The sequence below is a fragment of the Myotis myotis genome, unplaced genomic scaffold (assembly GCF_014108235.1).
Source record: "Myotis myotis isolate mMyoMyo1 unplaced genomic scaffold, mMyoMyo1.p scaffold_m19_p_6, whole genome shotgun sequence".
Classification (NCBI taxonomy): domain Eukaryota; kingdom Metazoa; phylum Chordata; class Mammalia; order Chiroptera; family Vespertilionidae; genus Myotis; species Myotis myotis.
The window spans coordinates 81,440,441-81,671,885 of record NW_023416368.1 but is presented as its reverse complement, the minus strand read 5'-3'; the positions used below and the strand labels follow the sequence as shown (position 1 = coordinate 81,671,885).

Below are 231,445 nucleotides of genomic sequence, written 5' to 3'. Positions count from 1 at the left end.
CCTTCCTGCTGCTCCCCTGCAGGTCACAGACCATCCTCTGTCTGGGCCTCCCCCCAAAGCCAACAGCATGCGGAAAACACGCCCACGGCCCACGCACAGCCTGACTCCAAATTCCTGGGCATTGGAGCAGAGAGCCCCAGATGGCCTGCCCCAGAGCCTTGTCCCCATCTGACAGGTGGGTGACAGGCCACTGAGAGCCTGCAGGGCAGGGGCCCCTGGCAGCAACAAGAGGAGACTTGAGAGCCTCACCGGCCGCCACCTGTCAGGCACAGTGATTTAGGCAGCCCCACAACACTGGCCGCCTCGGCCCCCAGACTTTGCAGAACTGGCTCGGTGCTTCCTGGCAGCTGGAGAGGAAGGCCTGGCTTGCTCCAGCACGCTGAGATGGGTCATAAATTAGGGCCTTCCAGTCCCCCCTGGCAGGGTTGTGCCCTGGCGGGGTCTGGGCTCTGCAAGTTGCCTTGGGGGCAGCAGGAGCAGGCCAGGCTGGTTGCAGCCCTCATGCACCCTCCTCACTGGGGCCCTCCCTATATCCCTCCTTTCTCTCACGTCCACCCCCCGGGCCTAGACATGGTTGAAAGCCAAACTTGGAGCCTTGCTTTCCTCTTCTGTCCAGCCCAGGTAATAACTCAGCCGGGTGTTGATCGGCTAAAATTAAACCTCTGCAGAGCACAGTGCGGGCACTGCTGCTGTCAGCCACTGGCCTGTCACTGCTCATTTTTTATTGCCCCAGTATAGCCACTCCAGGTCTCTTCTGGCCCTGCCCCCTCAGCCTCCCCACCCCCCATGATGAGGGACCCCTGCCAGGAACGCCCTCCCTGGAGTGGGCACCAGCATCCTGAGCCTGGGCTTGGGTTCCCTGAGAAGTGGAGACACCCCACCCCACCCATGGGCTAAGAGGGGTGGGGCCCAGATGCCTGGTTGAGCCCTGAAGGTGCTGGGCTTCCAGACCTGCCTTCTAGTTCCAACACTTGGTTCTTTCCTGGCTCCACCCTCAGTTTTCCCATCTGGCAAGTGAGGTGTAACCGGGGCCCTCAAGATATTCAGTGAGAAGGGAAATGACTGTACCCCGGGGGTAAGCTCCCTTCCCACACTCTCTGGGGGAGAGGCCCCTCTGCTCCTGCACCAGCCCGGTCTGTTCCTTCAGTGGCCGGCAGGGGGCAGAGCTCACCATGCGCAGCTGGATGGCTGGCCACTCCAAAGTCTCTGGCCCTGTGGTGTCCACATTCTGTCCCTGCCTCCCTGTCCACTTCCTCTTCCCATTCATCCTGCCCAAGTAAGCAGGGGTGACAAAGTCTAAGAATAGGTACCACAGACCCAGACCCGTTGCATGGAGGACCCTGAGGGCTGGAGCAGGGAGATGCCTATTCAAGGACCTGTACCACATCCGCCTGCACCTCCCTCCTGCACACCCTTCCTCAGCCTCCCCCACTACTTCTCTGTGAAGCCCAAACCCCATGCCTGTTCACAGCCTTGGTTTCCCCTCTAGACATCTCAGGCCAGGGACTGTGCTCACCACCCACCCAGCCCTCTGGTGGGCCGGCCGCCAGTGTTGAAGCAGACCTGCCAGGCCCCCCAGAATAGGCCAGGAGGGAGCAGCTGCTTGCTGGCTCCAGGGAGCCCCCAAACCCAGGCCCCCTTGCTCATAAACATTTACTAGGCTGTGAGGGGTTGACATCATCCCCGCCCCACACACAAGCCTCAGGCCCCCCACCCCTCTGCCTGGAACCCCACCTCCTGCCTTAGCAGCCCCTGCCTGGGGCAGTGGAGGGCCTTTTCTAGAGCTCCCCCACCCCCAGGTGAGGGCGAAGAGGTCTTTCCAGATGTGCATGAGGGGAAGGGCACGGGGCAGAGGGCATGGCAAGACCCTGGGGGAGAGCACAGCAGGGAGCCATAGGGCCTTCCCTACCCTCCCCGCAGGCAGTCCCTGAGGGCCATGGCCCTGACACACTTCCCAGTGGGCCAAGCCTACAAGGACTGCTCAGCCAGGGACCTCTGAGCCCTCAACCCAAGAAAACGTGTGCGATCCAAGTAAGACTAAAAGAGAAACCCTGGAGCCTTTCCCACCTGCCAGCTATTCATATTAGTCCTGCTTTACAGACAGGAAACGGAGGCCCAGAGGTGACAGAGGGCTGAGCTCACAGCGGCACACGGAGTTGTTCTGTTATTATTAGCTACTGTTGGGACAACACATAAAATGTCTCTTGTCTCACAAAGACCTTCCAAGTGGGAGTGGTCATCGTGACTGGAACAAAAGCAGCCCAATGGGACCAGGGGATCTCAAAGGCAAAAGTATGCCCCACAAATATCTTTACAAAGTTCTGTTGGATGTAGGCTGGGGTACCTGTTGGTCCAGTGGGGACACACAAGGCTATCAAGATGGCCCCTTGGGGCTGGGGTTTGCCCTGCTTCCCTGGGCCCAGGCCCCACCATCACTCACCTGCCCCCAGGCCTGGCTCCAGCCCTTACCCCTCCAAGCCCCCCAGTCCATTCTCCCCTCAGCAGTCACCAGAGAGAGTGCCTGTGAGCACCCCAGTCAGGTCCCGCCCCTCCTCTGCCCACAGCCCTCCAGGCTCTCACCTTCCTGGGGTACAAGCCTAAGTTCTCCTCACAGCCCACAAGGCCCTGCACAACCTGCCCCTGTCCCTTTCCTGCCCTCACCTCCCTCTCTCCCCCCTCACTCACTGCTCCAGCCACGCAGGCCTCACTGTTCCTCCAACACCCCAGACACAGTTCTGCCCCAGGACCTTTGCATTTGCCATGCCCTCTGTCTGGACTGCTATCCCCCCAGAAGTCCCCACAGCTCTTCCCCTCACCTCCTTCAGTTCTCAGCTTGAATGTCACCCCATTGAGGCCTTCCTGACACCCCATCACATGCCCTCCCACCTGGCCAGCAGTGCACCACATCCCCTGTGCCCTCTTCCACTTTTGCCCATAGACTTACCAGCTTCTAAATCCCATGTCACCATCACGGGTATTGTTTAGTGGGAGGTGGGTCTCCTTGAGGTCTGGGACATATCCTGGCTGCCACCCATAGTCAGCAGCCAGCCAAGAAACACAACAGGCTCCATAAACGTGGCCCAGCCCTGTTTCCTGGGTGCCAGCTCTGGGCATGGTTCCCCTCACTCCATCCCATTAGATGATGGCTGCATGGAGGGGGCAGAGAGAAACCATCCATACTTGAGACTCCAAAACAAGAGTTGGAATTCACCTCCACGTGCTTACTGAGCACCTATCTGTGCCAGGCATTGTCTCAAGCCTGGGGTCGGATCAGCCAACAAGGTCCCTGCCTTCCCACCTTCCCAGAGCTCAAAGTCTAGTCTGGAGGGAGAAATAGTAAAACAGGCAGTAAAAAAAAAAAGCAAACATGGAAATGGGCATGAACTGTGCTCGAGAGAGAGAAAACCAAGGCAGCATGAAAGGCACAGGTGAGCCCTGGCGTGGCTCGGTGGTTAAGAGCGTTGTCCCAAAACACCAAGGTTGCAGGTTCGATCCCCTGCCAGTCAGGGCACATGTACGAATCAACCAATGAATGTATAAGTGGAATAACACGTTGATGTTTCTCTCTCTCTCTGAAATCAATCAAATATATATAAAGACACAAGTGAGGAGGTGAGGTTGTTCTTAGCTGGGGCGGGGTGGCCAGGGAGGGACCAGAAGAAGCCAGTCTCAGGTTACTTTGGAGGAAGGGTGTTCCAGGCAGCGGGAACAGAGTGCAAAGGCCTTGGGGCTGGAACAGTGGGCTAAACACTGCCCCCAGCCCCCCCCCCCAGCCCCCACAGCTAGGAGGCCATGCGGTGGTGGGTGGCGGGTGGGGTGGACCGTAGGTGAGAGGACAGGCTGTCAGGCCTCTTGCCCAGGTGGACACAGCAAGTCAGAGCAGGATTTACTGCCTTGGGGAATGCTGACCGCCAGATACCACAAAATCCATCCTTTTGTTGTAGTGGACCCTTCTGGGCAAAAACATTTCCCTTGTCCTGGCAAAGACGCCCGGGAGCAGCGCCAAGAGGGCTGCTGGCGGAGGGGCCAGAGCTGAATGCCTCGGGGGCACCATCCCCCTAGGATGCAGGGTCCCCATCCTGGAGGGGAGGGCGGAGGTTTAGGTCTCCTGGCTGGATCTGGTGGAGGGTCCAGCCCACCCTCCCACTTGACGCCCAGAGCCAAAGCCGGGTTTGTCATCACTTCAGGGTCCGGAAGTGGGGCAGAGCTTGGCCAATCCCTACCCAGTCTGGACTGACATCCAGGGCTCAGAACCCAGTGGAGCCCCCAGTTCCCTAGATGCAGATCATGTCGGGCATCCCCTGCCAGAGAAGACTTTGCCTGTGGGGAAACTGAGGCACGAAGTAGTTTCTCCCTCCCCCCACCCCTCCAGTCAACCTCCCTCCCTTCCTCAGGTCCTCCTTGGATTTGGGCGGCAAGCAAAGCCTGGCTCAGCCCCCAGCCCCATATTGGTGCTTACAGTTTCCTCCTCAGAGCCAGCCAAGCCTCCCACTGGCTTCCTGGAACGCTGGGTGGTCGGCCTGGCCTTCAGGGGCTCCCTCAGGCCTGGCCCCAGCGCAGCCCATGTCTCACCTCCCAGGCCCTGCTGGGCTCTGAGCATTGGATGAACCAGAGGAAGAAAGGTGTGAGCCAGGCGAGGACAGGGCTCAGGGCCCATGGGAGGGCTTTCGGCCCAAACGGAGGGGCTGCCGGCAGACCCACGGCCTGGCCCGAAATCCCCTCCTTTCACACCATCCAGATGCTTTAATTTTCCCCACTGTTGTGTTCACAGTCGTCTTTCTAAAATACACGGTACAGTTGATTTTCCAATAAAACAGACCGGGCCACGGAACTTAAAATATACCAAACTATTCAGAAAAAAATCTCTGCCACCCTCCCTCCCCCGCCTCCTCCCCACCTGTGCCTCTCCCCAGAGGCCGTGGCCAGGTTTCTGATTTTCCCTCCAGCCATGTTCCATGCGAAACAAACATGTCTGTGTATTTTCTTTCCTCTGCAGAAACACATCACAGTCCCCGCCGGTTCGCAGATCTTAGTCCACTTCCCTCATAACAAACATCTCAGACCCCTTCCTGTGAAGAACTTTCTCTTGCTTCTTAACGGCTGCCTAATACTCCATCCTGCAGCTGGACTGTTGACCCATTAAAGCACGTTCCTTATTCCCAGGGTTTTGCTACTATAAATAGTGCAGCCAGTGTCATTTTGTATATGGGTGAATATACTCACAACCTTTCTGAAAGAAATTATAATTAATAAACTATTTTAGAGCCGTTTTAGATTTATAAAAAATTGAGCAGAATGTATAGAGTTCCCATATATGACCTTGCCCCCCAAAGGCACACACACACACACAGTTTCCCCTATTGCCCCAATGAGATCTTGCATTTGTGGCTACGTTTGTTGTAATTGACAAGCAAACACTGACCCAGCAAACACACCATCACCCAGAGTCCATAGCTGACATCAGGGCTCACTCTTGGTGGTGTACACTCTGTGGGTTTGGACAAGTGTATAGTGATGTGACCACCATGACAGTGTCACACAGAGTTTTTCTGCCCTAAAATTCCTCTGTGCTCTGCCTATGCACCCGCCCTTCCTCTGGCAAGCACTGATCCCTTTGCTGTCTCCATAGCTTCACCTTTTCCAGAATGTCGTAGAGTTGGAATCACGTAATTTGTAGCTTTTCCATACTGGCTGCCTCACTCAGCTACATGCATCTAAGTTTCCTGCATGTCTTTTGGCGGCTCTCGGCTCATGTCTTTGTGGCACCGAGTCACATCCCTTTGTCTGAAGGTCCCACCGTCTGCTCGTCCACCACCTACCGAAGGACACGGGGTTGCTTCCACGCTTGACAATTGCGAGTAGAGCTGCCGTGAATATTTATGTGCAGGTTTTTCTTTGGACATAAGTTTACAACTCCTTTGGGTGAATACTAAGGAGCATGGTTGCGGGATCACATGGAAAGGGTGTGTTTAGGTTTGGGGGTTGTTATTTTTTTTTATGTTTCTATTGATTTTAGAGAAAAAGGAAGGGAGAGGCAAAGGGATAGAAACATCAATAATGAGACAGAATCATTGACCAGCTGCCTCCTGTACACCCCCAACCGGTGATCAAGCCCACAACCCAGACATGTGCCCTGACCAGGATTGGAACCGGGGACCTCCTGGTGCATGGGTCGACACTCAACCACTGAGCCACACCAGCTGGGTGAGTGTGTTTAGTTTTGTAAGAAATCATCAAACTGTCTTCCAGAAAAGCTCCTATGCATGCTTCATGCAGTCCCTGCTGCCTGTGTTCCTGCCGCTGCACCATTTGCATTCCCACCAGCCATGAGTGAGAGTTCCTGTTGCGCCACATCCTCACCAGCATTTGGTGTTCTCACTTCGGGTTTTGGTCATTCCACTGGGTGTAAAATGATAGCTCATTGTAGTTTTAATTTGCCTAAGTATTTAAATATTTGTTGAGATTTAAATATATGTTGAGCAACCCTCCCCCAACAAAGCATGGTTTCAACAAAGTATAGTTACTACATGACTTCTTTGCAACTCAGGATACGGAGGAGGTGTTAGTACCCCATTTTACAGATGGGGAAACAAAGGCTCAGAGAGGGATACTTACTTGCACACAGCAAATGGGGGTAGAACCAGGGCCCTGTGGCTGACTCCAGTGTCCTTTGTTTGTTTTTGTTTTTTAATTTATCTTTATTGTTGAAAGTATCACAGATGCCCCATTTGTTTTTTCCCCCCATTGATCCCCTCCACCCACACCTGCCCTCCCAGGCCTTCACCATGGGCTGTGCATATATGCATATAAGTTTCCCAGTTATACTCCCTCCGCCCAGTGCACTTTGGTCTGCAGTGTCACAGGCCCATACTGGGTGCTGGGGACACAGTGGTGATCAAGACAGACCCACCCACCATCCCAAGACTCTCAGCCCAGCGGAGGAGATAGACACATGACCAGGCAGTTACCACTCTGACTGACCAGGGCTGCAGTGGGGTTGCACGAGCAGAGAGGGACAGAGGAGGCAGAATGGGAGTTCAGGGAGGTTTCCTGGAGAAGGGGGTACTGAAGCATGCATAGGAGCTTTCCAGGAGAAGGGGAAAGAGCAACCCAGGCTGGAGGAACAGCAGAAATGATGGCTCAGAGGTAAGAGAGAAAGGGGCGAGGCCGAGTCCCCGCTCTGCCACTGGTGGCCAGTCAGCCCCTTCTCAGGGCCTCAGTTTCTACTCAGCCTCTCTGGGGTTTCCATAAGCTCCTGCAGTAACAGGCTCCGGTGGAGGCTGGCATCTGCAAAGCCAGGGGGAGGGGGGGACCCAAGAGGGGTGGAGGCCCTGACCCCTGCGTCTGGGGCTCTGGGGTTGAGGAGGACCCAGCACAGGTGGCCAGTGGGGACAGTGAAGGCAGCCAGAGATGCAGTCCCTGCTGCCTGTGTTCCTGCTGCTGCCCCAAATTGGACACTTCCTGCCCTGGTGGGCTGGGACCTCCCTCCCCACCCCCACTCACTGCCTCACCCCCATTAGTGAGGCCGCCTGCTGCGGGAGCTTCAGTCCCAGGTGTTCCTGCCCACACTCTGGCCCAGTAACCACCATTAAAAATGAATAATGAGCAAGAGCAGGCAAGGCTGGGGGGATTGGCGGGGCAGAGAGAGGCCCGAGGCCCCTCCCCATCCTGCTTCCCGCCCCGCACTCCACTCCAGCCCCTGGGAAGATCATCACAAGTCACCTTGCTGGCAGGCCTGCTCCCTCCTCCCCTCCCCCAGCTAAGATTGTTTGGACAAGGCAGCTAAGGTTGTCAGAATAAGCAAATAAAAATACAGACGGCCAGTTATGTTTGAACTTCAGGCATAAAATGAACCACTTTTTAGTCTATGTCCCATCCAATACGTGGGACATAAACAATGGCGTGATTCACTGTTTATCTGAATTCAGATTCAGCGGGATTCTCTCTGGCGCCCTTTTCTAATCCCGCCCGGAGGGACAGTGGGCCTCCTGCTCTCCCTGTGTTATGGATGAAAGCCCGGATGTGATTGATATTAGCCCATCGGAGGGACCCTGTCCCCACGGCACGCTGGGGCCCCCCTGCCAGCTGTGCCTGGCGGGTGCTGGACCTTGGAGCTCCTGGGGAGCCCAGGAAGGCGCCCTGGGGAGGTTGAGGCCAAATCTGCCAACATGTTTGGGTTTTGTCTTTGGTTGTTTATTTTCTTTAGAAAACATCTAATAACTTTAACCGGACCCCTGCTCTGCCAGGCACTCATTCCCCCACATACACATACAGTGAACGAGATGGGCGATACCTGTGCTGTGGACATACTTGAATTTGGTGCTGGAGTCGAGACTCCAGAGGTCCCTGGGGGAGAGGAAAGGAGGGGTCACGTGCCCGCCTCACCTCCCTCAAGTACCCGCTGGGTAGGGTCTGTCATCTCTGGCCTTCAGCAAGGCCCCAATGGCAAGGGCACAGTCCTTGAGTCCCGAATTCGAATTACGCCCCTCGTATTGTATTACTAAGTGCTTTCTCTCTGCCTCTCAGCAGGCTGCCTCCCTATTGGGAATGCTACTACTACTACTACTAGTACCTGACTGTCGGGGTCACTGAGAGAATTAAATGCATTAATACATTCAAGGAGCTTGGCCTGGCACAGAGTTAGTGCACACTTAAGTGATGGCTGGTCCATCCCACCTCCCTTCTGGCTCTGGAGGGAGGGGTTGAGCGGGAATCTGAGGCTAATTTTAGCCCTGATGACACCCCCTGGCTGCCTGCCTTGTCCAAACATCCTCAGCCAAGCATGAGGTTCAAAGCGTCCCCTGGCCCCCAGACTCTGACATCCAAGGAGCCTGTTTATTCATTCCTGTGTCGGAGCATTCCTCATCCGCCTGCGCCTGCCATCCGGCTCCAGCCCAGCCCCTTGCTCACCCTAGTGGCCCAGGTTCAGGACCACCTCACCTGTAGGCCCCTCAGAGACAGCCCCTGACCAGGCGGTCAAGGTGGGGGGCAAGGAATAGGGTGGGCAAAGGTGCCTGCTGCCCCCAAGTCTGGAGTCTCCGGGGCCCTTGTTTCTAATTCTCTGAGTGAGATCCTGAGCTTCTCTCTGTGGCAACTCATTCCTTCAGCACCTGCTTACAGAATACCTGTTGGGTGCCAGGTCCTACAGGGGACCCAGACCCTGCCCCATGGGGCTCTGTCTTGGGGAAAAGTAATGATAAGCTAGGAAACAGAATTTCCCAGCATGCTCGGTATGGTTCATTTCCTTGTTCGCTCATTTACTCATTTATTTATTCATTCAGGGTGTGTTTCTTGAGCCCCTACTCAGCCAGGCACTGTTCAAGGTGGTCGGAGCTCAGCAGGGAACAAAGCAGACCAAGATCCTCCATGGGGACAAAGGCAAGAGACAATAAATGATGCAAAGAAATATAGTTAAGTGGCAGTACTTGCTATGAAGAAAAATAAAGCAAGAGCAGGGATGGGCAGTGCTGGTGGGAGGGGGGTAATTTGAAAAAAGTGATTCAAGAGGGAGATATTTGAGGGAGCCATGTGGATAACAGGAGGATAGAGTTCTAGGCAGAGGGAACAGCCATGCAAAGGTCCTGGGGTATGAATGGTGCGGAGGCCTACGGGGGATGCAGCAGGATCTGTGGGCTTTGCCTCTGAGATTGATGAAGGCCCTGGGAGGGTCTTGAGCAGAGATTGGTGAGCTGAAATTCTCCCACCTGACTCTCCCCTTGCTCCAAGGTCAGTCCCCGGAACTGGTGCTCTTCAGGTGGAGGCCGGCCGGGGCCAGGGTGGCTGCAGGTGGATTTAACTATAAGTGAGGACTCCCGAGATACTCAGAGAGCCTACCAATGGAGAAGGTGGGGGACAAAATCTGGGCACGTCTTCCACACGTGGCATCTCCATATGCTCCGGCAGGGCCGGGCTGGTGCCCAGCTGGCCTGCATTCCTGGTTCAGGTTTTGCCAGTGGAGGGACAGGTATCAGAAAACTGGAAAGCATCCTCCAAAAACAGAACAACAAAACCTCTGCTTTTCTACCTCCATGTCCCAACAGATCTTCTGCGAACGCTTTTCCTTTCTTATAAAATACCTTCACGGGCTCTTCTGATTCCAAAGCCACCACACACGCGCTCTACAAAGCCTCTCCAGAGACAGAGAAAGGGCCCTTTGTTCCCAGCCCCTGAGTTCCCTGGAATTTTCTCTCCCAGCGGCAGCAACGCACCTAGATGCTGTTGTTTTTTCACACACGGTTTTGCAATGGGCTTTTTTTCCACTTGACAATAGATGGCCCCACAGCTTTTATTTCCAGAAATTGGAAAATGAAGCGTGTCGGCCCCCGCCTCCTCACCCACCGCAGGCTGAAATTTAAGCCACGTGAACCCGGTCGGGCCTGGGTGCCAGGGGTGGGCAGACCCCAACGTGCCAGGGGCCCAGGATGAAGGAAGGTGGGGGGCTGGCTGCAAGCCAGGGGTCTTGGGAGTTAGGCAGAGGGCGGGCAACACAGGGTGCCAGGTTTCTGTCACCTCGAGTTTCCCCCACTTCCTCTCCACGCGATAGCCCCCAGCACCATCTCTTGGGCAGAGATGCTGTCTTCTTTAAAATACAATAGGACGCCCTGGCTGGTGTGGCTAAGTGGATAGAGCGTCAGCCTGCGGACTGAAGGGTCACAGGTTCAATTCCAGTCAAGGGCACATGCTTGGGGTTGCAGGCTCCATCCCCAGTATGGGGCGTGCAGGAGGCAGCCGATTCATGATTCTCTCTCATCACTGATGTTTCAATCTCTCTCTCCCTCTCCCATCCTCTCTGAAATCAATAAAAATATATTTAAAAATAAATAAGCAAATAAATAAAATAAAATACAATAGGAGGGGAAACTGAGGCCCCGAAAGGGTCAGGAGCCCAGGCCTGTGGGTTTCCAGCCTCTGCCCACAGTCATGCCCTGCCAAGAGGGTGTGCAGGGACCCCAGAGGGTTCCATGAGGGTCAGCTGCGTTGGCTCCATTTTGCAGACAAGGTGACTGAAGCTCAGAGAAGTGGCGTAACTCACCCAAGGTCACACAGCTGCCAGAGGTCGAAGTCTGTTCTCTGAAGCTTTTGCAATCAAGAACTCTGAAGCCAGACAGGCAGGCCCAGGTTCCAGCCCAGCGCCACCACTTAGGGGCTGCAGGTGGATTCTGCTGTTAAATGAGGATTTCCTGAACATTCCAGAACAGTCTGGGATTGGGGGAAATTGCTACTCTCTGGAGAATGCCAAGAAAGACTAAGTTGGGGGTGGGTGTGAATTCCAGGCACTCTCTGAGCCTCAGTTTCCCTGTCTGCAGAGTGGACACTGAGGATCCCTGTGATGCCTTTGATTGGGGCTGGGACCAAGGATGGAGGGGCACCACTGGGTGAGGATGTGGGGGGCCTGGAGGGCCTCTGCCAAGCCCGCCTGTGACCCCAGGCCTGAGCCAGCCTCACTGGGCCCATCACTCACTTGCCACCCACACCACACACCTGGGGCCCCTCTCCCCACCGGCTGGCTGCAAGCCAGGGGTCTTGGGAGTCAGGCAGGAGTCCTCGGGAGGCCTGACCAGGACTTCTTTGCAGGCTGGGGCGGGCTGTCCAGGGAGTGGGGGCGGGCACAGGGTGGAGCCTGGAGTCCCTTTGTCCCTGTAGTCACCGCCTCCAACTGAACTGATGTCTGCAACTGAACCTCTTACCCTTTCTCCCTCTCTTTATCTCCCTCTTTCTGGAAGTTTCTGAGACTGGGGGGAAAAAGGGGTCAGGCAGGGGATAGGGGGAATGGGAATCCTTCTTGAACCTCAGGCACCTGGTTAACATGGGGAGATGCCAGGGTGCCCCCCATCCATACCCAGGCACCATTTTCATACTCCCATTGCCTTCCCACATGCCCCATTTTGCACGTGAGGATAATTTCTCACCCATCCAGCTGGGAGGCCCCCTGCCCTGCTCCTGAGCTGCCCTCCTCCTTGGCTGGCAGCCCTGAGGCCCCAGGGGAAATGTAGTTTCCAGCAGGCTGGCTGCTCCGTCACCCACCCAGCCCAGGCCCAAGGCTCTGGGGGTTGGATGTAGGTAGAGACCCTGGTCTCAGCCTCCGCAGCATGAGGGAGGGTGTCCCCAGGGTCTCACACTCTGGGCTCTGGGATCAGCCCTTTCCAGGGAGTTGCTAGCCTCCGAGAGTCAGAGCTCTCAGGTCACAAAGCAAATTCAGGCTGAGCACTGGCTCCCTCTGGCTTTGGGCAGGAGGGTCTTCTGACCCCCAAAGGCTGGACCCCCCCCCCCCAAAGGCTGGACCCCAGAGGCTGGTGGTTAGTCCCCCTGAACATCCTGATGCCAGGAGGCCATGGTTCACATCCCAAACCCCCAACCCCTCCTGCTTCCCACTTCCCAGCTGTGTGACCAGACAATAAAAATGTCAAATGGTCAAATGAAATTGTAGGTGGTTTAAGGCCATAAAACTAAATAGTTGGAGAGACAGTGGCAGGAGGCCTCCTAAGAAGGTGGCACTCAGAAGGAAGAGGTTAGGGCAGGATGGGATGTCCTGGGGGGAGGGAATGAAGTGCCAGGTTCAAGGAGCTGGGGAGGGGGTCAGGGTGCAGGCTGGGGCCTAGAGGCTGCCAGGTGTGGGATTGGCCAGTGCAGGGGGTCACTTGGCCACAGGGCTAGTAGGGGTGGTTTGGGTAGGGACCTGGCTTCCCTAATCCCTGTGACATGCATGGTTTTATTTCCAGTCACTGTGGAGTAGGGGTGGGGGACATCCAGCCCTCGAAATTATTTGGTCTGGCCTGCCAAGGCATTAGGGGTGAGTTAATTAAATGCTTGACCGAATATAGCAGGCTGATTTTTAAGTTGATAATTTTGTCTGGCCTGTGAATGATGTTCTAAGTATCCAAATGGCCCTTGGCACAGAAAAGGTTCCCCACCCCTGCTGTGGCGGGACAGGGCTTGCTAGGGGTCTGGGTGGGTAGAATTACGGTGATCACAGCCCCAAAGGCCTCCCAGGGACTCCCCCTTCTCGACAGTGGGCCCTCCGCCCAGGATCAGAGCTCAGCTGGGGTTGGGGCTCAGCCAGGGTTGGGGGCTCACTTGGGGTTGGGGCTCTCAGCCTGGCTGTACTTCCTGGCCCTGGGAACACTGTCCCTGAAGCCCCTGGGTCATCCGGCCCCTGGTGCCTTGAGTTCAGGCCCACGCAGGCCAGTGGGAGGCCCACGCAGGCAGGGTTAGGGGCTGGTATATGGAAAATCCCCACTAGTGCCCCCTGTCTGGCTGCTTCTGCCCCAACCCACACGCTTCCCATGACCTGGTGACAGATGGCTAGAGCTCCCGGGACCACAGAGGCCTCGGGGTCCTGAGGTGCAGTTGTATGTGGGGACCCCCGTGGATAGCATCCTTCTCTGGCCATATGATGAAAAGCAGACCTGAACCAGAGGCCCAGAAGCAGGTGGGGAGGGGCAGCGATGGCTGCAGTCCTGGCCCATCAGAAGCTGTCAGGAGGAGGCCTCCTGGAGCCTTTCTGACTCAGCCCCAGGGCAGTAAAGCCCCTCCTGGCTCCTCTGGGGATCTCAAATGGTGTTGAGCAGCAACTCCTTCCAGAGCAGAGCCATCCTGCTTGAATCCTTCCCTTGACAGGGAGCTCATTCCCTCTGAAGACAGTACCAGTGAGCACTCCCGGTGGCTCTAGCACAAGCCAGTGTAGAGGGGAGAGACTGAGGCTCTGAGAAGGGCAGTCCCAGCCTCAATCCCTCAGTAAAAGGCAGGACAAGTCTCCCAACCCAACATGTTGCAGACATAGCAGCCAGATTTTGATCACAGACCCGGACTAGGCAAAGCCCTACAGCCCTCCACAGAGACCTCACTGGGGGTTTGAAATCCTCTCTTCCAAGCGCTCTTGCTCTTCCAGCTTTTCTGTCCTCAAAGGGCCGCCAGCCCCGCAGGGGGTGTGACAGTGTGGGCAAAGCTATGATGGGGGACACCAAGCAGCTGTGGGAGCCCCTGGAGCGATCTGATCTGCCTGGGAGGGGCGGGGAGGCATTGGGGGAGGAGTCTGTACTGAACCTGAAAGATGACCGGAAATTAACAAGGGGCAGGGAGCAGAGTGTTGCTGGCAGAGCAGCTTGTGTTGCTGGAGACCCCTTAGTGCAGCGGTTCTCAACCTGTGGGTCGCAACCCCTTTGGCGGTCGAACGACCCTTTCACAGGGGTCGCCTAAGACCATCCTGCAGATCAGATATTTACGATTCATAACAGTAGCAACATGACAGTTATGAAGTAACAACGAAAATAATTTTATGGTTGGGTCACAACATGAGGAACTGTATTTAAAGGGCCAGAAGGTTGAGAACCACTGCCTTAGTGCATTCAAGACGCCGAGAAACTCCGAGAGACTTGTGGCAAAGACCTCTTCTCTGGACCTCGGTTTCCATGTCAGCAGGGTGGCTGGGGGAGGAAGGTTCTAGTCTTGGCCATAGGCCCAGGACACAGTGACATGAAGACCGACAGCATCATGAGTTATACTTTAATAAGTTACCAGATATTTCCACCTGCCAAGGAGTGAGCCATGAGGAGATTTGGGTCAGCCTCTTCTGTGACTAGGCCTGGGACTAGCTCGTGGGACTCCAGGCAGCGTGACCATCCTCACAGAAGTGATTTCTTGTCTGGGAACAGGGAAGGGGATACCTGGGAGCTGGGCCGTGGGCCTGCAGCAGCCTCCTTCTCTCTGGCCTCCCTGCCTCTGCTCTGCTCCTAACAAACTGCTCCTTTTGAAACCTCGCATGGCTCCCTGTCGCCCTAGTGCTAAATATTCCAGATGTGGCTCGATGTCGCCTGCCTCAGCACCAGTCCCGACCTCATCTCCTGCACATGAACACCCAGCCTTGCAGAATTTCCTCCAGTTTCTCCATTCCTTGCTGCCTCAGGGCCTTTGCATGGGTTGTTCCCTCTGCCTAGAATGCTCCTCCCTCCTTCTGTTTACTTTGAGAACTGTTTGGGGCTTTAGCTCACAGATCACATATCCAGGAAGTCCAGACCAGGTCACACTCTCCTCACTGTGCACATTATAATTGTATTAGGGGCCCAGCGCACAAATTCACGCACCTTGAAAGGAGCTGTGGGCCACGAAGCCGCGGTGGGCACAGGGACGGGTCTTGACCCATCCTCTGCGGCCCCTGGTCCCCTGTCTGCTGGCAGCCCCGCTCCCGCTGCCACCGCTCCCACACGCTGATGGCACCAGCCCTGCTTGCACCCACTGACAATGCCGAATGATAGGGACCAGCGCTGGCTGCAGGTGCGAGCCATGGCCAATGCCCACCATTTTCCACGCTCTGCTGCCTGCTGCCAATGCCTGCCATGTCCCACATGTGCCTCCTGGTGGTCAGTGCACATCATAGTGACCAGTGTTTGGTTGTTCGGTTGTTCTGCCGTTTGGTCTATTTGCATATTAGCCTTTTATTATATAGGATGTTCACTTACAAGCTTCCATATGTATCATCTATCTCACCCACTTGCTCCTTGCAGTATACCTGGGGCCTGATACATAGCATAGACTGAAGGAATGTGTATTAACTCAGGGACTGAATGAGGGGTGGCATCTGGCAGAAGTGAAGGTGAGAAAGCTTGAAATTCAGCTCACCTGCCCCTCCACACCGCCAAAGAACCCCTGGTGCCTCCCCTTGCCACAGAACCCACTTTGAGAACCAGTAGCCTAGGTCAGCCTTTTCACTGTATGGAAGAGTCAATGGTATGCCCAAAGCTACACAAGCTAAAGGCTGCAGGGGAGGCCAGGTTGGTAACTCTAGTCCCCAACTTCCTGCAACACCCCATCGGATCTTGCAGCGGCCATTAGGGGAGTCCCACAGTTTGCTTTCAGATGATGGTCTGGCTCCTGGGACCAGACACCCTGGGTCACCTGATGGCAGGTGTGAGGGCTGCACTGAGTTGTGCCACAGCTAGAGGTATATTCCCTTCTCCTCCCTGGTGTCATCTTATCCACACCTTGAGAGACCAGCTGTGCTCCACCCTAAACCTGCCGGTCAGCTGCTTGCTGCACCAGCACGCTGCCCCCAGGTAAGGCTCTTGGGGCAAATGCATCAGATGCCCCTGGGAAAGGCCTGCTGACTGCAGTTCCAGGGGCCTTTCTGGGAACCGGGTGGAGCTTCCTGGACCCCAAAGCACCCTAGAGTCCTCATCCTTCCCAGGTTTGGATTTCTCCAGCCCTGTCTGGTGGGAAAAGAGGACTTGGGATGCAGTGGGGTTTGGTTTGGTTTGGGTTGGTTTATTATCCTGATCTTTGTGGTGTCCCATCACCGTGGCATTCTTCAGACCTTTTCTACATATTTTGGGTTCAACTTGGGTGGGATCTCAGTGCTGGTCTCCCAGTGCCCCCAGCCCCGCCAAGGACCTCTCTGTCTCCTAGGAGGGGCTGCCATAAACCCAAAGCCCAACCTGGAAAAGAGAAACTGTTTTCATTGTAATTACATTTCTATGTATTAACCTTCTGTGCCCAGCCCCAACCCTCCCGCACAAAGTAGGGGATGGTCCGAGTCCAGCCTTCTTTCCCCGCCTGCCTCGGGAAGTCTCCCTAAAGGCCTGTCTTTTCCATCTCTTTCTAGAAATGTTGGTGTGAACTTGTAATTCCACATTCTTCTCCCTTATTTATTTTTTTAATATACATTTTTATTGATTTCAGAGAGGAAGGGGGAGGGAGAGAGAGAGAGAAACATCAATGATGAAAGAGAATCATTGATTGGCTGCCTCCTGCACACCCCACACTGGGGATCAAGCCCACAACCCGGGCATGTGCTTTGACTTGGAATCGAACTGTGTTGGCTCATAGGTCAACACTCACCCACTGAGCCACACCCACCAGGCCATTCTGCTCCCTCTTAATCACAAAAGGCCTCCTGCGAGGTCCTCAATTGGAGGTCCACACGGCTCTGCCCCACAGAAAGAGCCTGCCAGCCTCCATTGTCAGGATTTAAAACAACTTTATTGGGGTGTAATTTACATCCCATACAGTTCATCCATTTAAAGCATATAATCCAATGATTTTTTTGCCATGTTACATTATTTTTTAAATTGTGGCCAAATATATATATGATATAAAATTTGCCATTTTGATCATTTTTTTTAAATATATTTTATTGATTTTTTACAGAGAGGAAGGGAGAGAGATAGAGAGTTAGAATCATCGATGAGAGAGAAACATCCATCAGCTGCCTTCTGCACATCTCCTACTGGGGATGTGCCCGCAACCGAGGAACATGCCCTTGACCGGAATCGAATCTGGGACCCTTCAGTCTGCAGGCCGACACTCTATCCACTGAGCCAAACCGGTTTCGACCATTTTGGTCATTTTTAAGTGTGCAGTTCAGTGACATTAAGTACAGTCACACAGTTGTGCAAACATTGCCGCCATTTTCAAAACGTTTTTATCACCCCAAACAGAAGCTCTGCACTCAGTAAGCAAAAACTCCCCTTTCAACCCTCCCAGCCCCTGGCAACCTCTAACCTACTTCCTATCTCCATGAATTTACACATTCTCGTTTCGTAGAAGTGGAATCATACATATCTGCACTTCTCTGTCTTGCTAATTTCATTGAGCATAATGTCCTCGGGCTTCGTGTCAGAATTTCCTTCCTTGGGAAGGCTGAATAACATTCCATTCTATGGATGGACCACACTGTATTTGTCCATCATCTGTTGATGGACAGCTGGGGTGTTTGCAACTTCTAGCTGTTGTAATGATGCTGCTGTGAACATGGGGGTGTGGACATCTGTTCAGGTCCCTGCTCTCCATTCCTTTGTGTAGGTGCCTAGGAGTGAAATCGCTGGGTGATATGGTAACCCTCTGTTTAGCTTTTTGAGGACCCCCAAACTTTTTTCTGCCACATACTATGTAATTTTTATATATATATATATATTTTTTTTTATTGATTTTTTTACAGAGAGGAAGGGAGAGAGATAGAGAGTTAGAAACATCGATGAGAGAGAAACATTGATCAGCTGCCTCCTGCACATCTCCTACTGGGGATGTGCCTGCAACCAAGGTACATGCCCTCGACCGGAATCGAACCTGGGACCTTTCAGTCCGCAGGCCGACACTCTATCCACTGAGCCAAACTGGTTTCGGCACTATGTAATTTTTTATTTTCTAGCAGCCACATTAAAAAGAATAGGAAGATACTAGTAAAATTAATGTTAATGATATATTTTATTTTACCCAGTACATCCAGAGCATTATCTCAGTATATTAATTAATATAGAAAATTATTGATATATATATTTTTCAATCCTCACCTGAGGATATGTTTTTATTGATTTTTTTGAGAGTGAGGAAGGGAGAGAGAGAGAAACATGATATGTGAGAGAAACATCAATCAGTTGCCCCCACACATACCATATGAGCTTCTCCCTCTCTCTGCTTCCACCCCTCCCTTCCAGTCTCTCTAAAAATCAATGGAAAAACATCCTCTGGTGAGGATTAACAACAACAACAACAAAAATGTCCATATTGCCCTGGCTGGTGTGACTCAGTCGGTTGGGTGTTGTCCCATGCACCAAAAGGTTGCCAGTTTGATACCTGGTCAGGATACATGCCTGGGTTGTGGGCTCAGTCCCAGGTGGGGGGCATTTGGGAAGCAGCCAATCAATGTTTCACTCTCACATTGATGTTTCTTCCTCCCTCTCCATTCCTCTCTCTCTCTCTCTCAAAAAAAAAAATCAATAAAAATATTATTTTAAAATCAGACATATAGATCAATGGAGCAGAATAGAGAGACTATAAATAAACCCATGCCTTTATAGTCAATTAATATTTGACGAGAAACTAAGATGGCGGCATAGGGAAACACCGAAATTGCTGCCTCCTACAACAACTTCAAAACGCAATAAAAAGACAAAACGGACAGCACCCAGAACTTACAGGAAGGCTGGCGGAGTGTAAATTCTACAACTAGAAGGAAAGAGAAAAGCACATTGAGGGTCAGGAGCTGCGGAAGTAAAGTGCAAAGGTACGGAGGCTCGAGAGTGCGCGGAAAGGGGCTGGTACCTGAGGACGCGGCTGTCTCTTTGAATCAGGAGGGAGTCACAAGCTCCCGACTGCTCTGAACTCTGGTTCCGGGAAGTCTCTGGGGACCCAGGACTCATACGGGGAGAAACTGGACTGTCTGGCAGCAGGCAGAACTTGGAACTCAAGGGCAGCTCTCCCTCAGAGGTGCTTGCAGCAATTAAATTATCAGGACACTGAGACGCGGGCCCCTTAGAGCAGGGCTGAGAATCTGCCATAGTTCCTTGCTCCGCCCTTTGATTCCCTGAGACCCCGCCCCACCCAGGCTGCAGCAGAGGCTTTTGCATATGAATGCCCTGGCCCTTTGCAACCTGAAAATTACCTAACAAACTGCAGCTGGACCACAGACTCAGAACTTCCAAGAGAAGGCCCAAGGCCCCACAGCAGCTTGCATTGCTTCACAGCTGTGCCTCATCAGGGCACCTCCAAACTCCAAAAAAGGAAGGGGAATCTGCAGTTCTCTTCATAGCTCCTGCTGGGTAACCACCAAGAGCCAGTGTACCCAGTGGTCAGAGGGGGACCATCCGGATTACAACTCCTCAGATCCATAAGGGACACACCCGGGGGCAGACTCAGTGAGCACCAAAGCCCCACTGAAGCAAGTCTTGCCCCAGAAGGGTCTCTTCAGCACAGAAGTTCTCCCACTGCAGACACAGCCAATTCTCACTGCCAATTGGCCTGGAGGTCAATTCCTCCCAGTGATCCTACAACAATCAAGGCATAAAACTACAACAAGACTGTGCACAAAGCCCACAAGGGGGTGCACCAAGAGTGTCCACCTCAGGTAACGGGGGAGGCTGAGCCACTGGGCCCTACAGGACACCTAGCACACAAAACCACTCTACCAACACAGGGAAGCATAAAAAATGCGGAGACAAAGAAACAGGTCACAAATGACAGAAATGGAGGAAAGCAAACGACTGGATATAGAGTTCAAAACCACGTTTATAAGGTTTTTCAAGAATTTTATGGAAACCACCGATAAATTTAGTGAGACCCTCAAGAAATCTAGTGAGACCCTCGAGGATATGAAAAAGGACCAACTAGAAATTAAGCATACACTGACTGAAATAAAGAATAATATACAGAGATCCAACAGCAGACAAGAGAATCCCAAGAATCAAGTCAAAGATTTGAAATACAAGGAAACAAAAAATACCCAACCGAAAAAGAAAAAAGAAAAAAGATTCCAAAAATACAAAGATAGTGTAAGGAGCCTCTGGGACAACTTTAAGCGTACCAACATCAGAATTATAGGGGTACCAGAAGAAGAGAGAGGGCAAGATATTGAAAACCTATTTGAAGAAATAATGACAGAAAACTTCCCCTACCTGGTGAAAGAAATAGACTTACAAGTCCAGGAAGCGCAGAGAACCCCAAACAAAAGGAACCCAAAGAGGACCACACCAAGACACATCATAATTAAAATGCCAAGAGCAAAAGACAAAGAGAGAATCTTAAAAGCAGCAAGAGAAAGAAACTCAGTTACCTACAAGGGAGTACCCATACGACTGTCAGCTGATTTCTCAACAGAAACCATGCAGGCCAGAAGAGAGTGGCAAGAAATATTCAAAGTGATGAATAGCAAGAACCTACAACCAAGATTACTTTATCCAGCAAAGCTATCATTCAGAATTGAAGGTCAGATAAAGAGCTTCACAGATAAGAAAAAGCTAAAGGAGTTAGTTCATTACCACCAAACCAGCATTATATGAAATGCTGAAAGGTATTCTTTAAGAAGAGGAAGAAGAAAAAGGAACTTTTACCATTTGCCACAGCAGGGATGGAACTGGAGAGCGGATAAATACCACGTGATCTCACTCATTTGTGGAATATAATGAACAACATAAACTGATGAACAAGGACTGATCCAGAGACGGAGAGGCATTGATTGGACTGTTGGGCCTTGGAGGGAAGGTAGGGGAGGGTGGGGGTAAGGGGGAAAGATCAACCAAAGGACTTATATGCAAGCATATAGGCCTAATCAATGGACATGGACAACGGGGGGGTGGGGGGGAGGGCATGAGCGGGGGTGGGGGGTAGGGGGTAACGTGGGGATAAGGACACACATGTAATATCTTAATCAATAAAAAATATTAAAAAAATATTTGACAAAGGAGGCAAAAATATACAATGGGTTAAAGATAGTCTATTCAATAAATGGCGTTGGGAAAAATTAGATAGATATATGCAAAAAAAATGAAACTAGACCACATTTTCATTTTTTAATCCTGACCCGAGGATATTTTTCCATTGATTTCTAGAGAGAGAGGAAGTGGGGAGGAGGAGGAGAGAGAAAGATCAATTGGTTGCCTCCTGCATGCACCCCAATCAGGGCTGGGGAACCTACAACCAAGGTACGTGCCCTTAACTGGGAATTGAACCCGAGAACCTTTGGTCCAGGGCTGACACTCTAACCACTGAGCAAACCAGCCAGGGCTAGGTCACCTTCTTACACCACACACAAGAATAAACTCAAAATGTATAAAAGAAAAAGAATGTGTTAAAGACTTGAATGTTAAACTTGAAGCCATAAAAGTCCTAGAAGAAAACACGGGCAGTAAAATCTCGGGCATTTCTTGTAGCGGTATTTTTTTCTGATATATCTTCTTGGGCAAAGGAAACAAAAGAAAAAATGAAGGACTTCCAGGCAGATGGTGGTGTAGGTAAACACAGTGCTCGCCTTCTCCCACAACCACATCACAATTACAACTGAACTACAGAACAGCCGTCATTCAGAACCACCTGAAACTGGGCTAAGTGGAAGTCCTGCCACTGTGAAGTTAAAGAAGAAGCCACATCAAGACCGGTAGGAGGGGTGGAGACACGGGAAGGCTGGTCCCACACCCAAGTTTGGCAGAGAAATATCAAGAGAGATATTGGGCTGTGGAGGTTTCCCTCCGAAGTGAGGGGTCCAAGCTCCACACTAGGCCCCCAGCCCAGTGCCAAGAAGAGAATTCCCCATATTCTGGCTGTGAAAACCAGCAGGGATTGTGGCTGAGTGGGATGGAGGCTGCTGGAGTCCCGGGCATCAAAGGTTTCGGTCTCTTCCCAGGTGGGGTGGGGCGGGGGGTGTGATCAATGTTATGCTCTCACACCAATGTTTCTCTCTCTACCTCTTCTTTTCTTTCTGAAAATCAATACAAACATTTTTAAATGTTTATTTAAAAAATGGGCTAAGGACCTGAATAGACACTTCTTCAAAGAGGACATACAGATGGCCAATAGACATATGAAAATATGCTCAACATGACAGATCATCAGAGAAATGCAAATTAAAACCACAATGAGATATCACCTTACACCTGCCAGAATGGCTCTCATCAATAAACCAACAAACAATGTTGGCAAGGATGTGGAAAAAGGGGAACCCTTGTGCACTGTTGGTGGGAATGTAGATTGGTGCAGCCACTGTGGGAAGCCACATGGAGACACCTCAAAAATTTAAAAATGGCCCTAGCCAATTTGGCTCAGTGGATAGAGCATGGGTCCAGGGACTGAAGGGTTGTGGGTTCAATTCCGGTCAAGGGCACGTGCCTGGGTTGCAGGCTCTATCCTTGTCCCCTGTCAGGGCAAGTGCAGGAGGCAACCAATAGATGTGTCTCTCTCACATAGATGTTTCTCTCTGTCTCTCCCCATCCCTTCCACTCTCTCTAAAAATCAATAGAAAAATATCCTTAGGTGAGGATTTAAAAAATTTTTTAAATTGAACTGCCTTATGACCCAGCAATTCCATCAAGTGTCCATCAATAGGTGAGTGGATAAAATAGCTATGGTTCATTTACACAATGGGATACTACTCAAGTCATTAAAAAAAAAAAAAAAGGAGAAAATTAGAAAATGTTATCCTTTATGACAGCATGGATGGACCTGGAGAACATTATACTAAGTGAAATTAGCCAGTCAGAGAAAAAGTGCTATGATTTCACTCATATGATTTCACTCACATGTGGAATCTAATGAACAAACTGAACTAACAAGCAAGATAAAAACAGATTCATAGATGGAGAATAGGCTGACAGCTCTGGAGGAGGGGGCCTGAGAGGGTTGGAGGGATTGAGCAAAAAAGAAAGAGCAAGAACTCAGGGACACAGACAACAGTGTGGTGGTTGCGGAGGGGAGCGGTGTGGGTGGAGGTGGAGGAGAATAGAGTGGGGATAATTGGTGATGGGAAAAATATATGTCTTTAAAAATAAAGTGAAAAAAATACTGTCAGATCAGTTTTAAATAAATTATGATTCATATAAATAATTTATTTCTTAAAAATTCTAGAGCGCCTGACCAGCGTAGCTCAGTGATTGTTGACTTATGAACCAGGAGGTCTCGGTCTGATTGCCGGTCATGGGGCGTGCAGGAGACAGCCAATCGATGATTCTCTCTCATCACTGATGTTTCCATCTGTCTCTTCCTCTCCCTTCCTCTCTGAAATCAATAAAAATATATTTCTAAAAAATTCTAGAGCCATGAACACCGTCCAATAGAGGTACAGTGCAAGCTACACGTATAGTTAATATTTTTCTAGTAGCTACATTTTCATATGAAGTTTTGGCAATCTGGAGTATATTTTATGAAATTAATTTAATAATATACTTTCTTTAACCCAATAGATCTAAACTAGTATTATTTTGATGTGTGATCAATATAAAAATTATTGAGATATTTTTATACTCTTTTTCATCCTAAGTCTTGGAAATCCGATGTGTATTTTATGGCAGCTCACCTAATGCTGACACCCACTGTTCATTTTAGATACTTGATCTGTACTTAGACTCCATAAAACATACGGTGGAAAAGCAGATTTTTACATCCCGGGTGTTCCAAATGTTCTTACATCTTTTCCAATCATTGAATTGGGAACCAGACATTATTTCTGGTTTGTTTTTACTTTTTTTTTTTTTTTAACACCAAGCAACTTACAGGGCTACTGCTTTTTACTTTTTATTTGAAGTTGTTCTCAATTTACAGAAGAGAATATATGTCTTTAAATGTAAATGAGCATTAACTCCATTCCTGGGACACCACAGCCACATTTCAAGGGCTCAGTAGCCATACTGGGCTAGTGGCCAGTGAATGGGATGGTGCGAGGTAGAACAATTCCCTGATCACAGAAAGTTCTATCAGACAGTGCCAGGCTGTAGATTTGAGCTCCACTTACTAAGTGGGAGAGAAGTTTAGGGTTACATTCAGAGGGGAGAGTTGAGGTTCTTGATCATAATGGCTCTAGCTGTGTGTACTCAGGCAATAGACAGCTGTCTCTCTGGGCCTCAGTTTTCTCACCTGTGAAATGGGCAGCTCCAGGGCTGCAGACCCAAGGTCGTAGATTTCCTCTCTAGTGGTTGTGGTCCTGGGAAGACTTCATGACCACTCCTGGGGACAGGAAGGACTGGGATTGGAGGGCAATTAGCCAGGACAGGCCCAGAGGAGCTATTTTTGAGCACTCAGTGACTGTGAAACACCAAGTGAATATAAAATCAAGTTCACACTGGCATCTCTAAGCACCGTCTTTGCTCTCCCTGCAGACAGGCCAGGCTCTCTTTCACCTCCAGGCCTTTGCATTGGTTGTTCCTTCTGCTAGGAACACTCTTCCCCTGACTCCTACTCTACCTGGTGAGTTCTTACTTAACCTTCAAACCCAATCCCACTGTGTCGCTCTCCGACAGAGCCTCAGATTTAAGCCTCTTGTAACCAACTCTGTCTTCTCCAGACCAGAGAAGAGTCTGGGAAAGTCGAGAAAGGGCAGGGTCAACGTGGGACCTGAGAGCTTTGGGACCTCTCCCACCTTCCCTGGGGACCCTCCCCGGGTAGAGAAACCGTCATGTTGCCTAAGTGCCAGGAGAAAGCGGACTCGGGTCAGACGGTCTTCCTTGGAATTCCAGCTCCGCCACTTCGTAACTCTGCATCATTGTCCTCCGTTTTCTCATCTGTAAAACAGGAGTCATACCAGTGCCTACCTCAGGACTCGGGGATATTAACCTTGGTGGCCCACGTGTGCCCCCTCGGCATGGGTTATTTTTATCAGTGATACTGTCTCCACTCTCCCTCCTCCCAGCTGCTCTGACCCATGGACACGATGTCCCTGGCACCATTAGCTCCCTGGGGGGCTGTTACAGCTGCTTTTGGCCTTGTGCTTCTTCTCCTACCTGTGTGTGTCCCCCGAGCCCATGTGGTCCTCTGAGTCGACAATGGCCTCTCTCACCACAGCTCCTAATGGGTGGGCAGGGCCAGTATCCTCTGGGGGGAGCGGGGATCCAGCCAGGCCACCTTGGGGGGGCCTCCCACCCACCCACTCCTGCTTCTCCTGCTGTGGACATGGACATTCAGAACCCCGCTGCTCAGAGCTGTGGCCTGGCATAGCTGACTGCCACTCGGCCACCAACCACAGCATGTACCCTCAGGTGGGCGCGGCCCTCGTGCATCCTAGAAGCTAGCTGCTGACCGCAGGCCCAGCTTCCTCCTTCCCTGAGGCCGACCAGCCAGTGCTGTGTCTGGTTTAACATGAAACTGCCTTGGCTACTGCCCACAACTGAGGGCCCTGAATGGGTACTTCAATCTCCCACGTCCTACTCACAGACTCGGACATCTTCGGGCGGTATGGCTGGCTGGAGCCATGGCCTGGCCAGCCGGTCAACGCACCGGTCAGCCTCTCAGCTAAGACCGAGCTGGTGGCCTGGGTAGTGTCCGACTGGAGGAAGGATTCAACCAGATGCTTTAAATTCATCTCAAAGTGGACGTGGATGGGCGCTCCCACAAGCTTCTGCCACAGGCATTCACGACCTAGTGCCTGTCTCAGTACAAGTGTGACCTGGCTTTGCAGAACTTGCACCCCAACTACATCACAGAGAAGCTGGGGAAGCATGCCCTGCCGGCCTGGACCATGCCCATGGCGTTTTGCCCCAGCAGGAGGAACAGCGAACAATTCCTGCCACCCAACACCTTCGTCCACATGGACAACTTCCAGAGCCCCAAGGAGCTGGTCCAGGATCTGCTGGCCCTGGACAAAGACCACGTCGGCTCCCTGAGCTACTTCCACTGGCGGGAGATGCTGCAGCCTTGATCCTTCAGCTGGGCCCTGATGCTGTGCAAGGCCTGCTGGCGGCTGTAGCAGGAGCCCACCTACCAGACAGTGACCAGCATAGCTTCTTGGTTCACATGGGCCGACCAGCCTGGGGCCTCACGTGCCAGCACTTCTGCTTTAAGGAACCTCACCTGACAGGGGCCTCACCCACTGGGGATGCGGAGAGGGAGTATCACGTGCTGGGGCCCTCACCTCCCAGGAATCTCACCTCCTGGAGACCTTGGTTGTTGATCTCACTTACCTGGGACTTCACCTACTGGGCACCTCTGCTGCCAAGAATCTGGGCTCCGGGGCCTTAACCTGCCAGGGGCCTCCGGGGTGGGTGTCTCAGCTGCTGGAAATGTTGGCTTCTGCGGACTTCACCTACCAAGGCGCTCACTGCCGTGGCCCTGCTGGGTCTGCTTGGAGCTGGGTAACTGCCTGTGGGGCAGGCAGGCAGGCAGGTAGGCGGGCAATATTGGCACCATTTTCCAGATGGGAACGTTCTGATAAAAACTGATGTGTCCTCCCCTATTCTAGAACAGCGGTTCTCACCCCAGGGCGACTCTGCCCCCCACCCCACCCCACCACCACCACCACCACACTCGGCAACGTCTGGAGACATTTGTAGTTGTCAAGACTTGGGGTGGGCTGATAGCATCGAGTGGGTAGGAGTCAGGAATGCTGCTCAGCAGCCTGCATGGCTCCCAGACCCAGAATGGTCGGCTACAAATGTCAAGAGGTGTAAATCCCATTGAGAGCAAGCTCTTCAGGCAGAGTGGGGAGAGTAAGGCCCAGAGGGACTGGAAAGCGGGGGCCAGGCTGTCTTGGGGTTAGTGTGGGCAGGGCTGGCACAAGGGCAGGGCCCACCCCTCAACGGAGAGCGGGGAGAAGAGTGTGAAGCTGTGTGTGACACGTGAGCACGCAGCATGGCTGTGTGTGGCTGGAGTGTGACAGAATGTGTGATCCTGGGTCTCTTTCTGTTGTTGTTGTTAATCCTCACCGGAGGATATTTTTCCATTGATGTTTTTCAGAAAGAGTGGAAGGGAGAGGGAGAGACTGAAACATTGATGTGAGAGAGACATCAATTGGTTGCCTCCTGCACGCACCCCGACCAGGGCAGGGGAACCTGCAACTAAGGTACATGCCCTTGACCACAATCGAACCCAGGACCCTTTAGTCTGACACTCTATCCACTGAGCCAAACTGGCTAGGGCTTGTGTCCTTTTATTTTCGAATGAGTGGTGACTTTGAGGGTGCCCCTCTCTGAGTGTGCAGTTCTGAGTGTGAATGACAACTGAGTGTGTAAGCATGTGGGCTGTGGGTCTACGTGTGATCCTGTCTGCTAAGCCCCATGTGGGTGGCAATCTCTGCGCAGTGTGTGTGTGTGTGTGTGTGTGTGTGACATGAGTTGAGAACCCCTGCCCAGAGGTCTGGGGGGGCAGCTCTGTTTACATTTCAATTATTTGGCGGGCTAAGCCAGAGCTCTGTGGTTGGGATGCTGGATCTGGGTGGGAGACGGGAGGCTGAGGTCCCTGGAGGCTGGGAAAGTGTGTGTGTGTGTATATATATATATATGGGCGTATACACACACACCCTGAGGTAGCCACAACCCAGACTCCAAAGCCTGCTGTATGTCCTGAGCGCAGCAACGTCCCTCTTTTGAAGCTCAGAGCCAGCTACAATGGGGAAACTGAGGCTCAGCTTCTGCAGTGTCTGGGAACCCCAGCCTCTGCCACACTGGGCTGAGTCAGCCCAAACAGTGGAGAAATACGCCACCCCAAACCTCAGAGTCAGAGTACTGCGGGGGCAGGCAAGGGCCCCAGTCAGCCTCCATCCTGAAATTGCCTTCTAAACAGACCACCCACTGGCTGGGTGGGGCCTGGCTGCCAGCCATGCTTTTGGAGCTCCGTGTAAGTCCTTCCTGTTAGCTGCCTCAAGTTTCTCTAGTTGCAACCAGAGCCCTGGGGAGGTGCCTGCCTGACTAGGTGATCCTTCTTGGGGCAGTTTTTGACTCGAGCCTTCCAGCTTCTGGACATGGATTGGGTCTGGGATGGATGTGGTGGTTAGAGGGTGGTCCTGAACTCGGATGTGCAGGAGGGAAGGGAGGGGGCCCGTCTAGGGAAACAGCAAAGGGGGGGAAGGGGATGTTCCCTTGGGAGCCCCCAGCCTGAGGGGCTGGAGGGGAAGAGTCCACACCCTCCGGTCTTTTGGGCGCCAGCCCTCTTCTTGCAGCACCTACCCCCTCACCCGTCCCTCTTCAGACCTTGGGACCCACGGATCCCTCCCCCAGCTCTGGGAATTCAAAACCCTGTGCCCTTCCTCGGCCTGCCAAACGTCAAGGTGACACTGCAGGCAAATCTAAACACCGCCCAGTGCTTTTTCCATCCTCCACGGGGGCTCCTCATAAATCCCCCCTGGAACTCGGGCCAGGGTTTTTATGGGCCAGGACCTCGATCCCTCGGGACCAGCTCTGCCCCAACAGGCGCCAGCTTGGGGTTGGATGGGGCTGGCGCCCTCCCCAGACCCATCCCCGCAGGGAGATGGGCAGCGCGTGTGTATTTTTAGCTGGTAAATGGAGATAGTGGCTTCAGTTCACTCGTGGGGGCTGACGCAGCTTGAGGATGCCCGTCTGGTGAGGGAGGCCCGGTCCACCTGGACCTCAGCCTCCCCTCTGCACAGTGACTCCGCCCTCCTCCACCGACTTCACTGCTCCTGGTCCCTCCCCAGAAGCGCATGGTGTGGAGGTGGGAATGGGGACACGTTGGGATCACTGGGTCCGGCTGACCTGTCTCCTCTTCTACGTGGTGATCCTTCTTCCTCCCCAGAAGCACATCATGCTGGGGAGGAGCCCGGGGACCTGCAGGGAGGTGGAAGGGCAGTCCCCGCCGACATTGCCCCCATCAACCCCATTTCCCCACTTGTACTCCGGAAACAGGACCCTCTTTGAATCTTTCCTTTCTCCCCACCATGCAGGTGACACCCGCGCCCATCCCCCTTTTCCCCGGGGAGCGGGGGCCACTTCCTCACACGTCCTCCTGCCCCTCCCGGAGGCGGACACCCTCGGGGCGCGCAATCAAGACCCGCATCGACTTTCCACACTTTATCTCTGTACAGTTATCGCGAGAGTCCCGAAACCTCGACGGCATCTTCTGCGCATGGGCAGTCTGTCGCGGGGTTTGACAGCTGGAACGGTGGGTGCTGTCCGGCCGGGGCCGGTGAGGTAGGGTCACACGCAGGCGCACTCGCGCGCCGACAGCTCGTGCACCGTGTGGTAGCGGCTGTTCGTGTCCAGAAAAGACACTTCGTCCTCGTAGGCCGTCGGGCGGCAGCAGGGCTGCGCGCGAATCCTCTCCCGCCGCACGCGCCGCCGCTGGCGCAGGCGCCGCAGGCCCAGGTCGTAGACGCGCGTGGCCGCCTCGCACGCGCCTGCGCAGTAGCGGAACAGCACCGTCTCTTCGGACGTGTAGCCCAGGCCCAACTCGCTCACGCGCACCTCGAGCTCGCGCAGCCCGCATGGTCGCGTCCCCGACCGCGCACGCGCGCGCCGCCGCCGGGGCCCAGTCCGACGGCGCACACTTGGGGACCGCCCTGCCCAGGGCGTCAGCTCGCGCAGTTCCACGGCGTCCGGGGCGCCCTGCAGCAGTGCACGGTCTGCGAGGGGAGGGAGAGAAGGGATGGGAATCAGTGGGTGGGAGGGAGTCCTCTACCCTCGCTCTTCCCCTGCAAAAATGACCCTTGTGGGGGCGCTGCGGCGCTAGCGCATTTCCCAATTCCTGTCCCCGCGCCCTCTCTGGAAGGTGTTGGAGGGGTGCATATGCAGACCCCACGCTGGGCCCCCAAGGTTACCAGCATCTCTCTTTGGACCCTGCCCTATGTTGAGCTGCTCAGAGCCTGGCTAACCTTTCTGCGTTCCCTGGACCACTTTCCAGCCTGCCCCACTGAGCTGAGCTCATCTGAGTGTCTCAGCCCCGCCCCCAACACTGTGGATCCCATCCCCCACACCCCCACCCTTTAGCTGAGCTGTATGGGTCTCTCCCTCACTCTCTGGGGTCCTACTCAAAGCCCCAACATCTTCTGGGAGCCCTTGGGCTGCTCACAACCCCCCACCCCGTACCTGCTGCTCTACTGTGCAGTGGGACTCAGTTTCTCTATACAGAAACCCAAATCGGGTGTTTGGGCTTCTCAGAACACACAGAGGAGTAGCAGGCACTGAGGCCTGTGTGGGGACCCCACCCCATGGGGAGGCAGCAGCTATTGTCAGGGCCACTCCCATGTTATAGGTAAGGAAACTGGGTACCCAAAATAGCAGAGACTGGGCCAAGGCCACCCACTAGCAGGTGGCAGTGAGAGAGGAACCTGGACAGCATTTTTCCTGCCTCCATCGAGTACCCAAGTTTGGCCCAAGTTCAGCCCTCTCCTCCCACAGCTGCCCTCGGGAGGTGCCCAGAGTCACAGAATTCCAGGATCCCGTAGCCTCAATTTATTTCCCAAGAGGCCGGCCCTGCTCCAGGACAGTAAGTCCTTACTTAACATCACCGGTAGGTTCTTGGAACTCGGGCGAAATGACAAGGAATGAAACCCATTTTACCAAAGGCTAATTAATATAAACATTCTTACGGCATCTCATCATTGGAACAAAACTAGGTTCAAGGAAATGACTTTATTCGAGGATCTGTTGTGCTCCGCAGCCCCAGGAAAGAAGTGCAGACTTTGGAATGGCTGGCAGGAGGCTCCCAGCCTGACAGGTTGCAGTCACAGGTTGGGAGGGGAAATCCTGAGTTTAGCCGGGACCTGCCCCCAAGGCTGGCACACCTGGCTGTCAAAAGAAGTATCTTACTGGGAAGCCTGAGGGGGAGGGACTGTCTGCTGCCCTGCGAGTGTGTGTTTCCACAGCCGGCCTCGGAGAGCAGGCAAGCCCAGGCCCTGAGCCTAGCTCTGCCACTCTCCTTGTTCAACTTCAGGCAGGCGACGGCCCTCCTCTGCCAGCATCCCCGTCTGTTCAGGGTGGCTCGCAGAGCCCTCACTGTGGTTGTGGCTGGGAGGGTGGAAAGTGGGGGATGAAGGAGCAGCCTTTTCCGAGTTCTCGCAGCCCAGGGCCAGTCTGGGATAGCCAGCACTGTCTGCTCTGGGGTTCGATTTGAGCCCGACTCACTTCTGGTGCCTAAAACTCCTCCACTTAGCGTGCACGCCTCAAGGTGTGCTTCTAGAGAGTTGTTTGGGGGGTTGCCAGATGAAATACAGATGCCCAGTTAAATGTGAATTTCAAATAAACAATGAATAATCTTTTAGTATATCTGTCCCTGCATCCCTCCAGCAGGCCAGGCCACGTGCACAGGGTCTGGAACACAAAGAGATGAGATCTGCTCCTCATTCCTCCAGCCTGAAATTCCACCATCAGCACATTAGTCCCAGGACCTTGAGGGGATCGACAGCCACTCCCTTCCCCCAGTACAGCTGGGCCCAGGGACAGGACACAGGACTGGCAGGCACCCGCCCATGGGCTGAGACTCTTCTCAGTGGATTCCACCATTGGTGCTTTGTCCCCAGGTCTTGGAACGCTAGCTTTTGGGGAACCACCCAGGTCTCTGGAACCCAGTGTCCTGGGAAGGGCTTTGCGGCCTACAAGGGCAAGTGTAGGGAACGGAAGTGAAGTCTGTGCCGGAGGCCGCCCTTGTCTATTGTGAGGACAAGAAAGAAGGACTGTGAGGCCTGGCAAGGCGGGTGTGCATGCAGCTTCCACCCGCCACCCCCACCCGCAGGCGCCATGCGTGCGCCGGGCCTGTGCCTACACCACACTGCGTGGTCATGTGTGCACACAAGGTTGGGCCCATGCAGGACTTGCAGGAGGCAGGCACGAGGGTCAAGTGAGGAGTTGGGCCAGGTGGCCATTCTCCCCAGGTGGGAGTTTCACTTCTCGACCACACTCCTTTTCCACGTCTCTCTCCCACCTTTGTCTGTCTATGTGCATCTCTGTATCTGTCTCTTCCCCATGTCTAGGTCTCTCTCTGTCTCCCCCGTTCTTGTTCCCTACCAACACATGCAGGTCACTGGGGCCTTGGGTCCAGCCTCCCCCTCCTGCCCCCCGCTGTGCGGCGAGTGGGGCCCCCCTGCCAGAGTTCCTAGGTCTAATCTCCATCTGGCCCCTGAGAGACTGAGTCTAATTCCTTGTGACAGCTAAGCCGAGAGACCCCAGTTCCCAGGAGCCACGCCCCCCACACACACCCTGCCATTGCGGGATTTGCATCCTCCCTCCACCCCATCTTTAAAAAAGCTTCTGTGGCCTGGTTCCACTGCCTGACATTCCACCAGTATGGCCGTCCCTGTGTCGGGGGAAGGGCTTACACTGGGCCAGGCGGGCGATCCGGGCGTCCAGGGTTCGAGGTGGCCGGCGCAGCGGGGCCAGCGCGGGTCCGAGGCGGTGGCTGAGGAGCAGGCCGTCCCGACACATCCAGATGGAGAGCACAGAGCTGCAGAGCACCGAGGCCAAGGCCGCTGCCTTCCAGCGCTGCATCCTCGGCCTGCGGGCACGGGAGGGTCAGCCCAACGGCCTCAGTCTGCCAGGCAACACACAGCGCACTGGGCCAGGCACTGGGGACACGGTGGGCCCATGATTTTGAACCACTACTGCTTAATGCTGAATGATAACAGACATGATTCAGCAAGGAACCACAGAACGTGGTTGTGAAAAACTGCTGCTGAGGAGGGTGTGGGCGCTTGCCGGGGGTGCCAGGGGACCACCCCATCCGGGGGTGCCAGAGTGCGTTCTGGAGGGTTGAGGAAAGTTGAGATTTGAACAAAAGTAGGAGTTGGCCAGGCAGAAGGGAGTGGCTTCGCAGGCAGGAGGAACGGCCAGTGCAAAGGAACTGAGGCTGAACCACGCTGGGCCAATCCAGCCAAGAGGTTGGGGTAGCTGGAGCCAGTGTTTAGGGTAAGATTGAAAGATGAAGCATTCCCAACAGGGGGCATTGTGGGACAAGGGTGGCCAGGAGACCGGCATTAGAGTACAGTCTGGGGGCAGAAACCGTGGGGTTGACACTTCGCTCCTACATATGATGTTCTTCAGAGTGACTTGCTGTCCTTTCAGAGCCTGGGTTTACCCTCCAGACAGATAAACTGATGCCCAGAAAGGGGCTGCAATGAACCAAAGCTGTTCTCCACCCACTTTCAGGCTATTGCACAAGCCAGTCCTTCCACCCAGAACACTTTCTCTCCCCTGCCCTCTCATTCCTTTCAGTCTCAGCTTGGACCGGTGCCTCCTCCAGGAAGCCTTCCCTGACTGTTCCCCAAGCCCTAAGCATCCCCCATTAGAAACCCATTACTCGGTGCTGTGACTACCGGGAACTTCGGGCTTAGTGCATACAGTAGGTGTTTAATAACCCTCTTACACCCCTATCCCCCTCAACCATGTCTGAACAGCTCCCTGCTGCCTGGTGGCCCCAAGCCTGCGTTTACATTCCCCCACCCGGCTGCCTGTGCCGGCCCCGCACGGGGTCTGGCAACAGGCCCGGTGTAAACATTTACACAGAGCACTGAAAGCCGGGCTGGACGCGGGTCAGCGCCTGGGCTCGGCCGTGGGGTGCCGGGCGCCCCCAAGCGCACACCTCAGAGCGCAGGCTGCTCACCCAGGTGAGAGCAATTTGCAGGCAATATGCATTTCATTTGTGTATTGTTTGTATTTCATTTGCATGTGATTTGCGTAGGCCTGGCCGTGCTTGGGTTAGGCCAGCGGTTCTCAACCTGTGGGTCGCGACGCCTTTGGGGGTCGAACGACCCTTTCACAGGGGTTGCCTAAGACCATCGGAAAACACATATATAATTACGTATTGTTTTTGTGATTAATCACTATGCTTTAATTATGTTCAATCTGTAACAATGAAAATACATCCTGATTCATAACAAAATTAGTTATGAAGTAGCAATGAAAATAATTTTATGGTTGGGGGTCACCACAACATGAGGAGCTGTAGTAAGGGTCGCGGCGTTAGGAAGGTTTCGAACCACTGGGTTAGGCAGAGCAGAGCTCTCCCCCTTCGCGTGGATGCAGAGGCACAGGAACTACGCCCGCTGGACAGTACCAGTGGCACTTACTAAGCTCCTGCTCTATACCAAACTGGGCGCTGAGCCCACGAGAGAGGCACTGTTATCTCCATTTTGCAGCTGAGGAAACTGAAGCACCAAACAGGGGCTTGTTCAAAGGCATTTGGCTAGAAAAGGACCTGAAATTTGAAGGCAGACACAACACACATGACATGGGCTGAGCTGGGCTTGGGAGCAAATGTCGTGGAGTCACCCCAAGGGCTTGTCACTATTTTATATCACAATTTTTATTACTGTTGATGGCGGTGGTAGAGAATGAGCTCCTAGACAGGGGGGCATATAACAAACCTGGATACCAGAGGGCACACCACCTGCAAAGGCCCTGGGGCAGGGCCAGGCCTGGCTCATTGAGGGAACAGGAGAGGGCCCCCTGTGGCTGTAGCAGAATGGCGGGGGAGGGGGGGCGGGGGGGGGATGACAGGTAGATCCCGTGGGAATTTGTGGGCTGCAGAGAAATATTTCATTCTCAAGGTTGTGCAGCAAATAGAGGTCGGCCCATTTGTCAGGTGCCCAAACCACCCCCGTTTATGCCAGATCCTGTTCTACAATCAGTGCATATTAAGTCACTTCAACCTCACAAAGAGTCTTTATCCCCATTTCACAGATGGGAAAACTGAGGCCTAGAGTAGTCACATGACTTACCCAAGGTCACAGAGTTGGTAGGGGGAGAGAGCAGGGAAGCCCACCCAGGCTGAAGACCTCCGGGTGGATAGAGCATTGGCCTGTGGACTGAAGGGTGTCGGGTTCGATTCCAATCAAGGGCATATACCATCGTTGTAGGCTCTTCCCCGGCTCTGGCCCTGGACGGACACATGCAAGAGGCAACCAATCGATGTGTTTCTCTCACATCAATGTTTCTCTCTGTTTTTCCCTCTCTCTAAAAATCAGTGGGGAAAAAAATATATCCTTGGGAGAGGGTTAAAAAAAAAAAGTCCTCCGATGGGCATGGCTTTCTCTTGACCCCAACTTCCTGCTTGCTCTCACACCCAGGTCTTGGAACAGTGTGCCTCCGTTTCCCTGTTAGGCTGGAACAAGGCGGGGCAGAGCGCCAGGCTGTGGTCCTCTGTCTCTGTTGAGGGCTTACGTGGGGGCGGGAAGAATGGATGAAACACCAGCCAAGAGATGGCCTGGCCACAGGAGTCCCCCTCCCCCGCCTCCCCGTGGCCTTGAAACACTAGACCCCACCAGAGCTCTGATGGGGGACAGGAAAGCGGGGGGAGGGGGGGGTGACAATGGAGGGGGTCCAGCAAGCCAGCTGATAAGCATCGGTTAACAATGGATCTTTCTGTAAGGGGGTCACCCAACTGGTTTGTCTCTGGCAGGGACCTGACAGGGAGGGGGTGATGTGGGTGTGGTGGAGGGCACAGGGGAGGGGCCAGGTGTGCTTGTGTAATGGAGGCCTGGGGATCTGGGGAGGTGGGTCCCTCACACACTCAGCATTCTTACTCTTGCGCACACTGTATCCCACTCACACATGGATGTTTTCACACACACTGAAGCCCTCACACTCACACACTTGAGCACTGTCACACACACATTTAAGAGTTCTCACACTTACACCCCAACACTCCCACCCTCACACACTAGGGTATGTTCATATTCCTACTCAAACATCATCACATTCTTGGATGTGTTTACCCTTAATCTTCGAACAGTCACACACGTTTTCACACTCACATACTTGAACATGATCGCACACATACACTTAAGCATTACCACACTCACACACTAATGTTTCACACACACACCTGGGCATTTTTAGACTCGTGCATTATGACGTTCGCACACTACCATACACACATGCTAGCATGTTTCACACTCATGCACGTTCACACGTGGGCATTTTACATGGCATTCGAACATGATCACACTTGAACACAACCATGTTCTGCATTCCGGCTACATGCTCACATACACAGGGACACACACATGAACACACCCTCCGTGCTCTTGGGTCCTTAGCTGCAAAGATCCCAGGGGAATAGTGAACAGCACACATGGTGGGCTGCGAGCGAGGCACATGGCAGTGGAGGAGGCAGAATGGCCCAGGAGAGAACTGACCTGCCAGAACCACTGGTACCCGGCCAAGGTCCACAGCTGCTAGCATCTCAGGTGCCACTCACTCTGCCGGGTCCCTTCCCAGCCCTCAGGCAATGTCCAGATCCCGGAGAGTCCTCACTGTCAGGGAAGGGAGCGCCCTCCCTTCTTGGGGGCCAGGCCAGTCTGAGCTGCAGCAAGAGGGATGGAGGCTAGACCTCCACCTCTAGCTGGAGGCACCGAATCCCCAGGGCTGGGTGGGGAGGGAGGGGACTCGGGGGCTCAGAGAGGGGTGATGAATAGCCCAAAGTCACACAACCAGGTAGGTCCTGCTAATCACCCAAGGAGCAGACAATCAGGGTGAGGGTGTGTGGGTGTTTCTGGCAGCTTCCTCGGTGGTGCCAGGAAATGCTGCTCATTATCCTGGTGTCCAGGCAACGCCCCGGGCTCTGCCTTTTCACAGAGTTTCCCAGGGACCTACCTGTTCCCAGGGTTAACAGCCTCCATCCTGCGGAGCTCCTGGCCTCAGCGAGGCACCTGCTTCATGCTTGCAGCCAGGGACAGGAAGGACAAGAGGTGACCCCTTCCTCAATCCACTCACTCTTCTAGTCTGGGGGAAGCTTGGAATTGAGGCTTGTCCCCATTGGGCAAACTCCTACTTATCCTTAAAGCCCTAGCTACTAAACCCCTCCTCCAGGAGCCTTCTCTGCTCCCCATCTTGGCACCCTGGTCACAGGTCCATCCCTCTTGTCAGCCCTGCAGCATAGCTATGTCCATGCCTGTCTTTTCTGGAGGAGGGGTTTCCGGAGGGGCAGTCTGGGCTGGGTTATCTCAATAGTTCTGTTCACAGAGGCATGAGCTGCCTGCAGCTCCTCAGCCTCCGCACTTCTGGTACCTCCCTCCATGTGCACCCTTCTTCCTTTCTACCTCACTTCTGAACATGTCCCCGGTCCCACCGTAACTCAGTTTCCCCATCTTCAGAAAGTGTCCAGAGGGGCCACCAGCACCACAGGAACGCCAAGGGAGAGCTGAGTGGGGTGGCTAGTAGGGCTGTCATTGTCCACAGGCAGAGCGAGCCACGCTGTGAAGTCACAGGGGCAGATGTGGGCGCGGCCCGCACACTGGGGAAGGGCGTGTGTCTGAATACTGCAGCACATCGACTCCAGACAGCCGAGTTTGGATACCTGCTCTCCCTCTTCCTGACTGAGCCTCAGTTTCCCCATCTGTACAACAGACTGCCCAGCACACCCTCCCCCACCTGGAGGGTCATTTAAGTTCTGGAAGTTCTGCAGAACCAGCCGACAGCAACAGCTGGGCCCACATGCTTGCACGCCCGTGCCTCTGTTTCCCCCATCAGTGCTAACAGCCCCTGGGCTGGCAGCTGGGCCTGTTCTTAGGACAGCCCTGCTTGTCTCCTTTCTCCCAGATGGCCCCTGGGGGTCCACTGATGGGGAAACTGAGGCCCCATGACAGGCGGAACTTGGGCCTCTCTCAAGGCAAGACTCAACGGTTCTGCAAAACAAGAAACAAATTCTGCAGCCCACAAAAATGTGTCCCCTCCCTCAGAGGGCCCCAGGGCCCAGCCCCACCCCATAGTGGGGATGGGGAAGCCAGGGCAGCCTCGAGCTGGCAACACATCTGGGGGTAAACCAGGAACATCTGGCTAGCACAGCTGGTTCCGATGCTGGGTCTGCAGGGGTCGGGGGCCAGCCTCATGGCTGGCACTTTCACAGACACCCCAAGCAGACCCTTCCAGGCCTGGCCAGAGGTGGGGGCATAGCCTCTCATCTTCTTCCCCCATGAGCTTCCTGCTGCCCAACTGCAAGCACCATTGCTGGCTCCCTGCTACTCTGAGAAGAGAGTGTCAGCCCTTGAGCTTATCTTAAAGGGGCTCTGGGTTTGTCTTGGCCAAAGTGTAGCTGAGAGGCGGACAGAGAGAGTGACTTCTGGGGAGGACTGTGCTGGTTGCTTTGTGATAATAACAGAAGTAAAATAATAATAGCTAATGGTAGCCCTAGCAAGCAACACTACTGGTGTAAGCACTTCATACGTAATGACTCGTAGCAAGGTATGAACTCTTTTATCCCCATTGTGTAGAGGGGGAAACTGAGGTCCAAAGAAGTGAAATGACTTGCTAAGGATCAAGCAGAGTGTAAGTGAGATTTGAACTTAGTGGTTGGGCAAACTCCTACTCATCCTTCAAAGCCCCATTCCCCAACATCCCAGTCTCCACATTCTTAACCACTGTACCATATGGCCTCTCTAACAACAACAATAACACCCAGCAATGTTGGCTATTTCATTTATTTAGAGCCAAGCACTATGCTAAGGACTTTCCACATGTTTAATTCTCCCCACAGTCCCTGGAAAAAGCTGTTATTATTATTAGCCCCATTTTCCACACAGGGAAACTGAGGCTTAGAGAGGTAGAGTGATTTGGTCAAATAAGTGGTTGAGCTGTGGTTGAACCTGGGTCTGTCTCCCGACATTTTCTCGATGCCTCTACAATCCCTGGGCTCTGGGTGATAGGGGTAATGCTGAGGGGGAGAGGAAACATGGGGAGGGTATGATAGGCTCTGCTTTTGGGGGGAAAATAGGGCTGAGTTTCAGGGAAGTAAGAGGTTTCCTCAAAAACACACAGTAGAGCAGAACTAGCAAGTAAATAAAGGGCCAGATGGCAGAAAGCCCAGACAGCCAGGCTGGGCTCTGCACCTAACACATTAACTCAGCAAACACTTATTGAGCCCCTACTGTATGCTGGGCCAGGCAGGGAACTCAGGATGACCAAGGCCAACCTGGGCCCCACCCTTGCCACCTCGCTGTCCAATCAGGACAATGGATGCTAAATAAGAAATATATATGGTAATCTGGATGGTGACAGTACAACAGCAGCAGCAAATAAAACGAGGTGAAGCAAAGGACCAGCGGTGGGAGGGCTGCTCTGAGGTTGAAGTGCTTCTCAGAGGAGGGAGCATCTGCGCTGGGACCAAGTGAGGATCTGGGAGAGCATTCCAGGGGAGCAGCAAAGGCTCCGAGGTAGGCTGTGCCTGCTCAAGGTGGCCAGTGTCACTGCAGCAATGGAACCAGGGCCCATATGGGGAGATGAGCGAGGAGAGGGCACAGGGGCCCTGTGACCTGCCTACAGGGTCAGTCCTCCATTCTCCAGTGTCTGGAGCCCTCTTCTTGCACCCACTGCTGTGTTCTCAGGGAGACAGGACTGGCGAGTGTGTGTGTGCCATGGGCCACAGCTTTTCCGATCCACGGACCTACCATTTCTAGCCCAGCCCTCTGTGGCTAGACCATAAAGTTCCCACCCACCTTGACCATATGAGGCTGGTCTGGGGCTGGCCCTGCAGGCAGCCAGGGCGGGCAGGAGGGGGCTCCCCAGGGTAGGATAACAGGATCAGCCTAATGAGGCCTGGCATAGCACATAGCTGAGCAGCTGGCTTGGGGCCCAGTGGGTGGTATGAGGGATGTGGGTTGTCTGAGTGGCCAGGATATCACACAATGCTGGTCAACAGGCAGAAATGGAAACTGAGGCATAGGCCCCAAGCACAGCTCAAACCCTAACACTACTTTCCTGGGAATCGGGGTACCTGAGTCACTTCTTCCATCTCCCCAAGTTCAAATGTTGCCTCAGGTCCCCAACACACCAAGCTATTTAGGCATGAATGGTGCCCTCTCGGGGGAGTGAGATCCACCTGCTACCGGCAGAGGCCCCTCTAATTTCTTCCTGCCCCGGGGCTCCCTGCCCACCTTGGGAGACCAGGAAGGATACATCTGCAGAGAATCCCTCCGCCCCTCAGCAGCGATGCTGGCCCACGGGTACCACATGTGTTAAATGCCTCTCTCCTCTGTATTTCCAGCCCCCACCTGCAGTAATCCACCTTGGAATACCCCAGCCCAGCGCTCCCTTGGCCAGCCTTTCAGAAAGTCTCTCCTTCCCACAGCCACCCAGGCACCCTGGATGTGCCACAGCCAACCAGCCTGCTCTTTCCTGCCTCCAGATCGTTGCCTGTGTAGTTCCCGCCACCTGGAATGCCCTTTGTGTTCTCACCTTAGAAAACTCCTACTCACCCGGCACAGCCCTAGCTCGCGCTCCTCCTCTAGAAAGCCTTCCCTGGCTGCCCTACCCTAAGATCGAGTCTTTGTTCCCCACTTTGGGCGCCACCCTTGGTCTAAATGTGTTGCCCTTGAAGGACAGAGCTGAGCCCTTTTCCCAAACAGGCAGCCGTACCATTTCTGTCCAACAAACATTTGTTGAAACAGTCTCTTGATTGTGTCTTACCCAGAGGGCTGGGCTACAGACTGTTTGGTTCCTTCTCTTGCTTTAGACGCACGCTTCATATCCTCTGCTCCCCACCCTCCGCCCCTGAAAACTGAGGCCTGAAACTTGAGGGACAAGCGCTCATGGTGGAATTTCAGACACTGCCCAGCGGCAGAGGGGGGATGCTTGGTTTCCTTTCCCCGCAACCCCTAGAGCCAGCTCTTTGCAGCTGGCCGCGGGCAGGCTGAGAGGCCCAGGAGTGGCTTCAGAACTCCAATCACCGGGACTCCTGGGGTGAAGGGCGTTGGGAGAAGGGCCCCAAGGCGAGGGGCTGAAGGTGGGGAGAAGCTGGTAAAGTTGGGAGTCTTCCCTCCACTGACATCAGCCTCTAGACCAGTCACGCCCAGCTGGGCTTCCTCAGCCCGGGGCACTTACAGACAAAGAGTGCCCTGGAACACAGAGAGAGGATGTTGGGCCGGGAGAGGGCAGGGCGGGTGGGCAGGCAGGAGTGAGGAACATCAGGAGCCCAGCCTCCCATGCCCCCTTCCCGGCCCCTGGCCCTGCTCCCTGGTTCTGGACTGGTGGCCCAGCCTTGCAGGTAACCACAGCCCGCTAAACAGGGCCAGTGTCACCGCCAGACATGCTGTGGCTTCCTGCGGAGGGCGCAGTGGGGACCAAGCCCTGGGCGGGCGGTTTCCCCTCTAGCCCCGCCCCAAACCTGCCCACCCTCTGCACCCCCTCGGCCCGATGAATCCTAACCCCCAAACCGCTCCTCCTGGGAGAATTGTGAGACTGTTCTGAACAAGATAATGTCTCCTAAAAAGCAAGAAAGCAAGGTACAGCCCCCTCTCCTTCAAATCCGGTTTTTGCCCTGAAGGACACCCCCTCCCCCCAAAAAAGGTTTCGCGCCCTCTTGTGGCTGAACAAGTGGCTCCAGGAGCCAAGAGAGCCGGGCCCTCACCGGAGGACACCGTGTCCCCGGCGGCGGCGCGCGGGGCAGGCGGCTGGAACGCGCCACTGACAGATGTTTACTTCTGAGCGCAGCTGGGCCGCGACGGCAACCCCTGTCCAGGGTCTGCGGGATCGGGGTGCCCCCCACGGCCCGTTGTGGACCGAAAGGCAGAAGGGGGTCTGGAGCTCGCTCTCCGAAGGGCTGTGGACGGCATTCCAGCGGCCCCACGCCCACTCCCCTCGGACGCACACATGGGGTTGGAGGAGGCAGAGGTGCGCCTGCCCGTCGGACAGGGAGCCGCCCCCTCCCAGGCCCGACTTGAGAGGCGCGGGGATCGCCCTCCCCGCGCGGACCTGTTGCCCCTTGACCCCATCCTCACACAAACGCCAGGCGGGGAGCGACTGGTCTGTCCCGAGCCCTAGAAGCCCCCAGATCCCCGTATATGGAGCCGGTCGTCCCCCCACTTTGGTCCCCCGCTCGCCCTTGCTTACCTGCTGGGACGCCCGACTACCCGTCAGTGGTGGCCGCGCCTGCCGCCCGCGCCGGCCCCGGCCCCTGCCCCTGCCGCCGCGACCGCCATCCGGGCCGCCGGGGCCCGCGGCGGCTGGGGGGGCCCGGGCCTGAGGGGGCGGCCGCGGGGGGGGCGCGGCGCGGGCCGGTCCATGGGCCCCCCCTCCGGGCTCGCTCAGCCGCGGGCTGCGGCCATCCCGGTTCGGCGGGGGCTGGGGCTCGGGGATGCCCTGGACGGCGGGCGGCTCGGAGGACGCGGGGGGCGCACGGACGGCGCGGGCGGCCTCGGTGCGCGGCACGGGGCTCCGGAGCGGCAGAACCAGGGGCCCGGGCGCTCCGAGCCGCTCCAAGGCGCGCTCTCCCGCCACCTCCGCCGCGGACGGCTCGGCCGGCGCGGGGGCCGGAGGCGGGGCTGGGGGCGGGGCCAAGGCGGTGGCTCGGGTTTCCCGGGACGTGAGCCGCCCTCGCCCCGCCCCCGCCCGATGGGGCCAGCGGAGCGCAGGTGGCAGGGGGGCCGGGGCCACAGCGCCCCCATAGACGGCGATGTCCCTGGGCCCTGGAGAACCCGCCGCGCTCCTGTGGGAAAGGGGGTACCCAGGGCCCCTCCTGGGATGGAAGCCACCGCGCCCGACGCCAGTGCCCGCGCTCTCAGCGCTCCCCAGCCCTACACTGAGGACCCGGCCCTGCTGTCCGACTCCCGGGTCCGGACAGTGAGCTATTCCGGAGAACCGAGGTCCAAAGTTTCTCCCCAAGACAGCGAGTGACACCCTAAGACTGAGGACCGCTGTCCACGAGGCCCCTCAAGCGGCAGTCCCCTCCAGTCTGGCCTCAGAGCCCTGCGGGGATCCCCTCCTGCTCCCCAACAGCCGGCCAGCCCCAACCCACTGGTGCCCGCCCCGACGGCTCCGAGTTCCCCCAGCGCCCCCTGGCGGCCCCAGCCAACTAGAGGGCGGGATGAAGGGGCGGGGGCGGCCTGGAGCCGCGGGGACCCGCCCCGCCCCGGCCTAGCTACTGAGAAACACCCCTGCAGCCCCGCCCTGGCCCCCAGCGCTCAGGCTCCTCCCCGCGCCGTCCGGGCCGGCACCTGCGTTCTCAGGCCCGGGTGCTCGGCTTCTCACTGCTGATTTCTTGGGTCCTCCTCACTCTGGCCCAGGTCGCCTGCATCCCTCCGACCCAGCTGCCGGGCTTATGAGTGTTGGGCTCCCATAGGACCCCACTCCCCATCCCCAACACACGCGGGGGCACTTGGCCAGCCTCACCCATTGTACACGAGTTTAAGCGAGTTTGGGACGGCTGGGTGTGTGCAAGCGGGATGTAGGCGGGAGTGTGACTCGGTGAGGCATGAGAGTGAGCGTGCTGCCGGCCGCCGGTCCCCGTCCAGAATGGAAAGTGCAGCATCTGTGGGGTTGGTTTGTCCAAAGGACCAGGCGCGTGGTGAGCAGCATCCAGGCGTCCTTCACTATTAGCGTTGCCAAGTGCTCACGCTGAGACACCCGCACACTCAGGAGGGAAAGGCGGGGCACTGTTGGCCATTCGCACAGAGAGTCCCCAAACCTTTGTTCCAGGCAGGGTCACGCCCACCGCCATGCCCATTCTCACACCTGAACGCCACCCTTACACACACAGCGGTCACAGCCGCCTACACCCTCCCATGTGGACATGCGCTGATGCTCACATTCACACAGGTATCCTTACCTCACTCCCGCTGGGACACACACGAAGCTCACACTGCCCCAGCACATGCACACACACAGTTTCCCATAGAGACACAGACACACATGACATTCATACACTTATCATCACCCCACTGGCCCCCAGAGTAGCTGCAGGGGGCAGAGCAGGGTGGCCGGAGCACATCGCGCACACGTGGCGTATTGTTGCACACTCCCATGCTGCCAGGCGCTGGCACACACGCTAGCGCACACAGAGCCCACAGGAAAACCCGAGACACTCACGTGCCACCTGCGCACAGGTTGCCTACCCCACAGCCGCACACACAGAGGAAGCGCGGAGATACCGTCGAGTGTGCACATACTGGGGCGGTTTGGGAGGCACCGCTTCCCTGCGCACACAGCGCCCTGCCAGGAACCCACCCCACCCCTCCAGCCACATTAAGCTGTCACCAGCTGCCCCCTAGCCACCTCCTGCTCACCCCACACCGCCTGTGTGCCCCTCCCCACTAAGGTGGGGGGCCCTGGGGGAGGGGCGTGCAGGCACATGGAGAGCAGGACATGCACATGTGCCTACCATGTGGACGCTCATAAAACGGTTGCCCTGGCAACAGCAACTTGAAAGACTTGGTTCTTCCTCTGGGGTAGGCGGAACGGAAGACAGGAGGTGGGGACACCAGGATCCCCACCCACCTTCCACCACGGGCATGTGTCGCACTCAAGGATGCACACACTGATACAAACACATGTGGAGGACACCCATCACATTCACACCCCCAGAGACCCAGCTCTGTTCACGGCCAGCCCCACGTGGTCACATGAGACACCAGTGTGACACCCTCACACGCCAGTGTGTCACTTCACACAACCCAGCACCCCAGCCACTCTGTCACCAACTCACACACACACACACACACTTTTTAACCCCTGGACACAGACACCTCGTCACACTAGCTGACTCAGTGTAGCTGGACAGGGGTGCATGAAGGCACCTCTGCCCTGGAGCCCTCACCCCCCTCAAAGGAGCTGTCTGGGCCTGGGCCACACATAGGGGGGACTTGGAGGCTGGTCCTATGGGCAGGAAACACGGTATTTACAATGCTTATTCTTAAACCTTCCTTGTCCCACACTGGGGACCCTGCGAGGCGGAGTGGGTGGGACTGAGCCTTGACCCTCCTATACTAACAGGGAAGCCAGGGGTCAGGACTGTGGCCTCCTCAGGGCACAGATACGCAGAAACTGAGACTTGGCCAGGAGCAGGGAGCACCCATGGCACCTGGCCCCTGTGGCTAGTTTGAGCCGGCTGCCTCCAGGGTCAAAGCTAAGGCGGCGTGGGACAGTGCTGGGGCCCTGGAACTAAGACGCCTTCACTTGCCTCAGGTATTTGCCCAGGAATTAGTTCTGCTCCTTCCCAGGCTCCTGGGATGTCTCCCCCAGGTACCCCAGGCAACACTTTTCCCTCCCCAGCCTGCTCTGTGCCCACCTGGCAGTTTTGAAACTCAAGGATCAGAGAGGTCAAGATGTTGGCCCAAGGTCGCTCAGTAAGGAAGAGGCTCAAACCTGGGGTTGGATGACTCTAGAACATCCAGTCACTGCCTCCAGCCACTCCTCCACCAGTGTCTGCACGGGTTGGCCCTCTGCCCTCCCTGGGCAGTCACTGCTCCCAAGGGGAGTGTTCTGTTCAAGGGTGGAGGCCCAGGCAGAGGTTGTGGGAGTCTGGCGGCCGCTGGCCAAGACTCGGACTTGGCTGGTGGAGAAGTTTCCATCTTAGCGTCAGGAGCTGGTCCAGGCCCCAAAGGCCCAGGACTGTACCTCAGGACCCCCAGGGACCAGCCCTTCGGGGGCGGAGGTGGCCCGGTGCCCTCTGTGCCCTCCTCCCTCCGGTTGTCCCCAGCTGGAGCGTTAGCCATCTCCACACGCTAAGCATTGCCCCACCCCCCACGTGCAGACGACCAGGTTTGTTTTGTGCCCAGCACAGGCCCTCGGTGATGGGTAGTGTCACTTTCCAAGAGGCTCCCCAAAACTAGGCTCAGGCCTCTTTGTGGCAACGCCATCCTCGCCCTCAGCTAAATGAAGCTGAGGGGGAAGAAAGGCCTCAGTGCACCGACTGGGGCCAGAGCTGGGTGTGCACACGCAGCCGGGGTCAGAGCGAGGGTGCCAGGGGCCAGAGGAGATGAGGCCTTTGAGGCTTCTGAGCGGCAGGAAGGAGCCGGCTCCAAGGCAAGGATGGGAAAAGCAGGGACGGTGGCAGTCCCCACAGGGCCATTTACAGCCACAGGTCATAGGCCAAGAGTCCTGTCCCTGGAGGCTCTGGGTCGGCAAGGTGGGAAAGCCATCAGGGTGGCGGAGGGAGCCGGGTGGGGGCCGGCCTGAGGTCGTGTGGGCACTGCAGGGCGGGGCTGGAGTGAGAAGCTTTCTAGGCCACAGAGGCACAGACCTTCCCCCTCCAAAGCCATAAATGTGTACAGTCACACACAGAAAGACATACAGTCAACACACAGACACACCCCAAAGTACCTCGTACTCAGCAACGGCAGCTGCAAATATATATACGCCATCACACACACAGACACAAATTCAAAAGCCACAAATGTGCTGCACCATTAACCACTCAGACACACACAAAAGCCACAAATGTGTACACGGTCACACATACAGAGGACACACATGCACTCAGACACATAAACATGCTCACAGACACACACACGGATACCCCCAAAGTCATTCATACTCAGCTGTCACAGCTGTAAATGTGTCTACACCATCAGCCTCCCCCCACACACTCATACACACACAGCAGCCCCAGCAGCACATCCACCCTGGCATCTGGCTCTCGGTCACCCGCCTGCCCTGCTGTCTCATGTCCTTGGCCCTGGGCTGCCCTAATCCCGGTCTCGTGTCCTGAAGCCAGAAGATAAGGGGCAGCTGCAGCCCCAGATAAAGAAGGCGCAGCCACAAATCCGGGGCAGCCCCGGCAGAGGTGGGCACCAAGCCCAGCCGCACCTGCCTCGCTGCTGGCAACCCCATCCGGCCTGGCAGAAAGGGACAGGATGGACTACAGGGCAAGGGGGAGACAGAGGAGAGGGGTGGGAGGAGGGGGAAGAGACAGAGAGCTGCAGAGAGAGACACACAGAGAAATAACGAAATGTGAAGAGAGATGAGACAAACATGGAGGGAAAGAGAAATGCAGAGAAAGGAAGAAAAGAGACTGAGGGACACACAACGAAATACAAAAAGAGGATCAAAAAAATTGGGACAGTAACAGGAGGAATAATAGAGGTAGGCAGAGAGAGCGCTAGGGACTTGAGAGGAGTGCCCGTTGCCTTGCCCTGGCCCCACGCTAACCCCTCCTGGGTGCCTCATTCTCTCCCCCCCCCCTTCTTGCTTTGGAGAATGACCCAAGCCTGGTTCACCTTCCTCAATGTCCCCACGCTCTCCAGAGTGACCCCTGGGAAGGCCTCAGCCCCCTGCCACAACCTCAGTGAAGGTGGGACCCCTAGAGCAGGTCCTACCCGTGTCTGTTTCCCAGCCCCGGTAAGATGTATTCACTCAGGAAGTGCTAACTGAGCACCTGCCGTGAGCCAGGCTGTGCTGGGTGCCAGGGTCACAGTGACGGAGGTAGACCCAACTTCCTTACCCTCTCGGCTCACAGCCCAGTAGGGAAGTGGCCAGGTAGCCTCCAGAGTAATCAGAACGGTGATGGGGGACACTCAGGCAGCTGCAGAGCCTGTAAGCCTGTAAGGGATGCTGCACCCTCGCTGCCCCTCGAGCAGGGGCCATCAGAGAGGCTTCTGGAGGAAAAAGAGGTGAGAAAACCCTATATAATAATATGCTGTCTGGTCTACTGGTCGGCCATTGAACCAATCAAAGTGTAATATGCTGATATGCTAAGGCCGCTCAACTGCTCGCTATGATGCGCACTGACCACCAGGGGGCAGACGCTCTGACCGGTAGGTTAGCTTGCTGCTGGAGTCCGGCTGATCAGGACTGAGCAAGAGGGGCTAGACACGGACTGGAGTCCTCCTGCGGTCGGTTCCTGGCTGGCCAACCTCCCACGTCTCTCCCCCGGCCCTGATGGTGCACCAGTGGGGTCCCTCAGCCTGGCTTGCGCCCTCTCGCAATCTGGGACCCCTTGGGGGATGTTGGAGAGCTGGTTTTGACGTGATCCCACAGGGGGAGTGCCACTCAGCCAAAAGCCGGGCTCCAGGCTGGCAAGTGCAGCAACAGTGGCGGGAGCCTCTCCCACCTCCACGGCAGTGCTAAGAATGTCTGACTGCTGGCTTTGGCCCACTCCCCCTGGGAACAGGCCTGCACCATCAGTTGGACATCCCCCAAGGTCTCCTGGACTGGGAGAGGGCGCAGGCCGGGCTGAGGCCCTCCCCACCTACTGAGTGCACGAATTTCGTGCACCGGGCCTCTAGTGTGAGTATAATGAGCAAGGTGACTAGGAGCAGGGAATGGACTTCCTGGAAGAGCATATACAAAGACTAGGAGGTAAGCCTGGCTCATGGGAAGTCTGAAATGAACTTGGTGCTTGAGTTTAGGGAGTGAGGTCATAAGGGATGAAGCTGGGGAAGGCAGCAGAGGCTGGGTCATGTTGGAACTTGGGGGCCGTGGCCAGATATGTATTAGAAAGTGCTGTGGGCTCTGGCCAGGTAGCTCAGTTGGTTAGAGCATTGTCCCAATATGCCAAGGTTGAGGGTTTGATCTCTGGTCAGGGCACATATACGAAGCAACCAATGGCCCAACCGTTGTGGCTCAGTGGTTGAGCATCAACCTATGGACAAGGAGGTCACGGGTTCGATTCCCGGTCAGGGCACATGCCCGGGTTGTGGGCTCTATCACTAGTGCAAGAGGCAGCCGATCAGTGATTCGCTCTCATCATTGATGTTTCTCTCTCTCTTTCCCTCTCTGAAAGAAGAAAAAAAAAAAACATTAAAAAGAAAAAAAGCAACCAATGAATGCATAAATAAGTGGAACAACAAATTGATGTTTCTCTCTCTATATATATCTAAAATCAATGAAGAAAAATAAAAAGAAAGAAAGAGCTGTGGGAGGATAGGCTGCTGGGGCAGGATGAGAAGACACAGGCCTGGAATGGGAGAGGAGACGGACTGGAGAGACATTGGAGGAAAAGCTGGCAGGAAGCTGTGGGCGGAGAGAGGCAGGAGGGGAGGCTCAGGACAGCGCCGCAGTCCCTGAGCCAGGGGCCACTGCAGCCTGTGAGTTCAGGTAGAGTCACAATAAATTCCAGTCACTCCCACTCACAGTCAGAGAGAATAAGGGAGTTAATGCATGAAAAGGGCACACAGTAAATGCTCAGTAATGGTTTAGCTGCTGGTAGAAGAAGTAATGTTATATTGTTAAACAGTATAAGTAATAACGGGTAATTAATATTATGTCATTAATATTAATGCCATGGTTATCAATGGCCAATGCACAGCCCCCCTCCTACAGGGAACCTTCCTGACCCCACACAGAGTGGCCGGAGCACCTTAGGGCAGAGCCATGGCACCCTGGGAAAGCTCTCCTTGGAGGCCATATTCCTGCGGTCCTGCGCTATGGGTCTGTCTCCCCGACTGGTCATGGGTGCCTGTGGGAGGACAGGGGGAGGCGACTGGTAGAACCTCAGGCCCCTTGGGAAGGAATGAGCTCCCTCCCTGGAGGTGGGCAAGAGATCTCCCAAGGACTGCAGACGTTCCTTCCAGCTTTAGATTCTCCACTGTTTTATTCCGATTGTCCTACAGAGGGCAGCCGAGGCCAGTGATGGAAGACAAACTGCTCCCCTGCCCACTTCCATTTTCTCCCAGTTCTGGCAAAGCTAGTTCGGAGCCTGTTGTGGCGTCAGGCAAATCCTTTTTCAGTGAACCTAGGACCCAGGACCTCATCTTCTCCATTTGGTGAGCAGGGTGCACACTCCCTGCGTCACGTCCCTCCCAGGGAAAGCTTTGTGGAGTTTAGCAACGAAATGCAAGGGAATCGAAGGGATTGGTCGTTCCCACCCGGCACTGGGTTCACGTAATTCAGGGCAAATAACAGAAATAAAGAAATAAGAACAGTAGTCATTAACATTTATTGACTGTATTATTAAATTCTTGCCTTCTAAAAGAGATGTTTTTGTTTTTAAATTAAATCTTTATTGTTCAGATTACAGCTGTTCCTCTCCCCCCCCCCCATAGCTCCCCTAAAAGAGATGTTTTTATCAGCCCCATTTTTCTGATGAGGAGATGGAGGCACAGAGAAATTAAACAACGAAGCCCCCAGCTGGTAAGTGGAAGGGCTGGGATTCGACCCTCGCAGGCAGAGTCCAGAGAGCCCAGCACCAAGCCTCCGCCAGAAACAGGGCGTTTTAGGCGGGCACAACAGGGCACCGGGGGCGGTCACAACAGTGGCTGATTCTCCTCCCTGCTGACAGCCCTTCCACTTCTCTCGGGGTAAAAGCCAAGTCCTCCCAGGAGGCCGCGCGGCCCGGCACGACCCCTGCCTGCCCTCCCTCCTCCCCATCGCCACCTCGCTCACTCAGGTCCAGCCACATGGGGCTTGCCGTTTCTCCAACACCCCAGGCGGGGTCCGACCTCAGGGCTTTGCACTGGCTGTACCCTCCACCTGAAACACTTTTTTAAAAACCCGGCAAGAAAACAAAACACTTCTGTGGCCAGATTGCCGTCCGCGGGAGGGCAGCTTGCGAGCCCCTCGAGGACACTGAACATTTCCCATGTGCTACCAGAGGCCCCACCCCCACGCACGTCCCGCCCCGTTACGTCGACGTGCGTACAATGGCGTCTCTTGGAGCGACCCGGGCATGCGCACTTCCCAGCACGAGCGGCCCGGACACACGCGCGACCCGGAAGGCCTCGCTACACTCCAAAGAGAGAAGGGGGCGGATGGCGGAGGGTGCGGCGGAGGGTGCAGCGGAGGCCCCAGCAGAGAGTGGTGGCGGTGGCGACTTAGGAGCCGGCGCGCTGGAACGGGGAGTGGCGCCCATTAAACCTCGGTGAGTTGCCGGGACTGAGAGAAAAACCTCACGGGGCCTTCCGGGACTCGTAGGGCGGCTCGAGTGGTGCATGCCGGGAGAGGGGCAGCCCTGCGCGGGAAGTTCGCAGGCTTCTTCAGTCCGGGCTGTTCCTCCGCGGCCGTACCTGAGATAGCACACGTTGGAGGCTGTCACACTAAGGACGCCTTGGGGCGTGCTAAGGTGGGCGGGGTTTGAGGCTGGGGCCGCAATGCAGGTTGGGAACTGTAGTTCCAGCGCATGTCGGGACTAGCCCATGTGCACCTCCAGGCAGCCGTACTTAAGCAGAGTTTTTTCTTTTTTTAAAAAAAATATATATTTTTAAAATATATTTTATTGATTTTTTACAGAGAGGAAGGGAGAGGGATAGAGAGTCAGAAACACCGACGAGAGAGAAACATTTATCAGCCGCCTCCTGCACACCCCCCACTGGGGATGTGCCCGCAACCAAGGCACACCCCCCTGTCCGGAATCGAACCCGGGACTCTTCAGTCCGCAGGCCGACGCTCTAGCCACTGAGCCAAACCAGTTACGGCTTTAAAATATATTTTTATTAATTTCAGAGAGGAAGGGAGAGGGAGAGATAGAAACATCGATGATGAGAATCATCATTCGGCTGCCTCCTGCGTGCCCCCTATTGGGGATGGAGCCCACACCCCCCCACTGGCACTCGAACTGCGACCTCCTGGTTCATAGTCCCACGCTCAACCCCTGGGCCACCCGTGCTGGGCGTGAGATTTCTGTCTGAAGAAATTCGCGGGGCAGGCTGGGGCCTGTAGGGCTGAAAGGTGTGCTGGGAAGTGTGGCGGCTGTGGTCCCGTTGTAAGGCATGCTGGGAAATGTAGTTTCTTTTAAGCCTAACGTGGTCTAGGACGTTCATGCCTGATACCTGTACTTTGGCTTAACACTCCGGGCTGGGAGGACGCAGAGACAAAATAAGGCGTTCCTGTAGCCTTGAGGTGCTCCCAGGCTGGCACATGTCCAGTTTTAAATAGTGAGTACCCATCAGCAGAGCATGGAAGCAGAGGCGAATGTCCTCAGCCCGTTTCCCCAGTTTTCATTGAGTGGAACTCTGGCGGGTGGGGAGCTCCCTCAACGAGCCCTCCTTTTCCTCCTCGGTGGCAGATACCTCACCACCAAGGAGCAGTTCCATGAATTCCTGGAAGCTGGAGGGCGGGAGAAGCCCAGCCAGGAAACCGCGGGAGGAAACCATCATGACTGTGACCTGTCTGAGCCTGAGGCCAAGCGGATCCGACTGGAGGATGGACAGCCAGGAGAGGGCGCCACGGAGGAGGCAGCTGAGCGCCTTGAGCAGCCTCAGACTCCGAAGAGAGCTCGGGGTCAGAACAAGGCCCGGCCTCACATAAAACCCTCCCACTATGACAAGAACAGGCTCTGTCCCTCCATTGTGCAGGTTAGTGTCATTGTCACTATCAAGTCCCGGAAGCCTTCAGTTGGAGCCTCTCTGCCCCCCATTCAGGCCTCATGATGTTGTAATGTAAAAAGCATTATTGTTCCCATTTCCCAGATAAAGAAACTGAGGCACAGTGAGGTTACTGACTATCCCAATGACACACAGCCAGGAGGGGAAGGATCTTTGATTCAAAGCTTGGCTACCCTAGCCCCTCCCTGTCCGCTTTCACTGCCTCCCTCTTTCCTGCAGGAATCAGCTGCAAAGTGTTTTTTTGGTGATCGCTGTCGTTTCCTACACGATGTGAGTTGCTACCTGGAGACCAAGCCAGCTGACCTGGGCCCCCGCTGTGTACTGTTCGAGAACTATGGCAGGTGCCCCTATGGTGTGACCTGCCGCTTTGCTGGGGCCCATCTGGGGCCTGAGGGCCAGAATCTGGTGCGGGAGGAGGTGGTCCCAGCCCCTCCCGTCCGCAACGGCTTGGACAAAGCTCTGCAGCAGCAGCTGAGAAAGCGCAAGATCCATTTCGAGCGTGCCGAGCAGGCCCTGCAGCAGCTTGGCAAGGGCCACCTACCAAGCCCCACCCCTTCTGCCACTGTCCCTGAGGTCCCAGGGGCTGAGAGTGCCCCAGGGCAGGACAACTGTGATACCCAGCAGGCCCCCCTGGCGCCCTGCACTGGTACCCCTCCCAGCAGCCCCATGCAGACCTGCGGGCCCCTGACGGATGAGGACATAGTCAGGCTTCGGTCTTGTGAGAAGAGGCAGGTATGTGTCACAGGCTTCCTGTTGAGGACACTAGCAGTGGGGAGCAGAAAGAGCTGGACACACCTCCCAGCCCCGGAGAGTCAGGGCTGAAGCAGAGGGAGGCAGTGGGGAAGGCTTCATGGAAGAGGGGGCATTGGGACGGGTTTTGATAGTTGACTAGAAATTATCCAGAAGAGAGTATGGAGAAAAGACCATTTCTCATTGGTGGATTGGTTGACATATGCAGAGATTAAGAGGAAAAAGGGTGCTAGGCCAGTGGGGCAAAGCTAAGCATGTTCTAGATTGTGGGGAGGAGGGAGGCCTCAAATCCAGATTGGAGGGTGGAGCCTCTGCGTGTTTTCTTTCCTTCCAGCTCGACATCAGTGGCAAACTGTACCTGGCCCCCCTCACCACGGTAGGACCCACGTGGGTGGGCTGGGTGGTGGCAGTGTGGTCACTCCAGCAGTGCCCAGTGCGTGCCAGCCTTGGGTATTCCTGTTGAGGACACTAGCAGTGGAGTGGGGGCAGGAGTTGGGGTCCCTGCTTGTCACACCCTTACCTGTTTGTGTCCCCCACTGCCACCAGTGTGGGAACCTGCCTTTCCGGCGAATCTGTAAGCGCTACGGGGCTGACGTGACGTGTGGGGAGATGGCTGTTTGCACCAACCTGCTGCAAGGCCAGACGTCCGAGTGGGCCCTGCTCAAACGCCACCCGTGCGAGGACATCTTTGGTGTCCAGGTTGGTGCTGCCACAAGGGAGGGAGAACGAGAGGGAGAAGGGGCTTTCAACTGCCAAGATCTGGAGCAAGGAGTCACTTCCCAGATCCTCTCGCCTCGGCTGTGGGCCGGGGGCACCAGCCTGATGCATCTCCAAGGGCTAATGCCTGGGGATGGGGCCGGGGTGGAGCCAGGCAGGGATGGTCTGAACTGGCCCTGGCCCCTCACCTCCTTTGCTCCAACACCTGCCGCAGCTGGAGGGTGCTTTCCCGGACACTATGACCAAGTGCGCAGAGCTGCTGAACCGCACCATCGAGGTGGATTTCGTGGACATCAACGTTGGCTGCCCCATCGACCTTGTGTACAAGAAGGTAGCGACCATTCAGCCCTGGATCCCCAGAGTGAGCAGATTGTAGATAGGGTGGGGGTCAGGGAGCCGGCCTCACTCCTGCCTGAGTCTCTGGGAACCTACAGGAGTCCCTGTGCCTCAGTTTCCCTTTTCACAGCAAGGACAGTGAGGGGTGTTGGGCCCGACTTGGGTCTTGCCCTCCGTTGCTCCAGCCGCCTGTCTCTCCCAGGGTGGGGGCTGCGCCCTCATGAACCGCTCGGCCAAGTTTCAGCAGATTGTGCGTGGCATGGACCAGGTATGCCGAGATGTCCCCACCTTCCCCCACCCGGCTCTGCGCCCTGCTGACCGCACTCATCCCCGCAGGTGCTGGATGTGCCGCTGACAGTGAAGATCCGCACGGGCGTCCAGGAGCGTGTGAACCTGGCGCACAGGCTGCTGCCCAAGCTGCGGGAATGGGGGGCAGCCCTGGTCACGGTGGGTCTCGGGGTGCAGCGGGTATCAGGCCTCGGGGCACTCCAACTACCGCTTCTAATGGTCTCTCTCTTCCCCACCTCCCTCTTCATCTCGGATCTCCCTCCATGTCTCTGTCTGTCTGTCTGTCTCTGTCTCAGCCTGGGTTTCTCTCTCTCTCTCTCTCTCTCTCTCTCTCTGATGTCCTGCCTCCCCTCCCTCCCTCCCTCCCTCCCCGTGTGGCCACTCTTTCTCTAGCTGCATGGCCGCTCTCGGGAGCAGCGCTACACCAAGCTGGCTGACTGGCAGTACATCAAGCAGTGCGTGGCGGCGGCCAGCCCCATGCCCCTGTTCGGTGGGTCCCCAACTCTCACCTGAGACCCCTCCCTGCCCCAGTGGGGGCTGCTGGGCTGGCAAGAACTCCCCCGGAGCTGGCTTTCCTGCCTGTAGGCAGCTCCCTGAGGCCCTATCTCTGCCCCTCAGGAAACGGAGACATCTTATCCTATGAGGACGCTAACTGCGCCATGCAGACCGGTGTCACTGGAATCATGATTGCCCGGTAGGTGGGCCCGGGGCCTGGGGGTTACCTGGAGCTGCCCCTGGGCCCAGCCTGCAGCTCTGGGAGGGTGAGTGTGTGTCTGAGCTTTGTCCCATTTGTCACAGTGCCTCAGCCCAACGGCTTGGCCTCCTGGTCCATTTATCCCCAGCGGATGGCTGTGCAGAGAGATGGCAGGGCTGCAGCTGGCCGGGGCCGGAGGGACTAGAAATTTCTGCAGCTGTTGGCTTGGGGTGCGGGTTGGGACTCTTGGGCTTCAAGGCTTCTAGAACAGCTGGAGAGTCTGTCTGCAGAGCTGGAGGGACAGGGACTGTGGGTTTGGGGCCTCTGACCACCCCCTGCCCTGCAGTGGTGCCCTGCTCAAGCCGTGGCTGTTCACGGAGATCAAGGAGCAGCGGCACTGGGACATCTCCTCATCCGAGCGCCTGGACATCTTGCGGGACTTCACGAACTACGGCCTGGAACACTGGGGCTCGGACACGCAGGGCGTGGAGAAGACCCGCCGCTTCCTGCTTGAATGGCTCTCCTTCCTGTGCAGGTGGGTGTGGAGCCGCTGCGGGGCGGGTTAGGTGAGGCCAGCCTGGCCCACCCTGTCCCCACCTGCCTGCAGGTATGTGCCTGTGGGTCTGCTGGAGCGGCTCCCACAGAGGATCAACGAGCGGCCCCCCTACTACCTGGGCCGAGACTACCTGGAGACGCTCATGGCCAGCCAGAGGGCCGCCGACTGGATCCGCATTAGGTGCCTGGGACCGAGGAGCTGGGGGAGGGGGTGCACGTCCTGGGTCGGGGGTGTGGCCCAGGCCTGACCCTGCCCTCCGCCTGCCCTCACAGTGAGATGCTGCTGGGACCTGTGCCACCCAATTTCGTCTTCGTGCCAAAACACAAGGCCAATGCATACAAGTAGCTGCAGGGGTGGGAGGGCATCGGAGGCGTCGTGGCGAGTGAGAAGACAATAAACTTCGTTCTTTTAAAACTCGGGCCTTTCTGTGACCCCGAGGCTGCCCCTTCCCACCCCCGGGAGCTCTCCCTGGACACCTGCCCATCCCTGTCCCTGGCAGCTCCCTTCTTCCTCCCTTCCTCATTCACCAAAGTCGCCCGGCAGGCCACTGCTGATGCCCAGAGAGGCCTTGAACATAAAGAAGCCGCTGGGGCTTCTCGGGGGGAACCATGAAGGGGGACCTTTGGCCTGTGGGGGTGTGGATCAGGATGGGCTGCCTGGAGGAAGGGGCCTCAGAGCTATTATTAGATTGGCATTGCTGGTAAAGGCAGAAGGCAGTGTACTAGGCCCAGGATCTGCCCCACACCGTGACACCTGTTGGTGGCTGCCTTGGTTTCCCCTTCTATCCCTGTCCACCCTCCCCCACCTCCAATACCCGGAATCCTGACCAGCGGGCTGGAACCTGCTGCCCAGAGTAACCAGGCAAACAGAACTCCGCACGACCTCTGAGCTGTTCTCTGGGTGGGCTGCCTGTGCTCCCACCTGCCACCCTCTGGGCCTGCCCAGGCTGGGCCCCCCCCCCCCCATGCAGCACCCGAAGCCCTTCTACACTCCTGCAGCCCCCCAAGAAGGTTTCAGCCCTCGGGGCCTGGATGGCACCGAGGGGCCAGGCAGCCAGCCCACTCCTGCCTGCACAGAGCCTCTCCCCACTGTGGGTACGTGTCAGGGAGCAGTGGGGGTGGGTGGGGGTGGGGCTCTGCCCACCAGCCTCAGGACCCACTACCAGCCTGCCTTTGTTCACAGGTCCCGCCAACTTGTATCACCCCCCAAACCTGGAGAAAGAGGTGTTTCCAGGCCCCCCAGCAGGTACTGGCCTCCTCCCAACCCTGACTGCACCCGGGAGTGGGTTGGGGAGGCAGGGCCATCTTGCCTCCACCGTGGCCTCCGAGGCTCCTCGAAGCAGGACTCACGCCCTTGTTTCCCAAAAGGGCTCCCAGACCAAGGTCTGTGCCCGTCTGACAGGCCTATTGCTCTTGGCCCTGACGGTCCCTCAAGCCCAGGCCATGCCCACAGGCCCCGGGTTTAGGGCCCCCATCTCACTCCCCCTCCCCTGCAGGGGGGTTGTAGCCCTGCCCTCTCAGGGCCACCCTCCTGGGCCCGCAGGTTTCCAGATGGCGCCCTGCGGCTGCTTCTTTGACCCCCGCATTTACCGAATCGAGTGGGCCACCACCGACTTTGGCCAGGCGTCCCTGTACAAGCTGGCAGCAGCGGGTGGTGGGGTGCCAGCGGGAGGCCCCAATTCACCCAGCACCTACCTCCTAGAGTCCCAGCACTACCTCAAGGCCCCTGTGCCGCCTCCACCGTACCCCCATTTCCAGCCAGTGCCCGGGGGCCCCCAGTACCTCCTGCCCTACTTCCCCCCTGAGGGGCCCGGGCCTGAGGCCCTGGGCTTTATGGGGGATGGGGGAGCCCCCGCCTTCGTGGAGCTGCCCCCGCCCCTGCTCAAGGAAGGCCTGGTGCCCCTGCCACCGCCGCTGCCCTCCCAGGAGAACCAGCTGCCGCCTGTCGTCATCGCGCTGCCCGCTGAGGCCGCGCGGCCCCCCGGGGGTTATGGCCGCCTCAAGGGCCGCCTGAGCCAGCTCCACATGCCCGGGGAGCCCCCAGCCTTCCCTGCGAAGGAGCTGCAGGGCAGTGGCCCTGGGCCGGGCCCGCTGTACCCCCCAGGCCCTGGGGGGCCCAAGGCAGCCCCGTTGGAGGCGGGAGAGACCAGGTCCCCCGAGGCCGCCAGGGCCTTCGTGCTGCCTGAGAAGGTGCTGCTGGAAGACGCCATGAAGCTCTTCGACTGCCTGCCGGGGGGTGCCGAGCCCGAGGGGTCCCCGCGCAAGGCCCCGGGGCCAGCCCTGCCCGACAGCGGGGGTGGTGGGGATGACTCCTCCAGCGACATCCGCTCGCTGCACCTGCCGGATGAGCTGCTGTCCTTCGACTACAGCGTGCCCGAGATCCTGGACACTGTGTCCAACGTGGACTACTTTTTCAACTTCAAGGCGCTCGACGAGGAGCCACCCCCCTGCCCAGGGCCCCCCGCCATCACCATTGCGGCCCCTGTGCTTCGGGCCGAGCCCCCCAGCAAGAGAAAGTCTGGTGCCTCAGCCACCAAAAAGGGGAGACAAGGAGGCAAGAGTAAGCAGGCCACGGGCCTGGCCAGCGCCCCATCCCCCGGGACCCAGGCAGGACCTGGGAGCCACCCCCCATTAAAGCGAATTTGATCTCAGCCCAATGTCTGCTCAGTGGCGATGGGGGCAGTAGGCCAGGGGCGGACGTGGGGCGCTTGCCTCTCACCTGCTCTAGTGCCCAATGGCCCCAAACCAGGAAGGGAGGCCCTGCAGGACCCCGCACCTCCTGGTGCCGGACTTCCAGACTGAGCGAGGAGCCCTGGGCTCGGGATTCTGAACCCCTTCTGTCCGGGCCCCGGAGAGGGAAGGGGGCTTTGCCACCAGACGCCTGGCTGTGAGGATTCCTCACTCCGAGTTTGGCGAGGAAAGTCAAGGCTGCCCAGAGACGGGCAGGAACCTGCCTGGAGGGAGACGGCAAGCAGGGTGGGCCCCAGCCCTGCCCTCTGCTGGCCCCTTGTGCTATAGTCAGTGGAGGGGACGTTTGAGGGGGTTTCAGCTGGGCTCCGCCTCGGCCCACCTCCCAAGGTGTGGGTGAGAGGCATGGGGAGGGGCCGTGGTGCCTGTGAGGGACCCCGTGCTGGTCCAGGCAGACGTGGAGGCAAGTGCTGGGTGGAAATGAAGGCACCTGGTGGCCTGAGGGTGGCGGCTGGGCAGGCAGGTGGGAGGTGGAACCCCAAAACAAGCCACCTGTGATGGGGACCAGCAGAGTGCACCCGGGTGACAGAGACCAGGGTGGGCAAGTCTGTCCCAGGAAGGGCATCCAGCCAGGCCTCGTATGCTGCGTGCCCCCTTGGGTCCCACTCAGAGGTCCTCTATCCCAAGCAGCAGGCACAGGAGAGCCCAGAGTTCGGGTGTCCGTATCTCACCCCTGCTCCTTCCCACCCTGTCTCCTCCTCGGGCCCATGGAGCTCCTCTTCCCCTTGCCTGCTCCAGGCTCTCCTCAGCCTTTCCTGGGGCAGCTGCAGCCACAGCCTCTGAAACCCTCAAGGTGAGCCTGAAGGGGCCAACTTGGTTTCCCAGGTAACATACAAGGCAAGCATGTCAAACGCAAAGGCTAACACGGGCCAATAAACAAGGTGTAAGTTTATGTGGGCCACGAAAAAACAAAAGCTTCAACTTTCACAGAAACGTAGGTTTATTTCGATAGAGACATGCTGAATACAAAGGGCTGAAATAAATGAGTCATCGTTAACATAAAACAGAACATTTTAATAAAAATTAATATTTTTCTTGAATATTAACTTACCAGACACTGAATAACTGCACAAATTAATAAGCGTAACACAAGCCTATTTTTCTTATTTCCGAAGTGAAATATTTCCTCTTGCGCACACCAAACAAGTCAGTCCAAGACTAATGATGTGGCAATCGGCCACCAAAATATTCGCTGCTGGTATTAGTGGAGAGAAACGGTGCACCCGCTCGTAAGGCGTGTAAGGGAAATGAAGGCAACACGATTATAGTGATCAGTCAGCAAACGTTGTAGTCATCATTAATAATTATGTATAACAGGATATTGTAAAAATTAAGTTAATGAAATTTTTATTAAAACGTTTCTAATATACCTTATATTGGTTGGGCCACAAAAATATTCATTGTGGGCCACGAGTTTGAGATGCTTGATATAAGGGATCAGGAAGCAAAGGGAGATGGAGGCCTGCTCCCCTCCCCCTGCAGAGAGGCCCTGGGCTGGGTGGTGGAGGTCAGGGGCTTGACTAGAATGAGGAAGTGGCCAGGTACAGGGAGGGCAGACGGGGAGCTGAAGCCTGGTGCCTCTCCGTGCCCAGCACCACACCACAAGTCCGAGGTGCTTACATGGCTCATCTCCCTGAACCCTTATTCCAAAGCTCAGCGAAGTGGAGACAGTTATGCCCTGGCTGGTTTGGCTCAGTGGATAGTGTCAGCCTGTGGACTGAAGGGTCCCAGGTTTGATTCCAGTCAAGGGCACAGGCCTGGGTCGCGGGCTCCGTCCCCAGTGGGGGGGCGTGCAGGAGGCAGCGGGTCAATGGTTCTCACTCATCATTGATATCTTTCTCCCTCTCCCTCTCCCTTTCTCTCTGAAATCAATAAAAATATATTTTAAAAAGAAAGAAGTGGAGACAGCTATACCATTTGGGCACTGTTCCCTCCATTCCTGGACTTTCACAGGCACTGGCATCATTTACGTTTGTCCCCACTGTGCCTGTCCCATCTCTGTTCTGAACCGAAGAGAGGTCGGAGCGCACGTCCTGGGCTTCCTGCCGAGCCCTGAAGTAGCATGTGGAGTATTTTGGGATGAAAATCAAGTGTCCCCAATGAAGGGAAGGCCCTGGCAAAGGAGGTAGTGGATGATGAGCTTGTAAGAGGATGCATTTGTTTTTCTGAAGATGAATGCAGACCAGGGACAGGAAGCCAGTGTCACCTGACAACCGAACACGTCCCCTCCAGAGAGGCTGCAGGGGTAGGTGGTGGGGGGGGGGGGGCCATCCTGCCCAGCCCGGAGGGCAGAGTAAGTGGTTATTCACTATAGTTGGCAGTTGGGGTGTTGATGACTGGACTGAGGCTGCACTGGGCCGTTGGAGATGACCACAGATATATTTTTTAACCTAAGAGTAAACAGGAAAAGTCGTGGGACCACCCAAGTTTCCATTGACAATGAGATGGCTGCCTTATGCCACCTGGGTTTATGATGAAGTGGTGACCTCCCACTGATGGATGGATGGATGGAAAGAGTATACATGTACATGGGATGTGTAAAGGGTGGGGCAAAATTAGGTTTACAGCTGTGAATTTGCAAAACAGTGTATTGTATTTTTATTATACTAGGGGCCCAGTGCACCTTGAAAGGAACTGTGGGGTGCAAGGCTGCAGTGGGCACAGGGGCGGGTCTCGGCCCATCCTCCATGCCCCTGCCCAGCCCCTCCTGCTGCGGCTGCCAGTCCCCTGTCTCCTGGCAGCCCTGCCACCGCCACTGCTCCCACACAGAGCGATTGGGGCCAGCGCCGGCAGCAGGTGTGAGCGGGGCTGTCGCTGGCAGCGGGTGCGAGAGGTGGCTGCTGCCTGGGGTCGCCCCTCAGGGGCAGGGGGAGGTGGAGAAGCCCTCAGGGACAATTGGGGCCGGTGCCGGCCGCGGGTGCGAGTGGCTGGTGGGACTGTGGCATGCGGGAGCAAAGAATTTTCAGTAACCACCAGAAGCTCACCCTGATGACAGCGACTGATGCCCCACCTTGGTCTGGCGCCCCCGCTCACCTGCTCCACCATCCCACCATGGCCAACGCCCACCATGTTCCACGCTCTGCTGCCTGCTGCTGACGCCCACCATGTTCTGTGCACGCCTGGTGGTCGGTGTATGGCATGTGACCGGTTGTTCAGTTGTTCCACCATTCAGTTAGGGTTTTATATGGAGAGAGATTATTTTCCATACAACTATAAACCTACTTTTGCCCCACCCTCTTTATGTACACAGCATCTACACACATGCATATATGTATACATACGCATACATGTTGCATGCACACATACACGTTTCGCACGCCGTATACGTGTACACATATGTATACATGTATACAGTACACACCTGCACATACAAATGTGTGTACTGTATGCATGCATGCACATACATATGTATATGTATTGTCTATATGTATGCACATGTATATGTGCACACATGCAACCCATACACCTGCATATATGTATACATATGCATGAATATATGCACGCATGTATGTAGAATATTATCTATACACACATGTATTGGGATGTGTATACATGTGTGCACATGCATGTATTTACATTACTTATAGGTATATACCCATGCTTATGTATATATACAGCCATAATAAAGTATGTATGTGCAAACATGTATGCTTACCTCTACACACATATATACTTGTGTGTGCATACTATATATACATAAGAGTATACACATTACATAGGCATGCACATGCATATGTATACATACTATATGCACGAGTACCTATTATGTCTACCTATGTAGGCATGTACACACATATCCCTATATACCATACACATACACATGTATATGTATGGACATGTATGTATGCATATGTGCGCATCACCTACATGCATATATATAAATAACATATATAAAATATGTGCTTTTAAAATTGTATTCGTGTTTATATAAAACATGCCTTTATATGTTTGTTTGTACATGTGTTAGGGTTAGAAACAAAGATGGAATTTCACCCATCAGTCTTCCATGGACTCCACTGCTCTTCCTGGGTCTTAACCTTCTCTAACGGCACATGTCACTGTCTCACCCCCTGCTCTGCTGAGGCCGCCTGTCACTCCACGTGCGCCTGCGGGCCTGCGCCACCCGCTCTTCTTGCCCAGCGCTTGGGCCGTCCCTCCTGACTGCTACAGCCGATGGAGGTGCTGCCACTGAGAGGGAGCCCGGCACCCGCATATTGAGGAAGGCAGAAGAGCAGTGCGAGTAGGTGTCGGGAAACCACCACCCATGACTGATGCTCAGGCCACCTGCTTGTTTTGCATGCAATTTATTATGACAACTCTGAGCCTCCAGTGCACCTCAGCGCCTAAACTGGAAACACGCACAAGACTTTCTGCACCTGTCGCACAGACCGTCCCAGGACCTTTTGAACCTGTGGCCCTGCTCCGTGGGCAGCCATTTGGGGATCACGTAGGCCAGCCACACAGACAGCAGGATGGTTGTCATGATCAGGACAATGGTGATCTCAGACCTGAGGATGCTCAGCGGGAAGGCCCCGTACACGTAGATGCTGAAGGTGGTCGTCAGGTGACAGTAGCTGCAAGGGGTGGGTGGGGAAAGACCATGGGGCATTGCCTTTACCCAGAAAACATTAACACCAAGATGAGGGCCCTGGACCGCTACCAGGACAGCAGGTCCCATATATATCCACTCAACTCTATCCATCCTGAGTCTGCCTTCCTCTTGTGTATTTTGGCAGCAGTCATATCCGCCCGCGCCCCCCCCCCCTCCGCCCCAGGACCCCTGGAGTCCCCTGCTCTATACCCAGGTTCCATCACAGCGCGCAAGTGGAGAGGGGCAGGACAACAGCCACAGACATCCATGAGGCTGGCGGCCAGCAGGATGGGCAGGAAGGGCGCCCCAGGAGGGGGGCCAGGGGATGGGAGAACTCGCTGAGGCCGCTACTGGACGCAGGTGAAGGAGGAGGAGGTGACACATCTCACAGGTAGCCCCCTCTCCTCTGGATGTCCCCACCCCTGTGCCTTTTGCCCAGTGCCACCTCAGAGCTAGTCCCTCTGGTCCAGGATGTGGGGCCTCTAGGGAAGGCAGGGTCTCCACATGCTTTGGGAGGTGGAGTTTGTACCTGTCTTAAAGGGATAGATGATGGAGGGAGAGAATGGGCCCCCATGATTGCCTTCTCAGTGGGAGACACTGCTGATCCAGATAAGCACACCAGATATGACTTAGGAGGTTCTCAGTCCTCTGGGTGGTAAGTATTCAACAGCCAGCTCTGGGGTGGGAGAGTTCTGGTTGATACTGTGCACTGATTCCCCTGGTGTAAATACTCCCACCGTGGCCAATTTCAAGTCAACTGGCTTGCAGAATCCTGAACATTTCTGAGTTGGCTCCTTCACATCACCAGACATGGCATGAGAGGGTACCTGTGGCCCCCGCTGGGAGAACGGGTCTCCCACACGTGTGATGTGCCCAGCCGTTCCCAGAGGCCCCGGGCGCAGGGTGGTTCCCCCCACCCTGCCCTACTCACCTATAGTACGGATCCACGATATAAATGATAAAGATATAGATTCCATTCCTTTGGTCGAAAATGATCTTGTTTTCTGTTGGGCCTCCCAAGATCTGATATGGGACGTTAGGCCATTGCAAGGGACTGTCATTGTTGGGGTTGTGGCAGCTCATATAGTTCTGGGGAGGAGAACAGGGGTATGGGAGCTGGGGAAAGCCATGCTAGCACCACAGTCAGCCCCACTTGCTCACCAGCCACCCAGGTTCAGGCCAGGGCCCCGTGCTCCCTGGGTGGGCCCCGTGCTCCCGGTCCCTGTGGAGGTGGCTGTGGACGCGTCACCCCTCCCTCTGCGTCACCCCTCCCTCTGCTTTCCTGGCGTCTGTGCAACATGGTGAATGTACAAGACAAATGAGTGTGTGCTCTAAAACCTGTGTTCTGTGAATTTCACATCGTTAAAAACAACCCACACAAGTAAAACCAATGTCACCAACAAAACAGATGACCAAATGCACATGGCAGAGGGGGTGTAAAAAAGGAGCCACGCCCTGGCTGGGTGACTAAGTTGGTTGGAGCATTGTCCCATGCACCAAACGGTTGTGGGTTCGATTCCCAATCAGGCCAGCATACCTAGGTTGCGGGTTTGATCCCCAGTCGGGGCATGTAGGGGAGGCAACCAATGGATGTTTCTCACATCAATGTTTCTCTCTCTCTCCCCCTCTCTCTAAAAAATCATTGAAACAAAACCCCATGTCCTCCAGTGAGGATTTTAAAAAGGAGCCAAGAATCCGCAGGCGGGACTGGGCCCAGGTGTGGGAGCGTCACCTATTGGTAGCATTGCTGCATTGCGCTATGTCTGTGCCTTTGGAGTTGAGGGACTCAGTCCATGGAAATTATTCATGTGCATCCCAAAAGGACTAATGCAATTTCTTCCCTTTACTGACATCGTGTCCTTATGTGTCAGTTGTGTACAAACCAATGTGCATGATAGAAATGCTCGCTGAGCAGAACAGATGGCAAATTTAATCAGCCCCTTAGAAATGGGCATTTGGATGGTTCTAGAACATGATCAGCAATGCCCACAGCTCTGAATGTTTGGCCAAAGCCTTTGGGAGAGATCCCAAAGGAGTCACAGGTCTTACATTCCTATTGTGCGCCCCCCCCCGCCCCCCCCCCGACACCCGCTGTGGACTGAATATTGGTATCCCCCTCCCAAATTCACATGTTAAAACCTAACCCCTAAGGGGACGGTACAAGGAGATGGGGACTTTGAGAGGTGATTAGATCCTAAAGCTGTGCCCCTATGAAAGGACCTCCAAGAGCTCCCTCGCCCCTCAGCCACGTGGAGACACAGGGAGAAGACAGTCACTTAGGAACCAGGAGGTGGCCTCTCACCAGACAACAGGGCTGCAGCACCTGACCTTGACCCCCAGCCCCCAGGATGGAGAGGATAATGCTGCCCACAACCCCCGGCTGTGGTTCTCTGTGACAGCATCTTCCAGGCGGACCCAAACGATTGGAAGAGTGACTGCTACCTCTCGGTCCCAGGCGAAGGGCCCGCCCCAGGAGTCCTCCTCGATGGTGGTCCAGTTCTGCGGCTGGGAACTGCAGAGCGCGGTCCCCGCCGTCAGGGAGTATGTGTATGTGAACAGCCCGTTCACCTCCAGCAAGACGTACTCGGCCTCTACAACCTCCTGGAACTTCCCTCCCTGCCACCTAGGACACACGCACAAGAGCGGCGGGGCTGGGTTGTGCAGGGAGCAGGCGCCGTGGGTTGGGAGACCGTTCTGGGGCGGGGCGAGCCACAGAGCAAAGCGGAGCTCCCGCCCCCCCGCGGACACTCCTGGATGGTCAACAGGTGGGCGCAGCAGAGGCAGGTGGGACAGAGTGGGGGGCGGGCACGGGAGGGGCCAGGCATTGAGATTTTCCATGGGGTGGACAGAGGCATCTCCGGGGAGGAGACACATGAGCAGGGCCTGGGAGACGCTGGTGTGATGTCCGACCACCGAATGACGTCATTTGTTAAATATTCCGATTCATTAATAAGCAAGTAAACCATGAACGACACCCTTCGCACCAGTCCGCTGGCATTTTCCGGACGAGCACCTGCCAGCGTGCAGCAGGGCCCCATCCCGGGCGGTACGAGGGCTGCTCTAGGGGCCGTTGCTGGACGCACGTTCTGTTGGCTCCCGCCAGCGTGGAGCTGCCCTCCGCGGACAGGACCTTTTCCTGCCCTCACCCCCCACCCGCTCACACATCCCCACGTGGCAGCTCTGAGCCAGGGCTGGTCCCTAGGCCACGGGCTGGGTCCTGTGCGTCTGCCTGGGATTCCACCTGGGCGTGGAGTGGGACAGGCGGAACTAAGACGTGAGGGGCTAATGCGTGCAGTGTGAGCTGTTCCTCTGGCCACAGCCGCGCAGTCAGGAGATAGGCCAGGCAGATGAGCTTCTTTCAGTTAGTTCCCACTAAGTCACATGGAAAGCCAGGTGCTCAGGCTACATGCCCAGTGCCCAGTGGCCGCGTGGAGCTCCTGGCTGCCCATCGGGTGGCCCAGAATTATGGGGCGTTTCCACCGCCGCAGAGAGTCCTGGGCCACCATGGGGCTGGGGGCCCTGGTCCCAGCCCCTGAGGGCCTGTGCTGAAGTGACCTTACTGGACCATCCATCACCCGTAAAAATGCAGGAATGACACCAAAGTGTGTCCCCCAAATTCGCCCCAGCCCCAGGGTGACTGTCCGGAGGGACCCTGACCCCGGAGGCAGGAGGAGGCCATGGGGCGCAGGGGCCTCGGGGAACCAGCCTGTCGACCCCTTGCTCTTGGACTTGGGGCCCCAGGACTGAGAGACAGTCACGCCTGACGTCTAAGGCCTCCCCCGCCCCCTGCCCTCGTCCCTGGAATGTTGTCATGGCCACGGGAGCTAAGACGGTGGGTGGGTGGGCACGTAGGGGCTGTCTGAGCTGAGAGCTGGGGGGGGCCAAGAACAGGGTAGGGAGAGGGTACAGCTGGCAGGGGGACAGTGGGGCTGGAGAGGCCGGGGGTGGAGGAGGCTGAGGGGAAGACTGAGCTTTATCCAAGAGCGACGGGGGCACTTGAAGGGCCAGGCGGAGCGGGGAGCAGGGAGCATGGCCGACCGCCCCCCGCCAGCCTCACAGGGAGCTTACAGTTCCACCACGGGCTTCCAGGGAGTGTCATAGTGGACGAGGAGGGGACAGCCCAGCTTCTCGTAAGGGTAGTGCACCACCAGGTCCTCGGTGGCCTTCTGGCCCTGGAAGTTGAGGTTGTAGGCTCCCCTGAGCAGAGAGGGGGCAGGGGTGAGGCCCCTCCAGGCTGCCCGGTGCACCCCACCCCCTCCTCCCAGGCTCAGCTGCTTCCAGGGGAGGGGAGTCTGAGGAGGGCGCAGCAGCCATCCCCCCTGTGATGGTTAACTTTTTGGGTCCACTTGGCTGTGCCCCAGAACCTGGATGTGTGGTCAGACATTATTCTGATGTTTCCATGAGAGTGTTTCTTGGGGATGAAATTAGCATTTAAATCAGTGGGCTCAGTAGAGTGCCCTCCCCAAGGCAGGTGCATTCAAAGGCCTTAATAGAAAAAACGTGTGCCTTCTCTCTCCCTCCCTCCCTCCCTCCCTCCCTCCCTCCCTCCCTCCCTCCCTCCCTCCCTCTCCGTCTTTCTGTCTCTCTCACTGTTTCTCTGTCTCTCTGTCCCTCTGTCTGTCTGTCTCACACACACATCCTGTCACTTCTCTTTCCATGAAGACCCCTGACGCACACATTCCTTTGTGCCTCATGAGGCCTGACTGCAGCCACACTGGTCAGTAAGCCCAACCGCGCCAGTTTTGGCCTTGGCCGTGGCCCTGGACAGCTGACTGCCTTTTGGTTTGTATCCAAGGCCATGTCTTCTCACAGCGGGGCGGGGGGGGGGGGGGCTGCACCAGCAGGGAGGGGCTCCCCGAGCCCCTTCCATGCCCTCTTGGTGGCACGAGGGACCAGAGCACGGCTGAGAGGCGCACCTGGGCTCCCACCCCCTCCTGCTTTGGCCACAGTGTCTGGCCAGCTCTCCTCGCTCAGAGGAGCCAGCCGCAGGCTGGGAAGGGCCTGTAAGATGGGGGTGGTCACAGGAGGGAGGGGTGAAGGAAAAGCGCTGGCTCACTTCTCGATGACGTAGCTGTAATTGTCCTGAAGGGCCACGGGGTCGAGGATGCCTTTGTAACAGGCTGAGATTTCGCTGAAAGCAACAACAGGGGGTGAGACGCTGCTGACCCCACACAGAACTGAAGCAGCATGAATTCTTCTCTTTGACATATATGCCCCATTGGTTTGATAATTCGAGCCCTTTCTTACTTTCTGGCTCTCCGAGATGTTCCAGGCTTATCTCACCCAAGGATATTTTCCCATTGATTTTTATAGAGAGTGGAACAGAGGGAGAGGGACAGGGGAGACAGGGAGAAAGCAGGGGGGCTGGGGGGGGGGTGAGAGAAACACTGATGTGAGAGAGACGCATTTATTGGTTGCCTCCTGCATGGGCCTAGGATTGAACTTGTAGGCCTGGTATGTGCCCTTGACTGGGAATCAAACCGGAGACCCTTTGGTGTACAGGCCAATGCTCTAACCACGGATCCACACCGGCCAGGGCACTCCAGGCTTACCTTGCATCTTATCTGCCCAGCCTAGAATCAGCCCTTTCTCCAAGGAGCCCTAAGGCCAAAATCATGGCACTGAGTGTTCTGACATTTGAAACCATCATTTCCTTGTTCTTCTATGTACTATGCCACCTGGGCATTCATCCTTAGTTGATTTTTGCCTGATTTTGTCTTCTTAAGACTAGACTAGGGGTGGGCAAACTTTTTGACTCGAGGGCCACAATGGGTTCTTAAACTGGACCGGAGGGCCGGAACAAAAGCATGGATGGAGTGTTTGTGTGAACTAATATAAATTCAAAGTAAACATCATTACATAAAAGGGTACGGTCTTTTTTTTTTTTTTTAGTTTTATTCATTTCAAACGGGCCGGATCCGGCCCGCGGGCCATAGTTTGCCCACGGCTGGACTAGACTCATGCTATGTGTGTTCTCTTATGTCTTTAGAACGATCCATCCAGCTAATTCTGCCTCATTTGTTTTCATTGCCACATGAATTTATTGTATCAAAACATCATATCTGACCTACCAGCCTCTAGTCCAAGCACGTCAAACTCGTGGCTGGCATAACAGACGAGGCATGTGCCCACCAGCCGCGAGTTTGACGTGCTTGCTCTAGTCGATGGACATTTGAGTTGGCATGCTTCCAGCTTGGTGCTATTAGGCCCTGGCCCGGTAGCGCAGGGGCTTAGATACACCAAGGTTGGAGTTCAATCCTGTCAGGGCACATACAAAAATCGACCCATGAATGCACAAGTGAGTAGAACAACAAATCAATCATCTCTCTCTCTGTAAAAAAATAGTTTTAAAAAAAAGAATGCTGCAGCCCTGGCCGGTGTGGCCCGTTGTTTGGAGCATTGCCCCTTATACTGAGGGGTTGTGGGTTTGGTCCCCAATCGATGTACCCCCTCCCCTCCCCCCCTGTCCCCCTCCCCTCCTCCTCCCCTCCCCCCCTTAGTAAAATCAATAAGCATATCCTCGGGTAAGGATGGAGAAGAAGAACGCTGCAGGGAACATTCTGGAACCTACACCAGTGCAATGTGCACGAGTGGAAGGGCTGACTGATGGATGTGCTTTCCACAGGAGCGGGACGGGAGGTGTGCGCGCCCACCAGCAGTTCCTGTGAGTTCCGGAAGCTGCCCGAGGGGTCCCCAGCCGCCCCAGGACTCGCCACCGGCTAGGCTCTGCCAGCCCCTCCTTCGGGGGAATGAGGTCTCCAACGCAGGTTTTCATTTTCGTTTCCCTATTAAGCGAGCTTGACCTTCTCAGCAGCCTGTCACATGCTATCAGCCTCCTTTTCTTTCCTCTTTTAGACATGCCTTTGCCCATTTTGGTCTGTTCATTTCGCTCTCTCTCTCTCTCTCTTAATTTATTGATTTTTAGGCAGAGGAAGGGAGCAAGAGAAAAAGAAACATGGATTTGCTGCCCACTTATTTATGCGTTCATTGGTTGTTTCTTGTATGTGTTCTGATCAGGATCGAACCCACAACCTTGGCATATCGGGACAACGCTCTAACCAGCTGAACTATCCTGCCAGGGCTTTCTCTCTCCCTTTTTAAACTGATTTGTAGGAATTCTTTATAAATTCTGGTTACCAGTCCTTTGTTTGTTACATATGTGGCAAATACCTTCCCACTCTCTAAGGCAAAAGTTTTTAAATATTGTGTTAAGAACCTTTCCTGCACACATGTTCTAAATAAGTAATTTATTGCTTCAGTGAAGTGTTTCCATGGGCGGAGGGGGGTGGGGGGTGGGGAGGGGGGGTCATCACCTGAGTGTGTGATCGCCTTTGCAGGGAGCACTAAGGTCCGCTCCTGATGGGCCCTGGAGCCGACTACAAAGGTGCAGGATCGGGAGGCCTGTGATCGGGAGGCTCATGGGCAGCCGGCATCAGTGCCCTGGGAGTATTTACACCAGGGGGGTTGGCAGTGCTGCAAATGAGGGCTTCCTCTCTACCCAGACCCTGCCTGAAGGGCAAAAGGCTGGTAACTTGGCCAATCTTCAGACTTTGGTGTTGTTTTTTTGAAGTATATTTTTATTGATTTCAGAGAGGAAGTGAGAGGGAGAGAGAGAACCATTGATTGACAGCCTCCTGCACACTTCCCAACTGGGGATGGAGCCTGCAACCTGGGCATGTGCCCTGACCTGGAATCGTACCACGATCCCCTGGTTCATAGGTTGATGCTCAATCACTGAGCCACACCGGCCAGGCCGGACTTTGTCTTTTTCTTGGATTCTCATGGCCTCATTCCCTGGGTAGTGATGGATACTGGAGGCAAAGTTCCCAAATTATTCATTAAGCAATTAAAACAAAATACCTGGCATGATTTTGGTTAAAATGAGGAAACAAGGAATTAAAAGGAAGGACTAGGGCAGTGATGGTGAACCTATGACACGCATGTCAGAGGTGACACGCGAACTCATTTTTCTTTGTTAAATGGCATTTAAATATATAAAATAAATATAAAAAATATAAGTCTTTGTTTTACTATGGTTGCAAATATCAAAAAATTTCTATATGTGACACGGCACCAGAGTTAAGTTAGGGTTTTTCAAAATGCTGACACGCCGAGCCCAAAAGGTTCGCCATTACTGGACTAGGATGAGCAAAATGACTAGGGAGGAGGGAAAAAATGTGAATGTCGCCGAGTCAGTGAAGGAGGAGGCCCACTGTGCAAGCAACTCAGACTTGACCTAATAGTATAGACTAGCGCCTGTTTGTGGTGGAAATGGTGAGCAGAGACACAAGTACACAGGATGCAGCACTTCAGCCACTGTGGAGCCATGGCGACCAATCCCACCCCATCCCCCACCCCACTCCCCACCACCCCAATATCAGTAACACACTTACTTCTGAACAACGATCTTTTTCTTCAAGTCACAGCCAATGGAAATGAGCGCCGTCTGGGGAGAGGGAGGGAGGGAGGGAGGGAGGGAGAGAGAACCGGATCAGTGAGGGCCACACTGAAGACCAGTCGGGAACACCTGGCACGGGAACTCACTGTGACTATGACTGGCCCCATGGAGCTCAGGCCCGAAGAGCCTGCTGAGCACAGGGGTACAGCAGAGGTCCCCCCACTGCTGACCTGCCTCTTAGGAGTTTCGAAGAGACCAGAACCCAATGTATAAACTCAGCACAATGTTTGGGATACAGAGTGCAAAGGAAGTAGGGAAGGAAGGAAAGAAGGAAGGGAGGGAGGAAGAAGGGAGGGAGGGAAGGTGGTGGAAGGGAGGGAGGGGGGAGGAAGGGAGGGAGGGGGGGAGGAAGGAAGGGATTACAATGAAAAACAGAAAAGAGAAAGACCAATATGGGGTTAGCCTGACAGCCTTAGGGATGTGCTTCTCAAACTGGGGTGTGGAGGTACCCTCAGTGATCTACTAGGGAATCTAAATCCACAGGACAGGGAGACCATTATTTGAAAAGGGACCTTTATTTTAAGACAAACATGGGCTTAACCATAAAACAGCATGCGAGATTTGTATCAATTTTTCAAAAATTGTGGTAAATAGACAATATAAACTTTAACATCTTTTAAAATATATATTTCTATTGATTTCAGAGAGGAATGGAGAGAGAGAGAGAGAGAGAGAGAGAGAGAGAGAGAGAGAGAGAGAGAGAAACATCAATGATGAGGGAGAATCATTGACCAGCTGCCTCCTGCACGCCCCCTACTGGGTATTGAGTCTGCAACCAAGGCATGTGTCCTTGACTGGAATCGAACCCGGGACCCTTAAGTCCGCAGGCCGATGCTCTATCCACTGAGCCCAGGAGGGTGTCCTGTTCCTCCGGTCCATCTTAGTGCCCTCACCCACTGTAGTCACTATATTTTCTTCTTTTTCTCATCTTGATGCTCTGGCTCCTGGGGCCTTGCTGACAGGACCGCCCCTCCCAGGGCTGGCTAATGCATAAAGATGGCAAGTATTCACCCGAGAACACAGTCCTCCACTGCAAACTGACCGATCCAGAACCACAGTTTTTTCCCTTAGGAGCCGTTACCTGAGTCACCAGGGGCTGACGGTACATGACCAACAAGGACCAGGATTCACACGCCTGCTCCGAGGGTGGTCAGTCACGCGTGGCAGCCCTGGAGGATAACTGAGGAGGGGCAGTGACCCAGCAAGGGGAGAGCATCACCGGCCTTTCCACATCCTGGATGTGGGCGTGGCCAGCCCCTCAGGGAGAAGTCAATCGAGGCCTGCTGCCATTATTCGTAACACTGATGACAAAGGATATGGGGTAGCAAAGGTTTGGGACATACCAGTGGCTTGAGGTCCACGCACGAAATTTCCTTGTTGGCTATATCCACAGTGATGGTGGAGAATGTGGGTTTCTTTATGCTGTAAGGCAAAAGGAGTGTTGGTTATTGCACACTGGTGTTGCAGTAGAAAGAATTGCTGACCTGTCCATCTATTTGCTTATCTATCTATCTATCTATCTATCTATCTATCTATCTATCTATCATCCATCTGTTCGTCCGTCCATCTGTCCATCCATTCTGACACACCAGAAAATTGACTGAGGACCTCTGCTCACATATGGTGACCCCACCTTCCCTTGAGTTTCTACCTCTTCTTGAATCAGTTTTGTTCACTTTTATATAACTAGTGGCCCAGTACATGGATACGTGCACATTGAAAGGAAATTAATTAGAAGAAATATTTTAATATCATTATTCGCCATTTCTCTATAATAGAAGTGTCAACCAAATTCATGATTGACAATGACAGATCAAAACACACGTGTGTGATTGGTGCCAGCGAGAGCTTCATATGTATCGCACATGCATGATTCAACATTTATTTTTAAGCTAGAGGCCCGGTGCATGGATTCGTGCACCGGGAGGTCCCTCGGCTTGGCCTGCAGGGATCAGGCTGAAGCTGGCATCCCGCGAGGGATGTAGAAGTGCACAAAGTGGCAGGGGGGGCAGGGAGGTGCCACTCCCACTCATCCCTGCCCTGTTCATCCCGGTCAGCTGAGCAGCGCTCCTGCTGCAGGAGTACACTGACCACCAGGGGGCAGCTCCTATGTTGAGATTGCCCCTGGTGGTCAGTGCATGTCATAGTGACTGGTCAACCTGTCGACCGGTCACTGAGACTTTGATAGATATAACTTGTTGAAAAGAACATCTGGCCCCACTGGTTTTTTCCTCGGTAGTTAGATGGTCAGCCTATGGGCTGAAGGGTTGCTGGCTTGATTCTGGTCAAGGGCACATACCTCAGTTGCAGGCTTGAGCCCTGGCCCCGGTCAGGGCATGTGTGGGAGGCAACCAATCAATGTGTCTCACATCAATGTTTCTCTCTGACTCTCCCCTCCCTTCCACTCTTAATAAAAAAATAAAAAATTAATGGAGAAAATATTCTCAGGTGCGGTTTAACAGAAAAAAAGAACACCTGACACTCAGTTTTATTGTCACCTAGCTTCATATAATGTTTTCTCGCTTTAAAAGTAGCTTCTGGCCCTGACCGATTTGGCTCAGTGGATAGAGCGTCGGCCTGTGGACTGAATGGTCCCAGGTTCGATTCCGGCCAAGGGCATGTACCGGGGTTGCAGGCACATCCCCAGTAGGAGATGTGCAGGAGGCAGCTGATCGATGTTTCTCTCTCATCAATGTTTCTAACTCTCTATCCCTCTCCCTTCCTCTCTGTAAAAAATCAATAAAATATATTTTTAAAAAGTAGCTTCTGTATTCATACTTTTATCTTCACTTTCTATTCCTATTGCTCATCTTAATTCTGTCTTTTCTCCATCAGGATTATAGGGTATTATTCATTACACCAGTCCTCTGAAGAGCCAGTTTATCTTTCATTTTGACTTTATGTTGTCTTTTTGCTTTTTATTTAATTCATTTCAGATCGTATAATTATTAATTCCCTTCTCATAATTTCCTTTTTTTGCTCCCCTGGTTCCTTAAGTTAAATATTTAGTTCATTTATCTTTAGTCGTACCTTTTCCTAATGACAAAAGTGCTTGACGTATAAACTTTCCTCTGAGTATATTTTAGCTGTATTTCATGAGTTCTTTGATTCAGGGATTATTTGTAAGGGTGCTTCTTAATTCCAAGTAAAGGAGATTTTGGTATTGTTGTTGCTTTTTGTTGTTGTTGTTGTGTTCTAGTTCTGTTGGATTAAGGTCTGAGGGTGTGAGCTGAACATATTACTGGGAGAACTGTATTTATGGTTAAATACTTAAATTATAAGGTGGCTTTTCAATGAATTTTCCACAAGCACAAGAGAAACATAATCCTATATTAGAGCACACAAAGTTCTATTTTTTACTTTATACTTATATTTTTTTCAGTTCTTTTGAGGTGTAATTAACAAATATAATGGGAGATATTTAAAGTGTAGAATGTAGAATGTGATGATTGACTGACACATGTACACACTGTAAAAGTTAACACATCCATTACCTTGCATATTATGATTTCACAAAAACATTTAATTATACTCTCTTGGCAAATTTCAGTTATATAATATAGTGTTACAGAGGTCTATAGATAGAACTAAAACATACTTGATGTTGAAGTATATTACTCTAGTGACACCCTACCCATGGACTCATACATGTTTGTCCTGTAGTGTCTGGCCTGTCTCACTGAGCAGGTCAAGGTCCATCCACATGGTAGCAGGTGTCAGAATGTCCTTGCTCTTTGAGGCTGAATAAGCTTCTCTTATGTAAAGGAACCACATTCTGTGTATCTACTCACCTGCTAATGGATATTTAGGTTGCTCCCACCTTTTGGCCTTTCTGAATAATGCTGCTGTGAATGTGGGGGTGCAGGTATCTGTTTGGAACCCTGCTTTCGACTTGTTTGGGTATGTACCAAAAAGTGGGGTTGCTGGATCATGTGGTAATTCTATGTTTAATTTTTGTGGAACTGCCATTTGTAGTGTTTTCATCATTCTTTAAAAAATATTTTATTTTTTAAAAATATATTTGAATTGATTTCAGAGAGGAAGGGAGGAGAGAGATAGAAACATCAATGATGGGAGAGAATCATTGATCTGCTGCCTCCTGCATGCCTCACACTGGGGATGAAGCCCGCAACCCGGGCATTTGGCCTGATGGGGAATCGAACCGTGACGCTCTGGTTCATAGGTCGATGCTCAACCACTGAGCCACATATGGCTGGGCCCCTCATTCTTTTTTTTAAAATTGAATGTATTGGGGTGACATTGGTTAATACAATTATATAGGTTTCAGGTATATAATTCTATAATACATCCTCTATATATTGTATTGTCTGTTCACCACCCCCAGTCCAGTCTTCTTCCATCATCATTTATCCCCCCTATTTTAAAAATATATATTTTTATTTCAGAGAGGAAGGGAGAGGGAGAAAGAGATAGAAACATCAATGACAGAGAATCATTGATTAGCTGCCTCCTACACGCCCCCCACTGGGGATTGAGCCCACAACCCAGGCACGTGCCCTGACGGGAATCAAACCTGACCTCCTGGTTCTTAGGTCGATGCTCAAGTGCTGCACCACACCAGCTGGGCTATCCTCCCTATTTTAACCATTCTTGCCTTACCATCCTCCATGAAAGGGGGCGTCTCAAACTTGGTTTTGCTTTTCTGGCTCCTGCTAAGAGAACCCCATAGACACCCTGGGGCCGCCGCCACAGTCTGAGTAATGACATACCTGGAGGTGAAGTTGGAGTCAGCCCTGCCCCAGTGGTGCTGCTGCTTCAGGGAAATGTTCTGTGGGATGAGAGAGAAAACCCAGTGCCACAGTGGGACAGCCTGGGTCAGTCCCCAGATCGGGGTTTGGGAAGAAGGGGGCGAGGGCGCTGGGAGGAGGAGCCTGGAGGCCGTCCAGGTCTCTCTGGGTTCTAATTCTACTCCCATGAAAGGCTTCTGGAAGCTCATGGAAATGGCCACCCCAAGCTCTTCCGTTCCCTGTTGCCTTTGCCCTGGACACAGTGTGAGGTGTAACTTTGTTCCCCTTCTCATTTCTCCGGGAAGTGACAAGAACTGGTTCAAAGAGTCCAGTTGGGGATCCTAGGCATGAGGCCTGGCTCAGACCTACAGATCCCCACCACCACCACCCCCAACCAATATATCCAAGTCCTTCCCATCCCCGTGGCTCCCGCCTTCTAACACCTCAGGTAACAGCTAGTAGGGACCTCCTGCCTTCCTGGGGCTGGGTTAGCTTCCGGCCATGTCCTCTGTGCCTCTTCCCGGTGTCACCTTAATGGTGTCACTTGCTTAGCTGAATGCTGCCTGCCTGAGTTGGGGATGAGCTGGGAATGTTTCCTCCAAATGCTGCAGCACCTAAGGCAGGTGCACATAAGGACAGAGAGGAGGAAGGAGGGTCGGGCCCAGAAATGACCACGGGCGCTGGTCTCGGCCAGGGTGGTCAAAGCCGTGCCCTTCACATCATTGATCCTGGTGTGGGGTGTGGGCGCGGCTCACCAGCCTGTGCTTGGTGTTCCCATCATAGGTGTAGCCATCTTCGGAGTTGTAGACATGAAGCCCCAAAGAGTGGGGATTGCTCACCATGGCCTGGGGTGGGGACAGAAGAGGCATCGGGGTGACACCAGCAAATGCAGCTGCCAGTCCTATTCCCAAATGTTTCCCCCACCTCATCCACAGCCCTACCTGTGGCCTCTAAGCCTCGAGCTGCTGAGCAGCTGCTGCAGGGTCCAGGCCTGGCCCTCGCGCAAGGAGCAGCGGGGGGCCTGATCTGCAGAGGGAGGCCCAGATGAGAGGCCTTTGGCTGAGAGCCAGGCCAGCCTGGCGTTCCCTCACTGGCCCTGGTCCTGGCAGGCTGGACTCCCCATATTCTTACACTAAGCTACCCCCCAATTTCCAGGCTTGGACACTTGTGCTCCAGGCCCAGGACAGCCATGATTCTCAAGCACTCCTGCTGCATGAGGGAAGGCTATGAGTCAAGGCTCTGCTAAGAAGAGAAGGAACTGCCCCAGCTGATTTGGCTCAATGGATAGAGTGTCGGCCTTGGGCCTGAAGGGTCCCAGGTTCGATTCCAGCAAAGGGCACATGCCTGGGTTGCGGGCTCGATCCCCAGTAGGGGGCGTGCAGGAGGCAGCCAGTCAGTGATTCTCTCTCATCATTGACGTTTCTATCTCTCTCTCTCCCTCTCCCTTCCTCTCTGAAATCAATAAAAATATATTAAAAAAAAAAAAAAAAGGAGAGAAGGAACTTGTAGAAAGCACATGGGCAGCTGAAGGGTAGAGAATGGGGCGCGGAGATATGGCGAAAGGAGCCCTGGCACACGGCTCCGTCTGCCCAGACACGTAGAGGCTAGTTGAGGAGAAAAAAGACAGATTCTATGGGTTTCGTGCGTGAGTTCTCTCCATGGGAGTCTGGGAACAATGGGTCCAGGGCGTGAGGTCAAGGAAGCTGGTAACATCATGGGTCGGAAACACTTGTCCAGCCAGGCTGATGTGGCTCAGGGCACTGAGCATCATCCCATGCATCGAGAGGTCCCCGGCTCCATTCTGGTCAGGGCACATGCCCTAGATTGTGGGTTCAGTCCCCAGTGTGTGTGTGTGTGGGGGGGGGGGGGAGTTGTGCAGGAGGCAACCGATCAATGTTTCTCTCTCTCCCTTCTCCCCTCTCTAAAATCAATAAAAACATATTTAAGGGGAAAAAAGAAACACTTGTCCAATAGATAAGGAGATGTCCTTACGAACGGGACAGGGGATGTGCCTGGCCGGGGTATCATCTCGGCAGTCAACTCCAATTTGCTGTTCATATCAATGGTATACATTTTATTGTCAAATGTTCCTTGCAGTACTTCTACCTAGTTAGAAATGTAAAAAAAAAAAAAAAAAAAAAAAAAAAAAAAATTAATTAATTAAATCAAGTCTTGTTCTCCCCAAAGAAAAGGGCAAGTAGGTGAGAGGTCAACGGTCACCCCGAGGGATGGGACCTTCTCTAGTCTTGTGGGTGCAGCAGCCTGGGCCGCAAATTTGAACCCTCAACCTTCTGGTATATAGGACAACGCTCCAGCCAACTGAGCCTCACTGCCTGGGCGAATTCAGTGGATTTTAGAGCATTGAAAGATGGGATGAGGATGCTGAACAAGACAGGCTCACAGATGTCATTTCCTTGGGAATGTAAATTGGTGCAGCCACAATAAAAAATAGTATAGAGAGGAAACCAAGATGGCGGCATAGGTAAACACCGGAGATTGCTGCCGCACACAACCACTTCAAGAATACAACTAAAAGACTGAATGGACATCATCCAAAACCACAGGAAGGCTGGCTGAGTGGAAATTCTACAACTAGAAGGAGAGAGGGAAGCATATCGAGGCTCAGAGGAGGTGTGGTGCGGAAGTACAGAGGTACGGAGGCGCATGCGGAGAGGGCTGGCGGCTGAGGACACGGTTGTCTTTTTCAATCGGGAGGGAGTCTCAAGCTCTGAGCTCCAGTTCTGGGCGAGTCTCTGGGGACCCCAACTTATACGGGAGGAACTGGACTGCCTGGCATCGGTGGGAACTCGAGGGCAGCTTTCTCTCAGAGGTGCTTGCAGTGTTTGCCGGGACACTGAGAAGTGGGGCCTCTGAGGGTAGCCATAGCTGCTTGCTCTGCCCTGTTGATCCCCTGGGACCCCGCCCCACCCAAGCCGCAAGCCAGGCACGGAGGCTTTTGCATATGAAAGTCCTGGCCCTTTGCAATCTGCAAATTACCTGGCACAGAAGTTCTCCCACTGCAGACACAACTGATTCTCACAGGCAATTGGCCTGGAGGTCAATTCCTCCCAGTGATACCTACAACAATCAAGGCTTAACTACAACAAGACTGTGCACAAAGCCCACAAGGGGGTGCACCAAGAGTGTCCTCCTCAGGTAATTGGGGAGGCTGAGCCACTTGTCCCTATAGGACATCTAGCACAGAAAGCCACTCTATCAACACAGGGAAGCAGCCAAAATGCAGAGACAAAGAAACAGGACACAAATGACAGAAATAGAGGAAAGCAAACTATTGGATATAGAGTTCAAAACCACACTTTTAAGGTTTTTCAAGAACTTTCTAGAAACCGCCAACAAATTTACTAAGACCCTCAAAAAGATGGGTGAGACCACCGATAAATGTAGTGAGATCCTCAAGAAATCTAGTGAGACCATCGAGGGAGAACCAAGATGGCGGCATAGGTTAACGCCGGAGTTTGCTGCCTTGAACAACTACTTCAAAAGTGAAACTAAAAGACGGAAGGGACATCACCCAGAACCACTGGAACGCTGGCTGACTGGAAGTCCTACAACTAGGAGGAAAGAGAAACGCATACTCAGAGGCGGCGCAGTGCTGAAGTCAAATTCTGAGTTGCGGAGTGCGCGGAGCGGGCTGGCTGGCGGCGGAGGGCGCGGTTGGCGTTTTCAATCGGGAGGGAGTCGCAGACTCTGAGCTCCAGATACGGGCGAGTCTTTAGGGACCCAGACTCAAATGGGAGAAGCGGGACTGTCTGGCTTCGGTCAGAGCGAGTGCAGCTTTCTCTCCGAGCTTTGCAGCGGGTGCTGGGACTCAGAGAGGCAGAGCCCCTGGGGACGGAACTGAGAGCAGCCATAACTGCTCTCTCCGGCCCACCCTGTTGATCCTGTGCGGACTGAAGAGTCCCAGGTTCGATTCCGGTCAAGATATGAGAAAGCATGAAACACCCCGGCAGGCAGAGTGGAGAGGTGGAGAGAAGCCGGCTCCTGGTGGCATGATTTCAGACACCAGATCAAGCCTCACCTGGAGGCTTCCCCCTTCGGATGTTTTGGTTCCAGAGTCAACAGTTGCCTTTCTGGTTTAAGCCCATTTGTTTGGATTTTCCATTACTTGCAGAATAATGAGTCTAACTTGATATGCTCGTATTTCTCTATTTCTATGATTTTCCTCTCTTTAATTAGTCTGCTTGACAGAGGATGGCTCACGAATCGCCTGAGCCCACATGCATCTCCCTCCCTGGGGGCTCCAGGTAAGTTTCTGTGGAGCCAAGACTGTTCATTTAACTGTTTGTGGTCCTGATAACCAAATCTCTTACTTTCCTCTCTTCTGAGCAATTTGAGTGTTTGTTGACTTCCTTGTTACAAAGAGCATCTACTAAAAGTGAAATACGTTTCTATTTGAAAGAACGGACCTACAAGATGTGGGTGCCAGCCTTTGGGGCAGTGGTGGCTGATTGTCAAATCCAGTTGTTCATGTGAAGTTCAAATCTAACTGGGCACCCCAGGTTTTATCAGGCCGCCAACCCTACTTGGAGCTCTACATGTGGTTGCCAGCCACAGATGCCCAACTCTGGGTCTCTGGGTCTCTGGGATTTGTGTGGTTTTTTTTTTTTTTTTTTAAAGTATATTTTATTGATTTTTTACAGAGAGGAAGGGAGAAGAATAGAGAGTTAGAAACATCGATGAGAGAGAAGCATCGATCAGCTGCCTCCTGCACACTCCCTTCTGGGTCTGTGCCTGTAACCAAGGTACATGCCCTTGATCGGAATCGAACCTGGGACCCCTCAGTCCCCAGGCCGATGCTCTATCCAGTGAGCCAAACCGGCTAGGGCTTTGTTTGTTTTTAAAGTGTCTTGAATATGGAGCTAAACAGTTATGATCACATACTTTGCAGAGGTCAATATGGAGTTGAGGGTCCATGAGAACTGCCTGGATATTCACGGAGCACTTCTGGAAATCAAAAGCTGGAAACTTCGAGTCAGGAAGTGGAGTCAGGATTTCAAGTATCCCCAGGTCAGTGAACATCAGGGCTGCCTGTGGGGACCAGATGTTTTGGTGTGGAAACTGGGGGGAAAAAAAAAGTGATTCTGAAATCAGTTCATTCTAATTCTTTTTTGGGATTTAAATTTTGTCTTAAGATTTGGGTTTAAAGAATTTGGTATTAATTAAAATTAGTAACAAACAAACAAACAAACAAACAAACAGCAAAGTTATAGGTACGCTTTGTTGAGACACCTACTCAAGTTTTACTCATCCTTTGTGTTTAAATCAATAATGGAAATTATGTTTCCCATCAGAGAGGCTACCCATGGGATTTCTTAATAGGTCATAGACCTGCTTGGAGAGTTGGAAAAGCCACAGGATCTCTCCCCAGAAAACGCTGGTCATCAGAATGTCAGGGTTAAGGCTTCACAGAGACAGTTCTGGTGCTAATGCCCCACACCAGTGATCCTGTCCTACTTCCACTGTCAGGAACTTTCAGGAAATATGGTGGCTGTAGATGTAACAGGAAAAACACTGAAGTAGCAGTTGGCACAGCTGGGGGACTTTTCTGGTTCAGTTGCGAAGTTACGTGACCTTAGCAGAGAGAGGGACTTGAACTTCAGTTTCTCCCTGTAAAAGTTGAATGATATTGACACCTTCGCAGGGTTGTTGTGAGGATGAAATAAAATTAGATAAGCATAATGTACAAGATACTGTGAGATATTCCAGCATCAACACTTGATACCTCTGTAACCTTGGATAAATGACTTTACTTCTCTGTGCCTCAGTTTGACCATCTGTCCAATGGGAACAATTTAAGAGTCTACTTCTTAAGATGATGGTCAAGGTTAAATGAGGTTAATAGTCAGAAGATGGTTAGACCAGCACCTGCCATATTCTAAGTACTCAGTAAGTTTTAGCAGTCATTGCTATTATTTTAATAACTATAAAAATTACTATTACTACTAAAATTATTAAGTTAATGTTACTAATTTGGTATTAATTAAAATTATTGTTATTACTTTTGCTATTAAAATATTGTTACTATTTTAATAACTAGAGCAATTTCTAGCCCCCAGTAAGAGTATTGGCGCCCTAGCTGGTTTGGCGGAGAGGGCAGAGCATTGGCTTTTGGACCAAAGGGTCCCGGGTTTGATTCCGGTCAAGGGCACATACCTTGGTTGCAGGCTGCTCCCGGCCCTGGTCTGGCTCATGCAGTAGGCAACCAATTGGTGTCTCTCACACCAATGTTTCTCTCTGTCTTTCCCTCTCTCTTCCACTCTCTCTAAAATCAATGGAAAAATATCTTCGGGCGAAGATTAACAAAACAACAGAAACGAGTATTGGAAGTTTGAGAACAAAGCTGGGAATAACCTTAACTTTGATTTTACCTACTTTGACTATTAAACTTGTCAGGATTCCCAGGCTGCCATAATACAAATTATCCTCCCGAGTTAAAACTGCCAGTCCATTTTCATCTAGAAAACAAACAAAGAAAGAAGACAGAACATTGAAATGAGGCTTCTTTCGCCCTAGTCAGTTTGGCTCAGTGGATAGAGTGTTTGCCTTCAGACTAAAGGGTCCCAGGTTCAATTCCAGTCAAGGGCACATGCCCAGGTTGTGGACTCAATCCCTGGTGGGGGGTGTGCAGGAGGCAGCCAATCAATGATTCTCTCTCATCATTGATGTTTCTATCTCTCTCCCTCTCCCTTCCTCTCTGAAATCAATAAAGTATATTAAAAAAAAAAATAGCCCTAACTGGTTTGGCTCAGTGGATAGAGCGTCGGCTTGGGGACTAAAAGGTCCCAGGTTCGATTCCGGTCAAGGGCATGTACCTTGGTTGCGGGCACATCCCCAGTAGGAGATGTGCAGGAGGCAGCTGGTCAATGTTTCTCTCTCATCAATGTTTCTAACTCTCTATCCCTCTCCCTTCCTCTCTGTAAAAAATCAATATATTTTTTAAAAAAGAGTTAAAAAAAAGAAATAAGGCTTGTTTTACTAGACAAAAATATTTAAAATATAGCCGAAACCAGTTTGGCTCAGTGGATAGAGCGTCAGCCTGTGGACTGAAAGGTCCTGGGTTCGATTCCGGTCGGGGGCATGTACCTGGGTTGCGGGCATATCCCCAGTAGGAGATGTGCAGGAGGCGGCTGATCGATGTTTCTCTCCCATCGATGTTTCTAACTCTCTATCTCTCTCCCTTCCTCTCTGTAAAAAAATCAATAAAAATATATTAAAAAATATTTAAAATATAAAGTGTTTTTTTTGTTTAATTACCCAGAATTCCATCATCTAGACTGGGCGCAACAAACTTCTGTGAAGAACCAGATGGCAAATATATCCTGCTCTGCTGATCATGTCATGTCTATTAAAAGTATTTAACTCTGCCCTGGCTGGTGGCTCAGTTGATTGAAGCATGGTCCCATGCACCAAAAGGTTGCAGGTTCGATTTCTGGTCAGAGTACATACCTAGGTTGTGGGTTTGGTCCCTGGTTGGGACACGTATGAGAGGCAACCAATCAATGTTTCTCTTTTACATCTCTCTCTCTCTCTTAAAAATCAATAAACATATACTTGGGTGAGGGTTTTTTTAAAAAAGTGTTCAACTCTGAAAGTAGATCTGGACAACTCGTAAATGAATGACTGTGTTCCAATAAAACAAGCTATGGGCCAGATTTAGCCCACAGGCCAGGGTTACTGAGCCCTGACATAGGTAAACCACTGTTAACACTTTAGTAAACATCTTTTCTGATAGTTTCATATACTGGGATTATACTCTGGAACCCTCCAAGCTGCTTTGTAACTTCGTGTTTTCCTCTCCGTTTGTGTACACGGATGAAGTTGGCGGGTTGATGTTCTGGTGCCTGGGTGAACTCTGAGTTACTCAGCCAGCCCTCCGCTCATGGACAGTGAGGCTGTTTCTGATCTTTTGCAAGTACAAAGTTCCAAGGAAACACAGGACGCCATTAGGAGATTTTATGAAGGGGGGTAATAAGATCCAATGGACATTTTTATTCTTTTTTTTTTTTTAAAGCAACCAAGGAGCTTTGCCCATGGCAGTATTGTAGCCAATGAAGTCTATCTGATTATTGCTAATGGGGGGGGGGGGGGGAAGCAACCAAGGAGCCCTGGCCGGTGTTTCTCAGTGGTTAGAGAGCTGCCCTTCGCCCCCCCCCCCCCCCCAAGGGTTACAGGTTTGATTCTCAGTCAAGGGCATGTACCTGGGTTGCAGGTTTGATCCCCAGCCCTGATCAGGGCAAATGCAGGAGGCAGCCAGTTGATGTGTCTCTCTCACATCCATGTTTCTCTCCCTCTCTCCCTCTCTCCTTCCCTCCCTTTCATTCACTTCAAAAATCAATGGAGCCCTGACTGGTTTGGCTCAGCGGATAGAGCGTCGGCCTGCGGACTGAAGGGTCCCAGGTTCGATTCCGGTCCAGGGCATGTACCTTGGTTGCGGGCACATCCCCAGTGGGGAGTGTGCAGGAGGCAGCTAAATTGATGTTTCTCTCTCATCGATGTTTCTAACTCTCTATCCCTCTCCCTTCCTCTCTGTAAAAAATCAGTAAAATATATTTTAAAAAATCAATGGAAAATATATCCTTGGGTGAGGATTAACAACAACAGTAACAATAAAACAACCGAGGGCGTTTTCAGAAGAAGCAAGTCTTAAGCTGAGCCTTGAAAAAAGCTTCTGATGTAGAAAAGTGAGGTGTGTTTTCAGGGGAAGGACCAGAGGGTTTCTCGACCTAAGCTCCATTGTTGTCTGTGGTGGGGGTGTCCTGTGCATTGTGTGATGTTGGGTAGCAGCCCTGGCCTCTACCCAGAAGATACCAGGCATACCCCTCCCCCCCGAGTCATGACAACCATCTCCATGCACTGCCCAGTGTCCCCAGGGTGGGAACCATGGGTTAGGTGGACAAAAGGAATCCCTTAGGGCAGTGGTGGGCAGTCAGATGAGGTACAAGACATACAGACCTGAATGTCATTTTTGCAAATTTGAATATTATTCTTTAGAACATATTAAAGATTCTAGACATGGAAAATGATGTGTACTTAATATTTTTTTTATAGGAGTGGGAAGACAAGCCATTGACTGGGAGAAAATATTTGCAGAGCCTATTTTTGATAAGGGACTTGCATCAAGAATATATAAAAAACACTTGCAACTCAACCATAAAAAGGCAAACAGCCCAATTAAAACATGACCAAGGCCCTAAAGGGACAGTTCAGCTAGAAAGCTACCCGCAGGTTGGGCACGCACTCGCAGCCACACTGTGGATGGTGATGCCGGCATCCAAAACGGAGGAATACAAGGTACCAGGTCCTTCTTGCACCTGGACAGGGAAGACGAGCTGACCTACGAGACAACAGGGCAGAATCATGAGACCTGGGCACATGTTGGAAGGGGGAGTCCACTGGTGAAATGATAAAGATTCAACAAAAATATAATACTGAGATGCGATGCTGTAAAACACCCTCCGGAATGGACGTGGGTTTCAGGAAACTGCTTCCCTGCCTGGAAGCTGGACCCCCACAGAACGCTCATTCAGGTAACAGGTGTTAGGAAAAAGAGCGCTTTCTTCCTGGAATGGGCTCTCAAATGGGCAGCCCGAGCCCTTTCTTGCTGAGGAACACGGGGCTCAGGTAGCCTGGCTGGTGCTGGGTAGCTGGCTGTGATTGTGGGCGCTCTTGCAATCACACCTGTGCCCAGAGGTTCCTGACAGCACCTCTTCAGGGAGGGCTGCCTTTTGCTCCTCGGCTGTGCCAGCTGGCGGGCTGGGGCTCCAGGGCCTGGGCACTTCCAGGGTCCCTCACCAGGCCACCTACAGGTGCTGTGCCAGATTCCTTTCTCACCCAAGGGAAGCTCAAGTGAGTGGTCCTGACACATCTCCTAGAATCCCTAACCTCAGCCCCCAAACAACGTCTGCAGTTCCTGGACTGAAGGCGTGGACCTCTGCCCTCGGCATCTGGTGACTTTCAGAACCTGCTGCCTGTGTGTCCCTGAAGGTCCCACAAGGCAGGGGGTGGGGGAGAGCGAAATGCAGTTAGGAGGTATGTGGTAAAGGGGAACATGGGCCCCTTCCCATGAGACCTTGGGAGCCTGGCCAGCCCCTCAGTCAAGAAAACAGCTAGCAGTTTTGAGTTCACACAGCTAATGCTGAGAAACATACCCCTTCCCCTGCAGGCCCCGGTTTCCTCTGTTTTCTGTTCTTTATAAAACCTTGTGTTGGGCCGAAACCGGTTTGGCTCAGTGGATAGAGCATCGGCCTGCGGACTGAAAGGTCCCAGGTTCGATTCCGGTCAAGGGCATGAACCTTGGTTGCGGGCACATCCCCAATAGGAGATGTGCAGGAGGCAGCTGATTGATGTTTCTCTCTCGTCGATGTTTCTAACTCTCTATCTCTCTCCCTTCCTCTCTGTAAAAAATCAATAAAATATATTTTAAAAAAAACAAAAACAAAAGACCTTGTTTGGGAAAGTCTGGGTGGCTGGAAACAATAGGTAGTAGCTCATCTGCAGGCCGGATGGGACTTGGCAGTTCAACTCCACCGGTAGCAGGTGGTGTGGCGTTCACTGGGCCACATGTAAGACCCAATAAACCCATCGCTTCCACAGCCTGACCTCTGGGTAATTTCTTTGAGAATCCAAGAACCATACCTTGACGTGTTCTGGGACCTCAGCACTTTGCATAACAGGCGGCAAAGTGAGCATGGGTTCCACTCAAGTCAGGGGAGAGAAAATAATGGCAGCTGGAGGGCGACCCTGAGTGGCAGCCCTGAGCCGGCCGCTCACCTGAATTTCGGGAAACTAGCAGGCTCTTCTCGGACCAGAAGATCAGAATGCCTTTCTGGCCAGGGACGATGAGGACGTCAAGGGTGCCATTGTAGTCAAAGGGCAGCCCAAAACTGCTGTTCAGAGGGTGGTCCGAGTACTCAAACTTGGCCTGAGGAAGACATCCCAGGTCAGTGATTGCAGAATGGCAGCAGGGGTAGGTCCTCCTGCTTCATTACTCAAACTTCCTTCAAGCTGGCTTAGCTGTCCCAGCAGCTCTCAGCGGGGGATGGTTCTGCCCCCGGAGGGCACCTGGCACGCCGGGGGATGTCTGTGGTTGTCACACTGGGGGTGCTCCTGGCATAGTGAATGGGGGCTCAACACCCCGCAATGCACAGGACAGATTCTCACAACAAAGAACTGTTCATCGGAAGTGTCCACAGTGCAAGACTGAAGTGCCTGCACTCCCTCAGTCCCTGCTCGCCCTTGCTCCTGAATTATTCAAATTCCTTTCCTCCTCCAACCCACCTGTGTGCACACCCCAGATTCTTTTCCTAACAGCCTCCTTCATCAAGCCACTCGCACCCTGCGACCCTCTAAGGGCCGGCTCTGGCGGCGTCTGGTCTGAATTGTTTGGCATGGGAGACCACGCCCAAGTCCCCCAGTGAGCACGCAGTGGCGCGGGGCGTGGCAGCGCTGCACGCTCCTCGGGGACAGAGTGGAGCCGCGCTTTTAAGCTCAGCGACCTTATCTCTGATACCACAGCCGCCTGGCCTGAAGCGAAGCTGTCTTTCCTGGGAAGAGAGTGGTCACGGTGTCTCGTGGTAACAAAGCTTAGGACGAGGAGAACCTACGTGAGAAAGGACGTCCTCTGGTGTCTCCCAACAGGATAAAGTGGCATTTGTCATGCAAATACCGCCCTGTGCAGAAGTGAGGGAAGACTGCTGCAGAAGTGAATACAGGCAACATCTTTGATCCCAGGGCACAGGTCTTTGGGAAGAAATCTCCAAGCCTCTTGAAGAGGCATTAGAAGGCTATCCAGGCAACAAAAGTACCTCAGGATCCTGGCTGATAAAACCAGGCGATCGGTGGCATCCATTTCCCTTTTCCCTTCACACCCTATTCCATCCAGAAAGACTTCATGACAGTGCTGTACCAGGTGTGGGAGGGTGGCATGATTGGGATATTTGAGAGTCCAACTGGCACTGGAGAGTGGAAGAGAGAGGGAAAGCCAGAGAGAAACATGGATGTGAAAGAAACACATTGATTGGTTGGGCTCACACACCTTCGAGATGTTTGAAGAAGATGGGCTCACACACCTTTGAGATGATTGAGAAGAGCCTGACCATGGCCCGGGCCTGGGAAGAGATTGCAACCAAGAGATATTTAGAGCTATGGCAGCTTCCTCAGCTAACTCAAAAGGGGAGTTGAGCCAGTATATCTCAAAAGAAGACATCGAGAAATTTATGATGGCACTCAAAGTTGGAGGTCAGGAGACAAAGCGAGAACTGGAGAAGGCATTCACTGCGGTCTTAATGGCTCTGGGGTCACATTTTCCAGAAGTGATCATTGTCAAGCTATGGGACAGACCAAATATACACTGTCTGCCCCCAAGGAGCCTCATGGTTGCAGTGGGGAAGATCATCCTTTCCCAAGTATTCTACGGATTGGTCGTCAGTGCCCAGAAACACCTGGATTCCTGGGATGATAAGGTGACGGGCTTTAGTCAAAGGGAAATGTCCATGAAGGCCTACATCACCTTCCGCATCTTCCTCAACCGTTGGTCTTTGAAGAGCAAGGACAAGGCACAGGTGACAGAGCAGGTTCTGCAGATAATGGGCCACCTTTTCTTCCTTATGCCACCATCCAAACTCAAGAACCAAGTGAACCGGTTAACACGATGGTTAATGATTTTGATGTCCACGAAAGTGACACCTTTCTACATTTCCCAGTGTATATCTGCCAACTGGTGGATGCTCTGGCACTCAGCGGCTGTGGAGGTATAAACTTGGAATCCCAGCTGGAAAACATTACAGACATGCTGTTCCAGCAGCTTTGTGAACGAGTGAACCCAGCAGACCCTCACTCTGTGGAGAACTGCAGCCTCGCCCTGAGGGCTTTCTTCATCCTGGCCAAGTTATACCAGGATCAGATGGTATCCCTATTACTAACCGCCATGGAATCCAGTGATCCAGCCAAGATGGAATCAGCCCTTCAGGTGTTCACAGATGTGTTCCAGGAATTGCCTCAGACCGAGAAGCTGCAGCACATGGTACTGAATTCAACCATTATGGTGATTCAGGAGGACCTCAAACCAGTGCCAAAGGTCCTCGTGCACTTCATTGAGATGCTGGGTCAGCATAACTACTTGGCCTTACCCCAGGGGAACACCATAATCAGCTATATCATCAAGCTTGTGGAGTCTGACTCATCAAATGAAGAGGACATCCGAGTAATGTGTTCCAGAATCCTACAGATGGTATCTTTGCCTAAACTGGTCACGTTGGTGTGTGAGCCCAACAACACCTTGGCCTTTGTGCCTCTGTGTAAGGCAGCCACACAAATGGCTCTGAAGGCCCGTTCCCTAGGCCAGGTTCCTTACCTCAGCAGCTTTCACCAGGATCCTACCGAATACGTTTCCCCTCAGAGACTCCTGACCCATCTTGTGATGTGTTCCCGGAAGCCCTACAGGGGAAAGGAGTTTGGTACAAGCTCTCTGAGGCTACTATCTGCCCTGCATCCTATCACTTCTCTGCATCCTGTTATAAACCACAGTGTTGGCCAGCTGTGGAGGAAGGTGATCCCACAGATGTTGGAGATACTAGATGATCATACTGAGAAGAGCCTGAATCAGGAGGAGTGGGAGGACAGGCTGTTCCAGTTTTTGAGTAAGTCATTAGTGGCTATTGATGATGACCGCTGGCAGGAGCAACTCATCAGAGTCATCTTGGAGAGGATGCGTTATTTCAGTGATGATGGTGATGAGAAGGCTTTTCTCTATAAATTCTTTGGCTTCGCCCTGTGGACCTCAAGAAGTGAGAAACTGGTGAAGATGATGCTCTCCGCCATCCTTCAAACTTCCCATGAAAACGTGCGGGAGAGGGAGGGCATTGCTGTGGCATTCAGCATCGTGTCCAAGAAACATCTGAAGACAGTCCTGGAGCAACTGAAAGTGTATAGTGCTGTCCTCACTGACAAGGAGTCATCGTCCATCCTCACACTGGCAAAGGAACATCAGCAAAGGGAATGGGTGCTTGTCTGTAACACCATCTACTTAAGCTATAGCAAGATTATTTTAGAGAGCAAGGGAGATATTTTCATGCATTTCGATGCCGTGCTGGCCTTGATCCTGCAACACTACCACAACTGCATTTTGGAAAAGGATAAGGCCCTGAAGCTGGATTACCTGAATGCCCTCATCATACTGACAAAAACCCTGGGCAGGCAGCAGCACGTGGCCTTTCAATTCAAGTTCCCCCACAAGCTGGCAATTGTTACCTTCATGGCGGACCTAATCAAGGAGGAGCCATTGAACTCCATTTCCAGCCCTATTAGACAGAAGGCAATGAACATCATCAATAACTTCAGGATGCTCAGGCTCCTCTTAGAGGCAGAAGAAAGAGCAGAGCTCCTGGGGACATGCTTCAAGAGTGTGTTCTGCCTGCCATCCATAGAAGTGTTACGAAAGGAGGCATCTAGTCCCAAGAAGGGCCAGGCCAATGTGGATCTATTTGAGGGGACCATGCAATCCCTCCTAAGACTAATGGAGACACTTATTGTTGAGATGCCCCCCCGGATCCAGAACTGCTTGCAGCTCATGGATCCTTGGCTTAATTCCCAGAAGGATAACGAGCGGGAACGGGCCATGTGGTGTGCTGCACGTATTTTGGAGTTTACAGCGAAAATGGAGGACTTCAATGCCTTTGCAGAGTACTTCACCCAGAGGCAGCTCACCAACCTGGTGCTGACAGCCATGGAGGAGCTGACGGGCAGCAGGGCTAACGTGTCTCTGGCTGCAGCCCAGTTGATGAGCGCTGTCATGAAAAAGCGGGGCACAGATTTGATAAAGGTTGAGGAAATTGTGGCGGGCATCCTGGAACGGCTCAAATTGCAGCTGGAGCCCAACAGAAAGGAGGAGACGCTTCGGGCCCTGTGCTTGCTGGCGGGCAACAGCACCCACAACATTGTGCCCCTGCTGCTCAACAGGCCCCTCCCTGGGGATAGAACCATTCTGGCCCTGTGGAAGGTGTTCGGCACCGAGCGAGAGACCACAATCAACGTCCTGCAGCTGCTGATAGGCATCCTGGAAAACCACTCCACAGAGGGCACGACGGAGATAGCCCTGCAGCCCATGGAGGCAGCGTGTGCCTTGTGTGAGATGCTTTCTGGGTCTCTGTGCCGGGAGGCCATCCTGGAACTCTACCCCCGGCTATTGCTGGCTGTGCTATGTCATCTCTTCTGGGTGATTGAGCAAAATACCCCCCAGAAGGTGGTGGTCTACAGGAAGGATGGGGGCTCAGGCAAGACCTTTGACTCCACTAGTTGTGCCCTGGAGGTGGTGAAGCTTGTGTTGTTCGCAGCCGCATATGATGGAGTGGTGGTCTATGCAGATGAGCATAAGTGCTGGGATCATCTGTCCTCCTCTAAATTTTACTACAGAGGGATCATGGACCTGACAAGTGGTATTGTGAAGAACTGTGAAGCAGTCATGCTGCACCGAATTCTGAACCTTGTCAAGACCTTCCTTGACAGCGGAGATAATCATCAGAAGATCTTGGCCAGGACCATCTATGCACAGCTTCTCTGGCATCGATCAGTGGCTCAGACTCTGGGACAAGACTTTGTGGGCAATCTAATCAAGTGGACCAAGGAGCCCAACCTCATTATGAAAGAAATTGGACTCCGTGGAATCAGTAACCTGGCACTGCATCCAAGTCAATCAGAGTCTGTGAAGAGCCTTTTTCCATCCTTGCGAGACTTCCTGAAGAGTGAGGCACGAGTGACAGTTCAGGCAGTGAAGGCCCTACGGAACATTGTCATACATGGGCATGGAGAAGAGGTCAAGGCGATGTTCTGCAGCATCTCCAAGGATCTGCATCCACCCGTCAATGATAAGAAGGACCAGGTGAGGATCACAGCCATCTCTGCCCTTGGGCACATGCTACATAGTCAACAAATTCAGGCCTGGATATGGCATCAAGAAACATCTGTACAGTTTTTTAGTCCCGCTGCTGCTTAGCTTAGAGGACAACAACACAGAGGTGGTCAAGGCCTGTGGAGCAGCCCTGGCTGAGTGAACTAATGTGATTGGCTGGTCATCCTTCACACAGATGTTTCAGCATACCACCCTCAGTGATCACATGCAGGTGTTGGAAGAAACATGCAATCACTTGGTGAATACATGCAAAAGACAATTAGTGGGGGAGTTACTGTTTCAGAGCTTCAGCTTCCTGAAGAGCTCCGAGTCCTTCCTACGGACAGCTGCACTCCATTTCATAGCATTAACAGCTGAGAAGATAAACCTGCATTCCATACATGAGGATGATGTGCAGCTGTTACGAAATGCTCTTGAAAGTATGAAGAATGATCCTGTGGAATCTATCCAGATTCTGGTGACTACTCTTCTTCAAAATATTGAGGAATATGTTAATCCTGAGGACAGCTCTACTTCCATTATAAGTACTCGCTTCTTCCGATTACGTGGCAGGAAAGCCCAAAAAAGAAAGAGGCACCTATTTAAGACTGTCAGACGGGAAGGAGATAATGATACTGATCGGCCCAGGAATTGGCTCCTAGGCCCTCTAAATTTACTGTGCAACTGGTGCAAGGGAGTGTAAAGAATACTCCCCTTCTAGTAGGCAACTTAGAAAAGTCAACACAGTCACAAGCACCAAAGTCTGAAAGTCCCCCTGAAAAAACTGAATTGATCCCGAAACAAGTTGCTCCTGAGCCACTGTGAACATTTAGAACTTGTGGCTAAAGCCTTTTCCAGTTGTTTATTCATATGTCAGTGCTGGACTCTGCCGTAGTCTCTCCTACCTTTTTTCCAACTGGGTGGGCAACTTTGGTTTAACCCCAAATAGGTAGTTTTGATCTTAGAAGATATAGTATAGCCCTTGTTCTTTATCTCCCCTAGGGTACTGTGAGCTATCAGTATATACATTTGTAAATAAACGTTATTTTTTCATCCTAAAAAAATAAATAAATAAAAATAAATTGTTTGGCAGGGTCGTCAAAGTTCTCTCTTATTTGCTCTTTATGAGACTCCTGACAGCACTGTGCAAGGATGCACTTTTTAAAAAACACTGTCACTGGTTCATAAGTGAGTCCCACCAACGCAGCTGTGGCCCCTCCCAGATGTTGGTGGAGAGGAGGGGGAGACTCCTGGCTTGTTTTCTAAGCGCCTCCTGGGAAGAGAACTAAGTGCTCAGGGTGAGGACCCAGGTGCACAGGCTGCTGAACTTGACTGCCCCACCCCCCACCCCCTGCCACTTGTGGACACCCGACAGGCCTGTCTGCAGGAGGTGCCTAAGGGACCATGAGTGCGAGTTCTCATCCCCCAGCTCATCCCTGTGTTGTGAATTGGCTGGCCTCTGTCCCCAGGTATTAGAATTGCTCAGCTGAGCTGCCCATGTAGGCAACAAGGCAAACCTTGAAGAGTTTGAATTGCAGTGGGGTCAACCAGAGAACAGGCCAGAGGAAGCAATCAGCCCTCGGTCTGAGAACAGGCCAGAGGAAGCAATTGCCCATGAAGGGCAGCCGGGGGAGGGTCTGCTGGATCAGCCCAGGTGAGGGGCACCTCTCACTGCCTCCGATGGGAGCCCACAAAAGGCCCCTGAAGACGTATATACACGCCCAGGGCGGGGGAGGGGAGAGGGCCTAGGCTAGCAGCCAATAGAGAGGTACTGGGTGCAGAGTCAGAGTGGAGAAAAGTGTCAGCGAGGTTTTCTCCTCTTTCTCCACAGGGAGGCTCCTGAAGCTAAAGTCCTAGGAATGAAGGCTGCCCACAGGGGCCTGGGACAATTGCAAGTCCTTCAGAGCCTGCAGAGCATCATCCTGCCCTAAGTCTGGACTGGGGAGGGCAGCATCCCCGGGGGCCTGCCAGGTAAAGCTTCCTGATGGCCTGTGGTCAGACCTGAGAATCACCCATAGGTGGTAACCAGGAGCTGGACTCCGCAGCCACTAAATTCTTGGCATTTTCTGGGTAGTGGGAGTGTCTCTGTAAATCCGGGCAGCTCCTTATGCTAATGAGGGGACTCTGGATGGGGCTGGACCAATCTCATGTTAGAGCAGTGGTTCTCAACCTTCCTAATGCCGCGACCCTTTAATACAGTTCCTCATGTTGTGGTGACCTCCAATTTCATTGTTACAAATTGAACATAATTAAAGCATAGTGATTAATCACAAAACAATATGTAATTATATATGGTCTTAGGCGACCCCTGTGAAAGGGTCGTTCGACCCCAAAGGGGTTGCGACCCAGAGGTTGAGAACCACGGTGTTAGAGGGTGGGGCTTTCAGCCTTTGGACATCAACCCAAGCTCCTGAGGCTTCCTGAGAGGAGGTCTCCCTCAAACTTCAGAGCTGCACACCCGGTTCACAATTTTTGCAATACCAGGTCCTGACTGTACTTAATCCCTTTCCGATTTGATATTTTATCTTCTGATGCAGTTTAAATGGGGGGGGGGCAGGGGGAAGGCGGAAGGGTGTGTGGATGAATGGGTATCTGGATGAAAGGTAGGTAGATGGATGGGTGGGTAGATGGACTGGTAAGTAGGTAAATGGATAGATGGATGGATGGATATGTGAATGGATGAACTGTTAGGCAGATGGATAGGTGAATGAAAAGCTAGATGGATTTCAGCCCTAGCCAGTTTTGCTCAGTGGGTAGAGCGTTGGTGGACTGCAGGGTCCTGGTTCGATTCTGGTCCAGGGCATGTACCTCGGTTCAGGCTCCTCCAGGCTGTGTGCAGGAGACAACCAATCAATGTGTTTCTCTCAGCAATATTTCTGTCTTTACCTCTCTCTTCCACTCTCTCTAAAAGTGAACTGAAAAATATCCTCAGGTGAGGATTTAAAAAAAAAGCTAGACAGATTTCAGATATGAAAATCCAAGTGTGTGACATTTAATAAAACTCTGGCTTGGGGCAAAGATCACTTCAAGTCATTTTTCCCAGGCCAAATGACTCACCTGCCCTTGCTCAATGAAAAGCAGCCCAATCTGTGACACGGAGTGAAGGGAGAAGATCCCACCCAAAGACCCCAATAGTTCTTCCTGTGAAACAAAAAAAAACATTGTGTATGAATAAACTGTAAGCATGTGTTTAATTCTAAATGTAACTTTAGGGCATCCAATGAGCTAAAATGAAGAACAATTTTTAAAAATGAGGATCTATTTATTCTCTATGAAATGTAGCTTGTAAGCAGAACCTCGAGTGGAGACAGCTTGTGCTGGGCAGACTTTTGCCCTTGCTTAGTGTCTTTATTGGGAGGTTCTGGTTGAAGGAGATGTGGATGGGTGTCAAACTGACTGCGAGATGCATGCCTAAACCCTTCCTTTCGGCCTCGGTTCCTCACTCCTGCTGTTCGGCTGGTCAGCAGAGTGCCCAGCAGCCACACTGGAGCACAAAGCCAAGCTGACATTTTTCAGGTCAGAGAGAGACAACTATCTTAATTACGCCTCTGTTTTTTGGGAGGTTCTATAAAATATACAGTGCTTTGGACTGAATTGTGCGCCCTCCCCTCCCAAATCCATTGGTCAAAACCCTAACCCTTTGTCTTAGTCCAGTCAGGCTGCTGTGACAAAATGCCACAGACTGGATGGCTTATACACAATAGGAATTTACATCTCACAGCTCCGGAGGCTGGAAGTCTAAGACCAAGGTGCCAGCGTGGCCAAGCGAGGGCCTCGTCTGGGTCAGACTTCTTGCTCTGTCCTCACCAGATGAAGGGGGCCAGCAGGCTCTCTGGGGCCTCTGGTGTGAGAGCACTTATCCGATACCATTCTCATCTATAAAACCTGGGTCATAAGAGTACTGATCTTCGGGTGGGCATGGGGTTAAATATCGTAATTAATGTGCAGCCTCTACTTCGGCACTAGCTTTCATAAGCACTCCATAAACGTGCTATCATTTAAAACCTCCTGTCTCCTTTCCTAACTTCTTAATCTCCCTAGCCAGGTTCCATGACCTGGAATTTTCCCTACCCTCCCAAGAGACAGAAGCCCTGGTTCACCCACTGCGTGCTAATTACTCCAATCACACACGAGACATTTCTCTTTTTTGGTTCACTTTCTTATGCAAATGCACATACCTGTGTAACAGAGGCATACTCGTGAAATCTGTATGCCCAGTTCTCGGAGTAATATATATTGGTCTTAGATAACTGGTCTCCAAGCAAATAGGCAAAAACGACATTACTTATATCCTGGAAGAACATACACAGAACAGTCTCTTTAAAAGGAGATTTGAGGGGTGGGGATGGGGAGATGCTGTTGAAGGTCACAACCTTGCAGCCAGTAGCTACATGCTCCTGCAGATCTAATGCCCAGCAATGCTATCCTGTAAGCTTCAAAGGTACTAAGAAACCGGATCTTAAAGGTTCCCACCACAAAAAAAAGAAAAAAAAGAAATGGCAATGATGTGCCATGATGCAGGTAACCTTCAGCGGTCGTCATATTGCAATATGTAAATGTATCAGATCATCACATTGTACACTTACACTTACAATGTTATGTCAATTATATCTCAGTAACAAAGGGAGATTGATGCCAAGGGTAAAACTCCAGGGCAATTACCCCAGAAAAATTAAAACATATGCACATACAAAAATCTGTACATAGCCGAGACCGGTTTGGCTCAGTGGATGGAGCGTCGGCCTGCGGACTGAAGGGTCCCAGGTTCGATTCCGGTTAAGGGCATGTGCCTTGGTTGCGGGCACGTCCCCAGTGGGGGATGTGCAGGAGGCAGCTGATCGATGTTTCTCTCTCATCGATGTTTCTGGCTCTCTATCTCTCTCCCTTCCTCTCTGTGAAAAATCAATAAAATATATTAAAAAAAAAATCTGTATATAAGTGGGTATAGCAGTTTTTACAATAGCCCAAAAGTGGAGGCAACCAAATTCTGGTACATTCAGACCATGGTATATTACTTGACAACGAATAGGGAAAGACTAAAGATATAGACAACAAATTGGATGAGTCTCTAGAGAATTTAGCTGACAAAGCTGGTCCCCAAAGGTCCCATATTGTACGGGTCCGTTTATATAACATCCGTGAGGTGGTACAATTATAGAGGTGGGGAACAGGTTAGTGGTTGTCAGGGGTTGGGGTGGGATGGGGGCAGGGAGCTGTGGAGCTCTGGGATGACAGAATAGACGGTATTTCAATGGCAGGAATGGTCCTGTGATGTGGCAATGTGATGAAATGCTAGAGTTACACATACACTGTATCTATGTCAATACTAGTTTTAGTATGATACTGCAGTTATGTAAGATGTAACCATTGGAGGAAGATATAGAAAGGGTACATGGGACTCTGTATGATCTTTTCAAGTTACTGGAGAGTCTATAATTATTTTAAATAACAAGTTCAAAAAAAAGGAAGGTAGATGGATATATTTGTAGTGAACTAGCCAGTTGATCTGAAAGTAGCTCCAGAGCCCCTCCCACCTCTCAGGTTGTCGTGTGAGCCCTGGGGAAATGACATTGCCCAAGTCCAAAGGCCCAACCCCCATGGGTTCGCCTGTTCTTATTTCCATCTGTGCTCAGAGCAGAGTGAAAAAACCGATACCCTGTACTCACCAAGCAAAAGGGATGCTTACTATAGCAACAGTTGTCACCAGAAATATGTGAAACAGGGTAATTTATGCCTGAAAGGAAAAGATCATTTGGAAACTATATGAGTTACCTGCAGGTCAGAGAAAAGGTTTAGACACTGTTAAAGATTTTGCTTACTTTGGTCCAGTCGCCAATTTAAATGGAGACTGACCTTGTATGCACATATACATAACCCATGGACACAGACAATAGGGTGCTGAAGGCCTGGGGGGGGGGGGGCGGGTACGGGGGCAGGCTGGATGGGATCAATGGGAGAAAAATGGGGATATATGTAATACTTTCAACAATAAAGAACTATTAAAACAAACAAACAAACAAACAAACAAAAACGAATGGAGACTGCAGCCAAAAAATCAGGACAAGGCTAAGTAACCTGCTATTGACATGTGGGGCCAGATGGCTCCTGATTGTGGGGTCGTCCTGTGCCTGTGGGACGTTTTGCAGCACCCCTGCCTTTAATGACGCAATGCCAGCAGTACCTTCCTCCGGTCTGGACAACCAAAAATACCTCCTCCCCACACTGCCAAAATGTCGTCTGGGGGGCAGAACTGTCCCGATGAGAAGCACACACTCTTTTAGGACTGTATGCCAAAACTGCAGGAAGAACTCCCTTCTCTTACCGAGGTGTTCTTTGATTCCATTTTAAGTGCAGAAACTTTGGCTTGAAATGAAACAAAAAACAACCAGTGTTGGTGAGAAGGTGAAGAAAATGGAACTTTTGTACCCTGTTGGGAATGGGAACGGTGCACGACTGGCAAACAGTATGGAGTTTCCTCAAAGAACCTGAAAATGGAATGACCACATCATGACTACAGAAGAGATAACAACTTTCACATAGACCAGTGGTCGGCAAACTCATTAGTTAACAGAGCCAAATATCAACAGTACTTCTTCAAAACAGACTCGCCCAGGCTGAAAACCGACTTCTGTGCATGGGCCACGAAGTTTCAATCGCACTGTACGTGCACGCCCGCACGTGGTATTTGTGGAAGAGCCACACTCAAGGGGCCAACGAGCCGCAGGTGGCTCGCGACCCTCAGTTTGCCAACCACTGACATAGACAATGAAGAAAGACATTGCTAAAGATTTTGCTTACTTCGGTTCAGTCACCAATTCAAATGGAGACTGCAGCCAAGAACTCAGGAGAAGGCTGAGACTCAGAAGGGCAGCAATAGAATTAGGAAAGATCACCAAGAGCAAAGCTGTGTCATTAGAGACCAAGGTCTCTAAGGTCATCCACACCCCGGTATTCCCAATTACTATGCCCGGATGTGAAAGTTGGACAGTGAAGAAGGTTGATAGAAACATTGATTCATTTGAAATGTGGAGCTGGAGGAGAGGTGTGCAGACACTCTGGACTGCCAGGAAGACAGGCATGTGGGTCCCAGAGTAAAGTAAGCCAGACACATCGCTGGAGGCAGAAGTGACCAAACTGAAGCTGTTCTCCTTCGGGCACATCATGAGAAGGCAGGACTCTTTGGAAACCACAATAATGCAGGGGAAAAGAAAAGGCAGCCGGAAAAGAGGAAGACAAAATGTAAGATGGAGTTATTCCGTAAAAGAAGCCACAGACATGAGTCCACAAGAGCCAGGCAGTACTGCTGGAGGAAGGGCAGAGTGGACATCACTCTGAGTGTCGCCAGGAATCAGAGCCAATCCAATTCCACTTCTGGGTGTATACAAAAAAAAATTTAAAAGTTAAAAGCATGGACAGGAAGATATTCGTACACGCGTGCGCGCGCGCACGTTCCAACAGTGTTGTTCACAATAGCTAAAGCACAGAAGCAACCCAAGTGTCCATTGGCAGATGATTGTATAAATAAACAAAATGTGGTCTATCTATACCATGGAATGTTGTCACCAAGCATCTAGAAGTCATTTTTGTCCAAGGTTTCTCTGCTTATAACTATAATCTGCAGTGGATGGGGGTTCAGCCCAACTTCCATTTGAATTTTAAAGGACAAGGTAACATTCAGGGACAGACATCCAAATAGCAGTATGGTTTGTCCTTCCGAAATTAATAACCATTTCTTTGAGGTTGGCTGAACTCAAACAAAATACAAAAAGGCCCTGGCCAGGGTTGCTCAGCTAGTTGGAGTGTCATCTCACACACCAAGAGTTTGTGGGTTCAATTCCTGGTCAGGGCACATACCCAGGTTGTGGGTTTGATCACCAATTGATGTTTTTTTTCCCTCCTCTCTCCCTCCTTTCCCGCCCCCCCCTCTCAAATCAGTAAGTAAAAAAAAAACACATAAAAAGAATATATACCTGTTGATGCAGTCCAGTAATTGGCTCTATAATTATAAATATAGACTTTTTTATTCACTACTAACAGCAATAGTGAACCAGCAAAATGTGCTGATGTTACTTCTGGTATGCCAACCTATAAATAATGACATATATAACATCAAAACACACCTCTTTTTGGATATCAGTTTGGGAAGCAATACTTCTAGACACACATACAAGAAACATTTGTGCCAACAGGAGCTTTTCGGTTCCTAGATATTGGGGACTATGTATCCTGGGGTAAGCTGGAACCAAAACTGGGAGGTGGTGGCCTCAGACAGCTAAATTCACTCCCTCATCAAAACCCTCTCTGAGTCCTGGCTGGCATAGCTCAGGGGTTAGAGTGTCAGCCTGCACATCAAGGGGTCATGAGTTCGATTCCCAGTCAAGGGAACATACCTGGGTTGCAGGTTCGGTCCCCGGCCCTGGTTGGGGAGTGTGTGGGAGGCAACCAATCAATGTGTCTCACACAGATGTTTCTCTCTCTCCCTCCCTCCCTCCCTCCCTCCCTCCCTCCCTCCCTCCCTCCCTCTACTCTCTCTAAAAAAATTAAAAAAAAATCAATGGAAAAAAATATCCTTGGCTGAGGATTAACAACAAAACAAAAAACCCAAAATACAAAAAAAAAAACCCTTTTCTGAGGAGGCCCTGGCCAGGTACTCACTTGGTTGGAGCAATTATCCCAATATGCCAAGGTTGCACATTAGATCCCAGGTCAGGGTACATATAGGAACCAACCAATGAATGCATATAAGTGGAACAACAAATCCATGTTTCTCTCTCCAGAAAAATAAACAAAATAACAACAACATACCCTTCTCCAAGGATAAAGCCTAAAGATAAATGATAAATGAGGAGCATAAATGAGGAGCATAACTATTGCTTCCAAGAAACATTGGTATCTTAATAGATGGTAAAACTTCTTTAGCATAGGTGCTAACGGTACAATTTCTCAAGATAGTTACTAAGAGTGTAAAGATTTTTCTGTTTTGGTTTAGGACAATTTAGGGAGGCCCTGGAATTAGTGCATGTAATCTATCTATTTCCCAACACACAACCAATTGTAGGAAGCATTGGCAACAATTCTGCTTCCTTTTTCAGGAAAAAAAGGGTATCATTTTGGTAGTAAGGACAGAATAGAATTAACACTCTTTTTTGACTTAGAAACTACTCTCAATATCTTAAAGAGATACATTTTTGTAAAATAAAGTTCATATGAACAAAAACAAACTAATGTGCTATTTCCAAATTATACCTTTACCCTGAATATTACGTATTTCAAGCATCCTTCAGATTGTTCCATATAATAACTACCTGCATTGATGTAGGGATGGAAAGTGGAGGAAGACTACTCTCAAAGTTATTTCTCGTGAAAAAAAGTTGTTGTCTGAAATAAACAATAAAACAGTTACATTAGAATTTTACACAAGGGGTGGGGGGAAAGACAATGGCAGTCACGCTAAAAATGTTACACACATCAAAATTTATTTAAAAATAAGGAACAATTTAGGTTCTGCCTATCTACCTACCTATCTATCCATTCATCCATCTATTTTTGCATGAGTAAATTTGTACAGCCTGGGTATTCAACTTCTTGAAATAACATTATATTAAAAGTGTGACCAGCCCTACTGGTTTGGCTTTCCCAGGTTTGATTCTGGTCAAGGGCACATACCTACATTGCAGGCTTGATCCCTGGCCCTGGTCAGGGTGTTGTGGGAGGCAAACAATTGATGTGTCCCTCTCACACCGATGTTTCTCTCTCTCTGTCTCTCCCCCTCCCTTCCACTCTCTCTAAAAATCATTGGAAAAATATCCTCGTGTGAGAATTAATAAATAAATGTGACCACATTGTTACCATAGACAGTCAGTCAAAGTACAGGCAGCCCGTGGCCGGGTGACTGTGGGTTGACTGGCCACTTTAGAGGGCCACGCTGTATGGGGGCTGTGTAGAGGATGCAGGCATGTTGGCATCCAGGGGCATCCTGTGGACTCCAACGGGATCCCCCTGATGTGAAAATGCTGTGTCTAGTGTAGGGAGATGGGCTTAATGGTGGGTCCTGCAGCCCCTTCCCACCCCCTGCCCCCACCCCCTGCCCCCACTCACACCTCCACTCTCCACTGACTCTGATTCTACAGACAGAGAGTGCCAGGGAGTCTTCCCCATTGGTCAAGATGGCGCACCAATGTGGCAAAATCTATAAAGATAAATGGATAGGGCCTGAACATGCCAAAAGCTCGAGAGATAGGGCCCGAATGCACCAAAAGCTAAAAAGATGGCCCTAGCTTGTTTACTCAGTGGTTGAGGCGTCAGCCTGTGGACTAATGATTCACGGTTCAATTCCAGTCAAGGGCACATACCTTAGTTGCAGGCTCAATCTAGGACCCCAGTTGGGGCCCATAGGGGAGGAAATCGGTCAAATGTGCCTCTCTCACATTGATGCTTCTCTCTTTATGTCTCTCCCCCTCTTTTCCAGTCTCTCTAAAAAAAAAAAAAAAAAAAAAAAAAATCAATGGAAGAAATATCCTCGGGTGAGGATTCAACAAAAAAAGCTAGAAAGATGAATGGATATGACCCGAGTGTGCCAAAAGCTAGGAAGATAACTGGATAGGGCGGGGGAAAGGTCTTCCCCTCCCTATTCCTACAAAAATAGTGGGCTTGAACAGGTAGGGGGGTCGTCTTTAAGATGGGAGTCAATCATTCTCCCAGGTCATAGCACCTGAATAAACCTCTTTCCTTTTGCAACAGCACCTGTCTCATGAGGCTGCCTTTCATTGTGGCAGGCAGCCAAACTTGTGTTTCAGTTATAGTTTTGGTGACCCAGATGGGACAGCACGGACCTCAGTAAGTCCTGGAGGGCCTGGGCTAAGGTCCCAGCTGCCTGTGGTAGGCTGACCCTGGGAGCAGGACTGTGGGGGATTGAGCCCGCAAACCAGGCATGTGCCCTGACCGGGAATTGAACCTCAACCTCCTGGTTCATAAGTCAATGTTCAACCACTGAGCCATGCCAGCCAGGCTAAACATGACTTTTATTGGGCACAGTGCCCTGGAATTAAGTACTTTCTGGTCTCTTCATCTCTCTTCCACCCCAATTGTGGACTCCCTGCAGGCTAGTAACTAGCAACACAGGACAGACCCATCTTCCTTAACCTTTGTTGAATGAATCAATAAGGGAAAATCTAACATTTTAATAAAAATGATAGTAGCAATTCATAAGTGGTTACTTACCCTAGATATAGGGCTATGTTTTTCTTGCAAGGATGTTTAATCAGGCGTGTTGCAGATGAAAAATACAGGACATTCTGGGCAGATGGTTGCAAAATCTTAATATCAATAATAAGAAACACTTGATGAAAACAATGTCCTAATGTGCAATATTGAAAATGTAAAGGTGAAATCTAAATTAAGCAGGTGCACTGTATCATTTTCCTGTTTTGATATTATACTCTGGTTATGTCAGATGTCATCACTGAGTATAGGGTATCTGGGGTGCCTATTTCTGAAACCTGCCATGAATCTATCATTTCAAAATAGAGTGAAAAAAGATTCTGAAGCTAATTCATAACACATCTCATTCCACATGTTATTTTTTTATTTCCAGATTATTAGTTATTAGAGAGGTGAGAGGACAAATTGTAAAGCTAAGAGGTTAGAAACCAGCCACTTTGAGATTATTTAGAAATGCTGACACCTCTTCCCAAATGACGTAATGTCAATAGGTAATTTATTTTAACAAGTGAAATATTTTTTTCATCATACATATTCTTTTTTAAATTGAATTTATTAGGGTGACATTGGTTAATAAAATATATAGCTTTCAGATGTATAATTCTATAATACATCATCTGTATATTGTATTGTGGTCTCATTATCCCAATTTCTTCATGCATTTTAGGTACACATGGGGGGAAAGGAAGTTTCCTGTTGTACTGTCATATAAACAAATATAAACAAATTTGCTTCCCATGTTATTGCAGATTTTAAAATCTCCTGTCACACAGAAGAACACTGGTGATCTGATTTCTAAACCCACTTCTGTCTCCTGGCTTTGTCCAGGTTACTTGATCTCTACTTTTTTAGTGAAATGGGAAAGATAAATCCTTTATTTCAAAGGGCAATGGTAAAGATTAGTGTTGTATATCTAACACAACACTGGCACAACAAAAATACTGGGAAATATTCTGATTTAGTTATTAGATTCAAGTGAAGAATGAATATTAAATATGGAGTCACATACCCCTGGAGATGCATGATCATCATGAGTTACCTTTCCTGTCCTCACCGTGTGAACACTAGAGATAAGTGACAAGAGAGACCTTCTATCAATGTTTATTGAATATTCAGCATGACTCCCACCAGAATGTCTCTGGGTTAGCTCTGAAGTACCTGTTCTTGATGCTTTTCAGTTATGGAAGCCCCTGTAAAATCTAATTAAACTGGGGGTCCTCTTCTCCCACAGAGAGACACATGGATACCCCCAAATGGAGATATTTCCAAGTGCTCATAAAGGCCCATTTGCAGACCCCAGATTAGGAAGATTAAGAATTCCTACTTCGTTTTCTTTTTCTTCTTTTTGTGTGTGTGCGGTGTTGGTGGCTGGGAGCGTGTTGGTATAGTTTACAGCAGAGGTTCTCAATCTTGGATGTGCTAGAAGCCCCTGGAGGGCTTGATAAACTTTATATGGCGAGGCCTCACCTGTAGATCCAGGGAACTGCAGTGGTAACAAATTCCCGGGTCATGCTGTTCCTGCTGATCCAGGACCACACTTTGAGAACTCGTATGGGGAAATGGGAGAATTAGATGAACTCTTTACAGACTTTGAAACAAATCGCCCTAGTAAATCTTACTGGAAAACCCTACCCCACAGTGACTAGCTATGTGTCTTTAGGCCTGTGTCTCTTTAATTTCGCTGGGTCTGTGTTCACAATCCTAAAACAAGGTTAATGAATCACTAGTAAAGATAAAATGAGGCCATGCACCAAAGCACACGTTCACTATTTCATCACCAAACAGGGCCCTGCTAAATGTAACAGCTCACTTCTGGCAAGAGCTCCCCGAGGACAGGAACTGGGCTTTACAGCTTCTGTCTAGCTCGTATAGCACCTTGCGTAGCCTTCACTAATGTAACAGTTACTGAAATCTAATAATCTAGATATGGAGAGAATAAAATAAACATTCTACACTCTCATGAAGCTACTATTTCTAGTGACGGCAACAGATAAGAAAAAGAATTGTCTAAAGAAAATGACAAGTTAGTGATTGATAGTAAAAAGCAGATATGAGGAGGGGGCCTTAAATGACGAAGTATTATGTAAGTCGGGACAGAGATCTGATTGACGAGGAAAGAGCCATGGAGAAACCAGGAAGCAAAGCGTACTATCGGTGGAAGTCGATGCACCAAGTCTCTCCCATCCCCAAAGCTGGGTCTAGTTGGGCGTGTCCCTACAGTGTGCCCGGAGCAGTGACTGCGTGGGCAGAGAACAGATGGGTGGTTGTCAAATCCCTAGGAACCCTTGGCAATACCTAGAGGCATTTTTGATGGATGGGTAAAGCCTGGGGAAGTAGGTACACCTGGCATCTAGTGGGTGGCGGCCAGGGATGCTGCTCAACATCCAACAGTGCACGGGACGGCCCCACCCGCCCTACGTGTCAGCTGCGCTGCTGTTGAGAAACCTGGGGCCAGAGCATGCGAGGAAATGCAGGCTGCTCTAGGAACTCGGGTTTTATTCCGGGTGCCACGGGGAACCAGAGAAGGGGAATGACGAGATCAAATTAGTTTATCAATTCCTCTGGCTGCCTAGGAAGGCACAGCCTGGGGTGGTGGCAGTGGAAGTGGCTTGAAGGGTTGGAACAGTCCAAAGTTTTGAAGTGGCAACGGGAGGACTCGGTGATGGACTGGATAGGTTAGAATGGGGTGAGAGAAGGGGAGGTATCACGTTTGATTCCTGAAGAGAGAACTGGGAAACCTCAATCCTCCCGGGATTCCACCCAGGCCTCCGCTCAGAGGAGCCAACCTTCCTTCCCGACCCCTGGCAGCACCCCAAACCCGGAAGGGCGGCCGCACCGGCACAACGGCTGAGCTCTGGCCACCGAGCAGAGCCGCAAGGACGCTACGGAGACAAGCATCAACACCAGCATCTGGTTAGAGGAGCCGCCGCCGCCACCACCGTCGTCAACCGCCGCAGGGTGCTGCTCCACAGTGTGGGCATGCGCAGAAGAGAGCCTTGGCACCGGGTCTGGGGTCGCCGCGGATCCTGAGCATGCGCACCTTGGCTCCTGGGAAGCCTAAATCCACCCACCTCAACAGTCCCCTTCTAGAACCTGGACACGCGCGTACAGGCACACGCGCATGCTCTCACTGGAGTCTGAGCATGCGCGCGCCGTTCCCCGCAACAGGCCCCTAGAGCATGGGCAGGAGGACGGGGCTGCCGGGGCGCGTTGACAACTTCAGCTTGAGCGCAGTGTCTCCCGGGGAAGTTCGAATTCACCAACCAGGAGCCTGAGCATGCGCATATCACTCGCACACCCTAAGCGCCCACGGGTGCACGAGGCTCTCCACACGTTCCCGAAGGTTCACTTTCAGCAACAGCCGGTCACTTTCCTGCGGGTGAGAGCGCGTGCTCACCTCCACGTGACCCGAAGAGGCCTGGGCGGTGCCAGCTGGTTGGCTAGAGGAGGTGGGTGCGTGGAGAGAGCTTGAACCCCGCCCCCTCTTCAGGCCCCGCCCCGCCCCGCCCCGCAGGCCCCAGAGCACGCTCCCGACGTCACGTGCACTTCAGTCCAGTGAGCGGAAATGACGCAAGCCCTGTGCGCCACCAGGATGGCCGGGCCATGGCGGCGGGCACAGGATACGTGCGGCTGTGGGGCGCTGCGCGGTGTTGGGCGCTACGGCGGCCACTGCTGGCTGTCGCCGGCGGGCGGGTGCAATCTGCGGCCGGAGCGTGGTTGCCCAGAGGCCGGCGGGCCTGCGACACTTCTCCTCCGTGGGCGCTTTGGGGCCGTGGCCCCACGGCTGCCGGTCAGTGGCGGGGGCTTTGGGAGGCGAACAGCCGGGGCGGCAGCAGCGGATTCTCGGGGGGCGAGGATGCCCCTGAGGGCGGCGTGGAGGATGGCGCCGCCGGCGCGGGGGGCAGCGCGGGCGGCGGCGAAGGTCCCGTCATAACGGCGCTGACACCTATGACCATCCCGGACGTGTTCCCGCACCTGCCACTCATCGCCGTCACCCGCAATCCGGTGTTCCCGCGCTTTATCAAGATTATCGAGGTAATGCGGTCTCCTCCGTTGTCCTCCGTTTCCCCACCTCTGCACGCAGCGAGTTGGGCCGAGGGAAAGTTTAGCACCCTCATTTCTCCAAAGTTTTTCAGACACGAAGTTTATCTAAGGCAGGAGTTGGAATTTTGTCTGTTAATCACTAGCTTGGTGAACTGGAGCCAAATTCCTCCTCTAGGAGCTCTTAAGGCAGCGGTTCTCAACGTGTGGGTCGCGACCCCTTTGGAGGTCGAACGACACTTTCACAGGGGTCGCCTAAGACCATCGGAAAACACATATATAATTCCATATTGTTTTTGTGATTAATCACTATGCTTTAATTATGTTCAATTTGTAACAATGAAAATACATCCTGCATATCAGATATTTAAGATTCATAACAGTAGCAAAATTACAGTTATGAAGTAGCAACGAAAATAATTTTATGGTTGGGGGTCACCACAACGTGAGGAACTGTATTAAAGGGTCACGGCATTAGGAAGGTTGAGAACCACTGTCTTAAGGGGAGTTGGACCCAGCGAGCTTAGGACTGTGCACTTAGCGTGTCATCACAGGCATCCGGCTCCGAGAAGAACCCGAAAAGCAGTCTTGCGCCAGTTACTTTTCTGCAGATGTTGTTGGTAAATGTTTTCTAACTCCCCAGAGTGGCCTTTCTAGTGATGAGCCTCTCTGGGATCAGGATTAATTCCTTTCTTAAACAAGTATTTCTAGATCATGTGCCAAGTTCAGTTCAGTGAACAAGACAAAAATTCCTGCCTTTGGAGCTCATATTTTAGCGAGAAGCAAGAAGCAAGATTAGTAAGTAAAGTATGTGCTGGAAGAGAATGAATACTACAGGGAGTAAGAGAGCAAGGGACAGATGAGGAAGGTGCGAGGGGAATCTTCTCCGGGGGGTGCGGGGGAGTGTTCTTACCCACTACCATGTCGCCAGCACTGAGGTACAGCAGTGAACAAATCAAACAGTCCCTGTGCCTAAGGAACGGATGTTGTAATGGAAAGAGACAGGAAACAAGGTCCTTTCAGACTAAGAAACCTAAAGGGAGGGTTGGGTGGGGAACTAGGGTGATGTAATAGAGAGAAAACATTGTGAGTGCAAGGAACTTGCCTTTTTAGAGTAGGAAGGACACAAATACCTCCCTCCCCCACCCCACCCCTTTTTTAATGATGTGGAAACTGGAGTCCATGGAGGAGAAAGGTTATCTTTAACTGTCTAAGCAAGGTCATACAATGAGTCAGCCTCTGTATTCACCCTCCAACTTCGCCCCCTCACCCCAGTTTCTGCTAAGTAAATCTCAGGGATGCCTTGGAAAGGGACAAAACAGAGGGGCAGCAGCCAGCCAGTGAGCAGGGGACAGAAGAGGCCCCTCCACCCCCTGTTTTGCACTGCTGCTGATGTCTGCCTGAGCTGCTCTTCCAGGGCCTGCCTTGATGTTGAGTAGTGGTTATTTGGAGGTCCCAGGGTAGGACCCTTTGGCTGACTCCACCATCCCTAGTTCTGTAACCTTGGGCAAGCTGTTGCTCTGGGCCTTCATTTTCTCATCTGTGAAATGGACATGATAGTATCTTCTGTCTTAGAGTTGTTGTGGGAAATGAATGAGGTCATGTAAAGGATCTAGAATGGTACCTGGTGCTTAGTGTGCCTCAGTAGTAAGCAGCTGCACCTGTTGTCTTTTATGTGGGGCTCTTCAGACATTTCAGAAGCCTGCCTTGGAGAGCTCTTTCCCATCTTTGACCCACCATCAGCAGTCCTCTCTACCCTACCAGGTCCGTGGGGCCAGGACTGTTCACCAGGTGTGGTCCCCTCAGCCCAGCAAAGGGGCAGGTGCCCGAGCAGAGATAATGATTCTTCTAAGACAGCGGTTCTCAACCTGTGGGTCGCGACCCCTTTGGGGGTCAAACGACACTTTCACAGGGGTCGCCTAAGACCATCGGAAAACACATATATAATTACATATTGTTTTTGTGATTAATCACTATGCTTTAATTATGTTCAATTTGTAACAATGAAAATACATCCTGCATATCAGATATTTACGATTCATAACAGTAGCAAAATTACAGTTATAAAGTAGCAACGAAAATAATTTTATGGTTGGGGGTCACCACAACATGAGGAGCTGTACTGAAGGGTCGTGGCATTAGGAAGTTTGAGAACCACTGTTCTAAGATGTTATGTCTGTCCATCTGGAGCTAGCCAGGAGGGTTAAATGAGTCGCTGTGGATAGCATGAGACTGGCATGTGGTACTCATATTTTTGTAATGAAAAGGGATCATGCCAAAGAAGGGGAGGTACCAAGATGCAACAGTCAGCTGTTAGCAGAGGAGAAATGAGGGAAACTTTCGTGGACCCAGTTAGTGTTTCTGAACTTGTTAACCAAGCTCCGATTACTTTTGTTTCTGTAGTTGACTGCATGGGGCTAATTTGCCCCAGTAGGTTCTCTTCTTATCAGTGGCTTCGGACTGTAGACTAGAGCAGTGATGGCGAACCTATGACACGCGTGTCAGAGGTGACATGCGAACTCATTTTTTTGGTTGATTTTTCTTTGTTAAATGGCATTTAAATATATAAAATATCAAAAATATAAATCTTTGTTTTACTATGGTTGCAAATATCAAAAAATTTCTATATGTGACACGGCACCAGAGTTAAGTTAAAATGCTGACACGCTGAGCTCAAAAGGTTCGCCATCACTGGACTAGAGGCTCTTAATTTTTATTGGGTTGATGTACCCTCCTGATGGACCTTTCTCCAGGGAAAAATGCATCCATAGTGACAGGAATTCCCAGACCCTAAGTTAAGGGCCGCTGTTAGAGTTAAAACACAGGTTCTCAAATTTTGGTGCTTGGACCAGCAGCATCACCTGGGAGCTTGTTTAGAATGCAGACTCTCAGGCCCTCTTTAGATTTCCTGCGTCAGAAACTATGTGTGCTAAAGACTGAGAGCCATCAAGTTTAGGCAGTCCAGTCTGGGAATTAGCACAGGCTTGAAAGAAATCATTTGAACCCTAAAAGACATCTGTGCACCACCCCCCATCAGCTGTTTCCTAAGACATCATTAACCCCGTACCTGTCGCTGAAATGACATCAAGAAAATGTGCTGTGATCTTGGGGGTTTCAGCGATCAATAAATAGGGTAAAGATGTGATTGGGAAATACTTTCAGTGAAGACTAGAGGAAGTTAACATCCTATGGTGTGGGCCATATTTGAATTACACACATTTAGTGTAGTTCTGACACTGATGAAATCAGTAAAGTTTAGATTTTAGGCCTTATATTTTGCCACTGAAACAGCTCTTGAAATTGAGCCTTAAATCAGTTTCTTAGTTCTGGCCACTTGTCTACTTAGAGTTTTCTTTAGGAAGGGGGAGAACCACCGAGGAATGCAGTGGTTCATATATCTGTCTTTTGTTTGTTTTTGGTCCAGGGGTTCCTGGACTAAGTTGGTTAGTGACCTCGATCAGATTAGCATGTCCCCAGAGAATAATATAGAAAATGTTAGAGCTGCTATCAAAATGTCAGCTAGAAAACCTACCCTGCGTTTCACTTTGGGGTCATTGTCATGCTAGGTTAAAAATAAGAAGTTGGTTGAGCTGCTAAGAAGGAAAGTCCGTCTTGCCCAGCCATATGCCGGCGTCTTTCTAAAGAGAGATGACACGTAAGTGTAATTTTTCCTTCGCTCCTTTGCTGAAGTCGCCCTGGAGTGTAGCTCACCACCAGTTTTGCTCCCTAAAGTAGCCTGGACCTCTGACCCTTGACCTGAAAGAAACCAAGTAGAGCCTACAGGGGACTCAGCCTGGAGCCAAGCGTTCCTTTATAGCAGGGGTCCTCCAACTTTTTAAACAGGGGGCCAGTTCACTGTCCCTCAGACCGTTGGAGGGCTGGACTATAGTTTAAAAAAACAACTATGAACAAATTACTATGCACACTGCACATATCTTATTTTGAAGTAAAAAAACAAAACGGAAACAAATACAATATTTGTATTTGCATGTGGCCCGCGGGCCGTAGTTTGAGGACCCCTGCTTTATAGCCTGGACTGAAGGCTTGGCTGGCAGCGCTGGGCTTCATGCCTTGTCAAGATGTGGGGGGGTATTGACCTCGAGGACCCTTGGTGTTAAAACATGCACACCTGCAAGGCCGCTTCAGCACAGAGCGAAGTGGGCAGATAGCACCGCTTTGGATATGTCCACCTTGACTCCTGGCAGGAATTAGTTCCACTTCCAAGTTAGAAGTCTAGGGTGTCCTGAGTAGGCTCTGTCCTGGGATTTTGGAATGGAATGAAAATTCCATCCAGGATGCCTCATGGCCAGGAGCTACTCACCTGTGCAGTTACCACTGGTATTCTTTAGCTGACAGGTACTTTACTGGGCTCCAGAGCCCCTGTGGGAGCAAGGAGGTCACTGTTGGTTTTCAGTCCAGGCCAGTTGAGTTTTTTGTCTCTCCCTCCTCCAGCCTAGCCTGAGACACTCCATGGGAATTAGAGAGCCTGTGCCGATGTTCCTTTGTGTCTCTCTCCCTCAGTAACGAGTCCGACGTGGTTGAGAGCTTGGACGAGATCTACCACACGGGAACGTTTGTCCAGATCCACGAGATGCAGGACCTTGGGGACAAGCTGCGCATGATTGTCATGGGACACAGGAGGTTCGGGGGTCTGTGGGACACTGGTGGGAAGGGTGGTTCTGAGTACCCCCAAGTTCCAGCACTGACTCACCCTTCTCAGTCATCCCTGCAGCCTGACACTACAGTGACCACACCAAAGCTGGAGATTGAGGCTAAGACATGTCATCTCTGGAACCTCCCTTCTCAGAGTTCCCTTGTTAAAGTGGCAGTATGGGTGGTCCGTGAGAAGTCATTTCTTTAATGCACGTTATTTTAAAAAGCATCACAAAAACAAAGTAGCAAGTTGCCTCATGTCTCATGTCTAGGTGTCTGCTGTTCACAGTTGGGCTTGCTTTTCCTCCAAGTGCCTGCAGATAATGCTGTATTGTCATTCCTAGCAATTTGCAGTTTTTCACCCAGACACACTTCCTTGTGGTCCATGGAATTTTTAACTGTCAAAGGACTGCATATGTTTAAGTCCAGTTTAAGCCCTTGTAATTATCACGATTAATTTTAAAAATCTGCAAGGTTGAAGCTCTCGATAGAACAGCAGTTCTCAACCTGTGGGTCGCAACCCCTTTGGCGGTCGGACGACCCTTTCACAGGGGTCGCCTAAGACCATCCTGCATATCAGATATTTACATTACGATTCATAACAGTAGCAACATTACAGTTATGAAGTAGCAACAGAAATAATTTTATGGTTGGGTTGCAACATGAGGAACTGTATTTAAAGGGCCAGAAGGTTGAGAACCACTGCGATAGAGGAACTAACCAGCTTTTCACATGTGTTCCAAGGAACATTGGTCCTGTGAGATGCTTCACAAGAGTCCTGTGATCGAACACACATGAGAACATTTCGGAGTACAAGCTGATAACGTGTAGTGAAGATATAGTGGATGTTCTGAAAAGCCCCTCATTGGAGACACTGACAGCATTTATTGAATTCAGTCTTCCATCGTTTTTCTCACCTAGCCTTTTTCTTGTGTCAGCTGGCCGCACCCCAGATACACTCTGGGGAAAGGGCCTGTGCCGGGCCCTGATTCTGTGAAAGTCCTGCTGGCACTCCCTGCACTGAGCCTCCACACCCCTTCCTCTGTTCCCGCTAGTCTCTTTAAGGGAAGAGGCTGTTTCTCTGTGTCCTGGAAGGACTCATGAGCCAGAGGGAAGAGAGTAAGATTCGGTCCGAATTAATAAACAGTGGTGCCTGCTAACTGCCCTGCCTTACAGAATGCGGTGCCCTATAGAATGAGCCCTCTCTCCTGAGGCCAGGCCTCCTTTTCTCTGTGCACCTTGCTGATGACAGCTGGGCACCGAGTAGGCATCTGTGGTGGCTGTCAGACCCTTCTCTGAGGAAGGCACCATTGTTAGTTACTGTGTGACAGAGGGGAGGCGGAACACGTCATACAACACCTGGATGGAGAGACAGGGTGGGAGCACCCCTAGTGGGGGGACACCAGAGGCATGAAAACAGGTCACAAGTGACATCAAATGGTGGTGGGTGCTTTAGGGAAGGGGGGAGATGAGGATGGGCAGGGTGACAGGATCTGGCCTCCTTGAGGAGGTGCCCTTGAATCGAGACCTGAATAACACGAAGGGGTGAGCTCCAAGTAAGAGAGGGAGGCAGAGTCCCAGAGATGGGCTCTGCCGAGGTCGCAGCTCGTAATGGTCCCCAGAACTGGTTTCCATTGTCTTATCCATCAGTTTGTGGAGGACAGTGGGGCATTGGTGTGGGAATGGAATGGATGGGTCTGCTGGAGTCTAAGGGCAGAGGCGGATGCTGGTCTTTGGGCTCTGAGAAAATAGCTCAGTCTTCAGCTCCAGAGTTTGTAGTTACCCTGCCCTGTGCCCAGCAGGACCCTTAGTTATCAGCACTGGGGGCCTCATTAGGGCACGGCCCCTCCCAACCTCAGCGGCTCCATCTCTGCCTCGCTCCCGGCTACAGGATTCACATCAGCAGACAGCTGGAGGTGGAGCCGGAGGAGGCCGAGGCTGAGAAGCAGAAGCCCCGCCGGAAGCCCAAGCGGAGCAAGAAGGAGGTGGAGGAGGATCTGGGTGTCAGGCGCCAGATGGAGGTGGTGGTGGAGCCCAACTCAGGCACCCCCAGCGAGGTGCTCATGGTGGAAGTCGAGAATGTTGTCCATGAGGACTTCCAGGTCACAGAGGAAGTGAAGGTAAGTCGGTACTCCTGAGGAAGGGGCTAGCCTGTTGCAGCACTCATTGTTTGAGAGTGCAAAGCACACTTTTCCTCACAAAAGTCCTTGGGAGAAACTGGGATGAGAAAAATGAAGGAAATCCACTGGGGTCCTTAGCTGCTCTGGAAGGAGGCAGGGTTTGAACCCAGGTCCAGCCACAGCCTGCAATCTCCGGGCAGGTGCCTCCAGCCTTCCCCCCAAGCCTGGTGCACCGGGGCGGGGAAGCAGGGCACATTCCTCGGGAACTCGGGCTCTGAGACAGGAAAGAAACAGCCTTCTTCCTGGTGAGCCAACTTTCAAGGTGGTGGTGGGAGTGTCTTTCCACCTGCTCTTCTAGTGCAACTTCTAGACAGGGTGACTGCTGGGTAGGAATATAGTGAATAGCTTTGGTCTGATTCTGAGGCACTGTGGTTTTTTCTTTTCTTTTTTTAAAATTTATTTTTAGAGAGCGAGAGAAATATTGATTTGTTATTACACTTAATTTGTGTATTCACGAGTTGATTATTGTATGTGCCCTGACTGAGGATCGAACCTGCAACCTTGGCATATAGGGACCATGCTCTAACCAACTGAGCTACCCAGCCAGGACACCAAGGCACTGTCGAGAAGTTTTGTGGGGCAGCTTCTGAGCTCCGAGGGAAGGAGTGCTGTGATTGGTTGGTGATGTTAGCCTTGGGTGCTGGAAGGGGCTTGGCTGCGTTTGCCACTGGCCTGTACCAGCAGTCCAGGGCCACCCGGGCCCTTGAGAGCAGAGCTATGTGGGAGAACCTTCCATGGTGGAAATATTCTGCAATTCGGCACCATTACCTGTGGCTATTAAGCACTCTACCTATGGCTGGTGCAACTGAGCAACAGAACGCCCATTTTATTTAAGTGAATAGCTACCAGTGGCTGCCGAACTGAGGTGTGGGTTTACATGTCATAAACAGCACAGCTTCAGAGTTTCCTATGAGGATTGTGTAGTAGGGGAAAGGCAGACATAGATGGTGTTATGAAAAGAATCGAGGACCAGGCTGGGGGGCTGGTGCAGAAAGCCCTTGTCTTGGGAAACAGGCTGGGCTGGGAAGGGGCTGCCCCTTCGTCCGTCATGCAAGGCACATTCGTGGGAAACGGTGCTGAACCATTTGTAGACGACCTGTATGTAGCAGAGCAGCTCCCCCACTGTGATTTATTGAAAGTCAGGCCTCAACACAAGGGCTTGAATAAAAAAGAAAAAAGAATCGAGGACCTTGGAGAGACAGTGCACTCATCCTTGTTCACGCAAGGGCGATGGACCTTCAGCTGGCTTCCTTCTATAAAGATCAACTCAGGCAATTCAGGGACAAATCCAATAACTAGATGCCACGAGATTACACTAGAAAACCCCAGCCGTTGTGGCTGCTTGCTTCGTGCCCACCGGTGCCCTCATTGGAGTACAATATGCTGCAAACCGGCCTTCTGGAAACAAATGAGGTGTGGGTGTGTATGTTGTAAACTGCCTGGTGGTCCTGCCAGAACAAGAGCAGCCTCACTGTGGCAGGGAACAAAGGCAAGAAGGAACGCAGTACCCATAGGTCCACAGCCTAGGGCCCCACCTCCACAGGGACCTGTGGCCAGGTTCCAGGAGGAGCAGACTGAGAGCCCTAGTGACTCAGGCAGATCCCAGACAAAGAAGTCACAGCCTGCGTGTTATGTGGCCAAGGTTGAGGAGTGTCAGTTGTGAGTGATAAAAGAGTAAAGAAAACCCCCGCTCCCTCTGTAAGAAATGCCCCCCCCACCTCCAAAACGCCTCGTTCTAAGATTAGAATGGTGTAAGGAGATGGAGTTGGTTTTAGTATTTGCTCAATTGGTTCGGTGTCCCCGTGACTGGTGAATTCTGGCTCTGCTCCTGGGTCTCTAAGGCCATCCTTGGCCAGGACCAGGTGGGAGGGTCTCCCTAGGGCCACAGTGCCCCTCTGCCCCACTGGCCCCAGGACCCCGTGATCCATGCTAGTCTTCTCACTTTCCAGGCCCTGACAGCTGAGATCGTGAAGACCATCCGGGACATCATTGCCTTGAACCCACTCTACAGGTTGGTGTCCTGCACCCTCCCCAACCGGAATGTGTGGCTAGCCCTTCCTGAGGCCAGGCTGGGCTCTCTCTGTGGCACCTGGGTTGGCAGAAATTTTTCTCAAGAGCGTCCTGGTTGAAAACCTTTTGGGGGCAGGAATTTGACACCCACGCCCAGTCCTGTGCAGGTGGAACCTCTTCCCTTCTAACAGGGACATCCTGGGGTGGGATGGCTGACCTGGCCCAGGTTCTTTGCCTTCTTCCTGCTAACAAGGATCTGGATTTGGCTGGAAGCCTTTGTTGTCATTAGTTGGAGTGAAGGGGGATCTTATGAGGTTACCATGTGGCTGCCGCAGGGGGCTTCTATCTGGGCTGGAGGTGTTACACTCATGATTCTAGGATAGGGGTGGGCAAACTTTTTGACTCGAGGGCCACAATGGGTTCTTAAACTGGACCGGAGGGCCGGAACAAAAGCATAGATGGAGTGTTTGTGTGAACTAATATAAATTCAAAGTAAACATCGTTACATAAAAGGGTACGGTCTTTTTTTTAGTTTTATTCATTTCAAGCAGGCCGGATCCAGCCCGCAAGCCGTAGTTTGCCCACGGCTGTTCTAGGACAAGGAGGCCCTACTGGTCCTGAAGCTGGGGAGGCCCATATGCAATGCTGGCTCTCAATGCTGCTAGGGACCATGAGACAGGGCCAGCAGGAGTGAAGTCCCAGCTGCTGTCATGGTCCTCGTGCCCCATGACAGTATCCCTCTGTCCCTTCCAGAGAGTCTGTGCTGCAGATGATGCAGGCGGGCCAGAGGGTGGTAGACAACCCCATCTACCTGAGCGACATGGGTGCTGCACTGACTGGAGCAGAGTCCCACGAGCTGCAGGATGTCCTGGAGGAGACCAATGTGAGTTGTCCGCACGTGCACTGTGCCGGGCCTGTGCTGCGTGCTGGGCCGCTTCCCAGGCTGGCTGGGCTGGCTGGTGTCCTCAGCTCCCTTTTTGAGATGATTTCACAGCAGCACATGCCCTTCATTCACATCCAGCTCCCTCATTCTTTTTAACTGCTGCATAGTATTCCATCAGGTGGTGCCCGTGATTTAGTGGTGGCATATTTGAGTTGTCACCAGTCTTTTGCTTTTACAAACACCTGTACAAACATCCTGATCCACACAGCTTGAGTACCTGATGGAGTTTTATCTGTAGAAGGTGTTTCCAGAACCTGGCTTGTTGGAACAGGGGTGCATGCCTCTTTTTGTTAAAGTGTGGCTAGTGGTCTGTTACAGTTTAGGCCAGTGATGGCGAACCTATGACACGCGTGTCAGAGGTGACACGCGAACTCATTTTTTTGGTTGATTTTTGTTTGTTAAATGGCACTTAAATATATAAAATAAATATCAAAAATATAAATCTTTGTTTTACTATGGTTGCAAATATCAAAAAATTTCTATATGTGACACGGCACCAGAGTTAAGTTAGGGTTTTTCAAAATGCTGACACGCTGAGCTCAAAAGGTTCGCCATCACTGGTTTAGGCTCTCTCTAGCAACAGCTTGCTGAGTGCCCCGAACCCCCCCACCCCCACCCCCCACCCCTGCAGAGATGGACACCATTCTGATTGATGTCTCCTTTTTCTGGCAGATTCCCAAGCGGCTGTATAAGGCCCTGTCCCTCCTCAAGAAGGAGTTTGAGTTGAGCAAGCTGCAGCAGCGCCTGGGGCGGGAGGTAAGTGGGGTGGGGACAGCCCTGAGCTGAGAAGCCCTTCTGTGCTCCGAGGGCTGCGTGCACTTGGGCTGTGAAACTCATTAGGTTAAAAATTACAACTGATCCTAGCAGCTGAACCCAGAGAAAGAGGTCTCCATCTGACCATCCCCCTTCGAGGGGGAGGAGCTCTCTGCGTTCAGAGTCCTGGGGAAAATGTGTGAAATGGGAACAGATTGGGAAAGGTTCCAAAGCTTTTTTCCAAGACTGGACTGTGTATTCTCTGGTCTGAGGGCAGCTTCTTGGCCCTGCAGGTGGAGGAGAAAATCAAGCAGACACATCGCAAGTACCTCCTGCAAGAGCAGCTGAAGATCATCAAGAAGGAACTAGGCCTGGAGAAGGAGGACAAGGATGCCATTGAGGAGAAGTTCCGTGAGCGGCTGAAGGAGCTCGTGGTCCCCAAGCACGTCATGGACGTTGTGGATGAGGAGCTGAGCAAGCTGGGCCTGCTAGACAACCACTCCTCGGAGTTCAAGTGAGTGCCTGGGGGCAGCGGTGCTGGCTCCTCTGTCACATCTGGCTCTCAGAAAAGCCTGTGACCTGGCAGGGTCTGGCATGTTGACCCAGAACGCCACCGGCACTGGCACAAGCACTTGTCTTAAACAGCCCGTGACATGCATCAGTCCTCTCAAACCATCCTGTGTGGAACCTGCCTTTGTCACCCCCATTTCTCAGATAAATCAGGGTTCAGGAAAGTCAAGTCAGTGACCAGGACCTCTAAGCTGGTTGTCGGGAACAGTGATTTGAACCCAAGGACATATGGCTTTAAGCTAGTGCTTCCAGCCAGAGCCAGGAGTCCCTGAACCGTCACCCCGTGGCCACCCTCTTCCCTTGGCTTCTGTCCTCTGGCCTCCCTCTTGCTGCTTTGAGAGTCAGCCAGGAAGTAAGCGTATTTTATTGGGAACTCAGCCTTGACGTGGCTGTGAGTCAGGATGGCTGCCCAGGGTTTGGGCAGAGAGGCTCAGGGCCTGTGGTGTCAGATCCCCGGGACTGGGCGTTGCTCCTGGGCAGTTTGTGGACTGGCAGGTCCTGGAATGGCCCTTCTGAAGGGAGGACCCAAGCACCAGGCCCCTCCCTGACTCAAGATGTCTGGGGAGGGCGACACTTTCTACAGGACCGTGGGAGATGCTGATGCCTCCATTTTAGAGGTGCCCCAGCTTTTCTTCCTCAGGCAGCTAATGAGCTTTCATGCTGCTGTCACAAGTGTTTATAAACTAGAACAGCGGTTCTCAACCTGTGGGTCGCGATCCCTTTGTGGGTTAAACAACCCTTTCACAGGGATTGCCTAAGACCATTGGAAAACACATATAATTACATATTATTTTTGTGATTAATCACTATACTTTAATTATGTTCAATTTGTAACAATGAAATTGGGGGTCACCACAACATGAGGAACTGTATTAAAGGGTCGCGGCATTAGGAAGGTTGAGAACCACTGAACTAGAGCCTTAAAACATGAACTAATCATACAGTCTCTTATTAGGACCCTACTGAGGGGCCTCTTCCAGGCCCCTGTCCCTGATACACAACTCCCAGGCAGGGTTACCCTCTTGGTAATGCTGACCTGCCACCACCCAGGCTTCAGTCTCCTCACTTGCCCTGGGTTAGGTTGTCCCCTCCATTCTAACCACTGTCCCTTCCATGGTGTTAGACCCTGAGCAGTCCCCATGCTCGCTGTGTCTCTGGTCTGGGAAATGGGCCTGGCACTTGTGGCGGGAACCAGGATACTTCCCAGTTGTGGCCCTCACTGAGATAGCTTTCCAGAGTGCTGCCAGCCTGCCAGCCAAGTGCACTTGGTGTAGTTCACGCTTTGGGCTTAGTGGGTACCAGCCACATGGATTTGCAACAGCAGGGGCCAGGTGCCTCGCGGGGACCCACTCACCACTCTGATCTGTCCTGTGGCAGCGTCACCCGCAACTATCTGGACTGGCTGACGTCCATCCCATGGGGCAAGTACAGTGATGAGAACCTGGATCTGGCCCGGGCCCAGGCAGTGCTGGAGGAGGACCACTATGGGATGGAGGACGTCAAGAAGCGCATCCTGGTGAGGCCGCCTATACCCTCTTCTGTGGGCCCCGGGGTCCTGGGCACAGGCCAGCCTAACCCCACATCCAGGCACTTGGTCGTTGCACCTAGGGCGGATGCTGAGCGGCGTGGTCTGTAATGGTCTGGATTTGCATATGGGTCTGGATGCCTCGGGGGCTGGGGCCCAGGATCCCCTCCCTGCTGTTGGGGAGACCCAGAGAAGCCCCCTGGTGAATGTGGGGGTCTGGAGGTACAGAGGGGTTCAGGAAGGTAAGGGGTAGAGGGCCCTGGCCAGAGGTGTTGGATTGGCTCAGAAATGTCAGGGGCTGCCAGAGCCAGCCTGCCCTACTCCAGGGGCTCAAAGATTTACAAGGGGAAGAAAACAGGCCTGGCTGAGGGCATTGGGGCGTGGGCAGACCAGGAGAAAGGAGGAGGCCATTGGGATCCACAATATAGAAGGAAAGAGCCTGTTATGTGGGGGAGCTGCCTAATGGGCCTGTACTGTAGTCATCCATAGTTGATTGTCAGTCACACATGTTCTCCTGGCATCTACTTGTCCCATTGGTGCCTCAGGCCGTCCCACCCTGTGGCAGATGACACCTGCAGTCAGGTTGGCTCCTCCAGGACAGGCCTTGTCCCTTCTCACCCCCCAGAAACCTAGAAAGTACCAGAAGGTGGCCAGACTCAAGTCAGGCACAGCCCTTACTCTGCACAAAGGCAATGATTGTCTCATGGGAGCCCACCTCTGCCCACAGGAATTCATTGCCGTCAGCCAGCTCCGAGGCTCGACCCAGGGCAAGATCCTCTGCTTCTACGGCCCCCCTGGTGTGGGCAAGACCAGCATCGCCCGTTCCATCGCTCGAGCCCTGAACCGAGAGTACTTCCGCTTCAGTGTCGGTGGCATGACGGATGTGGCCGAGATTAAGGGGCACAGGTAGGCCCAGCCTCCTGGATCTGCTCCTGCCTTTGTTAAAGTGATTGGGGTGGCAAAGTAGTAAACTCCACTCACACTGGAGTTAGGAACTGAAAAGTTGAGGCATCTAGGCCCGGCTGAATCCAGGTGCTCAAATATTGGATCCAAATCTTGACCCTTAGGGAGGGCTTTGTCAGCATTTCCAGCTTAGTTCCCACCAGCAACTCCCCCAGCAGCCCCACCAGAGTTCCAGGGCTGGCGCTTGCCATTCTGCCTGGGCTGTCTGACTAGTGACTGAACTAGAGTGAGGGGCAAGGTGGTCTCCCCAGTGAGAATGGGCCAGCCCACACCTGTGAGGCCTGAGCACCTGTCTTGATTCTTTCCTCTCTCATCAGACCCCGAGCAGGGGCTGGTATCTTCTGTGTTCCGGGTCTTAACCATTTGTACACCATAAGCGTCTATAGACGCAAGTGGGGAACCTTTTTTAATTAAATTCAAAATATCGTGGCAGTTAACTGGTTACAGCTACCTGGCCCTGTGCTTGGCACCCTTCCGGGGAGCAGTCAGTATATTTTGTTCTCCTGGGGCTTCCCGCCATGCTGGCCTCCACGGAGGTTGGTTCTTGGAAAAGTGTAAACTGCTTGAGACACAAGTGTAGCAGATACACTAGTATTTGTTCTCAGGTTGCCAGTGTTCAAAGGTGGGGTGGGGAGGCCGGATGGGGAAAAGGTAGCGCTGTCATAGGCTATTCTTGGTGCTTCTCCCTAATGACTAATAGATGCGTGATCTCTATGGACCACCCACAGGTTTTCCTGTTCTCCCTTGTACCTGGCCACATGACCTCCTACCTGCCCCCAAGCCCTGGCAAACTAGTGTTTAAGGATGATTTGAGTCCATGTTACAAGTTCCTTTTTGTTGTCTCTGAAAACATGGATACTTTTGGCCACCCACTGGGCAGGGTGAGTTGGGTGTGACCTCCACCCCTCACTGACTCGAACCCGCAGGGAGGTGGGCAGTCTCTCGGCTTCCTGGCACAGAGCCTGGTGTGAGCTCCAGGAGGGGTCAAGAAGGGACAGGGCCCACACAGCATTGGAGGCCTCCAGGCTGGGATGGTGCACATATTCCTGGGAGACCTACTCTGAGGGTGGAGGGGTGCAGGGAGCTGACCTGGGAGGCTGGGGAGGTTCTTGCCTCAGTACTGACCTCTGAGCTGGTTGAGCAGGAGGCTGAAAGTTGGGGGTGGGCCTGAGGGAAGGCAGAGGGGACCCTGGTACCCCCTGTGCCCTAGTTGGAGACTGCCTAGGAGCTGTGGCAAGGACCACTCCCCAGGGTGAGAAGAGGCTTTGACTTAGTTTCTGCACAAGTGCAGGCGGTCTGACGTTGGGAGGTCATTGGGGAGAGGTACCCAGAAGGATGGGCAGGTGGGCACTTTTTGCTGATGCTAGTCTGGGATTCCAAACAAGGACAAGGACGGGGAACTGACTGACTGCTGTTGTCATACTGAAAACTGCCAAGCTCCCCTCGGCCCACATGGCCCACCCGTTGTCCCCTTGCTGCCCTCACATTCTTCCTCTCTCAACTCTCACTCTGTTCCTGCCCCAGGTGTTGGGGATGTTCCTGGTGCCGGTTTCTGGCTGCTTCCAGCCCTTCTTGTTCTGTTGGGTTTCACTGGATATGAGGTGCTGACTAAGGGGATGGGTCTTAGGGAGACCTGGCTGTGAATCTGTCCCCTGCCCTGAATCTGAGCTGGGAAAGGAGGTTGGGGTGACTGAGTGCTCCGCAGATTGGCCTGGCCAGAAGTAGCCAGCATTTCCCCCCAGAGGGCACGTGGCACACCGAGGTCCTGGATCTCCAAGGGAGCTGGGCCTGCGAGTGCGCACATGGCCTCCAGTGGATGGGGCAGGCACTGACTGCCCAGCGTGCTGTCTTCCCCAGGCGGACGTACGTGGGCGCCATGCCAGGAAAGATCATACAGTGCCTGAAGAAGACCAAGACGGAGAACCCCCTGATCCTGATAGATGAGGTGGGTGTGCGCCCTGGAGGGCTGAGCTGTGGCTGCGCTTCCCTGAGGTTCAAACCCTGTCTCCAGGGCCCTCCTAACCCAGAGCTCCGGGCAGCCCTGACCAGGCAGTCTGTGTTCACAATGAAACCCATGGCCTGGTGGCTTCGATGGTCCCTGAGTCACTGTGGGCGGCCTCACTGCAGCAAGGCCCTCTCCTGCCCCAGAGGACCCCATGTCTGCCCAGTCACGCTGTGAGGCCAGTTCTCTTGTCCCTTCTCAGGGCTTCCCCAGTTCTGGTCCCTGGTGCAGGTGGGGTCTGGGCCCACTTGGTTCCCCTGCCTCAGTGTCTGGTAAGCAGGTGCAAGGGGCAGGACAAGGTGCCAACACCAACTGCCCTCTGATGCCCTTCCAGGTGGATAAGATTGGCCGGGGTTACCAGGGGGACCCCTCGTCAGCATTGCTCGAGTTGCTGGATCCTGAGCAGAATGCCAACTTCTTGGACCACTACCTGGACGTGCCCGTGGACTTATCCAAGGTGTGTGTCCTGCCTGGGGCCTGACCCTGGCAAGGAGAGGTAGGGTGGCCAGTTCTCCAGCACCTCACACTGGCTCCCTAGGTGCTGTTCATCTGCACGGCCAACGTCATTGAGACCATCCCAGAGCCACTGAGGGACCGGATGGAGATGATCAACGTGTCGGGCTATGTGGCCCAGGAGAAGCTTGCCATTGCCGAGGTGAGGCCAGGTATCCCATCTGGCAAGCCCTGGGGAGGGGTGCCCCACTGTGCTCAGGCTTGAGCATCTGAGTGCACACTAAGTGCTGGGCACTTTGAGTTGAGGAGTCAGTCCACAGTGCCTCTGCTCTCAGAGCTCCCATTCCCGTTCTAGTCAACTATCAAACCTGAGCGGGAGGGAGACAGGATACTGATCCCCGTGTCACGTGTGTAGTATGAGGTCTAGCCAAAAGAAACATGTGGCGTGTTGTAAACTATAATGTCACACCTCTGACACCAGGTGTGGGGTGTTTGCCCCCACCAGCCAGTTTTCTGGCTGGGTGTCCTGCATTTCAGTGACACTACCCAGGGTTAGCGGCAGAACTTATAGGTTCCGGGCTCATCCCACAGAACTGCCCCAACTTCAGGAGCCACTCACAAGTCCCGGCCTCTCCTCTGACCAACCAGCTGTAAGCTGGATTCTTACAGCCAACCTCTTCCTCGGGTTTGATAGTTGACTAGAACAGTTTACAGAACTCAGGAAAAGAGTTTAGTGTACTCGTTTATTATATAGGATGTACCTTGGAAACAGCCCAAAAAGAGTGACACGGGATGAGGCATAGGGAAGGGCTGCAGTATTTACTATTTGGAAAGGGTTTCTCCCCTCCATGCCTTTGTAGCCCGGAGACGGCACTGGGCCCCAGGGGGAAGGGGGGATAAGGACTCGGGTGGCAGGGGTGCTGGGACTCCCTGCCATATCTGCCCTCCATCCATAGGACTCAAAACGGGTGAAGGATGGGCTGATTCAGGGTCTGGGTGGGGGCTTCCTTCAAACCCCTGAAGGGATATGACAGCAGGGACACAAGGACTTCTGGGAGCTCCAGGGCCAACTGCAGTGTCAGTTGGCTCTGTTCCCTACCTAGTGCTCAGGGCTGTCTGTCCAGAGACTGCTGTACAGCAGGAGTTGTGCTGGGCTATGGGTGACCATGGAGCCTCTGTCTGCTCCGGGCAGCCGCTACAAAACCTTGTCTGTATGTGGGGTGAGCCCAGGAATCAGGGAGGCCTTCCTGAAGGAAGTGACATCTAAGATGCCATCTGGAGAGAGGATAGCAATTGGATCTGGGCAGAGGATGTAGTAGGAGCAGGGGTGGTTGGCTGGGGGTCTGTAGGTTGTGGACCCCACTCTTCAGGGTCCTGGCACCCACTGAGCTCTGCCCAGATACTCTGTTACCATCCCTCCAAGCCTTACTGGCTACTTTCACCATCAGTGCCACCCTTTAGCCTGCCCTGACACTCTATGTTCGTTCATTGGTTGACCCCAGCTTCCTCAGGGACCAGAGTTCCATGAAGGCAGGGTCCACCTCAGTCCTGTCTTTACCAGCCAGGGATCTGTGGCTGGGTGCTGGGCCCTGGATCCTGAGACCTGGGGATGAGGAAGGTCCCAGGAGGATCCTGACAGAGCTCCCCTCTGCCAGCGGTACCTGGTGCCTCAAGCCCGTGCCCTGTGCGGCCTGGATGAAAGCAAGGCCAAGCTGTCGTCGGACGTGCTGACTGTCCTTATTAAGCAGTACTGCCGGGAGAGTGGAGTGCGCAACCTGCAGAAGCAGGTGGAGAAGGTGAGCCTAGAGGGTGTGATGTGACCGAAGCGAGCCAGACACAGGGCAGATGCTGTCTGACCCCACTCCTGTGAGGTCCCCAGCAGTCAGACTCACAGATATCAAAGTAGAATGGTGGGTGCCAGGGGCTGGGGAGTTTTTGTTTGGGAAGCTGAGAACGTTCTGGAGATGGACGGTGGGGATGGGTGCAAAACAGTGTGAAATGTACTTATTGCCACTGAGTTGCACTCTTAGAAATGGCCTACAGTGGTACATTTTTTATGTGATGTGCATTTTACACAATTTAAAAATTAAAGCAAAAGGAGATGGATGTGGTGAGTGGGGGCCGGCTGCCCATCATCCTGCCTCACCCGCCCCAGGTCTTAAGGAAGTCCGCCTACAAGATTGTCAGTGGTCAGGCTGAGTTGGTGGAGGTGACACCTGAGAATCTACAGGACTTTGTGGGGAAGCCGGTGTTTACTGTGGAACGCATGTATGAAGTGACGCCACCTGGCGTGGTCATGGGGCTGGCCTGGACCGCCATGGGTGAGTGCTGCACGTCCTTCCGTTTGTCCTCTGGGACAAGTTTGTACTTTGTTGCCCTGAACCACCCTCTGGCTGGCTGGTGGCGCACAATGAGACCAAGGGAATTGGGGCTGTTGGAGAGGTGGCCACAAGGTGGCAGGTGTACTCCATAGCTTTATTTAGGTGATGCTTTGACAGGCTTGCATGTGGGACAGTCCTTCACAGCATGAGACCCTGGGACACCACCCAGCAGGGGAAGGGGTGAGAGGGAACTTGTGTCCAGGTGGCATTGCTCCACTTGGCCTTCAGGGTCTTTTAGAGCCCAGGGCTTGCTCTGGCAGGGGTTGCTCTGGCAGGGGTTGGGTGCTGTTTTGGGGGGTTTGTAAAGGAAGCAGGCTCTGGTTGACAAAAAGTTTGCTTATTTGGGTGATATTTAAAGCTATGTAAGAATTTGTGCCTGGTGTTGGCAGCCTGTGTGAAGGTACACAGGGTAGGGCCAGTGCACAGTGGTTCCCTTAGGTGGCATGGGCGCTGACATGAGACAGAGGAGGTGCTAGGCTGAGGAGAGGTGGGTGAGGAAGTGTTGCAGATGGTGGCCCAGCATTGAGGGGGAGTGGCTACCCTGGGAATCTATCTATCTCAGAGCTCACAGCCCCTACACACTGGTGTCTTCCAGGAGGCTCCACGCTGTTTGTCGAGACATCCCCAAGGCGGCCTCAGGAGAAGAACAGCAAGGACAAGGACGGGAGCCTGGAGGTGACAGGCCAGCTGGGGGAGGTGATGAAGGAGAGTGCCCGCATTGCCTACACTTTTGCCAGGGCCTTCCTGATGCGGCATGACCCCACCAATGAGTACCTGGTGACTTCACACATCCACCTGCATGTGCCAGAGGTGAGCCACAGTGCCCACCCACCCACCCACCCACGCAGCCTTGCATTGGGCCTACCATCCACCTGCCTCTCCCCACCAGGGCGCCACTCCCAAGGATGGGCCGAGTGCTGGCTGCACCATCGTCACAGCACTGCTGTCACTGGCCATGGACAGGCCGGTGCGGCAGAACCTGGCCATGACGGGGGAGGTCTCCCTCACAGGCAAGATCCTGCCAGTGGGCGGCATCAAAGAGAAAACCATTGCGGTGAGTGCTTTTCCCTTCCCCGCCCTCCACTGCCATATAGTCCTTGGACAGGTAAGGCACAGCAGACCATCTAATGGCCCGTTTTATAGTGGGCATGGGATTTGGACCTAGAGCCCATCTTGAACTGTTCTAGGTGTCTCTATACATAGGACCCCCCCCCCCCCCCCATGAACTCCTCAGTGACTTTGTGGGCTCCTTGAGGAATGGGGCAGCTTCATTGCTCACGTGGCCTGGCACTGAGAACCTTGGGCAGGCCCCTCATCCCCTCCCCCGCGTCCAACTCCTGGCAGAGCCCCACTGCCCTGACTAGTATAGATTGGGCCAGGACTGTAAGACTCAAAAAATTTGAAGTTTTGCCTACATTTTCAAAATTACGTTTTTCTCCAGCTGTCATTGCATTTTTAGGAACCTTTTTTCCAGCAAGGGTCATTTGGATATCTATAGCATCCTTTGCGGGCCATAACAAATTATCCACTTAAAAATTAACCTGTGCCCTAACCGGTTTGGCTCAGTGGATAGAGCCTTGGCCTGCGGACTCGAGGGTCCCAGGTTCGATTCCGGTCAAGGGCATGTACCTTGGTTGCGGGCACATCCCCAGTGGGAGGTGTGCAGGAGGCAGCTGGTCAATGTTTCTCTCTCATTGATGTTTCTAACTCTCTCCCTTCCTCTTTGTAAAAAATCAATAAAATATATTTAAAAAAATATATATATATATTTAAAAAAAAAAATTAGCCTGCTACACTTGGTCAGACTCAACCCTAATGCCTTGGCAGGGCCAGACCAGATCTCTTGAGCCTTAGCCTGACATTCCCCACCCGTTCTAAAGGTAAAGCAATGGATGCTGATTCACACACAAGGCTGGGCAGTCATTTGTGGTGGACTCTGAGGGAGCCACACTCCAAGATCAGCCCTAGGCTTCTTCAGAAACCAGTGCCCCTATCTGAGCACTGGGTCTGGGCTACCATGAACTGGAGCCCCACCAAGTCCTCCCCCTCCTGGACTAACCCAGTGTCCCCTGCATCCTAGGCCAAGCGTGCTGGAGTGACATGCATCATCCTGCCAGCAGAAAACAAGAAGGACTTCTGCGATCTAGCTGATTTCATCACCGAAGGCCTGGAGGTCCATTTTGTGGAGCACTATTGTGAGATCTTTGACATCGCCTTCCCCAAGGAGCAGGCGGAGGCCCTGGCTGTGGAGCGGTGATGGTGGCCTAGGCACTGCAGGTGCTGATAGGCCCATTCTGAGCTGAAACTGCACTGGGGGGAAGGGGCTCTGGGAAGTTGAGCCAGGACTCAGCAAGTGGCCCAGAACCCAAGGCCCTCAATTACAACTTAATCATGGAATCTGACATATATGAACTATTTAATTATGATTAAAGACCATTTCTAGTACTACCTGTGTCTTCTGTGTCTACCATATGGACCAGCTTCAATGTCAGCACAGGAGCCCCAGGTTTCTGAACAAGTTTTATTACAGACAGGGAGGGGCTGGGGCTCAGTCCTTCTTGGCTGCTGCCTTCCTCATGGCCGCAAGGACATTGCTCAGCTCCTCTCTCTTCCTCTTGGCTCGAATGTGTGTCCCCACCTGCAAGCAAGGTGGGCCATCAGCCTGGGGCCCAATCCCACCCTCTGTCCCTCTGGGCACACATGTGTTTCCACCTGCCTGGCAAGAGGCCAAATGCTTCCACCCAATCCCACCCCCACCAACTGCCCACCTACCCTTTTCTTGATGAATTTCAGGGCCCTCTTGTCCTTAGAGACCTTGAGCAGCTCCATGGCGCGCCGCTCATAGGGGGCAAAGCCGCACACCTCTCGGATCATGTCCCGAACGAACTTGGTGTGCTTGGTGAGGCGCTGGGGGTGAGGAAGGCCATCAGGACGAAGCGCTCCAGACCCAGACCCTTAGGGTCATGTCTGGGCCTCAGCGGGAGCATTCTGTCTGGTGCAACGGAAGCAGGAATCCTCCCCATCCCCCCAATGTCACCAACACAGCAAGTCATGCCTGGTCCTTTCCACAGGCTGCCATGCAGAGTTGGGGCTACTCAATAAAGTGTGGATAAAAAAGGGGCCCTGAAACCAACACAAGTCTTGCTCAGCAAAGTCTTTAGTTATGAGCAAGTCTTTGTGGGTAGTCTGCTAACCGCTGTGGTGAAAGGTGTTCAAGCAAACCCTGCCCGCTGTGCTTGGGCACCTAGGCGAACACCTCTGATGGCAATGCCAGAGTAATCCATACCCCTCGAGGGGGTGACCGCCCTCAAGAGCACAGTCTTAACGATCCTGCTTTCTTCCGTAAATTCCCTCAACTTCAAATGCATTAAATAAGTGGCAGACTGTTAACCTCGGGGGAAATTTTAGATCTTGCTTCCAGGCAATGGTCAGTTTGGCTCAAATAAACTCATGAAAATTCCCTACAGGTGTGGACGTTTCTTAGGTGGTCGGAGGCCCATAAGCCCTGACCTGCCCGAAACGCCCCAACCCGACACTGAAAAGCATCAGCTGGCCAACCCCACGCGACGCCCACTCTAGTGGGCAAACCGCTTCTGTCAAACCCGCCCCACCTGCCCCCGCTTCCACCCCGCGGGCCGGAGGGTCGTGGTGTATGGCCCGGCCGGGCGTTCGCCGGGCAGACAGACATAGGGACTTCACTCACTGCTCTGGCCGGCCCGGCACCCACTTTCTGCCGCTCAGCCCACCGCGGGCTCCCCGCTCCTCTCGGCAGCCTGGAGCCTGTGCCCTGGCCGCGCCCTCCGCCCGGGAAGCCCTTCCCACCTCCCGACCCGCAGCAACCCGAGCGCGCGCCTCCGAACTCACCCCGCGGCGGCGGCTGTGCCTCGGCTTGCTCACGTTCTTGGTCACCTTGTGGCCCTTGTTGAGGCCCACGGCCATGGGGTAGCGCAGAGCCATGGCTGCGGACAAGGGGGAGAGGTAAGTCCCGGCTCGGCCTCTGCTGCCCAGAGCGCAGCGTCCCGGCGCCCCCGCAGTCGCTCGCTACACCCAGCCATTCCCCCAAGCCGCACCGGAGGCCCTGGGGTACGGATGGCGGCGGATCCCCCCAGCACCGAGATGAACTAACCTGCTGCTCCTCAATGGCTGCCGCGGCGGAAGGGCTGGCGGAGCGCGGAACTCTGGGATATCTATTCCTCACGGGTTGCGCGGGCCAGAGGCAGGGATACTGCGAGCGCCCCCTGGCGGCTGGAGGATTTCCTGCGGTCTCGTGAGCATGCGCATTTACCCCAGCTGGCCCTAGTGAGGGGTCGGAGTTGGTGGGCGTGCCTATGGCAATGGTGCCTCCCTATTCCGGGGGGTGGAAAGTTCGAATCTCACCTCTGCTGGGTGAAATCACATCTCAGCCGCTAGCTGGCGCCAGGGACTTCAATCTCACAATACCTGAATTTCTCTATTTACAAAATAAGGGCAATAATAGGGCATATTCCAAACCAGGGGTCCTCAAACTACGGCCCGCGGACCACATGCGCCCCGCAGAAAACATTTGTTTTTTTACTTCAAAATAAGATATGTGCAGTGTGCATAGGAATTTGTTCATAGTTTTTTTTTTTTAAACTATAGTCCGGCCCTCCAACGGTCTGACAGTGAACTGGCCCCCTGTTTAAAAAGTTTGAGGACCCCTGTTCCAAACTGAACGAGATGTAATGGTACCTGACACAAAATAAAACTTCCATAAATGAAGGCATTTTATATGAGGCCAACCTTTGAGTTAGGGCTAAGGAAGGCGATGTGGTATAGTGCCCGTTGGTGGCATTTGAGGTGAATCGATTTTTTTTTAATATATATATTTTATTGATTTTTTACAAAGGAAGGAAGAGGGATAGAGAGTTAGAAACATCGATGAGAGAGAAACATCGATCAGCTGCCTCCTGCACACTCCCCACTGGGCATGTGCCCGCAACCAAGGTACATGCCCTTGACCGGAATCGAACCTGGGACCTTTCAGTCCACAGGCCGACGCTCTATCTGCTGAGCCAAACCGGTCAGGGCGTGAATCGATTTTATTTTAGGTGACGCAGAGATGAGAGGCATGATAAGAACAAAAAAATTTTTTTTTCTGTTTTTTCTCTTTCAATCCTAATGTTAAGTGTGTAGTCCTTGATGCACGTTAGTATTATCCATGCACAAACCATGTATTTTGTGTGGCAAATGCCTTTGGTCCACCATCAGTACCCTTCCTACTGCCCGGACTTGCTTGGTGAGCCCCCCTCCCGTCTCCCAGCCTGTTTCTCCACCTGTGAGATGGGGTTGAGAGCTCTAGTGCACACACTCTTCCCTGCCTGCTGGAAGGACCAAGACATTTGAACAACAGATGTGCAAGGGGAAAAGGATTTTTATTATGAAAAGGGAGGCGGGTACAGAGCAAAACACATTCCTTCCCTTCTCCCCCTCTTTGGACCCTACCATTGGATAGATGGTTTTGTGGCTCTCTTTTGCTCAGGGCAAGGAGTGGAAAGAACAAATCAGGTGGTTCCCAGGGAGCCCCTAGGGCCGGCTCTCCACATCACCTCTCTAGCCTTAGTTTCCCCATCAGCGCAATGGAAGCAGCAATCACATCAACAATGACTACGGAGAAGACTGAGCTAATGCCTTCCAGGCCCCTGACAAGGTACTGGCGTCTGTGAGCCAGAGATTTCATTGCTTCCGGGTGCTAATGGTTTTTCTGGTTTCCCTTCCTGTATTGATGATGCTGTCTTGGGTCATGGCCGCCCTCTCAAAGGCGTCTGTTTGTGTCCCACCTTCAGGCGGCTGGGGGAAGGGTCCTCTCTGAGAAGATGGAGGAGCTCAGGCCGCAGCAGTGGCAGTGACATTGAGCTCCTGGCGGACGAACCAGGCCCTTGGGTGAGGCAGCCAGGCCCGGAGAAGGCAGAGGACGTGGAAGCGCCACGGGTAGAAGACGTGGGAGACCCGCGTGGCACCGCCCCGGATCACAGCCAGGGCTGCCTTGGGCCCCGGGGCCGCCTGGGCCCTGGTGACACCCCTGGGGACAGGAGTGCTTGGTGCGGACTGGGCTGGGCTGGGTGGCCCCCCACAGGCCCCGGTTCCCGCCCCTGGTCTTACCTGACTCCCTCCTTCGCTGAGGCGCGATCCTGGAGGCCCAGGACGCACCTGGTGATGGCCACGTTCACATCCTGCACACGCAGCTCCCGCTGCAGGGCGCCAAAGAAACTGTCCAGCGCGAACTTGGCCGCGGAATAGGGGCTGGAGAAGGACGCGGGCACACGGCCTGGGGGGGCGGGAGGGTAGCCGCTGAGCTGCCACACGCTGCGCCCCCTTCTCGAGGTCACCTTCCAGCCCCATCCAGGCTCTCCCCTCTCCCCGCCCCGCGTCACGCACCGAGCAGCGAGGACACCACCACCAGGGAGCCCTTGCTGTCCGTCAGGCTGGGCAGCGCCAAGGAAGTCAGTTGCACGTAACTCAGGAGGTTCACCTGGAGGCGGCGACGGGGAGTCAGGCCGCAGGCTCAGAAGGTGGAGGCCGGGGCTGGTCGGGGTGGGCGGAGCCAAGGCCTAGCGAGGTGGAGCCTGGAAGCAGGAGGGCAGGGGTGGGGGCAGGAGCCCAAAGGGGGGTGGGGGGGGTGGAGAGGATGGAGCCTGGGAGGGAAGGGCTAGAGTGCCAGCAGTGTGAGGAGCCACAGTGGAAACGGGGTGAAACCAGCAAACTTAGAGACGGGACCTGGGGACAGGAGGGATGGCGCACCCGCCCGGAGGTGGGAGGCAGATTCGAGCAGGGGCGGAGCACCTGCATGAGCCAGCGGGTCCCTGGGGCGCTGTGGGCCCGTGTGCCGGCGGGGGCAGCCCCGAGGTGGTTCAGCACGAGGTAGTCCAGGCCGCCTGTCCGGGAGAGGCCCATCAGCGAGATGCTAGTCCTGAGGCTCCACCCCCGGGACTCCTCCCGAGCCCCGCCTCCTAAACTCTCAAACTCCACCCAGAGCGTGGATCCCAGGAGTACCGCCCTCGGTAGAGCCCCTTCTCCCCCGAGATTAAAGAGACGCCCCCGACTCCCCGGATCCTGACAGGCTACAGGCTACGTCCCTAATCCAATGGAGCTCCCCAGATGCAAGGAGGCTCCACCCCTGGTTACGCCCCAGAACCGTATAAATTTCCACCCATTACTACCACACCCCCCACGCCAATTCCGGTCCTGCCCCGAAGGTCTAAGCCAAGGCCCCGCCCCTCACCCAGCTTGTCCAGCGCAAACTGCACCACGAGCTCGGGCACCTCGCGGGAGGCCATGTCCGCAGCGATGAAGAAGACCTTGGGAGCGCCCAGCTTCCGGCAGTTCCCTACCACCTGGGGGGCCAGAGCTGCCCGTGGGCCCCTCCACCCCGCAGGTTCCCTCCACCTGCCAGACGCGCGGGACCCCAGCCTGAAGCCCCCTCCCGTACTCTGAGCCTCCCTTTCAGTTCCCAGAGCTTTACAACTGGGGTCAACTGGCATCTGTTTCATTTGATCAGTCATCACGATTTAAAACTCAGGAGCTATCAAATAAATCTCAAGGTTTCTGGCCCACTTGAAATTCTGGAAGGTTTGTGTCCAAGAGCTGTGCATGTCCTCGGAACGCTGAGTTGCTAAGAAAAGTGCACCCACCCCCCTTTTCAGTTTGGGAGCCCTATCATCACAGCCTTTGGACATACCAATACTGCCATTTATTGGGGAACACTCCTGCTTTACACTCACTGTCTTACTGCATCCATCCGATACCATAGCCCACAAGAAGGGACTTTGTTTTCCCTTTTGCAAATGAGGACATTAAGGCTCACAGAGGTTAAGCAACTTGCCCAAGGTCACCTGGGAAGCCAGGGATCTTTGCAGGGATTCAAACCCAGACCTCATTTTCCACCACACTCGCACCCTCACCATTACACTGGAAATGGGGTGTCTCACCTTCTGCAGGAAAGCCTCAGTGTGGGCAGTGAGCACCAGGTGGGAGCCCAAGCGGGCATAGTGATAGGCCAGTTCCTCCCCAATGCCAGCACTGGCCCCTGTCAGCAGCACGCGGGCTCCCTGGAGGCTAGCTGGCAGTGAGCAGAGATGGTCAGCCTAGAGCAGTGGCTCTCAACCTTCCTAATGCCTCGACCCTTTAATACAGTTCCTCATGTTGTGGTGACCCCAATTTCATTGTTACAAATAGAACATAATTAAAGCATAGTGACTAATCACAAAAACAATATGTAATTATATATGTGTTTTCCGATGGTCTTAGGCGACCCCTGTGAAAGGGTCGTTCGGCCCCCAAAGGGGTCACGACCCACAGGTTGAGAACCGCTGGCCTAGAGGGTGCACAGAGCAGCTGGCCGGATTCCTCTCTGTCCCACCCCAGGCACTCACCTGGGTCAAAGTTGTCAGCCCAATAATAGGTGAAGAATAGGGCTCCCAGCCCAGTGAGGAGTAGCACCTTCATGGCCCTCCCTGGGTCTGCAGTGAGAGAGAAGGGTGGCCAGCATGGTCCTGGGCCACAGCCACACCTGTTTCCCCAACTGCTCCTTTGTTTGAAGAAGAGCATCTTGGCCCCTAGACTTGCGCCTCTTCTCCATCACAACCACCACCACTTGGTCCGGGTCACCATACAGGTCACCTGAACCACTCTACCAGTCTTTGGGGCTTTCTCCTTCCAGGCAACAGCAGACTCTCATCTTGCCTCCCTCTGCTGAAAATTCTCCCAGATTCATTTAGGACAAAAGTCACACTCCTTGATGACCAAAAAGGCCCTTCACGCACCAGCCCCTCTTGCTCACTCTGCTTTTTGTCACACCAGCCTCTTTGCTGTTCCTGAGAACCAGCCAGTCACCATCTGCCTCAGGGCCTTTGCACTGCCTGTTCCCTCTGCCCTAAATGCTCTTGGCAGATAATCCAGTGGCTTGCTTTTACTCCTTTCAAGTCTCAGCACAAAAATTACTTCTTCCCAGGGCACTTCCTGGACCTCTTTTTCTGAAGCACTTCCCTTACTTGCCCTTACCTCTAGAACTTCTATCTCCTTCTCAGAACTTAGCATCACCTGAAATCACCCTGATGATTTGTTTCATGTTCACTGTCACTCAATTCTCCTACCAGTGGTTCTCAGCCTTGGCTGCACATTAGAATCACTTGGGAATCTTTTTAAAATCCTGATTTCTGGGCCTCATCCTCCGGAAATTCTGTTTCTTTGTTATGGGGTGAGGCCACAACATTAGTAACAAAGAAACAGAATTTCTGGAGGATGAGGCCCAGAAATCAGGATTTTAAAAAGATTCCCAGGTGATTCTAATGTGCAGCCAAGGTTGAGAACCACTGTCCTAGGTTGTCAACCCCACGAGGGCAGAAGGAAACAGAAACCTACTTCTCTTGTTTTTTTTTTCACTGTTAGGTCTTCAGTGCCCCAAACTGTGTCAAGGACACAGCAGGTGCTCAATAGATACTAGATTAACACAGGAATGTGGGAGGCAAGAGCTGGGGGAGCCCCGAAAGACCACCTTGGAGACACCTAGGAGGAGTGGGAAGGTCCCCATGTCATGAGAGTTAAGGTATGAGAGTTCAGCTTTGGGAGCGATTTACTTGGCCCAGGGAAAAGGCAAAAGAAACAGGCTGGCTGCTTAAAGTTTGGGGAGTCATAGGTTTCCTTTGAAAGGGGCACAGGCTCATCACATCTTGGGGTTTCTATCCTCTGTACTCAGTGGGACAAAGAGGAGAGGGCACTTCTAGGACCCAGGATGCTGAGAGCTGGTGCGATTGGGGAGCTACCGTATCCCTAATCTCTAGATCCAGCCCTATGTCCTTTGCCCCACAACAAAGCTCCAGCGACCTCCCCTCCTCCCCTATCTTTACAGTCCGCTCCTCCCACCCTGCTTCAGCCAAGCAGCCAAAGGGATGTGTCAAAAGAAGTCTGGTGTGCCCCTTCCTGCTCTAAACCCTCCAAGGGCTCGCCACTGCTCCAGATGGAGAGCAAGCTCCTCACACACCCATAAGGCCCAGGGGGTCTGGCCTCTGCCCACCTGTCCATTCCCATCTTCTCCAACTCCTGTCTATGAGTCGTTCTCAGAAAAGTGAACTTGTCGCCCTTCCCGGTCACACCAGCAATTCTCTCAGCAGGGAACGCGCTCCCACCTCCTTCCCTTCCAGGGAAAGCCCGCGAAGCCCCTCAGCTCAACCCTCTTCCCACCCATGTAGGGATGGATGGATGGATGGATGGATGGATGGACGAACGGACGAAGCAGCTGGGCTTAGATGGAGGTGGAATAGGGGAACCGGATCCTCGCAGAATCCACTGGCCCTCTGACCTCGCCGGGCCTCAGTTTCCCCGCTGTACAAAAAGGGCGTGCGACCTGCTCCGAGCTCCCAACCGCTCACTCACCCTCTCCAGCCTGTTTCTTCCGCCGGGAACCGGGGCTGGTGGTCCCTGCCTGGGAGCCCAGCGCAGGCCGGTAGGGTCTACCCTTCCGGCGGGCGGCCCCCGACCAGGCCCCTCCCGTAGAGCCTGAGTCACGTGACTAAGCCTGCCTCTTTGCAAGGAGGCACCAGGCCATGAGGACTCTGCGACGCCCGGAGTTGCCAGGCAACGGCCTACCTGCTGGCTCTTTTGATCCCAGCCTCAGTCTCCAGAAGGAAAACACTTCCCACCATTCGAAACCGCTCACGTGACCTAGACCCACCTCTCTCGAACAATTCCGCTCTCGTGTTGCCGTGGCAACTGGCTTCTAGGGACACTCTTCTTAGGCCCTTGCCCTGAGTCACCCGCGCGGGCGCGGGAGGATCTCCCGGGCTCCGACATCTTCTTGGATTACCCTCAGGCCTCACTCCAGACACCCTACTCCTCTTTTCATTCACACCACCGAAACCGGACTACATTTCCCAGGAGCCTTGGCGGCTAGGCGAGCCCTCCGGCGCCTCACGAGGCAGTGCTGAACACATTTCCCAGACAGCTTTGCGGCGGCCCGGCCCATAAGATTATCTCTCCGCACACTTTTGCGGTGGGACCCAAACCTCTAGCATTTCTGAACGGTAACGAGACTCCGACTCCCGGAGGCCTTTGCGGCTGACAAGGGAAACTACACTTCCCAGAGGCCTCTGCCGCTTCGCTACCGGAAGCGGCGGGCAAGGCGACTGTCCTTGCGTGCGGAGTCGAGCGGCTATGGTGTCCCGAGTGTGGTCGTTGATGAGGTGCGTGTGGCGGGCGGGCCCCTAGCTCCCGAGAAAGTCCTCCCTGCGGACACCCTCTTCTGGTTCGCTCCCCATCTGCTCTTCGTTTCCCGTAGTGTCAGGTGCCCTATGGGGAAACTGAGTTTCAAGCAGAGAGGTGATTTCCGAGGTCGCGCGAGCCCTGGCTTTCGTATTCTCGGAATGAGATCTCTCCGAGTCTCCGTCGCCTTCTCTGTAAAGTGGGAGTGCCGCACGCCATTTATTGGGAGGTGAATGCGCGCCCAGAGCGGAGCTGGACATGCAGGAAGCGACCAGATACACTTGGAAAACCCTTGCGGGTTACTCGCGGAGGGTCCCTCCTCGGGACAGAAGGCAGACAGTCAAGGGACTGACGTGTCTTCACTGTTCCCTGCTCTGGGCGGAATCATTAGTGATCCACTGTCCCTTTGCGGGCCTCAGGTTATAAGTTGAATTGGCTGAGTACTCCTGCTTTGCACACTATAAATGGAGAACTGTGCCTAGCAGGGGTCAGGCATGCCTCTGAGTAGCAAGGTGCCCAGTCATTTCCCTATTAGCTGCCTGGCTTCCAGTATGTCACATTTTGGATTGTGGGGCTCCCTAGGGGGACTAACTCCTACTCCCATAGGCCTAGGGCCGCCACCCCCCCCCCCCTTCGACCCCCATACATCCCGTGGGTGGCCTGCAGTGTTCCCTAAGGTGCTGTCGTTCCCTTCCCTGCATTCAGGTTTCTCATCAAGGGGAGTGTGGCTGGGGGAGTGGTCTTCCTGGTGTACGACCAGGAGCTGCTGGGGCCCAGCCACAAGAGCCAGGCAGCCCTTCAGAGGGCGGAGGAGGTTGTCCCACCTGCCATGTACCAGTTCGGCCAGTACGTGTGTGAGCAGACGGGCCTGAAGATACCCCAGGTACCCCATGCCGGGAGTGAGGCTGAAGCTTGATGGGAATCAACTTTGGGGTGGCCTTCAGTCCCTGGTCCCTGCAACCTTGCTTGGTTCCTGCTCACTGGGGCATGCGCTGCTTTCCCTGCCTCAGGAGGGAGTTGGGGCTGCCAGGCCCTTCCTCTTTCATCAGCCCCTTCTTCCTTGTCTCTTCCCAGCTCCCAGCCCCTCCAAAGTTTAACTTTCACATCCGTGAGTCCTGGAATTCAGGTAGGCCCTGGTCCCTCTGCTTGGGGGTGTGGCCCCAGGTACCCTAGTCTAGCACCCCTGACCCTGCTTCCTGGTCATGCCTTTCCATCACTCCCCTTACTGCTGTGTGTGCCTCTTGCACATCTAAAAGGGAAGGGGTGGAGGCTCCAGGGAGGTAGGAGCAAGATGGGGCCTCTTTTTGAGAGCTTGGGCCACCACTGGAGCACATCAGGGTAGGTGGCCTCAGACAAGGTGAGGTCCTGTCCGTCTGTTTCCCGGTGTGGAACTGACAAAGTTGGAAGTGGCACCTCTAAGAGCATGGCCGAGTTGGGTGTCCCAAGGGGTTGGATTAAACCCTTTGGCTGTAGGTGGGGAGCCTGACCAGGCCTTGGGCCCTTCTTCCCTCCCCACAGGCATCATTACGGTGATGTCAGCCCTGTCGGTGGCCCCTTCCAAGGCCTGTGAATACACCAAGGAGGGCTGGGAATACCTGAAGGAGCGAATCAAGTAGCCTATCAGAGGCGGCTGCCTTCCCCAGTTGGAAATGGGCATGGGTGCCCTGGACCTCAAGCCTCTGGAATGGGACCCTAATCTAAGGGCAGCTCGCGGCCTTGCCAGCCCAATAAAGGACTTTGGAAGTGTTTCCTGACCTGTGTGCTTGCCCCAAGAACGTGGGGTGGCCCTGCTTTGAGTGTGTGTGCTTCTGGCTCCTGGGGGCTGCTCCCGGCCTGATCTTGGTACACACCTTTTCTGTCTGGTCCCTGACCACCAGGACCCTCACCCCACTTGGGAAGTGGGTACAGATAGGTGGCCCCAGTGCTCAGGGCACTGGGAAAGGGTTGAGAAAGTACTGAAGGCCAGACTGGGCTGAAGGGGCTGGGGTCTTAGCGGACTGAGCCTTGGGTAGGCAGTCTGGGAGCCAGAGCTCAGTAGAATGGGAAGAATTCATCTCTCCTGTGCCATCTACACTTCCTATCTTGCCTGGTCTCCAGTCTGGTAAGCACAGGCCTGGAGGTCATTGCCCTCCTGACTTCATCTAATGGAGGTGCTCTGCTCCCTTCAGAAGCCTTCCCTGGCATTCCTACCCACACTGGATCAGCTGTCTAGTGATCTGAACGTGTCTGCTGGGAGGTTGGGCTGTCTAGATGTTCCCAGCCACCCCACAGTTGAGAGCATCCCCTATTGTGGCACTAGGAAATCTGTGCCCCAGTCAGGGTAGGAGGTGGGCATAGACAGGAGCCAGAGGCTGATCCAGGAGCTGCCCTGAGGGCAAGAAGACCCTGGCTATGGTTCTCTGATCCAGCATGGAATTCTCTGTTCCCAAGAGTGCTGGGGTGTTTGTCCCTCAGTTTAGGGATAGAGCTCACCCAGGCCCTGATTCTGGAAGCAGCAGCAGGTATTACACGTGAGAAAAGTAGAGGCCAGGCATTTCCCCAGAGAAGCAATGCATCCGTTCACCTGATGACAGAGGTGTAGCTGATGATGGGTGGCCTGGCCTGCGGTGCTTGGGGACGTAAAACCCACAGTGACCTGTGCTACCATGGTCTCCATGGTGGGTCTCCCCTGTCCATTGTGGCAACTGGATGCTGCGCAGCTCCCTGTGCCGCCTCTGCACTTGCTGGGCCTCTACTGGGATGGGAGCAGGCCTAGGGTGAAGGCAGGATGGGTAAGGCCAGGGAGCATCCCTGATCCTTGGTGCTGCCCAAGAGGGAGCTGGTGCTGGCCATCTTGGAAGCAGGAGTGTGGCCCAGGTTCAGGACCCGCCCAGCCTGGCTCTCCACCCACTGAGCCCTTCCCCCAGTCCCATCGGCCCATTTTACAGATGGAGACACTTGTGCAGCCAGGTTAAAAGCCCAACCCTGTCCACCAGGAACCCAGATGGTTAACCTTAAACCCTTCCTGGGACACAGGATTTCCACATGCCTCACCCTGATGGGCCCATGAGGGATGTATACCCTGGCTGTGCCATATGCTCCACCAGGCTCCCTGAGTGCTCTCAATCCAGAGTCTCATTGATGGGCTGCCTCCTGCGTGCCTCACACTGGGGATGGAACCCGAAACCTGGGCATGTGCCCTGAGAATCAAACGGTGACCTGGTTCTTAGGACATCCAGTCACTGAGCCATGCGAGCTGGGCTCAACCCACTTTTATCATCACTATTTTATGAAGTGGGGAGAGACCTGCTAAGGCCACCCCACTGCACTCGAGCAATTGTTAAAAGCCCATTGTCAGTCCAACAAAAAGTGCAGAAAAGGAAACCAACCTTTGTAGGCCGGCAAGGGGCTGCCCTGAGGGCATGCTCGGCTCTCCTGGCACCCTCACCTCCAGGAGGCTGTGTCTTGCAGCTCCATGAACTTTGTGTGTGTGTGTGTGTGTGTGTGTATTGGGGCATGGGAGGGTCCCCTGAAACTGAACCCAAGCCCTGGTCTCTACAATCTCTATGATTTTAGTCACTGTCCACATGCTGGGTCCAGGATCAGCTGCTGGCTCCTGACTCCCATTGGCTACTCACATCCTCCATGTGGATCCAGCGCCAGCCCAGAGACCAGAGTGCCACTCTTGATCCCCTCCATTGCCTCACCTAGTCAAACCCCCAATCCCTCTTTGTCCACTTGTATCATTACCAGTGCCAAGACCACCTCCCCGATCTCCCCACCTCTAGGCTGGCCCCACCAATCTTTCCCAAAGTCAAGTCTGATCACGGCACTACCCTGCTCAGAAATACCATATGGCTCCCCACTGCCCTCCCTGTGAGCCCAGATACCTCCCAAGGACCCTCTTACTCCTCTAGTTGCCCACAACTCATGGGCCCCCTCAACCAGCCCACCACCCTTCCTCCTGGCTGACTCCCCTAACCTATTCCTTCTCAGACTGAGTTGAGGGCCCACTCTGGGCTTCCTTGGCACCCTGTGGGTGCCCCATCACAGCGCCTACCACCTCAGGGCAGGGCTTCCTCACCTCAGCATCACTGATATTCAAGGTCAGATGAGTCTTTGGGGGGCCATCCTGGGCACTGTAGATAATGAGCAGCATCTCTGCCTCCATCCCCAAATGCCAGTAGCACCCCTTATTTCCCAGTCATGACAACCACATGTCTCCAGGTGCTGCCAAATGTCCTCTGGGGACATAATCACACTAGTTTGAGAACTGCCTTCGGGGTTGGTATGAATACCCTGTGGCTGTCTCAGTTCTGGAGTCAGAACCTAACCAGGGTCTCACTGGGCTAAAATACAGATGGTAGCAGGCCTGGCTCCTGGAGGCTCCAGAATCCATATCCTGGCCTTTTCCAACTTCTAGAGGCTGCTGCATTGCTTGGTCCTTGGGTCCTTTTTCCATCTTCACAGCCAGAAGTCTTCCTCTCTCACATCTGTCTCCCCTGCTGCCCTATTTTTTTCCTAAGGACCTGTATGATGATATTGGACCTACTTGGATAACCCAGGGTCACCTGCCATCTCAAGTTCCTTAATTTTTAAAATCTGACCTGACAAGTCCCATTTGCCACCAGAGTTCACTTTGCCCGCCCCGTCCCTGTCCTGGTGGGACTGTGCTAAGATGGTGAGTTCTGCTAAACCCGAGGTGACGGAAAGACATGAGCCTCAAGGATCCCGTGTGTGCTGGGCTCAGGGTTTCCATGTCACCCGCTGAGAACAACGTCCAGCTGATGCTCTGTTCCCAGAGCTGTATGCTGGGCAAAGGCTGAGCCCCTTTATGCTGTCCAACGTTGGGCCACATGGGCTGCAGCAGCCTGGTCTTCTTCCCATAGGTGCCTGAGGGCCAAACCAGCTTTTATTAAATCTGGAAGTACAAGGTGAGACACCCACACAGACAAACCACTGTGTGTTTCTCTGCGAACAGTTTTGTGGTCAACAGGGATCCTAGCGGACCAGAACTTGGGAGCTGCTCTGTGGCCTTCAGAGAATTAGGCTATTTATATCTGGGGTGGAGGGAAGATGGGATGGGGGATGGGGAAGAGGGGGAATAGGTGGGAAGGAGAGGGGGAAAGTCCCACAATGGTACCTCTTAAAGCAACCCAGTAGCTGCATTTTACAGTTAAGCAAACGGAGACTCAGAAATGAAGGAACTTGCTCCAAGGCAGGAGGTAAAGGCAGAACTTGGTCCCCTTGTCACAGATCAGTGGTTGGTCTCTGGCAGAGGAACAGTGAGCCCATTGGTTGAGCAGAGGGGCTATGACTCCTTGAAGCCGAGGGTGGGAGATAACTACCAAGCTGCAAATCCCTGGATTACAGACAGGAATGTTTGGTCCCTGAACACACCTGCCTCACACTGTCCAGCCATAAGGTCTCCTTCCTTCTCATTCCTGACAACACCCTTTCCACACTCAGGCCCTGCCCCTCCCCCAGCAGAGTTCATCACTTCCTGGTATTAAACAGCTCCTCTTCCTTCAGCTCCCCACTTTGTTGTTAACGTGCCCTCACCCCACTAGGATGTAGTTCCACTCATGTGAGGTCCCTAGAGGAGTTAGATCCATGAGTCAAAGTAGATGATGGGTGCTGGGGGAGAGGGAAGATAAGTTAGTTTACTGCATTCCTTTGGGGAAATAAGTTCTGAAGATGACTGGTGATGGTTTACACAGTATGAATTAAATGCCACCGAACAGTGCACATAACAATAGTTAAAATAGTAAATTTCATATTACATATATTTTACCATACATACAGAAAATAACAGCCTGTTCAGCAAGGACTACAGGATTGCTGGAAACCCCCACAGTCCCTGAAAGCTGCCCCTTTCAGCCCTCCTTCCCTAAAGGAAAAGCTGTGCTGAGTATAATTTCGTTTTAAAGAGAAGTAAAAATAGAGGACGCTTTAAATAAAGGATATGTGGACAGAAACACATTTATTACAAAAAAAAACCAAAAAACAAATTCACATTGTATCGAGCTACAATATGGCAGCAGATAAAAAAAAAAAAGATATTGTACACAGTTTAAGATAACTCCTAAAAGAACATACTCTGGTTGCCACATGACGGAACGCAGGATTCCAAGCACTTAGTAGCGGCGAGTGAAGCGGGCGTCGTTGGGCCGGCTGCCCCGGCTCTGGCCAGCAAATCCACCTTGCATTCCGCCACGCGGGATCACGTGGCCCCGAGAGGCCCCAGCTGGGGTAAAGCTGCCACGCCTGGAACAAATGCAGATGCTCATATGTTCGGAGTCTGTTTAATGGGATGTGTTGGGTGCCTGTGGGTCACATGCTCTTCGAAACCCTCTTCCCTCAAGCAGCAGCACCATGGGACAAACCCCGCACCATTTTAGGACACAGCACACTAGAGGAGTGTAATTGGGAAGACTTGAATGTTTCTAACACTTCCCCAAGGCAAGCCAACATATGAAGAGGAGACTAGTACAGAGAGACCAACAGAATGCCTTACCCTGACATCCTTCCCCTGTTCATTATGTGACCTCGCCCAGAGTGACCAGACATGCTTCTCTCACCACCTGGAAGACAAGAGACACTTTTCACAAGGTGCTTCCAAGCACAGAATGTAGTTTAGAAGACAATGACAAGGATTCTGGTAAGTCCAGTCCCTTTCTTGAGCCACCCAAACAAATCTCACAGGTCTCCAGTGCATGTACAAGCACCTGAACACCACAGGGCTGTCCTCACTAAGTTACGGGGGGGAGGAGTTACCAACACCCACATCACTCTTCTGTGGCAACCCTCACTCCCCATCCCACCCCCACCCAGTCATTAAGGGGCTTCTCCTCTACCAAGCCCTGGGTAGGGAGAACAGAGAAAGCACTCCTGCTCTCAGAGGAGGTGGATTAGCAATGATTAGTGAAGAGCAGGTGTTGCTTAAGCTTTCTAGATGCTTCTCTTCCGACAGATGTGTCCCTGAGAGCCAGTTCTTACCTTGCCACCTCTTGTGGTCCCTGTCTATCATGCCTCCATCAGTAGCGCCCTGCCATGCACGGTCATCCTCAATTCTTCGGCCATGGTCCCCCCAGTCACGTCTGTCCCTTGGAAAGAGACATCTCTGATTTGGATTGCCCACATCTCTGCCTCTCAGAACAGCAACAGCAGTGGGCTCTGGAGCTTGGGGTTAGCATTCTGTGTTCCCAGCCCCCCATCCCTTCAGGCAGTGGGGACTGAGGGAAACAGGACTGGCTCTGGCCCCATGCTACTCAAAGAGCTCCAAGGTGGCCTGAGCCATGGTTGGTGCACTGAGCCACAGAGCCAGTGCTCATCACATCCCCCAAGATGGTGGGTCCTCAGCCTGTCAGCTATATGTGAGGCCCACAAGGGAACTGTGGAGTGTGAGACACAAACCTGGGTGGAGGAGGCAGTCCCCGGCCCTCGCTCATCCTCTTGTCAGAGCCATATCCACCCCACCTGTCACGGGAGTCCCGTCCATGGCGCTCTGGTCCTCCGTGGCGTTCAGGATAATGCTGAATGTTAAAGAGCCAAAATGAAAAGGCTTTAGTATTATCCCTGCATCCCAAGGCCTTTGGGGCAACAAGGTAATAAAGACAGCTACTCAGAAGCACTTGCACACCCGAGTCAATGTTGCCAGGCACGCTGCACACTGCCTTATGCCACACATGCCATGCATCTCACAGGACACAGCTGCATCCCTGAAGTCTGCTCATGGCCTGGTGACGAACAGGTGCTCAAGAGTCAAGGAAAGGGCTGAGACTCACCCTAATCAGAAGGCAGAGAATTGAGGGACTGAGGGACGGAGGGGTGCTGGGACCTAGCAACTGCTCCGTGCCAAGAATGGGCCCCTGTGCTAACAATATAATCAACACCCCAGAGAACCACAGCGTGGAAGGGCCACGAGGGATCCTTTAACACAACTCACTACTGGGCCTGGCATCATGTCCCTGATTTGCCACCGGCTCTGCACCATCAAGCGCTGGGCTGGTGCAGCCCCAGTAGTGCCTGGCCCCATTTTTCCTGCTCCATGAAGGAGGGATGAGAGAAGCCGCCCCTGTCTGCTAGAGGAACACCCATGGATGACTTTTAGGGACCAGGGGAGGTGGCTTTCCCTCCTTGACTTGCTGTTCCACAAACCCAACTAGTGACCTTGGGAGCTTTTGCCCCAGGATCACATTTGACATGAGAGGGAACTAGAAGAGAGCCCTGGTCATGAAGCCCCTCAGATGCTTGCTCCAGCAGTCCAGTCACTGCCCACAGCCATGCTCACCTACTCCTTAAGCTGGGAGCCCTCCAAGGCCATGCGCTTACATGGAGCCCTAACTGCCACCTGGTCTCTTATCCCTAAATGTGCACGGACACCTCCACAAGAGAAGATAAGGGGGTTAATTTTACTAGGTGGACAAAATAGAGCATTGTCCCTTCAAGGGGCAAAATAAAAGACCAAAGTGCTGTCAAATGAAAGAAGAGCTGTTTAAAATGGACCCCTGAAATAACACTTCTACAAAAGAAATTATAGCTCATGATTTACAGAGCTTCATCTGATTGTGGACAAAGAACAAGATTTAAGAAAGAATTAATTTTTACATGTAGCCTTCTATTTAAAGACACATAAGTGGACAGAGGAGCATTTAATACAGGGAAGCAGGAATGTTCAACTTAGCAAGACCTGGTTCTTTAAAGCCCATTTCCACCTCTTCCTGGCATTTTAAAGTTTAACCAACATTCTTTTGTCCAACTAACTAGTCCATCTAACAGTTCAACAAAGCCCCGAGGGTCTGTGCTCTTTCCCCTTTCTGATGTCATATGTCATCATCTGCCATTTGGGGCAGCCCTAAAAACAACAAACCCTTTCAGTTTTTCATTGTCTGATGTCAGATGAAAACCCGCTAGCAATAACAGCTATGTGTGAGGGACTATGCAAACACTTTCTGTGCACATGTGGTCTCATTTATTCAACTACCTATGTGGTAGAATAACCTCATTTCACAGCTCGAGAATTAGGCTCGGCAAAAGTGGTGGCACCAGGCATGACCCTGGTTCTGATTCTAGAGCCTTAACAGTTTAACCACTGTGTTCAACTTTTCCACCAAAGAAAAGCCGTAAGACTGGGTCTAGATTTGGCTGCATGTAAGATTTATCTCCAAGAGTAGAGAAAACAAGACTCAGGCGAGGATCACAGAATTACTCCTGAGGTGGCAGAGGAACCCCTCAATATACCAAGGAACCAAGCCATCCCCAGCCACGTTCTTAGGAAATGATGGAACAGGCCGGGAAAGATGCTGGAGTCAGGGAAAGGACGGACTCATAGGACACCAATTCTGCTGAACACCACCCTGACCACAGCCTTCTCTCAATCCCTTTGATTTTCCATGTAAACCACTCAAGAGTTGGGGCTCCTTGGGAAATTTCTCAATCCACATGTAAGATAGGAAAGTAAGTAGAAAACTAAGCTTATTTCCTAAGGTGTTAATTCTGCAAAGAGAATGAGTGTGGACCAGAGACTGAGATGCTATCTGAGGCTCAGCAGGGAAGGCTGACCAGTGACCACAGGTACACATGGACTCCACAATAAAGAAGTGTGGCATCTGTCAGCTGTGTGGGTCACAAGGTACATTCCTACAGAGCCTTTCAGACTCACCCAAGGCTTTCTAGCATTTTACTACCAGTGCATTTAGTTACTAGGCGTGTAGAACTTCAGGTCAAATCCAAAAAGGGCTTCAGAAAACCTGCTGAGATTTCCAAACAAGACGAAGCACAATTCAAATTGTCATCCCACAAACAGTGAAGGGCTGCCCTTCTCCTTTACTCATTCTTGCACTAATGCAAAAGGGGGGAGGAGGGAAGGCTGGCAGAAGAACAAAAGAGAACTCAATGGGAAAACTTTGCCTACAAGCATAGCTTCTGATTTACCTGTCCTTCTCTTTCTCCCATCATTGACCTTGAACCTTCTCTCCTGAAAGAGATAATTGAAAAGAAACCATAAGGAGATATTGGTTAGACCACCAAATAGAAAACATCTCCTAAATTGAATCCAGTATTCCACACACACACTGTTCAAATGGATTCACGGAACCTAAAAGGGCCAACCTCACTTCCTCGCTGGTAAGAATGACCCAGGACAAATGTCATCTGCATTAAGTAGGCAGGATGATGAGGGCCCAGCTAACCTGTCTACTGAGTGGTCAGGGTAGCGGCCCCGGTCTCTGTGGTCAAAGTCATGGAAGCGGTCGTGGCGGCTGAAGTCAGAATGGTAACGCTCATCCAGGGCAGCTCTCTTGGCTTCTGGCCAATAGGCATCATCTCGCCTGGAATGGGAAGTAAGAAAGGGCTGAGTGCATTTCCCCCCTCCAAACAGACCATCTTGTGGGAACTGGTGAACTTACCCCCCGAGACTACCCCTGATCCCACCACTTAACTTGATCAACAGAGTATTCTTTGCTGTACAAGCTGAGAGAGACTGGAGGGGTGACATAAGATCTGACTGAAAGCCCTGGCTGGTGTTGTTCAGTGGTTAGAATGTTGGCCTGCGCACTGAAGGGGGTCACAGGTTCGATACCTGGTCAAGGCATGTATCTGGGTTATAGGTTTGATCCCCGACTTCTGTTGGGGTGTGTGTAGGCGGCAACCAATCGATGTGTCTCTCTCACATAGATGTCTCTTTCTCTCTCTGTTTCCCCTCCGCCCCCACCTTCCCTCCATTCCACTCTAAAAATCAATGGAAAAAATATCCTCAGATGAGGATTAACAATCAAACAAAAAATCTGACTGAATGACTGTTCTATTTTGTTCAACACATCTGCTTCCCCTAGGTAGAAAAGCTTTGGTTTGCCTGTAAGAGGTGATCACACATACTCATCTGCAGAATGGCCACCATGAGGGTTGGCCTTAATCTATCAAGACAGCAAGCAAGAGGTGTTATCGGGGCTCTATAGTGTACTTCTGTGTCTTTTACCATGACACTGACTTGATCCATTAAAGACATCCAGTGGGGAGGACTTTTAGAAGTACGTGAAGTGATGTTTGAAAACATTTGAGTAGAACAGACTCCCAGCATCAGTATTCTGCACAAAGGCATTAAAAAGTCCTAAAGGAGTCTAAAGACCTCTTATAGAAGTCATGTTGTATGTTATACAGAGACCTCTTTTAGCTCATGAGGTAGAAAAAAGATAAATGCATTTGGAAACACTCAGAAAGGATCACTGCTGGGATTATCACCCAGAGTACTCACAGCAGGGTTCAAATTTAGTCCTCTTTTTCACTCGTGGTTAGCACTTTCATCTCACATAACACATCAATATTTTTTATAAGTTTTATTATTTGAATAAGCAAAAACAAATTACTGCAATGATTACAAAGCCTGGAAGAGGCCCAGAGCAGGTGCTCTTTGGTCTGCCTGCCTGCCCAGCTGCTCTGGGTACCTGAACTTCCTCCTCCCTCCTCAGAATCTGTTCTGGGACTGGAAGATAGTGACTTCATCAGCACAATTTTGCCCAACTATTTCCTCACTGGACCTCAGACCATTGCAAATTCCCTGACCAAGTACAGGACATTGAACTGAACTGTAGCAAGTGCTTCCTTTTAAATAAGAATCCCAAGTGAACAGGACTTTGGGGACCATAACAAAAACCTTAATGTCATAGGCCACCCGAGGGCAGCTGGTGGGAGCAGCTCGCTTACCGGCCATCCACGTCATAGGGCCTCCGCACAGTGGGCCGCCGTTCCTGCTCATAGCGCAGCTCCTGCTGACGCCACAGCTCCTCCCGCTCTCGGTGAATGCGCTCTTGCTCCTTCCTGCGCTCGTGCTCCACGTGCATGCGCTCGCGCTCTAGCCGCTCCCGCTCCATGCGCTCCCGCTCCAGGCGGTGCCGATGGAAGGCCAGCCTCTCCCGGGCATACTCCAGCTGCTCCCGCTCCTCCTGCTCCCACAGTGCCTGCATGCGCTGCTCCCGCTCACTGCGCTCACGCAACCTGTGGGCAGAGAGCAACAGCTGCAGGGGACCAAAGGCCGCAGTGCTGGTGGCACCACCCAGTGGGGTGAGCTTTACGAATGCAGAGCAACCATGGAGCACTGCAGAAATGCAGCTTGCAGGGCTGGGTCTAGACCTGCAGGATTGCTGCTCTAGCAGGAAGAACAAGGAGGAAGCCCACTGCATCCAAAAAAGCAACAAGAGCCCGGAAACTAAAGCATTCGCTCTGCTTCCGGATGAATCCAAGACCAGCCAGGTTACAGCAAAGGGGTATGTATAGGGTCTGTAATATAAACTAAGATCTTTCTGGAGTTCAACATCTGATTCTGTAAAATTACCCATTAAAAATAAGAACAGCCCTAGCTGGTTTGGCTCAATGGATAGAGCGTTGGCCTGCAGAGTGAAGGGTCCCAGGTTTGATTCCAGTAAAGGGCACATGCCTGGGTTGCAGGCTCAATCCCCAGTAGGGGGCATGCAGGAGGCAGCCGATCAATGATTCTCTCTCATCATTGATATTTCTCTCTCTTCTCCCTTCCTCTCTCTGAAATCAATAAAAATATTTATAAAAAAAAACCAGAACATATTTCCTCATAGCTAAGTCTGATTTAGAACCTTTGCTCTCTAAATCATGAACTTCAATTAGTCACTGTGAAACCAAGCTAGTGCAGTAGAATCAAATCATTAGATGCTGTTATATAAATTCAGGTGAATTTAACCAGCAAGGGCCTGTAACAGCTGAGTGGTGAAGTGCCAATGAGGCCATGCAGGGCCCCTGCCCCATGCTGGAGAGCCTTTCTTCTGGTAGTGATACTGATCATACTGTAGCACGTTTCCTCCAGTCTCTGTATACCTGCGAGCCTGTCTCATTTCCATCTTTTGCTATGCATTTAGTGACACATATTTGTACTAACAGAAATGCATAATCTTGCCTTGTTTTGTGTCTGCATTTTGGACAAAATGGCAGCTTCCCTGGTTCACGTAACACATCAGAATCCTCCCATATCTCCATCTCTATAGATTTCAGGAAGAAGCCCTTGGAGTAGGCAGGTTTACATAACCAGCAACCAGAGGCAGACCTCATGGTTGTTCCCAAACTCACAAAAAGGGACACCATATCCCCATTTTCCTGTGCATAAGTTCCTCCAGGGAGCTGTGAAGAGGTCGCATTACTGTGCCCAGACATCAGGATTCCGAAGTGTGCCTATGCAGAACGTCTCCCTAGGCTGTCTGCCATGTCCACTCCCACCTCTACCAATACCCGTCTCCCATACTATAATTCAAACGGTGGATCAAATTAAACTGGTGAATAAAAAGCTGGTCTCACTGCTGTTTTCATCTCAATTTCCCTGATCCCCAGTGAGGCTGAACCACTTTCTATAGGTTTCATGGGCACTTGTATATTGTCTTTGATCCATTTTACTACCAGGTTATTTTTTTCCTTACTACATTTCAAATGACCTTTATTCCCACCTGTCATATGTCTTTTGACTTTCTCTTCCGTCTTTCATTATAGAAAGGTTAAAGTTATGATTTAGTCTACTTCTACCTCATGAGTTTTCAGGCCTTCTAAAGCTAAAATTCACAAATATATTTACTTTCATATTATATGAATTAATTTATTTTTATGCTTGTGTTCAGTCATCAGTTCATTTTAACTATTTAGTCAAGGATGTTGGTGAGTTGGGAGACCCAAAGGGACTATCCAAAGAACAAATGACCTGAAGTCATTTTTGGGAGAGTCCATCACTAGTGGGAAATGTCATTTTTATCAGGTTAATTTCCACATGTACATGGTTTGGTTCTACTTATTTGCCAATTACATCATGAAAAGGAAAATTTCCTTTGCCCAATGCCTTTCCCTCTTAGGCATAAAGTTCTTTGTGGGACATTAAAACAAAACAGTACACCCTGTTCCCTTTCCTCTCTCTTACTTTCCTAGACTTTTTTTTTAACTAACAATTATTTTTTAAACTACAGCTTAAAAGTTCTTTCTTGATAAGGAAAATTAACTGTCACTCAATGTGGTCAATACTATTTGTGTTTAGTTTTTAAAAAATTATAAAAATATTTTTTTCTTGGCTTATTTAAGGATGAGGACATCTCAGCTCACTCAATATCTGTCCCACCATTTTTCCATTTTCATAGCTTCCGGAGCAAATTGGTGTTAACTAGCATGACTGCACCGAGAAGCATTCCATATCCTGCCACTGGTCCCTTCCATAATCTTCAGGAAGAGATGAGCCTATTTACATGAAAAATAATTTGAAAAAGCCGTAAGTTGATAGTCACAGCAAGGCAACTGAAAACCAAAGGGGAAAACAGGTTTAAAGAAGTTCTCTACCCACAGGGGGCTTTGAAACAGCCTTGAACACAGTTATAACCAGTTCAGGGCAGCAATCAACCAGTAAACATTTCTAGAACCTGACTCACCTGCGGGACTCGGAGTCTCTTGATTTCCGAGGCTCTTTGACTCTATCAAAGGACACAACAGACCGCTTCTCTCTGCTGGCTGATTTGCGATCCTGGCTCTTAGAAACCTGGAACATTAAGAAGTTGAGGTAGAAATGACAACAGGAACAATCATGTCCAGGTCCAAACATCCAACATGAAGATAAGAAATGAAGATTAACGTTTAATGAGACAATTAAGTAACAACTCATTCCCTCCTAAGGAACTTCATATTTTGCTTATAATTCAAAATCACAGATCTTCATCACCATTTAATACTAATATATAGGTGATGCAAAAGTAGGTTTAGTTTTTCGTATGGAATACAATACAATAATTAATAAATAACAAAAGACCAAAGAAGTATTTTTAATACTTTGTCTTTTGCATCCACAATAAATTCCTTAATCTTGTAGTTTTCATTCATAATTTAATGTGCGGTGAGTTTCCAACGGAGGCCCCTTTTGGTATGTTGGAAGATTCCTTATTTGTGCCAACTGCATTCTTTTTGAGCTCTACCTATCTTAGCCCTGGAATCCACACTTTTATCTTGCCATTTTCTAAACATTTTTTTTTAAAAAATGTATTTTTATTAATTTCAGAGAGGAAGGGAGAGGGAGAAAGAAAAACATCAATAAGAGAATCATTGATCGCCCGCCACCTGCATGCCCCACATTGCCACACTGGGATTGAGCCAGCAACCCAAGCACATGCCCTGACCGGGAATCGAACCATGAGCTCCTGGTTCATAGGTTGACGCTCAACCACTGAGCCATGCCAGCCGGGCCTAAACATTTTTAATAAAGTAAGGATAAAGGCTATAATATATTAAAATATTTGCAAAAACACATACAGATTTCCATAATAAAAATGTTGACTTGCAACTGATGCACACTACTCAGTAGCTGGAATGCTTTGTCATCTGTGCAGCACAGGGGCTAACACAACTGGCCTGAGGGTGGAATCTGGGATCTTGATGTTCAAAGTGTCCCCAGTGGACAGTTAACTGGTATGGGTGGTTCACTATGCCTGAACTGTGCAAACTATAGTTACACAGAACACCTGCTTTCCTTCTGGGAGTTGGGAATTTGATACATGCTAAGTAGCCAGCCCCCAATAAAAATCTTGCCTGAGACTCTAATGGGCTTCTGTGGGCAGAAGCATCACCCGTGGGTTGCTGCATTTTCACTGCTCTATGAGCCTTCATGGGAGGGAGAGAATACAAAGGAGCCCATAAAGGGTTCCCCCCAAACTCTGCCTGTCTTTCCTATGATCCACTGTGTATCCTCACTGCATCATTGTAGCCAATCTTAGCTGGAAGTACATGTATATGCTCAGTCCACGAGTCCCTCTAGTGCAGTGATGGCGAACCTATGACACGCAAACTCATTTTTTTGGTTGATTTTTCTTTGTTAAATGGAATTTAAATAAATAAAATAAATATCAAAAATATGTCTTTGTTTTACTATGGTTGCAAATATAAAAAAAATTTCTATATGTGACACGGCACCAGAGTTAAGTTAGGGTTTTTCAAAATGCTGGCACGCCGAGCTCAAAAGGTTCGCTATCACTGCTCTAGTGAATCACTAAATGTGGATGATCTTGGAGACCCACATCTATCAAAGTTATAAGGCTGTCAAAAGTTGAATGTATGAATATCAACACTGTCCGTGACCCTAATGGAAGGGAGACTGAAGCGGTAAGAACCTAACAACACAGGTACTTTGTGGATTCTGTGTTCTGCAGAGCATCTGCAAGGAGACAGTACAGGATGAAGCTAAGGTGGCTGGAGGTTGGCTGGGTCACATGTAGATTAGGAATGCACGATGAAGTACTGCCGAAACTTTCAGGGCAGGCAATGAAAATGGACTGATAAACACTGGCTCAGGGAAAAGGTCAACCACTCCCATGTTTGAATCTTAAAATTAGCTTTAGAAAAAAAGAGCAACAATTCTCATCAGAACAAGTTAAGTATAAAGGAAAGCATTTACTTATTTATTCAGAATTTATTGGGGAAAAAGAGTTTATTGAAGCCAAACTGATAGCATGTGCCAGAAAGCAAGATCTCAAATGCTCCTGAAGAAAAGCTTTTAAGCTTTCTTTCTTTTTTTTTTAGTTCAAGGTATCTACATTTTGAAAAGGTAGACAACCTTTCTCAAATTAACCTCAGTAATTCCCTAAAACACACTTAGAAATGTAAATGGAAGAAATGTCAAATGAAAACAACTGCTAAATACCCTAGTTAGAAAATCAATACTCACTCTCTCTTTGGATCCCGATGTTTTGACACTAATAACAGGCACACCTTTAGATTTATCCATTACTACAGTCCGCTCGGTTCCTCGACTACCTACAGGAAGAAAAGTGTCAGTGTTAAGGTAAGAAACAAGAAACATCCAAATGAGAAAAAAATACTGAACTCTATAGAAAATAAATCTAGTTTGTGTTGCCAACTGATGACAGCAAACCAACAAACCACAACGGCCAGGAGCAGAACTCAAAGTGAGCTCTCACATATCGATTAGGCGGTAGCTACCTGATTTTGTGGTTCGAGATCGCTCTGAAGGGCCAGGTTTCTGATCATCTGGATCTTTACTCTTTTCTCCACTTCCATCTTCACCCTTTTTAGCATCATCCTTTCTGTCAGCTTTATCTTCCCTTTTAAGGTTTGCTGATCTAGGTAAGACCCCAAAACAAAGAAGTGTGTTAGATCAGGTATTCTGATAAACAAACCAGCCACTATCAGGTTCCTGCAATGAGCACCAAGTGCCAAGAAGGAGGATGCCTCAACTGGCATCAACAAGACAACAAAGAACAAGGAGCCCATCCGGCTTTCCCCAAGTGCCCCTGGATTAAGGAAATCCAGCACAATGACTGGTGCGGGAACCCCCTTACAACAAATGGGAAAAACAAATGGGGTCAGGGGCCTCGTGCTCTTCCCTATCTGTGGAGAACTTGAAGGATGTGAAACAAAGAAAAGAATCGTCTTGGCCACAATTTCCTTAGAGAAAAGAGTAATACCTGTCACTGGTGCTGGACTTCTCTTTTTTCCCTTCACCGTCTCTTTTGTCAGACGTTTTCTTTCCAGCAGGCTCATTTTTTGCCTGAAAAATAGAAGCAAATTGAAGTATTACCTTATTGTTTCCTCAAATAGTCAAAGTCCTGGAAGAAAACGGCCCTTTACCTTTTCCACTGAGATCATCTTCCCGTGGAGCTCAGTCTTGTGCAGGTGGTTAATGCATTTTGTGGCCTCTTCCGCTGTGGACATTGTCACAAAGCCGTAGCAGCGAGCTCCAGGACTCCGAGCATTTGTCACAACCTTGGCACCCACCACCTCAAAGGAAAAGCACAGAAATAGGTCTCGGACACGAAACCCTCTCACACAGTCATTACGGTTCATGCTGCTTTCCTCTGATCTACTTCAAGTCAGGCCTCCTCCCTGGTATGAGGGAGGAGAAAACCCTGTCACCAGGTGCCTGAAAAGAGGCAGATGACTGGGGAAGATAATGCTACCGTCTTGCAGTTAACTACTCCAAGGACCTCCTCCACTTATGGCTGTTTCTCCAGGGAACCAGGATGGCAGTGTGGCAAAAGCAAGATGAAGACAGAGTTCTGCAAATATTCCTTTAACATTATCTCAAACTTGTAAAAAAATTACTCTGAATATATAGTCATAGATGTGAGCAGCAAATAGAAACACATATCTATATAGATGGCTATCGACATAAGAACAAGTTTGCAACGAGCACTCTGGAAGGCAGAATCCATCTCACTAGGGATAACAACAAGTTCATTAAGATGTTTGAGGCACTAAAGGTACACCCTCACATACTGAGTAATTCCTCCAAACATTTCAGCAAGCTGATGTCTGGCACCAGGTTCAGGAGAAGCCCCATAGGAGCCAGTATTCATCCTTATTTTCCACAAGGAATCTTAGCCCCAAAGGAAGGTTTCAGAGTGGTCTAATTCTGTGTTCAATGAAACCTACAATGCTCCCAAGAAGCCATGGGCCTCAGAGTGACATTTCCCTGTTGAGAGCACCCTTCTCCTCTGAGGGCCACAGAGGAAAGAGGAAAGGGCTCAACCTGGATTACTGAGGCCCAGGGAGTCGTTAGCTATTTCTATCACCATGGCATGTTTAATTTTCCCTTTGTTAGCTCTTGGACATCAATAACCAAGGTAAATACTGTTGGTTTGATCTCTTATAACTTGCTCAAGCCTTAAGGTGAACAAGGGTCTGCACCAAGTTTTACTTTGGCTTGCCCCAAAAGCTGACTCTAAGAGACAAGGAGCCCTGGATGTAATTTATTTGGGAGGTGAGTCCAGGAGGCACAGGGAGAAGGTGAGAAAAAAGGGAGGAGAGCCAACACAAGTGCCCTAACAAACAAGGAGCTGTAGTGGGAACCTGGGGGGGGGAGGCTGGTGCATGAGCGTCTATCAATCACTGCCATCACCAAGAGCTGACGAGGGAGGGAAGAGGGGCTGGGGGTGCAGAGGGGAAGTGGCCATAAATGCTCCAGCTGTGGGTAAAAACGGTATGGGTGCCCTGGTCAGGGTGTGTGCAAGAGGCAACACATGTGTTTCCCTCACATCAGTATTTCTTTCTGTCTCTCCCTCTCCTTTCCACTCTCTCTGAAAACCAATGGAAAAACTATCCTTGGCCCTAGCTGGTTTGGCTCAGTGGATAGAGCATGGGCCTGTGGACTGAAGGGTCTCCGGTTCAATTCCAGTCAAGGGCACATGCTTGGGTTGCGGGCTTGATCCCCAGTAGGGGGTATGCAGGAGGCAGCCGATCAATGATTCTTTTCTCTTATCATTGATGTTTCTATCTCTCACTCTCCCTTCCTCTCTGAAATTAGTAAAAATATATTTAAAAAAAAAAAAATCCCGTGACGAGGATTAAAAAAAATTTTAAAAAATCAGGCCGCAGATGAGGGCCACAAGCAGGGCACCCATAGCTCTGCTATAGCTACATACCATCTTCAGGAGGCAGCAATGGAAGGTCCCCCGGTGTACAGATGATACAGAAGTTCCCATAAGGGAAGTGACATGAACCTCGCCACACAACTGTGAGTGGCAGAGCTGGAACCTGTCACTGGTCAAGATGCAAAGGCCTTGTATGTGTACAGCCTCAATTGTGCTGTCCTGCAGTTACCACTGTCTCACAGACGTTCTGACAGCATCTCTCCGCCCTGCCCTTTGCTACAGCCCCTGCAGCCCTTCTTGGGTTTAAGTCCTGAAGCCTTAAAAAAGTGGTAGCTTGGGGGCAGAGGATGAGGGAGAAGAAATAGAAAGTAGAGGAGGGTCTGGGAGCTTCTACAGATCTGTCACCTCCACACACAGAGGGGTAGGTGATCCTGCACAGGCCATGAGCTGTGAGCTCAAAGAACAGCAAAGTGTCAAAGTGGTCACTGAGAGGACAGTAATCTGCATAGAAAGGCTATAGTAAATTTGGCTTAAAGACATCTTCTCCAGAAAACCCTTGGTCTTACCTTTCCATATTTGCTGAAAAGATTCTTCAAATCTGTAGCTCTGGTGGTGGAAGAAAGTCCACTAACCCAGAAATTTCTACAACTGCTACGACCTATTTAAAAAAACACAGAGTCTGGTCAAGAATATTATTCATACAGTATCCTGAGTCTTAGTCATAGAAACCAAATATGTCCCCCCCACTTGTCCAAGATACCAGCAGCCCCCAAAGCCCACTGTCCTTACACAACTGGAGTGACACACTAGGTCCAACAGGACCGGCAGCAATGCCCCTTACAACAGCAAGCCAGGAGCTGTTCGATGAGAGAGAAACATCGATCAGCTGCCTCCTGCACGCCCCCTACTGCGGATGTGCCTGCAACCAAGGTACATGCCCTTGACCGGAATCGAACCTGGAACCCTTTCAGTCTGCAGGCTGATGCTCTATCCACTGAGCCAAACCGGTCAGGCTATGGTTCTTTTTATAACACTGATTAAGAATGAATCTGGACAGTAAAATTTCAGTTAAAGAAAAAAATTGTAATAAAGAGGTAAGGTGCTGATAAAGGTGAAATACCAGGTAACCCCAAGATATCTGACACCAGATCATTTTTTTCCATTTCCAAAGTGCCCTCATGAAAACAAGGGCCTGCATGACATTAATACATCAACCCGGAAGAACTGGCCTGCTCCCCACTACCCAGGACATGCAGAGTGAAGAGCAGGAGTGGAAAAAGGCCCCATGTAAGACACACAGACACATCTGGCTGAGAAATGCACTAATATACCACAGTAGTGCTGAGGCCACACACACTGCAAGAGACTGCCATAGAGATCTACCTTTCTCCTCTTTGGAAAGCCGTTTTGTATCCGAGTCATCTTCGACAGAACTAGAGAGAAAAGAGAATGTCACTCCAGGAGGAAGAAGCAGAGAGGAAACCAACTCAAAATGATAAAATATGTGCTGAGGTTGCATACCTACCCGAAATTTAGTTCTGAAAAAAATGGTACCCCGACAAACTTGTATTGGAAATCTGACCTAACCATAAGATTTCACACCCATAGGAGTTAATTAATTCGGCTGGGCTAAAGATAATTAGGAAGAATTAAAGAAAACAACCATGACAGGTTGAGAAAAGAAAAAAGATTATATAATCAGTTTAAAATAAACAAAGAGAAATAAAACATTCTTTAGAGGTAAACTACAGTTTCATCAGTCTGGCTGGCCAATTGTAGAAAAAACAGCTTATGTGTGTCATTAAACGACCAATGAAAAGGAGATAGCGTCTGGTCTAAAACTGAGAAAAAACAAACCTCATTTTCTGATCAGCGCCCTCACTGGCTGAGGACTCTTTAGGAGCCGGAGGGACTTCATTACAAGCTTCAAAAGCAAACTTCTTCACGTCTTCTTTGCTATCTCTGGGGTCTGGGCTTGAGGCTTCCTGGGGCGCTTCTGCGACCTCCTCGCTAGAGGCTTCTGCGCGCTCTGAGGCTTTACTACTCTGCTCAACTGGCTCCTCTAGCCCTACAGGCTCACAGTCCATCCTCTCGTCACCGCCTGTCTGCTCCACGGGCTCCCTTTTCACTACCGCTAACAGGGTGTCTGCCTCGCTCCACTGAGCTTGTGCTGTTGACTCGCTGGCCAAATCTAAATCACCCTCCTCCGGGTGGCCGCTGCCAAAAAGGTCCTCTTCCTCCGCAAGCTTTCTGTCTGGCCCCACGCTACTTGTATCCTGTGCAAATGGCTGCTCCAGCTCGGAACCTTCTTCTTTTACTGGCTCAGATTTACAAGTTTCCCCCAAAATGTCGAGTATTTTCTCATTTTCTACGGATTTAACAGGAATAGAATGGCACAAGGTTTAATTACCAGGGAAATAAAGCAATCACAAATGTGGAACTGGCACGGCTGCCACACTAACACGAAGAGAACTGCTAGCTACACAGAGATTGGAAAACCCGCGGGTACACATGTTACACTGGTTACACTACCTGCACTCCAACCGACTGCTAGAGTAAGCTGCCACGCTACATGGAAGAGAAAAGCATCCCAGAGATTTAACCCCAAAACCTTCTGGCTGATTCTTGACAGTCTTCATTCTGTCGTCGTTTACATATGACTCTTCCAAATTTAGCTTCCAAAGTCCAAGTTGCTTAACTGAATGTATGACCATTCACTGAACAGCTCAATTTCCAAATTTCTTTGAATTTCTTTTAACAGAACAGTCCAACATGACAATCAGAATCTCTTCCATCGGTGCTCTGAGATATTTGAAGTCCAGAAAGTGAATAGTATTTGTTTGGAATTCTCATGAAGAAACTCTTTCCTCTTCTGGAATCCAGTTATGTCTCAATGTTTTAAAATTTATCTCCCTACCTCTACCTGCACTGCCTGAATTAAAAACCATAAAGTTAAGGTACTGTCCAATATCACAAGATCTGTTTTGTGGGGTACAGCAGTATTAGCTCGAGAGGCATGCAAACTCTTTCTACATGCATTTAAGTGCCATTTATATTTAAAAAGGCATGAGGTCTCATAAATACATTTTGCAAAATGAGAAATTAGCCACTTTCACAGATCTGGTGATATGGCTGGGTTTCCAATCTCTATGATCCTGGTATGTTCTGGATCGTAAACTTTTAGAACAATGTACACTATATTATGGCAACTTTTTAAAATTTAAGAATTCAAATTAGAGAAGGTGGAAAACTAGAATGATTCCAAACCCCCGCTGATAAATTTTTCATTGAACAGTACCTGGCTCCAAGGATGGCTCTTCAATTTCCTGCGAAAAAAACAAAAATAAATAAAATAATATAAAAAAATGAGATTTGTGCTAGCTAGCAATAACAAAAGACAAATTTTTAAAACACAGACTAGAGCACTCACAAATGCAACAGGGGGAGAACTTGCTCGTGAAGGAAGAGCCCACACAGCTGGGATTCCAGCTCCTTCCTCTGGGCCCAAACCCCACATTTCAGGCTACTACTCTCAAGGAACCTGGTATCTGGTTTTCATTTTTTGCTGTTTCCCCAGTGCCTGGCAACATTTCACTTTTCATGGTGATGAAATGATCACATGCCTATCTGTCCCTCTAGGCCAGCGGTTCTCAACCTGTGGGTTGAGACCATCGGAAAACACATATAGCATATCAGATATTTTACATTACGATGCATAACAGCAGCAAAATTACAGTTATGAAGTAGCAACGAAAATAATTTTATGGTTGGGGGTCACCACAACATTAGGAAGGTTGAGAACCACTGCTCTAGGCAGAACTCTTAAGTGCAAGGAGAGCAGTGTTTTCATTTTTCTACTTTTAGTGTCTAACAGAATGCCTGACACATAGCAAACAATCAGGTTTTAATTAATATAGCATTAGTTTAGAATATTCACAAGACTGAGGGAATACAGGCACATGTCATTAAACTGTTATTTCGCAGTTGTACCAAAGCTACCCCCTTGTCATCTGAGAGCTCTCCAGGATTACATGTATCTCCTACAATCAAGGTCCCCACTGGGCCAGGCCCAATTCCCAAATATCCTTCCAACCCTTCTCAGGAAGCCCTGTCAATTTAGACCATTGTTATCCCTCACCTACAATAGCCTCTGGTTTACTATTCCCATCTCCATCTGTCTGCACTTTTGCCACCATGGTGAGCACATGTCCCTCTGTGGCCTAAGGGCTTTAGCAATGGCCCCTCACACCACCTCCCTCCCCAACAGGCCCACTTGTACCCTGACCTCACTCCCAGCCAAGTCTTACATTTAGGTCAGAGGTCCTCAGCTCATAGAAAGGTCATCCTGAATGACTTCAAAGGCTACCCCACTAATGAAGGGCCTTTCTCTCAATATGTAATCCCTGTTCCCTACCTCTGTACAAGGTACATTATTCTAGAATTCCAGTCAATACTGATGAGCACTGACTAGGTTCCAGGTGCAAATTTAAACACCTTATGCATACATATATTAATCATTAGACAGTACTAGCAGGTTGGAACTATTATCTTTCTTCTTAGATTAGGAGACTGGCACAGAGTGAACGATAAACATGCTCAAGAACACAGCACACAGAGCCCAGATCTGAGCAAAGGCTGTGTACCAGTCAGGCCAATTCCCAATGCTCTGTTTACGTGTGTACTCCACGCATGGAAGACAGGCCCTGTGAGGATGGAGACCAGTCTTTCTTCTCACCATCGCATCACAGGTACTTCACATATACCCCATAAATGGTTGTGGATGGTCTGTATCTTCCCCTGGGAATAGACCTGCCATTCTAGGAAGCCCTAGGAAATTGTTCACTTTATTCATAGTTTCATTTAACTATTAATCAATTTGTTTTTAACATAATATATGCCACTTTGGGAAGTAAAACTCTATGAGCAAAACAAAGGATCACTCCAGGCAGAACAATTCTCTCCTTAACTTTTTCCAAAGAAAAAATGAATATATTCCTATTTGTCTCTGGAAAGGGTTATATGCTTTCCATTTTAACTTGGGAGTCTTCGACCTAGAACAAAAACTGAATGAAACAACCAGACCTGGCTCTTCCTTTCTTTTCATAGGGATAAATAAAATGCATCTCTTCACAGTTGGAGAGACATCAGCCCTAAAGTGAGCTGGGTTCCACGAAGTTTTATTTTTTGAGGTTTGCATACTTCTTGAGTCTGGGGTTCTACTTAACCAGTGACAACCAACCTTGCCCTGCCTGGCAGAGCAAATGGAGATCTTATCTGAAAGGTGTTCTAATTAAGCAGCACAGTTGACATAAAAAAAAAAACACAAAAAACAAAACAATAAAAACAATCAAGGACTGAAATAAGCTAATTGTATTTTCATTTCCTTAGAACAGTTTCTATTAAAGCCCTAGCCGGCTTGGCTCAGTGGATAGAGCGTTGGCCTGCAAACTGAAGGTCACGGGTTTGATTCCGGTCATGGGCATATGCCTGGGTCGCAGGCTCGATCCCCAGTAGTGGGTATGCAGGAGGCAACTGATCAATGATTCTCTCTCATCACTGTTGTTTCCATCTTTCTCTCCCTTCCTCTCTGAAATCAATAAAAATATATTAAAAACAAACAAACAAAACCAAAAAAGTTTCTATTAAAAATTAGACGCAAGCCCTAAACGGTTTGGCATAGTGGATAGAGCGTCGGCCTGTGGACTGAAGGGTCCCAGGCTCGATTCTGGTCAGGGGCATGTACCTTGGTTGCGGGCACATCTCCAGTGGTGGGTGTGCAGGAGGCGGCTGATCGATGTTTCTTTCTCATTGATGTTTCTGACTCTCTCTCTCTCTCTCTCTCTCTTCCTCTCTGTAAAAAATCAATAAAATATATTAAAAAAAAAAAAATTAGACGCAAGCCCTGGCCCGCGCAAGGAAGGGCTGTGCGTTCAATTTCCAGTGAAGTGCATGTACCTGGGTTACATGTTCGATCCCTGGTCTTGGTTGGGGCGTGTACGGGAGGCAACCAGTTGATGTGTCTCTCACATCAATGTTTCTTTCTCTCTGCACCCCGCCCCCTCTAAAAAAAAAAAAATCAATGGAAAAAATATCCTTGGGTGAGGATTAAAAAAAATTAAAAATTAGACCCAAGTAAGTTTATTCCAACAATTTACATACATATAAGTCTGGCAGAAACATTAAAAGGAAACTCAAGACCCAAATTTATTGAAATCATACCTGTAAGTTAGTCCACATCTCATTTGTTCTCATCTAAGGTTTAATATTTACACAGATGGTAATGAAACAGTCAAGATGATATAGTAATCAAAAAAATTCCTTCATTTTCCATAAGAAATTCTCCCAAAGGCAGAAACAGAAGTCTTGGAATCCACCTGTCCCAGCTGTGATGTCTGTGCTCTGCCCACCCTACCCCCCCTGCATCCTAGTCTGGACCCCATCAATCTTCCTTAGGGAGGGAGCCCCCCTTGCTATTTGACCTAACAGTCTTTCTGCAGAGGATGCCCTCAGCAATCAAATCAGCAAAAAACTTTCCCAAATATGCCCTCTCAGTTACAGGGAAGCCATAGTAATTGAGTGGAAAGTCAAGATGGTGAGTCCTTTGCAACAGGTACATTGTATTTAGGGGAAGGGGAGCAAAACCCTCTCTGATGGTTTTGCTGACAAAGTAGGCAATGTTAACAAACCTTGAATGACTTTTCCTTGGGAGTGCAACACAATGTCTGCAGTGGTTTCCAGAAACTGTAGTATAACCACTGATGCTATAATTATTGAGAGACACAACAATTTACCTGTAATATAGTGAAGTCAGATGATGAAGTATCTAAGTTATTTATAGTTTCTCTGTCCTCTAGCTGTAAAATAAACAGAGAAGACAGTTTAATACATCAATAAGATAACATAATGGAACATCTATACAGTAACAAGTAACAGCCATGAAAAATCACTTATGACAACGCTGGCCGGTGGGTGTGGCTCAGATGGTTGGGGGCTGTCCCGTGTACTGAAAGTTTGATTACCAGTCAGGGTGCATAACTGGGTAGTGGGCTCAATCCTTGGTAAGGAGCTTGCAGGAAGCAGCCAATCAATGTTTCCCTATCAGATTGATGGTTCTCTCTCTTTCTCCCTCCCCCTTCCTCTCTAAAAATTAATTTTTAAAAATCACCTGACAAAATTCTGAATACAGTGCAGAAATCAAAAGAGCAATATAGTGTAATTCTGCTGGGGGTTTGGAACCTATCCCCAAAAATAAGCGGGGCTACTGTAGTACATAGACTTTACAAGTAGATTGGAGCATGAGGTTTAGAGACTACTCTTCAAGGAACAATGCCCAGAATCAGGCGTTGGAATGGATTCTTGGACTTCAGTGGCCACCACCACCTTCCCGAAACCTGGATGCCAATGACAATGGGACTGTTGCCCCTGAGGTGGCAACTGCCCCAAATGGAATGGCATCTCTGAGAACCCTGCCTCTTACCATTATCAACTCCCAAATCAGAGTATGGGGACAGAAGCAGAGGACTGGAAAAGCCCCAATGATCCATCACTTTGTCTGTATACCTAGCAAATTTATCCTCATAAAAGTAAAATAATCTAATAAATGGTACCAAGACAACATGGTGCATGAGTTAAGTACATGGACTCTGGAATTGGTATGGTCTTAATTCTTATCCTCTTATGATCCTGGAGATAGTTCTTTACTTTTTAAATCCCCAATTTCTTCAATTAAAAATGGGCATAATCCCACCTATTTGTCATACTGTTGTTTTAAAAAACAGCCCAGGCCAGCGTGACTCAGTGGTTAGAGTTGGCCATGCCTGAAAGGGTCTCAGGTTTGATTGCAGGTCCTATCCTGGCCCTATCAGGGCAAGTGAGGGAGGCAACTAATCAATGTCTCTCTCCCCTCCTGCCCTCCCTTCCTTTCTCTCTAAAAAAAAAAATGGGAAAAATATCCTCAGGTGAGGATTAACATCTCCCCCAGGTCCCCCACCAATTAAAGAACATTAATGCCTAATGCCTGGCAGACAGGCCTTCAATAATGTCCCTGAAACGTTTAATGTAGCATTCTGCAAATGTACAGCATATACTCCACTTCTCATCTATTATGACATTTGAGGAATTGATGCACTCAGGGCACATTCTAGAGCAGTGGTTCTCAACCTTCCTAATGCCGTGACCCTTTAATACAGTTCCTCATGTTGTGGTGACTCCCAATTTCATTGTTACAAATTGAACATAATTAAAGCATAGTGATTAATCACAAAAACAATACGTAATTATATATGTGTTTTCTGATGGTCTTAGGCAACCCCTCTGAAAGGGTCGTTCGACCGCCAAAGGGGTCACGACCTGCAGGTTGAGAACCACTGTTCTAGAGACTACCGAGTACCTACAGCATGTTCTTGAAGCTGCTCAGGAAGCTCTTTCATTTCTCCCTCTAGCTCTCTACTATCAGACAGAGTCTCTGGGAGATTATCAGCATCATCATCTTCCACACAATCTGCAACACTTCCATTATCGATTTCTGCTTCGTCTAACACGCTGATATCCATCATGTCAATGTCCTGCAAGTTTTCCAAACTGGCTTCAACATCCTCCTGTGACATAACAAAACATAGCCATCAACAAATGAACTGCTACTGGTCTATCACTGAGCAGAATCACTGTCAATGCTACACATACCTGTCCATCCCCAGAATTTTCCTCCAGCCCATTATCTTCCACACCTTCTTCTTCTGGTTTACGTCCTGAAGAGATAATTGTCAAAGCAGGAGATTAATAACATGCATTTTTCCAGAAGCAATACATTTTTTTTGAAATATTTTTATTGATTTCAGAGAAGGGAGAGGGAAAGAGAGAGAAACATCAATGATGAGAGAGAATCATTGATTGGCTGCCTCCTGCACACCACCTACTGGGGATCAAGCCCACAACTTGGGCATATGCCCTTGACCAGAACTGAACCTGGGACCCTGCAGGCTGATGCTCTATCCACTGAGCCAAACCAGCTAGGGCCAGAAGAAATAATTTTTGACTTTTATAGGCCCTCAGCACTACAGAAATGGCCACCTAAAACACCTGTGGCACTTGCTAAACTGAAGGACACTGTGTAATCCAGGAATGGTAAGGCTATTCTGGACAAGGCAGACCCTCTACCACCTAAGCAGACGAGATTCTATTCTTATCCAGTGGCTGTGGATGTGGAAGTATGAGGAGCTGGAAACTGGTTCTTAGTAAGGTGAAAGCAGGCCAGACCTTTCTCAGGCCTGGCTTTCTTATCAAGTGGCTTTGGTTATAGGGAGAATAGTATCTTATACAAATGTGCTGCTTTTTACCTAAGAAACATGAAGCATGTTTTCCCACAGTAACAATGACATAAAGCAAAACATAAATAAGCAGGAGAAAGCCTGGCCAACGTGGCTCAGTGGCTGAGCGTCAACCTATGAACCAAGAGGTCATGGCTCAATTCCCGGTCAGGGCATACGCCTGGGTTGCGGGCTTGATCCCCAGTGTGGGGCATGCAGGAGGCAGCTGATCAATGATTCTCTATTATCATTGATGTTTCTATCTCTCCCTCCCTTCATCTCTGAAATCAATAAAAAATATATATATTTAAAGAAAATAAAAGCCAGTAATAACTACTACCTAGAGTTAGCTCTCATGTTGTCACACACTGACGTACATAGATGTCTTCCCATATTTTGCTATGGATAGACTAGATGTATTATGTTTATAAAAATGGCACTGTACTGTCATTTTATAATCTTTTCACTTAACATGTTGTGAACATATGGCCATATTCTTTTGTTGTTGTTGTTAATCCTCACCTGAGGATATTTTTTCCATTGATTTTTTTCCCTAGAGAGTAGAAGGAAAGGAGAAAGGGAAGAGTGGAAGAAAGGAGAGAGGGCGAGAAAGAGTGAGAAATATCAATGTAAAACACATCAATTGGTTGCCTCCTGAACACACCCCTACTGGAGCCAGGGATCAAACCTACAACCTTTCAGTGTATGGGCTGAGGCTCTAACCATCAAACCACATGGGCCAGGAAGTATTTCCATATTCTTTTTTTAAAAAAATATATTTTATTGACTTTTTTACAGAGAGAAATAGAGAGTTAGAAACATTGATGAGAGAGAAACATCAATCAGCTGCCTTCTGCACACCTCCTACTGGGGATGTGCCTGCAACCAAGGCACATGCCCTTGACCAGAATCGAACCTAGGACCTCTCAGTCCACAGGCCGATTCTCTATCCACTGAGCCAAACCATGAAGATACCATCATTTATCTAATACCTATGGCTGGAAATTTTAAAAAACGCTTATAAAGACGAATACTCTGGTGATTTTTTTTTTGGCATCTAGGCAATAATCCTCTTAGAATGTTTCTAGAAATGGCACCATCAGGACAAAGAGTATGTGTATTTTTAAGGCTTTGATTAAAACAAACGAAAACATACACATTATCGCAATATCCCAGAAGACAGTTATTTCAATTCACACAGTTCCATCAACAATGAATAAAACTGCCAATCTTTCTGAATCTTTGTTAAAATCAGCCATTTTTCTTTTCCCTTACCAATGTGCTAGGCAAAAAGAAATACTTGTAACCTGAATTTATCTGATTACTGCTTAGGTTGAAATTTTCTTGTTGATCACTTGTAGTTTTATAACTCTCATTTATATCCTTTTGCCATTTAAAAATTTGTTCCACTTCTCAGTTTATTTAATTAATTGATTTATTATTTTTTGGTTAATCCTCACTGGGAGATATTTTTCCATTGATTTTTAGAGAGAGTGGGAGAGAGAGAGAAACATCTGTAGCCTCCTGCATGAACCCTGACCAGAGTCAGGGCTGGGAAGGAGCCTGCAACCAAGATACGTGCGTGCCCGACTGGAACTGAACCTGGGACTCTTTGGTCTGCAGGCCGACACTCTATCCACTGAACACAACTGGCTAGGGCTGTCCACATATTATTTATTTTTAAAAATGTATTCTTACTGATCTCAGAGGAAGGGTGAGAGAGAGGTAGAAACCAATGATGAGAAAGAATCACTGATCAGCTGCCTCCTGGACACACCCCCACTGAGAATTGAGCCCGAACACAGGCATGCACCCTAACCAGGAATCAAACCCATAACCTCCTGGTTCATACGTTGACGCTCAACCACTGAGCCATGCCGGTCGGGCTATTTCTCATTTTTTATTGGCACATCGTACATACAACAGATATTTTCTCACAGTCTTTCACCAATCTTTTATTTATGGGTTCTGGGTAAATTTCACTTTCATGTAGTCAAAGCCATTAAACAGTTTTTATGTATAAATGTTCTTTTACTTTCACGTTTAAAAGCCCTTGTCCATACTAAGAATACATAAATAAATATTCACCTGTATTTACTTCTTTATTGGTTTTCAATTTAATACTTGACTCAGTTTTGTTCAGACTGAAGCTATTTTCCAAATGACTGTCGCATTTGGAAACTAATTTTCCTAAAACATTTACTAATTTTCCCCCTCACCACTGATTTAAAATGTTGGTCCAACTCATTATTTTATTCTTATGTATGCCTGGGACTTTGAATTGGAAGGAATGGCTTAACTTCAGGTGTTTCAAGAGGTTAGTAATTTAAGATTAAGAAAAAAATGAACATTAAGAAGCTAGAGCCCAGCCAGCATGGCTCAGTGGTTGAGTGTTTACCTACGAACCAGGAGGTCATGGTTTGATTCCTGGTCAGGGCACATGCCCAGGTTGTAGGCTCAATCCCCAATGTGGGCTGTATCAATGATTCTCTTTCATCATTGATATTTCCATCTCTCTCTCCCTTCCTCTCTGAAATCAATAAAAATATATTAATAGAAGGAAAAAAAAAGACGCAGCTAGACACATTTTTGGCTTGTATTCATTTTTCAGACAACTTTAACAGCACTTTAAAAAAAAAGTGAAACAACTTACTCGAACTTCCGTTATCCAACCTTGTAAATTTTTTAAAAAATATATTTTATTGATTTTTTTACAGAGAAGAAGGGAGAGGGATAGAGAGTTAGAAACATCGATGAGAGAGAAACATTGATCAGCCACCTCCTGCACAACCCCTACTGGGGATGTGCCCGCAACCAAGGTACATGCCCTTGACCGGAATCGAACCTGGGACCCTGAGTCTGCAGATCGACGCTCTATCCACTGAGCCAAACCGATTAGGGCGAACCTTGTAATTTTTTTCTTTCTTTTTTAATCTTTACCCAAGGATATTTTTTCCATTGATTTTTATTTTATTTATTTTTATTGTGAACTGTTTATAACAGTTCACAGAGGGCAAGACTGTTGGCACTTTCATCTAAACAGCAGTATATAGGTGGTTATTTAAAATGAGCAAAATAGAAACATGTAAATAATAACAGAAATGGCAGAGCTGAAACAGAATGAAAATTATTAGGCATAAATAAAAAAATTTATGGGGAAAATAAATTTTTGGTCTCTAGAGTTAGGTTTGCTAAAATTAAATCAATTCACTATTTTACTTTCAAATTTTTGTTTTTCAATTACAGTTGACATGCCATATTATATTAGTTTCAGGTGTACCTGATCGACTATTTTCAATGTGAATGAAGCATAAAGGAAACCAAAGATATGACAATTGAATGAAATGCATGACCCTGGATTTTCCTTTTGAATTACGGAGAACATTACTGGAAAAAATGTCTAAATCTAAATAAGGTCTAAGCTTAGATAACAGCATTGTATCAAAGTTAATTTCTTGATTTTGTGAACTAATGCCATGTAATGTCCTTGCTGTTAGGCAATACTGTATGTAGTATTTAAGGCAAAGGGGCACATACTTGCAACTTATTCTCACATAGTTCAAAAAAACAACACATACATACATACATACATACACAAACAAAAGACCCAGTAGCACAATACAGGTAATAGCTTAAAAAGCAAACGTGCCCTAGCCGGTGCCCTGAGCACTAGAGCATATCGGCCTGTAAACCAAAGGGTCTCAGGCTCATTCCTTGGCCCCCCAGGTCCAGGCACATACAGGAGGCAACCAATTGATGTGCCTCTCTCACATTGATGTTTCTCTCTTTTTCTCCCTTCCACACACTCTCTCTAGAAATTAATGGAAAAAATAACCTGGGATGAATATTAACAATACATAAATAAATAAAATTTAAAGCAAATGTGCTGATTTTGCTTTTCCAGTTCCAACCAGATGGTATTTGCAAACAGTACCTCCGACAGAGGTTTAATTTCCAAAATATATAGAGAACTCATAAAATTCAACACCAAACCAACAAACAACCCAATCAAAAAGTGGGCAGAGGAAATGAAAATATACCTGTCCCAAGAAAACATACAAGCAGCCAACAAATATATGAAAACAAGTTCAACCTTACTGGCAACTAGGGAAATGCAAATAAAAACTACAATAAGATACCATTTCACACCTGTTAGAGTGGCCATTATCAACATAACAAGCAATAACAAGTGTTGGAGAGGTTGTGGAAAAAAGGGAATCCTCATTCACTGCTGGTGGGAATGTAGACTATGGAACCACTATGGAAAGCAGTCTGGCGATTCCTCAAAAAAATTGAGAATAGTGCTACTATACAACCCAGCAATCCGTCTCTCCTGGGTATATACCCCAAAACCTCGAAATCATGTATTGGCAAAGATACATGCAGCCTTATGTTCATTGCAGCATTATTCATGGTGGCCAAAACATAGAAACGACCAGTATTCCACGATAAGAGGACTGGGTAAAAAAGATGCAGTACATATACAGAATGGAATACTACTCAGACATAAGAAAGGATGAAACAACATGGATGGACCTTGAGAATATTATCCTAAGTGAAATGTCAGTCAGAAAAAGTTAAGAACCATATAATTTCACCCATATGTGGGTTATAAAATTAAAACTTGTGAACATGAACAACAGTGTGCCAGGGGACGGGGGCGGGGCGGGGGGGAGGTGCGTGGGAGGAAGGGGATCTTAATATATGGTGACAGGAGAAGATTTGACTTTGGGTGGTGGACACACAGTGCAATACACAGATTTTGTAACATAGAAACCCACACCCGAAACCTGTATGTTCATGTTGACCAATGCCATTCCAAGAAAATTAATAAAAATTAATTAATTAAAAATAAATAAAAGATTCTGCTAAACAAATTATTGGTGTCAAACTACTTTGGAGGAGTGCTGAGATTATGTGTGATATGCTTTCAGGGATCCTGATTAAAATAATCAGCATGCTGATTTCAAACCATCTTTAATTTGTTCATCAAAAGGGTTAGAAGAAAGAACTCTACAGTATTTTTAGTTAAAACCTCGATACAACCTAATAAGGTAGTTGAAAATAATTAAGTAGAAATTGCCATATAAAATATCACAATGTACTATAAAGCTCAAGATAAAACTAATTCTGCTGGGCAAAGAAACCAGACACAAAGTGGTTATACTTGCCCTAGCGGGTTTGGCTCATTGGATAGAGCGTCGGCCTGGGGACTGAAGGGCCCCAGGTTCGATTTCTGTCAAGGGCATGTACCTTGGTTGCTGGCACATCCCCAGTGGGAGGTGTGCAGGAGGCAGCGGATCGATGTTTCTCTCTCATCAATGTTTCTAACTCTTGATCCCTCTCCCCTCCTCTCTGTAAAAAATCAAAATATATATATTTTTTAAAAAGTGATTATACTGAATGGTTCTACTTTACATGAAGTTCCAGAGCAGGCAAAACAAATCTATGGTGACAATAATCACAAAATTTTGTGGGGGAGGTGAGTAGGGGAGAGTGTGACTGGGCAAGAAGAATCTGACAGAACTATTCCTTATTTTGATCCCTACCTACCTCAAAACATATGTAAAAATAAATTCCAAATGAATTAAACATCCTAATGTAAAAATAAAACCATAACCATTAGCTCTACAATGTAGAATATTTTCTATATGTTAAAAACACAACATAAAGTCTAGAAAACATACAGAATAGGTTGACAGCACTGCCTAAATTAACAATTAAAACTTTAATGATCAAAACACCACAAACAAGTTAAGTCAAATGACAGACTGGGAAAGAAACAATTGCAACATTTTATAGAGTCCTTAGAAGTGAACAAAACAAACAACCCAGTAGAAAAAATGGGCAAAGGGCATGGAATGGCAATTTGGTAAATACAGATGGCCAATTATCAGAAACTGTCTAATCTGTGAAGAAATGCAAATGAAAACCTTACCTGCAGAGAAATGCAGATAAATACAACAAAATATCTTTCTTCTACATAATTGGTAAAAATAAAAAAAGATAATACCCAGCGTTAAGTGAGAGTTTAAAGAAATAAGCACACCCCCTCACATTGTTAGGTGAGAGACTGACCAGCACAGACTGTTGGAATAACTGTTATAAAATAAAATGCACATATCCTTTGACCACAGAATTTTACTTCTAATTATCAAAAAATATATTTCTTTAACCACAGAGACATTTCTGGTTTATGGTAGCACTGAAAATTGGATATGCTGACTGAAAATTGGAAAAGAATCTCAACATTCTAGTACCAAGGAGACTGATGAGCTACATATTGTTGTACATCATATGAAAGATTACTACTAACCTATTTAAAAAGAATAAGGTCTTTTACTTGTAGAACTTGGAAGAATGTCCTTAACATGTTAAGTGAAAAAAGCAAATCCAATCCTATCCTATCCTATATAATCCTATCTAATAAAAGAGAAACATGGTAATTGGCGTACGACCACTACCCTTCCCATTGGCTAATCAGGGCGATATGCAAATTAACTGTCAGCCAAGATGGCTGCTTGAAACTAACATGAGGCTTGCTTGCTTCAGTGATGGAGGACTCCAACGTTCCCCGCCTGCCGCTGCAGGCCTCTGAGCTGGCAGTTTGAAACATAGTTACAAAAAAATAGAAGCTAAACAAAACCAGAGAAAGCAGCTTTCAGCTAGCAGGGATCTCAGACCTGGAGTTGATACAGAGTTTCAATTGTAGAACCGAAACAAACCAGATACCTGCTTTCAGGAGCTGAGGCCTAAGAGCTGGAGCCTCAGAGCTAAAGCTGGCCCAGAATAAAAAAAGAAAAAGAAAAAAAGGAGCAGTTGGGAGCTTCAGTCCCAGCCTGAAAACAGCCCTCAGCCCCTCACCCAGACTGGCCAGGCACCCCAGTGGGGACCCCCACCCTGAAGGGTGTGTGACCAGCTGCAAACAGCCATCATCCCCTCACCCAGGCTGGCCAGGCACCCCAGTGGGGACCTCCACCCTGATCCAGGACACCCTTCAGGGCAAATCAGCCGGCCCCCACCCGTGCACCAGGCCTCTATTCTATATAGTAAAAGGGTAATATGCCTCCCAGCACTGGGATCAGCGGAGCCACGAAACCTCCCAGTACCAGGATCAGTGTGACAGGGGGCAGTGCCCAAACCCCTGATCGCCCTGCGGCTCTGTGTCTGACAGGGGGTGGGGCCACAACCTCCCTATTTGCCCTGTTCTGTTCGTGACAGGGGAAGGCGCCTCAACCCCCTGATCGGCCCTGCTCTGTAGGTGATAGAGGGTGGCGCCCCAACCCCCCTCCCCCCCCCACGGGCCCTGCTCTGTGTGTGATGGGGTAGAGCCAAAACCTCCCCATCGGCCCTGCCCTGAGTGTGACAGTGGCGGCGCCCCAACCCCGATCCGCCCTGCTCTGTGTGTGACAGAGGGCGGTGTGCCAACTCCCCTATCGGCCCTACTCTGTGACAGGGGTGAGCTCCTCAACCCCGATGGGCCCTGCTCTGTGCGTGACGGGGGGTGGCGCCACAACCTCCCCATCAACTCTGCCTTGAGTGTGACAGGGGGCGGTGCCCCAACCCCCCAATCGGCCCTACCCTGAGCGTGACTGAGGGTGGCATCGCAACCTCCCAATCTGCCCTGCTCTGTGCATGACAGGGGGCGGTGCCCCAACTCCCCAATTGGCCCTGCTCTGAGCCCTACCAGGGGCTGCACCTAGGGATTGGGCCTGCCCTCTGCCACCCGGGAGCAGGCCTAAGCCAGCAGGTCGTTATCTCCTGAGGGGTCCCAGACTGCGAGAGGGCACAGGCCGGGCTGAGGGACACCCCCCCCCCCCGAGTGCACAAATTTTTGTGCACTGGGCCTCTAGTCCTATATAATAAAAGCCTAATATGCTTCAATCCACGGACTGATGCTCTATCCACTGACCCAAACCGGCTAAGGTAGTACAATTTTTTTTTTAATGGAAAAGGAAAGCAAAAAGAAGATTCAAAAGCTCCCACTATGACTGTCTTTTTCTGTTGATTTTCCAGTACACTTTCCCTTGGCAAAGACATTTACTTGGGCAAAGGCAAAAATACACAATGTATCATGGACCACAGAAGTGACTTCATTCCAAGGTGAGGTCACAACTGCAGCTCTCCCACAGCTTACACCACAGTGTGGCTGACAGTGGTGCCTGCTTCTTGGACATTTCAAACCCAGTTCTTTCTTCATCCCTGGCCAAGTAATATAAATATTTAATTTGATTTGGAGCCTGAGCAAAAAAGCCTCCAATCACCCAAGGAACCATTCAGAACAGTCCAAATGCCCAATTTTAACAGATTCTTTCTTAAAACAGTAGTTCAATGTTAATAAATTACTGAGTAATTACCGAGGGGAAAGAAAAACAAGGAAGATAAAGCCCCTGTCCTCAACAATCTGGTTATGCCACGTTGCAGAATGACATAAGCAAGATATAAGGTCCTGGCAGTGTAGAGGACCTAAGGAGTCATGAGTTGCTATTGGTAGTTTCAGAAGTTGTTGCTTGATGAACTAGGACATGAATACAGACAGATAGGGAAGAAGAGTGGGCAGAAAAACAGAAGGCCAAGAGAATGAATCACATTTTTTGCAGCCTGATGAAAGGGGAGGAAGGTAGTGGGGGATGAAGTGGGAAAGAGAGGTCTGGGTCAGATTATGAGTGTCATTAGTGCTATGTGGAAAGTGGTTTTTATACAGCAGGTAGTTTTTTAAAGTAATGTCTATAAAAGTGACCACTCTGTTTTGGCCAGGAAGCATTTAAAAGGGAAGTTAGTTTCCACAAGTCACAGCAATAGTAGACTCAAACCGTCCTAAATACTCTTTTTTAAGGAAGGTGAAGGGCCCGGATAAGCAAAGACTGCTGAGAAATCTAGAGGAAAATGAGTAAAGGTGTAAATGCCCCTTCTACCCCCTGAATTCCCAAGTATCATAGAAACAAAATACAATGATATGTCCCAAACACAACCAAGTAAATGAGGCATATTAGCAAAGGAAGTAGTTTTGAAGAAAGCTCAACATTAGGAGTGATCATAAATTCCTTGATACCTTTGCTAGATCTTTTTGATGTCTTCTTGTTTCCTTCAGAGGTAATTTCAATTTCATCAGGATTACCCCCTTCATCTTCAATTGCCTAAAGGAAAGGTAAATGGGGAAAAAAATTTCACCATGAAAGTCAACAAAGACTTGACTTTCACAGAAGCTCGGGGCCAATGATTTGGAAGTGCATCACCTCCACCGTTTCCATTCTTTCTCTTGCTCTACACACTGAAGCAAGGGCTCTGGAGTTAGACTCTAACAGTTCTAAGCTGTGTGGTCTTAAGGAGATTTACTTAATCTGTTTTCTACTCCATAACATGGGGTTACATAAAAATACAGTACTTACCTTTAAAAGCTGTGTGAGAACTCCATCACCCATGTAAAGCAAGCACTGAACAAACATTCGCCTTATTTTTAACATTACCACCACATTCTGGGTTATCCCTATTCCTGGGCTCAATGGAACTAAAAAAAATGAAAAGGCACCCCCTCCACTTTCCTATGACTTCACCCAGCAATGTGCTATCTGACCTCAGGGACCCCTCTCCATGCCACGCCTGCACTCGACACTGTCTGTATAGAATACAATTCACTGGCTGAGTTCCTACTGTGTGTGGCACGGAACAAGACATGACATGTAGTACCTCATCTATGACTGACTCCAAAGGTCTTGCTCTCAGCCACTAAGAGACTCACCTCAAAGGATACAGAATTACAGAAGCTCTTGGCAAGCCCAGCCTCCCACCCCAGGAACTTGTCGTTCACTTCAACAGCTCCACCCACACTCAGCAAATCAGTACTGAACATGTCAATGATGACATCCCTGAAAACTGGGCATCCCTGAAATGTCAATGATGACATCCCTGAAATCAGGTTCAGGATTTACTAATAACCCTTTCTGTTTTTACTGTACTATCCAGTGAGCATAATTTTCTTATAAATCCAATTCAAATACTGCATTTTATTTGTATACCGTTTCAGATTCTCAGGAGTTTCCAGCTTGCTACCTGAATTTAGAATGGGACTTGGGGGGTCCTGCACCTACCTAATCTGTATCAGGAGCAAAGACAATCTCTCCCGTCTCTCTGAAGCCAGATCTAGAAAAAAATCAAAGTGCTGCCCTGGGATCAAGGAACAGACAACCAGAAAGCCCCTAACTCTCTTAGCTAGGGACAGACAATGCTGGACCACTAAGAGACTAGAAGAGCTGCTCTAGACAGGAGGTGTACACTTCACCCTCACTGTCTCATTGGGGTGCAGTGTTTACAGGGTCATCTCTACGGGGACTGAGGGCTCTGAGTCATCCTTATAGGCCTTGGCAAATTAACTTCGTTGTGTGTTCCCTCCATCTTTTCCTCTTTTGCCCTTCCAGGAAAAATAAACCAAGGAAGGGATACAAACTGGATGACAGAAGTAGAAGAGAAAGATCAGCAATAATTCCAGACTTGCTTGGGCATGTAGTAGATGAGTTCATAGGCTCACGGTATTTATGTAGTGCCTACGTGTCTGAGAAACCGAAAGGAGGGAAAAGGTGGGATGGATTTGTCCCCTCAAAGGTGACAGTGATGGAAGATTCCTGAAGTCATACCAGTCTCAGCCACCAGCCTGACAGGAGGGTTCAATCCCATCTTAGCTCTGCAGGCTTGCAGACTGGGAGGAAAAAAGTAAAAAAAAACACCCAACTCAATTTTATTGCCAGGAGGCTCTGGTGGCTAAGAACATGGACTACATCTTCCCAAGTGCCAACCCTCACACCCTCGTTGCATTTTCTCCAGGTAAACATCTTGGTTAATGAAGAACGGCCTGTCCTGAATAAAGGAATTTAGTGTTCACAGTGAATAAAAGTTAAGGAGGTTAGTATCCATAATGAAAGAATATAAGCTCTAGTTAGAAAGGCCCCAAATGGCTCTGGGCGTATCACCTCACCACTCTTGAGCCTGAGCTTCCTTATCTGGGAAAATAGGAAAAAATACCTACTTCCTCTCAATAGCAATCAAAATAAAACCCCAATCCTCAGTTGTTTGGGAGCCAGGGTGGAAGGCTGAGAGGGTCTCAAGACACGAGGAGGAGCCTGGCCGGGCGCCCAGTGGTTGACGTTAACCTATGAACCAGGTCACCGGTTCAATGCCGGGCGGGGCTGCCGGCTCCATCCCCGGTAGGGGGCGCGCAGGAGCAGCCATCAATGATTCCCTTTCATCATTGATGTTTCTACTTCTCTCTCCCTCCCTCTCTGAAATAAAAAAAAAAACAAGACCTAGGTGGGGAAAAGGTAAAAAAAAAAAAATGAAGCGAATAAGAAAAACGTAAGGGATGCAAACATTGACTTAACTCCGCATTTTTCGCACCTACCCTTCAGTACCCCGTAAGGTAGGGAATACAGCCCCCATTTTGGAAATGACACAGAGGAAAAATGACTTGTGACAACGATCAGATCCCCGGTGTTTACATGTGCCAGGCAACATGCCAAGGCCTTTCAGGCCACCTCACTTAGTCCCCGAAACAAAAGCACGATGTTTTCCCTCTTTTTACACAAGCAGCAGCAGGCTCAGTGAGGATCAAACGTCTTCCATGCGAAAGATCCAACCCCCGAGACCCGACAGAGCCCTAAGCCCAGGCGCACACCCTGCCTGCCTTTCGGGGTGAGCCATCTCGGTGTCCCCCGAGTCTGCCTTTTACATTTCTGGTCACTCTTGCAAACAACACTTTCCCTTCCGTGTCATACCCCCGAGCTAGGGATGGCAAACCCCAGATTGGTTTTTTTTCCCCTTTAAATGTCTTCTTGACATGCTCGCTTTATAAATTAACCTCCCATTCAAGGCTTGCTGGCCCTAAAGGGACAATCAACATCCATCTTTGTCGAAGACTCCCGCGGCCAGCGAGGGCACAGGGGCTCAGCCGGCCTGGGTTCCAATCCCGTCGCCTCCTCTCCCCGACCGTGTGACCTTGGCCGGGTCCCCCGACTCCCCCAGGAAGTGAGGATTTCAGGGCGCCCCGTCCACTTTGTGGGAAGCTGGGAAGAGACGGCAAGAGGAAAGCCCTCCGCGAAGTGGCTGCTGCGGAAAACAGGCCCTCGGTCGATGTCACCCGCCATCTAGAGCTGCGCGGCTACCGCGGCTTCCCCGTCGCGTCACATTTTCTCCTCCTCGCCCCATTGCGGCGCTAGGATTTGCACCTGGGCCTGGCTGGGCGCGCAGCCCCCGCCGGGGCCTAGGAGGAGCCGGGAGAAGCACGGAGCGCCAGGCCGCAAATGGGGCCGGAGGCGGGCCCTGGGACCAGAGGAAATCTGTTGCGGCTGCGGGAGTCCCACGACCCCACTCTTGTCCACCTCGAGGGCCCCGGCTCTACCTTTCTGAGCCTCTCCATCAGAACGCTCTTGTTGCCGCTCGAGTCCAGGTTCCGTTTCTTCAGCTCCGCCCGCAGATCGATCACCCGCAGGTCGCTGAGGCGCCGCGTCCCGGTCTCAGACGAGGCGGAGCTCAGAGCCGCAGCGCCCGCCGCACCCGAATCGCCTAGGCCTGAGAGAGTCTCCGCCATTCCAGGGACCCGGGCTCTGCCACCCACTTCACACAGAACCGGGCCGGGGTTCTCTCAGCTCCTAGCACAAAATGGCGCCGCCTGCCAGAGAACTGCTCCAGCGCCCCGGCTCGCCTCGCTTCTGCGCAGGCGCACCTGGCGCAGGCCCGGTACTCGGTAGCGTCTGCAAATGCGTGGTGAGCGCCTTGAGGGATGTGCGCAGGCGCGTTGCGTCTCTCCAGCCTCCGCGGCGAAAGGCCGGGACGCATGCGTGTTGTCTATACGGCGCCTGCGCATAGTGGCTGGGAACGCGCGGTTGGTCGGCGCACTAGCCCGTGGCTGCGAAGAACGCCTGCACAGCCGGAAAGCGGGGCGGGAGGAAGTGATTGCGTTTTCCTCTTAGGCGGCGCCATTTTGTGCTCAGAGCCGCTACAGCCGCTGTCGGTGTGGGGAGTAGGTGCCGGAGACGGGGAACTCGGGATGGCGGAGACCCTGGCAGGCTCTGGCGACTCGGGTTCTGGCACGGCCGCGGTTGGTCCGGGCGCCTCGGAGGCGGGGACGCGGCGGCTCAGCGAACTGCGGGTGATCGACCTGCGGGCGGAGCTGAAGAAGCGAAACCTGGACACGGGCGGCAACAAGAGCGTCCTGATGGAGCGACTCAAGAAGGTGAGGGGGCGCGGGGCACGGGGGTGGTGCAGGAGGTCGGAGTGCGTCCCCGAGTGGACCTGTCACCGCGACCTCTGGACCCGGGCGTCTGCGGCCCGCCCCCCTCTTGGCGGACCCCCCGGGCTGAGCTGTCCGGGACGAGGGGGCCTGGCTGTGTGACCTTGGCCCGTGATCGTCTCTCTCTGTGCCTTGTTTCCTACCAGGTCATCGCCTCAAGTGCGCTGGCAGCCTGCCTGCCTTAGACGCTAGGCTGGCCCCTGACTCCTCCCAGGCCCGAGTTTTAGGTTGGGCGCCGTGACCTTGTACAAGTGCCTGTATCTCTGAGCCTCAGTTTCCCTCCCTGGAGAACAGATGACTGAAGGACCTTTGAGATCTTGCAGGAAAGGGAGCCGTGCTTGTACCTGGCCCGGCGCCTTGGCACTTACCATACCCGACGCCAGACTGCTCTTCTCGCGGGTGGCCTGGCCGACCCCCTGTCCTTTGGATCTGTTTGAGATGTCACTTTCAGTAACGCACAGCTCCCCCGCCCCCACTTTCTCCTGTCATCCTCTGTTTATTCCCCTCAACACCACCCATAACACAAACTTGAGGATGGGGGATTGTCGTGTCTCCAACCAGAACAAGCTTCTTAAGGGGTGGGGGGACCTGTGAGTTTACTGTGAGCCCCAGCCTTGTGCCAGGCAGGAGGGAAGCACCGAGGTACCTTCCCCAACCCGATCTGTCTGTCCTCCCTCCCCGCACTCCCCCAGGCCAAAGATGGCTTGGTGGACCACCGCTCAGAGCCCATTGCCCATGGAGACCAAGTACAAGCCTCTTGTTATTATTTGTTATATTAACTTAAACTAGAAGGTTGGGCAGTTTCAAGGTTAGAGGCCAATTTGGAACTGGTCATTGACCCTGATTCTGAACACCCTTTCACACACCCCTTTTTTGGGGTGCCGGGAAGGGGTGGGGTCGTGTGGCATCCGTGCAGAGAGAACCAAGTTGTGCTGGGTTCTTCCTGTGTCTTGTGGGCTTGAAGCCCAGATAGCAGAACAGACTTGCTCTTTGCAAGGAAGAGTTAGAAGTTGTTATTTAAAAGCAACAATGTGTGCCCTGCAGCTCTTGACAATGTAAAATCCATCTCTTCCTGACAGGCAGTTAAAGAAGAAGGGCAGGATCCTGATGAAATTGGCATCACATTGGAAGCCACGAACAGGAAGACGGCAAAGAGATGTGTTAAAGGTATCTACCTGTAGTGCCTGCTGCTAGAGGTCCGAGTGTTTGAGAGCCCACTTGCTTAGAGACCTGGTTTTTTAGTACTGTTTCTGCCCTCCCGGCCAGGAGGAGAATGTCTTCAGCTGTCATTGTTCTCCATCTCCTAATTAGGCCTGCTCTTCACCAGCTAACAAGTGACTGTCAGGGTGCTGGAGGAGGACACCAAGTAAAATTAAAATACATGCTAAAAACATCTCAGTTCTTGCCATTGGTATTAAAAAAGAACTAGAGCTGAAACCGGTTTGGCTCAGTGGATAGAGTGTCGGCCTGCGGACTGAGAGGTCCCAGGTTCGATTCCGGTCAAGGGCATGTACCTGGGTTGCGGGCACATCCCCAGTAGGAGGTGTGCAGGAGGCAGCTGATTGATGATTCTCTCTCATCGATGTTTCTAACCCTCTATCTCTCTCCCTTACTCTCTGTAAAAAATCAATAAAATATATTTAAAAAAAAAAAAAAGAACTAGAGTAAGACACTCTAAAAGCTGTCCTGACTGGTTTGAGCACCTGCTTGGCTTCCTTCCAGGTTTTAAAAAATAGGACTTAAATCAACGAAAATGACAACAACCCAAGACCAAATAGAACTCAGCTTCTCTATGGTCCAAAATAGATTGTCAGAGTATTTGTATCCAGCCTATTTTTACTAGTGTGATTTTTAAAAAATTAAGATATAATTCAAATTCTATAGAATTCACCTGAAGTGTACAATACAGTGCTCATTCACAAGATTGTGCAGTCATCACCAGTGTCTAATTCTAGGTATTTTCATGACCTCCGTGCCCACTAGCAGTCACTCCCCATTTTCCCAGCCCTCAGCCCGTGGCACTAATTGACTTTGTCTCCTTAGATTTGCCTATTCTAGACATTTCATATAAATAGAATCATACAGCCTATGGCCTTTTCTGCCTGCCTTCTTTCACTGAGCATTATGTTTTCAAGGTATATTTACGGCATGCCCCAACATTAATTCCTTGATGGATAATACCTGTTACTTTTTGGAAGGACTTAATTTCAGAAAACTTTGAAATCTTACTGCCCTTATTGTAGGGAGGAATTACTTATTGGATTAAAGTGATCAAGAGGAGCCCTAACCGGTTTGGCTCAGTGGATAGAGCATCGGCCTGCGGACTCAAGGGTCCCAGGTTTGATTCTGGTCAAGGGCATGTACCTTGGTTGTGGGCACATACCCAGTGGGGAGTGTGTAGGAGGCAGCTGATCGATGTTTCTCTCTCATCGATGTTTCTAACTCTCTATCCCTCTCCCCTCCTCTCTGTAAAAATCAATAAAATATATTAAAAAAAAAAATTAAAGTGATCAAGAGGAATTAACCAAATGTCCTCATTATTAGGTTTTACAGTGATAAGGACAATATAATTCAGGTAGTAGAGGACAGTTTAGAAAGTCAAAAGAAATTAATTTGTAGCATTTTCAACAATTTCAGTTTACTTTTTAAGCAGATTTTCCTGGCAGGAAAACTTTTCTATAACGTATCTAACTTTTAAAACTTGTATGGTATAAGTGTTTTGAAAGGTTAAATTTTTTAGTTAGGTTTCATAAAGAGCTACATTATGTTTAATTTTAAAACATTGATTTTTTTTTTTTTGCTATTGTATTGATCCATACTTCACTATTAACACGGACTGACCAAATGAATACAGACTATGAGAGACTGGTCTATAGCAGGAAACCTACAATTACCTCTGTCTTTTTTTTTTTTTTTAATATATTTTCATTGATTTCAGAGAGGAAGGAAGGGAGAGAGAGATAGAAACATCAATGATGAGCAAGAATCATTAATTGGCTGCTACCTGCATGCCCCCTACTGGGGATCAAGCCCTAAACCCAGGCAAGTGGCGTGACCGTGACTGGGAATTGGACCATGACCTCTTGGTTCATAGGTCTCACTGAGTCATACCAGCCAGGCAACAACTATGGTTTGAAAGCCTGTTTTACGATAGCTATGAAACAACTTAAGTTAGTTTAAAAGTTTTTAATGTAGATGCTCATTTAAAACTGTTGAGATTTAAGGTTTATGAATCGAAATGTTCTTGTCTCCTAATGGGGATCTTTACATCATTAGACAAACTGAACCTTAGCTAGGTGTTTTAAAAACCTATCTGAATGTCTGGATTAAAGCTTATGTAAAATCAAAACTACATGGAATTAGCATTTTGCCTAGAAAGCTTTGGTAATAGTTCATTCGTATATAGAGAATGCTTATACCAACACTAGAGGCCCAGTGCATGAAATTCATGTATGGGTAGGGTCCCTAGGCATGGCTGGCGATCAGGGCTGATCAGGGCCTTCCTTCATTCTGTGCCGCCCCCTGGTGGTCCATGCACGTCATAGCGAGTGGTCGAACTCCCAAGGGGTAATTTGCATATTAGCCTTTTATTATATAGGGTAGCTCTAGCAATGGTCTCTTCCTTGTTTTCAGAACCAATGCCAAGAGAAGGAACAGGTAGGTGGTCTGAGTCCAGGGACAGAGGATAGCACCTATAGGTTGTTGGACTAGCATATCCTTTGGAGGTGTTTGGGTTCTTGGTTAGTGATTTGAAGTATTTCATCATCATGGTGTCCTAGTTGAAATTAGATCCTCAATATTACATAAAAGTGATCAGGAAGAATTAACCAATTGTTTTCCAGAGTCTGTGCAAGAGTGGGACTAATTCTGGGAAGTCAAGAGTGACTGTTGCCTTTTAAAAGTAAAGAGTAGCTAAAATTGTGGAAGATGTCTGGATGTGTTTTGAAAGATTAAATTTTGGAATTAGGTTTTATGTGAGAAACTAAAATTTGATTTTCTAATTTCTGTCCTGTTGTCCCCCCACAACCCCCGTTTCAGCTTTTAGTCAGGCCCTTGAGATTGGGGTGCAGCCTATCTGCTCAGTATTTGTCATTCCCACTCTTATTTAGGGCACTTTTTGGTGAAGCTTTAGGGTGTGCATTTTTCTTGTTTACATCCTGTTGTGTGTATTGCAGGCTACTATTTAGAGGCCTAGAAATTGGTTGCAACTGCCAAACATTTTTTAGACAGTGTATTTCAAAGGGTATGCTGGGCTTAGATATAATGGAAGTGGTACAGCTGAGTTTTTGAGTCCCAGCTTTGGAACTGAACCAAATTCTTATGTGTCAAATGCAGATAATAAACCTGCTAGCGTTGTGGGGAGTATTAAATAATAAGATGTGGAGAGTATGGTATCTGACATATAAAACTACATTTCTTGAGTGGTTACTGATGATAATAATAAATGAAATACTTAAGGTGTAAACATTTTAGTTTGAATCTTTAGTCAGTTTCTGTCCTGGCTAGGGCCTCAGTTGGTGGGAGCATCATCCCATACACCAGCGGTTCTCAATCTGGGGGTCGAACGATCCTTTCACAGGGGTCGCTTAAGACCATCGGAAAACATATATAATTACACTAGAGGCCTGTTGCACGAAAAGATTAGTGCAATAGGCTTTCCCTTCCCCTGGCTGCTGGCACCAGTTTTCCCCCTGTACCCAGGACCCAGGCCTGCGCTCTGGGCGGAGCCATCTTCAAGCCTTCGCTGCCCACTCGGCCGCCCCGGGCCGGGTCGCACACGGGGCACCTGGGCAGGCCGGCATATTGCTGCTGCCCTGCCCGGCCGCCCCAGGTCGGGTCGCACAGCGGCCAGGCAGGCCAGCCGATCGCTGCTGCACCGCCCGGCTGCCCCGTGTCAGGTCGCACACAGGATGCCCGCTGCCCCAGGTCGCAGATAGCAGGCCCGGATGGCGGCAGGGCGGGCGGGATGGTGCTGTCCCACCCTGCCTGCAGTATGCAAATTAGCCGCCATCTTTGTTGGTTAATTTGCATATTGTGCTGATTAGCCAATGGGAGGCGTAGCGAAGGTATGGTCAATTGCCATGTTTGTCTATTATTAGATAGGATATTGTTTTTGTGATTAAATCACCATGCTTTAATTATGTGCAATTTGTAACAATGAAAATACATCCTGCATATCAGATATTTACATACGATTCATAACAGTAGCAAAATTACAGTTATGAAGTAGCAACGAAAATAATTTTATGGTTGGGTCACAACATGAGGAACTGTATTAAAGGGTCATGGCATTAGGAAGGTTGAGAACCACTGCCATACACCATAAGGTTGGGGGTTTGATTCCCAGTCAGGGCAAATACCTAGGTTGCAAGTTTGATCCCCCGTTAGGTGCCTACGGTTGGCAACAGATCAATGTTTTTCTCCCTCCCTCCCTTCTTCTCTCCCCCTTCCTCTCTCTCGAAAATTAATAAAAACGTATCTTCAGGTGAGGATTAAAAAAAAGACTGAGGTTTCTTATGTTTAATTTTTTTATTTAAAAATTATGAAAATAATATTTTTCAATAATTTGGAAGATGTAAAAAGTATGTATATAAAAATAAAATGATCTCTAATTATACCACTCCATATTTTAACCATTGTTGTTGGTTGCTTCAGTCATCTCCATCTGTATGCATCTTCATGCTTGCATGTATACAAACATACATGTGCTTTTTAAAAGGCGATCTACATGGTTTTGTTTCTTTTTTTACTTTTTTAATTTTATTGATTTACTTTAGAGAGAGAGACATTGATTTTTGTTCCATTATTCATGCATTCATTGTTTGATTGTTGTAAGTGCCCTGACCAGGGGTCAAACCCACAACCTTGGCATATTGGGATGATGCTCTAACCCAGTGGTCAGCAAACTGCGGCTTGCGAGCTACATGCGGCTCGTTGGCCCCTTGAGTGTGGCTCTTCCACAAAATACCACCTGCGGGCTCACATGTACAGTGCGATTGAAACTTCGTGGCCAGTGTGCAGAAGTTGGTATTTTGTGGAAGAGCCACACTCAAGGGGCCAAAGAGCCGCCGCATGTGGCTCGCGAGCTGCAGTTTGCTGACCACTGCTCTAACCAACTGAGCTACCCGGCCAGGGCCTTTTTTTTTTACCTTTATGGGAATTTTACCATATTAAATATTCTTGAGAGCTTATTTAAGTTATAAAACATTGTATGATGTACCATAGGGTTTCACAACCTTAGCACTGTTAACTATTTAGAGTAAATAATTCTTTTTTAGGACGCTGTCCTTGCAATGTGGTATGGTGAGCAGCATCCCTGGTCACTCACTTCCACTAAATAGATGCCAGTAGCATACACACTTCAGGTCTGATGCCCTCCAAAATGTCTCCAGATAGTGCCAGGTTACACCCCACTCTCCCCATCAACTTGCATGCTGGTATCTACGTATGAACAAAATGTGCTATAATTTCTTTCCCTTTCAGGTGTTTAGGCTATGTACACTTTCTAGAAAGAATAAATATGTTTTGAATCCCTTATCAGACATTCTAGTGCATGTCCTAAGGGGAGTATGTACATTTTTCAGGCCTCACCTTTCCCTCTAACCCAGCGGTTCTCAGCCTGTGGGTCGCGACCCCTTTGGGGGTCGAACGACCCTTTCACAGGAGTCGCCTAAGACCATCGGAAAACACATATATAATTACATATTGTTTTTGTGATTAATCACTATGCTTTAATTATGTTCAATTTGTAACAATGAAATTGGGGGTCACCACAACATGGGGAACTGTATTAAAGGGTTGCGGCATTAGGAAGGTTGAGAACCACGGCCTAACCTCTTGGGAATACCTAGCATTAACTGTAAATAGTTCTTTTGTATTCATAAGACTCAGATTTTATGGTAGCCTTTGCCCCCCAGATAAAAGTTCCAGAGCTGAAGACTGATGAAAGGCAGGCAGCCTGCTTGAAATGGTGGAATGTAGGGAAAGCCAGCAAGTTTATAATCCAGAATGTTATTTGAAGTTGCATTTCTTTAATTACTAGATGGATATTACATTTTTAAAATTATATTTGTTGTAAAATGCCTGTTATCCTTTGCTCTTCTTTTGGGATGTTTGTTTTACTTTGGAGTGGTTTTGAAATTTTTTGAAGCGCTTAGGTATTTTGTTAAAAATCAAATGCTTTTGTTTGATAGTATTACAGAAATCCTAGATATTCATATCCTGATGGAGACAAAATTGCACACATTAAAACAGGCACTTCGCCTGACTGGCTCTGTGGTTGAGTGTCTACCTATGAACCAGGAGGTCATGGTTCAATTCCCGGTCAGAACACATGCCTGGATTGTGGGCTCTACCTCCAGTGTGGGTTGTGCAGGAGGCAGCCGATCAGTGATTCTCTCTCATCATTTTTGTTTCTTTCTATCTCTTCCTCTCCCCTCCTCTCTGAAATCAATAAAAAAAATTTTTTTTAATTAGTAAAATACTTTAAAAAAACCCAGAAAACAAAACAGGCACGTCTTCTAGTTTCCTTGTAACATGTTCTGAGATTGAAATCTATCATTCTGCTATACTAATTATAGGGCTAGACCTGAGTGTTATCTGATTGAACAATTGTTCTGTAATTAGGACAGAAGATAGAGGAAGAAGGCACAGAAGATAATGGCCTAGAAGAGGATTCCCGAGACGGGCAGGTATGTGGCATGACAGTGGAGACAGCAGCAGGAGCGCCGAGTTCTGGTCTACCTGGTCATTGATACCTCTCATTCCTCTTTATAGGAGGATGTGGAAGCAAGTTTGGAGAGCTTGCAGAATATTGACATGATGGATGTTAGTGTGTTAGAAGAAGCTGAAGTCGAGAACAGCAGTGCCCCAGACTTTGGGGATGATGGCACAGACAGCATCCTCGATTCCCTTTGTGATAGCAAAGAGTATGTGGCTGCACAGCTGAGTGAGCTTCCAGCTCAGCTCACAGAACATGCTGTAGGTAACACTAAGACACGTGGAATGTGGCAGGAGGCCCAAGGCTCCCAGTGCTTATGTGCTGTTTATTTGAGCAAGATCATGCTAAGGGTTGGTTGATTAAATAGCAAGCAGCGAAATCAGTCACCATAAACATTTAATTTAGGAACTGAACCTTGGTGGTAAATTCTGTCCATTTAAACTCAACATAGGTCAGATATTAATTAATGAATAACTTCTCCGTTAATGTTTCTGTAGTATTGGAGACTATTTCTAATTGGGTGAGAAACACTTTCTAAGCATAAGCCATAAAAGGTTGCACAGTTAATAAAAGTATTTTCCTTTTAAAATAGGTAAAAAACTAGAAAGATAAAACAAAAACAGTGTAAAACTTCATCATCCAGATAATCTTATAGATGTTTTAGAAAGTTTACTCTATGCATAAGAATAGACATAGTCATCCCCTGGCCAGTTTTGTTCAGTGGTTGGAGCATCAGCCCACTGACTGAAGAGTCCTGGGTTCATTTCCAATTGGGGGCATGAATCTTGGTTGCAGGCTCAATCCCTGGCTCCAGTAGGGGTGCATGAGGGAGGCAGGCAACCGTTATGTCTCTCTCACATCGAGGTTTCTCTCTCTCTCTCTCTCTCTCTTTCTCTCTCTCCCCCTCCCCTAGCCCCTCCTTTCCACTCTCTAAAAATCAGTGGGAAAATATCCTTAGGTGAGGATTAACAACAAAAAATAATAATAGCCCTAGCTGGTTTGGCTCAGTGGATAGAGCATCAACCCTGGGACTGAAGGGTCCCGGGTCCAATTCCAGTTAAGGGTACGTACCTCGATTGCAGGCTCAATCCCTGGCCCTGGTCGGGGTGCGAGCAGGAGGAAAACAATCATTGTGTGTCTCTCCTCCTCATACTTCCCACTCTCTAAAAATCAATTGCAAAATATTCTCAGGATTAACAACAACAACAAAAAGAATAGTTGGTCACCCTCACTGGTTTGGCTCAGTGGATAGAGCATCAGCCTGCAGACTGAAGGGTCCCAGGTTCGATTCCAGCCAAGGGCACATGCCTGGGTTGCGGGCTTTATCCCCAGTGGGGGATATGCAGGAGGCAGCCAGTCAATGATTCTCTCTCATCATTGATGTTCCTATCTCTCTTTGCCTTTCTGTTCCTCTCTAAAATCAATAAAGATATATTAAAAAAAAAAAAGAGTAGTTGGTCATATTAAAAGAGATGAAATACAGTGAAAAAAATATTTGTCATCCCAGTAAAACCCCTTCCATTAAAGGGAATCACTATTAATGTCCTGGTGTGTAGGGTAGGGCTTTAATTCTGTTACCAGTGTCCCCTTCCCAAGTTCTCCCAATATTTTGGCATAGAGCTCTTTGTGGTGGCCATCCTAGAAATAATGGTCATTTGAATCTTACCATCTTGGCATGCCCAGCCATTCTAGTTTGGTTGTGTTGTTTACTTAAGGCATTACAGCTTTAAACTAAAACAACTGCCCTCGAAGGACTAAACTTTAAACCTTCAAGGACAAAAGCCACAAACTCCGAACATCACTCCTCAACCTAGGATAATATTAAGCAAGTGATTTTCCCTCTAGGCGTGATCCTGTTGTATCATGTTAATTATTTTCAGAGCATGTCCTTGGTTTCTAACTTCTTGGTTAATGAAGTGTCCAGGTTATAAGGTTCAAACCTATAAAATGATAAAAGAAATATTTGGAAAGGGATATTTTTGTATTTCACTTAGAAAGGTAAAAGACCTTCAAATTTAGTAATCTTTAAGATAAGTGGAATTTGTTTTTTTTATTTTATTTTGTTTTTTGATATAGTAAATAGTCAAGTTAAGTGTTTGTTAAATACAGCACTCTAGAAGAAAGTTCCCTGTTACTGTTATTTTAAAAGTGTTGCTACCAAGTGAAATTGGAGGAGTACCTGGTTTTGAGTTCTGCTTTGGGAATTCTATGGATGAGTGGTGTATTAGACCATCAGTATGTGGAAACTGCCTGGGAGTGAATTCATTCATTCATTTGGGCAATGCTGACAGAATACCTACTGTTTGCAAGCCTCTGTCAGTGATGTTGCTGTTATCCAGTGCTAGAGCAGGTGTGGGGACAGGGAGGCAAGTAATAAACTGAATAATCTAACCATTAACTTGTGGATGGCAGTAGATATCTGAAGGAAATAGATACATGGGTTGCCTGGAACATAGTGAGGCCTAGACCTAGGCATTCACAGCTCTGAGCCCACAAAGTGACCTTCCATTATCTTCCAGGTAGACGGGGAAGGCTTGGAGAGCACTTTGGATGCTTCATCGTTGGACTTCAAAGTACCTTCGGTAAATGAACATCTGTTTCTGCATGATTGGAAACTCTATATGAGTGGTTAGTTTTCCGTATTTGGAAACGATGTGTAGGTGTATGTGCAAAAGATTCATTGAGGGTTGATATTGAGCTGGGTGCTAAGGATAAGAGATTGAGAGCCAAACCGATCAGTTTCAGGATTTGCAGTCTAGTGGGGGCAGGGTTAATAACCAGCAAAGAATGTAATGGAGGAGAAGTTTAAGTAGTTGGCCAGCCTAGAGGGCTTCCTGGAGGAAGGCCTGTTTGAATTAAGGTCTGGCATTGGTCAGGAGTTAGCCCAGTAAGAAAGAACAGAAGACTTTGGGAACATGGCTTATTGTAGGAATGGCGTGCACAGGGTAAGGGCAGAGAGGCAGTGGGGCTGCAGAAGCAGGTGGGTCTGACTGCCAGAGTGGGGAAAGGATTTGGCTGGTGTTCTTGTTTTCAGTGGGAAGTCAGGGAAAGGTTTTAACAGGTTCCAGTTATAAATAATAGTTTATGTTGGGAGAAACACATTTTTTTCTCAAGTCTGGTTTCATGTATAAAGCAGTGGCCATCTGTGTAACTTCTGCCTTGACTGTGGGAGTCTGCCAGCTGCAGAGGTATTAGATCAGCTTAAAACTTGGTTTGGGCCGAAACCGGCTTGGCTCAGTGGATAGAGCGTCGGCCTGCGGACTGGGGGGTCCCGGGTTCGATTCCAGTCAAGGGCACGTACCTGGGTTGCGGGCACATCCCCAGTGGGGGATGTGCAGGAGGCAGCTGATCGATGTTTCTCTCTCATCGATGTTTCTGACTCTCTATCTCTCTCCCTTCCTCTCTGTAAAAAATCAATAAAATATATATTTAAAAAAAAAAACAACTTGGTTTGGGATGGTCAGACTCTGAGTGGAGAATTGAACAGGCTCAATGTTACCACTGCCTTTCTGCTTTTGCTGGGGAGAAAATGGCAAAGTGATTGTATAATGGAATGCATTGTTTTGAGTGGATCTGCCCAATTTTTAAGTGTCTTGTGGCTTTTCTTTCTTATTATTTATTTATTTTTATTTATTGTCTAAAGTTTTACTTGTGTCTCCTTTTTCTCTGCTTGACCCCCTGCCCCCAGCCATTCTCACCCCGGGCAAGCCCCCACCGCCCCAGTGTCTGTGTCCATTGGTTATGCTAATATGCATGCATACAAGTCCTTTGGTTGCTCTCTAAACCCCCTCCCCCTTGCCATTTGTCTCTGGATCTATTCTTGTTCATCAGATTATGTTGATCATTATTTTCTCTTTTCTTTTTTAATTAGGATATTGAAGAACCACTCTTGGAGCCAGGTACTGATAAGAAAAACACAACAGTTATGGTTTGAAAGTTTTTCTCACTACATTTTTTTCAAGCTGTCTATATATTTTATGCTGTATTATGGTGTTGTAAGTGATTTTAATGGTGGACAATCCAGATCGTACAAGGATCAGAGATTGGAAACCCATTCATATCACCAGATCTGTGGAACTGCTGTTCTGGTTTCTAGAGGTCAGATGTATGTGGTGAGATGTAATGATTTCATCTCTCTAACCACATAGAGTGGCATTTACATAATTTCTCCTTGTGATTCTTCCATGTGTTTCTACACATGAAACAGATCTTGTGATATTTCTCTGCAGTCAATTTGACTAATACAGTTAAGGCAGGCTAAAGCAATTGTCAGGGAACTTATAACCTGAGAAGTGACTGGATTCCAGAAGAGGAAACAGAGTTTCTTCATGAAAATTTCCAGCATATTATTTCCCTTATGGACTGCGGTTATCTCTCGCCATCTGAAGAGTTTCTGGTGTTCCTATTGGACTGTTCTGTTAAAAGAAATTCAAAGAAATTTGGAAATTGAGCTGTCATTGAATGATGACTGCATTCGGTTCAGCACCTTGGACACTGGAAAAATAAGTCAGAAGACCCAGACTTGAACAAAACATGAAGAAGACTGTTGAGAAGCAGCCAAGTGGTTGTAGGTGTTTAAATCGGTGGGGGCCTGTTTCATGTAGCGTAGCGGCTTACTCTAGCAGTCGGTTGGAGTGCAGGTAGTGTAACCAGTGTAACATGTGTACCCGCGGGTTTTCCAATCTCTGTGTAGCTAGCAGTTCTCTTCGTGTTAGTGTGGCAGCCGTGCCAGTTCCACATTTGTGATTGCTTTATTTCCCTGGTAATTAAACCTTGTGCCATTCTATTCCTGTTAAATCCGTAGAAAATGAGAAAATACTCGACATTTTGGGGGAAACTTGTAAATCTGAGCCAGTAAAAGAAGAAGGTTCCGAGCTGGAGCAGCCATTTGCACAGGATACAAGTAGCGTGGGGCCAGACAGAAAGCTTGCGGAGGAAGAGGACCTTTTTGGCAGCGGCCACCCGGAGGAGGGTGATTTAGATTTGGCCAGCGAGTCAACAGCACAAGCTCAGTGGAGCGAGGCAGACACCCTGTTAGCGGTAGTGAAAAGGGAGCCCGTGGAGCAGACAGGCGGTGACGAGAGGATGGACTGTGAGCCTGTAGGGCTAGAGGAGCCAGTTGAGCAGAGTAGTAAAGCCTCAGAGCGCGCAGAAGCCTCTAGCGAGGAGGTCGCAGAAGCGCCCCAGGAAGCCTCAAGCCCAGACCCCAGAGATAGCAAAGAAGACGTGAAGAAGTTTGCTTTTGAAGCTTGTAATGAAGTCCCTCCGGCTCCTAAAGAGTCCTCAGCCAGTGAGGGCGCTGATCAGAAAATGAGGTTTGTTTTTTCTCAGTTTTAGACCAGACGCTATCTCCTTTTCATTGGTCGTTTAATGACACACATAAGCTGTTTTTTCTACAATTGGCCAGCCAGACTGATGAAATTGTAGTTTACCACTAAAGAGTGTTTTATTTCTCTTTGTGTATTTTTAGTGGCTGATTGGATTCCTTTCTTTTTCTCAACCGACTATGGTTGTGTTCTTAAATTGCTAAGTGTTCTCTTCAGTTAAATCGAATTGACTTAAGAATCTGATATTGTATTTTGGGGGGCCAGATATCCAATATAAGCTTGCAAAGATGTCTTGTTAAAATTTTATTTCAGACTAATTTTCTGGTAGGTATCAGTTTTAGCACACATTATATTTTTAATTTAGTTCTCTTTTGTTTTTTTCCTGCATGATTAATATTAACTTTTGTCTCTAGTTCTTTTAAGGAAGAAAAAGATATAAAGCCAGTCATTAAAGATGAAAAAGGTATGCTTTAACTTACATGGTGGGGAACCACCTATGGATCCCTTGGCTTAGAAGGGAGGGGCCTGGAAATTGCCACATTCTGGAATTTACAGTGAATCCTATTACAACTCTATTCTCCATTGAATAATATAACAAGAGTTATAGAAACTGCTATCTTGGATGAGATTTGATCATTGAAAAACATTTCAGTTTGTAATAACTTGGACATGATTACTCCTCAAGTAAGAAAACTCTGTTTTTCCCATCCAGATTTTCATCTCTGTCGTAGGTGTTGGCAATAATTAAATTCTTGAATTAAAGGTGGAAATTGAAAAGAAAAAAGAAGTGTTGGAATTGGATGTGGTTAGGGTTTAAGAGAGAGCCACATTTCAGGAGTGGTCATACTTTCTATTATTCCTGATGGCAAAGCATAGTCTTCTCTCTCCTGCTCCAGGTCGTATCAGCAGCAGTTCTGGTAGGAATTTGTGGGTCAGTGGACTGTCCTCCACAACTCGAGCAACAGATCTGAAGAACCTTTTCAGCAAGTATGGAAAGGTATGCTCTCCATTATGTCTGTCTTGCTACCCAGCCTCAATTTAGCATTAAAAAATATACTCAAGCCCCTCTGGCATGGGTCAGTGGTTGAGTGTCAACCTGTGAACCAGGAGGTCACAGTTCAATCCTGGTCAGGGCACATGCCTAGGTTGCGTGCTCAATCCCCAGTAGGGGGTGTGCAGGAGGCAGCCAATCAGTGATTCTCTCTCATAATTGATGTTTCTATCTCTCCCTTCCTCTCTGAAATCAATCCTATAAAAAAAGGCTAATATGCAAATCGACGGAACAGTGAAATGACTGGTTGCTATGATGCACACTGACCACCAGGGGCAGCCACTCAATGCAGGAGCTGCCCCCCTGGTGGTCAGTGCGCTCCCACAGAGGGGGCGCTACTCAGCCAGAAGCCTGGCTCATGGCTGGTGAGCACAGCAGCAGTGGTGGGAGCCTCTTCAGCCTCCACGGCAGCACGACTGCTGATATCCCCTGAGGGCTCCAGATCTGTGAGAGCACAGGCCAGGCTAAGGGGACCCCACCCCCCACCGAGTGCATGAATTTCGTGCACCAAGCCTATAGTAAAAAATATATACTCAAGAGTTTAGAACCCTACTTCATGCTAATTTTATTGTGGGTCATTTCTAATTTAAGAAAAGGCTGGAGGAGGAAATCCTTAAGGGGGAAAAACTCACCTGGTTTCAGATTTGAGGATTTTTTTTTCTATTTGAGAGTGGTTAACAGGCAAAACAGATAATCATGATGTAGAACACTATGCCGAAAAACTGTGTAAATAGCTACAATCTTCAAGAAGCTGCTATATCTTTTGGCTTATACAAAATTTAAAGCTGGCATGCTGAGGGTTTTTTCCTTAACAGTAAGTTAAGTGTTGGCTTTTATATCTTATAGCATCTTAAGTATATACTTTAAAAACTAGAACGTGATAGTGGTTTACAAATAAATCACCTAATATGCTGCTAATTGGGAGCAGGTGGAAAATAATACAGTTCTAAAACTTTCCAAGGAGCTTAAAGGACTTTTAAAATAAAAATGATTCTGTTGCTTTGGAATTAGGTGACGAAGCAATCTTTTTATAAGCCATAGAGACTGCCCTGGTCTCCGGGATGCCTGTGGGAAATGGCCGTCTAAGGGGGGAGGTAGGGGACAATGCCTAGAGGAGTTGAGAACTTGCAGGGATTCTAGGCAGTTTGAGGCTGACTCATCCTGGCTGCTCAGTCATATCTTTTACTCAGATCCATGTCACCCAATTAGGTATTGGTGAATACATTAGTGACTTGGGCAGTATGGGTCCAGAAGAAGCATTCAGAAGGGCTTAGAAAACTATTAAGCTGTAACCTACTCATTTATTTTGACCTCTTTCTGAACTCAGGTACTGATTATAAAGCCTAAGCAAACAGATATAAGATCCCTGTCATTATAGATCTTACAGGCTGGTAGAAAAATCATTTACAGAATAAACATATACAACACATTCAATAAGTATGTTAAGGAAAATTACAGCGTGTCAATCATATGGTAAAGAGACCTAATTTAGATTTGGGGGTGTGGGTTCAGCAGAGCTTGCTGAGGAAGCCATACTTAGGGAAGACCTGAGTGATTGGAGTTGAGCAAGCCTGTGGCTCTGGGTAAAGGAAGGCCCAGTAGTGGGACAAGGCTTTGCAATGTGGATGAACTCATCAAAGGCTGCTGTGCAAAGCTCCAGGGCAGAGTGCAAGGGGGAGGAGGAGTGGGGAGACAGGGATATGTGAGCTTCTCATGGTATCTGCCCTTATTTGGGTTTAACTGGCATTGGAAATGATGCCCTTGCAAGGATTATTAGTTTAATGGAAAGGTCAAATAACCCCATAATTGGCTCAGCCCCTTGACCTTCAGGAGAAGTAAGAATGCAAAGCTTCTCTGCCCAGAGAACTGACACTGTGTCTTCAGCAGAGGCTTCTTTCACCTTTGTCCCTGTATGGCGTGCTCTGGGCTTCTGCAGGCAGCGCAGCACTTTTCCATCGGGGTAGCAGAACTACAAACATGAGGGTCTACAGGGAACCTAGAGAGCATGGACCACTCTCCCCACCCCCTTGTCACAGTTGGGAACACATACAAAAAGAAGAGATGGCTTATTCAAGTTGACCCACTTAATCAGAGGTGGTCAGAGCCAGAACCCAGGGCTCCTATGTCTCAGGGGGTCTTTGCACTTTCAAAGGGGTTGGCCTTACCCTCACTTCAGATGTCCTGTGGGAACATTTGTGCAGTGGGCTTTAAATCTGATTTGGTTCTGTGTTTTCTTTCTCTTGTTCTTGAATCATTTATTCCTTATTTATTTGCCACCTTTTGCATTGGTTATTTTTTATGATTTGTGGCTTATTACCTATGACTCTATATATAACTAGTTGGCCCAGCTGGAGTGGCTCAGTGGTTGAGCATTGACCCATGCACCAGGAGGTCACTGGTTCCATTCCTGGTCAGGGCATGTTGTCCACCCCCCACCCCCTACCCCGTTGCAGGCTGGATCCCTAGTATGGAGCATGCAGGAGGCGATCAGTCGATGTTTCTCTGTCATCGATGTTTCTACCTCTCTGTCCCTCTTCCTTCCTCTCTCTGAAAGCAATAAAAAAACACACATAATTTGTTGATATTATACCAGTACCGTACAACTGCCATTGCCCCCTCTCAGCCTTTGTGATGTTGTCATTATACATTTTACTTCTATTTAGTAAACTACACAGTATATTATTGGCTTGTTTTTTGGGTTTTTAATTTCTCATGTGTTCACAATTTTGAGTGTTCTTTATTTCTTTTTGTTTTTATCCAAGTTCCCACTAGTTAATTATTCTCCTCCCTCCTTGAACATTTCTTTAGGGCAGGGTTGCCAATGAGGAATTTGTATGTCTGCAAGTCATTCTTTTTTTAAAATATGTGTTTATTGACTTTTTTAGAGAGAGAGGAAAGGAGAGAGAAACATTGCTGAGAGAGAAATATCAATCAGCTGCCTCCTGCACTCTCCCCACTAGGTAACTAGTCTGCAACCTAGGCCCAGGGAATCAAACTGGGGACCTCTTGGTGCATGGGACAATGCTAACCAACTGAGCCACACCAGCCAGGGCTGCAAGTCATTCTTTTACCTTTTTTTGCAAGCTGGTTTCATTGGTGTGGAATTCCAGATTGGTTGATTTTCTTCCAGAAGGCAAAGCTGCTCCACTGCCTTCTGGCTCACATTGTTTCCAACCAGTTGGCTGTGCTTCTCACCTTCATTCTTAACACACATATGACTTTTCTTCCTCCGGCTGCCTTTAAGATTTTATCTTTCTCACTGGTTTGGAGCACTTTGCTGATGATGTGTTGATTTTGTTTGCTGGTTTTTTCCCCGAGCTCCTTGCCTTCGAGGACTCCTCACATTGCCCTACCAGTCAATATTGCTCCGGTTTCTTTCATATCAGTCTTTATTTTTTCCATTTCATTTTGAGTAGCTTCTCTTACTATGTATTCAAGTTGCCTAATCTTTTCTTCTGCGGTGTCTGTTGTTAATCCCATCTAATGTATTTTTTCATCTCAGAAGTTCATTTTGAGTGGTTTTAAATTAGCGTCGATTACCTGACATGCACAGTTCTTCCTTTGTCTTTTTGAATAACTAAACCAAGTGCTTAGTATCCTTGGTCCACTAATTCTGTCATTTTGTCATTTCCGAGTCTGATTTTATTGGTCCATTTGTTTTCTTCATTAGAGTTGGACTTTCTTACTTCTTGGCTAACCCAGTCATTTTTTTCTTTTCTGGGCTAAACTATTTTAATAATTTGATGAACTACAGCTTATCACATCACAAAAAGTATTTAATGAAAAACAGTTATCCCCTGTTTTCACATTCCTTGTCTCATGAGAATTTAGAAGAAGATTTTGCACTTTGTATCTTTAAGGCACTGTATTTTTAAGAGTTCACACTAGAAACTGACAAGTCTTCTTCCAATTAAGGAGCTGCACACTTGGGGTGTTTGGTCAGCTTGTGGTATTTCTGAGTGAGGTCAACAGACTTCTGTCCTTGTTGAAAGGGGAAAGACCACAAAATTACATTCCATTGATTTCCCATTTTAACTCCACTGAAAAGGTAATTCACTTCCTCAGTAAAGTTTTTACGAATTTTTCAATCTTACAGATACAGTCTTTCCAAATGGGGTTCATAAGTATTCCTCCAGAGGTAGTGTTCATGCTGAGCTGATGTCTTCGACATGGGGTCAGCAGAATTTCAGTCTCGATGTGCTTTCTCCTTTACTTCTCTAGTTGTAGAACTTCCATTCAGCCATCTTTCAGGTGGTTCTGAATGATGGTTGTTCTGTAGTTTAGTTGTAATTTTGATTTGGTTGTGGGAGGCAGCGAGTACCAGTATTAACCTACACGCCATCTTGGTTCTCTTTCTAACCCAGTCGTTTTTTTGTTAATATATTTTTATTGATTTCAGAGAGGAAGGGAAGAGGGAGAGAGAGATAGAAACATCAATGATGAGTCCTGACCAGTTTGGCTCAGTGGCTAGGGCGTCGGCCTGTGGACTGAAGAGTCCCAGGTTCGATTCTGGTCAAGGGCATGTACCTTGGTTGCGGGCACATCCCCAGTTGGGGGTGTGCAGGAGGCAGCTGATCGATGTTTCTCTCTCATGGATGTTTCTAACTATCTCTCTCCCTTCCTCTCTGTAAAAAATCAATAAAATATATTTTAAAAAAGAAAAGAAACATCAGTGATGAGAGAGAGAATCATTGATTGGCTGCCTCCTGCCTGCCCCCTACTGGACATTGAGCCTACAACCTGGGCATGTACCCTTGACCAGAATCGAATCCAGGATCCTTCAGTCTGCAGGCCAGTGCTCTATCCACTGAGCCAAACCAGCTAAGAGTAACCCAATCATTTTTTATTGGATACCAGACTTTTTTGTGTGACTTTTACCTTGTGAGCTAGTTATTCTTATATCCCTGCAAATGTCCTTGAGCTTTTGCTGGGGCACAGTTCAGTCACTTGCTCAATCAGTGCAGAGGCTTGCTGTTAACCTTTTTAATCAGGCCAGAGCTCAGGGCTAGCTTCATCCACTCCTCGGCAACATCCTTCTGAGTGCTCAGCCCAATGCCCATCAATTACAGGCTTTTCTATCCAGCCATTGGGTTCATTCTGGGAGAAGTGGGCCTTTTGCAGCACTGAGTGAGCCCCGGGGATTGTTCCCTCTGCTTCTGCAGGTGGTCATCTCCTAGCATTGGTGGTTTTCTCACACACACACGCTACTCAGGACCCTAAACAGTTCTCCAAATGTCTCTCTGTGTGGTACTATGACTGGTTACTGCTTTAGTCTCCTCAGAGTCTGACCTGTGCTCATCTCAGGGATATCAGCCCCCTCAGTTCCTCCTCTCTGCCCATGGCCTGGAATCTCTAGGCCAGCAGTTCTCAATCGTGGGTCGCGACCCCTTTGGGGGTCGAATGACCCTTTTACGTGGTTGCCTAAGACCATCGGAAAATACATATATAATTACATATTGTTTTTGTGGTTAATCACTATACTTTAATTATGTTCAATTTGTAACAATGAAATTGGGGGTCACCACAACATGAGGAACTGTATTAAAGGGTTGCGGCATTAGGAAGGTTGAGAACCACTGCTCTGGACAGTAAGAATGGGCAACCATAAGGCCCTCATGTGTTTCCACTCTAGCTGTTGTCACCATCCTGTGTAGCCTGGTGCTTGGTGTCTGAAAACCCTTGTTGCTTACACTTCCTCCCATTTTTTAGTAGTTTCAGGTAGCAGGAGAGTTAATGGTTGGTTCTCCAGGCTGGCTGGAAGTGGAAGTTTGCTCTGTATCTGTGTCAGAGGTCTTCTTAGCCTTGGTCCACATAGATTGGGGTGCATTTCTGAGTAGATATCGCCTCTGCTGTCCATGGATAGAATGGAATTAGAGAAAATGATCTGAGTGGGAAGGGCTTTTGATTAATTAACAAGTTGTCATTAGTGAAGTTTAACTGTCTTAGCGCTCCCTGTTTTTTTGTCACTGTAGAGCTGATCTTGTATCAAAAGCAGTTGTATTTTGATAGGTCAGTTATTTTTAATAACTAGGAAGAACTGACAAATCCTGGAGAAGTAAAAGCTATTTTTTTTTTCAGGTTACTTATGCTTATTTGTTTAGCTGTGGTCATGGGGATTATCCCAATTTTCCATAAAATCCTCTTGACCCTGCTGCAATATCATGGCATAAAAGACTCAAAGTGCCACGAGACAGAAGGACAAAGGGTTTTGTTTTCTTATTATTAACCATGATTTTGGATAATGTTTGGGAACATTTTATATAGATGGCCAGATGAAAGATACCAAAATGTCTAATGGAAATAATTTTGATGATCAGTTAACTGCTAATAACTTTTTACATTGTGTGATTATTTGTATGAGAAAATAAGAGTGCCCTTTCCCATAAAGGTTGTTGGCGCCAAAGTGGTGACCAATGCCCGCAGTCCTGGGGCTCGTTGCTATGGCTTTGTCACCATGTCGACATCTGATGAGGCTACGAAATGTATCAACCATCTCCACAGAACTGAGCTTCATGGAAGAATGATCTCCGTAGAGAAGGTAAGGCAGTCCTTGCCTATTCTAACTCATGAACTTTACATGGGGGAAGACCTAGTCCATGAGCCATTTCTATCTGCATTATATTTTTAGGCCAAAAACGAACCTGCTGGGAAAAAGCTGTCCGACAAAAAGGAGTGTGAAGTGAAGAAGGAAAAAGTATCTAGTGTTGACAGACATCATCCTGTGGAGATCAAAATTGAAAAGTAAAGTAATTTTTTTTAAATACTTTTTTTATTGATTTCAGAGAGGAAGTGAAAGGAAGATAGAAACATCAGTGATGAGAAAGAATCATTAATTGGCTGCCTCCTGCATGCCCCTACTGGGAACGAGCCCGAAACCTGGGCATGTGCCCTTGACCGGAATTGAACCTGGGACCCTTCAGTCCGCAGGCCGATGCTCTATCCACTGAGCCAAACCAGCCAGGGCTAAAGTAATTTTTTAAACACTTTCTCTTGGGATGATGGCTGGGAGGAGGGCAGGTGGCAGCCACAGGGTCGCTCATGAAACAGGCATGTGTCCTTTGCATAAACAGCCTCACCAGCTTCTCATTTACATCACAGGTGATTTTTGCATCTTGCTGCTACTTCAGTATTTAGCTTTCAACAGATACTCATTTCATAATGCTAAAAAATGGATTCCGATGATTCTTTTTTTTTAAATATATTTTATTGATTTTTTACAGAGAGGAAGGGAGAGAAAGAGTTAGTAACATCGATGAGAGAGAAACATCGATCAGCTGCCTCTTGCACATCTACTGGGGATGTGCCCGCAACCCAGGTACATGCCCTTGACCGGAATCGAACCCGGGACCCTTCAGTCCACAGGCCGACGCTCTATCCACTGAGCCAAACCGGTTTCGGCCAGATGATTCTTAATAAGTATGTACGTCTAACCTAGTAGCCTGTTGAAAAAACAAAACAAAATGAATAACATGTTTTTATTTATTAAATATATTTTTATTGATTTCAGACAGGAAGGGAGAGGGAAAGAGAGAGATAGAAACATCAGTGATGAGAGAGAATCATTGATCGGCTGCCTCGTGCACGACCCCTACTGGGAGTCAAGCCCATAACCCAGCCATGTGCCCTTGACCAGAATCGAACTTGGAACCTTGAGTCTGCAGGCCAATGTTCTATCCACTGAGCCAAACCAGCTAGGGCAAAATTTATTTTTTATTCCAAACATCCTGGGCCCTTGCACAGCCTCTGAAAACTTGGAATCATTTCGTGGTCCAAGTTGATTTTCATGTGAATCTTGCTTTTTATCCCAGCAACTGCAAAAACCCAGCTTTGCAAAGATAACATCGTTATTCAAAGGAATGTAAGCTGGTTGAATATTGAAATGAGCAGCCTTAAGCTAGTATTTTGTGCAGTGCCTGGCAGTTGTCAAGTATTTTTGTGTTTCCCTCAAAAACTTGAAATATCCCAGAGTACCTATGAGTTCACTGTGGTACATTGGGGGTACCTTGGCATAGGAATTTGGGGATCACAGGTCTGAGATACTATTTTTATAAAGGAGGTGATTTGTAGAAATAGGGACAGACCTTTCACAGCAGGCATTTATTATACTTTTATCAAAACAATATGCTTGCCCTAGCCAGTTTGGCTCAGTGGATAGAGCATCAGCTTGCGGACTGAAGGGTCCCGGGTTTGATTCCGGCCAAGGGCACATGCCCAGGGTGCGGGCTCCGATCCCCAGTAGTGGGTGCGCAGGAGGCAGCCGATCAATGATTCTCTTTCATCATTGATGTTTCTGTCTCTCTCTCCCTCTCCCTTCCTCTCTGAAATCAATAAAAATATCAAAACAAAACAAAAGCCATATGCTTATCTTTGGGATAGGTAGAATTTGGTGACGTGCTTGATAACAGTGCTATTCTCAGAACACTGTGTGTCTGTTTTACGTTTATATTGTCAACACAATTTATTTCCACTTCCAGGTCCACTTGGCATTCTAAAAATTAAACCCTTTGCTAAGAATCTGTAAATTTCACAGTAATTCCATTTTGCTGGGGTTTTTTACATTAAGAAAATTTATAGTTGAGTAAACATGGGTGTGGACATCAATACTCATAAGTTAGGCTTGGTTTTTAATGGTGTAATTGCTGGTCTTCACTGTGACCAAGTTAGAAATTGTAGGCCCATGAGAAATAGCTATCAGATGAGCCTTCATGTACTTAGAAGTAAGACCCATGATTTTATCAGCAACTTCTTGAAAAAGGGACACATCTATTAGCAGTGCTAAAAATATCTATTGTTAGAATATGGGAAGCTGTTGAGAGTTGTTGGTTTTCTTAGTGTCTTGAGATGCTTTTCGTTCATTGATGTTTTTGAATCACAGAAGTGAGATGTGTTTATGGCAAAAAGAAAGGGGATAATAATCAGCTAATGTGTGTGTGTGTGCAGGGGAGTCCCTTAGTCCCTGGAAGAGTCCTGTGAGGTCTGCTCTGTGTAGAAAGAAGAGGAAACTGGCTCAGAAAGGGGACCCAAGGTCACATAGCTCAGCTGGCAAGCAGCAAGGCCAGAATTTAGTCCTAAGCTGTTGCCCTCAGTGCTGGAGCACTTAACTGGGTGATGAGCTTAAGGTGTTTAAAACCAAACGGCCTTCAAGTGGTTTGCCCAGGTTGAATATTTCAAAATTTGTTTTTAACCTTATTTATTTCATTCAAATAAACACCTTTATTAACCTTTCCTTCTATATTAAGAATTTCTAGGCTTAATCGTCAGCCTAAGTCAGTGGTTGGCAAACTGCGGCTCACGAGCCACATGCGGCTCTTTGGCCCCTTGAGTATGGCTCTTCCTAAGCCTTAGGAGTACCCTAATTAAGTTAATAACAGTGTACCTACCTATATAGTTTAAGTTTAAAAAATTGGGCTCTCAAAAGAAATGTCAATAGTTGTACTGTTGATATTTGGCTCTGTTGACTAATGAGTTCGCCGACCACTGGCCTAAGTGAAATGGAGAAGCTTGTCCATAGAGGTGGCTTGTCTTTGTTGTCATGGATTAGTAGTGATTTTTCTATAATTGTTGTTTAGAACGCACACACTGAAGTCAGGCAAAATACCACTACCTGGTGGGAACCTTTCTGGTATATGTCTCTCCAGCCTTTTTTCCTATGTGGAGGTGTTTTCTTTGTTGGTTTTCTTGTGTGGGTTTTTTTTGCTTGCTTGTTTTTAACTTAGTGTTATCAACAAGTTTGTTGTGTCTCTAGGAGGTGCCATATGAGTACAGAACAAGTAGGGAGAGGTCTCCTATTGAAACATTTTTCAGGTCTCCTTGGAGGGAGGAGGCACCACTGCAGAACGTTGGAAGAGGTACATCAGAGATGATTCATGGTGGCTTTATTTGCAGTCATATAGTCACTGGAACCAATTTCTAGTCTATCTTAAGGGAAATGGAAATAACTGTGCACTGTTGGGTAGCAGTTGAAAGGAACCAGATCTGTGTATATATCCACACAGACTAACCTTTTTAAAAAAATAATAATAATAATAATTTTATTGATTTTAGAGAAGAAGGGAGAGAGAGATTGAAACATCAATGATGAGTGAGAATCATTCATCAGCTGCCTCCTGGCATGTGCCCTGACTGGGAATTCTGGTTTGCAGGTCAGTACTCAACCCCTGAGCCACACCGACTGGGCCAGACTAACCTTTCAAGCAGTGATTTTTCAACCGGTGTGCTGCAAGAATTTTTAAAACATGCAATACCTGACGATTTAATCAAGGGTACGGACCTCTTTTTCCTTAGATTGTCAAAATAAAAAATGACAATAGCCATTTGGTGTGAATGAATCAAAATCATACCTTTTTTTTTCTCTTTGTCACATCGGCAAAAAAATACATTTTTTGGTGTGCAGCAGAATTTTAGTAATTAGTTTGTGTGTGCCATCATCTGAAAAAGGCTGAAAATTGCTGCTTTAAAGCATGAGGTGAAAAGCGCTGAAGAGCAACATATAAAGGCCCATCCCAGTATGTTAGTCTCCAGAAATGTTGTAAAACATCCCTGAAGATCTTCAGGGTTATGTGAAAGTACCCAGAAAGGTTCGAGAGGTGAGCCAAATGATTGACAGTTATGGCACCATGGGTGGTGATGTCTTGTCTTGGGGATGGGACGAGTGTGTCTGTGACCTTCACTCCATCTATAGTATTGTACTGTAAGGGAAACCTGCCCTGGTTGTTTTTTTCTCATCTGCCCGGGGACCAAAGGGTCAAGTGATTCCAGGTCAAATGGCACGTATCTCAGTTGCAGGTTCCCTGGCCCTGGTAGGGGCATGTGTGGGAGGCAACCAATCGATGTGTCTCTCTCACATCGATGTTTCTATACTTCCTCCCTCCCTTACACTCTCTAGAAATCAGTGGAAAAAATATCCTCGAGTGAGGACTTAAAAAAAAAAGAAACCAATATGTTAAAAACATTTACAGCCCTAACTGGTTTGGCTAGGTGGATAGAGCATCGGCCTGTGGACTGAAAGGTCCCAGGTTCGATTCCGGTCAAGGGCATGTACCTTGGTTGCGGGCACATCCCCAGTAGGAGGTGTGCAGGAGGCAGCTGATCGATGTTTCTCTCTCATCAATGTTTCTAACTCTCTATCACTCTCCCCTCCTCTCTGTAAAAAAATCAATAAAATATATATATATATGAAAAAACATTTACAATTGTCAATTTTGGCACACACCATCAATGATTATGGTATGTGCTTACATTTTTAAAATCTTCAGATTAAAAGTTTTTCTCAAAATGAATATCAATTTAAAAACACAGCTTTGTGCTGTGGAAGTCTAGGAGAAAGGAAGAGTGAACTGAGAGGGGTTTCTTTGGCCAGTGTGAACTCTGTTCAGGTTGTAGGGAAAAGAAGAAAAGAAGTGCTAGTTAGAGAATCCAGCAGGACCTGGCTTTCCTGTCCTGGGGCTTGGCACATGGTGGGCATTTAATCACTAGAATTTAATTGCCTGAGACAAACACCATTAGGAAATATAGAAGACATTTTAAATGGCAGCAATGATTTATTTCACCACTTAGAATAAAACTTCCTTGCCTGGCCAGTGTGGCTCAATGGTTGAGCATTGGCCTATGAACCATGAGGTCACAGTTTGATTCTCAATCAGGGCACATGCCTAGCATGTGCTTAAATCCCCAGTGGGGGGTGTGCAGGAGGCAGCTGATCAATGATTCTCTCTCAATGATGTTTCTATCTCTCCCTCTCCCTTCCTCTCTGAAATCAATTCCTATATAATAAAAGCCTAATATGCAAATCGACCAAATGGCAGAACAACTGGTTGCTATGACTCGCACTGACCACCAGGAGGCAGAAGCTCTACGCAGGAGCTGCCCCAGGCCAGCCAAGGCGGGTGCAAGCACCCCCCTCCCCCCATCGCCCCACTGGTTGCCCCACAGATTGGCCCTGATCACCAGCCAGGCCTAGGGACCCTACCTGTGCATGAGTTTTGTGCACCAGGCCTCTAGTAAAAATAAAAAAGAATAAAACTGGTCTGGCTGGTGTGATTCAGTGGTTGAGTATCCACCTATGTACCAGGAAGTCGCTGGTTTAATTCCCCATCAGGGCACATGCCTGGATTTCGTGCTTAATCTTTAGCAGGGGCGTCAGGAGGCAGCTGATCAATGTTTCTCTCTCATCACTGTTTCTATTTCTCACTCTCCCTTCCTCTCTCTCTAAAAAACAATCAAAATATTTTTTAAAAAACAAAACTGCCTTTGGTTGAAATGTTAGAGTTTCCATATTTGCTGGCATATAACACAGCATTTTATTTTATTTTATTTTATTTTTAAATATGTTTTTTATTTCAGAGAGGAGGGGAAGGGAGAGAAAGATACAAATATCAATGATGAGTGAGAATCATTGATTGGTTACTTCCTGCATGCCCCACACTGGGGATTGGGTCTGCAACCCGGGCTTGTGCTCTGACCGGGAATCGAACTGTGACCTAGTTCATAGGGCAACGCTCAACCACTGAACCACGCTGGCTGGGCTAACAACATTTTAACTCCTCAAAGTATGCAGATATTGCCAGGTACCAAGTGTTAGTGGGTAGGTGGCTCACTGCTTCATGCTGTAGGAACATCCGGTCGTGGTCCTGTACCTCCATTCTATATTATATTATACCTGTTTGGGGAGAATTTTTTCCCTACAAAACTTAATATTCCACATATACAAAATGTTTCAAAATGAGACATTTGAAAATAGTTTTTCACAAGCATTCTTCCATTGTGTCTACTTGCATACCTGTCATATATATGAGTGCTTCTAGCATCTTGGAAAAAACATCCTCATAAGCTTGCAGTTTTATCCTGCATATTTCGAGATGTGATAGTTAACTTAAGTGGGAATAGGGGCTGTGTCTGAAGAGGAGAATATTACCACAGTTTTCAAATAATTCTCCCCATCCACTTGCTGCTGGCCTGGTTTGTTTTGCGCATCAATCTGAGCGAGCAAACTGCTCCTGTTAGAGTCTCAGGAACTCAAGTTTGATAACCATGTTTTTACATAGAACTGTAATTAAGAAGGAAGAGAAGATGGAGAAAAAGGAGGGGAAAAGGCCGGAAGACATTAAGAAGGAAGAAAAAGACGAAGACGAGCTAAAACCAGGAACTACAAATCGGTCCAGAGTCACCAAATCAGGTGATTAGAGGCTAAGTGTTCCTGAGGGGGGAAGAGCCTGTCAGAATGGGCTGGTAGGTGTCATAATCAAGTAGGTACAGCGAGCTTTTTAGTGACTTTGCTTAGTTTTGCTGCTTATAGGAAGCCATTAAAGCAACAAGCCTCAGGTGATGAGGTGGCTTAAAGGAGTTTCTACACAACAGCAGAAATGCAGAGATATTCTGGTTAGTGATTTAACTGTACTGGCAGCTCAGTGACCAGGGTTCTTATTTTTCCTGAGTCTTTAACAGGAAAGAGTGGGGGGTTTGCCAGAGGGGTATGTCTTAGTTCTTGTAACTAATTCAGTACAAGTCTGTAGGTGTGTAATCTTACTTTTCTTGCCTGTATGGTAAAGCCAGTTCCAATGAAAAACAAAAAAACGAAAAAATCTTATGTCTGTAGACTGTGGAGTAGGAGCAGTTGCACTTATAGTGTGCCACATCTGTTGTCATATAAAAATTCCTTGTACTCTGCACCTTCAGATTTGCATGAGGCTCCACAGAATGTTTTGTGGCAAAAAAAAAAAAAAAAAAGAAAAGAAAAGAAAAGAAAGAAAGCCTATCCCCTCCCCTTTCCAAAAAAGAAAACCAGAAACAAAACCTGACCATCTGGAGCACTGGGATTTGGTGCAGTGCATTACAAGTTAGATCTTAATCATTGGGGTAATTGGCCAGCAGTCTCATGAGGAAAGTGTTTTTAAAATGCTCCTGGAGTATTGCAAATTTCCCTAAATCCATGGTTGTTCTGGCAGTTAGAGCCTGCTTAGCTTGTTGTGAAGAGGAAGAATTGGTGTAGAGCCTTTATTGCTGAAGACTGATGAAGGGAAGCCCACTTTGGGGGTGGGGAGGGCCTCCCTCGGAGCCAGCAGTATCTAATTCAGAGCACAAGAGCCTGGTTCTGCAGAGCATTCCACACTGTGTGATAGGAATAAAAATTGAAATTGGTTATCCTGGAGCCACTAGGATTGAGTATGAGGGGTAAAGGAAACAAACCTACAGGTGAGATTTGTTTGTGTACATGTTGCAGAATGCACTTTGACTCAGATTTAAGTTGTAAGATGCAGGCAAGTCCATTCTAGATGAGCAAAGACCCAAACACTGCCAGCCATTTTCCGCCCAGTGTAGCCATATTGGTAGTGCTTCTTTTTTGGTAATCCTCGCTAGAGGATATTCTTTCCTTTGGATTTTAGAGAGAGTGGAAAGGAGAGAGAGGGAGAGAGAAACAATTTTTTTCATCATGAAGACAGGGACAAGACACAAAGTCTTTAGCGTTAGCATTAGTCACTTGACAGCTGGTTGTGGGGAGGCAAGAGCCCCCAGCTGGCTTGTGTACATCAGCACATTTTCACAGATTGCTGTGTTTTTTCCTGAAGGAAGCAGAGGAATGGAACGGACAGTAGTAATGGATAAATCAAAAGGAGAGCCTGTCATTAGCGTGAAAACCACAAGCAGGTCAAAAGAAAGAGTGAGTATTGCTTCTGCCATCTCAAGGCCAGCCGTTTTTTATTTGCATTGTGAAAACAACATTGTTTGGCCTTTAAAACAGGAGTTCTTTGAAGTCCTTGGGAGGCATATTGTTAACTCTTTAGATTATGCATAGAAACATGAAATTTGATTCTAGAACTTATTTCAGAACAATGCTTACCCATGTTTGCTTTCCAGAAATGTGTTCGCCCTTCTCTGATTCTTTGTCAGGTTATACCATCTTCTAGGAGAACTGGTTCCCAGTGACAGCTGGAAGGACAAGACCCAGGCTTTACAAATCGGAGGCAGCTTCTACTCTTTGGCTAATCTAATAGCAGTTTATTCATTTTCTTTAGTTGATTTTCTATTAAATTAACCAAAAAGAAAAGTGGAGTCCACCCTAAAACTGTCATGTCCTCAGACAACGAGCTACATTGCTTATTAACCTGTGCACATAGCTGGACAGGCTAGGGGCCTCTCATTTTGCTCTTCCATTCTGGAAAACAAACCCTCTGTTTCCCAGATGAAGATTCCAGCTAATATGTTAATGAGGAGAGCAACACTTTTTCAGTGAATACACTTTTTTATGATTCACCCAAGAATACTTTGTGTTGTTAAGACTTAAGTTTTAAATTAACATTTGGATTTCATAGAGAGCAATTTCTAATGCCATTTTTTCCTTGGGCTACATGGAAATCATACAATACAGAGAAATAAACAAAAAAGACCCATAAACTTACCACTCAGATAACTGATGTTAAAAAAAAAAAAAGTAGTAGTAATGTAAACATGATTAAAGCATTCAGATAGTAAAAGAAGGCACAACATCAGCACAATGGAAGCCTCTTTTCTGCACGGGCTCCTCACTTCTCTCACAGTACTGTACACACAACACATTGTGTATGCTCTGAAACACCACCACTAACAGGTTCCTATAACTTGCTCTTGGACACTTTGTGCATAATATACTGAGACATACAGTGCTACTTTCTAATTTAATTTTGAAATTGTTGCAGATTCACAGAGAGCTGTAAAGAATAGGACAGAGGTCCCATGTGTCCGTCACCCAGTTTTGCCCAATGATTTTATTTCCTGTAACTGTAGCACAATATCAAAGCCAGGAAGGTGATGTCGATGTACAGTGTGTATGCAGTGCTAAGACATTTAATCGCTAGTGTAGATGGACATGTCCCGCTGTTGAAAACTGCTGTGGGCAGCCTTCCTATGCCTCCCTCTTGACAGACTTGTAACCACCACTCAGTGGGATTGCTAGGTCCAAAGGTGTGTGTGTGTGTTCTTTGTGGTAGATGTTATCAGGTGCCCTTTAGAAAGTTACAGAGGATGCTGACATTCCTGGGGTGCGGAGCTTGTGCTGAGTCACCAGTAAGTGGCGAGGCCATGTTGTGACCAGGAGTACAATTTGAGGACTGCAGTGCCTGTTGGTCTCTGCACTAGATCGCATCCTTCCCCCGGAACCTAGGGTGGCTGTCCCTCCTCATTCAACCTGCAGTGTGTGTGATTACACTTTAAGCTCTGTCCGTCTCATAGGTGAAGAGTGTCCTATGATGTTTTGGGGGTGAATCTGTCCTCTATTTGTATGTCCCTCTCTATTCCCCCCAACCCCCACAATCTCTCTCTTTTTTTTTAAATTAAATCTTTATTGTTCAGATTATTACAGTTGTTCCTCCTTTTTCCCCCCATAGCTTCCCTCCACTCGGTTCCCACCCCACCCTCTGCCCTTACCCCCCACCACTGTCCTCATCCATAGGTGTACGATTTTTGTCCAGTCTTTTCCTGCACCCCCATACCCCTCTCCCCGCCCCCCGAGAATAGTCAGTCCACTCCCTTTCTATGCCCCTGATTCTATTATATTCACCAGATTATTCTGTTCATTCGATTATTTATTCACTTGACTTTTAGATTCACTTGTTGATAGATGTGTATTTGTTGTTCATAATTTGTATCTTTACCTTTTTCTTCTTCCTCTTCTTAAAGGATAGCTTTCAGCATTACAATCTCTTTTTTTAGTAGAAGAGCTGGTTCTAATCTTTGCCCATCTTCCTTCCAGGTTGCTTTGTCTTTCATTGATTTTTTTTTTAACCCCCTGTGTGGGCTAATTAAGAAATTAAGCTGAACAGCATTTTTTAAAAAGATTTTAAATTGATTTTTAGAGAGAGGAATGGAGAGAGGGAGAGAGAAAGAGAAACATCTATGTGAGAAGAAAACATTGATTAGCTGCCTCTTGCATGCCCCCACCAGTGATTGAATCTGCAGCTCAAGTATGTGCTCTGACCAGGAATTGAACCAGCGCAACCTTTTAGTGTACAAGATGACACCCTTAACCAACTGAGCCACACCGGCCAAGACAGAGCAGCTTTTTAAAAATGTGGTGTCCCAGACCCTGTCCTGTGTAGGAGGTCCTGGGTTCTGGGCTATGTGAAAGCTTCCTGGGAGAGTTTGACTTGTGGCCAGTCTTGGGTGTCTCAGCCTCTGAGAGCCTTAAAGATGTTAGTTGGCCATCGTTGTTTCCTACCTTATGCCAGAAATAGAATAGTCAAGTCTCCCATTAATCTTTTCTACCTTATTACAGTACAATACCTTGGATTATTCTGTTTTAAGGCTGCCTGCCTGAGCCCTGACCTAGCACTTGAGAAGTGAAAGATGCAGCCCTTCATCTTAGTCCAAACAGCTGGCTCGACAGCTGCCCCCCAGTGACTGAAGGGGCCATGTGGCTCTGCTACACTAGAAAAACTGCCTGTAGGTTTTCTGAGGTTTCATCCCATCTTTTCTCTTCCCTTAATATCCTTTGCTTACAAGGTTTAAAAGCCAGACTATAGGGCCCTAACCTGGTAGGTCAGTTAATTAGAGCGTCATCCCGACACACCAAGGTTGTGGGTTTGATCCCTGGTCAGGGCACATACAAGAGTCAACAGGTGAGTACATAAATAAGTGGAATAACAAATTGATCTCCCTCCCTCCCCCCCACCCCCACCCCCAAAAGCAGTTTAAAGAAAAATTAAAGACAGACTATGGGGTGAGCAGTGTGACTCGGATGTGGAGTGAAGCGGCCTGTGCTCGGGCCTCCATGTAACCTGAGTGCGACAGAAGAATCTTAGTCTAATCCAGATAATGCATATTTAACTTTCATTGTACATTTGTTGTAATCATTTTTCTGACATTAATAAACCAATTTTGGTGAACAGAGCTCCAAGAGTCAGGATCGAAAATCAGAAAGCAAAGAGAAGAGAGACATCTTGTCGTTTGACAAAATCAAAGAGCAAAGGGAGCGAGAGCGCCAGAGGCAGTGGGAGCGGGAAATCCGGGAGTCGGAGAGGCGGCGGTGAGTGGGCTGAGCCAGGCTGCTGGGCTGCTGGGCTCCTCTGGGGGTGGTTGTCCTTTCTCCCCAAGTGAGTCTCCTCTGTAGCCTGGGCCTGCAGGCCATCTTGTGTGTTTCCCCTGGGCCAAAAGGATAGTATGATATTCATCAAAAGCCTTTTTTTTTTTAATTGAATTTATTTGGGTGACATTGGTTTATAAAATTATACGGGTTTCAGGTGTACGACTCTCCAGTGCATCATTTGTGTATTGAATGTGTGTTTACATCCCACCATCGAAAGCCCATTTCTGCTGAGCATTTCCTCTGGCTGATGGTGGGCCCTGGCCCGTGGAGCCCACCCAGGGATGGCTTTGATGGAAGGGTCCCCAGTGTCGAGGCCTCAGTCTTCCCTCTGGAAATGTACATAAGTAAGATTTCTTTAAAAAGGCAGCCAAGAAATGTGGCAGTTTTATTGGAGATGTTATAGGAGTGGCTTCTTCACCCCTGGATGTCTGCAGTTCATGGCCTTTCCAGGCATCAGGGGTCGCAGTCATGTTCTTTGCCCCTCTCACCTTTTATTAAGAAGATAGTTTATTGAAGTAAGCCTGGCATTTCCCCTTCTGTGTTCTGCCATATTCTGTATAGACATGTAGAGCCCCCTTGACATTTCCTTCCAGTGGTGGCCCATGAACCAAAAGTTTTCCATCATAGTGTTTGGAGAACTTACTTGAGCTAAAGTAGATCACATACAAACCTCTTAAGTTATGCTACGTTTGCTTTTATCTGAAGTCATGTGATCTCAGCTCCTGCCTGTGTCACTTTAGAAAATAAAAGCACATTGAGAAGCCTTTTGATTCCATTCGGAGGTATTTTGCTTCCAGCTCGCTCATGCTTGGTTTGGAGCCTTTCCAGGCTGGTGGAGTGTGCGACAGCGTGTCCTCTTCTCACACAGAGAGGGGTGGGCCCAATCTCTGCTCAGCTCCTGGTGTGCCGTGACTGAGGACATGAGACCTTGGTCCCAGCTGCCGGTGCCAGGCCAGCATACAGTCACCTCACGAGCCTTCGCCTGTCCCCACACCTTCCTAGGTCTATTCAAAATGACACTCATTTAAAAATACAGTGTTTTTAGAGGGAAGATGTAGAAAAGAGCTGGCTCATTGTACAGCATTAACCTGCAACAGAGTACCCCTTCACCCTCAGGGAAAGCTACTGTAATCGCTTCTTAAGGGTTTTCTCTGTATACACAGCAGTTACCCTTTGCTTTTCTGATTTTTTTCTGCTTTACTGATGTGTGGCTTTATTTGGGGGCCTTTGAGCCAAGTCCTCCTGGCCTGGACCTGAGCTCTGTGTCTCCTTGCTGTCGCCTGGTCCCTCTCAGCCCACCTCTTTTTTGAGAAAGGGAAAGTTTGGACATTGGGGCTTCTGGCTGTTCCAAACAACTTAGCGGGAGTGGGTAAGCACCTGCCGTCTATAGCCTGGGCCCAGGCCAGTGAGCATCCAAGAAGTCCAGAATGGCCAAATGGAAGTATCCTGCCCCTTCGGAGGGCAGTGCCTCGATAGCCAGGGACCTTCACGGTGGGAAGTCAGAGTGGCCTTGCTGTGTCCCTGCAGAGAGCGCGAGCAGCAGCAACGCCTGGAGGCCTGGAAGGAGAAGGCACGGCTGCACCGCCTGGAGGCCTGGAAGGAGAAGGCACGGCTGCACCGGGAGCGCCTGGAGCTTGAGTGCCAGCGTCACCTCCTGGAGTGGGAGCGCATGGAGCGGGAACGGCTGGAACGAGAGCGTATGCGAGTGGAGCGTGAGCGCAGGAAGGAGCAGGAGTGCATTCAACGTGAGCGCGAGGAGCTGCGGCGTCAGCAGGAGCAACTGCGCTATGAGCAGCGGCAGGGGCTCCGGAGGCCCCATGATGATGGGAGGTAGGATCCAGCCCACCTCCCATTCCAGGAGCTGCTTTGGCTGCTGTCCATCTGAGTGTTGGAGAATCGGGGCCATTTAACACGCGATTTGCCTGTCCAGAACTCGTTGCCCTCACCACGAGTGTGTAGTTTAATGTCACGATCTTCTGGCTGTGCAGCTTTCTCCCCAGCTGAGTTCATCGGAGAATCTTGATGGTTCCAGTGCTGAGGGGTTTGTGATGCTTTCGCGTAGGCCGGGCCTTTATTTGCACTGTGCTTCCTGGTGGAGCGTCACCACCCTCCAAGTGCTGCTGCCGGAGATGACCAAGCGTGCATTAGGCCCGCATTGGCCATGGCCGCCACTCCATATCGTGTCCTTGTAGGCGGGGGAAAGGCACAGAGTCGGCACTGTGGGAAAGGACATTGCCTTCTGTTTTAAAAGTAGGTTTATTGGTCTCTGGCTTCTCTGAGCTGCTTAATTGTCAGTCACCCATCACCTCACCACCCATGAGCCTAGTTTTCTGGTAAAAATCAGGAAGAAGATAATTGGATGCTGTCCTAAGCTGTATGTAGTTCACTATCACCTGATTTCATTCCCTTTGCCTTTTGCCAAAATCTCAGGGGGAGGTTCAGGTTATAGAAGATGGGAAGCTGAAAACGTGGCACCTCAGAATACCAGTCCTAAAGACTCAAGTATTTTATTTCACTTGCATTTGAACTCAGGTGGGGATCAAGGTATTAACAGCCTTATGACACAATTAGCTCACAGCAGTCTGATGTTCAGAATTGTCAGCTGAGAATACTCATGCCTCTTGGCAGTTTTGGGGATATTAATTTATCAAGTCAAAGTGATAGTGATTGAATGTTTAGAAATGAGCCCTGCAGGACATTTTAAATGATGCTGGGTCTGGAGAGAGAACTCCCCTCCCCACCTTCACTCTCTTTTTTCCTTCGTTCTCTTTCATAAGTAAAATTTACATCCTTTTTACAATAGGCGAGATGATGCCTATTGGCCAGAAGGAAAACGTGTGGCCCTGGAGGACAGGTACCACCCAGACTTCCCTCGGTACGATCACCGCTTCCACGACTTTGACCATCGAAACCGAGGCCAGTACCAGGACCATGCGGTCGACAGGTCAGTCCCCCACCCCCTTTTTGCAGTAGAGACAGGCCTCCCTCTGTTCTCTTAATGTCTGATTTACTTGTGATGTCCTAGTGGGTACGCTTTGACCAGCCACACATGGGATTTAGAAACAGGCCTTGAGCAAAGTGTTGGAATCGCTGGTCAGTTATGGCATCCGGGACTTGTCTGGCAAGAAGGTCCCCCGGAGCTCATTTCATCCACTGTCCTTTGCACAGAGAGGATGGATGGGGCCCTCGGCAGGACCTGAGCCTCAGAATTCCCCAACACTCAGCTCTCTTGGGGGTGGCCCAGGCTCTGGGTTTTGCACCTTCCTAGAGATTCCTCCCTGTCCCTCCCGCCAGCACCAGCCCCCCAAGATTCACTATCACCCAATCTAATTCCTTTTGCCTTTTGCATAGTCGGGGAGGAAGCAATTAATATACAGAGATGAGGAAGCAGTTTTTAGAAGAGGTGTGACCTGCCTAAGCTGGTGAAGGCAGAGTGGGCAGGAGGGTGTACTGACGGGTGTAGGTTTCTGTGCCAGCAAACTGCAAAGAGAACTGACCAGAGAATGTGGGCCTTGTTTGTGTTGTGAAGGTCAGGGTGGGTTTTAGCCGTGTTGTTTTCCTTTGCCGTGCCTTCTTCAATGAGGACTAGATTAGGAAGACAGCCCTCACTTTTCCAGTTGAAGAGTTCTCTCTCTCTGGGAGAAATCTCACTGGGCTCCCCTGGGCTGCATATCCTGGAGCCATTTCACCATTCATTAGCTCTCTGTAAGGGAAGAGAGAACAGGGAAAATGTGGCTAAAAAGCTACTTATTTACTTCATTGTGGCTGGAGTTGCTTTGAGATTTGGTGTGAATCAAATGTGTTGGGCCAGAGGTTAGGTTTCCCTGTTACCGGGCCACAGGTAAATGAAGTCTTAGCTTCATTCAGGGGTGTCTGCTTCTGAGACCCTTCCCTCCAGGGTATTTCAATAAAATTAATATTTCCACCTTCTTAGGATCTGACTTTACTCCCACCCCCAGGGAAAGATGTGAGCCAGCTTTTTTTTTTTTTTTAAATCAGGCAGTTCTTATATGGGGAAATAGAATGAGTACCCCAATTGTGGGTTTTGTGGGACCTGTAGAAATGTTGTATGGTACCATCAGCTGCCATTGGAATTAAATTTTTTTTTTCCAGGAGGGAGGGCTCAAGGACAGTGATGGGAGAGCGAGACGGACAGGTGAGTAACGCCCAGATAATGGGTCCCTGCTCTGTGTCTGGGTGGGCGGGGGAGCATGGACATGGCGTTCTGGAGAACGAGTAACACACAGAATTGCTTGTTTTCTGATAAGTGGGGGCTTTGTTCAGATGCATAGGGCTTGTTCTTGTTTCATTTTATCTAGCAGAAACTGCAAATAGCTCTTATTGCCAGCTTGCTTAGACTCAGAGTCTAAGCAAGGATCTTGCTTAGAGTGCCTCTGAGTCTCGGGACTGTGGGTACCCCAAATGGGGTGTAGCGGCCTGTCAGGAGGTCATTTAGCCCATGTTTTGGGAGGTCCCTCTGTTTCAGGTACCTTTGGGGTGTATCTCAGTGTCTCTAACCTGCTGATACCTGGTGAGGGGTGCATAGGTGTCAGTTCAGAGAAAAGGGGAGCCTGCCAGGAGAAAGGCAGGGACAGGCATCACAGCATAGTTTTTAAAACAAGAGTGTGTTTGCTGAGAACACTAGACCAGGCCCATCACTGCCCAGATGTGCTGGATTCCTGAGCACAGAACTGGTTGGCCAGGGCACTGAAGTTCTCTTCAGCGCTTGCCTCCAGTGTCAGCTACTGAGGGGCCGTGCCACCTCCATAGGTTGATGGCAAAGGAGGAAGTCGGAGTGGATGGGGTGGAAGGGGACCTCCTATCAGCAAGGAAGACTCTAAGTGGCTTTTCTCAGTGGACCTCACAGCGCCAGAGAGGCTTGTGCTGCCACTTTGTGTGGCACCGGTGATAGAGCTGTAGGGACGCTCAGTTCTCAAGCAAGGAACCAAAGAGCTCTGCCAAGAGCCCCTCTGGTATTGTCAGGGTCACAAACAGAGCATCCAGCAACTAGCAAGATTCAGAATGGGCCTGGGCAGGTCCTTTCAGAGTGGCCAGAGGTGCTGTGGCACACCCTGGCCCACCCCAGCAGTGTGTATAGGTTGACAGGCCTTCCAGAGATGAACCTGTGCAGGCCTGTAGGGAGTGAGAAGATGGCTAGAGTCACCCTGTCCTTTTGCCTTTCAGCACTACTCAGATGACCGCCATGGCCATGGAGGACCACCAGAGCGCCATGGCCGGGACTCTCGGGATGGCTGGGGGGGCTACGGCTCAGACAAGAGAATGACTGAGGGCCGGGGGCCACCACCTCCACCCAGGTTAGTGGGCAGGCCATGATGGTGGTGGGCATCTTCCCTTGGCTAGAGGCCCGCCCCTCTGAAAGTGAACTGTCTGTGTGCATCTTGCCAGGTTGCCTGCATCACCCCAGTTATGAACATCTGTATCACAAGGCCCCTGCCTGCTGAAGGAGACATCCCTGAAGCCTTTCTTAGATTTGTCCCCCTAGACCAGCGGTTCTCAACCTGGGGGTCGAACGACCCTTTCACAGGGGTCGCCTAAGACCATCGGAAAACACATATATAATTACATATTGTTTTTGTGATTAATCACTATGCTTTAATTGTGTTCGATTTGTAACAATGAAATTGGGGGTCACCACAACATGAGGAACTGTATTAAAGGGTCGCGGCATTAGGAAGGTTGAGAACCACTGCCCTAGACAGTAGAGAAGCTTTACTCCCCCACATCTACACACACACACCCCAAAGTTGTCTTTAGGAATTTTGAAGGCCAGCATCTTGGATACCAGAAGGTTCTACTTTATCTCTCGTGGGGTTTCAGGTGTTCAGTCTGATAGATTAATGGAAAGTGTGCTCCCCGAGTGACCTACTTAGCACTCCGTCTTTAACATTTAAACCATTTTCCTTAAATTGCTGTGGGAAAAACAAATGAGAGAACTCTCTTTCTCAGACTGGAGATAGCCCTGAACAGCATCACTGCATGATTGGGCACTGTCACCTGTAGGCAGATATTGGAAACTTTCGGGTCTCTTTGGGGAGCAGTTTTGCATTTGCCCTCCTAGACGTGTTGGGGGCTCTGGTGGATTCCTAGTCCTTGCCTCTGAGCACTGGTCAGCCCGGTGGCCAGTACACTTGTCATTCTAGACTCAGCCTTGGTCTTATCATTCCTGGACAGTCATGATGACTGCTGGGACCATATTTGGATTTTAATCTCCCAGAATTTCTGCCTGAAACAGTTTTTTTAAAAATATGTTTTTATTGATTTTAGAGAGAGGGGCAGGGAAAGGGATAGAAAGAGAGAAACACAGATTGGCTTTCTCCTACACGATCCCTACTGGGGATTGAGCCCACAACCTGGGCATGTGACCTGACTGGGAATCAACCGGTGACCTCTTGGTACATTGGTTGACACTCAAACCACTGAGCCACACCAGCCAGCCTCTTTTTCAAACAGCTTTTTTGAGACATAGTTCACATGCCGTATAGTTCACCCATTTAAGGTGTACAATTCGCCGTAGCAGGTTTGGCTTAGTGGATAGAGCATCGGCCTGTGGACCAAAGGGTTCCGGGTTTGATTCCCGTCAAGGGCACGTACTGGTTGCAGACTCCTCCCCGGCCTGGGCTCTGGTCCGGGCTCGTGCAGGAGGCAACCGATGGATGTGTTTCTCTCACGTCAATGTTTCTCTCTTTCCCTCTCTCTTCCACTCTCCCTAAAAATCAATGGAAAAATATCCTCAGGTGAGGATTAAAAATATAAAATAAATAAAGTCTACAAATTCAGTGGCCTTCAGTATTTCATAACAGTCTATTTTAGAATATCTTCACACACCAACAAAAAAGTCTTGACCTGTCCCCATCAGCAGTCATTCCCCATCCCCTCCACCAGCCCCTGGCAATCACTAACCCACTTCCTGTGTTTCTGGATGTGCCTGTCCTGGACATTTCACACAAATGGAGTCACATTCTTTATGGCCTTTTGTGTGTGGCTTCTCTCACTGTGCATCATGATTTCAAGTTTCATCCACATTGTAGCAAATGACAGTGCTTCATTCTTTATTGTTTTAATTTATTGCTTTGAAAGAGAGAAACATTGGTTTGTTGTTCCACTTATTTGTACATTTATTGGTCGCCCCTGATATGTGTCCTGACTGGAGATTGAACCCAAAACCTTGGTGTTTCAGGGACAGTGCGCTAACCAACTGAGCTACCTGGCCAGGGCCTTTTCTCTTTATTTTTTTAGTTTTGTGAGTTTATTTGAGCCAAACTAATAACATATGCTGGGAAACAAGATCTCAAATGCTCCCGCTTCACTCCTTTTTGTGGTCACATAACGTTCCCCAGTATGGATGGACCACGTCTTGTGTATCAGTTCATGAATTGATGGACAAACACTTGGGTTATTTCCATTTGGGGACTATTATGAATTATGCTTTTAAGAACATTTATGTACAGGTTTTTGTTAACATATGTTCCCTCTAGACACCTAAGAGTGGCATTGCTGGTTCCATGGTCACTAGGAGTTAAACCTTTTGAGGAACCGCTGCTGTTGTTTCCCCCGGAGGCTCCCCCATTTTCAGTTCCCACTCGCCGTGCGTGAGGGTTCCAGTTTCTCCACATCCTCACCAGCACTTGTTACTGTCTGTCTGTTGTTGTTTTTTTTTTTTGTGTGTGTGTGTGTGTGTGTGTGTGTGTGTGTGTGTGTTTAATCCTGACCCGAGGATATTTTTCCATTGATTTTTAGAGAGAGTGGAAGGGAAAGAGAGAGAAACATCAACATGAGTGAGACACACTGATTGGTTGCCTCCCACACACACCCCAATCAGAGCCGGGAATTGAGCCTGCAACCCAGATGCATGCCCCTGACCAGAATCAGACACCTGGCCAGAATCAAACCCTCAACCTTTTCAGTCCAAGGGCTGACACTCCATCCACTGAGGCAAACCTGCTAAGGTGATCTTTTTGTTTTGTTTTGTGTGTTTTTTTTGAGAGAGAGAGAGGAGAGAGAGAAACATCAATTTGTTGCTCCACCCATTTATGCATTCATTAGTTGTTTCTTGTATGTGCCTGACCAGGGATTGAACCCACAACCTTGGCATATCGGGACAACGTTCTCATCAACTGAGCTACCTGGCCAGGGCCTGTCTGACAAGAGGCATGGAGTAGCTGGGATGGGGTGCGTCTCAGTCATCTGGTTGAGATGTTACCGATGCTCAACACCTTCTTGTGTGCTTATTAGCCATGCGTGTACCTTCAGAAAAGTGTCTGTTCCCATCTTTGCCCACTTCCCTCAGAAACAGCCGGTACAATGTGTGAAGGCTGAAGCCATGCCACAGTCTTCTCTAAAGGCATACTGGCACGTATCTACTTATTTTTCCCTTCCGTTGCAGAGGTGGACGTGACTGGACGGAGCACAGTCAGAGGCTAGAGGAGCACCAGGAGCGTGCCTGGCCAGGCATGGTAGAGGCAGGCACGGCAGGCCGGGAGCATGCCAGGTGGCTAGGTATGGGCTAACTCCTATCCATGAGTGAGGGTGGGGGGCTCCCAGGAAGGGTTGTCCAGTTCCAGAATTCTCCACAGGCCAGCCTCCCCCCAGCTTTTCCAGAGACTTCCAAGAAGGGAGTGTTTGCAGACTCTTTCTTCTCTTCCAGGTGCTGAGAGGGGCCTCTCTGGGCCCTCAGGGACAGGGCACATGGCGAATCGGGGTGGAATGTCGGGGTAAGAAGTTTTGTCCCCGGATAAAATTGATTTGTTCCTGCTCCTCACTTCCTCTCCCTTTTTTGCATGTTTGATCAACTTGCTGGGTTGAATGTTTTGAAAACAAACCCCCAAAGCAGCTCTTGGTAACTAGTGCAAATAACACTCTCCAGGGCCCCGGAATGTGGTCTGTAATTAGGATGTTTCTCACCTGGAAAAAGCCACGCGGGCTCTGAAGGCTGCAAAGCTGTATGCCGCCATGTAATGGTGAAAATGTAAAGCACTTCAAGGGGACAAACGTGTGCCTTTGTTCCTAGGCAAGGCGGCTTTGCACAAGATGGGCATTCCCAGGGCCACGTGGTGCCTGGTGCAGAACTGGAAGATGGAGCACTGGCCGGCCAGGACCGGGGCAACAGAGTCCCACCCCCCCACCCCCATCCTTACCCCCACTTCACTCGCCGCTACTAAACCCCACTCCCTCCGCGTGTTCAGGTAGGCAGATGCACTGTTGAATTTCTTAGCCAGTTACCTTGAACTTGTGGAATCTTTTAAGAAACAAAAACAAATCCTGCCACCATGTTGTAGCTCGGTAATATGTGAACTCATTTTTTTTTTTAATAAGCGTGTTCTTGTTCTGCCATTTTTGAGAAGGTTTCTGTAATGAGGCATTCCATTTTTCATTAATAAAAGTTTACGGTTCGCATTTCAGTGTGTGTTGTGGTGATTACAGAGCAAAGAATAATACCGACCTTCAGCAGCACCATTGCACACTTGGGTGGTGGCTGCCAGCTCATCATACTTGAATTCTCCCAACCGTTGATAAAGTGGACATCATCTCCCCATCTGAGAAATAAGGAGCTAGGTGCAGGGGCTAGGTCACGTGCCCGAGGTCTTAGCGCTTGTAGGTGGCAGAGCTGGGATGGGAATTGGGAATTCTTCATTGAGGGGGGAGGGGTGTGTGCATTGTGGAGCCTCTGCCCAGTCACTTCACTCCTTGTGCCAGAGTGCCCGGGGCAGCGTCCAGTGATGGTGTGCGGTTTGGGGGCCTGGCTAAGGGATGGGCACATGTGTTGGCCCTGCAGTGCTTGGGAGCTGCCCTCGGCCCCCAGAGCACACTGGCTCTTTTAAAAGGGCTGCCTCTTCTCAGCATGGGCTCAGTGTGCCCGATTCCATCATTTTTCTGGAAGTGCAAATTTACATGTGAAGTCTCCTCATTTGTGATAGAGTTGATTCCGGTTTTTTTCATTGAAGACTTACAGAACAAGCACCTCTGCCCAGCCAGTGCCACATCACAAGTCCAAGCAGGCCCCTCCAGGGTGACACCACAGTGAGGTGCTTCTCTGCTAGAAGAGCAGTGGCACAGGCAGAACCGCCACAGAGAGTGGGTGACTGCAGGCATGTTGGGGCAGAAAAGCCCTATCCGTCATCTCATTAGTAGAGGTCTGGTGGCCGCAAGGCTGGGGCAGGAGGGAGGGCTCGCTTCCCACCATTCCTGGCCCTGGTCCAGTGTGGTAAGAGTTAATCCACTGTGCTGCCTGCTGGGAACCTCAATTCCCTCCCCTTGGTAACTGGGACAGCCACCCCACAGGCCCCAAACAATTGCCAATTCTCCCTGAATACCCTGTGTTCCTGCTGGGCTGTTTAGTTTTAAAAGAGCAATCTGAAAATCCTCCCCAGCATCAAAGGCAGGCAGTGCTGGCCCCTCCGTGTCCTATCTGTTTGAATTGCTGCAAATAAACACTTTGTGAGCTTCCCCCACCACACGGGTTCGTAGAGTCATTTTCCAATGACAGGTTGACAGGACATCGGCCCCATGTTGTGGACGGGGGATGACATGGCATATTGCCTCCTCCACAGAAGTCTGTCTCTGCAAGGTTTAGTCTAGAAATTGGTATCTGGGCTTTCTGTTTGGGGCCCAGAAAGCCAGACTTAGCCTGGGGTAGTGGGTGAGACCAGTTTTTAGCTGTTGTTATGTAGATGTAATGGAACAATTACTCCAGCAGGCAGAGTTGCAACCTGAAGTGCCACCAGGACGCTCAGCTGGGGCACAGCCACCAAGCTGCTTGAGGAAGCCTTGGAGACAGTGCAGGCTATTCCCCCTGGACAGCCCCTTCCTAGTTAGCTGGGCCTTTTTTTGTGAATCTCACTGAAGGTATTTTTTTTCATTGATTTTTAGCGTAGAAGGGAAGGAGAGAGAGAGAGAGAAACATGGATGTGAGAGACACATCGATTGGTTGCCTCCTGCATGTGCCTCAACCAAGGCCTAGGATTGAACCTGCAACCCAGGTACGTGCCCTTCACCAGGAATCTAATCCTTGACCCTTGCGTGCACAGGCTGACACTCTAATCCATGTCACTGATCCATGCCAGCGAGGGCCCAGCTCTGTTTTATATAGAGACACAAAATACATTAGTTTGCTAGTGCTGCCGCAACACAGTATTTCAAACCATGTGGTTTGCAACAAATTTATTCTCTCCCAGGTATGGAGGCTAGAAGTTCAAGATCAAGGTGTTGGCAGAGCTAATTCCTCCTGGGGCCGTGAAGGAGAATCTGTTAGAGGTCTCTCTCCTTGTTTCTGGTGGTCGTTGGGCAATCTTTGGTGTTCTTGCCTTGTGGAAGCATCACCCCATCTCTGCCTCCTTTACCCAGCCTCCCTGTGTGTTTGCATCCAAATGTCCCCTTTTTATAAGGACACAGTCTTACTGGATTAGGGTCACCCTAATGACATGTTACCTGTGTAAAGGCCTTATCTCCAAATGGGGTCACATTCTGAGGTCCTGGGGGCCAGGACTTCATATGGCTTTTCCCAGGGGTGCAACTTCTGGGTAAATTAGGAGAATTGCTTATTGTTCAGTACAGAACCTTACCAAGAGTTGCTCACCATTTCTGTGAGCAGAGCTGCTGGGGTCTCTGCCTCCCTGCTGATTCTGCCTGATGGGCATTGTCAGAATAGGTAGGTCCTCACCATCGTGCTCAGTGTCCAACACTGTTTTTTCTGTCTGTGTCTGATAATGCATCATATTGGTTGGAGTGTTCCTTTTTTTAAGTTGTGTGTAGTTAGGTTATATTCACTCTGATTTTTATTTCAGGAGAGAAAAGAGGTGGAACAAAATATCTGTTACATAACAGGGGCTGCAGCCCTGGCCAGTGGGTTCAGTGGTTAGAGCGTCGATCTGCGGACCAAAGGGTCGCAGGTTTGCTCCCCAGCCCTGGTGGGGGTACATGCAGGAGGCAACCAATCACTGTGTCTCACATCAGTGTTTCTCTCCCTCCCTTCCACTCTAAAAAACCAACAGAAAAATAAAAAGGACACTCAGCTTGTTCCATCCTTCGGCTTCTGTGAATAATGCTGCCATGAAGACAGGTGTATCTGCCGTTCTCCTGGGTGGATACTTTTAACTTTTGAGGAACCACCCAAATGTGGCTGCACCATTTCCTATTCCCACCAGCCGTGCACAGGCTTTCTAATTTCTCCACACCCTTGCCAACACTTGTTAATTTCTGTTTTTGTTTGTTTTATTTTGCTTTTGTTAATCCTCGCCTGAGGATATTTTTCCATTGATATTTAGGGAGAGGAATAGAAGCATAGATGTGAGAGAAACACATAGATTGATTGCCTCCTGCCCCAGGCCCCGGGCCAGGTAACCAAGGTACATGTCCTTGACCGAAATCGAATCCAGGACCCTTTGGTTCACAGGCCTATGCTCTATCTACTAAGCCAAACTGGCCTGGGCTGTTTGTTTGTTTTATAATAGCCATCCAGACAATAGAATACTATTGTATTCATCCTTAAAAAGGAAGGACATTCTGACACCTGCTACGAAGAGGATGAACCTTGAGGACATTATGCCCAGTGAAATAATCCAGTCACAAAAGAACAAATACTGTGTGATTGCATTTATAGGAGGTCCATAGAGGAGTCAGATCTATAAAAACAAAGTATATGGTGGGCCCTAGCTAGTTTGGCTCAGTGGATAGAGCATCGGCCTACAGACTGAAGGGTCCCGGGTTCGATTCTGGTCAAGGGCACATGCCTGGGTTGCAGGCTCGATTCCCCAGTAGGGGGTGAGGCAGCCGATCAATGATTCTCATCATTGATGTTTCTATCTCTCCCTATCCCTCTCTGAAATCAATAAAAATATATTTAAAAATAAATAAAAATAAAATACTTAAAAAAAAGAAAAAGAAAGTTTATGGTGGGAGCCAGGTGCTGGGGTAGAGGGATGAGTAGTTAGTGTTTAATAGGGACAGAGTTTCAGTTTGGTAATATGAGAACGTTCCGGAGATGGGTGGTGGGGATGGTTGCACAACATTGTGAATGTACTTGATGCCATTGAGCTAAACACTTAAAAATGGTTACATTTGTATTTTATCACAATTTTAAAATAATTTTAAAGGTAAGGGATCTGTTAGATATTAGGAGTGAGAACCACTGGGGTATAAACTGAGAAGCCAGGCTCAAGAACCAGACTGCTTGGAATCAACCCACCTGTCTGTCTGCCCACAGGAAGTTACTAGTTTTTCTCTGCTTTGGCTTCCGTAACTGGAAGAAGGGAATAGTGATAGTATTTACCATAGAGGGCCTTCGCTATGATTAAAGGAATATAGCCCTGGCCGAATGGCTCAGTTAGTTGGAGTTTCGTCCTGTACACCAAAAGGTTGCAGTTTTGGTTCTGTCAGGGCACATACCTAGGTTGCAGGTTCGATCCCTGGTCAGGGCGCATATGGGAGGCAACTGATCAATGTTTCTCTCTCATTGATATCTCTCCTTCTTTCTAAAAATAAATAAACAGCCCTAGACAGTCTTCAGGCTTGATTCCAGTCAAGAACATGTGCCTTGGTTGCAGGCTTCTCCCCAACCTGGGCCCTCATCAGGGCTCGTGCAGGAAGCAACCAATTGATGTGTTTCACATCAATGTTTCTCTTTGTCTTTCCCTCCCTCTTCCAGTCTCTCTAAAAAGCAATGGGGCCCAGCCGGCATGGCTCAGTGGTTGAGCGTTGACCAGGAGCCAGGAGGTCATGGTTTGATTCCCAGTCAGGGCACATGCCTGGTTTGCGGACTCGATCCCCAGTGTGGGGCGGGCAGGAAGCAGTCGATCAATGATTCTTTCATCATTGATGTTTCTCTCTCTCTCCCTCTCCCTTCCTCTCTGTAATCAATAAAAAGATATATTTCTGCCCTAACCGGTTTGGCTCAGTGGATAGAGCGTCAGCCTGCGGACTGAAAGGTCCCAGGTTCAATTCTGCCCAAGGGCATGTACCTTGGTTGCAAGCACATCCCCACTAGGGGGTGTGCAGGAGGCAGCTGATTGATGTTTCTCTCTCGTGGATGTTTCTAACTCTCTATCCCTCTCCCTTTCTCTCTGTAAAAAATCAATAAAATATATTTTAAAAAAGAAAAAAAATGTTAAAAAAAAAGAGATATGTTTCCTATTTTTTTAAAAAAAGCAATGGAAAGAATATCCTCTGGTGAGGATTAAATAAATAAATAAATAAATAAATAAATAAAATAAACATCCTCCAATGAGGATTTTTAAAAAATTAATTATACTTATGAAGCTCAGAATTGCTCCTGGCACATAGTAAGTGCTTAATAAATGCTGACAGGCACTGAGAGTCCCTGCAGGAACAGGGCCCAGGATGCTCATGTTTTACAGGAAACCTGTAAAATGAGGAGGGGCTAGGGAAGAATTTATTGGCTCCACAAATACAAAAAGAAGACTGTAAAATCAGAATTAATGCCTTATCAAGTGTCTCCACATCTACAAAAATGTGTCAGCTTCATCAACTGCTAAATTTTGTATTCATAAAGATTTCATTACATTTCAAAACAGCTCCTAGGTTAAATTTTCTCACTTTGTAGGAATTCCCATGCCTGCACGATGATTGCCAGGCTTACATTGCATGTGTTACTTTTAGTCAAAAAATTTCAAATGCAACGTTGTAAAAAGGGCTTTTTACTTTTTAAAAACACATCCACAAAGTCGTTGGTTAGTGGGGATGGGGTGACTTTTAACTGGCTTCCAGGTTGAGGGGCGGTATCTCTACTGTGAAGTATCACTGTCCCTCTCTTGGTCACATGGTCCAAGATGAGGCCCAGATGTCATAAAGAGTCAAAAACAGAAAATAAAGACTTGGCCAATCCACCTGGGATGTAGTAGACACAGAGTAGTAAATGCTTACTGAATTTATGAAGAGGAGACAGAAAATACATAATAATTCTGTATTTTCAAGTTTTCAGATGGCTTCGTCTCTTGGATGGCCTGCACTGGCGCTTTTGAGGCATGGTAGAAAATTCCTCTCAAGTGTTACGGGGCCACTAGATCCTGTGTCTTCTGGTGTCGGCAGTAAACACCGGGTGGAAGACTATCTGCTGAGACTCAGAGGGAGCACCTCAAACATGATTGGACGTGTGCAGTCGCAAGGCTGCCATGACTGAGACAGGACTGAGGAAGGCGGAGGGAGGTGCTTCTTAAAAGTGCACCTCCTGCTCTGGCCCAGTAGCTCAGTTGATTAGAGCATCTTCCCTATATGCCAGCGGTTCTCAACCTGTGGGTCGCGACCCCTTTGGGAGTTGAACGACCCTTTCACAGGAGTCGCCTAAGACCATCGGAAAACACATATACAATTACATATTGTTTTTGTGATTAATCACTATGCTTTAATTATGTTCAATTTGTAACAATGAAAATACATCCTGCATATCAGATATTTACATTATGATTCATAACAGTAGCAAAATTACAGTTATGAAGGAGCAACGAAAATAATTTTATGGTTGGGGGTCACCACAACATGAGGAGCTGTATTAAAGGGTCGTGGCATTAGGAAGGTTGAGAACCACTGCTATATGCTAAGGCTGCAGGTTCAGTCCAGGTCACATACAAGAAGCAACCAATGAGTGCCTAAGTAAGTGGAACAACAAATCGATGTTTCTCTCTCAAATCAATAAATAATTTTTTAAATGCACCTCACTCCACCTCCAGCAGATCTGAGACTTGGATTTCCCAGGACCCAAGTCAGACCTGCTGGTTTGACTCAGGCCCTCCCTCCAGCCACTCCTGGGATCCTGACGGTTGAGAAGTGCTGGGATGGTGACCCTTTGGAGGAGGCCTCCATGAGGGTTGGGTGACTTGAGACCAAACTAGGCGGGAGAGTTCCAATCCCAGCTCTGCCCTTTGCCACGTGGGTGACCTTGAGCCCTTCTGAATTTTCTTGTAAAATGGGCAGGGTGATTCGGAGGATGTGAGAAGACGATGCATTTAAAGTGCTTCACACAGTGTGGGCGTGTAGTAGGCGCTTAACAAATGGTTGTAGTTGCTGTTAATTCTTCTACAAGAACCAGGTCTAAGTTAGGCTGTCTGCCTCATTGCCAAAAAGCCCGCCCTCTAAGGCAGCGGTTCTCAACCTGTGGGTCGCAGCCCTTTTGGCAGTCAAACAACCCTTTCACAGGGGTCGCCTAAGACCATCCTGCATATCAGATATTTACATGACGATTCATAACAGTAGCAACATTACAGTTATGAAGTAGCAACGAAAATAATTTTATGGTTGGGTCACAACATGAGGAACGGTATTTAAAGGCCATAAGGTTGAGAACCACTGCTAAGGAGTACGTGTGGCCTTAAGATGTGAGGAAGGGGTCCATTTGGAATCCATGTCCATCGTGGCAGCTGTAATCTATGATATTGCATGAACCATTTTTAAAACCAAGAGGCCCCAGGTTTGGCCTCTTGAATGCTGCATGCTGCGGGTTTAAGTGCTGGGAGCTGCTGATGGCCTCTTGCCGCTTCTTCCAGTTCTTCAGTCTTACCTACCTCATGCCAACCTGCTGAGAAACTGCAGGAGCGTCCCACATACCCAGCCACAGAAACCTCGAGTTAGGCCCCACAGGGAGGCTCATAAAAGGCACTGAAGCTTCTCCTGCATAGTTGCTGCCGGCCACGGCGGACCAAATGTTTACAGACTCAGCTGAAATGAGACCCAGCAGGGTAGATTTCACAAGCAGCCCAGAAAATGTCCCTTCAGCCCCTGTCCCTGGAAAAGCAGGGCACAGAGAGGGAAGAAGCCCACTTGGCCAAGCCCCCTCCAACCCCCAGCAAGACAAGATCAAAGATCTGGGCTCAAGAGTGTACCTATGAGCCTCTTCTAGCTCATTCATTCATTTAGCAAACACTTACCTGGAAGGGCATTCTGGGAGAGGGAACAGAATGTGCAGTAGCCCCAGAAAGGAAAGGGTGCAGCACCTCAGAGCAAACAGGTGCAGGGGAGACATGGAGTCAGGCAGAGTGGCCTCCAAAGTCTGGGTGATCAGGGATCAGGTGTCAGCTAGCGGGTGATGTGGGGGGGGAGGAAAGGGGCGCCACTGAGAGGAGATCCCTGCCCTCTTAGCAAGGTTCTAGGGTGACTGTCCCCTCCCCTCTCTGGGACCTTCCTTGCTTGGGGATCCAAATCCTCACCGTCCCCACACACCCTTCCCTTGCAACCAGCACTTGCCCCCGTCAGGGAGCCAGCAGCAGCCAGCCCTGGGGAAGGGGTGAGCCACGGTGGCCGCATGGGCCTCTTCAATAACTGAGCCAGGCCCCTCTGGTCATCCCTCCCTGTGTATCCCTTATTAGCCGCATCCTCTGTCCTCTGCTCTGCCCTTGTCCAAACAGAGGCTGGCCAAGGATAAAGCAGGGGACCACATGCTCCTCCAGGTATGAGGTCCCCTCCCCAAAGACCAGAACATAGGAGGTAGGTGTGGCTGGCAGGCGAAGCTGATGAGGTTGGTCATCATACCCCACCCGGACTGAGTCATAGCGACAGCCTATGGTGGCAGGAAGTGCCAGGATGATATCACTGGGGGACAGGGCACAGAGGATGTGGCTAGTAAGAGGGGTGCATAGGGAGGAGTGATTGAAGAGGCCTTGGGCTCTGGCAGTGGGGAAGAGGTGTGAGGGGAGAAAGAAAAAGAGAGATGGAGAGCCACAGAAGACGAGACAGAGCTGGAGAGAAAGAGACAGAACAGAAAGAAAAAGAAGAGAGAAGAGGCTGAGACACAGAGAAATAGAGACACAGATGCAAATAGAGACATCAGCAATCACAGATGAACACAGAGGGACATGAGACCCACAGAGGTGTTAAGCCACTGAGCTGTCATGCCCCCTGTCCCTTGTACCCACCAGGTGGCGTCCGAAAGCCACACAGCCATCGCTGACTAGCGCCTCCTTAGCAGGAGGCCCTGGGCCCCAAGGAGGAGGGATGGAGGTGGAGGCTGGCGCGGGGGAGCCTCCCTAACCTGGCCATCCCAGGCCAACGCCCTGGGGGTGTGTGCATGCCTCGTGTGTATATCTATGCTTGTTTGGGGCTGTGTCTGTTTTGGTCTGTGTGCTTTTTTTAAATATATATTTTATTGATTTCAGAGAGGAAGGGAGAGGGAGTGAAAGATAGAAACATCAATGATGAGAGAGAAGCATTGATCGGCTGCCTTCTGCACGCCCCACACTGGCGACTGAGCCCGTAACCCGGGCATGTGCCCTGACTGGGAATTGAACCGTGACCTCCTGGTTCATAGGTCAACGCTCAACTACTGAGCCACACCAGCTGGGCTGTGAGCGCTTGTTTTGAAGTGGGTGTGTCTGCATAGGTCTGGGAGTGAATGTTCACACGTGTCCTTGAGCGTGTCTCTGGGGAGGAGAGGTGACTCTCTGTGTCTCCTGTCTCCAGACCCACAGAAACCTGCACTACCTTTCCATTCACCTTCCCCGGCAGCTCTGTGTCGAGTCACCGAAAGAATTAGAGAAGTGAAACATTTATGGAGCACTTACTGGTGGCGCCCAGAGTCTGTCATGGGACCCCCAAGGAAAGGTGACAGGAGACAGAAATAGGTGTTCATGGAACTGACTGAGCAAAATTTAGGTTCTACCAAACCTCAGCACCTACCGTGTGCCAGGCCCTAGCTAGGGGGCTACTTTTAAGCTGTGGACTCAGTTTCCTCGTCTGTAAAATGGACCTGATATTAGCATCTACCTCATCGCTCTGCTGTTAAGTGATGAAGTGAGTTGAGTTTTGTAAATCTCTTTAAACACTGCCTGGCACAGCCTAAGGACTCAGTAAGTGTCAGAAATCACTTATAACTGCAAGCACATCCATTAACCCACGGGTCAGTGGGAGCCCCTGAGAATCCTCCCCTCACTGCTCAGGATAAGAGGATTGTCCTAAAGACCTAACAAGGTGGGTGCCCAGATGCTGCACAGAAACTTCCCTTTTGGTCTAGCTCACTGGTTCTCTCAGTCAGTGTACAGAAAAATGAGATCATGATAGGTGCTGTTCCAGGCATCAGGGACTTGGCAGTGAACAAAACAGACAAAAATCCCTGCCTTCGGGGAGTTTCTGCTCTCGTGGAAACAAAACACAATAAATGAAATTGATTTGTCACTCGACAAAGGTGAGTCATTATAATTAGTTATTCTCCATCAAAGGCTTTCAATGCACTTTGCCATTTTACCTTCCAGAAAGATGGTACTAACTTATTCCAGCAACAGATGTGTCTATTGACTTGCACCCTCACAGAACTTAATATCTTTGTTGAATATTAGAGGGGGGGAGAATCCTGGGGTGATTAAACACTTTTTCATGTGAGTCTTTACTTTATGATTTCCCACCTATGTCTTTTATTTTGATTATTTTTTAAAAAATAATATACCACTTTTTTATTTTTTAAAATGGTACAGCCACTTTATATTTATTTATTTATTTTAAATCCTCACCCAAAGATATTTTTCCATTGATTTTTATTTTTCATTATTTTTTTATTGATTTCAGAGAGGAAGGGAGAGGGAGAGAGAGAAACATTAATGATGAGAGAATCATTGATCAGCTGCCTTCTGCACGCCCCCTACTGGGGATGGAGCCTGCAACCTGGACATGTGCCCCTTAACCGGAATCAAACCTGGGACCCTTCAGTCCGCAGGCCGCTTTATCCACTGAGCCAAACTGGCTAGGGCTGTCTTTTACTTTTAATTTTAATTTTTTTCATGTTAATCCTCACCTGAGGATATTTTTCCCATTGATATTTAGAGAGAGTGGAAGGGAGGGGGAGAGACACAGAGAGAGAAACATCGATGTGAGAGAGACACATAGATTGGTTGCATCCCACATGGGCCTGGACCAGGACCAGGGATCGAGCTTGCAACCTAGGTATGTGCCCTTGACCAGAATCGAACCTGGAACCCTTCAGTCCAAAGGCCGATGCTCTATCCACCAAGCCAAACCAGCTAGGGCTATGTCTTTTATGTGTTCAAAGTGACATCCATGTTCTTTGCATGTCTCTGTTTTTATTTCTCTCTAATGACTCTTTACATATGAAGGATGCTACTTTTGAACATGTTGCTAGCAAGTAGCCTTTGTTTTTAATAGAGCTAGGAATAACGTAATTTACCATCAGGGACCACCATGAGCCCTCATTTACCAGGTATCCTAGCAATGAATTTCTTATGAAATTTCTTTGGAGTGGGACACATAGACCCAAGAAGTAGTAGCGATGAAGAGAACACTCTGACCTGATAAGACCTCTCTTAGCTCAGGATTTGTGTCCATCTTCTAAAATAGATTCCACATTGCCAGGGACCTTTCTAACATAAGTTAGATCAGGCCACTCCCTTGTTTCAAACCGTCCCATGGCTCCCCATTGCTCTTCGAAGAAAATCCAAACTCCTCCCCGTGCCCTTCTCAAAGCCACCCTTTCCACACCACATTTCCCTTTTGGTACCGAACCAGGTAGAGGCACCTGAGCTCTCCTGCTAACTCATTTCTGCCAGGTCCCAGGGCCTCTGCTTCACCTTCCTGTGTGGCTTCGGGGAAGCCTCCATTTTCT

At 49.9% G+C, this 231,445-nt stretch overlaps 11 protein-coding genes and 1 pseudogene across 50 annotated transcripts; 7 read left to right on the top strand and 5 right to left on the bottom strand.

Moving 5' to 3' along the window:
- The first annotated feature begins 9,592 nt into the window (after window positions 1–9,592).
- On the top strand, window positions 9,593–26,643 carry LOC118658530 (annotated as a pseudogene).
- Window positions 26,644–29,192: 2,549 nt separating this feature from the next.
- On the bottom strand, window positions 29,193–42,392 carry NRTN (neurturin). Of its 3 annotated transcripts, XM_036314459.1 has the most exons (4): window positions 41,952–42,392; window positions 34,847–35,004; window positions 32,402–32,625; window positions 29,193–29,758 (listed from the first exon to the last, which is right to left on the bottom strand). In XM_036314459.1, exons 3-4 carry the CDS (start codon window positions 32,616–32,618, stop codon window positions 29,334–29,336), a joined length of 642 nt encoding a protein of 213 aa, XP_036170352.1. In that variant the 5' UTR covers window positions 32,619–32,625; window positions 34,847–35,004; window positions 41,952–42,392; the 3' UTR covers window positions 29,193–29,333. The 3 variants fall into 3 exon arrangements, with proteins under 3 accessions (XP_036170352.1, XP_036170350.1, XP_036170353.1); XM_036314457.1 differs by lacking the exon at window positions 34,847–35,004 and having other exon boundaries at window positions 41,952–42,391; XM_036314460.1 differs by lacking the exon at window positions 34,847–35,004 and having other exon boundaries at window positions 32,450–32,625; window positions 41,952–42,385.
- Window positions 42,393–50,415: 8,023 nt separating this feature from the next.
- DUS3L (dihydrouridine synthase 3 like) lies at window positions 50,416–55,851 on the top strand. Of its 4 annotated transcripts, XM_036314437.1 has the most exons (13): window positions 50,421–50,634; window positions 51,778–52,066; window positions 52,316–52,828; window positions 53,181–53,222; window positions 53,393–53,545; window positions 53,778–53,894; window positions 54,102–54,167; window positions 54,236–54,346; window positions 54,581–54,677; window positions 54,806–54,881; window positions 55,228–55,416; window positions 55,489–55,617; window positions 55,710–55,851. In XM_036314437.1, the coding sequence occupies exons 1-13, from the start codon at window positions 50,525–50,527 to the stop codon at window positions 55,780–55,782; spliced, it is 1,965 nt and encodes a 654-aa protein (XP_036170330.1). In that variant the 5' UTR covers window positions 50,421–50,524; the 3' UTR covers window positions 55,783–55,851. The 4 variants fall into 4 exon arrangements, 3 of the variants coding, with proteins under 3 accessions (XP_036170331.1, XP_036170330.1, XP_036170332.1); XM_036314438.1 differs by lacking the exon at window positions 53,181–53,222 and having other exon boundaries at window positions 50,420–50,634; XM_036314439.1 differs by lacking the exon at window positions 54,102–54,167.
- Window positions 55,852–55,998: 147 nt separating this feature from the next.
- PRR22 (proline rich 22) lies at window positions 55,999–59,128 on the top strand. Its single transcript, XM_036314440.1, is given in 4 exon segments — window positions 55,999–56,531; window positions 56,620–56,682; window positions 56,980–58,028; window positions 58,030–59,128. Coding segments are annotated over 4 exon segments (1,284 nt in total). The 5' UTR covers window positions 55,999–56,401; the 3' UTR covers window positions 58,072–59,128.
- A 3,098-nt stretch (window positions 59,129–62,226) lies between these two features.
- CATSPERD (cation channel sperm associated auxiliary subunit delta) lies at window positions 62,227–106,539 on the bottom strand. Its single transcript, XM_036314554.1, has 22 exons — window positions 105,942–106,539; window positions 104,115–104,169; window positions 103,106–103,179; window positions 101,191–101,263; window positions 99,856–99,970; window positions 97,552–97,619; window positions 96,064–96,177; window positions 94,943–95,026; window positions 86,773–86,923; window positions 85,241–85,336; window positions 82,375–82,457; window positions 80,884–81,060; window positions 77,974–78,087; window positions 76,737–76,826; window positions 75,964–76,022; window positions 72,577–72,655; window positions 71,169–71,221; window positions 67,832–67,906; window positions 66,844–66,972; window positions 65,218–65,398; window positions 63,707–63,864; window positions 62,227–62,758 (listed from the first exon to the last, which is right to left on the bottom strand). Exons 1-22 carry the CDS (start codon window positions 106,013–106,015, stop codon window positions 62,521–62,523), a joined length of 2,340 nt encoding a protein of 779 aa, XP_036170447.1. The 5' UTR covers window positions 106,016–106,539; the 3' UTR covers window positions 62,227–62,520.
- LOC118658832 lies at window positions 88,133–92,974 on the top strand. The gene is given in 3 exon segments (XM_036314553.1): window positions 88,133–88,706; window positions 88,709–91,917; window positions 91,919–92,974. Coding segments are annotated over 3 exon segments (4,440 nt in total). The 5' UTR covers window positions 88,133–88,145; the 3' UTR covers window positions 92,589–92,974.
- Window positions 106,540–106,697: 158 nt separating the features above from the next.
- Window positions 106,698–128,024, top strand: LONP1 (lon peptidase 1, mitochondrial). The gene is given in 20 exon segments (XM_036314492.1): window positions 106,698–106,781; window positions 106,783–106,872; window positions 106,874–107,140; window positions 110,713–110,801; window positions 111,668–111,787; window positions 113,691–113,919; window positions 115,929–115,990; window positions 116,743–116,872; window positions 117,605–117,688; window positions 117,979–118,199; window positions 119,633–119,771; window positions 120,508–120,686; window positions 122,601–122,688; window positions 123,080–123,202; window positions 123,284–123,400; window positions 124,854–124,994; window positions 125,354–125,519; window positions 126,175–126,389; window positions 126,469–126,633; window positions 127,660–128,024. Coding segments are annotated over 20 exon segments (2,886 nt in total). The 3' UTR covers window positions 127,837–128,024.
- A 61-nt stretch (window positions 128,025–128,085) lies between these two features.
- RPL36 (ribosomal protein L36) lies at window positions 128,086–129,843 on the bottom strand. Of its 2 annotated transcripts, none has more exons than XM_036314515.1 (4): window positions 129,706–129,843; window positions 129,444–129,538; window positions 128,352–128,486; window positions 128,086–128,217 (listed from the first exon to the last, which is right to left on the bottom strand). In XM_036314515.1, exons 2-4 carry the CDS (start codon window positions 129,534–129,536, stop codon window positions 128,128–128,130), a joined length of 318 nt encoding a protein of 105 aa, XP_036170408.1. In that variant the 5' UTR covers window positions 129,537–129,538; window positions 129,706–129,843; the 3' UTR covers window positions 128,086–128,127. The 2 variants fall into 2 exon arrangements, with proteins under 2 accessions (XP_036170408.1, XP_036170410.1); XM_036314517.1 differs by lacking the exon at window positions 129,706–129,843 and adding an exon at window positions 129,650–129,673.
- A 773-nt stretch (window positions 129,844–130,616) lies between these two features.
- HSD11B1L (hydroxysteroid 11-beta dehydrogenase 1 like) lies at window positions 130,617–136,540 on the bottom strand. 19 transcript variants are annotated; one of them, XM_036314501.1, is made up of 8 exons: window positions 135,969–136,172; window positions 133,970–134,056; window positions 133,526–133,656; window positions 132,820–132,931; window positions 132,315–132,472; window positions 131,976–132,069; window positions 131,700–131,865; window positions 130,618–131,475 (listed from the first exon to the last, which is right to left on the bottom strand). In XM_036314501.1, the coding sequence occupies exons 2-8, from the start codon at window positions 134,040–134,042 to the stop codon at window positions 131,424–131,426; spliced, it is 786 nt and encodes a 261-aa protein (XP_036170394.1). In that variant the 5' UTR covers window positions 134,043–134,056; window positions 135,969–136,172; the 3' UTR covers window positions 130,618–131,423. The 19 variants fall into 19 exon arrangements, with proteins under 19 accessions (XP_036170405.1, XP_036170406.1, XP_036170394.1 ...); XM_036314496.1 differs by lacking the exon at window positions 135,969–136,172 and adding an exon at window positions 136,267–136,540 and having other exon boundaries at window positions 130,619–131,619; XM_036314494.1 differs by lacking the exon at window positions 135,969–136,172 and adding an exon at window positions 136,182–136,258 and having other exon boundaries at window positions 130,619–131,619.
- Window positions 136,541–136,596: 56 nt separating this feature from the next.
- Window positions 136,597–138,541, top strand: MICOS13 (mitochondrial contact site and cristae organizing system subunit 13). The gene is made up of 4 exons (XM_036314514.1): window positions 136,597–136,774; window positions 137,499–137,676; window positions 137,868–137,919; window positions 138,312–138,541. Exons 1-4 carry the CDS (start codon window positions 136,746–136,748, stop codon window positions 138,407–138,409), a joined length of 357 nt encoding a protein of 118 aa, XP_036170407.1. The 5' UTR covers window positions 136,597–136,745; the 3' UTR covers window positions 138,410–138,541.
- Window positions 138,542–142,729: 4,188 nt separating this feature from the next.
- On the bottom strand, window positions 142,730–178,156 carry SAFB (scaffold attachment factor B). Of its 11 annotated transcripts, none has more exons than XM_036314480.1 (22): window positions 177,833–178,156; window positions 174,497–174,581; window positions 164,822–164,886; window positions 164,533–164,736; window positions 162,931–162,993; window positions 162,359–162,391; window positions 159,438–159,465; window positions 157,997–158,507; window positions 157,523–157,572; window positions 156,706–156,797; window positions 154,398–154,547; window positions 154,235–154,317; window positions 153,750–153,889; window positions 153,475–153,563; window positions 151,196–151,302; window positions 148,476–148,766; window positions 146,966–147,103; window positions 146,709–146,751; window positions 144,189–144,307; window positions 143,772–143,878; window positions 143,290–143,356; window positions 142,730–143,073 (listed from the first exon to the last, which is right to left on the bottom strand). In XM_036314480.1, exons 1-22 carry the CDS (start codon window positions 178,019–178,021, stop codon window positions 142,800–142,802), a joined length of 2,928 nt encoding a protein of 975 aa, XP_036170373.1. In that variant the 5' UTR covers window positions 178,022–178,156; the 3' UTR covers window positions 142,730–142,799. The 11 variants fall into 11 exon arrangements, with proteins under 11 accessions (XP_036170373.1, XP_036170376.1, XP_036170377.1 ...); XM_036314483.1 differs by having other exon boundaries at window positions 144,252–144,307; XM_036314484.1 differs by having other exon boundaries at window positions 143,772–143,872; window positions 144,252–144,307.
- A 193-nt stretch (window positions 178,157–178,349) lies between these two features.
- Window positions 178,350–220,290, top strand: SAFB2 (scaffold attachment factor B2). Of its 6 annotated transcripts, none has more exons than XM_036314474.1 (21): window positions 178,350–178,666; window positions 179,803–179,890; window positions 186,350–186,414; window positions 186,500–186,703; window positions 188,963–189,025; window positions 190,315–190,342; window positions 191,248–191,758; window positions 192,184–192,233; window positions 192,667–192,767; window positions 199,210–199,359; window positions 199,450–199,562; window positions 205,865–205,995; window positions 207,386–207,477; window positions 210,680–210,816; window positions 212,404–212,706; window positions 213,680–213,820; window positions 214,990–215,032; window positions 216,061–216,191; window positions 219,281–219,393; window positions 219,542–219,608; window positions 219,905–220,290. In XM_036314474.1, the coding sequence occupies exons 1-21, from the start codon at window positions 178,481–178,483 to the stop codon at window positions 220,053–220,055; spliced, it is 2,868 nt and encodes a 955-aa protein (XP_036170367.1). In that variant the 5' UTR covers window positions 178,350–178,480; the 3' UTR covers window positions 220,056–220,290. The 6 variants fall into 6 exon arrangements, 5 of the variants coding, with proteins under 5 accessions (XP_036170367.1, XP_036170370.1, XP_036170369.1 ...); XM_036314476.1 differs by having other exon boundaries at window positions 178,352–178,666; window positions 219,761–220,029; XM_036314477.1 differs by lacking the exon at window positions 186,500–186,703 and having other exon boundaries at window positions 178,351–178,666.
- The last annotated feature ends 11,155 nt before the right edge of the window (window positions 220,291–231,445 follow it).

Coding starts and splice junctions, on each gene's coding strand:
- NRTN (XM_036314459.1), bottom strand. CDS start 32,618: ATGCAGCGCTGGAAGGCAGCGGCCTTGGCCTCGGTGCTCTGCAGCTCT. Junction 29,759..32,401: donor CCATACTGGTGGAATGTCAG/GCAGTGGAACCA, acceptor CTCCCCTCGCAG/ACCGTGCACTGCTGCAGGGC.
- SAFB (XM_036314480.1), bottom strand. CDS start 178,021: ATGGCGGAGACTCTCTCAGGCCTAGGCGATTCGGGTGCGGCGGGCGCT. Junction 153,564..153,749: donor ATCTCGAACCACAAAATCAG/GTAGCTACCGCC, acceptor TTCTTCCTGTAG/GTAGTCGAGGAACCGAGCGG. Junction 147,104..148,475: donor CCCTATGACGTGGATGGCCG/GTAAGCGAGCTG, acceptor TTCCCATTCCAG/GCGAGATGATGCCTATTGGC.
- HSD11B1L (XM_036314496.1), bottom strand. CDS start 134,042: ATGAAGGTGCTACTCCTCACTGGGCTGGGAGCCCTATTCTTCACCTAT. Junction 132,070..132,314: donor GCCATCCCTCCTGTCCCCAG/GTCCCGTCTCTA, acceptor CGCCGCCTCCAG/GTGAACCTCCTGAGTTACGT. Junction 131,866..131,975: donor GGTGGTGTCCTCGCTGCTCG/GTGCGTGACGCG, acceptor CCGCCCCCCCAG/GCCGTGTGCCCGCGTCCTTC.
- DUS3L (XM_036314437.1), top strand. CDS start 50,525: ATGGCGGAGGGTGCGGCGGAGGGTGCAGCGGAGGCCCCAGCAGAGAGT. Junction 50,635..51,777: donor GTGGCGCCCATTAAACCTCG/GTGAGTTGCCGG, acceptor CCTCGGTGGCAG/ATACCTCACCACCAAGGAGC. Junction 52,067..52,315: donor TCTGTCCCTCCATTGTGCAG/GTTAGTGTCATT, acceptor TCTTTCCTGCAG/GAATCAGCTGCAAAGTGTTT.
- RPL36 (XM_036314515.1), bottom strand. CDS start 129,536: ATGGCTCTGCGCTACCCCATGGCCGTGGGCCTCAACAAGGGCCACAAG. Junction 128,487..129,443: donor GGCACAGCCGCCGCCGCGGG/GTGAGTTCGGAG, acceptor CCTCACCCCCAG/CGCCTCACCAAGCACACCAA. Junction 128,218..128,351: donor TGAAATTCATCAAGAAAAGG/GTAGGTGGGCAG, acceptor CCTTGCTTGCAG/GTGGGGACACACATTCGAGC.
- MICOS13 (XM_036314514.1), top strand. CDS start 136,746: ATGGTGTCCCGAGTGTGGTCGTTGATGAG. Junction 137,677..137,867: donor CGGGCCTGAAGATACCCCAG/GTACCCCATGCC, acceptor GTCTCTTCCCAG/CTCCCAGCCCCTCCAAAGTT. Junction 137,920..138,311: donor CCGTGAGTCCTGGAATTCAG/GTAGGCCCTGGT, acceptor CCCTCCCCACAG/GCATCATTACGGTGATGTCA.
- SAFB2 (XM_036314474.1), top strand. CDS start 178,481: ATGGCGGAGACCCTGGCAGGCTCTGGCGACTCGGGTTCTGGCACGGCC. Junction 199,563..205,864: donor GTGGAGATCAAAATTGAAAA/GTAAAGTAATTT, acceptor GTTTTTACATAG/AACTGTAATTAAGAAGGAAG. Junction 215,033..216,060: donor TGGGAGAGCGAGACGGACAG/GTGAGTAACGCC, acceptor TTTGCCTTTCAG/CACTACTCAGATGACCGCCA.
- CATSPERD (XM_036314554.1), bottom strand. CDS start 106,015: ATGCTGGTGTTGATGCTTGTCTCCGTAGCGTCCTTGCGGCTCTGCTCG. Junction 78,088..80,883: donor TCCATATTGACCTCTGCAAA/GTATGTGATCAT, acceptor ATTTCTAACTAG/GTAGAAGTACTGCAAGGAAC. Junction 71,222..72,576: donor GCGTGGACCTCAAGCCACTG/GTATGTCCCAAA, acceptor CCCTCTCCCCAG/ACGGCGCTCATTTCCATTGG.